The sequence below is a fragment of the Catharus ustulatus genome, chromosome 29 (genome assembly GCF_009819885.2).
Source record: "Catharus ustulatus isolate bCatUst1 chromosome 29, bCatUst1.pri.v2, whole genome shotgun sequence".
NCBI classification, from domain to species: Eukaryota; Metazoa; Chordata; class Aves; order Passeriformes; family Turdidae; genus Catharus; species Catharus ustulatus.
The window spans coordinates 1,502,275-1,759,345 of NC_046249.1; the positions used below are offsets into that span (position 1 = coordinate 1,502,275).

General features: G+C 49.5%; 10 protein-coding genes and 2 long non-coding RNA genes across 24 annotated transcripts; 7 read left to right on the top strand and 5 right to left on the bottom strand.

Moving 5' to 3' along the window:
* Positions 1–3,048: 3,048 nt before the first annotated feature.
* Positions 3,049–57,722, bottom strand: ELL (elongation factor for RNA polymerase II). Of its 2 annotated transcripts, none has more exons than XM_033082379.1 (12): positions 57,576–57,722; positions 30,373–30,420; positions 24,596–24,717; positions 24,109–24,272; positions 20,942–21,195; positions 17,826–17,950; positions 14,843–14,939; positions 11,756–12,257; positions 8,060–8,126; positions 5,714–5,885; positions 4,818–4,862; positions 3,049–3,675 (listed from the first exon to the last, which is right to left on the bottom strand). In XM_033082379.1, the coding sequence occupies exons 1-12, from the start codon at positions 57,708–57,710 to the stop codon at positions 3,571–3,573; spliced, it is 1,836 nt and encodes a 611-aa protein (XP_032938270.1). In that variant the 5' UTR covers positions 57,711–57,722; the 3' UTR covers positions 3,049–3,570. The 2 variants fall into 2 exon arrangements, with proteins under 2 accessions (XP_032938270.1, XP_032938271.1); XM_033082380.2 differs by lacking the exon at positions 57,576–57,722 and adding an exon at positions 56,413–56,466.
* Positions 57,723–58,935: 1,213 nt separating this feature from the next.
* FKBP8 (FKBP prolyl isomerase 8) lies at positions 58,936–64,122 on the bottom strand. The gene is made up of 8 exons (XM_033082408.1): positions 63,654–64,122; positions 63,350–63,519; positions 63,030–63,118; positions 62,575–62,792; positions 62,328–62,500; positions 62,173–62,250; positions 60,147–60,284; positions 58,936–59,738 (listed from the first exon to the last, which is right to left on the bottom strand). Exons 1-8 carry the CDS (start codon positions 63,928–63,930, stop codon positions 59,652–59,654), a joined length of 1,230 nt encoding a protein of 409 aa, XP_032938299.1. The 5' UTR covers positions 63,931–64,122; the 3' UTR covers positions 58,936–59,651.
* Positions 64,123–64,542: 420 nt separating this feature from the next.
* Positions 64,543–66,753, top strand: KXD1 (KxDL motif containing 1). The gene is made up of 5 exons (XM_033082409.2): positions 64,543–64,649; positions 64,956–65,056; positions 65,152–65,304; positions 65,726–65,772; positions 66,308–66,753. The coding sequence occupies exons 2-5, from the start codon at positions 64,962–64,964 to the stop codon at positions 66,541–66,543; spliced, it is 531 nt and encodes a 176-aa protein (XP_032938300.1). The 5' UTR covers positions 64,543–64,649; positions 64,956–64,961; the 3' UTR covers positions 66,544–66,753.
* A 1,603-nt stretch (positions 66,754–68,356) lies between these two features.
* Positions 68,357–69,532, top strand: UBA52 (ubiquitin A-52 residue ribosomal protein fusion product 1). 2 transcript variants are annotated; one of them, XM_033082249.1, is made up of 5 exons: positions 68,357–68,427; positions 68,802–68,920; positions 69,001–69,087; positions 69,178–69,280; positions 69,392–69,532. In XM_033082249.1, exons 2-5 carry the CDS (start codon positions 68,818–68,820, stop codon positions 69,483–69,485), a joined length of 387 nt encoding a protein of 128 aa, XP_032938140.1. In that variant the 5' UTR covers positions 68,357–68,427; positions 68,802–68,817; the 3' UTR covers positions 69,486–69,532. The 2 variants fall into 2 exon arrangements, with proteins under 2 accessions (XP_032938140.1, XP_042635977.1); XM_042780043.1 differs by having other exon boundaries at positions 68,357–68,418.
* Positions 69,533–70,168: 636 nt separating this feature from the next.
* On the top strand, positions 70,169–73,574 carry REX1BD (required for excision 1-B domain containing). Of its 2 annotated transcripts, XR_004420329.1 has the most exons (6): positions 70,169–70,196; positions 70,829–70,911; positions 71,368–71,572; positions 71,654–71,742; positions 72,090–72,252; positions 73,489–73,574. XR_004420329.1 is itself a non-coding variant. In XM_033082514.1 (5 exons), the coding sequence occupies exons 1-5, from the start codon at positions 70,194–70,196 to the stop codon at positions 72,160–72,162; spliced, it is 453 nt and encodes a 150-aa protein (XP_032938405.1). In that variant the 5' UTR covers positions 70,169–70,193; the 3' UTR covers positions 72,163–72,566. The 2 variants fall into 2 exon arrangements, 1 of the variants encoding a protein (XP_032938405.1); XM_033082514.1 differs by lacking the exon at positions 73,489–73,574 and having other exon boundaries at positions 72,090–72,566.
* CRLF1 (cytokine receptor like factor 1) lies at positions 73,261–82,225 on the bottom strand. The gene is made up of 8 exons (XM_033082516.1): positions 82,144–82,225; positions 77,070–77,364; positions 74,899–75,027; positions 74,435–74,604; positions 74,064–74,221; positions 73,824–73,992; positions 73,459–73,637; positions 73,261–73,317 (listed from the first exon to the last, which is right to left on the bottom strand). Exons 1-8 carry the CDS (start codon positions 82,223–82,225, stop codon positions 73,294–73,296), a joined length of 1,206 nt encoding a protein of 401 aa, XP_032938407.1. The 3' UTR covers positions 73,261–73,293.
* A 5,453-nt stretch (positions 82,226–87,678) lies between these two features.
* TMEM59L (transmembrane protein 59 like) lies at positions 87,679–94,666 on the top strand. Of its 2 annotated transcripts, none has more exons than XM_033082489.1 (8): positions 87,679–87,877; positions 89,907–90,012; positions 90,218–90,312; positions 92,003–92,149; positions 92,239–92,344; positions 92,606–92,714; positions 92,815–92,956; positions 93,090–94,666. In XM_033082489.1, the coding sequence occupies exons 1-8, from the start codon at positions 87,716–87,718 to the stop codon at positions 93,249–93,251; spliced, it is 1,029 nt and encodes a 342-aa protein (XP_032938380.1). In that variant the 5' UTR covers positions 87,679–87,715; the 3' UTR covers positions 93,252–94,666. The 2 variants fall into 2 exon arrangements, with proteins under 2 accessions (XP_032938380.1, XP_032938381.1); XM_033082490.1 differs by having other exon boundaries at positions 92,839–92,956.
* Positions 94,667–119,377: 24,711 nt separating this feature from the next.
* KLHL26 (kelch like family member 26) lies at positions 119,378–124,109 on the top strand. The gene is made up of 2 exons (XM_033082361.1): positions 119,378–119,559; positions 122,528–124,109. Exons 1-2 carry the CDS (start codon positions 119,378–119,380, stop codon positions 124,107–124,109), a joined length of 1,764 nt encoding a protein of 587 aa, XP_032938252.1.
* Positions 124,110–136,874: 12,765 nt separating this feature from the next.
* Positions 136,875–191,861, top strand: CRTC1 (CREB regulated transcription coactivator 1). Of its 8 annotated transcripts, none has more exons than XM_033082134.2 (15): positions 136,875–137,053; positions 157,400–157,516; positions 158,863–158,910; positions 161,647–161,784; positions 163,779–163,840; positions 165,871–165,965; positions 168,200–168,285; positions 169,237–169,280; positions 171,982–172,202; positions 176,148–176,284; positions 177,177–177,428; positions 180,615–180,716; positions 185,656–185,742; positions 186,841–187,024; positions 190,452–191,861. In XM_033082134.2, exons 1-15 carry the CDS (start codon positions 136,877–136,879, stop codon positions 190,661–190,663), a joined length of 1,962 nt encoding a protein of 653 aa, XP_032938025.1. In that variant the 5' UTR covers positions 136,875–136,876; the 3' UTR covers positions 190,664–191,861. The 8 variants fall into 8 exon arrangements, with proteins under 8 accessions (XP_032938025.1, XP_032938026.1, XP_032938029.1 ...); XM_033082135.2 differs by having other exon boundaries at positions 176,151–176,284; XM_033082138.2 differs by lacking the exon at positions 185,656–185,742.
* A 1,235-nt stretch (positions 191,862–193,096) lies between these two features.
* Positions 193,097–195,788, top strand: LOC117008377. The gene is made up of 2 exons (XR_004420307.2): positions 193,097–193,759; positions 194,103–195,788. It is a non-coding gene; the product is annotated as an uncharacterized LOC117008377 (long non-coding RNA).
* LOC117008374 lies at positions 195,024–196,227 on the bottom strand. Of its 2 annotated transcripts, none has more exons than XR_004420305.2 (2): positions 195,367–196,227; positions 195,024–195,266 (listed from the first exon to the last, which is right to left on the bottom strand). It is a non-coding gene; the product is annotated as an uncharacterized LOC117008374 (long non-coding RNA). The 2 variants fall into 2 exon arrangements; XR_004420304.2 differs by having other exon boundaries at positions 195,317–196,227.
* Positions 196,228–200,969: 4,742 nt separating this feature from the next.
* Positions 200,970–230,717, bottom strand: LOC117008243 (cartilage oligomeric matrix protein). Its single transcript, XM_033081921.2, is given in 23 exon segments — positions 200,970–201,102; positions 201,217–201,289; positions 201,291–201,357; positions 202,006–202,178; positions 203,523–203,719; positions 205,141–205,189; positions 205,935–206,113; positions 207,069–207,262; positions 208,234–208,286; positions 209,950–210,068; positions 211,065–211,224; positions 212,966–213,073; positions 214,091–214,195; positions 215,803–215,970; positions 217,462–217,539; positions 218,835–218,972; positions 222,466–222,638; positions 223,471–223,522; positions 224,324–224,409; positions 224,655–224,735; positions 228,147–228,198; positions 228,329–229,027; positions 230,712–230,717. Coding segments are annotated over 23 exon segments (3,057 nt in total). The 3' UTR covers positions 200,970–201,055.
* Positions 230,718–257,071: the final 26,354 nt, after the last annotated feature.

Below are 257,071 nucleotides of genomic sequence, written 5' to 3' on the forward strand. Positions count from 1 at the left end.
GCTCCATCCAGCCCCAGGGATGCTGCTGGAGAGGCAGGGTTGACAGCAAGGCAAGGGACAATCCTGACACAGCCCTATGCACCCTGAGCATTTTTTTGGGATCATCCAGCCAGGTGAGAGCTCCAGCAGGGTCTGTGTCGGGCTCATCCCCAGCTCCTGCTCCTGCAGCAGCCCCTGGGTGGATTCTGAGCATCCCTGAGCCTCTCCTGCTACCCCAGGTTGAGAGCAGCAGCACCCAAAGCTGCTTTTCCTCCAAAAAACCCGAGGGTGCTGCAGTTGGGAAGCTCCCCCAGCTCTGCCAGGGCTGGAGGCTGAGCCCAGCCCAGCGTTCCAGGAGCTGGCCCAAGCTCCAGGCACCTCTTCCCTCTCCTCTTTCTTACCTAGTCCCTGCTCTGACACTTTAGCTCACTCAAGTGACCCGGTTCCTTCCCGTTTCCTGCTTCCAAGCTCCAGCCATTTATCACCTTTCCCTTTTGAGTTTCCTCGCAGGGAGAAGCACTGAAAAGAAATCCACAACCTTATTGTCTGCTTGTTTTCCAATACAGTGAATTTATTATATGTTGCAAAATCAGCATTCAGCTTTTTTAGTGTACAAAAAAAGGACACTAGCTCTTAAGAAAAAAGATTAGGAAAGCTGAAGACTATGCTGCCTTGAAATTGTAACATTTTGGCAAAGTGAAAAGCTCTTTTGTAAACTCCAACTCCATGGCTCAATATAGTTTTTATCCACAGTACAATATTACAAAGTAAAACACAGTATCAATAAGTTAAGATCATACTTAAATCACCTAGAACTGGTTTCTATTAACCCAAAAAGCACAAAATTTTGCCTAAGCTTCGTCGTCTCTAGAAAGGAAGAAAAAAAAAAAAAAAAGAAAAAAAAAAGGCAGATTCGACTACAATTCTTTAACACAGTCCAAAAGAAAAGTGAAGCAGGAAGTTGGTGGATGCTAATTGGGTCTCACAGTTTGGATATTTCATTAAATATTTTCAGGGCTTTTTTTTTTATATTCAAATTTTTTTTTTAGAAGTTCCAGAATATACATGTAAATGTACACAATACATCTTTGTATACAACTCTGTTTGCAAAAATATCTTATAGCAGATGTATAAAGATTGAGATCCATCTCTATCCCCCCCTCCCCAAGCAACAACAACAACAACAAAAAAAAAAACCCTCTCCTTTCAAAATATTAAGGATCAGGAGAAGTGTTTCCATGGAAGAATTTACTCATCCTGGGTTTGGAGCTGCTGCCTCTTCTGCCATCCCGAGTTTTGCCTCCTCCGCAGTCGGAACGAAGCCCCCACCGAGCCCCAGCACTGGGGAAATTCAGTTTTTTCCACCCAAAAAAAAAAAAAAAAAAAAATCCCAGTGCTGGGCAGGGCCAGTGCCAATCCCAGAGCAGGGGCTGAGGATTTGGGACATCCCAGGTCCTTCCTCATCCCCTCCCAGATCCCCGCGGCTCCGGTCGCGCCCACCCCGAATTCCCGGCTGGGATTCCCGGCAGAGCCCCCACGGAGCAGGAGCACAGAGATTTCCCAGACAAAAAAACTCCTTGGCTCCACGAGTCCCAGCGTTGTGCAGAAGCACCAGAGGCAGGAGGTGCTGCCCCAAGGCTCCAGGGTTGGTTTGGGGAGGGAGGGATGGGAGCAGAGCGTTCCTGAGCCCCGGGGTTCCCTGCCCTGGGGGGGTTCTGGGTGCTCCCCCTGTGCTCCTCGGGCTCAGCTTCTCCTCCCACCCTCCTTCTCCACACACCAGTGGAAGACTGGTGGCACTCCAAAGGCCACCATGTCCCTCTGGCTGTCACCTTTCCCTTGGAGAAAGCTCTGGATGCACAGGGAGAGACCTCAGAATAAAGTGACAAAGCAAAAGCAGTGGCCCTGGCTGTGTGACAACAACGAAATTACAATAATAATAATAATATTAATAATAATTATTCATCATTTTATCTCCTACTTTTAATACAGCAGATGGACCCACATTTTGTTTGGGGCAGGGAAAAAAAAAAAAAAGCCAAACTCAAAGTTACTCCTTGTTGTAAGGAGTTTTTCACTCCTTAACTCTGCCATTCCTCTCCTTCAAAGGGTGAAAGGCTCTTCAGTGCAACCTCCAAGGGAAGGAGACTCCACAGGGAAGGAATCCTTTACTTTGAGATAAACAGAAATGGGAAGAAGTCAAATCCCACAGGCTGGCAGGATTAAAAAGGGGAGAGGGGAGAGAAAGAAAAGGAACAGCAGAGTTAAAGGACACCTTTGTGTTTTTTGGAGTGTTTCTCACACCCTGGCCATACTCTAAAACGTTCCCTTCAATCCAAAGTAAAGAATTAAAAAAAAAAAAAAAATAAAATCAGGAAGCAGGACTGCAGAAGCTGGCTGAGATAAAGCACACCAGTGGAAGGGATCTGCGTGGGAAAACAGCACCTTGCTGCTCTCACAAGGATTTGCTGCTGCCTTGCAAAGACACACACACACACATACACACCAAAAAAAAAAAAAAAACCATCCCAGGAGGAAGCAGAGCACCCCACACCCCCTCCTGTCATGGATCAAGGAATAAAGTCACTCCTCTGGGTGACTCTTGGGTAAGTTTGAGTAATACTGCAAGAAAAGGGTCCCAAGCACTTGGCCTAAAAGGAAAAGGGAGGCACAGTTTTAGAAAAAAGATGCTTTTTTTCTTTCCTCTTCTTCTTCTTTTTTTTTTTTTTTTGATACAAAAATAGACCATAGTCTCATTAGCAATTAATAAAATTGGCTGCCTTGGTAGAAAATTAGAAAAGTCAAAGCCAGACAGGTCTCCATCTGGAGGTGAACTGGGCAGACTGGGCAGGAGGTTTGCACCCAAACACACAAAGCAGATTTAACAAAAAAAAAAAAAAAAAAAAAAAAAAAAAAAAAAAAATCAAAAAAAGAGCAGGGGGGGTTTGGGATTTGCTTTTTTTTTTTTTTTCCTTTTGGGATCCAAGGTGCTGAGCCCGGGGGGACCCCCTGTGCTGCCACCACCACCCCCCCAAGGATGCCAATGACAAAGCAGGGCCAGACAAGGAGAGCTCAGGGAACGTGGTTGTATTTCCGCGCAGCCGGGAGCGCACAGCTCTCGTTCCAAACAGTCCTAGCAGCAATTCCAGTTCCTCACCATTTGTAGGACAATTTGTAACCCACGTGGAGCTGGGCCAGGGGGGGGAATTACAACTTCATGCCAAACTTTTAGTCCATGAAAACTAAAAATTCTTAACCTTTGGGAGCTTCGGTCACTTTAGGCAAATTTTCTCTTAAGTGTCAAACGCTGGCTTCAAATAAGCAGAAATTTTTTTTTTGTTTGTTTTTTTGTTTGTTTGTTTGCTTTTGTTATCCATTTGTTACATTCCAACATTCAGAGAGGCTTAAAAACTCGGGAGGAGCGTGCTGGACGTGGACATGACAGATCTGGCATCTTAAAGTCATCCCCAAGTTCTTCAACCACGAGGAATTAATGCTCGTCTCTGAAAGGGATTTTGGGTGTATAAAAGGGAACATAACGTCCAGGGTGACTGGATTTTGGTTTGCCCTACCCAGTCCAGGGGTGAGTGGCAGCTAAAACTGCTGCTGGTCATACTCTGCTATCAGTTTTTTGATGTGGGCCAGTTTGTTGTGGAGGTATTCGCAGCGGTTCTTCTCTTGGCTGTAATTGGGGTTTGTCTGCAAAAGAAAAAGAAACAAAAAAAAAAAAAAAAAAAAAAAGAAAAGAAATTGCAGAGGTGGGAAAGGTGCTGGAAAAATCAAAGCTGAGCATTGACAGCACAGAGGGGATCATGGAATCAGTCATGGGATGGTTTGGGTTTGGAGGGAATGCAAAGATCATCTCTATCCTCCCACCCAACACTTCCAGGGATCCAGGAGCAGCCCAGGAATTCCCAGGCAGGAATTCCTCCCAGTATCCCATCCAGCCCTGTCCCCTGGCAGTTTGGAGCCATTCCCTGTGTCCTGTCCCTGTCCCAAATCCCTCTGAGCTCTCCTGGAGCCCCTTCAGGCTCTGCAAGGAGCTTTAAGGTGTTCCCAGTGCTTCCCTTCTCCAACCTGGCCTTGGACACTTCCAGGGATGGGGCAGCCACAGCTGCTCTGGGCATTCCATCCCATTCCCTCCCAATATCCCACCTAAACCTCCCCTCTTTCAGCTTAAAACCATGGGAAGAAGTTTTTTTACATCCCTCTTTAAAATAATCCTGCTCTGATCAAACCCAGCCACGAATAAAATCCTTTTCCAGAATTATCCAAGAGCTCCAGGAGCCTCCTCACAAGGAAGGAGCACACCTGAGTTAGGCTCAGCCTAACTGGGCTTCCAACAATCAACACCTGAACAAAGATGAGCTCTCAACATGCAGGGAATCTCTAAAATCCCTCAGGACAACAGAGCTCAGGACCTTATTAATTTATTTAAAGGATAAAAAAAACCCCAATCCCCACTGGTGTGTGTGGGGTGCTTTGCATAAAAATTACTGAAATTTAAGTTATTTTATGTGCCCCAAACACCAAAAATCTGGGGGCAGGCTGATGCTGTGTCCCAGCAGCCCCCAGTCTGAAACACAAACTGTTCCTTCCCTGGAGAGATAAAGCCCTGGGTGAACACAACCATTGTGCCACGGCTCAGCGATGCCCAGGACCCACAGGGCACTCCCAGCTCCCCCCAAACCCTTTCTGATTTTTAGGGACGGGCTGGAGCTGAACAAACATCTGCTGGAATTGCCTCAGAGCCTGGGTTTGCCCTTGGCAAGGGCCCATCTCTTTCAGTCACACCAGGGGCACCACCCAAAAGCCTCTTGTGGCCAAGGACATTCCCTTACCTTTTTAATTTTCCGATATTCCTGTAAAATTTGATCGTGGATGGTCTGAAAAAAGAGAAAAAAAAAAAAAAAAAGCATTATTTTCAGTTCTGCAGGAGGTATTGATTGATGGTTTAATGTACACAATTCTTCCAAATTCCAAGCAAAATCTGCTTTCCTGGGCAGATCCATCCACAACCAGCTCTGATTCCAGGGATATCCTGGAGCTGACACAAGGATGAGACCCCACTACCTGTGACAAGCACCTGGATTCCAGCATAATTCACATTTCCAAAGCCCCAACTGCTTTTGTTTTTTTTTTCCTCCCTTCACCAAGATCTAAAAACAATCCAGCAGTGAGGAATTTTGCAAGGAGAAGGGCAGGAGGTTTGAGGGAAGAAGCTGTGCTTAGCACAATAGGTGCTCTGTAAAAATCTGTTTATTATCCTCGACGAGACTCACTTTTTCAAGCTAATGAATAGCTAAAACTCTTTAAAAATCACTCTGACAAGTCCAATAATGCTGCATTATTAAGATCAAAGATTGCAGAGGAACAGATGACCCTGTGCTAACTCCCCTTCCAGCCCTGATACGCTCCCATATGTGCAAATATGAGTTTTTCTGGCTGGGATACACTAATAGCTTCCAGCAGCTTTTGGCTAAGGACACCAATTGTCTCACTGAGGCCTTTCCTTGTCAACAAGTCCCCTGATGTGGCTCCAGCCTGAAAAAGGAGCAGCACAGAGCTGGCTGAGGAGCATTCCCCCAAAGCTGTCAGCTGTGTGCACGTTCCCCACCAGTTCTGAGGCTGCAATTTCGACACCGACCCAGCGCAAACGCGGCGAGATCAGAGACCTGCAGAGCTCTGCCACGTGCACAATCAGCTCTTTTTTTTGTTTAGGGTTTTTTTTTTCTACCTTGTATTCCTCAGAGCCCTGCAGAAGTTGCTTCAGCTTGGCATCCAGCTGGGTGAACCGTCGGGTTATCCGCTCTATCCGGGCGTGCAAGTCCCGGTACTCGTTGTACTCCGCGTTGAAATCGTTCTTGTAGCTCTGACGCTGCTCTGAGGAGGAGATGGCTGCGTATTTTCTGCAGTGGGGGAAAAAAAAAAGGGGTTTTGGTCACTGGGTTTGGTGGGGAAGTGGTGGTGTTGAGGACAGAGCCTGCTAAGTGATGGAAATAAAAGCGTGGATGGTTCAGGATGGTCTCAATGGGATATTGGGGAGGAATTCTGCACTGTGAAGGGGCTGGGATGGGATTTCCAGAGAAATTCTCACCTCTGGAAGTGTTTGGAGCAGCCTGGGACTGGATGGGCTTTAGCTCATTCCAGCCCAAACCATTCTGGGATTGAAGTTGGAAAAACCCTCCAAGATTAAATCCCACCACGTCCCCAAGCGCCGCATCCACAGGGCTCAAATCCCTCCAGGGACGGTGATTCCCTGTCCCAGCAAAGAAATTCTCCCTAAAACCCCATCCAGAGCTCCCCTGGTGCAGCCTGAGACCATTCCCTCTCACCCTGACTCGAATTAAAGTAGCAAATTATGGAGGCAACCACCGGGGATTGTTGCCTTGACCTCCTGGAAAACAAACAAAGTTTGCTCCCAAAACTTTCTATCTCTGCCAGATAGGAATGGGCAGGTACAGCCAAGCCTGGAGCAGCTGGGGGTGGAGGAGGACACTCAGATAGTGCTGCTACAGCTTCTCTGACTCCTGCTGGCCCGCAGAACATGGAGTTCTGCATCTGTGCCAGGCATTGGAACAGCAGGAATACGACGCTTCCAGTGTTAAGAGTCTTTAAAGGAACACAAAAAGCATTGAGCCATCGTTGCAAAACGCTCGCAGGGTGATTATGTGGCAAGAGCACGACAAGAAACCACGGTGAGGAGCTTTATTCTGGGTTTTTTTTTTAACACCAGCAACTCTATTTGCAGCACCTTGTGGAGACACTGAGCTCAGGTTGAAGTGATGTGCCTTTGGGGGTGTTTTGGAAGTTATTCTGCTCTGCAAAAAGCCATTAAAGGTGACATTTACAGCCCTCTCTGAAGGTAAAACTCATCTTGGGGTGGGTGATGGCTCTAATTTGCCTCCCTGCAGCAGGGCCAGCTCGGTGCATGAACATGGAAAAGCTGATTTAGGCCTCAAATTAAGGGGGAACTTCCAGCTGAAACTTTTAAAGTGCTCTGAGCTTCCAGAACTGACTCCTTGCCAGGGGCTGGGATAAAGAACCATCCACACAGGATAAAGAACATCAAACAGCAGGGACAGGTCTGAGAATTTGAGGAGCTGGGCACAAACCAGTGAGACCACAGAGCTCAGAAACCTCTCCCAGTTTCTTTGGGGAGCTGCAATGTCCCTTTTTGGGAGGCATCAGCACATGGGTGAGAGGAAAACCAGCCCCAGCCACCCAAATTCTTTGGAACAACCCTAAAAATGTCACCTTGAAGGGGTTGTTTGTATGGATGATGCAGCCCAGAAAAGCAGAAACCACAGCAGAAACCTTTATCTGCCCTAGAGCTTCCTCCTCCTCCTCCATCCCTTCCCTCCCAGCAATCCCAGCACAGCCAAACCAGCTCTGATGGAAACAATCCCCAGGGCTGGGACATGCACAGGGAATTTTTTTTTCCTCCTCCCTCTCAGCTACAACTTTTTTTTTCCCCACCCCAAAGCTTTGTTCAGAACAGGTTTGGGTTTATGCAGATTCTGGGCTCCCTTCACAGGGATTTTTTTTTTGGGCTTTGGTTGTTTAATTAACCTCGAGGGGATCTGATTAAAGAGTCAAGAGGTGAAACAACTCAGATCCTAACCCAGGGGTTAGAGCCTCCCAGGAAAGAATATTTCACTGCTTTATGGAGATGATCTTGGCTCTGAAGAGCCACCCCAAACCACCCCAAATCCTTCCCTGCCCTGCCTTTCCCAACACAAAAGCAGATTATTCCCTCTCAGAGTTTCCAGCTGCAATGTGGAGATGTTTAAATCCTTTCAAACCCCTCTAAGGTATGAAATGTTTCTTGAAGTACTTAAAACAATTTCTAGGAGATAACCTTGAACTCCTTAAGGAGCTAAAAACCAGCTTTGATATCAAGTTTAGTCTCAACTATTAATCTGCAGAGCTGGGTTTGCTCTTTTTACTCTTTTCTTTACACCCCCCCTAACAAAGTTCTATCAAATAACACAAAAAGTCCAACAAAAATCCCCAGCACTTTGTGATTTTTTAACTTGAAATGTGATCCCAAAGTGATGAAGCAACTGATAAACATACTTACAATAAATAATCTGGCATTTCTGAAGTTGATGTTGGTACACTAGAATTATTGCATGTTCCATTTAAACCTGAAAAAATAAAGATTTGTTTATAGACGTTCTTAAACTTCAAAGCTCTTTGCAATTTTAGCTCCAAACTCATAAAACTTGCCTGAGATACAGAGTTTATGGAATTCTAAAGGATTTCTGTTTTGTTTGGAACTGACAGAGGCAGAGGAGCCACAACAAGGTGGCTGAAAGTTCAAGGCTACTCCAATATTTGTCTGTCAGCAAAACAACACCAACATCAGCCAGCACACCGAGCAGCGAAAAAATCTGAATTTAATTGGTGGATAAACAGTGCCTGGAGTGGGATGACACTGAGAGCACCACTGGGAACCAGGAAAACACAGCCCTGAGCCCAGAGAGCTGAGCTGGGCAAGGTGAACCTTCTGTTCTGCTGCTTCTACACTTGAGGGATTCCTCTGGGGATACTCCAGGGTGAGATTCCTGAATGAACATCCCAGAGTTTTGGGGAATGCAGCTCCAAACACAAATCCAGGCATTGCTGAAGGCTCAGCTAAGGATGTTCAGAACAGAATAAACCTAAAGGAGACTCATCCTCCATCCAGCCAACACTGCAGGGTAAATGTGGAGGAAGAAAGCAGCTGGATCCACCTTTGGAAAAAGATAATTCCCACAAATTCTGTGTTACACTGCAAACCCTCACCAGAGCCAGCTGCACAACCTGAGTCATCCTCAAAAAGATGGATTTCTCCTCTGAATTCCCACAGAAAAGCTTTCCTGAGCAGGAAGGGAGAATGGCACAAACCCAGTGGTTCTGAAAAAAAATCCCAGCCCCAAATTCCTGCTGCAGCTCCTCCTGCTCTTCCTCCTTCCCTGACCACGGCCTGGAAGATGCAGAACAGGGATTAAGGATGGTGGAAGGCACAACTCTGAGGTTTATTCTGCCTGTGAGTGCCACCTACTGACTGAAAGGACCCCAAAGGTCCCTCCAGAGCCTCTGGAACAAAATTCCTGGGAGAAATTCCCACTTCTGGCAGGTGGTGGAAGCAGATGAGCTTTAAGATCCTTCCAACCCAAACTTTTTGTGATTCTCTGTTTCCCTACAGCTCCAGGGGGAATCTGGGGAAGGAGGAGGATGAGGATGGTGCTGCCCACAGCAGGAAAAGATCCCAGCTCTGGCTGTCCAGGACTGACCACATCCTGTTTGGGATTGCTCCCAGGCCAGCTCAGGTTTGTTACCTCAGGACAGCAGCAGGAACAAAACCCAACTCCTAAAAATGGACAAAAATCCAGGAATTAAACAGCAAAGAGAAGTAGAAAAGGTGCTGGAGGAGGCTCAGTAATTTCCCAAGAATTTGGGGTGTTTATAAGACAAAAATAGAGAATGTGTGAGTGTCACTCCAGAGGCACATGGGGAAGAAAAGCAACGTGGAAGAAACACAGAAAAAAATCTGGGATTGACACAAAAATCCAAGAATCCTCAGCTCTGCAGTGCCCAGGACTGTCCCCAGAAATCACTGCTGAGCCACCAAAATTGCATTTTGTCAAAGCCTGGGGGAAGGGGAGGGTGGGACCAGCTCAATCCCAACTCCCTGAGAGGTTCCCCCTTCCCAGGAATTCAGCAAACCAGTCTCCATTTTAAAATATTCTCCTTTTGGAGCCAAAACTGGAGGATTTCCATGCACCAAGCAGGAAGGGGGAATGTAGAAAATTGTAACAGGGTGAAGGAAAATGTAAAAAGGAATTGAACAGAGATTCCCACAGGGAAAGTCCCAGTGCTCTGGGGAGCTGTAACAAACAGCAGGAAACATGGAAGCAGCAGGAAAAGGAATGGATGGGATCAGCCAAGAAATATTCTCTGCTCCAAGAGTGCATGACTGACTTTGAAATAGTGGCTTGATGGGAAATGTTTTCATCCCACCTCAGTGGAGATTCACTGCTGTGTCAGTCCTTGAATAAATAAATCCCCAGTGGGATGGAGGGAAGCTTTTCCAGCCTGGAAGAGCTGGTTCTCCACTGCTTTAACAGCATTTATCACCAGGTTTATCTATCATTCCTTTTTGTAGCCACTATTAAAAGCTTTTGTGAGTAACTTTTCATTAAAAACCCAAACAGGAGTCATCACAACAGCCAACACAAGCTCTGCACTGCTCTTCCCACTGCTCCCAGCCTTTCATCCCCACTGATTATCCCAGCTTTTAATTTAACCAGGAGAAACATGACACGCTCTGAGGCAGCTCCAAACAGCACAAAAGGTTCAACAGGAAAAACCTGACACCCTGAGTGGAGAGGAAGCAGCTCTGGGGGTTTGGAGGGAGGGCAGTGCTGGCATTTGGGTCCCCAAAGCAGCTGGCATCACTCCCAGCCAAAGCACCTTTGGAGGTTCAGAGGGAGGACAGGGCTGGTATTTGGGTCCCCAGAGCAGCTGGCACAGCCCAGGATGTGCTCATTGCTGCAGGGAATCCTGGCTTCACTCCCAGCCAAAACCAAAACACCTCTGGGGGTTTAGAGTGAGGACAGTGCTGGCATTTGGCTCCCCAGATGTGCCCATCCCTGCAGGGAATTCTGGTTTCAATCCCAGCCAACACCAAAGCCCCTCTGGAGGTTTAAGAGGGAGGCAGTGCTGGCATTTGGCTCCCCAGATGTGCCCATTCCTGCAGGGAATCCTGGCATCACTCCCAGCCAACACCAAAGTACTTCTGGGGGTTCAGAAGGAGGACAGTGCTGGCATTTGGGTCCCCAGATGTGCCCATTCCTGCAGGGAATCCTGGTTTCAATCCCAGCCAGCACCAAAGCACCTCTGGGGGTTTGGAGGGAGGGCAGTGCTGGCATTTGGGTCCCCAGAGCAGCTGGCACAGCCCAGGATGTGCCCATTCCTGCAGGGAATCTTGGTTTCAATCCCAGCCAACACCAAAGCACCTCTGGAGGTTCAGAGGGAGGACAGTGCTGGCATTTGGGTCCCCAGATGTGCCCATTCCTGCAGGGAACCCTGGTTTCACTCCCAGTCAGCACCAAAACACCTCTGGGGGTTTGGAGGGAGGGCAGTGCTGGCATTTGGTTCCCCAGATGTTCCCTTTCCTGCAGGGAATCCTGGCATCACTCCCAGCCAACACCAAAGCACTTCTGGAGATTTGGAGGGAGGGCAGTGCTGGCATTTGGGTCCCCAGATGTTCCCTTTCCTGCAGGGAATCCTGGCATCACTCCCAGCCAACACCAAAGCCCCTCTGGAGGTTTGGAGGGAGGACAGTGCTGGCATTTGGGTCCCCAGAGCAGCTGGCACAGCCCAGATGTGCCCATTCCTACAGGGAATCCTGGTTTCACTCCCAGCCAAAACCAAAGCACCTCTGAGGGTTTGGAGGGAGGACAGTGCTGGTATTTGGCTCCCCAGATGTGCCCAGATGTGCCCATTCCTTCAGGGAATTCTGGTTTCAATCCCAGCCAGTACCTAAGAACCTCTGAGGGTTTGGAGGGAGGGCAGTGCTGGCATTTGGCTCCCCAGATGTTCCCTTTCCTGCAGGGAATCCTGGCATCACTCCCAGCCAACACCAAAGCCCCTCTGGAGGTTCAGAGGGAGGACAGGGCTGGTATTTGGGTCCCCAGAGCAGCTGGCACAGCCCAGATGTGCCCATTCCTGCAGGGAACCCTGGTTTCACTCCCAGCCAACACCAAAGCCCCTCTGAGCCCGCACTCACCTGGGACCTGCTCCTGGGCAACACTAACTAAATCAGCATTTTTTATTACTTCACAGTTCTGCTTCTCCTCTTTGCACTTCTCCTCGCTCTTCTTCTCCTTCCTCTCCTTCTCCTTGTCTTTGTGCTTTTTGGATTTTTTCTTGGATTTGACGTAGGAGCCGCAGTTGTGTTTGCTGCTCTGGGCACAGTCTGTGGGCAGGGGGTGACTCAGTCTGTCGGGAGGCTCCGTGCTGCTCTCACAGTCTCTGCCGTTGTGAGTCAGGTCATTGCTGACATCCGACAGGGGATCGTGAGGTCTGGGCAGCTCCAGGGCAGGGAGGGAGGAGCTGGAGCTGACGGGCTCGGGCAGAGCCGGGGGCAGGGCAGGGGGGGCCGGGGTGTCCTTCCCGTTGGAGGAATTCAGCTTCCCGTTGAGAGTGGGTTGGGTTCTGTGAGCCAAATGGGAGATCCTGGGTTTTTTGTTGGCCAGGGGGTCGATGAACTCCAGAGGTTGGGATCGTTTCTGTTAAGGAAAGGGGAGGTGGCAAAAAAAAAAAAAAAAAAAGAAATAAATCGCGTTGAAGTGGAGCTGGATGTTACCACTAGGTGGTGGTGCAATACAGGGGAGAAGGGATAAATATCTAAATATCCCTTCTCATCCATCCCAAGCTGCTTCCCAGAGCCCACAGTTTGGTGGGACAGCCCAAAGAATCCCATCAGCAATTCCTGATTCCCTTACTGCCCACACACAGCCCATGGCACCCCCAGCCTGCTCTCACTGCAGCTTATTTCCAACCCAAACTCTGCAGACAATTAGAGAAATATCCCTGGAAGTGTCCAAAGCCAGGCTGGACAGGGTTTGGAGCAACCTGGGGTAGTGGAAGGTGTTCTGTCCACAGCAGGGATGGACAGAATGAGCTTAAGGTCCCTCCCAACCCCAACCATTCTGTGATAAAAACATCTGTCCAAAGTTTCTGTGAAGGAAAAACGTGCTCAGCCCTGTGGAGCAGGGAGGGATTCACCAGTTCTGCATTCACCCCTTCCCCATTCCTTCCTCTTCTCAAGAAGGAGGCATTGCCCAGAAGAGGGGAGGAAGCACCAACTGCTCAGTTCTCAGAACTTCAGGCAAAAGGGGACATTTAAAAATCCACGTCACAGGGGCCAACTTGACCTGAGCAACCCCTTTTTTTTTGAGCAAGGCCAGAGAAGGAAGTGGTTCCCAGCTGTGCCCAAACCTTGGAGGCAGCTGGAAAAGCTGCTCCATGGAAGAACCCATCCATCAGGCTCAGCCCAGCCAAAACCACCTCAGTGTGTGCCCACCTGGCAGCTCTGGGGCTGCAACAGCTCTGAGCCAAAGATTATTCTGTGCCCAGAGGAAAACAAGTGATAGCTCTGGGTATTTCTTTTGGATAATCCATTATTTTCTTTCTGTCTCAGGCAGGATGGCGACGTGTTTGCGAATGGAAATTTCGTTCCATCACCGAAATTCCCTCATTCCCTCTTTTCCCCCTGGATTTTCTCTCTCTTTGCTAACTCAGGGGTCCTGAGGACACTGCTCAGTGCCAGGAATTCTTTCCACCTGTCAAGGTAATTAAGGAAGAGCTGCTGGTTCTGCCACTGAGCTCAAGGGGCAAGGACAGCACGTCCGACCGGCTTGGCAACATCAGCTCGCAGAGCTGCCGGTGTCCATCTCCCCAAGGAGGGGCCATCTCTGTCTGCAGGGCTCTGAACAGCTGACAGAGCAAAAAACCTGCCACATTTTACAGCCTTTTCTCTAAAAACAACAAATATCAGCTTGTCCAAGCTCATCTCTCTGCTTAGGAGAGACACACATCCATTTTCTAGAGTTACCAATCTTCTTCACCTTCATTCCACAGCTGAACTTTCCCAAAATATTCTGCATTCCAGCCTACCAAATCCCAATCCTCTGCTGGCACTGCACCCATTAAAAACCATTTCTCTAAATAGAAACTACAGCCAGAGAGTATTAAAAAAGTGACAGCTCACAACGCTGTGGTTTGCTGTCTGACACGACAGAATCATGCTGGAAACATTTCTATTCCACATTGGATTGTCCCTGTTTCACCTAAATCCAACCCAACCAACCACCCAAAGTTTCAAACTGGGTCATTCTGACAGATCAAAACCTCACCCTTAAACACCTTTGAATCTCTAAAATATGAACAGCCAGAGAAACAAAATTTTTTTTTTCAACCTTAAAAAAAGACACAAGATCAGGATTTTTCTGAGCTAACTCGAAGGTGATCATTCTTCATTCACCAGGAACGTGCCTGCAGCAGAGGATTTGGAATCAGCTACCTGGCAAACGAGTTACACAGTCCTTGTTCTCAACCAGAGAATTGCCTCCCTCTCAGTGCCAGAGAGCTCATAATTTCTTTACCTGTTAATATTCTCTGCCACTAATCCTCGGTGCGTCTGTCCAGACAAGCAGGCATTACACATTCCATTGGCAGGAGAAGAATAAATACTCAACTTGTCTGGGCTGACCCACACTGGGAGAAGGGAAGGCAGCACATTTCACAACGCCAGCAACGCCTGTGCTGGGAGATACTGGGAGAAACTGGGGACAAGGCTCCGCGTCAAACGCGGCTCCTGGGTGGTTTATGGTCATGGAAAAAGCAGGGAAAATGTTCTTTTCACAGCTCCCTGCTCTGGCATCTCTGAGGCAGGAGCAGCCCAACCTGCTCCTGATCTGTCATGGCAATTAGGCTGCAAAAGGTCAAGGGTTTTAATAACTCAACCATGTTTGGGAGCTGCTTATTACAGCTTCGTTCCACTCAATTATTAGTAATGAGGAAAACACAAGCTCCTTCTCCCAGGAACTCCAGCAGGGATGGAGGCACTGCTAAAGGAATTCAGCCCTTAAAACTAAACCTGAGCTTCATTGTCAGAGATCTCCCCACAGGAGAGGAGAAACAGATGCTGAGCAAAGCCAGAATGAAACTCCCAACTTAATAAAACAGAAATAAAACCCCAAAGCCCTCCTGACCCCACAGCAGGTGATTACAGGGTGCAGACAGGCAGGACCCACACCCAGCCAGCAGCCAAATCCATCAGGGGGATGCAGGAAGGGGGGGAATCACCCACCTGAGGGGGAGAGCTGGAGTTGAGGGTGTCCTTTGGAGGGCTCAGGGAAGGAGTTTCTCCCTGGAAAGCGCCGCTGTTCTGGGGCTGGCACAGCTTCCTGCAAAACACAACCGGGGGCTGGTGACACCCCCAGCCAGGGGCACAGCTGGCACTGCACACCTGCAGCTGGGCTCGGCCTCAGACTCTGCTTGGAGGTGCCACAAAGGAGCTCCTGCAGCCTCTGGTGCTCTGACAGGATCTGGGAAGGAGAAAGTGCTACAGGAAAATATCAGCGGTAAATTGGAATTCCTCGGTTCTTCCTTGATTTTTGGGGCTCTTTGGAAAAGAAGGGAGCATCACAGGGCCAAGGCTGAGCTCTTGGATACATGAAAAAAAATTCCCTGTTGAGGTTGGAAACCCTTTTTCTACAATTTTTTTTTTTTTTTCTTGAACTGCTGACGTAAGAATTAAAACAAATCAATTCCAGCCTCAGAAAAATAATTCACATGGAGATCAGTAAAAGTGACATCGAATTTTAAGGTGTGAAGGATATCAGGTATTACTCCTGCTGATTGAAATACAGCTCAGGGAGACATTAATTAAAGAAATTTCTGCTGAGTTTTTGCTCAAAAGCTCACTGAAGAGGGGCTGAAACTCAAGCTCAGATGTTGAGGAATAAGTTCTCCCACTCATTAGCATCATTAAAACAACATTTTATGGCAACAGGAGCCCTTTCAGCAGCGAGCTCCCCTGGGTGCAGGAAAAGCAGCATTGTAACAGGAACTGCTGAGGTGTTATTGGTCCACCAGGATTTACATTTTGGGCTTCCCAATAATACTTTTAAGTTGCATCATGCAAAGCAGAGCTACTCTGGGCTGTGTTTGTGGTACTGGACAAATAAAGAAAGCCTTTTGTAGCAACAAAAAGTACAATTAGAATCACTTGAGTGCTTAAATTCCCCTCCAGGCTGGGTCTCTGCTCCTCTCCAGATCTCTGAGTGTTTTCCCAGCCCACCAACTTTGCCCAACAATTCTGACACCAGACTGCCCCTCAATTAATCACCCAGAAAAAAAAAAAAAAAAACCAAAAACCAAAACAAAACTACTCTTGCATCAAGTTGCAGCTGACAAACTGAAAAAAAAAAAACAAAACCAGCAGAATTCAGGGTTAAAGGTTTTAATAAAGCAGCTCTGCAGTCAGTTTGTCAGGAGCTGTGGAGCATGAATAAACCACTTTTAAATTTTAAAGCTCACTCAGATCCTTTAAACATTGGGAAGATTTATCTCAGAGATAACACCCAGGACTTGACAAGATTTGGCTTTTAACCTGAGCTTGAACCTTGAGCTGTGTTGCAGCAATATTTGGACATCTGCAGTGTCACCACTGTCCTGCCTTTGTTTAATTTTATTTAAAACAACCTCAGCAGCTGCAGATCAGCTCAAGGAAAGGAACTGGGGGTGTGAAAATGGGGACATTGATATTGTCCAAAAAGTGAAAGTGGATTTTAGCAAGACAACATCTCCTAATTGTTAATTATGGATTTAAGGAGTTTTAAAGCTCTGAATTCAGCAAAAGATTTCAGAGAATTCTGGAATGGTTTGGGATGGAAGGACCTCAAAGCTCATTTAAGGCTGGGACACCTCCACAGACCAGGCTGCTGGAAAGGGAAAACATAAAAAAAAGAGGAAAAAAACCAAGTTGGTTTAACCCAAGCTTAGTTAGACCCAGCTTTAATACCTGCAGATGTGTTAATTAATTAATTACTGCAGCTGCTGGGGCACTGAGTGGCCACAGGCCCTGAAATGCAGGAGGAACAATTGGTTGGTGATGCAAACCCTGACGTCTGTGCCTCCTGTGCCCTTTTTCTGGGCCTGTTTTTCTCCTGTCTTCAACCCAACATGTTTTTTTTTTTTCCATTTTGGAGCCTCATTACCTGCACTGCCTGAGCAGGGCTTTGTTTGTACAGTTGAATACATCCTTTCCAAGCTCTATTTTTAGACCCTTGCCCAAGTGAATGCCACAATTCCAGAAAAAGTAGTAAACATGGCTTTTCTACAGGGAGAAATTCAATTTAGGGGTTTTTAAATTAAATTTATGGGTTTTTTTCTGGGTGGGTTTTTTTTTTTTTTTTTTTGAGAATAAAGATTACACAGCAGTTGTATTTTTCCTCTTAATTACAATTTCACATCAAGGCCATTTTATAAATGAGTTTTGATTTTCCTTGAGCACTCCAAAGCACTTGGAGTGCAAGTTTTCTGTTGGTTTAAAGAAGTCTCATCTCCAAGTCAATTGTGCTTTTAAATCATGGGAAGTGCTCAAACAGAGCTTCAGCTTAACCAAAAGTGCAATAAAATAAAGCACAAGTAAAAGCTCTGCCTGCATGACAAAATCTGCACCAAGGCACTGAAAAATATCAACACTCAGAGCACAGTTCTGGAGAAAAATGGGAGATTTGGTGTTTTTCCCTGCCAGCCAGAAACTTCCAAACTTTTCCTAAGGAAAACATCCCTAGAGAGAAAAAAATTCCAGCAGTAAGGATGAACTGAGGGGGTTAAGGGCTGTTCCAGGAGGGAACAGAGACCACTCCAAGCAGGAATTTTAAAGGATTTATCCCTCTTGCTTTCCCATGATTTCAATCAAATCTCACATTTAGGGATGAAACAATTCAGCCTGCACAGAAGATGTGGAAAAAAGGAAGGAGAGTTTCAAAGGAGAGCTGAGCTGGACACATTTAATCCACTCATCTCCCAGGATTTTAGACCAGAATTATTAATTCTACAGCTCTGCTCCCAGTCAGGCTTCCCCCAAACTTTAATGATTTAAAGGCAGCCCAGGATGATTTGAAATGTGGATCCACTTGGATATTCCAGTTTAATCCACTAAAATTTCCAGGTAAAATGATGTCAGAATAGATCACACACTCAACTCCCAGACCTGATTTACAGAACCTCCCCCAGCCCAGCATTCCCTGGATGACGTCAGAGAGAAGAAAATGGATAATTACCTAACGAGGATCCTCTTCAACAACTGCTGATCTCCTTCTGAGTAGCCAGGCCAGTCCTTCTGCACTTCTTTGTATACACAATCTTTCAGTGTGAAAGTGCTGTCCTTGGCACTCAGATTTGCCACCTGCAACAGAAGGAATTTGGAAAAAACACCGTCAGGGTTTCATTTTCTCACTTCTTCCACCAAACAAGAGCTGAGATGAAGGCAAAATCTGAGCAGATTTAGCAGCTGTTAGTGGTGTCAGAGAACAAGGAAAGACTTTAATATTTCATTTCCTTATTATTAAGATTATTTAATCAAACTGTGCCTTTCCTTTCGCCTGTCACTGCAATAATTCATAATGAGTTTCTAAAGCACAGCCAGTTGAGTGGGAAATAAGTCATATCTCAAAGAGATTATTCAGCTTGGGGAGCCTGGACCAGCACACCACCACTTGATGGAAACACCTGGAAATAAAACCTTAATGGGAACAGGCAGTTCACTTATCACACCTGTCCCAAAGCCAAAATGGGGCAGTTTATGGCCAAAGAGGAACTCTTGGGGCGATAACTTGGTTAACAATTGCCAGGAGATAATTTCTCACTAATGAGCCAACACAACAGGCCACAGAGAGCTGCTTTCTCAGGCAGCTCTGAGAATGCTCTGGGATCACCTGGATTTTGTGGAGAGCAAGAACAGAACCTGGGATTTCCAGCTTTGAGGCACAGAGCACTGCAGGGAGCTCAGCAGCAGCTGCCTGACATTTTATCCAGCCCTACCCCGTGGAGTTTCCCCACACAAAACCCTGCATGGAGAGGAAACACTGCTGGAATGGGCACAGCTGGATTAGAATGGAAAACAACTTGGGAAAGAGTTATCCCACTTGGATCAGTCTTTCCACAGCCTGACTGAAAATTGAACTTCTTGCTGTTGGTACATGCATGAAAATCAAGAGTTGGCACAAAGCAAAAAAAAACCCAGTGAAGCTTTCACAGAGACTGAACCTCTCCTGGATGATTCAGAGTGTCATGGAATGGTTTGGTTCCATCAAATCCCAAGGGCAGGGACATCTCCCCCTATCCCAGATTGCTCCAGCCTGGCTTTGGACACTCCCAGGGATGGGGCAGCTTCTCAGGGCAAGCTCAGCTTGCAGAGCACTGCAAGTTCCAAATGAAAATAAAGCCTTGAACGTGTTTTTGAAGAGGGATAAGGAGGCCCAGGTGCCAAATGCTCTGCCCAGAGCCAGCAGCTGCAGCCCAAATTCCCTGCTGGAGCCCCTCAGCCTGGGGACTGCTACCCTTGAAAGTGGAAAATGCTTTTATTCAGTGCATGGAGATCTTGTGCATCTGTTTAGGGATTACTGTTCTCCATTCAGGCTGTGCTCAGGGATTTCTATTATCCACACAGCAGGAAAATGCCTCAAAAACAAGCAAAGGACTGGGGAGTCTTGAATGAACTGAAGATGCTGCTGATTCCTCTGCTTTTGCTTTAGGGAGGCTACAACCTAATATTAAAAATATTAAAAATCTAGGAATTTCAGAGCAAAAAGCTGCACAACCAACACGGCAAACTCTCCTGATAAGCAAAAAATAGAAAGCCCAGTTATCAGTTTACATGACAAACACTTTGTTTTTCCTTTCAGTCCTGTCAGCTTTCCAAAATCCTGAGCCAAAATACAACAAGAATTTGAGCTGTGTTTTACATCGAGGTATCCCTGTAAACACACCCAGGAGACAAAAGCAAATCCAGGTTTCTCCTTTACAAAAAAAAAAACCCAAAAAACTCTTCCAGAATTTCTCTGTTTCCTGCCTGCTCCTGAAACCCAGGAAGAACAACTTGGATTTTTCTCTGCACAGAGGCTGAGAGCTGCTACCTCCTTGTTTTGCTCGTGTGGGACTCTGCAAGCTCCACCCCAACCCTCCCAAAAATAGAAACCTTGCAAAATGAGGCAAAAAGGCCGCCAGGAACACGGAGTCCTGCGAGAGATGCAACAGCACAATGAAAACCCACACCTAGACAGATTTAGCTGGGTAGCTTTAACACAGCCTGTAATTTTTAGCTTATCTGTGTCTGCCTGTGTGGATGGGAGCCCTGGGAGGGCTGAGAGGGATTAACTTTACGAGCACCACAGGTTTAGAGCCAAATCAGCCCGAGCAGGGCGGCCCCGTGGCCAGCGCCGCACGCGCCGCTCGCCCGCCAGGGCTCGGGGCACAGCATCCAGCAAGAGCCACCAGCAGAAATAAGAGTTTTTCCTACTCTTAAACTCGGTGTTAAAATTGAAAAAAGTGCTCTGAAAAGCTGCTGGGAAAATGAAGGGCTCTGGGATTAAAATCTAAGGAGGGAACGGGTTGTGCCAGCTGTGACTCTGTTTTTAACGCGACCTGCCCTGTGCCCTTGGGCAAAGTGAACTCCTGTCTCACTCTTTGTGGAAAGGAGTAAAAAATAAAAAAAATAGTTAAAAAAGGAGCTTTTTTCCAGAATACATTGCAATCCAGAAGAAGGCAGCTGCAGCATTTAAATAAACAGGCATGATGTGTTTAATAAAGCAAGGAAGGTGTTTAAAATGGCACCTTTAATGTGACTCAAAGTGCTAGGAACTGATTCAGCTTGGAGACAGCTTTCACACCTGACACACAAATAATGTGCTTGGCAAGGAGCTGCATGATCTTCACACCTGACCAGTGGCACTTCCAAGCAGGAAAGGCTCTGAGGAGCACAAAAAAAACCTGGGGACATCTTTTCCTTCAGATACAAAACTTGTACCAATACAGAGCGTTGCTCCTTTACATCCATGAGAATAAAATAGAGATTTAGAGGTTATAATCGAATAATTTGCAGATCCTCTGTTAAGAGAATCCTCCCCATGACCAAGCAGAAGTGTCCCTGTAAAAGGGACTGATCTGGTGAGCCAGAACCATCCAGCTTGGCTGCACCCCCCTAACCTGAGGCGTAGCCATGGGAGGCTCCTGCTATCTCTGCACCAGCACTGGGAGCTGAGCAATGTGTCCCCCACAGCCTTTAGAGTCACATTCAGCTGCAGCCTGGAGATAACAGCTTCCACAGGAGGGGGTGGAGGGGCTGAGAAAACATTTTTTAAATTTTTTTTTTCCTCGTTGCCTTCATCAGAGTACAAACCTGTTGCAGAAGGTTATCCAGCAAATCCTTGTCCTGCTGAGAAAGTCCATCCTTCTGCAATCTGAGAATAAGTTCAGGTTTCTTATAAGGCTTTAGTGCCAGTAAGTGCACAACCCTATCTTTGAAGGGTCTCTGGGAAATGGCACTATTGCCTCTCTTTATTGCACTGGCAAGGTTGACTGGCGTTGGGCGCTTCCTGGAGGGAACAGCATCGGAAGCTCCTGGTGCAGGTTTACGCACCTGAACCTTTTTGCCTAAAATGAGATGAGAATAGTGAAGTGCAGCAGCCACCTCGCAAAAAAAGGCCAGTGAGGAGGGAGGGGGGGGGGCTGTCAACAGCAAATCTGGAGTTCATCACAGCCCCAGGGAAGTGCCACGAGGTGACAGGGAAGGACAAACCCCGCCAGCACGCCCCCTCGGTCCCGCCGCGCCGCTGGAGCGAGCATCCCGTGAGCTCCACGGTTTGTGACAGGCTTGGAACGAGTAAACAGCAACACCAAGCTCTGGAAACCTGAGTATTATTGGCCACCAGCTTACATAAAGCTCCCTTTGTTTGCCAGCTTTTCGTTTATCCCAAGTGCACGTATTCCCCCACGGTTAATCGAACTAGGTTTTTTTTTTTTTTTTTTTTTTTTGCCCTCCCTACGAGAAGAAAATTCTGCATTATTATGTAGAAGAGTGGGAAATACGGAGTGGAAAGCCCAGAACTGGTCAACGAGCGGCTCCCCGCTGCTGAGCTCAGCAAAAACGCTCCTCCAGCAGATGTTTCTGCTTTTAGAACAATAGGAACTTTATGGGGCTGGGTCCACCTCCCTTCCCCCTCCGAACACGGCCCCATGAATGGGGCTGACACTGGGCCATCAGCCTATTCATCAGGGTGCTGCCTGTGCTGATGGAATAACCCCTTCTCCACTGCCTCTGCAGATAAGTGACAACATAAAGCTGGCTCACAAGTGCATCTCAGCTCCATCCCCACTGTGGTTCTTGGCTGCTGACAGCATGATCCAACAATTCTATTTTTTTTTTTTTTCACCCCCATTCCTACTGAAAATCAGAACTCTCACACCATCTCTTACCAGAGCCCAAATCAAAGGGCTGGGATTGTTTCAATCCTGCTACCAAAAGCAAACCAAGCAAAGCTGAAAACAAAACGTGTGGGTTCCAAGGTCTGGAAACCTGGAGATCCAATCAATAATCACTTGGGCTGGAGAAAGTGACCTTCACTAGGACAAACAACATCCAGCATTTACTGCAAGTGTTTGGGAGGTTTATTCCAGCAGGGCACTGCTCCATTGCTAGGAAGCAACGTTTTCAACTGAGTCATCTGAAGATACTGGGGATTGTCTGCACTGTTTGTTTTACTGAGCTGCACATTGCGTAACCCAGGCCCCATTTCCTGGCTTTTTATTATACACCACAGTGCTGGGAGAGGAAGCACAACCCATCCTCAGCAGGGCTGAGGGGAGGTGAGAGGGGGAACGACACCAATTCGCACGTTAAACATCCCACAAATCCAGAGGTCAACTGGATTTTGTTTCCAGAAATGGGGCGAGAGAAGATTCGTCAGCTTTCTAAAACTGCCTTAACTCCTGCCAGGTCATGAACAGTAAAAACATCACGTTGGGAGGTTTCCACTGAAAGGCTGCAGCCAAAATGCACAGTGATAGGAAAAGAAAAAAGCTAAGTGAAGCCAGGACACAAAGGGTTTTCAAATATTTATACACGTGCACGTCTGTGGATGTGTGCACACATATTTAGTGTGGCTACAAGCACACATCCCCTGCAGCTTTACCTGCAGCTAGATATGTAAATATCTATTTATTCAAGTGTCAGCTCACATCTGTAAGTCGTGCTGCTCTCCAATTTCAACATTTCATATAAATTTTTCCACATCTGAGCTGCCTGGAACGACTCTGCTGGCGCTCAAGCGCTGAGCTCCGTGTTCTCCTGGAAATGTGAGAGGCAGCCCCGTCCCTTCCCTTCCCTGCAGGAATCAGCTGATGCTGCTGGCACACCAGCACCTGCAGATCCCACACCAGGACTGTCCTTCCAAGCCCTTCCTTCTTGGAGCAGAGCTCTCCTCAAACACTGACATCTTATCTAGGAGTGCTGTGAGCACGAGCTCTGCCCCTTTCACGTGGCTCTGTCTCCATTTCAGGGCACTAAAATGTTTTAGCCAGGAGTATTTTTAATTTTTTTTTTAAAAAAAGTTTTGCTTCATCTTTCCAGGAAGCAAATTGCTTTGAGAATCTTCTCCCTCAGAAGCTTTAACTTCAGGCACTTACTGTAATGTTCTCAAAGAGGAGCTAAACAAAATAATCTTCTGGCCTACAGGAAATCAATGCATTTCCTTCCTGATTACTATCTCCTTTCTCAGCTCTGAGCACTTGGCTGCTGTGACAATGAGTCAGGGTCAGTTCTACATTTTGCAACTCAACCCTTCTCATCACAGCTCCTCTGAGAAGAGACAGGCTGCAGATCACATGGGCTGCAGGAAAAGCAGCTGCCTCAGAGAAAAAAATAAAAAAATAAATAAAAAAAAAAAGTGAAACTTTGCATTCTGGTGACTGTTTGTGCCCGAAGTTTGTGAGCTGAGGTTAAGCAGGGCTGTGAGTTCTGGGTCTCTGCAGCTCCCTGGGTTATTTGCTGGTTTTATTTCCTCTGCTAAGGCTTTGCTGCTGCTGTCACAGTGAGCAGGGCTGTTCCAGGCTGCTGTGTTTGTTAACAGAGGGCACTGCTGGCTGTGCCCTCCCCATGGGCACGGCTGGGACACGTTGGTGGCAGCTTCAGCTGAGCTGGCCAGGAGCAGGGACACTGGCAGGGCTCAGCAGGGGACAGACGTGACCAGAGCCATGTCACTGCACATGCACAACCCACAGTGCTCTGGGCTGGGTGGGACCTTAAAACCACCCAGTGCCACCCCCTGCCATGGGCAGGGACAACTTTGGGGTGGATCTTGGACACCCCCAGGGCTGGAGCAGCCGCAGCTCCCTCGGGGTGACGATGGAAATGAAGACAACACAAGACAAGCAGAGCCTAAATCACCCACGAGGAGCTACCAGGAACTTTCCAGACTGCCACAATCAATCCAACAACACCAGGATTTGCCTCCAGAGCCTGCTGGATCCCAGATGGAGTGCAGAGCCCCAAACTGAGTGGCTGCTTACCTACATATCTCCCCCCAGGTTTAATGACTATGGCGCTCCGGCTGCGAGTCTCCTCCTCTGCCTGTGCCATGCTCTGCCTCGCCTTCTGGTAGGAATCATCAGTAGCACACACGGTGATTTTATCCTGTATGCTTCCCAGGCAATCCAAATGGATATTGCCATTGCTGCAAGAGAAATGCAATGGAAAAGGTACTCCTGACACTGCAAAGGGACACCAGGCTGGCACTGGGGGACAGCTGGGGAGGGGGGTGTTAGCTGAATAATAGTGGGGGGATACAGGAGCTGAGAGATGCTTCTCAAAAAAAAAAACAAAACCAAAAAAACCTAACCAAACAAAAAAAAAACACATCAAAACAGATCACAAAGACTCTAAAAGGGAAGAACGTGCAATAAGCTTTGTTAAGGAAAAGATGCTCCAGAACAGAGGGTAAAAATTAAAAAAAATAATTTAAAAAAGGCTGGTTTTGAACTTGGATGCCCCACTCACCTGGACACATACTGCTGGATGCAGTCAAAGCTCCCCTGGGGGCTGTCCTTGCCGATATTGGAGAGATAAAAGGTGAAGGTCCGCACTTCTGCCGGTCGGTCGGGCCGGGGGATGGCGATGTGCTGCTCGGGACAGGAGGGGGAATGGGAACACTGGTCACTCACAGCTCCCCAGAGCTCACTCCTCCTGCAGCCACCATGCTCTGAGGCATTTTGCAACAGGGGAATTATGTTGTGTTACTGCACAGAGAGGCTGGAGGAGAATTTGAGTTATCCCCACCGTGTGCAGGGGGAAGGGAAAGAGCAGCTGGAGATGGATGGATATGGGAGAACAGTGCCTCAAAAAGAGCCCACAACCACCTTGCTCTAGGAATCTGACCCATTTCTATTGATTCAGGCTCAAAACAGACTCACTCCCACTGTTTATATTCAATGTAAAACACTCGGGGCTCATTTCTTTAGAATTACTGATCCAGCACTAAACATAGCACAAGCCAGGTCACTAGGTAGCATGCTTATTCTTTTTTAAGAAATTATAATTCCATAACAAGATTTCATGGCTCACAGTAGAGTGTGACGCTGCTGCTAAATTAAATATTTAATCAAGCATTAAGTGTGCTCCACAGACAACTCCACAGCCATCCTGCATTGTTTTTTTTTTTCACCCCTCCCTCTCCACATCCATTCATTTTTCAAAAGGCAAACTGTCTCCCCTCTGCATTCAGCATCCAACGTAAATGTCAGCATCTGAGCTCTACTATCACATCAATATTTGATAATTAAGATGGCTTCCAGGAGCTGAGACAGAAGGAACACCAGCTCCAGCCTATTTTAGGCCAGGCTTTTACCACACGGATTTATATTTACCCAGATTGCCACATGTACGCAGAAAATACACACTCCCAGCAGAGCAGCCCCTGGCATCCACACAGGACTCTGCAGGGACAGGAGGGGTTTTGGGTGGTTTCCTTCAGACCTCAGACGTCTCCAGCAGCCTGGAAAACCCAGGGATGTGTCCCTCTCTAAACCACAGGGATGTTCTCAGAGGCAGCAAGGAGCTCGAGCTGAGCCCGTGTGCGGCGTTTCCCTGCCCTCACACAGAGCTCCCTTCTTCCAAAAACCCAGAAATCCAAACTTGAGCCCTGCTTTGTACAGGAGGACAAGTTATCCCCCAGGATCCAGGTTTGAAAATACTGGGAGCAGATTTTTTTGGGTGCTGCTGGATCTTTCCCATGAGCCAGCCCCATTATGTGCTATGCCAAACGAGTGCTGTAGCTCTCCCTTCTTCCAAAAATGAGCCCAGAAACCCAAAAATGAGCCCAGAAACCCAAACCTGAGCCTTGTTTTGTACAGAAGGACAAGTTATCCTCCAGCATCCAGGTTTGAAAATACTGGGAGCAGATTTTTTGGGTGCTGCTGGAGCCTCCCCAGAGCCAGCCCCATTATCTGCCCTGCCAAACGAGCAGCTCTCCCTTCTTCCAAAAATGAGCCCAGAAACCCAAAAATGAGCCCAGAAACCCAAACCTGAGCCCTGCTTTGTACAGGAGGCCAAACCATCTCCCAGGATCCAGGTTTGAAATTACTGGGAGCAGATTTTTTGGGTGCTGCTGGAGCCTCCCTTGAGCCAACCCCATTATCAAGTCCTGTCAAACAAGTGCTGCAGTCCTCCCTTCTTCCAAAAATGAGCCCAGAAACCCAAACCTGAACCCTGCTTTGTACAGGAGGACAAGCCATCCCCCAGGACCCAGGTTTGAAAATATTTGGAGCAGATTTTTTGGGTGCTGCTGGAGCCTCCCCAGAGCCAACTCCATTATCAGCCCTGCCAAACGAGCACTGCACGAGCACTGCAGCCTTCCCTTCTTCCAAAAATGAGCCCAGAAACCCAAAAATGAGCCCAGAAACCCGAATTTGAGCCTTGCTTTGTACAGGACAAGCCATCCCCCAGGATCCAGGTTTGAAAATATTTGGAGCAGATTTTTTGGGTGCTGTTGGAGCCTCCCCATGAGCCAGCCCCATTATCTGCCCTGCCAAATGAGCAGCTCTCCCTTCTTCCAAAAATGAATCCAGAAACCCAAACTTGAGCCCAGAAACCCAAACCTGAGCCCTGCCTTGTACAGGAGGCCAAACCATCTCTCAGGATCCAGATCTGAAAATACTGGGAGCAGATTTTTTGGGTGCTGCTGGAGCCTCCCCAGAGCCAGCCCCATTATCTGCCCTGCCAAACGAGCTCGAGCCCTTTTAATCTTCCCTGGCATCCTCTGCCCCCACCCAGGCAGGGGAGAAGAAAATTCCCTCCTGCTTTACCAGAACAGGCACAAAGGCAGAGTTATGTAAGCAGCAGGCTGCTGCTGGGGGGTGGAATTTTGCAGCTGGAAATTCGGTGGGAATGGGAAGAAAAGGGAAATCCAACAGGGCTGTCCTGGATTCCAAAGGGATCGAGCTGTGCTGCACCTGAGCCTGGAAAATAAAACCTGCAGGATGTCACCAAATCACACCTCCACACATCTGCTTTACCACTGGAAAAAAAAACCACCTGCACCAAAAGCCCCAATTTTGGATTTTTGCAGCATTTCTAGAAGCTGTAAAATGAGGCAGAGTCACTTTAGTACTGAAAAGTCTCTCATGTGCACGCCGGCCGTTATCTAGGAATTATTTTTAGCTGAAAACAGAAGGTTTCTCAAGCCACCAAATCAGCATGGTGACTGCTTTGAGGGAGCCCTAATTTTGGTGCTGGGTACTGCACCAGTAACCAGAGACACTTAAAAATAGCTTGGTCCAGATGTGACTTCTGTTTTCTTCTTTCAAGTAATATTCATCTGTGGACAGCTCGCTCTGAACAGAGATTTCACCTCCCTCTGTTAACACCCAAACTTCATCCCAAGGAACAGGAGAAATGTTGAATTTTCCAAATCACAAAGCTCCCAGCAGTCATTTTTAAAATGTTGCACAACACACGTGGGTTTGGCACCTGAATTTGGGTATTTTTAGTGAATTTTGGTATTTTTTTTTTTCGCCCCCCTCAGTTCAATTCTGTTCCTGCTCTCATCACCCCACAAGCACCTGCAAATTTCAGCCAGCCTAAACTCTGATTCTGCATGTCTTTTTACCAAAATAGAAGCATTTTCAGTATTTCTAGCACAGTTCTGCACACAATTTGTAATGCTGTGGTAGTCCAGCTCTTAAATTCTAATTTATGTGCACACTGAAATGAGCACAAAGCTCAAAACTCCATAAAAACTTATAAAAACTTATAAAACTATCGCAGAAAATCTAACAGCCAGGTACTGCTCCTAAGGAATCTCCATGGTCCCACTTTAGAGGAACACTCTGGTAAAAACAACCTGTTTTTTACAGCTGAAATTCTGATTATGCCACAGAATAAAAGCCATTAACAAGAGCAGCATCACTACAGAACACATCCCAAGGCAAAAATCCCAAAAGTTTTTCTCAGCTCCTGTGAGATTGGATCCAGAGCAGGAGGTTTTGTCCCTTGTCACTGCAACAGCTGTTTTATTTTATAACCACTGACTTCCTCCTTTTTGCTGCCACCTTGCTGACCCTGGGTTTTATTCCCAACAATTCTCTTCCCTGGTTAATTAGTGTCTCAAACATGAAGTTTCTTTTTCTGTGTATTAGAAACTGAAAGCATCCTTGACAGCTTTTAGGAATAGGTGAAAACACATGGACAAGGAAATTTAAAGGTTTCTAGAGAATTAAATTCAAGAAGCAGCAGTTTGTTTAAATTCTCATTTTATGTCCTGCCTCCCTAAATCATCAAGTGAAACTTTTTCCCTCTTGAGAGGGGGATACTTGCACAGAAAATTCCCACTGTTAAAACCTTTAACACTGCTTTAAATCACACTGACAGCTCTGCTGTGCACAAACTTCCCACCTCAAAAAGCTCCTGGGATTCTCCAGAGCTGCATTTTTTTTTTTTTTTGGGAAGCAAAATAGGAAGGCAGCAAATTGAGGAACAGAAGAAGAAATAACAAAAAAAGTAAAACAGCTCAACAAATATGTTTTAATGTCACCATGTGAGCATGAGCCTGGAAAATTCCTGGAATTATCCTTTCAGCCCAACTGATGGAGGATCCCTCGAAAGCATTTCAAGCCTCAGCTCCTTAAAAAGCAGGAGAATCCTGACATGCAGAGTCCTACCCTTAAAAGCAGATGGTTCCCCAGCTGCCAGCTCCTTGTCATACCCAGGAAAAAATAATAATAAAAGGGACAAAGAGCTCTTTCTGTGCGCTCCCATGGAGCTGCAGCTCCCTTCAAAGCTCTACCTTTGGCCTTTCCTCGTCAGTGCCATTAATTAAGGAGTGAGGAGGAGCAGGCAGAGGTCAGCTCTGCTGCCACATCCTCCAGCCCAGCCCTGCCCTGCCCTGCTGGCTCCTCTCCTTCCCCATGCAGTGACACTGCAGCTCTTCCAGCCAGGACTCAAACAGAATTAATTCTTTTTATTTTGATGGTTTTGATTTCTAGAAGCGACTGAAAATGTTCTTAATTACCACCAGAAATTAATATTTGTTGTTAATTCTTGTCCTCATCAGATCCATGTGGAACTCACTCAGAGCAGAGGAGCATTCTGAGCTGTTTTGATCCCTTTTCCTACATTTCCATCCAGAGGAAGCATTTCCAAAATTTAAAACAGCTTTACTGGAAAAGTCAGGTGCAGATCCTTCTTCCAAAGGGAAAGGAAAACATCCCCAGTGGTTTTAGGTTCTTTATTCCATGAGCAAAGCTCATCCAATAAAGACAAATCACCCACCCTTCACTTTTCCTCCTCACTTCTGATTGTGCCCAAGCTCAGGGGCAGATTTTGATCTCAACTTTCATGCTGAGCTTTCGGGGAAGTTTAAGTCTAAACAAAGTAAAAAACCTGGAAATTGCTCCTTTCTTTATTTCCCAGGACAAGAAGGTTTATATTTTTCTTCTTAACTTACAATAACAATCATGTCTTTCCTGCTGCATTTTCTATGTACTGTTAGTGAGAATAATATCCCAAAGTAGGATGTGGGCAAGGACAATGTGCTGGGTTTAATGTCTACTCAAACTTTAATGTGCCAGAGCATAAAAAATAATCAGAAGTTACAGCTAAATTCAGATTCTTGGAAAAAAAAAAACCTAAAAAAAAATTAAATTTAAATTCTTTCTACAGAGACTAAAGTTAAACACAGGTTTTTTTAGAAATAAAAGTCTCTAAATGACATTTTTCAAGTTCACTGAAGGGCTGCATTGCTTTACCAGAAACACCACCACGTAAATCTCAACGTTGTCAGCAACTGGCATGACAGACTGCTTCAGGGGGCTAAAAATATCCCACAGTTCTGTCACTGGAACACAAGTTGGGGAAGTAAAACTCCTAAATCTAAAATAACTTCTGGTACTCCCAGAACTGCAGTTATATTAAATAAAGCTCCAGGACTCTCAGAGCAGCCTCCAAGCTCTGCTGCTGGAAGGAATTGGGACTCAAAAAAATTCTTGCAGTGAGTTCAGTAGGGTGTTTTTGTGGGATACAGGTGAGGATTCCATGGATTTCTGCATCTTTTCCTTATCCCTGTTGTTCCTAACAGCACAGCACAGAAATCTGAATTTCCCATTTAGCAAGGTTAGGAAATAAAGAGGAGGGAAAAGGTTTTAGAGGAGCAAACCCTTCCTGGAGCACACCTGAACCTTCATCTCTCACTTCCAGCAAGCACAGCATCATTCCCTGAGCTGGGACAGCCCAAATTCCTCAGCCCCAATTAAATGTAAAGAACTTTCCAGGGACAAACTTACCCCTTGGCTTCCTTGAAACTGGATGACTGGTTTTGACGTCACAGCATCCTACAAAAAAAAAAACAAGTGGAAAAAAAATCAAAAATTACCTCAGAGAAATTCTAAGCTCTGACTTCCATTGCCAAGCCACACTCAAACTCGATTTTTCACCTGGATTTTTTTATTTTTCCTCGAGGGGAAAGGTCAGGGAAATGTGTAATTCAAGTGAGAAAACAAGAAAATTTCTGAAACAACAATTTGTACCTGGAAAAGGGATAAAGCAAGGTCAGGAGTGACACTTGGCTCCTCCTGACCCTCCACCACATTTTGGGCACAGAACAGCTCAGCTTTGGTGCTTATGTAAGTTTTGAGTTAAAAAATGGACACTGGAGGGGAAAATTTATTCCAGCAAAGCGAATTTTTTCCAAGAGAAAGCTGGCAACCCCTTGGAAAAGCAAAACTGCAGCCCCATTGCAAAATCCTGTTGTTACATTGCCTGGTTCAACAATCTTACATTTTAAAAAAATTGTATTCCTGTGACTCTAAAACTGCTCAGTTTCAGATATTTAAAAATTATATTCCTGACTCTAAAACTGCTCAATTACAAACATGTAAAAAATTATATTCTTGTTACTCTAAAGCTGCTCAATTTCCAGATATTTAAAAATTATATTCCTGTTACTCTAAAACTGCTCAGTTTCAAACATTTAAAAATTATATTCCTGTGACTCTGAAGCTGCTCAGTTTCAGATATTTAAAAATTATATTCCTGACTCTAAAGCTGCTCAATTTCAGATATTTAAAAAATTATAATCCTGTGACTCTAAAACTGCTCAATTTCACCCTTTTTGCCTTGTTGTCATTTTAGAGATTCCCAAAAACTTTTCAATTCCAAGTCTCACCTGAGGTTTTAACTGAAAGAAAAAAAAAAATACCAGACCCAACCCAAGTCATGCTGAGTTTGGATTTCTCCAATTCCAGCAGAATTTGGGGCTGTGGATGTTTTATTTCCTAAATCACACAAAGTATTCCACAAGTGGGGTTTGTGGGAGCACCATTGTGAAGCTTTCCAAAGGGACAGAAGAATTTATAAATAGGTTGAAAAAATCATTTATAAGTGAAAATATTGCCATGGGTATGGTAGACACATTTCCATGGGAAAACCAGTGGGAATTTGGGAGAGAAAGTTCAAAACTTTTTGTGTTGTGCTGTTTGTGTCACGGATTAGAGAAATAAAATATTTAAATTTCAGCAGCAAGACAGTTTAAACAGCTTGAAATTCATGAAGTTAACCATCCCTCATAAAACTTTTCCAGCCTAGCAGTGAAGAATCTCAAAAAAAAAAATTGGATAAATCAGCCAGCAAAATAAAAATCCTTTTAGCCCAGATAAACCCAACAAAAGTTGGATGGATAAACCCAGCCTGAGACAGAGTGTGAGTTTTTGAAGGGCTCACCCAATAGGATTTCACAGCCAGGATCATTACAGGACATTTATGACGCTGAGGAAGGCAGGAACAGCCTGAGCTGACAGCACTGAGTGCTGGATAAGGAATTTTACAGAGCCTGAAGAACCTTTAGAAAGCACCAATAAACAACAGAGATCTCTGGGTACAGAGATCACTGAATTCCTCGAGTGCCACGACACCGCATTCCTCAGCACACTGTTCATGGACAGCCCGGCCAGCTTTTTGTCCAGAAATTCACAGGAACATACTTGAGCAAACAAGCATTTGAAACATGAAAAAAATCTGGATTTAAGAAAAAAAAATTAAAAAAAAAATTTAAAAACAACCAAACCAAGCCATGTGGTTTTTGTACAGCGAATGACGGTTTTGGGAAGTTCTGCTCTGAGATTCAATGGGTTTTTCTCTGAGATTTAATGGATTTTTCCTGAATTCCAAATTGGTTTTCCTTGAATTCCAATGGGTTTTCCCTGAGATTTAATGGGCTTCCCTGAATTCCAAACTGGTTTTCCCTGAATTTCAATGGGTTTTCTCTGAGATTGAATGGGTTTTCCCTGAATTCTAAATTGTTTTTCCCTGAATTTCAAATTGGTTTTCCTTGAATTTCAAAGTGGTTTTCCCTGAATTTCAAATTGGTTTTCCATGAATTTCAATGGGTTTTCCTTGAGCTTCAGTGGGTTTACCCTGAATTTCAAATTGGTTTTCCTTGAATTTCAATGGGTTTTCCCTGAGATTTAATGGGCTTCCCTGAATTCCAAACTGGTTTTCCCTGAATTTCAATGGGTTTTCTCTGAGATTGAATGGGTTTTCCCTGAATTCTAAATTGTTTTTCCCTGAATTTCAAATTGGTTTTCCTTGAATTTCAATGGGTTTTCCTTGAGCTTCAGTGGGTTTACCCTGAATTTCAAATTGGCTTTCCCTGAATTTCAATAGGTTTTCCTTGAGTTTTCAATGGGTTTTTCCTGAATTTCAAATTGGTTTTCCCTGAATTTCAATGGGTTTTCCTTGAGCTTTCAATGGGTTTTCCCTGAATTTCAATGGGTTTTCCTTGAGCTTTCAATGAGTTTTCCCTGAATTTCAAATTGGTTTTCCCTGAATTTCAATGGGTTTTCCTTGAGCTTCAGTGGGTTTCCCCTGAATTTCAAATTGGTTTCCTCAAGTTTCAATGGGTTTCCTGAATTTCAAATTGGTTTTCCCTGAATTTCAATGGGTTTCTGACAGCGACCTGTGCTTTCAGAACCTGGAGCAAATAAAATAAAATAAAAAACTAAAATAAAATAAACTAAAATAAAAACCATCTGTGAAAGAAGTGAAGGATAGTTTTTGGATGAAAATTAAAGGGGAGGTTTATTGGATCTCCAAGGCAGGTTTAGGGTCGAGGGCCCAGGATTAAACAGGGGACAAGGGGGCGGGGTCTAAGGGCCAAGAACCAATGGGAACAGGGGAAAGTGCTGCAGAGGAGGGGCAACAACCGGGAGAACCAATAGGGTGAGAGGGGTGGAGCCCTGCAGGGAACCAATGGGGATTGAGAGCGGGAAGAACATTCTAGGGAAAGTCCATATATGGTAAAGAGGGGGCTGAAATCAACCAATAGAACGTAAGAAATTAGCATGTGCCTGCAAAGGCTTCTGGGAGGGAGGCACTGTCTCACCATGACCTGGAGGGGTTTTCTTCTTGTCTATTCCAACCCCCTGTAAAAATCAACCTCCTCCAGGCCTCCACACTGCTCTCAGTCTGTAAAATTGTTTGAGGCACATAAAACGGGGATGTGGAGGATGGAAGTGGAATAAGAAGAAGACAGGAACAAAAGTCCTGATGCAGCGGTACAAAGAGGCAGAACACAAGTCCTAATTCATGAATCAAACATGGTTAAATTACAAAAATCCCACAATCTACGAATAAACCGGTTTGAAGTTGAGCGGGTAACATCAGCTTTGTGCAACTTCAATGGCAAAGCTGAGATGTGCCTCCCAAAATTCAGCATTTCTGTGATTGTGGAGGAATATTGGTGCTGGAACTCTCTGCCAGGCTGCAGAGGGGATCACAGATGGATTTGGATGGACACTGCACCATCCCTGAACCTGCAGAGCTTCACTCCCCTGATATCCAACTCCTTGGCTACGGCTCGTTCAGGATGTTCACAGAAGAGGAGAGCACACTGCACACCCTGAACTAATTAAGGATGTGACTCTAAGTACCTTTATTAGCTGAAATTAAATCCCTGCATGGACACCTTCATTCAGAACAAAAGAGAACGGATGAATGACGTGAAACCAAATTAAAACCACATTTCCATTTATATCTTCCTTTGGATTAACTTCCTTGGGTGTTCTGGGATGGACAACCCTGAGCATCAAGAGTTCTTGCTGCCCTTTCCAAAATCCCTCTGTCATTTTCTGAACAGTCACCTCAGAGTCACTTCATTCCTCTTCCTCACTGATGCCATGACTGAACTTCCAGCATTACAGTTCCTAGAAATGCCATTCCATCCCTTCTGAGTGGGAACAAGGCCTTTCCCTCTGCCTTTCCAATTAAACCAAGTCACCTCCCCAGCCCTGGATGCAGTAAATCCTTGATTAAGGATGCTGATGAAACCTCATCTCTGCGCTCAAACAAGAAGAAAACAAGGCAGATTTGTCCAAGCAACAGGGCACAACCTCATCCCCTCCCAATGAATCCCAGCTTTATCCCTCCAGGAGACTCTCTGGGCTTAAAAACAGCTGCTGGGAGTTGATTAAAGATAAAAACCAAAGGAAGAAAAGCACAGTTCAGGTACTTTGCAGCAGCCACCTGCCAGGTGAGCAGGTTTTGTGCTGCTGCCAGTACCAGATATTCATCCCTGCAGCTCATCCATGAGGGTGACAGCACTGGGGAGGTCCAGAGGGAAGGGCACAATTCCTAGGATGTGTGGGACCATGGAACATGAATGAAGGACACAATTCCTGGGTTCTGTGGGGCCAGGGAACGTGAATGAAGGACACAATTCCTGGGATCTGTGGGGCCAGGGAACATGAATGAAAGACACAGTTCCTGGAACCATGGAACACGAATGAAGGACACAATTCCTGGGATGTGTGGTGCCAGGGAACAAGAGGGAAGGACAGAATTCCTGGGATCTGTGGGGCCAGGGGACAAGAGGGAAGGACACAATTCCTGTGACCTGTGGGACCAGGGGACATCCTGGAAGGACACAATTCCCTAGATCTGTGGGACCATGGAACATGAATGAAGGACACAATTCCTGGGATCTGTGGGACCAGGGAACAAGAAAGCAGGACACAATTCCTGAGATCTGTGGGACCAAGGAACATGAATGAAGGACACAATTCCTGGGATGTGTGGGACCAGGGGACATGAATGAAGGACACAATTCCTGGGATCTGTGGGGAACACCACACAAGAACCTGCAGTTTCCAGAGGCAGCAAAGCCCCTTTAAACCTCAGATGCAGCAATTCCACCCCTGCCCTGTGCCATTGTTCCAGCTGAAAGCTTCCTGACCAAGCTGGAAGGTTGGCAAAGCATTCCTGCACCTCCAGATGTTGCCAGGTCCCAACAAGGAACCGCGTCAAACTTCCTCTGGAACAGCAAAGGAGCTGCTGGGCCAGAGCAGGGCCCATCCTGCAGCTCCCCAAAGCTCTGCAGGAATAATTCCCAAAGCACAGCTGCACCTCAGAGATCTCCCCAAACTGGAATTACCAGCTTCAGCCTCGCCACCTGACTGGAAATCAGACCCTCAGAGAGAGCCTGGATACACCCCGACATCCTCTCCATAAAATTTCATTTATTTGCCATCTGCAAAGAGAATTTCAACATGTCCATGCCCAGTTCCCTGCTTTCCACAGCCCCTGCTGTATTCCCTGAGAATGATGGAGAAATAAAAGCCTTCCAGCTCTGCTCTGGGATGCCAACATGAATAAAACCCCACAGATCCAAGTGTTTTTGGTCAGTCCTCCACATACCATAAGATTATTTCAGAAGTCATGGGATTAAACCAGAAAAACCCCAAAACTCATCCCCAAAGCTCCCACAGGATATTTGGCTTTTATTATCACAGTGTTATGCTCATCCTTTAGTTTCCTCAGGCTAGAGGAGAGCAAGAAACCCCAAAGAGAGACTGAAAACTCACAGACAGCTCCTCACACTGAAATATTTCAGGTGTGGCATGTGAAAACTGAGGAAAGAATAGGAAGAACAAGAAAAGTGTCAATAAAATACAGAAGAATTGAATGTAAAACTAAAGAAGAGTTCTATCAGAGCTGATTGAAGCTGGCAGAAGGTTTTAAAGACCTTTAGTGGAAAAGCTGGATGGGATATTCCTACCCAGGATCAGAAAGGACACTGGAAATCCTCAGGTCAAGGAGCCAGCTGAAGCCTCTCTGTTTCTTCAGGGAAATACAGATAATTAAAGAAGACATCATTTTGGGAATTTCTGTCGTGTATTTACACTGCAGGTTGTGTTCTATGGAAAATATTTTGCCTGAATTTGGTGTTGATGTGTTTGTCTGTTTTGTTGGATGTTCAGAGCCACCAATGCCCAGAGTGCAACTGAAAATTTACCCTTATTTGTGTCAGAACAAGGGGATTGTTTTTAACATTTAAAGCTTCTTACAAACAGTTAAAATCAGTAGCAAGAATTCCAATAAATATACAGAGAAATTATAAAATCCTGCTAAGTAAGGCTGGCATTAAAGGGATGTTTCCAACATCATGTGCAATTCCAGGTAAAATCAGAGCCCAGGATGCACTCACAAATATGGGAACAACCAGAAATTGCTTAAAAAGCACAAATTTCAGACTCTGTAATGCCCCAAACTCCAAGTTCCTCTTTAATTCTTTGCTTATGACTGGTTTATGTTTCTTTAGCCCACACAACAAGGTCCAAATATAGGCAAGGTTTCCTCCCCTGCTTCCTCTGTTTTCCCAGCACAACTGGGCCAAGGTTGGGATAAAAAGGTCCCAGAGCAGGAGGATCCTCAGTTTAATCACACCTGGATACCTGGGAAAAGCTCCAGAGCCACCCAGATTCTCCTTTCCATTGATATTTTTTATTTTAAACACCCCCAGCAAGAGCTTGCAAAGCAAAGTCCAAAGGCAAAGCAGATCCACCCTGTCCCTGTGACAGACTCCCAGGAGACACCTCCCAGCCCCTGAGTTCATTAGCAGCAAGAAATACAAATCCCAAGGGAAAGGAATTACCCTGGAATAGCCCCAGAGCTCCCAGGGAGGCTGGAGTTTGCTGGGCAGCCCAATTAACCCAGCCCAGAGCCACTGAGGCTGCTCCCAGGACATTCCACTATTCCAAGGCTTCTATTTACCTCCTCCCAGAAACTCAGCAGCCAAAAAAAGCCTCCTGAATATTCCTTTTTTTTTTTTTTTCATGTCCCATCTATTACTTCTGGAATTAAAGCACAAGACAATTTCCATCTGCAATTTGAGGCCTCCCAAGGATCTTGTTTGAAGTTGGGCACGGATGGGATGGAGTCTGCAGCGACTCCAAAATTACAGTTTTGCTATTCAAATGCAACATTCTCATGGAAAGAGCCTTGGAAATTCCATGTAAATCCACCACTATCTGAGGCTTTGCACTCCAGAGAGGTGCCAGCAGCCCAGGTGAGTCACAGGGATGCTGCTGGAGGATTTTAGGATTTATTCAGATCCTGATGGGATCCTCCAAACCCCAGGAGCAATCCCCAAATTGGGCACCTCTGCTCCCTCCCTCTCTCCAAAATAATTCCATTTATCACCTTGGACACCTCTGCTCCCTCCCTCTCTCCAAAATAATTCCATTTATCACCTTGATGATCCAGTGCTGTCACAGACACTCCCCATGTTCCTCTCCCAAAGAATTTATTTTGGGCAGAAGCAAACACTCGAGCTTTTAACACAAATAATTATTAAAAAGGTGTTTTTGATTGAGTTTTAAGAGCTGGGCTCTCACCAATTTATTATTTATCATTTGCCTAATAGGCATTAATGGACACATTATCACCATAATATTAAAGCATCTATGAATTCTGCCCAGAAGTACAAGCAGCAATAAAATGCTCAAAAGCTTTTATGTCAGCCAAAAATGCTACGCTGTACATTTGAAAGTTTTTAATTGCTAAACTGCAAAAGGCACCCTGGCTTCTTTGGTTATAATTGCATCATTTAATGTGGGTTGTTACAGCACCAATGTTGCTTCCTCAGTGGTTTAATTTTCCAGGGTTAAAAATCCAGTGTGTTTCTATAAGATAGAAAATAAAGGAGTTTAAAGTGTCAGCTCAAAAACCCCCTCTTGATTTGCTGAAATTTATGGTTATGTTAAAGTTTTACCATCCCCAGCTCCTGAGTTACAGAATTTCACCAATCCAAGCTCCTCACAGTTACAGAATTTAATTCACTATTCCCAACTCCTCAGAGTTACAGAATTTCACCATTCCCAGCTCCAAATTTACAGAATTTCACCATTCCCAGCTCCAAAGTTACAGAATTTCACCATTCCCAGCTCCAAAGTTACAGAATTTCACCATTCTAACAAAATCACCAATTTCACCAGGAAGCATCACAAGCTTTGACATCACTGAGCATCTCAACCATTCGAAACGCAGAAAAACTCAAACTTTGTGTAAAGTTTAGAGAGTAAAACACATGATAAAGTTAAAAAACCAAACTGTAGCCTAATGGAAATGCTTTGTCCTGCCCTGTACAGCAGAAAGCCAGGCCCTAAATGGACAATAGCCTGTATCAGCAAAGCAGAGAGCAATTAAACTCCACTGTCATCAAGATGTCACCCCACAGGCACGAGAGCTGAGCCAGCCCTGCTGCCTGTTCTCTCTCGCATGCCTGCAGCTTCTGATCTCAGCTAATCCACCTTTCAAAGCTCCTCCTGAATAAAATGCTGGGTGTTTGTTGGGTCCCTGCTGCAGAATTTTGTTCAAGCTGAGCTCAAACTCAACATCCCTGCAGGTCCCTCAGGCAGGAATTAGGGGAAGGGGATGCTGTGGGAATTGGGATACAGCAACCTCATGGTTCCCCAAAAATTCAGCACAGGGGATGGATGTGGAGGCTTCTCCAGCTTCAGTGATTTTTGCCAGATTCTCAATTTTTTTCAATGGTTTGGGTTGGAAGGGAGCTCAAACCCCATCCAATTCCATCCCAGCCATGGGCAGGGACTCTGACACTACCCCAGGCTGCTCAAGCCCAGCAAAACTTTCTGGTAATTCCAAATAAAATTTTCCAGTGCTTCAAAGGAATCTTTGCTTCCCAGCACAGCATTAAGTGAAGATTTTTCCTGTATTTGCAAAAATAAAGCTTTAAATTCTCAAAGAACAGACAGCTCTGACACAGTCTCACACCAGAGCACAAACTTTGGGAAAGGTGAGGTTGGGAAGGGAGCTCCAGCTCCCTGCACACCCCAAAAAACCCCAGGAAAAACGCTCCTGACCATCAAAGCAGGATGCACAAGGTGCTGTAGTTTTCCACCAGGAAGGAAAGTTGGGCACAGAGGCAATTTAGGCAATGCCTTTCAGGATACACCAACCCCATGGCTCCCCAAAAATTCAGCACAGGGGATGGATGTGGAGGCTTCTCCAGCTTCAGTGATTTTTGTCAGATTCCAAATTTTTTTTCATGGAGTAACAGAATGGTTTGGGTTGGAAGGGAGCTCAAACCCCATCCCATGGGCAGGGACTCTGCCACTACCCCAGGTTGGTCAAGCCCAGCAAAACTTTCTGGTAACTCCAAATAAAACTTTTCAGTGCCTCAAAGGAATCTTTGCTTCCCAGCACAGCGTTAAACCATGATTTTTTTCTGTATTTGCAAAAATAAAGCTTTAAATTCTCAAAGAACAGAAAGCTTTGACACAGTCTCACATCAGAGCACAAATCTTGGGAAAGGTGAGGTTGGGAAGGGAGCTCCAGCTCCCTGCACACCCCAAAAAATCCCAGGAGAAACGCTCCTGACCATCAAAGCAGGATGCACAAGGTGCTGTAGTTTTCTATTAGGAAGGAAAGTTGGGCACAGAGGCAATTTAGGCAATGCCTTTCAGGATACACCAACCCCATGGCTCCCCAAAAATTCAGCACAGGGGATGGATGTGGAGGCTTCTCCAGCTTCAGTGATTTTTGCCAGATTCTCAATTTTTTTCAATGGTTTGGGTTGGAAGGGAGCTCAAACCCCATCCCATGGGCAGGGACTCTGCACTACCCCAGGCTGCTCAAGCCCAGCAAAACTTTCTGGTAATTCCAAGTAAAAACTTTTCAGTGCCTCAAAGGAATCTTTGCTTCCCAGCACAGCATTAAACCATGATTTTTCCTGTATTTGCAAAAATAAAGCTTTAAATTCTCAAAGAACAGACAGCTCTGACACAGTCTCACACCAGAACACAAACCCTGGCAAAGGTGAGGTTGGGAAGGGAGCTCCAGCTCCCTGCACACCCCAGAAAATCCCAGGAAAAACGCTCCTGACCATCAAAGCAGGATGCACAAGGTGCTGTAGTTTTCCACTAAGAAGGAAAGTTGGGCACAGAGGCAATTTAGGCAATGCCTTTCAGGAAGAAAATTAAAAGGAGGTTCAAATCCTTGGAGAAATAATTAAAGTATTGTGAATTGGTGTGGAGTTTGCTCAGCCCACTGTGGAGCTGGAGACTTTGTTTGGCTGGAGCAGAGCAAACAGAGCAGCCCCATCCATGGGCTGAGCCCTTCCCAAGAGCAGGAACCACCAAACACCTTCCTGCAATCCCAAATTTCTGTGGCAGTGCAGGCACAGGAACTGAGGAACCCTTTCATGAGCACAGGGATGGACAGGGATCTGCTCTGCAGTAAATATGAACACACACAGGGGCTGAAATGGAAATGCTCTGTCTCCAAAGAAAACTTGTTTATGCAGAGTGGGAACTTGCAGAGGACACTGAGGAGTTAAATTTGTCTGCAGGGAAAGGTTCCCCTGCCATGGGGAGAGGACAGGAAGATGCAGGCTCATTTCTAGAGCTACAACATTTTTATTCCAAACATCAGCTCCCTTTGTTATGGCCACTCAGTCACTGCATCCACTGCTGCTCCCTGGACACCCAACTGCACTGCTGGGTGGGATCTGGGGGCTCTGTCTGGCTGAGGATGAAAAGCAGAGGAAAACAACCCCAAAAATCAGAGGGGACTCCAGATGCAGCCACAAAAATGAGAGGGTTTCAAACTCACCCCAAAAAGCAGAGGGGACTCCAAATGCAATCCCAAAAAAAAAAAAGAGTGCTTCAAGCACACCCCATAGTCAGAGGGGACTCAAATCCAGCCCCAAAAATGAGGGTTTCAAACCCACCCCAAAAGCAAAGGGGACTCCAAATGAAGCCCCAAAAATGAGGACTTCAAACTCACCCCAAAATCAGAGGGGACTCAAATCCAGCCCCAAAAATGAGAGGGCTTCAAGCCCACCCCATAAAGTAGAGGGGACTCCAAATGCAATCCCAAAAAACAAGAGGGCTTCAAACTCACCCCAAAAGCAAAGGGGACTCCAAATGAAGCCCCAAAAATGAGGACTTCAAACTCACCCCAAAATCAGAGGGGACTCAAATCCAGCCCCAAAAATGAGAGGGTTTCAAACCCACCCCAAAAAGCAGAGGGGACTCCAAATGAGGGTTTCAAACCCACCCCACTCACCCCAAAAAGCAGAGGGGACTCAAATCCAGCCCCAAAAATGAGAGTTTCAAACCCACCCTAAAAGCAGAGGGGACTCCAAATGCAGCCCCATAAATGAGAGGGTTTCAAACCCACCCCAAAAGCAGAGGGGTCTCCAAAAGCAATCCCAAAAAACAAGAGGGCTTCAAACCCACCCCAAAAGGGGACTCCAAATGAAGCCCCAAAAATGAGAGAGCTTCAAACCCACCCCAGAAGCACAAGGGACTCCAAATGCAATCCCAAAAAACAAGTGGGCTTCAACCCCACCCCAAAAATCAGAGGGGACTCAAATCCAGCCCCAAAAATGAGGACTTCAAACCCACCCCAAAATCAGAGGGGACTCCAAATGCAGCCCCAAAAAACAAGAGGGCTTCAAACCCATCCTACTCACCCCAAAATCAGAGGAGACTCCAAATGAGGGTTTCAAACCCACCCCACTCACCCCAAAAAGCAGAGGGGACTCCAAATGCAGCCCCAAAAATGAGAGTTTCAAACCTACCCTAAAAGCAGAGGGGACTCCAAATGCAGCCCCAAAAAACGAGAGGGCTTCAACCCCACCCCAAAAGAGTGGTCTGAAAAGGTGGATGGCAAGAAAAAGGAAAATATCAAAGTGGGTTTGTGGCTCCACAGGCTCCCAATTAACTCAGGACAGAGCAGGACTCAGAATCCTGTGGGAATCCAACTTGGGAGACTCCAGGCACGTTTCCCAACGGGACAGTTCTCCTTTTTTTTTTTTTTTTTTTTTAAACTTGATGTTTTCCCTCTTTGCTTTTCTGCAGAGTTAAGGCAGAGCTGCTCATTAAGGAGAGCAATAATCATAAAGTCTCATCAGCAGGCTGCCACAAGGGCTGTAATGATGATTATCTGCAGTTTAATCATGACAAACTCCCACCAATCCCACTATTAACAAGATGGGGCTGCTCAGGGAGGCTTTGTCAGAGCCAACTCCCACAACTTCCAAAGGCTCAGGGAGGAAAGGAAAAAAGCTCCTTTGCATCCCTGTGCAGTGTTTAGAATTTATCAAAGCAGTGAAAATCAATTAAAAATATCTATAATGAAAGAATTACTAAGTCACAGAACACGGTGCCCATTTTTTGGTGTGATAACCCAGGAGTTTCCTTCCTGTAAGTAAAATAAAAAAAGGAATAAAAACCCTCCCAGCTCTGATACAATTACTGCATCTCCCTGCAAAGGAAGTTGCATTTGGTGTGAGTGGATTTTCTGTATCCGTTTCTCCAGGAGGGAGTTCCAGACCCTCCCTGCCACTGAGAGCCCTCAGAGTTATTTTAATTTCATTACTCAGCCTTGCATGTCCATTCCAACACCTTCACCTGCATTTCAGTCTTGTTCTCTCCAAAACAGAGGTTCAAGGATCCCTTTCCCTTTTCCAGAAATCAGCAAAATTCTGCACTAACTCTTCTTTTTATCACCCTTTTTCCTGAAGGGATTTTTTTCTCCTCTAACTCTGACTAAAAACAATAAAAGGTAAAAGTGGGGAAAGCATAAAACAAGTTGCAACAACATTTCCCAAAGCTCTCCTCTCCAAAGATAATGCTGTGCTGGCAATTCATTGAAAAAAAAAATTAAAAAAAAAATCAAATACAAACCTAGAAATAAGTCCCATTGTTTTATGACTTGCAAATAATTGGAGGAAGAGTTAAATGAACAAATCCCAAAGCTCACTCCTTATTAAAAGCAGCAAATCTAGAGTAGGTTGCTTATACAGGAAGGAAAAAAGTGGTTGAAGTAAAATTAATTTTGAATTTTGAAGCCTGTCCCTCTCTTGCAGGGCAGCTTTGAGCAGTTACAGTAAATTAAAGACAGGATAGAAAAAAGGAAGGTAAATATTGGTATTTCTAAAGTGCAGGCAAAGGAAAGCAAACCCTTAGATTTGTTTTTCAAACACATGGAATTGCTTTGAAGCAAAGTTTTCAACAAAAAAAAAAAAAAACAATATTGAAGAATGAAGCTTCCTGTTCTACCTCCCTATAGTGGGAATAGGAATAATATTAAATATATTATGTATTCCTTTAGATATAATATTAAATATAATATTAAATATGATAGTAAATATAATATTAACTATAATATTAACAGAAATACTAAGAAATACTAAGAAATACTAAGAAATACTAAGAAATACTAAGAAATACTAAGAAATACTAAGAAATACTAAGAAATACTAAGAAATACTAAGAAATACTAAGAAATACTAAGAAATACTAAGAAATACTAAAAGAAATACTAAAAGAAATACTAAAAGAAATACTAAAAGAAATACTAAAAGAAATACTAAAAGAAATACTAAAAGAAATACTAAAAGAAATACTAAAAGAAATACTAAAAGAAATACTAAAAGAAATACTAAAAGAAATACTAAAAGAAATACTAAAAGAAATACTAAAAGAAATACTAAAAAATACAAACTAAAATACTAAATAAAATACTAAAAAATACTAAAAAATACTAAAAAATACTAAAAAATACTAAATAAAATACTGAATAAAATACTGAATAAAATAATACTGAATAAAATAATACTGAATAAAATAATACTGAATAAAATACTGAATATTCCTCTAAGAGAAGTCCAGCAGTATCTGCACACATTTCAAGACAGTTCAGAGATCTCAGCCTGACAAGAATCCCATGAAGAATCCATGCCCAAAATTCCCTGGGTAATCATCTCTTGCATGCAACACTGCTTGTTTTTGCAGCAGCATTTTATTGCAGTTGTCAGATGATCCTGTTAAATTGGGAAAGGACTGAGGAGAAAAAAAAAAAAACAACCCCAACAACAACAGAACTGGCAGAAGGAAACTGAATCACCCAAAATTCCCAACTCTGCTAAAGGTGAGCAGCAGTGCTGGTTTTTCCTGCAGGATTCAGGGGGGTTAAATGTTCTCAAATTGATATTTTGAGAGTCATTCCTATTGAATAAGACACCTTGAATGAAGCCTTCTGTGCTTCCTCTGGCACAAGAGGGAAATTTGCTGATTTTGAGGTGTTGGAGATGTGGCCACCTCTGCAACAAAACCAAAAATTTGTGGAAATGACAAGAAAAATGAATTTCCATTGTGGAAATCGCTGCTGTCCCTCTTTTCCCTGATTTTAGCCTTTCTGAACCAATGCAGCAATACAATTTTGGGGCTCAGAGGATAAAATAACCAAAAACTTCTCCAGGACCAGCTGTACCAAATGCATCTACTACAAGAATTTTGCTTTGTGCACTGTACAAAAAAAACCCCCAACTGCCAGAAGAAAGCATTTCCCAAATTAATCCAGAAAAGTGTGTCACCACAGCACATCTCAACTCCCCCTCATCCCCACCATGGATAAATAAAGCTCCCAGAACTGATTAAGACACCCAAGCTCCTCCATCTGAGGGCCACACAAGTGATGGGAGTGACTCCAGAGCCACATTTAGGGCTGGGGTTTGTTCCATGGCCCCTCCACAAGTTTTCATTAAATTAAATATTTCAGCCCTGGTTCAAACACAGGTGATGCTTCCCAGCTGGATCACATTGGTGCCTGCAAAACAGGGATCCTCAAATCCTAAAAAAATCACAAAAGTCACTGAACAGCCTGAGCTGGAAGGGATTCCTCAGCAAGAATATCAAAATCCAGCTCCTGGCTCTGCACAATCCCACCCTGCACTGGGATCCTTGAAAACAACCACAGAGCAGCAGGAGACACATGAAAGAAGAAAATTAAAGTGTTAAATTAAGAACAGCTTAATAAACAACTTGGAGGAAACTTTTCAGAGACAACAGCTCAGGCAGAATTTTAAAACCACAAGCTTTAAGTGAGACTGAAAAGTTAGGATTCATTTAAATGCCATTTATGCCAGAAGGAAGAAGGATAATCTTGAATTACACCAGGTGGATTCCACTGAACACTGAGGCACCTCAGCTCAGACTCCAAGCACCATTCCAAGAATAGTTTTATAAAAACACTGAATGGGTCCAGTCAGCTACAACTCAGTTAAAAATAAATCTCTTAAATGCCTTCCAATATACCTGCATTGCTGTGCTCCTGTGGATTTCCAATTATTGTTATTGTCTTTAAGTTATTTTTTCTTTCACCCATCAGGTTAAAAAGCCACACAAGCACAAAGAGAAGCTGGCTAATTACAGCTCCAAATGTACACTTCAGAGAGAGCTGGTGGAAAAAAAAAATCTGTCAGGTTTGGCATCTCCAAAAGATAATTCACCTTTTCAGCCCTAATCAAGGTAACATGGCTTTTCCAGCCAAGATTTATTTGGAGCAGTTTGCTCACACAGACATTTAATACATGAAAATTAAAGCAAGCCATTAAACACAGCAACACTGGCTTACAACTTATAAAACAGGAACAGTGAAATATCAGAAGCTGCCGGTTGTTTCTGACCTAGTTTTCACTGGAGAACAGTCAAAGGGCAGAAAAGACTGAGAGGCGAGGCTGAAGGTGCTGAAATTCCAGTAGTGCTGGGGAACAGGATTAGAGGAAAAGCCTCCAGACATTCAAAGGACAGAGCAGCAAGAACAGGGAGGTTCAAGTGACATCCTGGGGAGCAGCAGGGACAGCAAAGCTTCAGCCAGGTGGGGATGAAGTCAGAGGTGCTGCAGGAGGCCAAGGTGAAGAGGAGAAAAAAAACCTCAAACACAGGAAGGAATCGTTTTTAAAAAAACCACGCCTGGATTTCAGGAGATATTTTCGTTGCTTTTCTTCTGAGAACACAAATGTGCTGTCAAACACCTGGGCTCATTTGAATAACAAGAGGAAAAATTAAAGCCCTTTATGCAAGAGAACTGCGAGTACCCAGGGATTCTGAGAGATCTGGGGAGGGGGGGCAGTGCAAGGAAAGCCAGGTGATCCCATCCCAGTAAGCTGTTCACATGTCTCCCTCTGTTCTGCAGCTCCAAATTTATTTCCACGCTGCTTTTAAGCCTCATTAAGGAGCAGGACGTTGCTGGGCTGACATGTCAGATTTTTAAATGACCTTTGTACCGACAACACTGTTACCAAGCTGCTAAGAACAGGGGAAAAAAAACCAAACAAACCAAACAAGTGGTTTTCCATGATTAGGAGAGGTACGTGGTGGCTGTTTGGATTTATTTGAGTTCCAAAAAAACTCCCACCTGTCAGTAAAGCCAGCCATTAAAAAAAAAAAAAAAAAGCAATTCTCTCTGAAGGGCAGCTGTGACGGCATCAGCACTGCTGGCCATTCTCAACGTGGGACTTATCACACAAGGTAAACAGGAGTGACTATCAGTTAATGAACAACACAACCCCGAGGCTGAATTTTAAAGAGCGTTTTCTCCACTGCAATCTTTTAATGAAAATACAGCAGTTCAAACCCACCGAATTTGCTTACGAAAGTCTCATTTATTTTAGGACATATTAAGACACCAGGGCTGATTCACTTGCCTATGTGCTCATAAGGTGGCTTAAACGAGCTGCTGAAACATCACAACGATCCTTATCTCACACAGGGCTTTACTCCTTTTCTTGCAAGACAAAAATATAGAAAGGCAATTGAGAGATCAGATCGACAAACCCGTTCAACCATCCCGGAACAAATCTCACCTCACGCTGCTGAGCCCAGGAAAACAAGCCTGGACCAGTTCTTTTTTTTTTTTCCTTGTGCCCAGCTATATCCTATTGACACTTACAGGGAAGAGTAATTGCTAGTCTGAGAAAGTTGTGCTGAGGATGATGTGCAGATATTCCTCACCGAGTCACAGCTGCCATAAACCAAAATCAGAGTCTGGATGCTGAAGGAATCCCAGGGAAATCCAACCAGCAACACCCCACGAGCCAGAGCAGCCTCAAAAGTTAAAGCAAGATGCTCAGACATTGATTCTTTTGGCCTCCAGGCAAACAGAGGTGCTCCAAAGCCAGCCAGGACAGTGGGAACACAACCTGACAGACACCTGGAATTCAGCAGGGATGCCACCCCAATTTCCTATCATTTCCACAGGGGAGAAAACACTCAAATATTCCAGTTTATTTCCCTATCACTAAGGGAAGAAAAATCCAGCTGAAAATACTGAGCAGAACCTCTCTAGATTTCCTACCATGGCAGAACCTTGCATTACATACCCTCTGCTAACAGCCTCCTCCAGCTTCCAGGGATGCTTTCTCCAGGAGAAAAGGGAAGGCAGTTGCCTGAAGAAGTTAAATTAGGTGCTGCTTTTACTTCAGCAAGAAGCACAGAACCTGCACTGTTCCTGCTACCTCTGTATTTGCACTGCCAGGCTGGTCAGTAACAAACCTGCTCCAAAAATAAAGCGACAAACAGTGAAAGAAAGAACACACTCTTCTCAACTGGGCAAAAATCTGCCTAAAAAATAAGTCAGATGTTTCTCTGCTCTCCGCAAGGACACCTGAGAAAGTTCAGGTTACAACGAATTCCAAAAATAAACACGAAAAATTTTCAGATAAGAAGAGGAAAAACATACCAGGGCTGCTGACTAAACAGAGAGCAACCACAGTGCCACGAAAAGACTCCCCAGGTCTGAGGCCAAAAACCCCCAGAGAATTCAGACATTCAGACAGAGAATCTCTCTAGCCTGACAGAGGCAGCTCAGCCAATTCACACATGCAAAAGAAGTGGTGTGGCCACTGAGCCGGCACTTAATTGTCTGACCAGAATTTTTGCTCTAAATTTAACAATCCAGGCAAAGTTGTATTTAGCTGGAACATTTTGCTTTCTTAGCCCATCTGAGTTAGGGTAAATGTGTTTCCTCCTGCTGTCATCGTCAGTAAATTTAGTCCTAATGACAAGTAAAAGGTCTTTAGATGGAGTTAAATGGCTTTAATTGTATGAGAGCTCAAACTTGCAGCCCGATGCAGGCAGCACCCACATTAGGTACAGCTCCAAATGCTTGCAGGAAGGTTGTGGAAACATGCCTGGAACTAGAACATCAAATTTCCAGGTAATAAATCCATTTCTTCACCCCCTTCACGTTAAGAAACCCCAAAGTGTTCTAGATTTTAATGCATTTAAGAACAAAGTCTGCAATTCACGAGCAGAAAAACGTTCGCTGTTGGTTTTAATCAACCTGAATGCCTGTTCCAAACAGATCCAAAATATCCCTAAAGGTTAAATATGTTTGATTCTATCCATTCCTGCCTCCCTCTTCCCATTTCCACATTTGCAAAGATTAAACAGAAGCCGCCTCCTGAGCAGAGCTGGGTGTTTTGGGACTCTGCACCAGCTCCAAGACTCCAGGCTGGGAGAACTGGTTTGTGACAATGCACTCCCTCAGCTGCATCATTCTCCTCTGGAAAACCACTCTTTATTTCTGGGATAAAAAACAAGGATTGGGGAGCTGTGACATGAACACAGATGCTGTCCCTCAGTGGAATTGGGATCTCAACGAGGCAAGGAAACATTTGGGATTTGCAGCAGGAAAAGCAGCAGCAGCTTCCCACAAAACACACAGATAACCAACCAAAGGTTCTTTTTAGTGCTGATTAAAGGTGAGAGAAGGAAGCAGAGCTTGTGGCCAGGACCACCAGACTTCCACCAAAACACAGCTGCCCTGCAAGGACAAGGGGTGGGGACAGCAAGGCCGGGTGCCACCGAAAGCACTTTTCAAAAGAAATTGGTCACAGAGCTCCTACGCACTTCTTAAGGCACTATTTATGGGAGCAGAAGTTGTTCTTAATTCTGCAAGAAGCAGAAGCAGAGGTCAGGATGGGGGCTCTGGAACATCCCTGCAAGGGGGGGAACAGGTGCTGCCAGGCTTTTCAAAAATCTATTTTAATGCCTGGTTTCAGAGCAAAGTCCTGCTCAGCACTGCCTGCAGTCAGCAGGATCTGCTGAAGGAAATGAAGACACCCTGTGACAGAGGCTCCGACCTTCCCAGCTCCGTCATTTTACAGCAGTTTCGCTCTGAATCACGAATTTCCGCCTCCGTTTGGGGCCGGCTGCTGGAGCCCCACAAAAGTCAGGGAACTTAATGAGCTGCTGTCACCTCAGCAGGGCGTCCCTCTGGCAAGTGGCAGACGCACAGGGAACACTTCAAAGGCCACGAAACTCTCCCTGGGAGCCAGGGCTGCTCCCTTCCCCAGCATCCTTGGTGGCAAGGTGAGCCCAGCCAGGTTTGCTGTGGCCTTATTTGGCTTCCAAGGAACAATTTCCGCTTGCCCAAGCTCAGGCAGGGTGGAAAAATTTGGTTTTCCTCGCTACTCCGCCCATGCCAAGCTCTGAAAAAGCATCCAGTGAATGCTGGATGGGAAGGAATGGAAGAATTGAGTGCTCAGCTCGCTGGAAGAGGGGAAGGTACCTCAAACACAGCGGACACGCAGGCAGGGACAAGGTGCAGCCACAGTTTTATATTCTCTGCATTCCCTGTGAAAAAAATTCTGATTTTTCTTGGCTGTTCAGCCACACTTAAGTTTGATGGCAGCAAGCTTTACAGGTTACAAGGAGTTGGGAATATTGTTTCCTTTACAGTGATTTTAGCCATAATGCACTTTATTATATACCAGCCTTGGCTCAGGTATCCACACTTTCCTTCAGTGTTACTGTGAGCAATTCTGAAGGCAGTTCTACCTCCTGGTCACTGTGTTATCCAGGTTTGGTGTCACTATAAACTTCTCTGAGCATCACAGAGCAAGCTTCCAATTCACCAAACAAACACAGCCACATCCATCATCCTCAACATCCACAAAAAACAAAGCCCAGTGCACGAAGGCAATTAAAACCTGCTTAATTTTCAATAATTTTCAATAAATGCTCTCTTTCTGTGGATTATAAAGTTGGTTTTTTTTACTAAAAATCTCTGCATGGCCACTTTTTTTCTCTCCTGTACCAAGAGCATCCCTTTTTTTCTCAGCAGATTTCTCTCAGTGCAAGAAGCAGGCACAGATTTATTTGCATGGTTTTTGTCCTTGCTCTCACCTGCTGGTCACCAAATGGCAGAGCCCAGCTCATCCCACACACACACAGATTTCCCAAAAGAGAGAAAAATGGGTGGCAAAGGAGTTTATAAAACCAAAAATTCTGTCCATTCCCCTTGTTCCCTTCTTTTTTTTTGGGGACTGGGAAAGGCAGAAACACAGCCTGTTTGATTTTCTCATAGAAACCAGGAGCCAAAACCAACTGAAATCAGCGCCGGAGCTGGAAAGGTACAACAAAACTCACACAAACCATAAAGTCTAGACACTGAAATGTGGGAAATATGATTCAAATAACCACAACTGGCACATAACACACTGATTGCAGCCCATCACAGAACGGGCCTCAGTGGGGAGGAATAGAGAAGGAAGATTTAAATTAGTTCTTCCACCTCACTTGGAGAAATTATGGATCCTGTGGGCACAGTGATATGGATTGAGCGGAGTTTCTTCCGTCCTGCTGGGATTTTTGTCAGGATTTTAAGCAACACACGTCTGCTCTTGCTAAGGTAACAACAATCAGCTTAAGCTGTCATTTAGAATCACGGAATGGTTGGGTTAGAAAAGCTAAATTCAGTTTATTCCACCCCATGCCACCAGCAGGGACACCTTGTACTGTCCCAGGTTGGCCTTGGACACTTCCAGTTGCTCCAGAGCTGTTCCTGTCTCCCCATCCCTGATCCCAAATGAACCACGTGGCTGCTCTTATCAAAGCCTGGCTGAACTCATAAATGCCCAAAACACAGAGCCAAGTAGCCAAGAGGATGTTTGTGCTGATGAAATCTAAACTCTACAGAGATTTGGGCAACTGGTTGTTCTCAAGGAGTTTTGTGGTACAAAGTCTGGCTCTGCCATTAAACCCAACAGCACAGAATGGAGCCCCAAAGGAAAAAATATCTCAGTTTTTCACAAAAAATTGTTCTGGAGTGTTCTCTCCTGCATTAAAAGGCTGCACAGAGGGAGACCAGAGGGTTAACCACCATCAGACAAGAGCAGAGCAGGGAAGACTCCAGGTGGGTGGAGGTGGAGCTCAGTCAAGCCCCTGCTCACCAGCACTGACCTCTTTTTGAGTTAAACAAATGCTGGTTTCTTTAAATTAGAAAAAGGCACTAGTTCCAATGTAAAGAAAGGAGAGACCGAGGCACGGAGCTGTGTTTTTTTCTAGACTGTAATTCAAAAAGGATTGGATTTTGGGAAGTCTGCTCTCCCAGTGCAGCAGGGATACACACACCCACTCAGCAAACTGACTGCTGAGGGGTTTAGCATGCTCTTTTAATATATAAATGCTTGGAAAAAACCCCCCAAAACCCACCAAATCCCCAGTCAGAAGGCAGCACCAGGTTACCAGGGTGTGCAAAAGTTGCCCTAATGTGCATGGATGTTTCTAAGCAAACCATGAGCTACTAGAGAAAACTCTTATCAGCAAATCCAAGCTCCTTTCCTGGATAATTCATCTAGGTCAAGCTAAGGCACGCTGAACACCAAAGCCCAGTTTTGGTGATGCCTCCTCTGCATCCACCCTGGATGAAATATTAGCACAGTTCATGTTATCAGCATATCATGAGCATTAAGTTCACTGCAGATAATGGTTCCTCCAGAAAGAGCATTAACCTTAATTATTCAGAGGTAACTCAATCCCAACCTTGCTGATGTTATGAGGTTGTGATGATCACTTTCCCACCCCCCTTTCCCCAAAAATCCAAACAAATCTGGGCTGTTACAGCACTGTGATCCCAAACGAGGGGATCCCAGACACAGGGTATCCCTTCAAAATCTACCTAAACCCGTTGCAGCCACTCCATCCATTCAAATGCATTCTCATGTGCATTAGCAGCAAAACCACCAAGTCAGCCAAAATGTATTCTTCTCCCATGGATTAGCTGGCACAAATTAGTACGGGAGTGACGCATGCAGTCTGTCCCTTCCCATTTTCCAACGTGCACAACACCAGGGATTTGGAGACGCTTCACAAGTTTCTGCTTACAAGTTCCAGGCAGAGTTTAAATGGTCTGAAACGTGCAAATTGTTCGGGAGATAACACGTCCATTAGCAGGGAGACCTCAAATGCTCCCTGCCAAAATCTCCCCTCTCTCAGCAGGGCTGGCACCAGGCAAGGGAACTATTTCAACAGCCACCAGCCCCGTGCCAAGCTGCACCAGGACAAAAAGCAACTGAACAGGACAGAGCACTTCACAGAGCTCAGGAAAGCCCTGATGGTGGAGGAGCACTCTGGGCTGAGCAGCAGGAGCCACTCCAAGCAGGAGATGGGTTCATGGGAGACACATTGTTCTGAAGAGACCTCAGATAAAAGTTAAAAAGGTATTAAAATAACTTCTTTTCTGCTGTTTGAGTGGAATAAAGGTTAGAGCATGCTGGAGAAGAGCAAGGGTTTAATTTTGCTGGGTAAGGAACATGATCACCACATCCAGCTGCCATTGATATAACTGATGAAATATCCCACTTAAAATAAACAACCACCTAGCCACATATAAATAACATAAAGGGTTAATCTTCTAGCTTGCTTCCACCTGTACTGCCAGAGAGCAAAAATTATTAATTCAAAATTCAACTTCTCCAATTAATGGTAGGGTATGTTTTGCTGATAAAAAGCAGATCATGTTTGATTAAAAACAAAAAAACAACAACAAAAAAAAATTAAAAACTAAAAAAGAGAAAGCACCATCAGTCCCAAGGATTCTGTTCTGTCACAAACTTTCTATTTTCCCTTGGCACATCACCAATTAGACCTAGTTCTTTACTCTGCTACCACCAGTATAAGGAAAAAAAAAAGCATAATGGCTTTATAATTTGCCACCAAATCCCATAGCAACTGTACATCACTTTAGATGTAAATTACAGACAATTCCTTCCAATGCCATTTGAAAACTATAGAGATGAATCTATAATTTGAGCAGATCCAAACGCTACATGGTCGAGAGAAAAAACCTCCCTAAATAATTGAAAGGAAACCGCCACGGGCCAAAACATTCCTCGTGTTCAGAAATCTCTTTGTCCCCTTCCCTTCCAAAGGGAGGTGCCACACTCAGGTCAACGTGAGGAACATGGAGCTGAGCAGCTCAGGCTGCTGTGCAGATCCTGTCCCATTTTTGCTGATGAGCCCTACGTGTGCCGTGAGTTTCCTCTCCAGCCTCCTGTGATTCATTCAGTCATGTCACCGACTCATGTTCCCGATGTCGTAAGAGCCTCAATTTTGACGGACTACAGCATCAGTGAATTAATAGGACAGGAAAAAACAGGTTACTGGGAAGGAGGAATGATGCAAAAAGCTCTGAGATAATTCAATGAATTTTGATTCGGAAGCTGGATTGTTCTTCTCCTCCTGACACCTGCAAGCAGCTTTCAATTCTCAAGTCAGCATGAATACACATTACCCTAAAGACCCTGTAATGACAGCACAGCCTTCATTTTGTGTTTCTTGCTTTGAACACAGCAAGATGAAGGAATCTCCACAAAGCTCCAAAAGCCAAGGCTGGAAAGTTATTTCAATACACAGCAACTCCAAGGGGTTGGGTTAAGCCTCATTTTCAAGGGATTGTTTCTCTCATGGTTGATTTGGGGAAGCCACATCTATCAGACCACAGTCCCAAAATTCAGCTGGGTGAGAGCACAGGGACAACGTGCTTGGGTTATCTCAGCTTAGTCCCCAATAAATATTTGTGCATCTGCCAAAGTTCACCAGTGAATCAAGAGGTGGCTTCGGTTCAAAACACTGCAGGGTGGCAGGGGCAGGGAGAGACAACAGGAGAGGACAGGAGCTCAGCTCCAGCACCAAGGGATGGATGCTGCAAACTTCCTTAAATCCTCCTAAAACCACCAGGAAAGGCAGGGCCAGGAGCAGAGCTCAGCCATTGTTAAAGGTGTGCAGCTGCATCATGTTGTTTTTTATCACAACCACCTCTCAGCCACAGAAAAAGGTTTACAGAAATAGGTGGAAGTTGGGAAATTCCCAGGTAAGGGTTCCAGGAACAGCACCTTCACTGTAAAGGAGATGGAGCCACTGCCAAGGGACACTCAGCTCTGCCATGTGGCATCTGAACCAGGCAGGAAGATGGGGATTTACCCAGAATGCTGCTAAAAAAACAGGTGTGAAAAATAAAGGATCGATGATAACTGAGGGGAATGGGTGAGGATGGTAAATATTTCCTTATTGAGGACAGGAATGAAAGAGGAAAACAAGGCACGGGCAGGAGGAGTTTCCTTGTACTTGACAGGGGCAAGAACAACCTTGGGGACACACAAGAAGTGATGGGAAAAGTCACAGAATCATCTAATTCCAGCATGGTTTGGGCTGGAAAGACCTCGAGCACCATCCAGCTCCACCCCCTGCCATGGGCAGGAACATTTTCCACCAGATCAGGCTGCTCCAAGCCCCATCCAACCCCATCCAGCCCTGCCTTTTTGGGGGGAGTGGGAATGCCTCACCACATCCACACCCCCAAAAGGAAGGCAGCAAACTGCAGGCTGCTCTGGAATTACACTCCCTGGAGAACTCAGAGCTGTTTCAGGTGAGCACACCAGGCTCCATCCCATCAGTGGACAAACCAACTTGGGACACACTTCCCACTGCTCAGCCCCCAGAGCTCTCAGTTTCACAACCCTGGGGAAACAGTTTCAGGGCAGCGAGTTTCACAATGAGCAGCTGGGTGACATCTCACTGTGTCCCCCATGAAGCCAGTGCTAATTTCTTTTTAAGGCTCCTATTTCCTTCAGGTGAGCTGCTGAAGAAGCCTCTCCCAGGATCAGAAGCCAGCAGCCCTGTGAGCTGGAGCTCCTCAGCACAGGAACAGCTTGCTGGAACACAAGAGTTGGGGATCAATCTCTCAGAGACACCTTAAAGCTCAACCTGTTTCAACCCATTTCATGAGCAAGGACACCTTCCACCAAACCAGGCTGCTCCAAACCCATCCCAGAATGTGGATCCCTGACTATTTTCCTCCCTAAGACACAGACAACTCAGCAGAAACACAAGAGCACAGCTCAGCAGAGGCCCAACAAGACAAATATCTGTTTCTCCACAGCCCTGCTGCCTGATCCACACATGATGCAGCTCCACACCAAGCCTGCAACTGCTCTGGCACCAGGGACACTCCAAACAAATGGCAGCTCGCCCGGCTGGGTGATCATTTTTGGATTATGTAATCCCAATACATTATTATTAGACCAAGAACAAACTCAAGCAAGGAACTGAAGACATTTCCCTGCCCGTTCTGGCAGGGGGACAGAGCCTTGTCGCAGGAATCGTGCTAGCCCAGAGCCCCAAACAGGTCAGACTGCACATGTTGGAGCGCAGGTAACACAAAGAGCAGGATTGGATTCCAGGCCATTATCCATATTACACAACGCCGCCGTCAGTTCCACCACGGTTCAAACCAAACCCAGCGCAAGGAGCCTGAGCGAATTTTTTCCGTTTAAGCAGCGCAGCCCAAAATTAAAGCAGAGCTGGGCTGGACAAACAGAAGCTGCAAAGGTGTGCTGGAGGTGGCTGCTGGCAGGGCCAGGGCGAGCGCTTCCGAGGAAGCCGAGATGTTCAACAAGCTGAGGGAACTGTTTATAGAACCGATGCAGAAGGAGCATATGTGTTTAATAGCCCACTAATTGTTGCGTTATTCACTACACAAACAAGCAGCTCTTCTGCCCTTATCCCTTCCTGCCCAGTTAATCACCAGCAGCCTCTGACTATTTCTCTTTTGGGTGGCGGTGAAGGAAGCAAAGTTCATTAGTGGCCGTTGGCCACCAAACAATCCCGAGCCCAGACTTCATTTAGAAAATAAACACCACTATTCATGTGTGACACGGACTCGGAATAGCTTCCCAAAATATTTAATGCAGCTGCCTGTAGTCTTCCTACTCTGCCTCCCCCTAAAATAAAAGGCTTTCCCAATATATAGGAAAAGAATTATTTGGATTGTTTCATTTTTCAGAGAGGAAAAAAAGCTAACTCAGTCTACCCAAGTCACTTATTCCTCCCGACTTCTCATAATGCTGATAAACACTCATTAAAATATAAGTTGATAAACCCTGGTACAGTCATTACCTTCGTCCTCATACAGAGATTGCCCAATTCAGTGATGTGATGTAACCAACACCCTAAATTAAAAATAGTGTTGTGACAACATATGGTTTATCCTACAGAAGCTGGCAGGCAGGACGCTCCTAATGACAAACGGGTTTAGGCTCCCAGCTTCCCCCAGCAAGGTGAGGAGACAGAAATGCTCGTCGCAGGATCAAAGGCGGAAAGAAAGAATAAAATAGAAACAAAATTACACTAAAAACGACAGTTTTGAACCCTTCTCCGGTCCATCCCAACACCAGCTGCCGTGCTTTGCCATTATTCTCTATTTACATGACTAATAAGCTCTCTGGACGTATTTCAAGGAAACAGCACGGAAAAGACAATCTGGAAATTTCAAAATACAGCCTGAACGTGCCTCCCCCCCCCTCCAAACTCCACTCCGGGGAGGGGGGGATGAACAACCCGGTGTCCCGGGGAGGGGACAGCGATGGAGGGATCGGTCCGGGATGGCAGCACCGGGGATGGACCCGCCACCCCCTCCCAGGCTTTGGAAACCCACGTCACCTTCACCGGGGAAACGGGGGGGGCACCGACGTGCCTCGGCCCCCCTCTCCCCGGACACTCACGGGGACTGACGGCAGCTCCCCGTCACCTCCCGGGGGGGCACGGAGCGCCCACCCCCGCCCCGACACCGCGGGGATCCCGGGGGGGCACAGCGGGGGTGCCCCCGGTAATTACCGGGGAGGAGGGGAAAGCACCGGCACCTCCCGGAGGATCGCGACCCCTCCCCGGTCACACACCGGGGGGGAGCCGAAAGGACCCCGCAAACACTACCGGGGTTCGGAACACGCCGGGGCGTTACTGGGAGGGGCACCGAGTGTCCTCCGGTGTCCCCCAGGCACCGGCATCGCCACCGCGATCGCCACCCCCCCCACTCCCGGTTCTCCGGTCACTCACGGACAGAAAGGTGGAGGGGGGGGGGGGCCGGGAGCCTCCGCACCCCCTCAGCCCCTCACCAGGGAGTCCCCCCGCCCCAGGCCGCACACCCGCTTCACGTGGAGCTCCCCGCTCCCACCTCCCCTCGCATCCCCACCCGCAGCGCTCCGTCGGGGGGCCTCGTGGCGGCCACCCGCTCCCCCTCCGCGGGGCCGTGCCCGCCGCCCCACGCCCGCTCAGCCCCGTACCTTACAGGCCTGGTAGCTCTCGAAGGCGCGCAGGGCGCTCTCCGTGAGCTTGACGTGGAAGACGGAGACGCGGGTGCCGCGGCCGAGGCGGCCGCAGGACAGCCCGTACCCGCGCTCCGCCTGCAGCGCCGCCATCTTGGGACCGTCTCCCCCTCCGCGCCTGGGCCGCCGGGGCCGCCCGCCGCCGCCACGCCCCCCCTTATGAATTATTCATGATGCGCTGCTCCGCCGGCCACGCCCACGCGGGGCGCCTGTTGCTGGGGCGAGGAGGTGGGCAGCGGGCGCGCTGATTGGCTGGGTGATGCCGGGTGAGGCGTCGGATTGGTCCGTAGGGACGGGGAGGCGGGGATATGTAAATGAGAGCGCGAGGCATGCTGGGGAGGGTGGTCTGGTGCGGCCGGGGAGCGCTGCGGGAGCGTGGGGAGGGGGCGGCGGGTGGGGGAACCCCCCCAGGGATGAACCCCCTGACCCACCCCGGGCATTAAACCCTCCGGGTGTGAACTCCCTGGAAGCCCTTGGTATCAAATCCCCGGGTATGGACCCATCCGGGCATGAAATCCCTGAGTGTGAGCCCCCTAAGCACGAACCCTCTGAAACCCCCCAGGCATGAAATCCCCGTGTGTGAGCCCCCCAAGCATGAACCCCCTGGAATCCCCTGTGGATGAAATCCTAGTGTGTGAGCCCCCCAAGCATGACCCCTCTGGAATCCCCCAGGTATGAAATCCCTGAGTGTGAGCCCCCTAAGCGTGAACCCTCTGGAATGCCCTGGGCATGAAATCCCTGAGTGTGAGCCCCCCAAGCATGAACCCCCTGGAATCCCCTGTGGATGAAATCCCTGATTGTGACCCCCCAAGCATGACCCTCTGGAATCCCCTGGGCGTGAGAGTGTGAGCCCCCCAAGCATGACCCCGCTGGAATACCCTGGGCATGAAATCCTCGTGTGTGAGCCCCCAAGCATGAACCCCCTGGAATCCCCCAGGCATGAAATCCCTGAGTATGAGACCCCCAAGAATGACCCCCTGGAATACCCTGTGCATGAAATCCTCGTGTGTGAGCCCCCCAAGCATGAACCCCCTGGAATCCCCCAGGCATGAAATCCCTGAGTATGAGACCCCCAAGCATGAACCCCCTGGAACCCCCTGGGCATGACCCTCTGTGGTGGGTACCCCCCTCTATTCCCCCAGTGTGAATCCCCCGTCATGAGCACCCCAGCACGGACCCCCTGATCCCCAGGTAGAGCCTGAAGGTTCCAGGCTTCCCCCACGGCAGATTTTGGGATCCCAGGCTTCCCCCTGAACATTCTCCCCCCACCCCGTAGACTCTATGTGACCCCATGTGCGGCAATAAAGAGACCCCAAAGTGAAGGAATTGTCCTTTATTTGGGAAGTTCACAGTCAGTTTGGGGTGCAAGGACAGTGCTACAACCCCCCACGAGCAGAGCTGGGCAGCGGTGGGCGCTGGGGGGGCTGCAGGGCAGGGAGGGACCCCCCCAAACGGGCTTGGACCCACAGGAAGACAGCCTGGACAGGGGTCTCCAGCGCTCCCCTCCTCCATCCCTCCCACCACGGGTTTCTTTGGCTTCCTTTGGACATTGCACGCTCCAGGGATGTGCAGAGGAGGGCAGTGGGGTGCTGAGTCCCTGGCAGCCCCCCAGGAACCAGGGAATATCGCTGCCTATCCCCTGGGCACATCCACATCGCTTCCCACAGCTTCCATCTCCGAGCTTCCCCCTGCCCATCCCATCCAAACATCCAGGATGGGCACGGCCAGGCTGTACCGGTGTGTGGCACCTCCTGCTGCCCCTGGCACACTCTGGGCTGGGGGATGACCCCCTGATTGCCAGGAGGCTGCCCAGGGGTCCCTGCAATGCCGGTGGCTCCCTCCCCACAGCTGCACCCACCCGTGCCAGGAGGGAACATCGGGAGAGAGATCCGGCACCTCTGGCAGAGAAAACAACCGCGTTCCTGGAGCTGTGAGTCCGAGGGAAGGGGCAGCAGAGCCTGGGGGGAGCCCCTGGGCACAGAGAGGCAGGACCCAGCGCTGGTCCTGTGCCAAGGGGCCACCCCGGTGCCACCCTCAGTTCCTGGCCGCGATGACCACGGACAAGGCCACGCCGCCCAGCGCGATGGCTGTCGCGCCAAAGAGCCACTTCCAGGGGATGGACTGCGGGGCAGAGGACATGTGAGAGGCTGTGCCCATGGCAGGGGACACGTGCCACCCTTCCTGCCCTGCCTCCTGCACAGGGCATCCCAAAAAGGCAGCGCTGTGTGGGCTGTGCCCGCAGGGACGGCGTGTGCCGCCGGCTGCCCGGCTGACAGCGCTTCCCAACGGGCAGCTGGGAGCAAAGTCCAGACCCTCCAGCTGGCGTGGCTGGGATCTGGTGGACACAGCCAGGCTGTTATCGGTGTTTTCCCAGAGCACAGCCCCCTGCTCCCAGCGGGATCGCTGTCCTGACACAGCGCGTCCGCATCCTGCTCAGGAGCAGGGCTGTGTCCCTCCTGAGGGACCTGGGGGACACTGCCACACTCCCTGTGGATCCCCACCCACTCAGCCACCCCTGAGAGCTCTTACCCAGGGCAGTTTGTCTTTGCATTTCCTGGAGGTGCTGGCGGTGCTGGGATTGCCGAGCATCTTCCTGTACATCTCGGTCTCCACGTTCCTCTGGTCCGCGTGCTTCTTCACCAGCTTGGAGAGCTCAGCGTGGATGGTCTGGGGAGGACAGGGGGGTGTTAGCAGCCCTGCACCAGGGAGGGGGGACATGTCACCCACAGCAGGTCCCACCACCCCTGGGATGTGCAAGAAATGTCGTGGAAGAGCTTAGAAAAAGCTGAGGGGGTGATCAAACCTCATCCTGCCCCATGTCCCAATGCCATGGGGCTGTGCCAGGCTGGCATGGGACACCCTGTGGCTCCAGTGCCCCTCTGTCCTTTCTGGCTGCTCAAGCCACTCCCTGCCTGGCAGCAGGGAGCAGAGCCCAGCGTTGATGCCAGACATCAGGAAAGGGATTTTATCCTTTAATCGAGACAGGAAAGTGTCTGCCTTGAGGACAGACGTGTGCCAGCTCTCCCACTTTCTGTCTGGAAGCAGGCTGGGAAAGCAGCCTTAAAACTCAGCCTGGTGTGAAGTGGGATTGCAGCAAGACCCACAGCGTGCCCACACCTGCCCTGCTGGGGCAGGAAAAGGCTCTGAGTCCTGCGTGGGGCCCACAGGCTCCCCAAAAGCAGCAGGAAGAGCCAGGGAGCTGAGCAGGGCAGGGTGGCACAAGGACGTTGTGGTGGCCCTGGTGGCACAGCCGTGCTGTGCCCTCTGCTGGGGGACACATCCCGAAAACACCAACCCTGCCAGCCCGTGCCACGCTGGGAAAAGCTGCCCCCAACACCAAAATTTGGATGTCTGGAGCACAGAACGCTCCTGCTCAGAGCTCAGCAGTGCAAGACAACCATCAGCATCCCCCAGAACATTTCCAAGGGGTCAGGAGAAGGGATGTCTGTGACAGCCTGGCTGGGGGCAGGTGGAGCCAAACATTTCTGGAGTGTTTTCAGCACCGGTAGCCGTGGCCCCTGAGTCACCCACGCCAAGACTGGAGCAGCACAGCCACTTCCCCGGGGAACAGCTGGGGAGGGCAGTAATTTGCTGTACTTGTGGTTTCACTGGACACGTCACTGCCGGGCATTCGGATTTTCCAGCCCTCTCCAATTAAAAGCTCCATCGGAACTGGGGAGCAGCCGCCCTGCCCAGGGACGTGCCAGGGGTGCTGCTCCCTCTCCAGCCTGACCTTGCTGGGAAAGGAAGGGTTTGGGGTCCTGCTCACCCTTCCAAGGGTGCTCACACCACCCCTGAAGGTGCTGTGGGGTCACCAAGCACCTGCTTGTGCCACGTCCCATCTGTGACCTTCAGGGGCTGGATCATGACACAAATCCTGATGGTCTGGTGAAATCCCCATGAAAGAAATGGATACAACAGATCCAGACAAGGATTAAAGCCCATCTGGAGAACCAAGACCCCCAGGACAGCCCTGTGCAGGCAACACCTCCCTGTCTCCTCCCAGTCTCGCTCCTGCTGTGGTCATTTCCTGGCACTGGTTTTTGATTTCTCCCGAGGCTCCAGTCCTGCAGCTGATCATTAACTGACAGGAAATTCCTGACCCAGAGCTCGCCCTGCCCGGGTGCTGGACTGAGGTCTGGCTGCTCCCACCACCCAGTGATTCACTCCTGGGGCTGCTCGGCGAGTTTGTGGGGACTCAGCTCTGCCCCACTTCCCTCAACCACAGCACCAACTGCCCGAGCCACCTGGGGAACCTGGAGCAGCCTGGACCATCCCCAAGGCATGGCTGGAGCACGGATGGGCTGCCAGGGAGTCCTGTCACTGTCAGGACCAAAGGTCAACGTGGAGATAAGAGACACACCAAGCCCAGCCACACTCCACGTGCTGCATCATTCCCCAGGCTCTGGGGGCTATTCCCAGAGCTGGGGACACCTCCAGGGGTTCTCAGCCTTCCAACGGGGACACTGAGGTTTGTAGGGACACAGATAAGAGAGAAGCACCCAGGAGACCCCCAAATCAGGGGGATCACAGGCAGCACACAGCTCCAGCCTACCTTGTTTGAAGGCTCCAGCTTCAGTGCTGCCTTCAGGATGGGAATGGCCTCTCTGTACTCTCCCTGCTGAGCCAGCACCTGCAGGGTGACACATGGATGGAGCAGGGCTGTCCCTCAGCCCCCTGCCACGCCACACAGAAGGGACCCCTCCTCACCTTCCCCTTTCTGAAGAGAGCCTTGATGTTCCCTGGCTGGTGCTCCAGCACCTGGTTACAGGACTTGAGAGCTGCCTTGAAATGGTCCAACTTGAGCTGCGAGGCCGCCAGGTTGTTGAGACACTTCACCTTCACATCCAGCAGCTCAGCCTCCTCATCTGGGCTAAAATCCACTGCACAGACCCCGAGGCCAGGTCACAGCAGGGCCAGGAGCCCAGGGGGCCTCTCCTGGTGGGGGGACAGGTACCTTTGGAGCTGGAGCCCACGATCCTGAGGGCGATGTCGTAGGAGTTGATGGCCAGCACGTAATCTGCCTGCTGGTAGAAGAAGTTGCCGCGCTCCCGTTTGCGGTTGGCCAGCTGGATCTTCTCCTTCCCGCTGAGCAGCTCCAGGTCTGGAGCATCCCGAGCTGCCAGCAGCTCCACCTCCAGCGTGAGGGGCGCGTTGGGGGGGATGTCAGGGCTCCTGCACAAAGCCATGCCACCACTGTCACCTCTCAGATGCTGGGTTTAGCAACGTGGCTCAGAAATCCAAGCCAAGGAAGCCTCCCAGGGCAGGGGATGATGGGATCTTTCCACTCATGACAGCACATGCTGGTCATGGCAAGCAGAGGTTGGACAGCTCTGTCACCAGTGGGCAGGGGACAGCTCCCCCAGCTCTCTTTGGGACCCCCCTGTTCCTCCTGACATGCTGCCAGCTCACCTGCCCTGAGCTCCGTAGCAGTACTTGGCATCTGACACGATCAAAGCTGTCTCCCCCATCTCCAGGAGCTGCACACACAGGTCCAGAGCCTGCAGGGAACAACACAGGATCCAATTCCAACCCCGTGCCATGGGCATGAATATTTTCCACAAGACCAGATTGCTCCAAGCCCACTCTGAGTTGGCCAACATCATGGGGAGGGAGCACGAGCAAGGACAGAAGGGCCACCTTGATGCACAAATGGGATGTGACCGACCCCAACCCTCCCTCTGGTCCCTGGGGCAGTGATAAAGCCGGGTGAGCTTCCACCCAGTGTCCACCTGCAGGACATCACAGTCCCCCAGCGTGAAGGTGAGAGCAGGGTCTTCCTCCACCACGGTGCCATCCTCCAGCGTGGTCTTCAGGCGGATTGTCACATCCTGGCCCTTTTGGGGACGGCTCTCCACACCCTGGCCCGCCACCAGCGTCTTCTTCTTGAGCAAATTATTCCCTGGGCACGGAAAAAACAGAGAGCGTCGGGACACGGTGGGGAGGGAAAAACCCGACGGCTCCCACCCTTCTCTGCCTCCTGCAGCCCCGGGGGAGCCCGAGAGACCCCGGAACCGAGATGCCCGGGGTTCTCACCCAAAATATCGAGCCACTCCTGCGGGTCCCCGGCCGCGTCCCCCGCTCCCTGCTCCGCGGGCTGCGCGTCCTCCCGCGGCGGGGCCGGCGGCCGGCCCACGTCCTCCAGCGGGGGCAGCTCGCTCAGGTCATCCTCATCTTCCTCGCCTTCCTCTTCCAGCACCTCGAAATCCTCCGCCGTGTCCAGCTGAGCCGCGTCCGCCGCCGCCGCCGCCTCGGGGCCGGTGCCCGCCCGGCCCGGGGAGCCGCTCCTCGGTTCCTCCCCGCTGGACGCCATCGCGGCGGAGCAACCTGGAGCGGGGACAGAGGACAGGGATCGGGCCTGCTCTTACCGGCAGTGACGCTCCGCCGGCCCGGGACCGCCGGGACGCTCTGGGAACGGGGGATGCGCAACGGGACAGCGGAGACTCCGGAGCGCCGGGGAAGGATCGGGCCTGGCGGGGGGGGGGGGGTTCGGTCTGGGTGGGATGGGGGGGTCCCGGTGGGATCGGGGTGGGGGGGGGGGGTCACGACCCCGGCCCGGTACCGTGGGGGGGGGGCGGCCCCGCGCCCCCCGCCCGCCCCACGTGACCGCCGCGCGCCCCCCGCCGCTCCCACCTGGCCCGCGAACGCGCGGGGGAAAGCCCCGCCCCCCTGCTCCTATTGGCCCAGGCCCGCCCACCGCGCCACGCGATTGGGCGGGGAGCACGCTCGTCAGCCACGCGCGCGCGGGACCCCCCCGACGCCTTAAAGGGGCCGCCACCAGCGCGGCCGCCTTGGAGCGGGGGGCAGCGGGGCCGGGGGTTGGCAGCGGTACCGGAGAGGCTCCGTGATGCCCGCGGGGGTCGTGACCCTCACGCCCCGCCGGTGTTGGGCACTTCCGGCTCGGCGCGGTGACGCCGCGGGGTCGCGCCCCACGTGACTCCGCACCCGGAAGCGGCGCGGAGCGGCCGCCGGTGCCACCCCCGGTACCGCTCCCGTTCCCGTCATGTGAAGCGGCGGGACGGGCTCCCGCAGGTGCGCGGTGGGAGGCTCTGGGGACACCAGTGAGGGCTCAGTCCCGCGTGTCCCCGAGGGAACCGGGGGCTGCCGGCGCTACCGGGGGACGCGGGCGGCCGGGGGATCCCCGTTACCGGCGGGTGGGGCCGCCCCGGGACGGGGCACGGCGGCGGGGTACCCGGTGCTGGGTGCATGGCAGGGCGGAGTGGAACCCGCTGTGGCGGAGGGGAAGGGGAGGGTCTCCGTTACCGGGTCTCCGTTACCGGTGCGGGGAGCGCGGGGCGCTCCGTTCCCCCCGGCTGAGCCACCCCCACTGTCCCGCAGGTCACGATGGAGCCCACGGCCTCGCAGGTGTTCTGCGGGAGAGTGCTGGGCATGGTCAACGCCGAGGATGTCAACGCCATCATCCTGGCCCAGAAAAACATGTGAGTCCCGGGTGGAGCGGCCGGTGGGAAACCCGGTACCGGCACCGGGAACCTCCCGGGATCTTTACCGAGCTCCCTCTGCCTCCCCCACGCAGGTTGGATCGGTTTGAGAAGACCAACGAGATGCTGCTCAACTTCAACAACCTGTCCAGTGTCCGCATGCAGCAGATGAACGAGCGCTTCCTGCACCACACCAGGACCCTGGTGGAGATGAAGAAGGACCTGGACAGCATCTTCCGGAGGATCCGGTGGGAAACGGGGTGGGAACGGGCGGGGAGATGGCACTGAGGGGCTGGATGGGGTGTGGGGGTGTTAAAGTGGGGCACGAGTTGGAGTTTGGGGGGTGGTGAGAAGGAAAATCTGTTGGGGAAGGGAAAATCTGTGAGTGATACGTGGAGGGAGTGGGGGCTGGAGTTTTGGGTTTGTGTGATCCTGCTCTGGATGGGATGGGCTGTGCTGCATCGGGAGCTGCTCGGGGTGGGCACAAAATGTGGGATTTTGTGTGCTGGGAGGGGTGGGATGGAGTGTTCCAAGGGGATGGGGAGGGAATCCTTCAGTTTGGGGATTTTTTGTGTTGTCCACGACTGCTGGAGGCCGAGGGAGCTGTGGAGCAGCTCAGCTGCAGATCCCTCAGCTCCCCACGGACTCGGATTGTTCTCTCCTCCCCAGGACACTCAAAGGGAAGTTGGCAAAGCAGTACCCAGAGGCTTTCAGCAGTGAGTGATTCCTGACGCGCGGATTCACGGAGTCCTGGAGTGGTTTGGGTTGGAGGGACCTTAAAGCTCGTTCAGTGCCACCCTTGCCATGGCAGGGACACTTTCCACTGTCCCTGATTGCTCCAAGCCTGGCCTTGGACACTTCCAGGGAGCCAGGGGCAGCCACAGCTGCTCTGGGCACTCTGTGCCACCCTTCCAGGGAGGAATTCCTTCTCAATATCCCATCCATCCCTGCCCTTTTCCCCTTGTCCTGGCACTCCAGGCTCGGTTTTCCTCCTGTGGGAAGAGTTTCTGTTCCTAAGAACCTGTGAGGCATCTCTCAGGAATGAGAAGTCCATGTGCTGGCCTGTGGCTGCCTCCCTAAAAATCCTGAAAACTCCTTAATTCCATTAAAACCAGTCGCAAAAAATAGCAAACAACCACTAATTTATATGCTGGTGAATTGGGGGATTTTTAAAGTCCCTGCTACAAGCAGAATTAGGGAATTTTCTGCTGGTGTCCCCACCACAAACAACACCTCCCTCTTCCCTCGCAGACATCCACGAATCCCCCATCCTGGAGGACGACGACGACTTCGACCCCGTCCCCAAGAGCACCACAACCACCATCGCTACCTCTGAGCAGAGCACCGAGTCCTGTGACACCAGCCCCGACGTCATCTCCCCCACCACCAGCCAGGATTTCGAGGATTTATCCCAAGGCCAGTACGACGGCCCAGCCATGAACGGACAGAGTCTCACAGATGAGGACACGGCCAACGGCCTGGACTAGGAGTCACGTCCTGCCCCTGGAGAACTTTCTATCCTGTATTTATATTTGTGTGTCGCTCTATTTTTTTTTTTTTTTTTTTCCTCGGGAAGAGGGAAGCGAAGGCTGGGAGAAGCTGAGGGAGGAAGGTGCTGCCCTTCTGCCTCCACACTGCCACTGAGGTGTAAGCTCACCGCTCGCTTCAGGGGGAATCAGTAAATCCTGGGTTGGAAATGCCTCTTGTCCTCCCTCCTTCCTGCGCTCAGGAGAGCGGCTCAACTCCACCGTCCGTGTAGATTTTTTGGTGCAGAAAAGCCCTTTTTGGGGCACAGGTGTTTATGTTTCATAAGGAGTGTTGTCTCTGTGTGCCCAGCAGCTCTGTCCCTGCTGCTGATGGATCGTGCTGGCTGAGTTTTGCACCGCTGGGATGAGCCAGAGCCGCGTTTCCCTTTGGTTCTCAGCCCCTCGTGGTGCTGCTGGTTGCTCCACAGGCAGCTCTCGGCAGCAGGAGCTGTCCAGATCTTTCTTTTCCACCAGCATTGTGGTGTGATGGAGGAACTGCTTGGGTTGGGGTCCTGATGGAGGGGAGAGTAGAGGGCTGGAGGAGGGCTGAGTTTTGGGATGCTCCTGGAGCTGTGGGACCTGTCATGGGGATCTGTGAGCTCCATGGGCTCAGTGTGGCACTGCTGCCACTTCGGGGCCGGTTCTGGGTCCAGTCCTGTGGCTGTGGGGTCAGTGTGGGGCAGTCCCAGCGCCCTGTGGGCCGTGGTGGGTTTGGGGGGATGGTCCCAGGTCCGTGCAGACCCTCCCGTGCCCTGTCCCGCGGGGCCGGTGTCACCCCGGCAGTGACAGGACAGTGAGGGGACGGTCCTGGTGTCACCCCGGCAGTGACAGGACAGTGAGGAGATGGTCCTGGTGTCACCCCGGCAGTGACAGGGCTGTCCCGGGGTGGTGTCGGTGTCACCCCGGCAGTGACAGGACAGTGAGGGGACGGTCGCGGGCCGGTGCCGGTGTCACCCCAGCAGTGAGGGGACAGTCCCAGGTCCGTGCAGACCCTCCCGTGCCCTGTCCCGCTGTGCTGGTGTCACCCCGGCAGTGACAGGACAGTGAGGGGACGGTCCCGGGGCGGTGCCGGTGTCACCCCGGCAGTGACAGGACAGTGAGGGGACGGTCCTGGTGTCACTCGGCAGTGACAGGACAGTGAGGGGACGGTCCCGGGGCGGTGCCGGTGTCACCCGGCAGTGACAGGACAGTGAGGGGATGGTCCTGGTGTCACCCGGCAGTGACAGGACAGTGAAGGGATGGTCCTGGTGTCACCCGGCAGTGACAGGACAGTGAAGGGATGGTCCTGGTGTCACCCGGCAGTGACAGGACAGTGAAGGGATGGTCCTGGTGTCACCCGGCAGTGACGGGACAGTGAGGGGACGGTCCTGGTGTCACCCGGCAGTGACAGGACAGTGAGGGGACGGTCCCGGGGTGGTGCCGGTGTCACCCCGGCAGTGACAGGACAGTGAAGGGACGGTCCCGGGGTGGTGCCGGTGTCACCCCGGCAGTGACAGGACAGTGAGGGGACGGTCCCGGGGTGGTGTCGGTGTCACCCCGGCAGTGACAGGGCTGTCCCGGGCCGGTGCCGGTGTCACCCGGCAGTGAGGGGACAGTGAGGGGACAGTCCCAGGTCCGTGCAGACCCTCCCGTGCCCTGTCCCGCGGTGCCGGTGTCACCCCGGCAGTGACAAGGCGCTGCCGGTGTCCCCGCCGGAAGTGACGAGGATGTGCCGGGGTGGTACCGGTGTTCCACCGGAAGTGACGGAACCCACGGAGGGATGCTGGTGTACCCGCCGGAAGTGACGTGACCGCGGTTCCGGTCCCGCCTCTCTTTCCCTCAGCAGCGAGGCCGTGGGTGCGCGCGGTGCGGGACCGGAGTGGGCCCGGGGCTCGGGGTGGGGGCTCTGGATCCCGGGAGGGGCCGGGGGATCCCGGGATGGGGAGTGCAATGCGGGATCACGGCTTGGGACCCGCGGACGAGGGGCTGGATCCCGGAGTGGGCGCTGGAACCCCGGGAGGGGCTCTGGGTCCCCGGGGATGGGAGTGGATCCCGCGGGAAGGCCCCGAAACCCGCGGTGGGGGCTGGATACCGGGAGAGCGGGGCTGGATCCCGGCAGGGATGCTCGGGAACGGGGCTCTGAGAGGATTTGAGGGGTCGAGTAGCGGCGGGGCCCTGTCGGGGGCGGGACACGGCGGCAGCGGGGCCGGCCCGGGGTGACGCGGCCGCCCCTCCCGCAGGTGAGAAAGTGCCAAGATGCAGATCTTCGTGAAAACCCTGACGGGCAAAACCATCACCCTCGAGGTGGAGCCCAATGACACCATCGAGAACGTGAAAGCCAAAATCCAGGACAAGGAAGGTACTGGCGGGGCCGGGAGTGACGGGGTGGCCCCGCGGGGATCCCCCGGTGTCCCCAGCACGGCGATTCTGTCCCCACAGGGATCCCCCCCGACCAGCAGCGTTTGATCTTCGCGGGGAAGCAGCTGGAGGATGGCCGCACCCTTGCAGACTACAACATCCAGAAAGGTGCTCCCCAAACGCTGAGGGTTTTTAGGGGATGTTTTTGGGGTGCCAGCTGCTTTTTGTCCCCGATGTGACACTGCCCTCTCCTTGCAGAGTCCACCCTGCACCTGGTGCTGCGCCTGCGAGGCGGAATCATCGAACCCTCCCTGCGCCAGCTGGCCCAGAAATACAACTGTGACAAGATGATCTGCCGCAAGTACGTCCCCGTGTCCCCTCCCCGTGTCCCCTCCCCGCCTTCCTGCAGCCCCCCAGAGCTCCCAGAGCCCCTCCCCAGGCACACGGGGCTCTGCTGACCTGTCCCCCCCAGGTGCTACGCCCGCCTGCACCCCCGCGCCGTCAACTGCCGCAAGAAGAAGTGTGGGCACACCAACAACCTGCGCCCCAAGAAGAAGGTCAAGTAGATCCTCCAGCCCTGCCTGCACTGGTTAATAAAAATTTGCAACGCTTAGCCCTGTTTTTTGGTGTTTTTTTTGTCAAATTGATGTGTGGTTTTTAATAAATGGGGTGGGGGAGCAGGGAGGGATGGAGGGGGTGGTGGTCAGTGTGTGCAAGGGCTGGGCCAGCACCAGGACCCCCTTGGCCACCTGTGGGTCTCCTGGCCATGAACACACAACAGATGGGCACTGGGACCCACCCAGGGACTGGACCAGCAGCAGGACCACACACAAATCCCCCTGTCCATGCACTGGGGGGTGACTGTCACCAGCACCCCCTGCTCACACCCTGGGAGCTCTGGTCACTACTCCAGGCTCTGGATGGACACCAGGACACCCCTACCAACCCACCAGGACCCCTGGCTGTGTGCCCACAACACAAACGGGCACCGGGAGCCCCCTGACCCCACCCGCACGGGTCTGACTCAGCCCGGGGATATCCCTGCTGTGCTACAGCACCGGGAACCGGCACCTTGAGCCCCCACTGCATCCCCCTATCCATCCACCGCGACCCTCGGCGGTGTGCTCACAGCACCGACGGCCGCACGGACCGGACCGGGGAGCCGGGACAGGGCACCGGGAGTGGCGGCGCTGCCCGCCGGTGCCTGCAGGTGGCGGCGGAACCGCGCTCCGCCCCGCGGAACCCGGGCCTGCGCCGTGCGGCCGGGCCGGGCCATGGTGAGCGACACCGGGAGCGGGACGGCAACGGGAACGACCCCCGGGGGACGGGAGGGGCGTCCCGGGACCGAGCGGCTCCGGGCCGGGCCGGGCCGTGGGTGGGGGGTCCCGGTGCCCGTCTGTGCTGTGTGCCGGGGGAATCCCGGTGCCGGTCCGTGGACACGTGGCCGGGGGGCTCCCGGTGCGTTTGGAGCGGGGTGGGGACATCCCGAGTCCGGCCCGGTCCGTGCACACGTGGGCGGGGGGGTCCCGGTGCCTGTTTGGGTTGTGTGAGCATGGCCGAGGGTCCCGGTGCCGGTCCGGGAGGGGTCCCGGTGCCCATCGGTATCGCGGGCACGTGTCCGGGGGGTCCCGGTGTCAGTCCGGTTCGTGTCCGGGGGCCCGGTGGGTGGGCAGGGCGCTATGAGCGGTCCCGGTACCGTTCTGCGTTGTGCACACAAAGTCCGGGGGGTCCCGGTGCCGGTGCTGGGCACAGCTCAAACACCGTGACCGGAACCCACCTGGGACCCCCAGACCCGGTGCTGGACGAGGTCGCGTTGCCCCGGCACTGGGGTGATCCCTCTGGGCGGTACCGGGTCTGCCCGGTGCCCGTTACCGGGTCACCGGTGCCACCGTCCCCTTGTGTCCCGCAGACGGGCGAGGCCGTGCGGGAGCTGCTGCAGCGGCTGCGAGCGCTGCAGAGCGAGCGGGTCGAGACGTACCGGCTCTTCGAGGAGTGAGTACCGACACCGGTACCGGCACCGGAACACGGGGACACGCGGCACCTCCCGGGCTGGGCACCCCAGCAGGGAAGCGGATCCCCCCTCCCGATTATTTTGCATCCTGTTGGGACGGGGCCATGGGGGTGGCTGATGAGCTCCAGCTGGCAGGGGGACTCTGCGCTGGACACCTGAATCCCATTTTAGCATCCAGCAGATGATGGACTTGCTGGGATGCAGGGTTGAGAGTGCAAAGGATGAAAAAATCCAAACCTCAAAAAAAACCTTTCCCCCCCCCAAAAAAAGTGATTTCCAACCCTGTCCCATGTGAGGGATGAGGCTGCCTGGTCGTGCTGCCAAACTCAGGCAGGAACAGGCAGGAAAACCCTCCTGGCGTGTGGCAAAGTGGGCTCAGCTCCGTGCTGGGCACCCCAGGGTGGTCACAGTGGCTTCTCCCCCTGACCTCTCCGCAGGGGCCACCGGGCGTACCTGAGCAGTGCCCCCCACTACGACTTCCCCCGGTACCGGCAGCTGGTGCACGAGGTCACCGTGGCCTTCAGCGGCATCTCCCGGGAGGTGCTGGACATCGCCGGGCGCCTGCGGGACCAGCTCGGCCGGCCCGACCTGGCCCAGCACCTGGCCCGGCTCCAGGAGCGGGAGCAGGAGAAGCTGCAGCTGGTGGGTGCTGGGCTGGAGGGGTCCCAGGGGCAGTGCTGGGGTTGGTTTGGGGGGTCACAGCTCTTGTAGTGTCCCCCACAGACAGCACAACTGCAGCTGGCCCGGCAGCAGGCACAGGAGCAGCCCGAGGTGGATGCCCATCAGCAGGAGGTGCAGGAGCTCAAGCACAAGTAGGTGGTGACCTCGCTGTTGTCCCCCCTCATTCTGGGCAGGCAGCATCCCCCCATCCCACCACCATCCCCTTCCCCCTATTTTGGGATGGCACCCCCAATCCTGGAGCGTTCCAGGTTGGAAGGGACGCACACACACGGATCATGGAGCCCTTCCCTGCGTTTCCCTGCCCTCCCCCCGGCCCAGGGGGGCCCAGATGGTGCCTTCGGGGTCTGGCGGCGCTGCGTGGCCGCGTCCCCTCGGCCTCCCCGGGCTGAGTGTTTCATAAACAGCGCGGGGAAGGCGAGGCGGCCCACATAATACGCTCCATATGGGCTTTATTTATAGTTTCCATCCGCTCTCGTAGGCTAATTAAAACCATTGAGGCAATCAGCGAAATTCTCCAGGACCTTAAGTACGATTCGGAAGAAGTTGAGTGATGGGTGTCCCCGTGGGAACGGCTGGAGGGGCCGGGCTGGTGGAACGGGGGCCCCGCTCATCCCCACCCGCTCCCGGTGCACCTTGGCAAGGTGGGCATTGTCCTCTGGGCCCCTTTTCTGGGACAAATGGGGTCCCCCTAAATCCTGAGTGTCCCTCAGCAGAGGGGTCTGGCGTGTGGGCTGGTTCCCCTCCCGGCTGTGCCAAAATCAAACCACACCCTGCAGTGCCAAGGGGCTGCCATGCTTTGTCCTCATGGAGGTGGGCACTGTCCCTGCTGCCAGCTAGAGTGCCATGGGAGCAATCCCCCAAAACCACATCTTGGAGACGGGCTGTGCCCCCAGCCCCACTGCAGCTCCACGAGCTCTTTTTCTATGGTCACCCCAAATAAACCTGTCCCTACGGAGCTGGCCTGAGTGGTGTGATCTCAAGGGCTCTTGTGGCCCTCAATGCCACCCCTCCACCTTGGCTGGGTCCCCTGGGAGCCCCGGGATGGGGTGACAGGGGCCACGGGCCCCATTTGGCTGCCCGCTCCATCCCCGTCCCCGCGCAGCGCCGCCGCTCCGCTGACGCAGACCCCGGTGGGGTTTCAGAGGTTTATTGGCATTAAGCTTAAATCTGTTCCTAATTGACTGAAATGGAACCAAAATAAGGCTGGTTTGAATCAAAACTGGAGCAGGCACTGGGCAAACCCCAGCAGCCTCCAATCAGCCCGCGTGGCTCCCCGGGGACAGACCCCCCCCGTGCACTCACACGTGGGACCCCGGCGAGAAAACGGCCAAAATCGCTTCCCGGGGGGAGCTGCGGCGAGGGTGGGGTCACCCGGGAAGCCCCCGCCGCTCTTTTCACCCCAGGGGCTGCTCCGGCTGGCGGAGCAAACCCCCCGTGCCCCTCCCGGCCGGGCAAGGCTCCGGGGTCCCCTCGCCGCCGCGGGGCCGCGATCCCACGGAGCCCCCGGGGCTGGGCCAGCCCGGCCCCCCAAGCTCACCCCACCCCATCCCCCAGGGCTGCGGGCCGCGCTGCGCCCCGGCCGCCTCCCAGCTCCACCACGGCGGGGCCGGGGCGGGCGCGGGCGGTCCCGGGTGGGCGCCGGGCGCCCCGTCCCATCCTGCCGGCGCTCGGTCCCCCGCGGGCTACAACTTATCGCCGGGAAGAACCTGCGGAGAGGAGCAGAGCCCCGCGTCGCCCCGGGGTCGTTGTCACCCCCCCAGCATCCCTGGGGTGGGGGGTGACCCCGCGTTTTCCCCCCCAATCCCCACCCAGCCGGGGAGAAGAAGTGCGAAAGGCTCCTTACCTACCTGGTTGCGTGTTTTGTGCGATTTCTGCAGCCACACGCGCCACTGGTCGTAGAGTTTGATGCCCAGGTTGGAGCAGCCGTAGGCGTGTTTCTTCACCCACCCGAAAAACTGCTTCAGCTCCCGCCGCAGCGTCGTGTTCTGCTCCCCTCCTTTGGGGTCGCAGCCCCCCGCCGCTCGCTCTGTGGGGAAAAAGTGACAGTGTCACATGGGGGGGGACACTCCTCAACCCTCCCCATCACCGCCGTGAGGAACACGAGCAGGTTTTGGCTCCCGAGCTCCGAATTTGTTCCTTTACAAGAAATCCGGGTGCCGGGCGTGGAGCGGGGAAGGGTCCCCGCAGACCCCCGGAGCGCCCCGGCACTCACCGCTGCGAGGGGTGGAGGCGGCCGTGGGGTTGCTCCAATCGCTCCAAATCCCGGCTTTCTTGGAGCCGTAGATGCTGAAGGGATTACAGCGCACCTGGACGAAGTAAACGGTGCCGGGGCGCAGGCCGGCCAGGCGACAGGAGGTCTGGTTGCCCACATCATCCACGACCTGCGGAGGGAGGAGATGGGAGCACCTCGGCCACCCCACCCTGTCCCCCGGCACTGGCAGTGCCCGCTCACCTTCCACTCGGAGCTGTCCTCCACCCGGTATTGGATCTGGTACTTGGCTTGGAAGAGGAAATCCTTGAGGGCCGGCGGGGAGCTCCAGCGCACGCTGAGCTGGTCCTCCAGGTCGCCCACCCTGCTGACGTGCACGTCCGACGGCGGGTCCGTGGTGACTGCGGGGACAGCGCAGGGCTGGGGGGACAGCGGGGCAGCTCCGCGGGGCCGCGAGGGTTAAGGAGCCGCGGATGTAAAAGCGACTCGCAGCAAAACAGCCTAATTCGATTAGGAGCAATTCTGCTCACATATCGCCCATTTCCTGCTGCCCCCCGGCCCGGCCCAGCGCGGCCCCTCCCCGGCGGTGACACCGCGGCCGTGCCGTGCCTCACCCACGTCCAGGATGTCCAGCATGACCACGTCGGACACGGCCACCCCCAGGCGGTTGGACGCCTCCACCCAGATCTCGTAGGGCGTGAACAGTGCCAGGTCCTTGGGGATGTGGCAGGAGTAGGTGCCAGCCGTGTGGTATTCCTGGCAGGTGTTGTCCTGGCCGTACCACCTGCGGGCAGGTGATGGATGAGGTGCCAGCACCGCTCTCCCATGCCCGGGATGCTCCCGTGGGTGTTTTTTTGGCCGTTCCAGAATTTAGAGACCGGCCCGTGTTTCACCCAGCTCAACCAGGCCCACAGCAGCTTCTCCTCACCTCACCCCCCACCTCCATAAAAAACTCATCACAGCAGCACCACCCTCAAGCAGAGCCAGCCAGGAGGCATCGAGCTGCCCCATTCCCTGTTTCCCATTCAATCCCAGTCCAAGGTTTTTAACAATAACGGGGGTGAAGGCGAGCACCCACCTGCGCTTGTACTTGAGGGTGTAGTTGGTGTGCAGGAAGGTCTCCCCTTCTGTCCCCGGCGCCCACTTGCAGGTCAGGTCCTTCATGTTTTTGGACCAGCAAGTGATGTTGACTGGTTTTTCTGGGGTACTGGGAGAGACAAAAACCACAAAACAAGAGGTTCCAGAGCTGTTTTGTTCCAGCCACGGAGACACAAACCCCAAATCCAAGCTGAGCCTCTGTATTCCCAGGAATGCGTAGCGACCCAAAAAACAAGCCCAGGCTGCATTCCCCGTTCAGATTCCGTATTCCTGGGATGTAGCATCGTCCTTAAAATAGCCCGAGATAAAATCTTACAATTATTGGTTCGGACAAGCGCGTTTTAACCGAGGCTTTGCCGAAGCGGCCTCGCAGCAGCGCGTGGGTTGTGGTTCCACCAGAGCAGCTCCTGGCACGTTTTGGTGAGAACCAGAGCTCTGATCCCTCCCTGGGATTCCTGGATTCCCTCCCATGGGGGAGGCACATCCTGGGGCTGGCCAGACCCCGGTGCAGCGTGGCTGGGCCCGGTACCGGCTGGACTCTGGGACACAGTGGCCAAACCTTGGCACAGAGCAGCTGGACCCTGGCACTGTCTGGACCTCGGCACAGAACGGCCAGAACTCAGCATGGAGTGGCCAGACCCTGGTACAGAGTGACCAGACCCCGATACAAAGTGACCAGGCCCCAGCACAGAGTGACCAGACCCTCGTACAGAGTGACCAGACTCCAGTTTGGAGTGACCAGACCCCATCACAGAGTGACCAGGCCTTGGTACAGAGTGACCAGACCCCAGCAGAGTGACCAAACCCCAGCACAGAGTGACTAGACGTTGGCACAGAGTGACCAGACCCCAATACAGGGTGACCAAACCCCAGTTTGGAGTGACCAGACCCCAGCACAGACTGACCAAGCCCCAACACAGATTGACCTGACCCCAACACAAAGTGACCAGACCCCAACACAGACTGACCAGACCCCAAAACAGACTGACCAAACCCCAGCACAGTGACCAGACCCCAATTTGGAGTGACCAAACCCCACCACAGAGTGACCAGACCCCAACACAGACTGACCAAACCCCAACACAGACTGACCAAACCCCAACACAGACTGACCAAACCCCATCACAGAGTGACCAAACCCCAACACAGACTGACCAGACCCCACCACAGAGTGACCAGACCCCAACACAGAGTGACCAAACCCCAACACAGACTGACCAAACCCCAGTTTGGAGTGATCAGACCCCAGCACAGACTGACCAAACCCCAACACAGAGTGACCAAACCCCATCACAGAGTGACCAGACCCCAGAACAGTGACCAGACCCCAGTTTGAAGTGACCAAACCCCATCACAGAGTGACCAGACCCCAGAACAGTGACCAGATCCCAGTTTGGAGTGACCAAACCCCATCACAGAATGACCAAACCCCAACACAGACTGACCAAACCCCAGCACAGACTGACCAAACCCCAACACAGACTGACCAGACCCCAGAACAGTGACCAGACCCCAGTTTGGAGTGACCAAACCCCAACATAGACTGACCAGACCCCAACACAGAATGACCAAACCCCAATACAGAGTGACCAGACCCCAACACAGAATGACTAGACCCCAGAACAGTGACCAGACCCCAATTTGGAGTGACCAAACCCCATCACAGACTGACCAGACCCCATCAGAGTGACCAAACCCCAACACAGACTGACCAAACCCCAACACAGACTGACCAGACCCCAGTTTGGAGTGACCAAACCCCAACATAGAGTAACCAAACCCCAACACAGACTGACCAGACCCCAACACAGATTGACCAAACCCCAACACAGAGTGACCAAACCCCAACACAGACTGACCAAACCCCAACACAGAGTGACCAAACCCCAACATAGAGTGACCAACCCCAACACAGACTGACCAAACCCAACACAGACTGACCAAACCCCAACATAGAACAGACCCCAACACAGACTGACCAAACCCAACACAGTGACCAAACCAACCAACACGAGAGAAAACCACACAGCCCAGACAAGCACAGACTGACCAGACCCCAACACAGACTGACCAAACCCCAACACAGAATGACCAAACCCCAACACAGACTGACCAAACCCCATCACAGAATGACCAAACCCCATCACAGACAGCAGCACCGACGTACATCCAACATAAAGGCAGGAACCGGCCAGGATGCCCCCATCTCTGCTGTGACACACCAGATTGTCCCCCGACTGCTGCCTGGAGCCGTTGAGGCGAGCGAGGGCCACGCTGAGCGTGGAGGGGCCCAGGGCGGCGTAGGAGGCGGCCGGGAGGCGCCGCCCGTTCAGCGTCCAGTACAGATCCTCGGCTTTCAGCGGAAAGTCCGGGCTGACCGTGCACGTGGCGACCAGCGAGGAGCCGATCAGCAGGGTGGGGTCTTGGGGGGAAATCACGGCGGGGTCTGCAGCCGGAGAGACAGAGAGCGGGAGGAAAAATCAATGATGTGCAGCTTAGGGCTGTGTGAATGTGTCTTGTAGCTGTTTAAATGCATTTTATATCTGTTTTATGTTGATTTAAACGCCTTTGAGTCTCTTCTGTATTCATTTTATATCTATTTAAATGCGTTGTTTTGCTATTTTGCATCGATTTAAATCATCACGTCTATATCAATTTAAATCATCATAGATGTTTTATATTAATTTAAATACATTGTTTAGCTGTTTTACATCGATTTCAATCATCACAAGCCTATACTGATTTAAATCACGCATCTATTTTATGTAGATTTAAATCATCACATATCTATTTTACATCAATTTAAACACACTGGTTTCTATTTTATGTCGATTTAAACACACTGGTTTCTATTTTATATCAATTTAAACACACTGGTTTCTATTTTACATTGGTTTAAATGTGTTTCAATCTATTCTTTACTCCTACACATTTTATACCTGAAGACATTTTTTATCTTTTATATCTACTTAAATAGCTTTTATATCTATTCTGTATCTCAATACACACTAATTTTATCTATTTAAATACACTTTATGCCTATTTTCATATCTACATACATTTTATATCTGAACACTTTTAATATCTATTTTTATATCTACATCTACTTTAGAACTTTTAAAATACTTTTTTTTTTTCAATTTTTTTTCCCCAGGCTGGGGCGGGGCTGGGTCGGAAGTTTTTCCGCGACAAAAAGGAAAATTCGAGGGGATTTCCCCCCTCCCTCCTTTTCCAAGCTCCAGCATTTCCCCGTGGATCACCTCTCCCGGCGGTGGGGAGCTCCAAAATTTCAAATTTCCCCAAAATCCCGGTGGTGCCGCTGTTTTGCAGAGCCCCTCCAGGAGGGGAAATTCCCATCCCGGATGATCCCGGGACCCCGAGGCTTCCCAGGCGCGGCCCCGCTCCGGGGTGTTCCGTGTCCGTCAAGCCCTTATCGGCTCCATCCGCACGCGCCGGGCTAATATCCCAAATTACCTCCCGGAAAGTGCCGCGACCTCCCCTCCCCTCCGACCTCCCGGCCCCGATCGGCTTTCAGCGCCCGCCCGGCGTTCCCAAAATCCGCTCCACGCCGGGCAGATCCGAGTCAGGGGTCCTCGCTGCTCACCCTCCGCAATTAGCGCTCCCAAATCCTCGTTATGCCGGGGAGATTTAATTAGGAATTGCCGCCGTGTTTGGGGGATACTGGTGAGGGGGGGGGAAGGATGGTACAGCGGGGAAAAACAACCTGGGGTGCCCCAAATATCCGTGGGGTGGTGCCAGGCACCCCAAAAATCCGTGGGTGGGTGCCAGGTACCCCAAATATCCGTGGGTTGGAATCAGACAACCCAAATATCCCTGGGGTGGTACCAGGGACCCCAAAGTACCCCGAGCATCCGTGGGTGGGTGCCAGGCACCCCAAAAATCCGTAGGTGGGTACCAGGCACCCCAAATATCCGTGGGTGGGTACCAGGCACCCCAAATATCCGTGGGTTGGTACCAGACACCCCAAAAATCCGTGGGTTGGAATCAGACAACCCAAATATCCGTGAGTGGGTACCAGGCACCCCAAAATCCATGGGTGGGTACCAGGCACCCAAAAATCCTGGGGTGGTACCAGGGACCCCAAAGTTCCCCGAGCATCCGTGGGTGGGTACCAGGCACCCCAAATATCCGTGGGTTGGAATCAGAAAACCCAAAAATCCGTGGGTGGGTACCAGACACCCCAAATATCCATGGGTTGGTACCAGACACCCCAAAAATCCGTGGGTTGGAATCAGACAACCCAAATATCCGTGGGGTTGGTACCAGGCACCCCAAATATCCTTGGGGTGGTACCAGGCACCCCAAATATCCGTGGTTTGGTACCAGGCACCCCAAATATCCGTGGGTGGGTACCAGGCACCCCAAACATCCACAGGACGGGGCTGGGCACTCCGGGACACCCCGAGCATCCACGGATGGTGATGGATCCATCACAACCCTCGGAACAAACCCTTCCCGAGGCCAGCCAGGCCTCTGGAAATCTCATCCCCCCTCTCCTGCCAACGAGCCCACCCCGCTCCGACCCCGCCACGAGCCGAGCCCGGAGCTGCTGCGGCTGTGCCGATAACAGAGGCAGCGCTGCGAGCCCTGATTCTCCTCAATCTTAATCTAAACAGCCCCAGAAACTCGCACGAGCACCGTAAAACAGACACGTTTCCCATCCTCCGAGCAGGACCCTCTGGAGGGGCCAATTTTCTCTCTCTCTGTATTTTTTTTTCCCTTGGATTTTGGTTTTTTTTTTCCCCCTCCTCCAAGCAGGATCCTCTAGAGGGGTCAATTATATACATATATATATTATATTTTTTTCCCGCTGGAATTATTTTCCCCCCTCAGCGCGGCCGCAGCGCCGAACATGTGTTTTAAAAGGGAAAAGTGTGAAGTTTTCCGAACGGAGAGGAAAGGGCCGGAGAGACGCAGGCAGGCTGTGGAATGTGCAAGTTGCAACGAAAATACCTGCTCGGGGGTTTTATGGCTTCTCTATTGCAAAAAAAAAAATGCTGATCAGGTGCTAAGTAATGCTATAAAGTAAAACCACATTTCCAAGGTGTCGGGAACGTTTATGCTTTTCTTCCGAAGGGCCGGATTTCATTTTAGTTTTATATCGGAGTTTTAAGGGTTGGGAAAGAAAAGGGGGGAAGAAAAAAAAAAAAAAAAAAAAAAAGCTCCGATAAGTGTCAGAGATCACACAGTTAAAAAAGATTTATTGAGCTGTGCAGGGGGTTAAAGGAAAATAGAAATAATTGCCCCGAAGAACAAAAGGGAATTTGGGAAGCTCTGAATTCCACAGGAAAAATAAAATTAAATGTATATGTGTATTTAGAGCTCTTCTAAAACTCGAGCAGCGAGGTACCCAAAAACGCTTTATCCCTCTTTTCTACTCTGCTCTCCAGCCTTTTTTTCCCCTTTCTCATCCCCGACTGGCATTTCTCGTGCCCATCCCTGGGCTCGAGGAGGGATTTATAAAAAGCCCAGGCATTCCAGCGCGGCCGAGCTGCACCGAGGGGAAACTTTCGCTCTCTAAAAGGAGATTTGGCTTCGCCTTGGCCAGCGCCGCACGTCGAGGGGCCGCGGGGCCAGCGCTGCCCCGGACCCCCGTGGGGAGGGGGGAAATGAGGGTTCGGGGGGACACCCGGCTGGTTGGGAGGAGAAAAACTCGGGATCAGCCCCACCGAGGGTCCGGGTGTGGCTTCGTGTGGTTCCCACTGGGATCGACCCCTCCAGGCACCGGGACTGGCACCGAGACCCCCGGGGCGGGCACCGAGACCCCCGGGGCTGGCACCGAGACCCCCGGGGCTGGCCGCTCTCGCTGACGACCCCTAAGGGGATTTTTGGGGCGTTCCTTCACCCCACCCCATTCCTCCAGCAATTCTTGAACGCCCCGAGGACTCCCCCGCTCAGGACGGGTTTGGGTCGGGGGTCCGGGGAGGGGTCGCGGGCGCTGCCGGGCGAGCGGTGCCGTTCGTGGCGGGTCCCGTTGGGCGCGTCGGAGCCGAGAACATCCCTGGCCTTGAGAAATTCCCATCATAGGGAGGAAGCCAAACTTCCTGCTGCGGGGAGCGGGATCTCACCCTCCCCTGCCTCGGGCCGCAGGGGGGGCAGCGGGGCGGCGGCCGGGACGGGGGGTCCGTCGGGTTTAGGGCTCTGTGGGGAAGGGGGGACCCCTCCCCTGTGTGTCCCCCACCCCCAGCACGGCCGGGGATCCCCGCGGGGCTGAGGCCACTCCACAGCTCAGCCCACAGGTGGCACCTCCCGGACCTGCCAGCGCCGGGTGGGGCCCCCAAATTGGGCATCACTGCGGGGACCCCCCCAGGGGGATTTTATTTTTTTTTTGTGGGGGGGTCGTTGTTCTCCATGGGGCAGGGAGGGAGATCCCTATTGTTCTGGGTGGGAAAAGGGGATTCATTGTTCTCTGGGATGGGGGGGCGGCTCTCCGGGGGGAAGGGGGGACCCCGTTGTTCTCGGCACGGGGAAGGGGGGGTCTCAGAGGCTTCGGGAGGGGCAGAGGGGGGCGATGGCTCCCGGGGGTGCGAGGGGGTCGCGTGGGGAAGGGGTTCGCTATTGTTCTCCGGGCGGAGGCCGGGGGTTTCCATTGTCCTGGGTGGGGAATGGAGCCGCATTGTTCTGCGGGAGGGGGGGGCTGGACGCGGGGAGGGGGGACAAGGGGGGACCGGCCCTTCTCGGGGTCCCCCTGCTCCGTGGGGAGAGGGAGCACTCGCTGCTCCGGGCGAGGGGGGCTCTCCTCGCTACTCTCGGGGATGGGGGGCAGCACAAGAAAGGTTCCTCTATTGTTCTTGCGGGGAAGCGGCGGGGGGGTCCCGGCTGGGCTGCGGGGACGGGGATGGGGGGTCCGGCTGCTATCGGGACGCGATGGGGGGGTCCCAGCTGCCCTCCGCGGGGGGGTCCCCGTCCCCCTCCGCAGCCCCGAGGTGCGCCCGGAGGTGCCCCCGCATCCCGGGACCGGGGAGGGGGGACGCGACAAACGGAGAGGAACGGGACAGCCCCGGGGGGCTCCGCATCCCGGCACCCGTGTGGGGGGGGGGACGGGACTGGCGGAAAGGAGCGGGGCAGCCCCGGGGGGCTCCGCATGCCCGAGACGGACGGGAGAGCCCCGGGGGGCTCCGCGCAGCTCCCGCGTGGCCCCGACGGGACCCCCGCCCGCCCCGCGCCCACCTTGCGGGAGCCGCCCGGTGCTGCCGGTACTCACAGGAGAGCGGATCGGCGCGGGGCAGGCGCGGGCAGAGCAGGAGCAGCAGCGGGAGCATCGGGAGCAGCGGCGGCGGCGGCATGGCCTGCTCCGGTGCCCGTCGGTGCCCGGGGCGGCGGAGCGCACCGGCACGTCCGGGGAAGTCCCGAGCAAGTCTGAGCAACCCCCGGTTACCAAAGCCCCAACTGCCGCCCTGGCCCCGCCCCGGGACCGCCCCCGGGGGGGCAGAAAGCCACCGGCCCCGCCACCCCCCCACCGCTGTCCCGCTCCGGTACCGACCCCGGGACAGACCCCGGGACCGGCTCCGGGACCGGCCCCCGCCCGGTGCCCGCTGCCGCCGCGGGATGCTGGACCCCCCCCAGCCCTCCCCGGGGCCGGTGTCCCGCTCCCCCCGACCCCCCCGGTAGGTGAGTAAGAGCCGCCCCGGGGCCGCCGGCCCACGGCTGAGTCACGGGCGGACCCTCCCGCGCCCCCGGGGCCGCTCTCGCCGCTGAACGGGGCCCCCCCCGCCGCGGCTTCCCCACGCTCCGAGCGCCTTGGAGATCCAAACCCCTGCTATTGCTGATTTTTGGGTTGAAAACAGGGATATCATCCCATAAATCCCGATGTTTTCTATCGAATCCATCACCTCCGCGCTTTCCTCCTCAAAACACCAAAAAAGTGAGAAAATCACCCCAAATGGCTCCAGCTCCCCTCAGACTGGGGCGGCGTTTGTCCCCAGGGGTGGTGGCACGTCCGGCTGTGCCACCAGCATCGGGACAAAGCCACCCACTTGGGCAACCGCCAATGCCCCCCTCCGTGCCCCCGCCCGGGGTCTGGGTGGCACCGAGAGCTTTGCAGACCCCCAGATGGGTCACAGAAACCCGGGACAACAGATCCTGGTCGTGGCGACACTGTCCCCACGTGTGGCGTGTCCCTAGCCGTGAGGGGAGGGGACAGCAGAGGGTGGCAGGGGACACCTGGGTGGCGCGGGGTGCCCCATGGACTCGGGGTGGGGGTGACGCTGCGTGGGGCTCCGAGGGATTGCAGAGATTAAAAATCACAATAAAATTAAAAAAAAAAAAACCGAGAGGGGGAGGGAGCCCAAACAATGCCTTTTTCCCATCGTCCTGTTTTTTGGAAGCTTCTGAACTGTTTTTGTTGAAATTTCCCAAAAATGTCAGGCTCCGGGAGCCACCCAGCCTGAGAAACTTCAGCCCCAGCGGCCGCAGTCTGGCCGAGTGAATCACGGCTGCCCCGGGGGCTGGCGGCCGCCCGCGATCCCGACCCACCGCCCGCGTCCCCCCGGAGCCACCCAGGGACCGCAGCCAGCGCTGGGTGATGGGGAAAAGCAGAAATTCCTCCTCTGGAAGCAGCGGCCACCCCGGCTGCCCACCTGCACCGCCCGGACCCTTCCCCCAGCTGTTTTCTCCATCCCTGGCCGGGCTGCTCAGCTCGCACCCGGAATTTGTGGGATTTAGAGGATGCCGGGGAGGGGGTGACCCCTCCCTGGTGCTGGCAGAGGGGACACGGGTGGCTCTGGCAGAGGCATCATCGGAAGGTGGCTTGAGGCTGTGCTTGGGGTGCAGGGGGAGGATGGGGGGACAGCGGCGTTGGGAAGGGAGTGTCAGTCCCCACTGGGGACATTTGACCTCCCAGCAGCACCTGTGGGATGGGCACAGGGTGAGGGGACACAGCGAGCCCTGAGCAGTGCTGGGGTGGCCTCAGGAGCCGTCCGGGAGCAGCCGGAGGTGACGGAGCCGCTGTCCCGCGCTCTGAGTCAGCGGCGGCCGGGCAGCGGCAGCTGCGGTCAGCGCTGCCCTTTGACTGTGACCTTTAAAGCTGCTCCCTCCGGCCCACGAGCCGACCGGGGGCAGGATCCAGCCCGGACCCCCCCTCTGACCCCTGGGGCTCTCGGCGTCATCACGGGGGTCCCCCGAGGCCGGCGCGGTCCCGCTGCCCCCCCGGCGTGGCTCGGTTCCCAGGGCCTCGCTGCCCCGCCGCGGTGCAGGTCTGCCCATGGGGCCCAGCTCCCTGCCACGAGCTCTGTGCTCTGCCCAGGAGGGATGTGACCCCCCAGATGGACGCAGGTGACGCTGGTGACACCCCCAAACCCGCTCTGAGCATCCTCGGTGCAGCTTCCCACCGGCTGTCACCTCCCCGTCACCCTCCTTCACGTGTCACCAGGGCCCTGAATTAATCTAATTACTTGATTTCCCAGCCAGAGCTCACTCCATAAAATCCTTGGACGCAGACAGCATCTGGCTCAAGGGCCAGGGTGTAAAAAACAAACAAGAAAAAAAATAAAAAAAACCCAAACCCCGGGAAAAGCGGGAGGAGAGGCGCGAGCGGAGCTGCCTCGACTGCCTGCATCCTTTTAAAGTGACCTGGGGGAAAAATAAAGAGGCAAGAAATGCAAAGAATCCAGCAGGCAGAGTTTGCTTTCTATTCCTCTCAGTCACATTTCCACATCCATGGGTAATTTATAACCCGCTTAACCCCTTCCCTGCCGCCCCCCACCCTTTCCCCCCAGAGCATCCTCAGGGTGGCCGCACCTTCCCGTTCTGTTTGCTTTGGGAAGCACAAACAGCCCCGTGACCGAGTCTGAGGAGCTCTAGAGGAGGAGAAAAAATGTCAAGAGGGTGCTTGAGCACCAGGGATGGGCTCTGCAGTGCTGGGACACGCAGTGAAGGGTCCCCTGCCCACGGAAGGGACGGTGGGGACACCCCAGACCACGCGTGGGGAGCCTGAGGCTTCCCGAAAAGCTCCGGGGAAAAAAATGTAGGTCAGTAGTGATAAATGCGAAAGGCATCGAGTGTTTCTGGAGAGGGGAGGAGGGAGGGCAGCAAGGATTCGCCAGCTCGGATGTTTTTGCCTGGGAAAGGCTTTTCTTTATTCCGTGGAAAGGTGAGTGGGCAGGTGCGGCGGGAGCGGCGCCCACCGGAGCATCCCGGTGCCCCCGGGGGTCCGGCCCCGGCTCTGCCCCCGCCGCCGGTGGCAGCCCCACGTGCGGGGCTGTGATTTACGGTGACAGCCCCCAATCTACCCCATTTACTCGGCCATTCGTCAGCGCTGCCGGACCCGCGGCTGGCGGGGCTCCAGGAGGGGGAAGGGGAGCGCAGCGCCCTGGCAGCCCCGCCGGCCCGGCCGCAGCTCGTTTTCTGCCGGCCCTGCTTTGATTAATAAGATGAATAAACTGGCGGGGCGAGGAGAGGCCCCGCTCCCTGCTCCCGGCTTGGGGAGGGGCAGAGGCTGAGCCCCCCAGCACCCTCAACCCCTCTGTCCCCACCCCAGGGCACGGAGAACCCCTCAATCTGAGCTGGGACAGGGACACCCCCTCAATCTGAGCTGGGACAGTCCTGAACTGGGACAGGGACACCCCTCAATCCTGAGCTGGGAAAGGGACACCCCTCGATCTGAGCTGGGACAGGGACACCCCTCAATCTGAGCTGGGACAGGGACACCCCTCAATCCTGAGCTGGGACAGGGACACCCCCTCGATCCTGAGCTGGGACAGGGACACCCTCTCGATCTGAGCTGGGACAGGGACACCCTCTCGATCTGAGCTGGGACAGGGACACCCCCTCAATCTGAGCTGGGACAGGGACACCCCTCAATCTGAGCTGGGACAGGGACACCCCTCAATGTGAGCTGGGACAGGGACACCCCTCAATGTGAGCTGGGACAGGGACACCCCCTCAATCCTGAGCTGGGACAGGGATCACACCTCAATCCTGAACTGGGACAGGGACATCCCTCAATCCTGAGCTGGGACAGGGACACCCCCTCGATGCTGAACTGGGACAGGGACACCCCTCGATCTGAGCTGGGACAGGGACAGTCCCCGTTCCCCGCCCCGGGGTCCTGCCATGTGTTCCCCATCAGGGCCGGAGGTTGGTGGAGCCCCCAGCCCTCCCCCTCCTCCTCCCCCCGGGCTCACTTTGGGGTGCTGCCATAAATAAGGGGAATGGGCAGGGCAGGGGTGAGGGGAAGGGGTGTCTTTGATGTCCTTTAGATGCTGGGAAATCACGGGGGTGTCAGGGAGAGCCCAGCACCGACAGGGGGGCCCTGAGGAGTGAGGGTGAGGGTGGGAGGGATGAAGGTGACTTGGGGAGTTCTCGAGGGACACAGAGGGTGGCACAGTGCGGTTTAACACCGGGTGGGCACCCTGAGGACAAGGGGCTGGTGGCACTGAGGCAGCCCTGTCCCTCTGTGTGACACCAGCGCCAGTGTGACCGCGGTTCCAGCTCATCCCCTCAGTCCCCCTACCCTCCTCAATCCCTTTGTCAGGCTGGCCACCAGTCCTGTTGTGTCACATCCCCCGGGTCCCCTCGAACCCTCCTGCATCCCACATGGTCGCCCTACACCCTCTGGTCCCCAAGAATCTCCTGGTTCCCACGTCCCTTTGTCCCTCTGCATCCTCTGGTGTCCGTTCATGCATCCCCCAATCCCCGTGAATCGCTGGTCCTTAGACCCCAAATTTTCCTGTATCCCGGGGATCCCCCAATGCCCAGAACATCCCCCAATTCTCCGCATCCCGGGGATCCCCCAATCCTGAGAACATTCTCCAATTCTCTTGCATCCCGGGGTTCTCCTCATCCCCAGAACATCCCCCAATTCTCCTGCACCCTGGAGTTCCCCTCACCCCCAAAACATCCCCAAATTCTCCTGCATCCCGGGGTTCCCGTCATCCCCAGAACATCCCCAAATTCTCCTGCATCCCGGGGATCCCCCAATCCTGAGAACATCCCCCAATTCTCCTGCATCCCGGGGATCCCCTCATCCCCAGAATATCCCCCAATTCTCCTGCATCCCGGGGTTCTCCTCCCCAATTCTCCTGCATCCCAGGGATCCCCCAATGCCCAGAACATCCCCCAATTCTCCTATATCCCGGGGTTCCCCTCATCCTCAGAACATCCCCAAATTCTCCTGCACCCCGGGGATCCCCCAATCCTGAGAACATCCCGAATTCTCCTGCATCCCGGGGTTTTCCTCCCCCAGAACATCCCCCAGTTCTCTTGCATCCCGGGGATCCCCCAATGCCCAGAACATCCCCAAATTCTCCTGCATCCCGGGGTTCCCCTCATCCTCAGAACATCCCCCAATTCTCCTGCATCCCGGGGTTCCCCTCATTCCCAGAACCTCCCCAAATTCTCCTGCATCCCGGGGTTCTCCTCCCCAATTCTCCTGCATCTCGGGGTTCCCCTCATTCCCCAGAACATCCCCCAATTCTCCTGCATCCCGGGGTTCCCCTCATCCCCAAAACATCCCCCAATTCTCCTGCATCCCAGGGATCCCCCAATGCCCAGAACATCCCCAAATTCTCCTGCATCCCGGGGTTCCCCTCATCCCCCTCTGCCCGGCCATCCCCCCGCCTCCCGCACCCCGGTCTCATCCTCCCCTCCCGGTGCCGGTGCCGGTGTCGGTGCCGGTGCCGGTGCCGGTGGATCTGCGGCAGGCTGCGGCTGCTCCCCCCGCCCCCGGCTCCCCCCGCCCGGCGCACGGCGCGTCACGGCGGGGCCGGCGGCGGCGGTGGCGGCGGCGGGTGCGCTCGGCTCCGTTCCGTTCCGTTCCGTTCCGTTCCGCGCCCGCCATGGCGGCCCCGGCCCGCCGGTCCCGGGCCCTGCTCGCCCTCGGCCTGGCCCTTCTCGCCGCCGCCGCCGTCTCGGCCACCGATCCCTTCTCGCCGCAGCTCGGAGACACCGGCGGGTGCCGCGGGCAGTGCGGCCGCAGCCTGCAGCGCCGGGCCGCCGCCGTGAGTCCGGGGCACCGGGGCACCGGGGCTGGGGGGGCACCGGGGGCACGGGGAGCATCAGGAGCATTGGGGGTACCAGGAGCATCGGGGACACTGGGAATACTGGGAATACTGGGAGTACTGGGAGGCACTGGGAGATGGGGAGCATCAGGAGCATTGCGGGTACCAAAAGCATTCAGGGGCACTGGGAATACTGGGAGTACTGGGAATACTGGGAGTACTGGGAGGCACTGGGAGATGGGGAGCATCAGGAGCATTGGGGGTACCAGGAGCATCGGGGGCACTGGGAGCACTGGGAGTACTGGGAGTACTGGGAGTACTGGGAGGCACTGGGAGCTTGGGGAGCACCAATAGCATTGGGGGTACCGGGAGCATCGGGGGCACTGGGAGCACTGGGAGGCACTGGGAGCTTGGGGAGCATCAGGAGCATTGGGGTATCAGGAGCATCAGGGGCACTGGGAATACTGGGAATACTGGGAGACATGGGGAGCATCAGGAGCATTGGGGGTACCAGGAGTATCGGGGGCACTGGGAGTACTGGGAGGCATTGGGAGCTTGGGGAGCATCAGGAGCATTGGGGATACCAGGAGCATCGAGGGCACTGGGAGCACTGGGAATACTGGGAGCTTGGGGAGCATCAATAGCATTGGGGGCACCAGGAGCATTGGGGGTGCTGGGAGCACTGGGAGAACTGGGAGTACTGGTTGGCACTGGGAGCTTGGGAAGCATCAGGAGCATTGGGGGTACCAGGAGCATCGTGGGCACTGGGAATACTGGGAGTACTGGGAGTACTGGGAGTACTGGGAGTACTGGGAGGCATGGGGAGCATCAATAGCATTAGGGGTACCAGGAGCATCGGGGGTGTTGCGAGCACTGGGAGAACTGGGAGTACTGGGAGCTTGGGGAGCACCAATAGCATTGGGGGTACCAGGAGTATCGGGGGCACTGGGAGTACTGGGAGTACTGGGAGCTTGGGGAGCATCAGGAGCATTGGGGATACCAGGAGCATCGGGGGTGCTGGGAGCGCTGGGAGCACTGGGAGTACTGGGAGGCATGGGGAGCATCAGGAACATTGGGGGTACCAAGAGCATTCAGAGGCACTGGGAACACTGGGAGTACTGGGAGGCACTGGAGGCTTGGGGAGCATCAGGAGCATCGTGGTCAGTGGGGGTACTGGGACATGGGGAGCACCAGTAACACCCGGTGCACTGGGAGCACCAGGAGCAGGGGAGGCACCAGGGGGAAAACTGGGGGGACTGGGAGCACTGGAACTGGGAGCACTGGAGCAACAGGGCCAACAAGAGCACTGGGGACACCCCATTGCAGAAGCAACATGAGGGGCACTGGGCCACCCCCAAGCAGCTTCAGGGTACCCCCAGTGAGGCCATCCCGCTGTTTTGGGGTGCCCCCAGTGAGGCCATCCCCTCTGGTTTGGGGTGCCCCCAGTGAGGCCATCCCGCTGTTTTGGGGTGCCCCCAGTGAGGCCATCCCCTCTGGTTTGGGGTGTCCCCAGTGAGGCCATCCCACTGTTTTGGGGTGCCCCCAGTGAGGCCATCCCCTCTGATTTGGGGTGCCCCCAGTGAGGCCATCCCGCTGTTTTGGGGTGCCCCCAGTGTCACCCTGAGCCTGCCCATTCCCAGTGACCCCCGTGTGGGTTCTCTGTGCCCCCCACACCCCCTCAGTGTGTTCCTGGCCCCCCAAATCTGTACCCTCCCCCGGAGTAGTGCACCCCCACCTCCTGCCAGCCCACACCAGGGCCTGGCTGGTCCCAACAGAGATGGGGGGACCCTCCACGAGCACTTGGCCGTGTTCAAACCCGCCGTGGGTGCACCCGGGGGGCTGCGGGGCACCTCTCCCTCCTCTGGGCACTCCAGGTTTGGGGGTGCCAGCCCTCACCCCGGTCCTGGGGGGGGTGGCACTGCCCGGTGCCCCCCAGCTGGGCTCGGGGGGCCGCGTTGGGGGTGTCCAGCACAGCCCTCGGGCTGAGCCCGGTGCCAGCTCCGCGCTCTCCTCCTCCTCCTCGCTGCAGGATGCTGTTCTCAACGCCTGTTACCGGGGCTGCCGGCTGTTCTCCATCTGTCACTTCGTGGATGCGAGCGCCGAGCTCAACACGACCAGAGCCGAGTGCGAAGCAGGTGAGAGGAGCCGGTGGCCGAGCGGCCCCTGCGCCCCAAACGCTGTCCCGGGGGGTTCCCCACATCCCAGCGGGAGCAGTGTGACCCCCGACACCTTCAGGAGGATCCCCCCGCTCAGATTGACCCACCCTGGGTGTCAGAGGGGAGGGGATCGGGGGTCCCAGGGGTGCAGCACCCCCAAACCCCGACCCCTCCTCTCCCCCAGCCTGTGCTGAAGCCTACGGCAACGCGGAGGAGCAGTTCGGGTGCGTGACCGGGTGCCGCAAGCAGCTGCCCGAGGTGGAGGAGAGCAGGAAGGAGGTGAGGGAGGTGGGGAAACCCTTCCTCAAACAGGAGCTCAGCACAGTCCCTCCCCTCCCTTGGGATGGGGGACATCCTACGTGTGCAGCCCATCCATCCATCCATCCATCTGTGGATCTGTCCATCCGTGGATTCATCCACGGATCCATCCATAGATCCATAGATCCATGGATCCATCCATTCATCCATCCATCATCCATCCATAGATCCATCCATGGATCCATCCATAGATCCATAGATCCATGGATCCATCCATCCATCCATCCATCCATCATCCATCCATAGATCCATCCATCCATCATCCATCATCCATCATCCATCCATAGATCCATCCATCCATCATCCATCCATCCATCCATCCATAGATCCATCCATCCATCCATCATCCATCATCCATCATCCATCCATCATCCATCCATCCATCATCCATCATCCATCCATCCATGGATCCATCCATCCATCATCCATCCATAGATCCATCCATCCATCCATCCATCCATCCATCCATCCATCATCCATCATCCATCCATCATCCATCCATCCATCATCCATCATCCATCCATCCATCCATAGATCCATCCATAGATCCATCCATGGATCCATCCATAGATCCATCCATCATCCATCCATCCATCCATGGATCCATCCCTCCACATGGATGTACCTCCAGATGTGCCAGGTTGATCCAAGCCACCACCAGCTGCTTTGTCACAGTATAAAAAGTAAATTAACTGGGCTGGACTGGGCTTGGGCCAGGCAGGGAGACCACAGGGAATTCCCAGGGTGAGAGGATCTGATTTGGGATCGTGGCAGATTTCCCCAGTTTTGATTTGTTATCCTTCCCAGCAATTAGCAACGCTTTCCCCTCCTACATTTAATTAATTCAGCTTTTACCCAATTAATTAAATTAGACTTTGGCCCAAGGAAGAGGCTTTTGGCTGTGTGCACGTGCAGGCAAAGATGAATCTGTGCTGTAAAAAGGGTGAAAAGCTCCTTTGAACAATCCCCCTTTGCAGCCCGGTTTTAAGACCTTGCCGGTGCCTGATCCCATTTCCCAGCCCCTCTCCAAGGCCGGGGATGAGCATCTGGGAGGGACTGGGGGTGACAGGGAGGGCTCTCACCCCCTCCGCCCACCCAAAGCATTTTTCCTCGGGTTCCCAGACGAGCAGGCAAAGCAGATTTAGCATAATAATTAGATACAGAATCTGACCTATTTATTTCCTGTTTGCTGGTTTGACCGTGCAAGGGGCTGTCGGAAAATGTTCGGAGCCAGTGGCAGGGAGCAGCCAAGCGGATTCCAGCAGGGATGCTTTAAAAATAACAAACTGCCGAGACGGCCAAGAATCCAGGGCACCGAGAGGCTGCCAGGAGAGGAACGCCCTCGGCATCGCGGCTGCTCCGCTCCCATTGTCTCTGCCACACGAGGGTGATCCCACCCCGAAGGGACGGTCCTGGGGCTGGGTGATGACCCCAGAGCTGGGTGGTCACCCCAGGGATCACAGCCCTCCCTTGGTGACCCTCCTGGGGCTGGATTAGACCCTGGCACATCACGTTGCATCCCTGGGAGAAGCAGGTTGAGCTCAGAGCCGAGCACCCGGCTCAACCCAGCCGTGACCTCGGGGTGGGACGTGTCCTGTCGGGGCGGGTGACGAGGGGACAGCGCTGATGTGATGTCCCCGCTCCTCTGCAGAGCCTGGAGCTGCAAGCGCCGTCCTTTTCCATGTTGGATTTGGTCTCCACCTTCTGCAACGACATCGTCAGCTCTGCCCAGAGCTTCATCTCCTCCACCTGGACCTTCTACCTGCAGGCAGACGATGGCAAAGTCGTGGTGTTCCAGGTGGGGGTGTCCTCAGGATCCTCTCTGTGCGTGCCCAGAGGGGTGGGGACCCCTTTCCTCACTGCCTCCTTTTTTCCCTGCCCACCCAGTCCCAGCCTGAGATGGAGTATCCAGCACCCGAGGCACTGGAGATCCAACCAGCACAGCCAGGATCGGGATTGGGATCCAGCCCTGGCATCCCCCAGCCCCACACAGGTGTGGGGGGGTCCGGGCTGCTGGGAGGGGGCTGGGACCCTCCGAGCCCTCCTGGCTGCCATCCGAGTTCTCCAGAGCTGAACAAATTTCCCTCTTCTCGGCTCTGATCGCCTTCCCACACCCCCACGCACGCTGGGGGGGCTCTGGATGAAGCCCTGCTGGGATCCTCTGTGCCCCCTTAGCGGGCAGAGGGTCCCGGGGGGAGAGGGGAGGGTGTGCCCACATGGGTGCCCACGTTCAGCATCCCCTCTCCCCTCCCAGGCCCCCGGGCCAAGGGGGACAAGCCCCCCGTGAAGGAACGGAGCAAAACCAAGGCGAACCCCCCGGAACCCCCGCAGCAGGAGCACGATTTCCTGGGCTGCATGTCCAAGTAAGTGCTCTGGGACCTGCTGGATGTGACAGAGCAGATCCCCGCCCTCCAACCCCAATTCCCAGCCCGTGCCCTGCCATAAACTCGTGCCCTCTCTTTGGCGGGGGCTGGTGGGGTGCTACAGGCGCTCGGGCCTTCCTCGCTGGATCCTGGCCGCCTGCCTCTTCCTCTCCATCATGGTGATGCTGTGGCTTAGCTGTGCCAGCCTGGTAACCGCTCCCGAGCAGCACGTCAAGACCCAGGTACGGGCTGGGGACACCTGGGGGGGTCAGGGGCTCCTGGCACGGCTGGTGGGACATTCTGTGCCCCGTTTGTGTCCCCAGTCTGTGCGGGCTGTGAGGGGGTTCTGCACTGTTGTCTCGGCCTCTCTTCCAGCCTCTGAGCATCAACGGGGACAAGGAGTACCTGGAGGACCTGGATGGCCCCGGCACGTTCCCTCTGCCACCCGTCATCACGGTCACCCTGTGCCCCGCGCCCGGCGGGGAGGACGCGGGGCCGCTGCCCCTCAAAGTCGACCTGGACAAAACCATCCTGTAGCGCTCCCATCCCTTCCCACCACCTCCACATCCCTCTCACCATCCCCACGGCCTCGCCCCGACCCCTCTCCGCTGCCCCTCGGGCTGTCCCAGCTCCCAGAGGGGCATCTCTGGCTCCGGCCGGGTCCCGCTCTCCTCGCCGGGCACGGCCGCTGTGGGGAGGCTCCAGGAGCCGGACAGAGGCTCTGGCTCCTCCAGGGATGTGCTGTGAGCTGGGATCCCGGCTTGCAGAGCCCAGAGGGGAGCTGCCAGAGCGGAGGGAGCCCGTCCCCGAGCGGGACTCTCTGTCTCCTCCCGCCCGGAGCCACCGGGGCCCCGCAGCCCTCCGGGCATGGGTCCAGCGCTGGGCAGGAGGGAGCCGGCTGCGGTGGGGGATGGAGAGCGTCTGCAGCCTTCTGAGCTTTGGCTCGGCACATCCCCGGCCTCCCACCTTGGGCTGAGCCTCCGAGGCGCCGGCCCCGGCCCTGGGAACTCCCTTCCGCCGGCCGGAGCCGACTGCCTCGGGGAGCCGAAACGTGGCGAATGGATTTGGCGTTGGCAGCCGGAGACAGGAGCGGATCCCGCCGCTTCCGTGCCCACGCCAGCACCCAGCCAGGCTCTTCCCGGAGCTGCCGAGGGGCCCTGCGATGGATCCTTCCCCTCCCTGCTCCGTGATGCCCTTGGAGAGCTGCCCCCGGTGCCAACAAGCTGCTGGTGGCACCGAGCAAGGGATGGGGAAGCGTTTCCCTGATTTCGAGCTCGGACAGGAGGTGGGAGCTGCTGGGACGGCTCCATCCTGGGCTGGGCAGCCCTGCCCCGTGCTGGGGCTGGACCCGGGCTCGGTGTCCCTGGGCTCAAAGTGGGCACTGGGACCAGGCACGGCTCCTCTTGGCTCACCCTGGGCATGGAGGTGTCTCCCCCCATCCCCATCTCCCCTCCATTCTCCACCACTGGATTTCATTCATCGTTTCGTGGTTTGATTTGCACCGGCATGCGGCTCCTCCAGCGCCCCGCGGGGACACCCCTGTGCCGGGAGGGTGCGGGTGTCGCCACCCCCGTGTCACCTAACACGTCTGTACAGATTAACTTATTACCCCCGCCCCCCTCTCCTGGTTTTTTGGGCTCTCTCCGTGTGCCGGGGGGCCGTGGCGAGGTGGGACGGGGCTGTCCCATCCTTGTCCCCACCGATTTTGTGCTGCTCCGTATCACTTCCACCCGTCCCACATATCTGGGTTTGGGGAACCGGGTTGGGGGGAGGCGTGGGAGGGGTCTCGTGTCTGTTTTGGGGTCGGTTTTCGTTGTCGCTTTTGGGCCGCGTGTGAAGCTCGGTGGAGTTCGTGATGTTCCCCCGGCCCCGGAGCTCTCCCGGCCTCGCCTCCCAAGGGCAAACCCAGCCCGAGCTGGGATGGGGGAATGGAATAAAAGGTTTGTACCGGAGCTGGGAGAGTCCACGGCTTCGTGGGATGCAGGATGGGAACGGGTTTGATCCCCCCACATGGGGCTGGAAACCGAGCCGGGATGAAAATTCTGGAAAAAAGGAGAAATCGCTGCTGGGTTGTTTGGCACGGACACGGAGCTTTGCTCCTCTCTCTGCTGGGTTCGGAGATTCAACATCGAGGGTGGGAGGAGAGGCTGTGGGGAAAAAAACCCCAAAACTTCCCCGGGGAGCTGCGAGGGGGGGAAAGCCGGGAGGGATCCGGGCACGGGAAGGGTGAAGGGTGGGAAAGGAGGGAATTTCCACGGGAAAGCACCGGGAACCGCTTGGAGGAGAGAAAGTGTCACACACGGGTGTCGCAGTGTCACACAGCAGTGTCACGGTGTCAAACAGCAGCGTCACACAGCAGTGTCACACAGCAGTGTCACGGTGTCACACAGCAGTGTCACACATGGGTGTCAGTGTCACACAGCAGTGTCACACGCCAATGTCACACAGCAGTGTTGCAGTGTCACACACCAATGTCACACAGCAGTGTCATGGTGTCACACGGCAGTGCCCCACTGTCACACAGCAGTGTCACACACGGGTGTCACAGTGTCACACACCAATGTCACACAGCAGTGTTGCAGTGTCACACAGCAGTGCCACACACCAATGTCACACAGCAGTGTCACACAGCAGAGTCACACAAGGGTGTCACAGTGTCACACAGTAGTGTTGCAGTGTCACACAGCAGTGTCACACACTGGTGTCACACAGCAGGGCCACAGCAGTGTCACACACCGCGGTCACACACCAATGTCACACAGCAGAGTCACAGACCAGTGTCACACAGCAGTGCCACACACCAATGTCACATCCCAGTGTCACACACCCATGTCACACACCGGTGTCACACACCAATGTCACACAGCAGTGTCACACACAAATGTCACACACCGGTGTCACACAGCAGTGTCACAGTGTCACACACCGCTGTCACACACCAGTGTCACGGTGTCACACACCAATGTCACACAGCACTGTCACGCACCGGTGTCACACACCAATGTCACAGCAGTGTCACGGTGTCACACAGCAGTGTCACGGTGTCACACAGCAGTGTCACGGTGTCACACACCAGTGTCACACAGCAGTGTTACAGCGTCACACAGTAGTGTCACACAGCAGCGTCACACACCAATGTCACACACCGCTGTCATACACCGGTGTCACACAGCAGTGTCACAGTGTCACACACCGCTGTCACACACCCGCACCCCCAGGGCCGTCCCTCCCCACCTTTCCCCCCTCCCCTGTTTGTCCTGGCGCTCCGCCCGTGCCCCGGCCGCAGCCGCGCTGTGCCCGTGCCAGGCACGGCAGGACGGCTCACGCGAGGGGCTGGAGCCTCTTGTGCAGCGCTCGGAAGCTCAGCAGGGTCCCGAGCTCCGAGCCAGCTCCGCGCCAGCTCCGCGGGGCCCCCGAGCAGCGCCGCCCGAGCGCCCCGGGATGCGGAGCCAGGGATGCAGAGGTGCCGGGGATGGATGCTTGGCAGCAATCACAGCCAGACAACGATCTCCAAAGGCCTGGGCTGCTCCCTGCCAGCAGCCTCTGCTGCCGGAGCACGTCCCCTTGCTGTCCCTCCATGGGGATGCGGTGTCACCCCCATCACGGTGCTGCACCGTGGGGACAGGAGGATTTTCCCTACATGGAGTGAGAGGGACAGTGCTCCCAGCTCGCTGCCTGTGCAGCCTTGGTTGTGTGGGTGCCGTGGCTGCATTTCCCTGCCCACAGTGTGATGTGGGGGTTTGTGGGGGCATCCTCAGCCGTGCCTCGGGCAGGGAGAGATGGAGCCCAGCACGGAGCAGCTTTTGGGATGGGCACAGTCTGATCACTCAGGTCCCTCAGAGCACAGGGACACCCCTCAGGGAGTGTCTTTCTGCAGAATTTTCGCAGGGGCTGGTGCTGGGGGAGGTGGGAAGGCCCCAGAGGGGTGCAGACAGCTGGCAAACCCTGCCCAGGGCGGGCAGCGGCTCCGGGTGCGGCCCCTCCTGGGGTGGGAGCCGGGCTGCAGACCGTGGACAAGCTCCTCGTCTTTAAACTGGAGTCAGATTCCTCTCTGCTGGCTCGGGGTGCAGGAAACTGTGCCCAGGAGCAGATGAGGAGGGACCCCACTCTAACAAGAAGGAGATGCATGAAATTCGCTGGTTCCACTCCCCCCAGCAGGCAGCCGAGGCTTTTTCCACCCGACGCCTTTTCCTTCTCTTTTATTTTTTCACAGGGGAAGGAAAATTCGTGGTGTGTGGCCATGGGCAAGCCAGGCTGTGGTGGAATCGCCCTGCAGCTCATGGTGGTGGTGAGGGCATGGGGGAACCCCAAGGTGGGGTCCTTGGGGTGAGCATTTGTGTGCCCACATTCACATCCATGTGTCCATCATCATGTCCTTGTGTCTGTCCTCACGTCCTCATGTCCATCCTCATGTCCTTGTGTCCATCATCATGTCCTTGTGTCTGTCCTCATGTCCTTGTGTCTGTCCTCATGTCCTTGTGTCCATTCTCATGTCCTTGTGTCCGTCCTCATGTCCTTGTGTCTGTCCTCATGTCCTTGTGTCCATCCTCATGTCCTTGTGTCTGTCCTCATGTCCTTGTGCCTGTCCCCATGTCCTTGTGTCTGTCCTCATGTCCTTGTGTCTGTCCTCATGTCCTTGTGTCTGTCCTCATGTCCTTGTGTCCATCATCGTGTCCTTGTGTCCATCCTCACGTCCTTGTGTCCATTCTCATGTCCTTGTGTCTGTCCTCATGTCCTCATGTCCATCTCCATGTCCTTGTGTCCATCCCCACGTCCTTGTGTCCATCCTCATGTCCCCATGTCCATCCCCATGTCCTCATGTCCATCCTCATGTCCTTGTGTCCATTCTCATGTCCTTGTGTCTGTCCTCATGTCCTTGTGTCCATCCTCATGTCCCCATGTCCATCCTCATGTCCTTATGTCCATTCTCATGTCCTTGTGTCCATCCTCATGTCCTTGTGTCCATCCCCACGTCCTTGTTTCCATCCTCATGTCCCCATGTCCATCCTCATGTCCCCATGTCCATCCCCACATCCTAATGCTCATCCTGATGTCCTTGTGTCCATTCTCATGTCCTTGTGTCCATCCTCACATCCTAATGCTCATCCTGATGTCCCTGTGTCCACACTCACCTTTATGTCCACGTGTCCACACTCACCTTTATGTCCACCTGTCCACACTCACCTTTATGTCCACATGTCCACACTCATCCTCGTGTCCACACTCACCTCCACACATCCACACTCACCTCCATGTGTCCACACGTCCAACCACAGCTCCACAACTAATCCCAGATGGGTTTGCAGCAAGAAATAGCCTCAAAAACTGAGAAAATAAAGCAAATTTCCCCCCACACTTCCACCACAGACCCCTGTGGCGTCTCCCCCCTTGGCTGTGGCTCGGACTCTGTGCCAGCAGTGGGTGCTGAAGGCTGTGGGGGTCTCACCAGCTGTAATCAGGGTCATCAACCCCCCTGGCAGCTCTTGGTGGCTGCTGTTGTCCCCTCCAGAAAATCTCAGCTGCTGGGAGCTGGCCTGGCTCCACCAGGCTCACACAATGCCACGGATTTCCCTCCCCTCCTGCCATCTGCTCCCAACAGTGCCTTTGTCCCTATTTCTCACCCCATTCCTGCCCTGAGCCCTGGGCTTGTTCCTCCAGGATGTCTCTGCTTGGGAAGAGCACTTGGGATGCCTCAGAGGGCAGAAATCCCGCGATTTCAGGGAGGAGAAGGACTCTGAGAAGTCCATGAGCCAATCCCCCTCTAGGTGATTTGGGACCAGTTATCCCCTTCCCACTCACATCCCAGGGAGGACACCAGAGGAGTTTTCTTATTCCTGCCTTGTGGGAGGAAGAAGATGATGATTCCCATTCTTCCATGAGAATCCCCAGTCTGGGTGGAACAGTGGGTTTGGAGCTGCAGGGCTCTGGAGGTGATGGAGGCAGAGCCTGGGCTCCTCTCTCAGCTGGGAAAGGGTATTTTCCAGCAGCTCCAGCTGCCTCTCCCTGCTCCTGCCAGCACAAACTGTGATCCTGAGCTCCTGACCAATACTCAGAGCTGTAAATTCACTTTTAACTCCAATGGAGATAAATCCCCATCAATGCAGGGATGAGGAGCTGAACTAGAAACACTTTCCTGACCCCACAAATGACAAATTCTCCTTTGAGTGGAGCCACCACAAAGCCCACCTGGCCTTCAAAGATGGAAATTGGGCAAAGATGCCGGAATTGGGCACGGCAGCACCGTGCCAAGGACGGGAAAACACATCCATGGCTTTCCTCTCCCCATCCTCCTACCCCACCGAGCCGGAGCCACGGGCGATTCAACAACAACAAAAACCAAAGGAAAAACAATCTCCTCGTGCTAATGGGATTGGTTCTGTCCCTACCACGCACATTCCAGCCCGGCTCGAGGGACCGCTCGGGGGGCGGAGGGGGGATAACGAAGCCAAATTATTCCCCCGTCTTCAAATGTCAGAGTTGAGCTCGGTGCCGCTGGCCGGGCCTGGCGCAGCTGCTGGGCCGTGGGGAAGGGGAGCACCCTCGGAGCACAGCCAGGGACAGGCATTTTCCAGGCATTTTCCAGGCATTTTCCATTCCCTGGCCTTCATTACTTGTTGGAATGGGGCGGCGAGGGGCTGCGTGCGCGTTCGTGTGTTCTCCTGCCAGGTGAGGAGAGCAGCCAAGCTGGCGGGGGGAAGCTGGGCTGGGAGGCTCTGGTTGGACTGGGTGGATGGGAACCAGGCTCCCCGAGGGGCTGGGGTGCTGCTGCAGCACCTGCTCCCCTCTGGAGCCATCCCTGGCTTTGGGGATGACCTCTGGGATCGTGGCCTCGCCGTGGTGCCAAATGGTTTTGGGAATGGTTCGAGGCCAGCTGAGTGGGAGCCAGCTCCTGAGGGAGTCAGCTCTCCACGTGGGAGTGGAAGGAGCCCAAAATTCCTGCAAGAAGGTGTTGATCCTTCCCCCAGGCCAGACCCCACATGGCTCTGTGCTCCGTGTCCTGCTCATTCCCAGCTCAGGACTCAGTATTCCCACACTCTGTGTTTTTTCCGCGCTGGAAAACGCAGAATTGCTGCTCCACAGGGTGGGGGACACTGCCTGGGGTGACAATCCTGCCTGGGGGTGGCAATCCTGCCAGGCTGGCTCCCTGGGCACAGAAGGGATGCTGCTCTCTTTGTGTTTTGTGCCAGAGCTGAGCTGGTTGTCTCTGTAATTGGGGAATTGTGATTTGGTGATGAAATCACCAAAATTGTGTGTTCAATCCCTGCAGGTCATTCATTTAAGAGTTGGACTCGATGATTTTTTGTGGGTCATTTCCAACTCTGAATATCCTGTAATTCTATGAAACATCTCCATGGGAAATGCATCCAAAGGGAGGGAGAAAGGTTGGTCCATCCTGCTGACACACCCCGGGCTCTGCTCCTGACCTTCCCCAGGCTCAGGATTACACAGGGATTAGCAGGACCTGAAATCCAGAGGGAATAAATCCAGGGAGAAGCACTGGCACTGAGAAACCCCAGGCAGGCAGAGATTGAGCTGGGATATCACCAAGGAAGAGGAAGGGAGGTCATGGCAGCAACCTCCACAACGAAGGAAAATAAAGCAGCCAAAAATGTAACAAGAATTGGGGAAGGAAAAACCAATGCTGGGAAAAATCTATCAAAAATTGGGGAAAAAACCACCAAAATCCTGGATGCTGGTGCTGGGAGCTGTGAGGAATTCCTGCTCCTGAGCAGGATGAAATGAGGAGGTCTGAGGGAAAGGCAGCGCTGCCAGCTCATGATTTTGTCATTACTCTCCCAGTGTTGGCTGTGGATTTTAAAGCCCAGCTGTGGGAGCCGTGGGATTCACAAGAGCTTGGCTTGCAGCAAAAGGTACATGGAGAGACCTCATGTTTTGCAAGGGGAAAAAACAAACAAAAATTAAAAAAAAAAGGTGAAAATATGACTCAAATAGATCCTGAAGCCTTGAAATCAAGATCAGAAAGAAGAAGAATGTAAATAGTTTAGGTTTATTCCGTTTTGATTTTTTGTTTTTTAACCCAGTCCAGTTAGAGTTGGGATTTTCCAGGCAGAGCACTGCTCTCCACAGTAGGAATTCCAGGCCTGCCTGGATATACTGAGTGCACAGGATAAATATATTACAGTTGTGTGAGTTGCTCAGATTTCTGTGCTAACACTGGTCATAAAATTCACCTTAGATATAAGGCAGGCTGCTCAGGAAAGGGGGCTAAGTGCACTCAACAAATAATGAAGAGAAATAAAAATAAATATCAAATGGCCCATAAAATCAAACAATAATGGTAACTCAAAAGTTCCTGGATTTGCTGCCAGAGGTAAAATCCCATCAGCAATATGAAATAACAAGAAAGACCCCCCTTGCTTCCTTCTCCACATGACACAAGTCAGCACGCCTGGTCACCAGAGTCGTTATGGAACACATCTTCCTTCCAGGGTCTTATAAATGCATTTTTCCTGCTTTTGAGAGACCTTCTGGGGTTTGATTTAACTGGGATCTGGGGAACATGTGAAAGGCATTTACAGCATCCAGCCCAGCCCTGCTTTTCCTGCACGGGAAGCAGAGGTGTAACATTCACAGCTCTCATGGCTGTGGGATGGAGAGGGACACAGCCCCTGGTGGGACAGAAATAACTTCAAATATCAGGGTGGACCTAAAAAACAACAGAGGGAGAGTTTGTTTTAATTCTTCCATGGATCAGGGTGTGCTGGTCAGGTGAGGAGAGGTTCAGAAGGAGAAAAGGGGAATCAGGGGGGACATTTTGGCTCTGTACAATTCCCTGACAGTGAGGGGATCAAGTTCTGCTCCCAGGGGACAACAGGACAAGAGGGAACAGCCTCAGGCTGGGCCAGGGCAGGTTTAGGTTGGATATTTGGGAAAATTTCCTCATGGAAAGGGTGGTCAGGCTTTGGAAGGGGCTGCCCAGGGAGGTTTGGAGTCATCCTGGAGAGGTGTCCAAGGAATTCCTGGACACGGAATTGTCCCCAGTGGACAAGGTGGGGATCAGCCACAGCTGATCTTGAGGTCTTGAGAAAGACCTTGGAGGTCTTTTCCAACCTAAATAACTCCGTGATCCCATAAAGTGACCCCCAGAGAAAGGAAAAGGTGTCAAATGAAGCCGAGCTGGACGTGGGACAAGCACGAGGTGTTGGGAAGGAGGGGCAGGAGCCCCCCAAAAAACACCAGAACGACAAAAAGACCCCCCCAAAAAGGGGGGAGAGCCGGGTGGGAGCTCCTGCAGAAGGAATGGAACACCAGGAGGGTCTGACATCTCCTCCTCCTTGCAGGTCCTGTCTAAAATAACAAGGCCCTGAGGTCCTGGCCGGGGTCTCCGTGTGCTGCAGCAACACAAATAGCAAATTAATAAGCACTGCTTCCCTTTCTCCCCAAGGTTTTGCGAGGCTTAATTAATGAATGTCTGTAAAACGCATTTGGAGCTGGGAATGAAATGTGCTGTGGAAATGCCAAATATTTTTTAATGCTCCAGCAGATTTAGGAGGTTTAAATAAGAAAAATACACAGCTTTTCCTCTTCGAAACAGATTGCTCTCCTTGAAGCAGAGAGCTCCAGAACATGAAGTTTTCATCAGGCTGACTTGAAAGGGAGTTTTCACGGCTTTCCAAGCGCGTTTATTCTCGCGTACGAATTCCCCCCTTTCCCTCCTACAGATGTGGACAGCGAGCCTGGGAAATCAAAGAAATGACCCCCGTTGGTTGGCAGGGCCAGCGCTATGAATAATTTCCTGATTCCCACTGATGCCTGGAATGCCCCCTCGAGCAGATGCGCGCCGGCTTTAGGAATTACACGGACCCCGAGTGGCCTCGGTGGCTCCGGGAGAGCGGGGAGGGCTCTGATGCCGACCATGTGTGGGGACGGAGGCGGGTTTGGCACCGCCACTCGCAGCGAGCTCCGGCGACAGGACTGCACCCTCTGGAGGGTACTGCTGCTCCTGCACGTGCGGCTTTCGGCCAAAAAATCCCGCTCCGGAAAGGCCCAGGTGGCCTGGCACGAGGTTTGTCACCAGCAGGGATGTCACTGCAGGGGTGGGTGGCTGCACACGCGATGGGACCTGCAGGTGACATTGAGTGAGTGACTGCAGGTGGCATTGAGTGATCTGCAGGTGACACTGAGTGACCCGCAGGTGACATTGAGTGACCTGCAGGTGACACTGTGTGACCCGCAGGTGGCATTGAGTGAATGACCTGCAGGTGACATTGAGTGACCCGCAGGTGACATTGAGTGATCTGCAGGTGACACTGAGTGCCCACAGGTGGCATTGAGTGCCCACAGATGACACTGAGTGATCTGAAGGTGACATTGAGTGAGTGATCTGCAGGTGGCATTGAGCGATCTGCAGGTGACACTGAGTGAACCGCAGGTGACACTGAGAGATCTGCAGGTGACACTGAGTGATCTGCAGGTGACAGTGACCCGCAGGTGACACTGAGTGATCTACCGGTGACATTGAGTGATCTGCAGGTGACATTGAGTGATCTGAAGGTGACACTGAGTGCCTGCAGGTGGCATTGAGCGACCCGCAGGTGACACTGAGTGATCTAAAGGCGACACTGAGTGATCTGCAGGTGACATTGAGTGATCTGCAGGTGACAGTGACCCGCAGGTAGCATTGAGTGCCCGCAGGTGACACTGAGTGACCTGCAGATGACATTGAGTGATCTACAGATGACACTCAGTGACCAGCAGGTGACACTGACTGAGTGATCCACAGGTGACACTGGCTGACCTGCAGGTGACACTCAGTGACCCGCAGGTGACATTGAGTGCCCACAGGTGACATTGAGTGCCCACAGGTGACACTGGCTGACCCGCAGATGACACTCAGTGACCCGCAGGTGGCATTGAGTGGCCCACAGGTGACATTGAATGCCCCACAGGTGGAATCCCAAGGGAATCGGGATTTCCAGGCCAGGCTGCACCAAGGGACATGGGCTGGACAATGCTCGGATGGAAGGAACTGGTGCCCTGTGGGGTGGTGACATCTCCTGGGACATCCCTGGGACAGACTCCCAAACTCCTCAGTCTGGGGGGTGACAGAGGGGACCAGACAGTCTGGGAATCCCTTGGTCATGGGGAGGTGACAGCCCCCAGTGTTCCAGCCCCAGGGAAGGTGACAGCCCCTGGTCCCGGGGGAGGTGACAGCCCCCAATTCCTCAGCCCTGGAGGGAGGTGACAGCCCCCAATCCGCCAGCCCCAGGGAATGGTGACAGCCCTCAATCCCTCAGTCCTCGAGGGAGGTGACAGCCGCCGATGTTCCAGCCCGTGGGGAGGTGACAGCCCCGATCCCCCAGCCTTGAAGGGAGGTGACAGCCCCCAGTTTCCAGCCCCATGGGTAGGTGACAGCCCCCATTCCGGGGGGAGGTGACAGCCCCCGATCCCCCAGCCCCAGGGGAGGTGACAGTTTCCTAGTCCCGGGGGAAGGTGACAGCCCCCAATCCCCAGAGAGAGGTGACAACCCCGATCCCCCAGCCCTGAAGGGAGGTGACACTCCCCGATCCCCCAGCCCTGAAGGGAGGTGACACTCCCCGATCCCTCAGCCCCAGGGGCGGTGACAGCCCCCAGCCCTGAGGGGAGGTGACATCCCCCGATCCCCCAGCCCCGGCGGAGGTGACAGCGGTCTCTCCGCGTTCCCGCGGGGCGGTGACACGCCGGTGGCGGTGGCGGTGGCGGTGGCGGTGGCGGTGGCGGTGGCGGTGGCGGTGGCGGTGGCGGTGGCGGCGGGGCGGCGCCAGGCCCGGCGGGCGCGGAGCGGAGCTCGCTGCTCCCGGTCCCGCCGCTGGCAGCGCCTCCAACGCGGCGGCCCCGCCGCCTCCCCCGCGGCACCGGCGGCAGCGGCGGCGGCTCCCGGGATTGGCGGAGGTCCGGCGGGGCCGAGTGCGGCGCGGAGCGGGCCGAGCAGGTGAGCGGGGCCGGCGCGGCCTAGGCCGGGCAGCGGGGCCGGGCCCCGGCGGGCTCCGAGCCTTCCTCAGCCGGGCCCGGGGAACTGAGGGCCGGCCCGGCCGCACCGAGAGCGCTGCCCGGGGGCGCTGGGGCTGGGGGGATCGGGGATCGGGGATCGGTATCCGGTGACTGGTGCTCGGTGCTCAGTGCCCGGTGCTCGATATCCCGTGACTGGTACTCGGTGCTCGGTTCTCAGAGCCCGGTGCCCGGTTTCTCGGTGCTCGGGGCTCAGTGCCCGGTTCCCGGTTGTCAGTGCCCGGTTCCCGGTGCTCTGTGCCCGGTGCTCGGTGCTCAATGCTCAGTGCCCGGTTCCCGGTGCTCTGTGCTCGGTGCTCAATGCTCAGTGCCCGGTTCCCGGTGCTCTGTGCTCGGTGCTCAATGCTCAGTGCCCGGTTCCCAGTTGTCAGTGCCCAGTTCTCGGTGCTCTGTGCCCGGTGCTCGGTACTCAATGCTCAGTGCCTGGTGCCCGGTGCTCGGTGCTCAGTTCTCGATGTTCAGTGCCCGGTGCTCGGTACTCAGTGCTCAGTGCCCGGTTCCCGGTTGTCAGTGCCCGGTTCCCGGTGCTCTGTGCCCGGTACTCCGTACTCGGTGCTCAGTTCTCGGTGCTCAGTGCCCGGTTCCCGGTGCTTAGTGCTCGGTGCCTGGTGCTCCGTGCTCGGTTCCCGCTTGTCAGTGCCCGGTTCCCGGTGCCCGGTGCTCAGTCCTCAATGCTCGGTGCTCAGTGCCCGGTTCCCGGTGCTCAGTTCTCGATGCTCAGTGCCTGATGCTCAATGCTCTGTGCCCTATGCTCAGTGCCCGGTTCCCGGTGCTCAGCGCCCGGTGCCCGGTGTTCAGTGCTTGATGCTCAGTGCCCGATGCTCAGTGCTCGGTTCCTGATGCTCAGTGCCCGGTGCTCAATGCTCAATGCTCAGTGCTCAGTGCCTGGTGCTCGGTTCCCGGTGCCCGGTGCTCAGCGCCCGGTTCCTGGTGCTCAGTGCCTGGTTCCCAGTTGTCAGTGCCCGGTTCCCGGTGCTCTGTGCCCGGTGCCCGGTTCCTGGTGCTCAGTGCCCAGTTCCCACTGCTCAGTGCCCGGTACTCGGTGCTCAGTGCTCCATGCTCGGTGCCTGGTGCCCGGTTCTCGATGTTTGATGCTCAGCGCCCGGTGCCCGGTGTCCCCGAGGCTGGGGATTGTCCCGAGGGGTTCCCTAGGACAGGACCGATCTCTCTGAGCAGCGATGCTGTTTCCTCGTGGGTGTGTGAGAGGGGAAGCCGAGGTTTGGGAATATCTCTAAAGCACAGAATAGTGGGAATCCTGCAATGAATCCCCCCAGTGAATCCCCGCCGGTGACTCCCACCCTGGGGCAGCTCTGCGGGTTTGTAGAGGTGAAGCACTTCCAGACACTCCCAATTTTTTATGTTTCAGACCCATTTTACTGCCCCCCATCCCTTCTGCTGTGCCTGCAGACTTGCCAGTCCCTGATTTTGAGTGGGGGGTCACTCAGGCTTTGAAGGCAGCATAGGGCAGGTGGTACCTGTGAGGTGATGTGGTACCTGTGAGGTGATGTGGTACCTGTCAGGATGATGTGGTGACTGTCAGGGTGATGTGCTGCCTGTCCAGGTGATGCTCTGGGTGTTTCAGGTGGTACCTGTGAGGTGATGTGGTACCTGTGAGGTGATGTGGTGCCTGTCAGGGTGATGTGCTGCCTGTCCAGGTGATGCTCTGGGTGTTGCAGGTACCACCTGCTCATGGAGGAGTTTCTGTTCCCAGGATTTTCCTGTCTGTGGCCATCCCAAGCTGGTGTTGGATGGTGCTGGGGCAGTTGTGGTGTCTGTCTGGGTACTGGGGCAGTTGTGGTGTCTGTCTCAGCGTTCTGGTGTCTGTCTGGGTGCTCAGGGACTTGTGTCTCTCTCAGGGATGTTCTGCTGGCACTGTCACTCTGTCACTTCCCTTCAGATCATCGTTTATCCTCAGCTTCTCTCAGCTCTGCCTCCTGAAATAACCCCTGTGTGTGTCATGCCATGGAGGGGAAGCTCTCCCAGGCTGGAGAAGCCTCTCTGAATCCTCACCTATATTTCTATATTTCTGTTTTTCCCCCCTAATGGCCATCTGTGCTCTGTGTCACCTGTGGCATCTCATTTTTTCATCTCATTTTACCCCTCTCCACCTCCTTTTGCTTTCTCAGGCAGGAATCCCAGCACTTCTCACTCCAGGTGTTGGTAGCGCTGCTCCCCTGGCACTGGGGAGTTCCCTGGGTGTGCAACAGTGAGAAATGGAAGTAATTTGTTTCAGGGCTGTGATAAATCACCCAGCCTGGAGCTGCAGCAGTTTTATTCCCCCGAGCTGCAGCTCTGTCATGTTCCCTATCGCTGCCTGTTTATTTTCTTTGTTAGTTTTAAAGCAGCTTTGGATCCTGCTTCTTGTTGGTCAGCAGTTTAAAAGTTTTTTACTTGTTTGAAGGTGGATTTGTTGGGGAATTCGAGGAGAAACCTGATGGAGGGGTTTGGATGTGAGGAGGATTCCAAGGGCATTCCCTGCCAGCAGTGATTCCTTGTTGAGTGCTTGCACTTGTGACTTTTCTTTCACTTCTTTCTCTTGCACTTGTGACTTTTCTGCAATTCTTTCTCTTGCACTTGTGACTTTTCTGCACTTCTTTCTCTTGCACTTGTGACTTTTCTGCAATTCTTTCTCTTGCACTTGTGACTTTTCTGCAATTCTTTCTCTTGCACTTGTGACTTTTCTTTCACTTCTTTCTCTTGCACTTGTGACTTTTCTTTCACTTCTTTCTCTTGCACTTGTGACTTTTCTGCACTTCTTTCTCTTGCACTTGTGACTTTTCTTTCACTTCTTTCTCTTGCACTTGTGACTTTTCTGCAATTCTTTCTCTTGCACTTGTGACTTTTCTTTCACTTCTTTCTCTTGCACTTGTGACTTTTCTGCAATTCTTTCTCTTGCACTTGTGACTTTTCTTTCACTTCTTTCTCTTGCACTTGTGACTTTTCTGAACTTCTTTCTCTTGCACTTGTGACTTTTCTGAACTTCTTTCTCTTGCACTTGTGACTTTTCTGCAATTCTTTCTCTTGCACTTGTGGCTTTTCTGCAATTCTTTCTCTTGCACTTGTGACTTTTCTTTCACTTCTTTCTCTTTCACTTGTGACTTTTCTGCAATTCTTTCTCTTGCACTTGTGACTTTTCTGAACTTCTTTCTCTTGCACTTGTGACTTTTCTTTCACTTCTTTCTCTTGCACTTGTGACTTTTCTGCAATTCTTTCTCTTGCACTTGTGACTTTTCTTTCACTTCTTTCTCTTGCACTTGTGACTTTTCTTTCACTTCTTTCTGAGGCAGGAGGGCAGAGGCTCTGGGGCTGTTTCACACATGCCATTCGGATGCTGCACTGCAGCTCCAACACCAATTTCCATCTTTGGAATTGCTACTGCTTGCCCGGGAGCTGTGGCTGCCCTGGAGCAGGAAAATTCCCTTCTCTGCTGGGATCCTGCTCTTCCATTCAACACAGAACCACGGGGACAAAAGGCTCTGATGGCACAGATAAAGGAACTCCTGGGCATTGAAAAGCAAACAGCCCCAATCTTCTGTTTTGAAATAAATTTGAGGTTTGGGTGGTTCTTTTTTTTTTTTTTTCCCTCTCTTTCTTCTTGGGTAGGATTTCATGGCTTACAAATGGGTTTCATATTTTATTCTTTATCACATAAAGAGGGGAGTTTCATCATATTTTATTCTTTATCACATAAAGGGGAGTTTCAGGCTGCAGAATTCACTCTGTGGCACTGGGGATGTGCTTTGGGGTCGGGGAGAGGAAACTTTGAACCCTTCGGGACCCTCAGCAGGAGAAACTTCTGTACCTGAGCCATTCCTGCAGGCTTGCTGAGGTGGGGTTGTGCAAAGAAGGGCCACAAAAATCTGGGAAAAACATCATCCCAAATGCTGGAGAGAACATCCTTTCCATGGGAATTAATTGATGTGTCCAGACAAGCTGCTGAGGAATTAATTGGGAATAATCCCTTGAAGGACACACTGGAGTGTTTGCTGTGAAAACCAAGGTGTTATCACTGGGTTCCCATCAGGGGAATGCTGTCCTGAGCTTCCCAAACTTTATTCCTTCTGAGAAAGTGGTGGGAAGGAAAGAAATATCCATGGAGTAAAACTACAAAAGGAGGAAGAGAAGAACTGTGAGCCTGCCTTGCTCTGGTGTTCCTGTCATCTCCTGCAGCTTCACCCTTCAATCAGGCTTGGTATTTTTTTCCCCTTTTGGAGCTGAAGTGGAGTTTTTTGTGGGGTTTCTATGATCCATCCTCTGCCACATGGCAACTTTCAGACAGATTTAGTTGTTAGATCTGGTAGACGTGGTGTAAATGTTTATGCTCGAACTGAATCACTGTAAAAATAACTGCTGCCTGCTCTTGCAAGTGTGGGGAGAGTCCTGAGCTGGGGGTGTTATTTAGACCAAAAGTGAACTTGGGGGATGTTTTACAGGTTCTTGTCTCACCTCCAAGGTGTGGCTTTGTAAGGAGGAGCCTTGCACAGCAGGACAGTGGTTTAAGTGGCTCTCCCACTTTGTCATTTATTGAGAAATGCTGGAGTTGCACAGAAATTTGGGATCTTTAAGAAAGGATCAGGGCAAGGTGGCACAAAACCTGTGCAAGACAGAACTTCTCACAGAGCTGGGAAAGAAAACAATGTTGTGATGGGGACAAACCTGAGTGCAGAGGTTCAGGTGAGGAGAGGAAAGGGCTGTGAGCAGGTTTGAGCTGGAATTTGATGGCACTGCTGCAAAACACCAATTCCTTCATTTCCATGGAAGGAATGGGAGGGTTTATTGCTGCTCTCTGCTGTTCCATCTCTCTGTGCTGGTTTTACCTGAGCTGTAATCCACAGGGTGGAGGTGCAGGGTGGGGAGAGGAGCACCTGTCCTGCAGGTGGCTGCTCCTGTTGTTCTATTGCCACACTGCCCAGGCCCTGCAATCCGTGCTGCACAACCAGCCTGGCACCAGCACTGCTCCCAGCACCTCTGGAAAAGCTGGAAATTCTCCTGACTTCTTCTCAGGACCTCTGGAAAAGCTGGAAATTCTCCTGACTTCTTCCCAGGTGTGGAGCACAGGGCCCGGTGTGGTGGGGTGGGACAAAGTGGGGAGGGATTTCCTTGCAGTGGGGACCTGCCAGAGCTGCTGGCAGAGCTGGCACAGATTGTCCCCACAGGGGAGGTGACCTGGACAGGTCCTGACAGATTTTTGGATGGGCACAACACCGTGGATCAGCTCAGGAGGGGACAAGGTGACACAGGGCAGGTGGGCAGTGTCCAGCAGTGCCTGTGTGTGGCCCAGGTGACATTTTTGGGGTGGCCTTGGTGGCTCTGCTGTGCTTCCCGACACCACTAGGTGCCTCCCGGCCTTTGCACTGCTGGGAGAGGCTCAGCAGCACCCGCTGCTCCCTGGGGCTGCTCCCTCAGCAGGGCACAGCTCTGAATTTTGGGTTATTTTGGGTTATTTTGGATGTGGCACAGCTCTGAATTTTGGGTTATTTCGGACGTACCACCGCTGTAGTTTGGCTTTTTGCACAGCAGGGTTTGACCCTGAGCTGGGAGAACGTGGAGAGTTTAATTCAGAGCTGTCAGGGAGCATTGAGGGTGTAACCAGGCTGATCTTGGGGGTGTACATGGATTTTATGGGGTGTAAACTCACACTCCCTGTGTGCCCGACTCTGTCACTGCTGTCACCGTCACGGACACGCTCCGGGTGATTTTTGTGTTTGCTCTGTTTGTTCCTGCCTCAGAGGGATTGGGTTTGGGGCTGACAAAAATAAATAATCAGCAGGTTTGTGGGGTGGGGGAGCATCTTTGTGTTTTCAGCAGAGGTGGTGGCAGTGATGGGTGATGACAAGTGTCACCTCTCCAGCTGTCACCTCTCTGCTGGGACCAACTTTGGGCAGGACTGAGGGAAAAACCCAGCACAGGACAAAACCCTCTGTGGTAGCTGTAAATATGAAAAAAAAGAGAAATGACAAATCATTCTAATTAATTAATTAATCTCACTGGGACATTTTTGTCCCTCCAAACCCCAGTGTCCAAACCTGGGCTCGTGGATCTCTCACCTGAGAGCCCACTGCTCCTTTTAGCACCAAACATTCCTCTGGCTCTGTGACAGAAACATTTGAAAAATCTGATTCTGGTTTTTTTTGTTGTTGTTTTTTCTGTTTTTCTTTTTCCCCACAATTTGTCCTGGGTACAGCATGTCCTGCTCAGAGCCTCACGTTGAAACCCCGGGCGGTGGCAGAGCTGAACGTGTTCAATCTTTCACCCCACACTTTTTTTTTATTTTTTTTTTGCTGCTCTGGTTTACCAGGCCAGCCAGCTTTTTGACAGCTATCCAGTTTTATTAGTGCAGAAACCAAAATCCCACCTCCTTTGGCTTGCAAACAACCTCCTGATTGATGCCTGGGAGCAGAATAAATTCGTGTGTGTCTGCTGGGCCCCGAGCGAGCCCAGCTCAGAAGAAAAGAAAAACAGAGATTTTGGAAATGTCTGAGACTTCTAAGGACATTTAAAAAATAACATTTAGCAAATAAATAAATTGAAAAGCTTCTTGCTGTTTTACTTTGGGGCTCCAGGGTGTTCTTGGTTCCAGTTTGGGGGAAATGGGATGCAGATAAGGAAATCAGGGGATGAGCAGGACCTGAGACAGAAAACTCTGGAAAATGAACTTCTGTAAAATCCAACTTTAATTGCTGTTCTCACAAAGCTGCAGGGCTGAACCAGGCCTGGCTTGGTCAGTGTGGGAGCACAGCAGTGCCCAGTCCCATCCCAGTGCTGACCAGTCTGGCTGCTGGGAAAAGGACAAACCTTTGGGGCCTTGAAACAGAACTAAAAAAAAGCTTTGTTTGCTGGGCTTTGTCCTTTTTCTTTCTTAAACAACCAATGTTTCTTTGCTCTCCCTTTGCCAAACATAAAATTCCCTTAAATTGTGAGGCTGGAGACTTTTCAAACTTTCCTGTTGCACTCGAGGCGTTTTCCAGAGGTCCATTATTTTCACACTCCTGAAACTCAGCCCCATTTATAACCTCTTTATTTGAGCCCTGCAAATTGCCAGTCACTTTTAAATTGCAGTATTAGTCTCGGGTTCTTTCCTTTTATTTATTGCTTTGATGAAAGAGATGGTGTCAGGAGTGGGAAATGAGTGGAGGCAGAGGAGGGAAATGGGAGAAATTAAGAGAAGGAGTTGGAAAAGGGAACAAAGAAATCGATTAAACGCTTTTTTTTCACTCCCATATCTTTCTTGAGGATGATTATATTTCACTGGAAAACATCCCCATCATTCAGAGTGTTAATATTTAATTAGTTGCTGATCATTAAGTGCTTATTGTGGTTGCTAATTTGGCTGGGAAATGCTGTAAATGCTGCTGGGAACAGAAGTAGGTTAACAGGGCAGGTATTTTTGTGCCTCGTGTTCCTTGCCCCCAAACTTCCAAGGAAAACTCTTAGAGGGATGCCAAGGCCACGGGAACATCATCCAAAATCCCAAATGAGAGTCTGGGAAGCAGCAAATCCACAGTGAAGGGCTCAGCCTTTCTGCCCTAACGTAGCATTTGTGAGTGTGAAGTGCTGAAAACTCATTTTCATCGTTTGGGCATGTGATATAAAGGCTCAGGATCTGAAATATTACAGTCACCATGGCTACCAGTGACTTATCTGAGGGAGTTTGACTTTTGTTTTGATTTTAAGTGTCTTAATTGTAGTTTAAAAATCAGAATCTAAATGTGTTTTTTTTTTTTTTTTTTTTTTACTTAGGCATGAAACTAAAGGCATTAAATGATTTGCATTATTAAAATATCTATAATGCTGCCTGTCAAAGGTTCCTAAAGAAGGTCCTTAATATTCCTACCTTATGTTCTAAATAAAGTTATTCTCCAGCTTTCTGGGAGTTCTGCTTCTCTCACCACAAAAAATTCCTTGCAGGTGCCTCTCTGGCTATTTTGCAATCCCCAACCCTTTTGTTTGGCCTTGGAAAAGCTGTGCCACTCCACACCTGGTGCTTTTCCACACATTCTGCTGCTTTTCCTCCTTCCCCTGCTGTCCCCCAGCCCTTCCCACCTCTGGAACTGGTGTTTGTGGAAGAGTTTTGGCTGCTGGAAGTTTGCCCTGCTCAGGAATCCTGCCAAACCTCCCCCCTCGAGTTTCTCCTGGATGAAAAATTACCCAGCACCACCTGCCCTAAAAAAGTGGGAAAATGTGGGGATGGAGAGCACCAAACCTCCCCTTCCTTCCATGTTGTAAAAGAAGAGGAGGAACAAACACCACAGGCAGATTTCTTTCACCCTTAATTCAATCACTAAAATGTTACAATCTGTCCTGCTCTAATTCTCTCCACTTGTACTTGTGCAGTGGTTGCAAACATGCTGAAATACGAACTCATGCTCGGTAAGCCTTTAATTCCAGCTTTGATGTTTTTAATCATCAGCACAGATTTGGTAAAAAAATGATTCATTAGCTCGAAACGCATCTCGGGTTCCGCGTGACGCCGGGGGGAACGGAGGAGGCAGCGCCGGGTTCTTGGGATCTTCTTTGTGCCTCAGCTGCTTCTTGAAGCAGGGCCCTTGTCCTGGTTTGGAGGGCAGGGGTCTGCTGAGAAAGGCAGAAATGGAGAATGGAAACCCCCTCCCTCAAAATTATTGTAATGTTGAAATTAAGGAGCTCTCAGGCAAAGATATGGGAATAGGAATAACAGTTCTTTACTAGGGAAATTAAAATAGAAATACAGAATTACAAACAAACCCCAAACCCTGCCTCTGTTTGAAATGGAGAATGGAAACCCCCTCCCTCCAAATTATTATAATGTTGAAATCAACGGGCTCTTAGGAAATACGGGAATAGGAATAACAGTTCTTTACTAGGGAAATTAAAATAGAAATACAGAATTACAAAGAACAAACCCCAAACCCTACCAGAGTCAGAATCCAAGCTGACACCTGTCAGTCAGGCAGGGATTGGCAGCAGTGCCATTGCATGGTGGCTGCATCCTCCTGCAGTGACAGATGTGGTTCTGTACAAGGTGCAGTTTTCCTCTGAAGGTCCAGTGATGATGTGGAGAAGTTCGGTTTTCCTCTGAAAATCCAGTGGGAAAAGGTTCCCTTGGTGTCCCAAACCTCTGTTTTTATCTTGGTAAGAAATGTTGGGCTCTTCCCCCTGGCTGGAGCAACTCCCAATGGGATGCAGTAATTTTATCAGTCCCACAGTGGGACTCAATGGCCATGAGCAGAAAATGACTGGCTGGAGGAAGGATGGGCTGTGAAAAGATAAAGATAAAGAACACTGCTCCACCTGGTTTTAACAGCTGGCCCATTAACAGGAGATCTCTCCCACAGAGATAAAGATCACTGCCCCACCTGGTTTATAAAATAAGAACCATTAACAGGAGATATCTCTGACAAAGATGAGGATCACTGCCCCACTTGGTTTATAAAATATGACCCATTTACAGGAGATAACTTCCTGGAGGAAGGATGGGTGTGAAAAGATAAAGAACACTGCCCCACCTGGTTTTTAACAGCTGGCCCATTAACAGAATATCTCACATGGAGAAAAGGATCCCTGCCCCACCTGGTTTTATCAGATGGTGACAGAACAGATACTTTTGATCATCCTGTATTCCAACCCAAGACAGTCCTCAGCATCTCAGCTTTAGAGGCCTCTGGGGTGTCCAGATTCCCTCCTCTCTGTGTCTGGTTTTGGTAAAATCCCAAGTTCTCCTTGCTCAGAAATGCAAGGTGAGCTCAGGGCTCCTCTCTGGGTGCAGCAGCAGCAGGAGGATTCCTGGTCCTGAATTCCCACAACCCTGAACCCTCTCTGGGACATCTCCACACCCTCCCTGAGCACCAGGCTTGGGTTTTTTGGGGTTGGTTTTATTTTTTGGGGTTGTTTTTTTTTTGGGGGGGTTGGTTTTATTTTTTGGGGTTGGTTTCCCCCTGCTCTGAGCTCCAGCCCGCAGTGACCACAGAGGATTGGAAGCAATCTGTGCCTGAGAGCAGCAGCTCAGAGACAAATCCTCAATCCCATTACTTGTTCCCTGCTGGAACTGGGGTACCAGGGATGTGATCAGAGCCTCTGAGGCTGCTGCCCTAATGGCTGTGGGGTTCCAGCTGCCCCCACCAGATGTTTGTGGATATAAAGATCCCTTTCACAGCTGTTCCCGTCTGGAAAATGGGATTCCTGTTCCTTCCAAAGCCACCTCCATGGCAGTGGTGTGTGGATGTTGGGATCCCCGCCGTGGGATGGTGCTGTGGGTGTGATTTTTGTGCCCTGAGTGTCCCCAGGGATAAATTCAGGAAATTCCCAGGGTGAAATTCGGGAAATAAATTCCGTTATCCCCCACTCCTGACCCTGCTCCAAGCCCAGGTGTTGAAGGAACTCTCTGACCACAGAAACTCCAGCTTTTTGAGGACATCCCAAAGAAAATTCCAGAAGCTCTGCCTCCCAAGGAAAGGGAAGGGAGCAGAATAAACACTTTCTCCCCGTTGTGCTGAAAGGTTTTTATCTCCTGGGCACGTTCTGAGCTGCCAGGAGGAGACACAAACTCTTCCCAAGTTTTGTCTCCCAGGCTGTTCCTGCTGTAACAAATTGTTAAGCAACAAGTACACGGCATTTGGAGATCTGGGGTGAGATATGACGGCCTCACAAAGGCACTCTCACATGTTCAAGGCTTCCTTTTGTGCTCAGGGAGTTTTTATATATTTATTTTCCACTCTCTGCCATCCAACTGCTGCTCCTCTTCTTCCTTCTTTGCTGGAGTGGGAGCCAAGGCCGTGGGTTCAGGCGTGCTCCCGTGCCCAGCCAAGCCTGCTCTTATCACAAATCCCTTTTTTCTCCCCGCAGAGCAAACACTGCTTGGTGCTGTTCTCTCACCTCTCCTCCTCCTGCTTTGTTTTCCATAAATCCTTCACTTGATTTCTCATGCTTTGTGTGGATTTTGTTTTGTTTCCAGCTGATTTTTTTCTCCTTTAAATCCTTTTGGGTTTTTTTTTTGCTGGATGTTAACGATGCTTTTCTTGCTTTTCCTTTGTTTTGCTTTTTTTTTTTCCCCCTCCTCAGGGTATTGTGTAATCATTGGATCCTTTTATTCTAACCCTGTAAATAGACAAAGCAAGCAGAACACCAAGTTTTTCCTGGAGTAGCTGTTCCATTACCTGTTGAAATGAATCCCACATCCAAACACCTTTACTCCACACAGATGGACCCAACCCGCCCTGAGCTAATCCTGTAAAAGTGAATTGAGGAAAAGGAAAGAAAAAAATAAATATTTGTGCAGGTGACGATGTTTGAAGCTGTGCTGTGCATCCAGGGACAGAATTCCCATAGGGATGAACCCAAGGCTGGGAAAGAAATGTTTGAAATCAGTACAAAAAAAAATTAAAATTCCCATGAGGAGACTCCTGCAGGTGAAATCACAGCAAGCTCAGGAACTGCAGCTCCCACTGATCTGTCCCTGTGGGTTTTACCTGTCCAGCCTGGTGTGTGCATCACTTCCCTGCTGCTGCTGCTGGACATTTCCTCCTTCCTCCCCCAGCAAATCCGAATTCCAGAGAGGATTGGGAAAGGCTTTGATGCGGTGACAATCCACGCCGCGCTCCCTCCAATCTCTTCTTCCCTGATTTTCCTTTTTTCCTCGGAGTGGACAGATATTTCTTGGCTTGCAGAATGTGGATTAAAGTCCTGTCAGCAGCTCCCTTTTTGCTAATCCTGTTTATTCCAGCGAGGAATACTCCATGCTCTGCTCTGGGGTTCTTCAGAGTGCTTGGATTTTGGGGAGGGGATTTCAGACCCTGCCATCCCAGCTGCTCCCATGGATTTTGAGCAGCATTCCCAAGCCTGAGGAGCCTGAGCCAGCCTGCCAAGGTTTGCTTTGTGCATCCAAAACCTCCCTCCCGGTGCTCTGATGGACATCCCAGATTTCCCCTCTCCCTAAAGCTTGCAGGAAATTGCAACCCGATAGGAGCGAGCCCTGTCCCTTGTCCCTCATTGTTCCAGGATTGTTTACATCCCCTTTTTTGTTATCCCATCTCCCTGACTCTTCCCTGACCTCGCCGGCTCGTTTGGGCCATTGTGTGTGGCTGTTGTTGTTCCAGGGAGTTCTTAGGGAGGAGGGTTGGAGCAAACCCTGGGATTACTCAGCCCCAGCCTACTCCTTTTTGGCTCCTTTGCTTTATTCCACCTAAATAATAATAATAATAATAATAATAGTGATGATAATTCCCTCTAAGTGCAGTCCTGAGTGCGCTCTCCCACTGTGGATTTGGGAGCAGCTCCCAAATGATTTCCTTGGGATTTTTTTGGATGTCATGTTTCCCTAAAACATTCCTCAAAAACTCAGAGACCAAGCAGCAGGATGCTCCTGGAATCATCAGCCCCATCCTGAACATTGATCCCTGTGTTTTCTGCCCTGGATCTTGATCCTGAAAAGTCCATCAGAGCTGGATTAAATTTGAAATTAATTTGGGATTTCCCATGAGCTGGCTCAGGGAATCTGGGAATTCTTTCCAAGCATCCCCCAGGCTGTTCCCCTGGAGCAGGGCTCTGACAAGTGCATGTGAGGCACTGGAATCATCAGCCCCATCCTGAACATCGATCCCTGTTTTTTCTCCCCTGGATCTTGAAAAGTCCATCAGAGCTGGATCAAATTTGGAAATTAATTTGGGATTTCCCACCAGTGGGCTCAGGGAATCTCAGAGCTCTTCCCAGAGCATCCCCCAGGCTGTTCCCCTGGAGCAGGGCTCTGACAAGTGCATGTGAGGCACTGGAATCATCAGCCCCATCCTGAACACTGATCCCTGTTTTTCCTGCCCTGGATCTTGATCCTGAAAACTCCATCAGAGCTGGATTAAATTTACAAACGAATTTGGGATTTCCCACCAGCGGGCTCAGGGAATCTCAGAGCCCTTTCCAAGCATCCCCCAGGCTGTTCCCCTGGAGCAGGGCTCTGACAAGTGCATGTGAGGCCAGGCAGATCCTGGGATGCTGCTGGGGAACATGTGGGAGAGGCCCAGGGAAAAGCAAGGGAATGTTTACGCTGGGAGGGGACTGTTGACAGTGCAGCTCCAGCAGCTGACGTTATTCAGGCCAGCCAGTGCCGTGCAATATTTTGCTTTTTTTTTGCTCCTCTCCTGGGGGTCAGGCAGAAGGGAAGGATCAAATGGGGTTGTGCTTGGCCAGAGCAGGGAATCCAGCAGCTGCAGGCAGGGATGGTGGTGAGGAGAAACAGCAACTCCTGTCAGTGGAGACACCAACATTCCTTGGAGATTGTGGCCCCAGGGGATGTTTGGATGGAGCCCCATGGAGACACCAACATTCCTTGGAGATTGTGGTCCCAGGAGATGTTTGGATGGAGCTCCAGGGAGACACCAACATTCCTTGGAGATTGTGGTCCCAGGGGATGTTTGGATGGAGCCCCATGGAGACACCAACATTCCTTGGAGATTGTGGCTCCAGGAGATGTTTGGATGGAGCTCCAGGGAGACACCAACATTCCTTGGAGATTGTGGCCCCAGGGGATGTTTGGATGGAGCCCCATGGGGACACCAACATTCCTTGGAGATTGTGGTCCCAGGAGATGTTTGGATGGAGCCCCATGGAGACACCAACATTCCTTGGAAATTGTGGCCCCAGGGGATGTTTGGATGGAGCCCCATGGGGACACCAACATTCCTTGGAGATTGTGGTCCCAGGAGATGTTTGGATGGAGCTCCAGGGAGACACCAACATTCCTTGGAGATTGTGGTCCCAGGGGATGTTTGGATGGAGCCCCATGGAGACACCAACATTCCTTGGAGATTGTGGCTCCAGGAGATGTTTGGATGGAGCTCCAGGGAGACACCAACATTCCTTGGAGATTGTGGTCCCAAGAGATGTTGGGATTGAGCCCCATGGAGACACCAACATTCCTTGGAGATTGTGGCTCCAGGAGATGTTTGGATGGAGCCCCATAGAGACACCAACATTCCTTGGAGATTGTGGTCCCAGGGGATGTTTGGATGGAGCCCCATGGAGACACCAACATTCCTTGGAGATTGTGGCCCCAGGAGATGTTTGGATGGAGCTCCAGGGAGACACCAACATTCCTTGGAGACTGTGGTCCCAGGGGATGTTTGGATGGAGCCCCATGGAGACACCAACATTCCTTGGAGATTGTGGCCCCAGGGGATGTTTGGATGGAGTTCCAGGGAGACACCAACATTCCTTGGAGATTGTGGCTCCAGGACATGTTTGGATGGAGTTCCAGGGAGACACCAACATTCCTTGGAGATTGTGGTCCCAGGAGATGTTTGGATGGAGTCCCATGGAGACACCAACATTCCTTGGAGATTGTGGTCCCAGGAGATGTTTGGATGGAGCCCCGTGGGGACACCAACATTCCTTGGAGATTGTGGCCCCAGGACATGTTTGGATGGAGCTCCAGGGAGACACCAACATTCCTTGGAGATTGTGGTCCCAGGGGATGTTTGGATGGAGCCCTGTGTGTGCTGCAGGGCTGTCAGCAGAGGATAATGTGGAAAATGTGGAAGTGTTTTGTGCTGGGAGAAGGGAACTCGAGGTGCTGATGTTGTCTGGGTGGCTCTCCAGGTGGGAATTTGCCTTCCCACGTGTCCCCACCTGGCTGGGTGGGTAGCTGACATTCTGTGCTCATCTCAAACCTCTCTTGTTCTGTTTTTAGCATGGCTGACAAGAACAGCACCCTGAAATGCACGTTCTCTGCTCCTGGCCACAGCACCACGCTGCTGCAGGGACTGGCCTCGCTCCGAGCCCAGGCTCAGCTGCTTGATGTCATCCTCACTATAAATAATGAAGTGTTTCAGGTTCATAAAGTTGTCTTGGCTGCCTGCAGTGACTATTTCAGGTGAGAATCCCATAGAGAAGCAGCCACTTCCACCTTTCCCCTGGGTTTGCTGCCTCCTCTTCCTCCCCCACCCCAACCTCCCCACCACACCCCAAAGTCCAAGCCCACAGAAGCCTCTGGAGGTTTGGTTTGCTCCACAATGTCCTGCAGGCAGGTAGAGGTTCAGGATCAGTCTCTGCACTCAGCTCCAGCTGCTGGGCCCAGGCAGGAGTCCAAGCTCAGGTTTTGACCCCACCTGGGCAGGTGTTGGTGCTGCTTTTGCTGTTGGAGCCACTTGAGGTGGTTTGGGAGTAGCAGTGGGAGCTCAAAAATGAGGAATCCCATCCTGCTGTTCCCTTTACCCAGCACTGCTCTGTCTGTGGGGCTCCCTGGGCTGAGAGCACCAAGCTCCTCCTGTGATCCCAGAAGATCTGGGAGAATTGTCCCAGCTGGTGTGGGGTGGAAACCAAAGCACCATGAGGAGTCTCCACAGCCAAAATAATGCAGAGGGAGCCAATTGCAGGGCAGGGGATTCAGCCCTGAGTGAAAATTGGTGTTTTATCCATCTTACCTCTTGTCACACAATCACAGAATTGTGGTAGAGGTTGGAAAAGATCTCCAGGGTCATCGAGTTCAACCTTGTCCCTGAGTGCCATGGGATTCCTTGGACACCTCCAGAATGACTCCAGACCTCCCTGGGCAGCCCCTTCCAAAGCCTGACCACCCTTCCCATGAGGAAATTTTCCCAAATATCCACACTGACCCTCGTCCTGTTGTCCCCTGGGAACAGAGCCCGACCCCTTCACTGTCCCCTCCTGTCAGGGAGTTGTACAGAGCCAAAATGTCCCCCCTGAGCCCCCTTTTCTCCTTCTGAGCCCCTCCCCAGCTCCCTCAGCTGCTCCCCAGGACTGATTCTCTCTGTCAAACCCTCTTCCATCAGCTCTGACTGGGAATCTCTGAGTCTGGGATTTTTTTGGGGCAGCACCAGTGGCAGGGAAGGCTCAGACTCACAGAGAGCTGGAGCTGGGAGTTGTTCCAGACTCTGGCAGGGATGGAAAAGGAGCTCTTGGTGGGATTTGCAGTCCCTTGGTGTGCAGGTCCCTCCCAGCAGGTAAATAAAACCAAGGGGCTTCACTTGTGCTGTCCCTCTGCCCATTCTTCTGCTCTGTGCTCATTTTCCAGGCTCTTCCCTCCTCTCTAGCACAAATCCTCCTGAACAGGAGCACAATTCATCCTGGAGCTGCTCTCCCCCCAAATGCTGATGGCTCTGATTCCTCCTTGCTGGCTGCAGGGCCGTGCCAGGGTGGTTTCACTGTCAAAATCTGAGTAGGTTCCTCCTTAGAACTTCAGTGGTGCTAAAGAAGGTTGTCCTGGGGAACAATGGCAGAATAATCCAGCTTTTGAAAACATTCTGTGTCTTTTTTTTTTCTTTTTTTTTTCCTGAGGGAAGGGGGAGGGAAAAAAAATGAAATTGAGGCATTTATATAATCAGCACTTTAAAACCATAACACTTTTGGAAGGGAATTGCATTCTAGTTGATGATTTGTCTTCAGCATGGCAACAATAAACGCTTTCCTCTCCCTGCTGAGCTGGTGCTGGAGCACACACGTGGCTGGGTGTCCTCTGGGATGAAGGATCAGGGCTGGGACATGGCACATGAAAGGATTTCTGCACAATTCTCTCATCCCAAACAACTGGGAGCAGCCTTGCTGGTCACTGGGTTGATCTCACACGCAGATACTTCCTTATTTAGGTCATTTAGGATTTCTTGGGTTTATGCTGGATTGTCTAGCCTGGTTTGGACAGGAAACTTGGAGCTGCTGTCTTTTGACAGTGCTCCCAAGATATTCCTTTATTCCCGTGTCCATGCAGCATTTTTTGGGGCTGACTTGCACCTTGGAGCTCTGGTGACACCACAGATTTACCTTTCCCATGGAAAAGAGCAGGTGGAAAAAAAAACCAGCCCAAAATGTGCAGTTTTAAGACATTTTGTGTGACAGTTCATGGCTTGCTGGGAGGTGTGTGCAGTGGCAGGGAGTGGTGACAATCCACATCACCCTGTGTCACCTGCTCTGACTTTTCCTGACCCACAGCTGCTCCTTGAGGCGGTTCAAACCTTTATCCCCAACCACCCCCGGGCAACAAAACCCTCTGGAAACGGCCCAAAAGGGCTGGAAATGGCCCAAACCCCACCAAGTGCAGCCCTGGCCTCCGGTGTGGAATGTGCTTCCTGTGGAATTTAGGAGCCTCCCAAGGAGGTGATGCAGGCAGTGGCCTGGGTGAGGGATGTGCTCGCAGCTGTGCTGTAACTGAGCCTTTCCCCCCCTGGTTTTGTTTAATTGCCTGTCAGCCCCCTGCTGCTGGCCGTGCTGGAGGGGCTGCAGCTCCCATTTTTCAGGAAGGAGCCTTGGAGGGGAGGTTCTGCTGGAAGAGCAGAGCTGCTCATGAGATGTGTTGCACCTGCAGTTTTTGAGCCGTTTCGTTCTTCCCTGTGAGGTATCAGGATAACAGGGCCAGGAATCTCTGGCCTCCCACCACAGGTGTGTTCCTTCCTTGTGCTCCCAAATCCTAAACCTGAAACCCTTCAGGGTGCAGCTCCCAACCTCTGCTGGTGCAGATCCTGTGAGATCCCTTTTTTTTTTTTTGTGGGATTTGTTGGTGTCCAGAATTGTTCACTCCCTGCTCTGGCAGCTCTGACTCTTCCTGGAGCTTGGTGCTGTGGTCTGCTCTTATTCCTGCTGCCAGTGGGATTGAAAAAAAAAACTTCTCCAGTTGCTGAATATTCCTCCTCAGTGCACTGTTTATGCAAGCCTTATGTAAGTCATTGCACACACTCTCATTTCTGCTGGCTCCCAGAGATTTAGCCTTGATTTATTCCCCCCTTCCCCACCCTGAGAGAATCAGAGCATTAAACAAAACCCAATCCCGAGGTGCTGCATCCCTTGCTTTAACAACAGGGCATTTTTTTGTTTGTGTTGCTGCCCTGCAGGGCCATGTTCACGGGCGGGATGAGAGAAGCCAGCCAGGACGTGATCGAGCTCAAAGGCGTCTCTGCCAAGGGGCTGAAGCACATCATCGACTTCGCCTACAGCGCCGAGGTCACGCTGGACCTCGACTGCATCCAGGACGTGCTGGGAGCCGCCGTCTTCCTGCAGATGGTGCCCGTGGTGGAGCTGTGTGAAGAGTTCCTCAAGGCTGCCATGAGCGTGGAGACGTGCCTCAACATCGGCCAGATGGCCACCACCTTCAGCCTGGCCTCCCTCAAGGAATCCGTGGACGCCTTCACCTTCAGGCACTTCCTGCAGATCTCCCAAGAGGAGGATTTCCTCCACCTGCCCCTGGAGCGCCTGGTGTTCTTCCTGCAGAGCAACAAGCTCAAGAGCTGCAGCGAGATCGAGCTGTTCCGCGCCGCCGTGCGCTGGCTGCAGTTCGACCCCGCGCGCCGCGCCAGCGCCAGCCGCGTGCTCTGCCACATCCGCTTCCCGCTGATGAAATCCTCGGAGCTGGTGGACAGCGTGCAGACCTTGGACATCATGGTGGAGGACGTGCTGTGCCGCCAGTACCTCCTGGAGGCTTTCAACTACCAGATCCTGCCCTTCAGGCAGCACGACATGCAGTCTCCGCGCACGGCCATCCGCTCCGACGTGCTGTCCCTCGTCACTTTTGGTGGCACCCCCTACACCGACAACGACCGCACCGTCAGCTCCAAGGTTTTCTGCCTGCCCGACGCCGCCGGCCGCCAGTTCCGCGAGCTCACGGCCATGGAGGTGGGCAGCAGCCACTCGTGCGTGGCCGTGCTGGATAATTTTGTGTACCTGGTTGGAGGCCAGCAGCTGCAGTACCGCAGCGGTGAAGGCGCCGTGGATGTTTGTTACCGCTACGACCCTCACCTCAACCGCTGGCTGCGCATCCAGGCCATGCAGGAGAGCAGGATCCAGTTCCAGCTCAACGTGCTGCGGGGCATGGTCTACGCCACGGGCGGCCGCAACCGCTCGGGCAGCTTGGCCTCGGTGGAGAAATACTGCCCCAAGGACAACGAGTGGAGCTACGTGTGCTCCCTGAAGCGCAGGACGTGGGGCCACGCCGGGGCCACGGTGGGGGACAGGTTGTACATCTCGGGGGGTTACGGCATCTCCGTGGAGGACAAGAAAGCTCTGCACTGTTACGACCCCGCCGCCGATCAGTGGGAGTTCAAAACGCCCATGAACGAGCCCAGGGTGCTGCACGCCATGGTCAGCGCCAACAGCAGGATTTACGCGCTGGGAGGCCGCATGGACCACGTGGATCGATGTTTCGACGTCCTGGCCGTGGAATTTTACGTCCCTGAGACCGACCAGTGGACCACGGTGAGCCCCATGCGCGCCGGGCAGTCGGAAGCCGGGTGCTGCCTCTTGGAAAAAAAGATTTACATCGTGGGGGGCTACAACTGGCACCTCAACAACGTCACCAGCATCGTGCAGGTCTACAACACCGAGACGGACGAGTGGGAGAGGGATTTGCACTTCCCTGAGTCGTTTGCCGGCATTGCCTGTGCCCCCGTCATCCTCCCGCAGGTGACGAGCCAGAGGTGACTCAGGGGGGGCTCTGGGGTGGTGGCACAGGGGAAAAAAGGGTAAAAAAAAGCAAAACAAAGCGAAAAAAGCGGCGGTTCCCTGCTGCAGGAAAGTCCCTGCTGCTGCTGGGGAGTGCTGGCAAGGCAGCTCCGGCAGCAGCACTTGTCAGCCAGGCAGACTGAGCAGATGTTACAGCTGGGAAAAGCTTTTCTCTCCTCTCTCTTCTCTTTTTTTCCTATTTTTTTTCTCTTTTTTCTCTTTTTTTTCTCTTTTTTTTCTGTCTTTTTTTTCTCTTTTTTTCCTCTTTTTTCCTCTTTTTTCCCCTCCTTTTTTCTCTTTTTTTCTCTTTTTTTTTCTCTTTTTTCTCTTTTTTCCCTTTTTTTCTCTTTTTTTCCCCTCATTTTTTCCCTCTTTTTTTTTCTTTTTCTCTTTTTTCTCTTTTCTCTCTTTTTTCTCTTTTTTTCTCTTTTTTCCTCTTTTTTCTCTTTTTTTAATCTTTTTTCCTCTTTTTTTCTCTTTCTTTTCCTCCTTTTTTCTCTTTTTTTCTCTTTTTTTTCCTCTTTTTTTCTTTTTTCTCTCTTTTTTTCTCTTTTTTCCCCTCTCTTTCCTCCTTTTTTCTTTTTTTTTCTCTTTTGTTCCTCTTTTTTTTCTCTTTTAGTCTCTTATTTTTTCTTTTTTCTCTTTTTTTTCTCTTTTTTCTCTTTTTTCCCTCTTTTTTTCTCATTTTTTCCTCTTATTTCTCTTTTTTTTCTCTTTTTTCTCTTTTTTCCTCTTATTTTTCTCTTTTTTTCTCTTTTTTTTTCCTCTTTTTTTCTCTTTTTTCTCTTTTTTTTTTGTTTTGTGAGGGGTGAATTTTACCAACTTTTCATATTTTTAACTCACACACTGCAAACATTGGCAGCTCAGGAGTCACTCAGCACTGGGGTCTCATTCCCAACAGATCAGGTGGGTTTTTTTTTTCTTTTTTTACCCAATAACTCCAAAAACAAAAACCGCTGCGCGTCGCTTTGTTGGTTTTTTAGCAAACAGAAAAAAAAAAAAAAAGAAAAACAACAAACAAACCAAAACCTGTAACACACTGACCTCCAGAAGCAATAAAAGGACAGTGGGAGCTCCAAGAGCTCAGGTGCTGGGATTGGGGAAGCAGATCCCTGTTTTTCCAAGGTGACTTTTCCTTTTTTTCCCTTTTTTTTCCTTTTTTTCCCTTCCTGGAAAAGGGAATATTTATCTCTGCACACCTCTGCTCTTCAGTGCTTGGATCACACTGCAATTCCTCACCCCCTCCAGCTCCTCCAGTGCAGAAATTCTCCCTTAATTGAGAGTTTGCAGCACTAAAGCCATGGTGAAAGCTTGATTATATATAAACAGGCATGATTATTTGGGGTTTAGAAGTGCCAAAAAATTTGGCTGCCCTGGCAATAAGAGCTCTGCAGCTCCATCAGTGCAGCCAAGAGCTCCTGCAGATTCTGGGGCAGGATTTTCACCTTTCCCAGCTCTTCCTCCAGGAGAGGAGGTGGGTGCTACTCCTCCAGCAGCTGGAAGATTTTTTCTTCCCTTTTCCTCCCCTTCCTTGGCATCCCAAAGTGAAGGCAGTCCCAGTGGAATGTGGTTTTACTGTTGTGGTGGTGTTTTAAATTAAGAGATTGGTTGGAGATGGCTCTGTCATTTTTTTTGTGAAATCTTCGCTGCACAGAACACTTCCTGAACTTTCCTCTCCTCCAAGCCATTTTCCTTCTTTAATTTGATGAATGAATTGCAAAAGATCTCTGCTTTTATCAGGAATTCTGTTTCCAAGGGCTTTGTTTTGTATCTGTGTCAGCTTGATTTGGATGCACACTGTCTCCTTTTGTAGAGAAGCTGTTGCATTCTGCTGTGAAATAAATCCTGGGCTGCAACCTTTAGTGACAAACTCATGTCTGAATCCTTGAGAGCTCTGTGCAAAGCATCAACTCCACACCTCAGAGATTTTTTTTTCTGGAATTCAGGGGATCAGAGCAGCTTTGCATCCTGAATTTCAGCTGAAAAGCCATGCAGAATTTCCTCTGCTCCTCTCCTTGTGCTGCTTTGCCAGCAATAAATCGATGGGAAGGACGTGTTGCTGTGTGGAGTGCTGCACTTGGAGGGCTCTCAGCCTCTTCACTGCCTCCTTTTCTCCTTTTCTCTGCTCCTTTGGCCTGGCCTGGCTGCCAGGAACACCCAGGACAGGCTTGGCAGGGGCAGGAGGTGCTGAGAGGATGAGCTGGAGTTACAAAAGAAAAGATTTTCCTTGCACTTGTTTATTAAAATGGCATTTCTCAGGTTGGTGACAAAGGGAGATGTCCCTCCCTTCCCTGCTGAGGGTGTCATTGCTTCACCCAGAGTGACACAGGGGGGTTTGGGATATTTTTAGGATATTTTTAGGATATTTGGGATCCATCCTGCCCTGGCACAGCTTCCCAGAGGATCCCTGGAAGTGTCCAAGGGCAGCTTGGAGCCACCTGGGCCAGCAGAAATGTCCCCAGGGCAGGGGTGGCACTGGATGGGCTTTAAGGCCCCTCCCAACCTTTGGAATTCCATGGTTCTACAGCACTTAATAATATTAATTATTAAATATCATTCCCTGCTTTATTTTGAATTTCCCTGTGGCAGCAGGGGATGGTTTGGGTGCTCTCTAATCCCTGAGTTTCTCTCTGTGCTTCCCATCCCACCCATGCCTGGAAATCCATGTGGAGACCATCCCTGGAACCCCTTCCTGAGGAAACCAAACTTTATTCTTTATTATTCTTTATTATTCTTTTTATTCTTTATTATTCTTTTTATTCTTTTAATTCTTTATTCTTCCCTTCAGGCTTCTCAGGTAGGTGTGTCTGCATTGGGGGGGAAAGAGGAAAATCCTTGGAAAACATGGAAAAGCCACTTTGGGCTCCCTTTTAAGGACAAACATGAAGAAATAAATGTAATCCAGGTATCCATTCCTGTTGGAAGCGTTGTTTTGCAGACAGGAGGATGCACAAAACCCTCCTGGAATTCTATTTATTCTATTTATTCTATTTATTAAACTCTGCCATGAACAGGATTCCCATTCCTGTTCCCTGCCACTGAGGAGCAGGAGCTGGGAAAGAATCTGGATCAGAGCACAGCAGCTCTTTGTTGCTGGAATGTTCTTTTTATAGCAAAGTAAATAATTATTTCTCATCAAGAGAGCTGGAAATCTTCTGGCCCCTCTAAATTTAGCAAGAGACTCAAATATTTGTGGACCATAAATATTTTGGATCATAAATTTTGCTTGACCCCTGGGCAGGGGATGGAGTTGTGGCTCTGGGCTGGGCACAACCTCTCTGATATTCTGACAATAAATGGGTTTGGTGCTTTTGATGGATCAGCAATTGATGGTTTCAGGGTTTTTTTCCCTTAAATCCAGGATGGGATTGTGTGGAAACCCTCCCCAGGATGGAAAAGAGGTGGATTGGGCTCCTCTTTTATTTTTTTTTTTTCGTTTTTCCTGAGGAATGAGCAAAGCCAGATCGATGTTTGGAGTCGTTTATGGGTCTCAGAGCAGCCATAAAAACTCTGGGGGTGAATTGGGAAAATTTGGAAATGCCCCTGAGCAGCTGGGGGAGCATCCTGAGCACAGAGCCCTGTCAGGGCTGCCATCACAATCCCTGCCTCTTGATGTTTTATGGGCTTGAAATTGTGCTCAAAACAAAAAAAGGCAACCCTGGGAGTCTTGGCAGGGTGGAGAGAGCGAGATTGGGAATGTCTGCATCCCATTACTGGTGTCACTGACCCTTTTCCAGAGCTCTGCCTGCTCCCAATCCCTCTGTCACTTCTCCCTAGCCCAGAACCCGGATAATTCACACAGACGTGCCTGCAGCCCTGCAAAGTTTTTTTTTAACAGCAGTGGGAAAAATTTCCATTTCTTTGATTCAGACAGAAGGAAGACACTCCCAGCAGCTCCCAGTCAGCCTGGTGCTGGTTTGGAGTGCTGCTGTGGGAGCCACATCAAACCCAGGCAGGAATTCCCATTTCCATGGCTGTGATAAGGGCTGGAGCTGCTGAAACTCCACAAACTTTTGGGACATTTATCACAGCAGGATTATTGGAGCCAGACTACTGTCAGGATAAATAAAACATGTTCCCCAGTGCAGCTCTAATTATGATTTTTAGCCAGTTGTGTAATGTGCAGAACTTTATTTACAATAAATCTTCCAGTTGCTCGCACAAATGAATGGGATTTCATCACTCGTGACTGCAGGAGCAGGAAAAGTGAAATGCAGAGTCTGGGGGGAATGGAGGAGAGGAAAAGTGAAATTCAGAGTCTGGGGGGAATGAAGGAGCAGGAAAAGTGAAATTCAGAGTCTGGAGGGAATGAAGGAGCAGGAAAAGTGAAATTCAGAGTCTGGGGGGAATGAAAGAGCAGGAAAAGTGAAATTCAGAGTCTGGGGGGAATGAAAGAGCAGGAAAAGTGAAATTCAGAGTCTGGGGGGAATGAAGGAGCAGGAAAAGTGAAATTCATGATCTAGGAGGAATCAAGGAACAGGAAAAGTGGATGTGGATTCAAAAATTCAGAATCTGGGGGGCTGCAGAAGCAGGAAAAGTGGATGTGGATTCAGAAATTCATGATCTGAGAGGGCTGAAGGAGCAGGAAGAGTGGATGTGGATGGAGAAATTCAGTCTGGGGGCACTGAAGGAGCAGGAAAAGTGAATGTGGGTTCAGAAATTCAGTTTTTGGGGAATGAAGGAGCAGGAAAAGTGAAATTCAGAGTCTGGGGGGACTGAAGGAACAGGAAAAGTGGATGTGGATTCAGAAATTCAGAATCTGGGAGGACTGAAGGAACAGGAAAAGTGAAATTCAGAATTTGGGGGGACTGAAGGAGCAGGAGAAGTGGATGTGTATTCAGAAATTCAGTCTGGGGGGACTGAAGGAGGAGGAAGAGTGGATGTGGATTCAGAAATTCAGAGTCTGGGGGTGTTGGCACACCAGGAGAGGGAGCAGAGCTCACAGCTCTGCCCTTCCAAGGAGGGCTCAGCTCCCCTGGCTTCCACCTGGGAGCACAGAAATTCCCCCAACCATCTCCCCCCGAGGTGTTTGGAGCATTTTGAGATTCCTCTCTGCATGTTAATGCTGAGTGGGCTCAGCAGCATCCCACAGCCCCCAGAACTTTTTGTTTCTGGTTCCCAGCTCCTCACTGAGCTCCTGGAACAGGCACTTCTCTGTTTGATAGCTCAGCTCCAGGGAGAAGTTTCAGCTTTTATTTGTGGGCCAGGGGAGTTCCTGACTGCTGCAACGCTGAGGGTTCCAGAAAATGAACACAAAATGGGGATTTTTTTTCTGCTGGTTGAGCTGTGCCTGCAAAATCAGCCTCAGGAAATCAGGGAAAGGATGAGGAGGAAGAGGAGGGTGACAATTCCCACCCCTGGAATGTCCAAGGCCAGGTTGGAGGAGCTTGCAGCAGCCTGGGATAGGGGAAGGTGCCCCCCTGGATGTTCTTTATCCAACCCACACCACTCTGGGATTCTCTGAAAGCAGAAAAAGCTGCTGGGGCAAAAGTTTTTTCAGGTTTTATGAGCTGGAGAGAGAAATCAAAGCTCCTTGGCTGGGTCCCTGAGGCTTTGCAGTTGCTCTTTCACACCCAGGCCCCTGTAATTAGCTAGAACTGGTTTATATGGCTTCTTAAGAAATGAAAATCTTTTTTTTTTGGGGGGTTGTTTGTGCAGGCCACCAGCCCAGGCTGCTGCTGGCTGCCCCTCAGCCCAGCTGGAGCGAGCTCTTTGAAGTTCCACCACATCAGGAGCACCTCGAGCAGAATGGATCCTTTAACACCCCTCAGATTTTTGATCATCCAGGTCCCAGCTGCACTAAAAACCATTTTTTTTCCATGTGGTGAAGTGATGTTTGTAATCAGGCTGCTAATCTGGGCCTGCCCACAGAGCTGGCAATTATTTAGCTTTAAATACAAAGTTCTTTTTTTTTTTATTTTTAATTTTTTTCACCTCCTGGGGTGTTGTTTGATCCTCCTTGGGATGCAGAGTGAGTCTGTGGCAGGATCAATGCTGGCATTCAGTGCCAACCCTCCAGGACAGTGTTCACAGCTGGATTTCACAGCTGGATTTCACAGCAATGTTTAAATTTCCAGGTTGTGGAGGGAGAAGTTTGCCCCAGGATGCCTGGGCTGTTCCTTTTTGCAGGATTTGGGGTTTGGGGTGAAGGGAGGCTGCCAAAAAACCTGGGCTGGGTGTTCCTGAGGGAGAAAATCGGAGTTTTCCTCATGGAAAAGGGGCAGGATTTAGCCCTGGGTGGGCAGAGGTGCCCTCGGTGTGTCAGCCCCGAGCCACAAAAACAGGAATTCTGTGGAGGCTGCTGAAAAATCCGCTTTAGTGATGCTCCCACTTCACTGAAATGAGGAAAAACCACGAGGTGCCCGACTGGGTTTATCAGGATTTCATGCAAAAATCACCTGTAACTACAAAAAAAACCACCCAGAGCTCTCCTTCACGCCTCGATTTGTCTATTTTTAGTATTTTCAGTGTGAAAATCAGGGTTTGGATTCTCAGGTCTGTCCTAAGAGATGGACAGGGAGTGTCGGGCGCTGCCTCTGGCAATTCCCGCATGGAATTCTCTGCCTCCCATCCCTTGGGGGAGGCACGGAGTGATCGGTGCTGCTTTCCCGGCTCCCGACATCGCCTCGGCATCCCGGGAATGCTCCGTGTGTTCTGGGAATGATCCCGGGAATGATCCTGGGAATGATCCTGGGAATGCTCCGTGTCCTGGAAATGATCCTGGGAATGATCCCCGTGTCCCAGGAAAGCTCCCTGTGTCCGGGAATGATCTCAGGAATGATTCCTGTGTCCGAGAATGATCCTAGGAATGCTTCCTTTGTCCCAGGAATGATCCCTGCATCTCGGGAATGATCCCTGTGCCCCAGGAATGATCCCAGGAATGATCCCTGCATCCTGGGAATGATCCCTTTGTCCCGGGAATGATCCTGGGAATGATCCCTGTGTCCTGGGAATGATCCTTGCACCGTGGGAATGATCCCAGGAATGATCCCTTTGTCCCAGGAATGATCCTGGGAATGCTCCCTTCATCCTAGGAATGCTCCCTGTGTCCTGGGAATGATCTCTGCATCCTGGGAATGATCCTGGGAATGATCCTTGCACCCTGGGAATAATCCCTGTGTCCTGGGAATGATCCCTGCATGCTGGGAATGATCCCAGGAATGACCCCTGTGTCCTGGGAATGATCCTGGGAATGCTCCCTTCATCCTAGGAATGCTCCCCGTGTCCTGGGAATGATTCCTGTGTCCTGGGAATGATCCCGGGAATGCTCTCTTTGTCCCAGGAGTGATCCCTTTGTCCCAGGAGTGATCCCTGTGTCCTGGGAGTGATCCCTGCATCCTGGGAATGATCCTGGGAATGATCCTGGGAATGATTCTTGCTGCCTGAGAACGATCCCTGTGTCCCAGGAGTGATCCCTGTGTCCCTGGAGTTCTCCCTGTGTCCCAGGAGTGATCCATGTGTCCCTGGAGTTCTCCCTGTGTCCCGGGAGTGATCCATGTGTCCCGGGAATGATCCCTGTGTCCCAAGAGTGCTTCCTGTGTCCTGGGAATGATCCCTGTGTCCCGGGAATGATCCCAGGAATGATCCCTGTGTCCCAGGAGTGATCCCTTTGTCCCAGGAATGATCCCTGTGTCCCAGGAATGATCCCAGGAGTGATCCCTGTGTCCCAGGAGTGATCCCTGTGTCCCAGGAGTGATCCCTGTGTCCCAGGAACGATCCTGGGAATGATCCCTGTGTCCCAGGAATGATCCCTGTGTCCCAGGAGTGATCCCTGTGTCCCAGGAATGATCCTGGGAAAGATCCCTGTGTCCCAGGAGTGATCCCTGTGTCCCAGGAACGATCCTGGGAATGATCCCTGTGTCCCAGGAATGATCCCTGTGTCCCAGGAATGATCCTGGGAAAGATCCCTGTGTCCCAGGAGTTCTCCCTGTGTCCCAGGAGTTCTCCCTGTGTCCCAGGAGTTCTCCCTGTGTCCCAGGAGTGATCCCTGTGTCCCAGGATTGTTCCCCGTGTCCCGGGAGTGATCCCTGTGTCCCGGGAGTGATCCCAGGAGTGATCCCTGTGTCCCAAGAGTGCTCCCTGTGTCCCAGGAGTGATCCCTGTGTCCCAGGATTGTTCCCTGTGTCCCGGGAGTGATCCCTCCCTGCATCCCGTGTGGAACGAAGCCAAGCCCCGATTCTGGGAAAGGGGACGGGGAGCAGAACCCTCGGCGTGGCTGCCAAAACCTCTCGGATCCGAGGTGTGGAAATGAGAATTAATTTCTCTCAGCAGTCGCCGTTTGCTTGGCTTTCTGTAATTTTAGAATTTACAGGGAATGGTAAGGGAAGGAGGCTGGAAGGGTGACAAGGGAATATTGGTGCAGGGAGCTGAGCCAACCTTCAGTTTGAGCGGATTTTTGGGCTCTTGGAGGGGAGAGCGGTTCAGGTGCTTTTATTTGCCCTCTGGAAACAGGGACATCTCAAATTAAACACATTTTCACCAGTTCCAAGTGAAACAAGAGAATGTTTTAATGTTTTCCTTCTCCGAGCACGGTTTGGAGGCCGGTTCAGCATAGCTGGGGACTCTGAGGATATTCTTCTGCGAGGATAATGGGAATGTCAACAGGAACATTAAGTAGGAAGTGTGAAAGATCAAAATCTCTGTGTCTGCAGGCAAAAAGAAAAAAAAGAAAGAACCACCAGCTCATTTGAGGATCACAGCACATCCTCCTGGTGCTGTTGAGTCCCTGAACCTTTCCCGAGCTGGAAAAGCCCTGAGGGAGAGCGTGGAGGAGCTGGGTTTGTCTGCCAGAGAGGTTGGGAAGGATCAAACCCAGCGAGGAGCAAACAGCAGCTCCTCCCTGCACACATCTGCTCCAGGTTGTCCAGGGAGGATTTTTGGCAGATGTGGCCACAGCAGCCCCAGCCCCGGCGGTTCTGTGTTTGCTCTGGGGGTCTCAGTTACCAAAATCTCTTCCCAAACACGTCTGGAAAGAGCTGGGGCTGCTGCTTGGGGGTACCAGTGTGGTTTTCTGGTGAGGGGGGGAGTTCTGTGAGATGGAGCTGTTCAGGTGAGGTGGAGATGGAACAGTTCAGGTGAGATGGGACAGTTCAGGTGAGATGGAACAGTTCAGGTGAGATGGATCTGTTCAGGTGAGATGGATCTGTTCAGGTGAGATGGAGATGGAGCAGTTCAGGTGAGGTGGGACAGTTCAGGTGAGATGGATCTGTTCAGGTGAAGTGGAACAGTTCAGGTGAGATGGAGATGGATCTGTTCAGGTGAGATGGATCTGTTCAGGTGAGATGGGACAGTTCAGGTGAGATGGGGCAGTTCAGGTGAGATGGAACAGTTCAGGTGAGGTGGGACAGTTCAGGTGAGATGGATCTGTTCAGGTGAGATGGATCTGTTCAGGTGAGATGGAGATGGATCTGTTCAGGTGAGATGGAGCTGTTCAGGTGGAGATGGATCTGTTCAGGTGAGATGGAGATGGATCTGTTCAGGTGAGATGGATCTGTTCAGGTGAGATGGGACAGTTCAGGTGAGGTGGAGATGGAACAGTTCAAGTGAGATGGAGCAGTTCAGGTGAGATGGAGCAGTTCAGGTGAGATAGAGATGGATCTATTCAGGTGAGATGGAGCTGTTCAGGTGAGATGGATCTGCTCAGGTGAGGTGGATCTGTTCAGGTGAGATGGATCTGTTCAGGTGAGGTGGAACAGTTCAGGTGAGATGGATGGATCTGTTCAGGTGAGATGGAACAGTTCAGGTGAGATGGATCTGTTCAGGTGAGATGGATCTGTTCAGGTGGGGTGGAACAGTTCAGGTGAGATGGAACAGTTCAGAGATGGCCCCAGTCGTGCTCCAGGTGAGGCAGGAGACAGAAACCACCTTGGGGCAGGAGCTCCTGGAATTCCTGGGAAAGGAGCAAACCTGGCACCCACTGGAGCCTCTCCCTGCCCTCACCTGGATTTACCTCCCTGCCCTCACCTGGATTTACATCCCTGCCCTCACCTGGATTTACATCCCTGCCCCCCAAAACCCGCAGCTCTGAGTGCCTGAGATCTTCCAGCAGCCCCAAACGTGGGGTTGGAGAAAAGTTTGTGCTGCAAACCCGGTAAAACGTGGGGATTTCAGCTTCACGCTGGAATTCCATCTGATAAAGCTGGCAAACAATGAGAATGAAATGAGAATTGAGGGGGGTTTTTAAGGGGGGGTTTTAAGGGGGTTTTTAAGGGAGGAAGCTGCACACCCCCCCTTTGCCTCCCCGGCCATCTGCGTTCCTTCCCCTCGAACCAGGAGTGGAGATCCCATCTCAGGAGATCCAAAAAGGGGAGAATTTATCAAGCTCCATCTCAGGCACTTCATCCTGCGGTGCTGCAGGAGAGGCAGAGTGGCAGCTGGGGCTGGAGATGTTTGATATCAGCCCCTTCGGGATGAAATCCAGGACAACTCCACCAATTATTTATCATTGTCTCGCTCCTCGAGCGAAAACAATGTGGATAATCAGTATCTCGCTGTTAAATCTCGGTGATTGATGTGCTTTTAGCATGACAGGCCAATTTCGCAGGTCATGTGCTGTTCGTGCACGCAGCCAGAGGGGATTTTTAGGGAAAATGGTGTTTATTCCTGGTGGGAAAGGGGTTGGAGCAACATCTGCGAGGGAGGAAGGGCTGGTGCTGCCAGGGCTGGATGAGATGGTATCTCAGCTCTTGTTGGAAATGTTAAGTGCGAGTTGGCAGCCGGGATTTAGGGCAGGACGTGACTTTGTGGCTAATCCTGAGGCTGGAATGAGGATTCATCCATCCATCAGCGGGATGATTGTGGGAAACGATGGGAAAACGGGTGGGAAATGGTGAGAAATGAGTGTTAAACTGGTGCCAGTTCAGGGACTTCCTAAACACTGGGACCAGTTTAGGAAAGAGTTTATTCTGCACAAGTTTTCCACAAATCAAACCTGAGGAGTTTCAAACCTCCACACTGCGAGTAATTTTAGCAAACCAAGAAATCGCAGCTCCTTGGCTACAAATCACCGGATTCTTTATTAATGAATGTTCTTCGATTCTCTATTCTCATGTTAATTAGAACAGGCTCAGCCTTTCTCTTCACCTGGCCGGGGTCTGGTGGTGCTGTCCAAGCTCTGCAAATCCATCTCTTAGGGCAGACAAATCAAAGCCTGACTTTCACACTGAAAGTATTAAAAATAAATAAATCGAGGCGTGAAGGAGAGCTCTGGGTGGTTTTTTTTTTTTTTGTAGTTACAGGTGATTTTTGCATGAAATCCTGATAAACCAAGTCGGGCACCTCGTGGGTTTTTGACATTTCAGTGAAGTGGGAGCATCACTAAAGGGGAATTTTCAGGAGGACACTGAGCAGCCACCACAGAGGGACCAGGACAGGGACAGAGGGACAGGGATGGGGACAGAGAGGGCACAGGGACAGGGATGGGGAAAGGGACTGGAACGGGGACAGGAATAGGGATGGGGACAGGTATGGGTATAGGAAAGGGGACAGGGATGGGGATTGGGGTTGTGACAGGGATGGGGACAGGAACAAGGCCCAGGATCAGGATCAGGGCAGACACAAGAATAAGGGCAGGGATGGGGACAGGGACTGGGACAGGGATGGAGACAGAGAAGGGCACTGGGACAGGGAGAGTGGCAGGGATAGGGACTGGGACAAGGATGGGGACAGACAGGGACTGGAATGGGGACAGGAATAGGGATGGGGACAGGAACAAGACCCGGGATCAGGATTAGAGCAGACACAAGAATAAGGGCAGGGATGGGGACAGGAATAGGGACTGGGACAAGGATGGGGACAGACAGGGACTGAAATCAGGATAGGAATGGGGACAGGTATAGGGGACTGGGACAGGTATAGGGGACAGGGAGAGGGGACAGGGACAGGGGACAGGTATAGGGGACAGGAGACAGGGATGGGGACCGGGATCAGGATTAGGGCAGACACAAGAATAAGGGCCGGGATGGGGACAGGAATAGGGACTGGGACAGGGATGGAGAACAGACAGGGACTGGAACCGGGATGGGAGTGGGGACAGGGACAGGTATAGGGGACAGGGATGGGGACTGGGATTGGGACAGGAACAAGGCCCGGGATCAGGATTAGGACAGACACAAGAATAGGGGCAGGGATGGGGACAGGGACTGGGACAGGGATGGAGACAGGGGACAGCAGTGGGGACCTGGACAGAGGCAGGGATGGGGACAGGAGTGAGAAGCGGGACAGGAGCGAGAACCGGGACAGGAGCGAGAACCGGGACAGGGACCGGGGCAGGGATGGGGACAGGAGCGAGAACCGGGACCGGGACAGGAGCAGGGATGGGGACAGAAGAGAGAACCAGGACAGGAGTGAGAACCGGGACAGAAGCGAGAACCGGGACAGGAGCAGGGATGGGGACAGGAACGAGAACCGGGACCGGGATGGGGACAGGAGCGAGAACCGGGACAGGAGCGAGAAGCGGGCCAGAAGCAGGGATGGGGACAGGAGTGAGAACCGGGATAGGAGCGAGAACCGGGACAGGGATGGGGACAGGAGCGAGCAGCGGGAGCGCGCCCCGGGCCCCGCGCGCGCCCCCGCCCCCGGGGGAAGCCCCGGCCCCGCGCACGCGCGCGCGCCCCCGCCCTCGCCGTCCCTCCCGCGCGCGCCCGGCCCCGCGCATGCGCAACCTCCGCCCCCTCACCGCCCCCTCCCGCCCCGCCGCCGCCGCCGCGCACGCGCCCTGCGGCCGCCCCCCCTCCCTGCGCCGGCGCATGCGCCTCGCCCCCCCTCGGCCGCGGGGAGGGGGATGCGGACGGGGGAAGATGGCGGCCTCGAACAACCCGCGGAAATTCAGCGAGAAGATCGCGCTGCACAACCAGAAGCAGGCGGAGGAGACGGCGGCCTTCGAGGAGGTCATGAAGGACCTGAGCCTGACCCGCGCGCACCGGGTGAGCCTCGGCGCCGCCGCCCCCGGGCTGAGGCGGGCGGGGAGGGGGGGGGAGTGTGAGGGGCGGCGCCCCCCCCGCGGAGCCCCTCGGGCCGGGGGCAGCGGCGGCGCGCGGCGGGCGGGGCGGGCAGCGCCCCCTGGCGGGGGCGGGCGGCGCCCGCGGTGTGTGGGGAGGGGGGGGGGGAGGCCCCTTCAGCCCCCCCCTCACGGCCCCCGGGCCCCCCCACCCCCGGTTCGGCAGCACCGGGCCCGGCCCGCGCCGCCCACCGGGGCCCGCAGCATCCTCCGGAGCCCGACACCTGCCGCGGGGGGAGGGTCGGGACGGCGGCATCACGGCACGGCCGGAGCGGGCCCGGCGGGGAGGGGGCTGCGCTGGGCTGGGCTGGGCTGGGCTGCGGCGGGGACACCCCCGTGTCCCCCTGCGAGGGGGCTGAGGAGGGTCCCGGTTGGTCACAGCGGGACAGGCCGCAGCTCGGAGGGGGATCCCGGATGCTTTGCCGGTGTCTGAGGGGAGATCCCAATTGCATCACCCCGGGACAGGCCCGGGGCTGAGGGGGGATCCCGGCTCCATCCCCTCTGGCCAGGCCCCGGCTCTGAAGGGATCTCGGTCCCTTCAGCGGGCTGCGAGGCGGTGCTGGCTCCATCTCCCCATCTCATCGCGGGACAGTCCCGGCTCTGAGGGGAATCCCGCTCCCTCCAGCCCGGCCTGGAGCGTTCCCCAGCTCCTCATCCCGGCTCAGGCCGGGGGCTGAGCTGGGCTCGCAGCTCCGGGCAGGTGTCGCGGTTTGTTCGCGGTGGCTCCGCCCGGGCTGGGGTCCCTCCGAGCCCCCCGGAGCATCCCCGGACTCGCTGTGGATGCTGTTGTTGCCGTTCCACTCCGGTTGTCGTAGGTGCAAATTGCTGCACTTCCAAAAGCTCCCTTGGCTGGTGCTGTCTCTGCAAAGCCCATCAGCAGAAATTCCCGGCATAACCAATGCGCTTTCCGGGCACGAGATGCCTTTTCTGGTCCAGATCCTGGGATGTCAGGGCTGTTCTTGTTCTTGTCTCACCTGCTTGTGTCAGTGTTTTGTTTTTAACTGTTCCAAAAAAAAAAAAATTTATGGGCCTGTTTGCGGCGGAAGCTTTGCTGGAACAACAGAACACACGGTCGGGTTTGCAGTAAAAGGTTCCCTTTTATTCCTCCGTGTCAGGAGAGGGTAAATATTTGTTTGGAATTGGTGGTGCTGCTGGTTGGATGGAAAGGAAAGGCACCTGCCTGGGGAGGTGTGAGGCTGGAGCCCTGCTCGTGCTCACCTGGATGCTGGATGTTCCTGCTGGAGTTGGCTGGGACCAGAGTGAGGATAATTTGGAGATCTCTGTAGTCAGTGGGATCACCTTGTGTGCCTCAGGATTTTGCCTTCGGTGGTCAGTCCTTGCTGGCTGTTCCTGAGGGAGTTCTTGGAATCTGCAATTACAGGTTGTCCTTCAATTAACTCACACGCTGAGCTCTCACCTTCTGCAGGAGAAGGCAGAATCCAGATTCACTTCTCCTCAATCCCATTTCAGTTTCTCCCAAATCCAAGCGCTCCCAGCCCAGGTTTTGCACTTGGAAACCCATCACACTTTCAAGAACCAGGTTTTGAGGAAAGAACCCAAGATGAATAACTTTTCTGAGCATTCTGGGTACTGAAGTGATGGAAACACTGACCAGAGAGCTGAGTAAAATGTCTCCTTTGTAGACTTTTTCTTTCAAATTCCATGATTTCATCAGGGTTTAAAATGCAGCATAAAAGCAAAAAGGGGTTAAGCACAACTTTGCTGTTTGCTCCCATTTTCATTTGGCAAGCAGCACGTTGCTGTCAGTTTGAAAACGCCTTACTCAGTTGGTGGAAGCAGCCCAAAATTTCTGTTGCCTTTTCATTATTAGTAATTGTCTTTTTGCAATGTTTACCATCTTGTCTGCTTTATTGTTGGTTACTGCTCAGAGCAGAGGCAGAAATTCTGAATTTCCTTTCTCTCACGGTCATCTCCCACCTATTTACGGTGTCGGATCCATGTGGGATTTTAAAATTCTCATCTGTTGTGATACCAAAAAAAAAAAAAAATTGAGAAAGAATGAACTTTGTTTTGCTGAGGCTTTCCCTGTGGTGTGGAGCAGCAGAGTGCTGTTTTTCAGCTGGCACTGGCGGAGTTTTGGCATTTCAGCTGAGCTGGGAGGCGCAGACCTTGCGCAGAGCGGAGGTGGGTGGTCGATGGAAGCTCTGGAGCTGCTTAATTGTCTTGTGAGTGGGACCTTGGTGTTCATAATCCAGAGCTTTCTGCCAGTCCCATAGTAACAAAGTGGGTGAGGAGAGGAGAGGGGGAGTTTTTTTATTTTTTTTTTCCTCTGTGACATTGACTCCTGTGTTTTGTTTGTGGCTCTTCTCCTTCTTTTCTATGAGGTTTGGAATTTCAGGACTGTGCTGATTTCTGGGCTTGTTTACCAGGGTTTGTCTCGATTTCTCAGCCCAGGGATGCTTTGATGCAGCTCTTTACTCATCCAAGGATGTTGCTGCCCTTTCAAATTGTAATTAACCAAAAAATTAACGTGCAGATAATGCTGAGCCCTTCAATATGTGACTCTAGAAATGCTAAAAAATACAAGATTTTAAAAGACAATTTGTGACCTGCATTTTAAGGATGGCTCTTGATGGATATTTCCTCAGGTTTCCAGGATTGCTTTTTTATTATTATTCACTTAAAATCATTTAATTTTGGGGGCTTTCAGGCAGAGCTGTGTTTGAGCTCCCTCTGATGGGCCTTGCAGTCTCACCTTGGAATAAAGACCCCCCCAAAATTCCAAAAAGCTGCCAGTGGGTGCTGTCTCCCAGGGAACAAACCCAGGGAATTCAACCCAGGTTAATGGTGATGTTTGGAAACATTGTGCAAAAAATTTCATCACCTTTTGCTTGTGTGTTTTTAGGTGTTACCCAATGTTCTGCGTTGCTTTCGTTGAGTTCCTGAAAATCGGTGTTTATTTTTTAAACCTGGCTAATTTGAATACAAAATCCTGTTGTAGTTTAATTTTGTCAGGTGGAATATGTTATAATAGCATGGATTTGATTTTGATTTGAAATAAAAATGAAGTGAAACCCCCCCCCCAGTTTGTGTAAAAGCCACACACACCCCCCTGCCACAAAATTTGTACTTAAAAATGAGGCACTCAGTGGTTTTCTGGTTCCTGTTGGCTGTGGAAGAGATCAAAATGTCTCTTTGTACATCCCCAGCTCAGCACTGGATGTAGATAATATGCAAAACAGTATTTAAAAGCTTAGTTAAATCAGGAATGCTAATCTACTTTTAAAAACGAGAAACACTGATGGTGATGATGATGATGATGACACAGAGCTGCGGTGGCTCCTGATGTCTTCAGCAGGTTTTTATTCAATAATGTGATACAAAAGAAATTCCTCGTGACCTAAGAGTGGTTTTGAATGTCTGAGAGATATTAAAGAAATGCATCAAAATCAGGCCTGAGCCCTCCTGGCTGGGATTGATGATTCCAGCTGGCAGCTCAGCTCAGTGACTTTCTCTCCAAACACAAATGGGAATTTTTTAAGCTCTAGGGGGAATTTTTTTCCTTCATTAACTTTCCCAAAGTTTGGACCCTGAGTCTGCACATTTCCAAGAAATGAGAGATTTGGGTTTTATCTGTTCTCACCCACTGGGGTGATGAATTTCATTCTGTGATGCATCCCAACCCAAGCTGTGACCCCTCCCCACCGAGTGCCACCCCCAGGGGACTCTGGGCAGCCCCTCCAATTCCTGAACACCCTTTCCATGCAGAAATTCCTACTCATGTCCAACCTGCAAAGCCCGAGGTTGTTTCCTCTTGTCCTGGGAGCTTTGTGACCATCCCAGAGCAGCACCCCGAGCACAGCAGGGAGTTTGGAACCCCCAGAGATGCTCCTCGGGCTGCCTGAACCTTCATTCTTTGAAAGAATGTTTGTGAATCAGCAGGGTGAGAGGCAGAGGGGACCTGCCAGGACACAAAGAATCTCTGTTCTTGTGCAACCCTTGGCTTCCCTCAGCCTGCCTGAGCTGTCCAAGGTAAACACCGAGCTGTGCTGTGCTGTGCCATCCTGGGAAACTGCACCGAGCAGGGCAAGGCTTCTTCTGCCAAACCCAGGCAGCTTTTGTTGGATTTTTAAATTTTTTTTTAAAGGAGACAATGCCTTTTTTACTGCTTGTCCCATCACTCCCACACAGCACAGCTGCTGCTGGACAAAATCTTTGTGTGTGCAGTGGCCAAATCCCTGGGTGTTAATGATGTAGCAGAGCTGGGAGCACGTGAGGCTGGATTGTACAACTGCTGCATTTTGGGTGTTTGGTTGTAATTCTCAGGGTGAACATGTGGGACTCAGCTCCTGCTCTTGGGTTTTATTTAGCATCAGCACTGGGTGGTAATTTGCATTTATAGAAGGTGCTCTTTTAGGAAGAGAATTTGCTCTCAAGGTGAGCTACAGTCGGTTCTTGCAGTTCTTTGGGCTGCATTTGGGGTTTTCCCCTACAAAACAAGCTGCAGAGGGGAGCTGAGCCTGTGGTTACACTGAAGAGGGGGAGGTGTGGATGCTGATTCTCTTGGTTTAGCAGGCAGAAATTGAAAATTTGTGGTGCTGCCTTTGAGTTCCAGCTGTGACTGTAGAGGTGACAGAGGTGACAGAGCCCTCGGGGACAGGAGGAGCTGAGTTCTGTGCTGACCAGGGGTAAAACATCCCCCCACAAAACCCAACCCCAGGAGTTGTACCTCAGAGTCCTTCTCAAGAATATTCGGTTCTGAAAAACGATTTTAGCAGCAGCATGGCCTGAGGGCGAGAGGATCTGTGAGATGGAACGGAAAAAGAGCACAAAGGAAAAGGAGGGGGAACCCCAGGGCCTGGAAAGCCCAGAGTGTGCTTGTGGTTGTGTGAGGACGTGGGCTTGGCAACATTTTTACCTGTGCTTGGCTTTCTCCCTCAGATCAGTGCTTATCAGATGTTTTATCGAGTACTCTGCGTTTTTATTTTTGTACCCTGCTCAGAAACCCATCAACCCCCCGCTCCTCTCACCAACACTTTGCTCTCCCTTTTATCATCAATTTATCAATGCCATTGATTTGGCTTGGGAAGCACTTCCTGCACTTTAGGAATATCAAAGCCCCAGCACATTTCAGTGAGAGTTTGCACTGCTGTGTCCAGTGTGGGTACAGCAGAAACCACACCCGTGGCTTTGGGCCTTATGGGGGGAATTTTAACCCAAATTTCCTGCACTCTGTGAATTTTCTCTAAGAAATTCCTCTCTGTCAGGGTGGGGAGGTTGTTTGGATTTCCCATCCCTGGGAATGTCCAAGGTTGGAGCAGTCTGGAAAACTCTGTGAATTTTCTCTAAGAAATTCCTCCCTGTCAGGGTGGGGAGGTTGTTTGGATTTCCCATCCCTGGGAATATCCAAGGTTGGAGCAGTCTGGAAAACTCTGTGAATTTTCTTTAAGAAATTCCTCCCTGTGAGGGTGGGGAGCTTGTTTGGATTTCCCATCCCTGGGAATGTCCAAGGTTGGAGCAGTCTGGAAAACTCTGTGAATTTTCTCTAAGAAATTCCTCTCTGTGAGGGTGGGGAGGTTGTTTGGATTTCCCATCCTTGGGAATGTCCAAGGTTGGAGCAGCCTGGAAAACTCTGTGAATTTTCTTTAAGAAATTCCTCTCTGTCAGGGTGGGGAGCTTGTTTGGATTTCCCATCCCTGGGAATGTCCAAGGTTGGAGCAGCCTGGGATAGTGGAAAATGTCCCTGCCTGTGGCACAGGGTGGAATTTGATGATTTAATGATTTGATGATTTGATGATTTCCAACCCAAACCAGTCTGGGATTCTGTGAAATTATCAAACACTCACATTGTCGTGGTAATCACACACTAATTTGGCAAAAAAACCCAGACATCCTCTCAAAAATGATCAATAGGGATTTAACCAAAATGTATTAAAGGTTAAATATTTCTCAGTGTTGTCCATTTTCCATCTGTGACTGCAAAGAACATTTCCTTGAGCAGTTTAAGGGCAGTTTGGTCTGTGGCCCTGCAGCATTGATCACTCCCTGATGCTCTGTTCCACACTGGCATCGATATTTCTGTGCCTAATGCAGGCTCTGAAACTCAAGTAGACTTCAAGGCACTTTCCAGCAAATGTAAGACTGTTAAAAAATAAAAAAAAAGTAAAGAAAATAAGCTTTTCTGAGTTAAAACCCTGGTAGTGCTGGCTGGAATTCTACCCTGGTGTTTTTGTAGCTGCTGAGGGGTTCTTGAGGGGTTGGAGTGAAAAGCAGCACATTCAAAATCAGGTGGATTTTTTGGGAGCAGAGTTCATCTTGTGACAGTGACCAGCTGTGACCTCGCTGCTGCTTCACTTTTTTGTTTTTTTTTCCTCTCAACTCCTGACATTTTGTTAAATAAATGTGATCCCAAAGGTTTTGATGATCCTGAATCCCTGGTGGGAGGTGTCCCTTGGATATTCCTTCCTTCCCAAACCATTCAGGAATTCTGGGAGCTCCAGGTGGCAGCTGGATGTGTGTGTGCTTATTATCAGCATGGCTGGAGTGAATATTTGCTTTGATTTGTTTGAAATGATTTGCATTTTGTGCTGCTGGAAGTGATATCCAGGAATGTGGATTGAGCAGCCCCTCTTTAGCATTTTATGTTTCATGTTTTGGCCTGAGCTCCTTGGGACTTTATAAAGTTGTAACCAAGTGTTGAGAACAGCAAATTATTTCTCAGGAGCTGAAAATTCTTCCCCTTGTAGCAGAACAATCTTTGCCATCAAACAACACCAGCACACACCCACCAAAAGCAGCTCTTAAATAATGAAGTGGAGGAGGCTGAAGTGCTGCAGCAGGAATTCCACAGCCCTGGCTCAGTCTGTGCCTCACAGGCAGATTTTCTCCGAGTTCTTTCCCTTCCTTTTCCTGCTCTATCACTTTTCCTGATGATTGGGAAAATCTCCTCTGTGCTCTCCCTGCTGAGCTGCTCACTGCTGGTTTTACTCTGCTTACTTAGCACTCCAGAGCAGTAAGATGTGTTAACTGCACACTGCAGCTCTGCAAGATGAATTTTCAATTAATTTTGGTACCCAGCTATTACTATTTATGTGAATATTATTTTCCTTGGACGGCTGAGGTCTCTGAGGGGAGGGAATTGGAGTTGATATCTCCAAATATATGAATTTCCAGGCAGATGGTGATAGCTCCCACCTCAGACAGAGGAGCAGTTGTTGGTGACAGGATGGGGCCTCTTCAGAAGGAGATTTTTTTGGGATTTCAACATCTGTAAGGTGGATTAAAGGAATAAAAAAGCTCTGTGGGAGAAGGGAAGGCAGGGATTGTTTCATACCCTGACTCCTGACTTTTTGATTCCTTGCAGGCTCAGTGTAGATTGTATTCCTGGCAGCAAGAGGGATGGAGGATATCTGATTTAATATTTATTTAATATCTTAAATATTGCACAAGTTTCCAGCAGCCAGCTCAGACTCAAATGTCTGATTGACCTTCTCCTTGTAATTAGATTTGCCTCTGGTTCAGGGAGATGATTGAGCTGAATGAGCCTTTTGCATTCGAAGAATTTGGGCTCTGATGATATTTGGGATATTTTTTGATGCCTGCAGGGTTGGTTGATGCCACATTTTCAAACCACAAATAATTTTCTGTAACTTTTGGCCACTCTGAGGGCAGAGTGAGGTGCCCCTGAACCCCAAAGAGTGCAAACATGCCCTGCTTGGCTCCTAATTTACCAAACTTGTAGGGTTACATAACTGAATTTTCATTCTTTAGCTAAAAATAAAAAATGGAACATAAAAGCTATTTTTATCTTACTTAATGAGGGCATCTCTGCTTTTATTTCAGCTTTTCTGAGGCATTTCAATAGGAGGAATGGGGATGGCTGAGGAACTTTTTATTGAAGCCTGGTGATTGTTCTCCATCAGATCCCTGCTCAGGAGGAATATTGGCTTTAAGAAAAGAAAGTCCCTTTAAACTCAGATAAATTTATTTTAGCTTGGTTCATAGTAATTAGTGCTGTGTGGGGCAGGGCTGTGCCTCTACTGTTTTTATTTTTTTTTTCTCCACAAGCCACCCAAGTACCCAAAATTTGATGATAACAAAGAAAAAAAAATCAATCCTTGCCTCCCAACCCTCTGCACAATTCATTGTTATCCAACAACCCTCCCAAAAATAAACAAAATTTAGAAAGCACCGAGCTCCTAAAGAGAACCCAAAGAATCCTGGCTATCAAATCCCACAGGAGCTTCAAGCAGGAGCTTTCTCCTGAATTATCAACAACATCCACGCCTGGAAAGCTCCGAGGGAAGGAGCTGAGCTGAGCTGCCACGGGCTGGGGTTTGTTTTTCAAAGCTCTCAAATCAGGTTTGGTGCCTGTTGTAGCTTTGCTTGGCTCCCTGCCCGGCATAGATAGAGCACAACTCGGAAGAATAGTCACTATTTTAAGGCTCCAGTTTGCTGTATCCTGTTTTTGCTGCTCAGTTGTGACTGTGAAGTTTTCAACAGTAAACCTTTGTTCACCAGAAATAGCAAAGTGTTTTTTAAACACCGAGTCCCCAGCCTGTGCATTAAGTTGTGTTCTTTATGGTGATGGTTTTTGTTTGTTTATTTAAATCCTGCAAGGTGTGTTCCTAATGATTCTTTGCCCAATGATTCATTTTCATTCATTTTGGGGAGCAAAATGCAGTTTTTCTCTGTTTTCATTGTTCAGATATAATAAAAGAAATAAAACAGAAGTAAAGAATAAAAAATAATCACAGCATTAAGTGCTGGTTCCTCCTCTCTCCCCTCCTCATTCTTTTTTCTTCTAGTTAACACACAAAAAAAATATTTTTTATTTTTAAAAAATAAAGAATTTGAGGCAGTGTGGATTTTAAGGGATGTGAGACCTTCCCACTTTGACAGGAATTGGAGGAGGCAGCTCCAAGGCTGGGTGATTTTTACAGCCCCGTTTCCTCACGGTTTTATAGCTCAGGCAACCTGGGGAGCTGCTCACAGCTCCTGAAGGAGAATCTAATGGGGCCTTGGAATTTGGAGATGACTCAGGAGAGGACAAAACAATCCAGTTAAGTGATTTGAGGTCTTAAATAATCTCCTCAACAGGAAGGTGAAGAAAACATGAACTCATGAGTAATGATTGGCTCTTGTGGAGTGCTGGAAGTGCAGAGCTGGGGCTGGGCCAGGGCTCAGCTGCTTCCTGCTGGGCTCTGCTGATCAATAACATGGATTGGGCTGCTGATCAATAACATGGATTGGGCTACTGATCAGTCTGATCAATGACATTCAGCCCTTATCAATGGCATGGATTGAGCTGCTGATCAATAACATTCAGCTCTTATCAATGCCATGGATTGGGCTGCTGATCAATCTGATCAATGACATTCAGCTCTTATCAATAACATGGATTGGGCTGCTGATCAATAACATGGATTGGGCTGCTGATCAGTCTGATCAATGACATTCAACCCTTATCAATGGCATGGATTGGGCTGCTGATCAATCTGATCAATGACATTCACCCCTTATCAATGGCATTGACTGGGCTCTGCTGATCAATAACATTCAGCTCTTATGGCATTGATTGGGCTCTGCTGGTCAATGGCATGGATTTGGCTGCTGATCAATCTGATCAATGACATTCAGCTCTTATCAATGACATTTTGGGCTGCTGATCAATGACATTCAGCCCTTATCAATGACATTTTGGGCTGCTGATCAATGACATTCAGCCCTTATCAATGGCCTGGACTGGGCTGGACTCTGAGGGTTGCAGATCTCACTTGGGGTTCTTGGGCTGTTCTGTGCACGGCCCAGAGCTGGGCTTGGTCCTGATGGATCCCTTTGAAATCAGTGGATTCTGTAATCAATTCATTTTAGTTTGGTCCTCATGGATCCTTTCTAACTCAGCCTGTTCTGTAATTTATTTTAGTTTGATCCTGATGGGATCTCCTTTAACTCAGTGTATTCTGTGATAAATTTATTTTAACTTGATCCTGATGGATCCTTTCTAAATCAGCTTGTTCTGTAATAAATTAATTTTAACTTGATCCTGATGGGATCTCCTTTAACTCAATGTATTCTGTAATAAATTTATTTTAATGTGAACTTGATGGATCCCTTCTAACTCAGTGTATTCTGTAATAAATTCATTTTAGTTTGGTCCTCATGGATCCTTTCTAACTCAGCCTGTTCTGTAATAAATTTATTTTAGCTTGATTCTGATGGATCCTTTCTAACTCAGTGTATTCTGTGATAAACTCATTTTAACTTGATCCTGATGGGATCTCCTTTAACTCAATGTATTCTGTAATAAATTTATTTTATCATGATCCTGATGGATCCCTTTTAACTCAGTGTATTCTGTAATAAATGCATTTTAGGTTGATCCTGATGGATCCTTCTAACTCAGCCTATTCTGTAATAAATTTATTTTAGTTTGATCCTGATGGGATCTCCTTTAACTCAGTGTATTCTGTAATAAATGTATTTTAGCTTGATCCTGATGGATCCTTTCTAACTCAGCCTGTTCTGTAATAAATTCATTTAACTTGATCATGATGGGATCTCCTTTAGCTCAGTGTATTCTGTGATAAATTTATTTTAGCTTGATCCTGATGGATCCTTTCTAACTCAACCTGCTCTGTAATGAATTTATTTTAACTTGATCCTGATGGGATCTCCATTTGCTCAGTGTATTCTGTGATAAATTTATTTTAACTTGATCCTGATGAATCCCTTCTAACTCAGCCTGTTCTGTAATAAATTTATTTTAGCATGATCCTGAGGGCTCCTTTTAAACTCAGTGTATTCTTTAATAAATTTATTTTAGTTTGGTCCTGATGGATCCTTTCTAATTCAGCCTGTTCTGTAATGAATTTATTTTTGCTTGATCCCAATGGGTCCCTTCTAACTCAGTGTATTCTGTAATAAATTTATTTTAGCTTGATCCTGATGGATCCTTTCTAACTCAGCTTGTTCTGTAATAAATTTATTTTAGCATGATCCTGATGGGATCTCCTTTAGCTCAGTGTATTCTGTAATAAATTAATTTTAGGTTGGTTTATAGTGAGTGCTGTGTTGCACCTCAGCTGAGTCTCTGCTTTTTGGGGTTCCTTTTTGGGGTTGTTTTGTTTCCTGGGGTTCCTTTCTGCCTTTGCTTTTTCTCCTCCACCATTCACCCAAAGTTTGAAGATAATAAAGAAGTGATCCTTGCCTCCCAATTCTCCTTCCTGGACCTGCAAGCTGCAAAATTGAGCGATTTAATCCCAAATCCAAAGGGTGGGGATAAAAACTTTGCCTCCATCACCTCCTTCCCCCCTTCAGAGCACAGAATTTGCAGTTCTGCCTTCACTTGGAGCAATGCTATCAGAAATAAATAATTAATAAATAAGAAAATTAATAAAATAATCAGGTTTAGAAAGTCTCCAGTCAGCTGCCTCACTGTGCCTGGCAGTTTTCATTGCTCTCATGATGAAAACACCTTTTTCTAAATCCCATTTTGGTTTTTCATGGAGCTCCTGGTTCATTCCAGGAGGTGGAAAAGGAAGATTTTGCTGGGACAATCCCAGGCAGCAGCACAACCCTTTGCTCCTGATCCTCCTCCCGTTTTGTTGATAATTTTTAAAGGTTTTTTTTTTGTGTGTTTTAATGCTTTGGGGGTGGAAATTAAAATCCCTGAAAATCAAAGCTGTTCTCAGCTCAGCTCTGAGCAAGGAGTTGCTTGGGAAGTGTCTCAGTGGCAGAAACAAAACTGCTGCTAAATTCCAAGATATTACAACAGCTTCCTTCCCTTCAAAAAAAATTAAAAAAGCAACAAAAATGCTTTTTTTTTTGGCCTTTTCCTGCATTTTTGTTCTTCCTGGCTGCATTTGCTTGGCCTGAGAGCTGTGTTTGTGTCCTGCCACGGGGATGGGATCATGGAACAAATCCTTGGAAGTGACTGGGGTGACACTTGTGGTGCTGCAGGAGTAAACAATGATGTAGCAGTTCCACGAGCCTGGGGTCACGGCCAGTTCATCCCAGATGGCTGCAGATTTTTTGGGGTAATTTTCACTTCGTTTCTAGTAGACATTTGGCTTCCTGTTTTGGCTTTGCTTGTCCCATTCCCTGCAGAATCCATCTCTGCAGGACACCAAGATCCTTGGGAAGGATTGGCAGCGAGGGAAACTTGTCCTCACTCCTTCAAATCTTCACTTCTGACACTAAAAACACCCTGAAAAATAAAAAAAAAAACCACAACCAACCCCAAACTGTTGCAAAACATTTTGTTCCAAGCTGCTGCTGGAATCCCTGAGGTCCCAGGCGAGGCAGGCAGAGCAGCTGCTCTCACTGTGGATTATCCCTTTCCTCTCAACTTCAGCCTTCATTTCCTTTCCCCTCCTTCCTGGGAGGAACAGCTGCGCCTTTGGAGCCTCTGCTGCTCTTGGACAGGGCTGGGAGCTGCAGGAAATCGGTGACTTTGGAAATCTGCCTCTTCCTGAGTGACAGCCCAGGCAGGAGAGGCACAGGCTGCTCTGCTCCTTGTCCTGGCAGGGCTGGGGAGAGGGAAGGAGCTGCCTCTGCATCCCTTTCCTGTTCTCATTCACTTTTCCCCATTTCCATTTCCCCTTCCCAGTTCCCATCCCCATTCCATTTCCCATTTCCCATTTTCCATTCCCTATTCCTATTCCTATTCCCATTCCCATTTCCCATCCCCATTCCATTTCTCATTCCCATTCCATTTCCCATTTCCCATTCCCTATTCCCATCCCCATTCCTATTCCATTTCCCATTCCCATTCCCAATTGCATCCCCCATCCCTATTCCCATTCCCATTCCCCATTTCCATTTCCATTCCCATCCCCATTTCCATTCCCATTCCCCTCTCATTCCCCATTCCCATTCCCCATTCCTAATCCCAGTCCCATTCCCTATTTCCCATTTCCCATTCCCCATTCCCATTTCCCATTCCCATTCCCTATTCCTATTCCCATTTCCCTATTCCCATTTCCCAATCCAAATCCCATTCCCCATTCCCATTTCCCATTCCCTTTTCCAATTCCCATTCCCCTTTCCCAATCCCAGTCCCATTTCCCATTCCCCATTCCCATTTCCCCATTCCCCATTCCCAATCCCAAGCCCATTTCCCATTCCCCATTCCCCATTCCCCTTTTCCATTCCCATTCCCCATTTCCCATTCCCAATCCCAAGCCCATTCCCCATTCCCCAATCCCATTTCCCATTCCCAATCCCAGTCCCATTCCCCATTTCCATTCCCAGTCCCATTCCCCATTTCCTTTCCCATTCCCAATCCCAGTCCCATTCCCCCTTCCCAATCCCAATCCCATTCCTATTCCCATTCCCTTTTCCAATTTCCTTTCCCATTTCCAATTCCCATTCCCCATTCCCAATCCCAATCCCCTCTCATTCCCCATTCCCAATCCCATTCCCCATCCCATTCCCAATCCAAATCCCAATCCCCTCTCATTCCCCATTCCCATTCCCCAATCCCATTCCCCAATCCCATTCCCATTCCCTTTTCCAATTTCCATTCCCATTTCCAATTCCCATTCCCCAATCCCATTCCCAGTCCCTCAGAAGTGCTGACTGTTCCCAGTAGAGCTCTGCTGTCCCTCAGGGTGTTCCCTCAGTCCCTCCCTGGGATTCCAGAGCCCCGTTTTTCTCTCAGAGGCAGCAGCCTGCTCACCTGGCTGCAGTCTCAGATGTTTTTATCTCCCTCTGTCCCCAGCCCTTTCCTGGAGGATCAGGGTGTTTTATCACAGAATTTGAGCTGTGCTTTGCTGTTATCACACCTTTTCCTTTCTCTGAGGTGCTGCAAAAGAGAATTTCAAACATGAGCCTTTGCATCATAAAAATTATTTCCTCATTTATCAGGGCATGGAAGATAAACTGCCATTATTTACATATTACAGGTGCCTGCTGAGGTGAAAACATTGCTGCTGTTTGATTTCATAATATTAATTTTTAATTACATGGGAAATTAAAATAAAAAGCTCAACTTGCAAATCCATCTCTTCAGCCACTTATTGAACTGTGTGATAACAGCAGGGGTGAATTCATATCAGTAACATGTAAATAATGGAAGTATTTGTAATTATTTGCAATAAATTATCCAAAACACGATAAAATTATAAAAACAATCACAATTCTCCCAAGATTATAGGGATTAAAAAAGTCCAAAAGTCTTCCCAACCTTCATTCATTTGTGTCTGCTCATTATTTGTTTTAATTTTCAGGTTGGGGATGTGGGAAGGCACCAAGAATTAAAATTGTGGCCAGCACAGAAATTCCATTTTTCTTGGTTTACCAGGATTTTCTCCTGTTCATTTGTGATTCCTTCCTCATGGAATTAAAGAAATCTCAGGATTTCTTCATAAATGTGCAATTATTTGAATGTGTATTAATTTTAGTAATTCAGTAGCAAGTGTTGAGTTTTTCAAATTCAAATTTTAATGTGAATTTTGGGTTATTATCAGTAAAGGATTCCCTTGAGGAGCCGAGGTCTGGGTGTTTGGAGACTTTTTGGCACCTTAAAGAACTTTTTAAATAATTCAGGGGTTAATGAGGTGATTTGTAGCTCGTGGCAGTAAATCTAAACTGGACTCATTAAATCCCTGTTAAGGTCTCTTTTCTTTGTAAGCTTTTATTTGCTTTTCTTATCACCACGAGGCTGTGATGGGCAGAAATGTCCCTGTGAAGGCACCAATCAACCTTTGTTTGACTTGGTGTTTAATTCCAAGAGCAGAGAGAAACCAGAGCAGCATCTGGGAGCTTCTTTTTCCTTCTCCTTCTGACAAATTCCTCCCAAAAAAAATCCCAAAATCTCAAATCCTGCAGCAGCCCTGGTGAAAATTCCTGAAAATTTCATCCCTGCTCAGATTTCCAAATAATAAACCCCCACTAAATCCTGCCAGCACAACTGAAGCCCCAATTAAGCTTTAATAATTCTTTTTAAATTTTAATCCGTTGCTGCTTTTGCTCCTTATTAGGCTGGAGGTGCTGAAGAGGAAAGGGAAAAAATGAAATTATAAGAAAAACTCGGTGTGGAAACTGCAAGGCAGTGAAAAAAGCTGTTATCTCCAAATCTTTGCTTCCTGTAGGCAGCAGATATCTGGGGTTTTATCAAACGGACACTCCACCCTTTCATTATCGTTCTGCCAGTCCAGATCTCATCTGGTAAAAAAGACATTTTAAGAAAAAAAAAAAACTTTACAGTGGATTTAAGTTGATTTACAAAGTTCCCAATAAGTTCTGCCCACAAATTTGTGAAATACTCAGAATTTTTCATGATAGAATTAAAATAACTTAAAGCATTGAATGCTTAATAAAAGCTTCATTTAATTCACATCTGCATATTAGAAAGTCTGTAGGAAAACTGGATTTGTATTTAGGGTTTTGTTTCTGTCTTCATTTATTATTTTTTTATTTGTAGAACTTGAATCTCTCCCTACAAACACAGCTGTGTGTCCAGCAAATGGTGACCCAAATGGAAAAATTGATGTGTTCATATAAATGTTCACATAAATTATATTTTTTTTTTGTGAATAAAGAAAAAAAAAAAGTGATTTTTCAAGTTAAGTGGAGTAAGAGAAAGGCTGGTGGAAGGAAAATTACAGATTCCATTTGGATCTGGCGTTTGGGGACCAAGAAAAGCAGGCAGAAATAAAAAAGCAGGCAGAAATAAAGGTTTAACAAGCAAAAGCTGTTTCCTTAGCAAAAGCTTCCTTGGGAAGGAGCTGGGATCTTCTGCAATATTTTCAGCTGTCAGGGAGCTGCTCCTGGTCCCCTCACAGAGAAATGGAAAAGCTGCAGTGTGGAGTCATGGTGAAATAAAGAAATGTGGGGAGCTCTCAGTACAGTAATTTCACAGTTATAAGCTGCAGCATTTTGATTAAAATTTTGGTCTGAACCCAAAGTGCGGCTTAAATATCAACAAAGAATGAAAAGTTGCTGTTTTAGTTTGGAGGACAGGTGTGTGCTGAGAAAGGCAGGAGCTTCTCTTTGAAATGGAGAATGCAAACCCCCTCCCTCCAAATTATTATAATTTTGAAATCAAGGGGCTTTCAGGAAATATGGGAATAGGAATAACAGTTCTTTACTGGGGAAATTAAAATAGAAATACAGAATTCCAAAGAACAAACCCCAAACCCTGACACAGTCAGAGTACAGCCTGACACCCGTCAGGCAGGGTGTTGGCAGCAGTCCCATTCCATGGTGGCTGCATCCTCCTGCAGTGACAGATGTGGCTCAGCTGGAGCAGTGCTCCTGTACAAGGTGCAGTTTCCCTCCCAAGCTCCAGTGCTGATGTGGAGAAATCCGGTTTTCCTCTGGAGTCCAGTGGAGAAGGGGCTCCCTTAGTGTCCCAAAACCTCTGTTTTTATCTTGGTAAGAAATGTTGGGCTCTTCCCCCTGGCTGGAGCAACTCCCAATGGGATGCAGTAATTTTATCAGTGCCACAGTGGGACTCAATGGCCATGAGCAGAAAATGACTGGCTGGGGGAAGGATGGGCTGTGAAAAGATAAAGAACAATGCCCTGCTATAAAACATGGCCATGAACAGGAGAGATATCCCACAGAGATTAAAACACTGCCCTACCTGGTTTATAAAATATGAGCCATTAACAGGAGATATCCCATGAGATAAGGAACACTGCCCCACTGGTTTTTAACAGTTGACCCATTAACAGAATATCTCCCACAGAGATCAGGATCACTGCCCCACCCTGAACAGATGCTGATAGAACAGATCCCTTTTATTACATTCTGTATTGTAATGTGCATCTTATAATCATGAAATTACTGTAATTCCTCATCACCCTTCCCTGCCTAAACTCATCCAGAATCCAAATTGCACTAATTGAATCCGAGCCCAGGAGATAACCCTGGGGCTGCCCTGACACTTGGTAACATTTCCACACTAATGGGGATTTTTTCTATTAAGAAAAGGCTTTTCCTTTTTGTTGCTTGCTTTTAAAATCCAACCCTTTTTAAAATCTGAATCTCATCCCCAGTTGTGCCTGCTCCACCTCGCAGGGTGGATGGAGAGGAAAAAGAAATTTCATTTTAGGCACAGCATCTGTTTTCCTAAAGGGTGGGGACAGATTGCCCAGAGAAATTGTGGATTTGCCATCCCTGCAAGTGTCCAAGTGGAAGGTGAGAGATGGAATTAAATCACATTTCAGGAACTATCTCTGAGAAATTTGCAGTTTTTTTGTTTTTCTGAGAAGGTAAAAACCAGCTCTGATTTCACTCCTGATTTCCTGCTGGAACAACAACAAACTCCTAAACTTCAAACCAACTTCATTTCCCAACTCCAAACGCAGGACACAAACCCTGCTCCGCTTCCCACTTGATCTTCCCAGATTGCAAGTGGCAGTTGTTGATTTGCTCCAATAAATGTGGAGTCTGGGGGCCACTCTGTCCTGCAAGGCAGGAGCTGAGCAGAGCAGCCAGCCCAGCTCTCCCTGCTGTGCTGATGGATGAGAGCAAGGAGCAGCAATCACTTCTCTCATTTTTTGGCACACATTTCCAGCAGTGTTTATCCTTGCTCCAGTGAAAGGATTGAGCAGCCTGGGCTCCCCAGCTCTTGGGTCACCTCATTTCTATGGAAGTGCAGCACAAAGATAAATGCTCCTGACCTCCCTGTGCTGGGCTGCTTTGAGGTGGGAATATCCTGAGAGAGAAAAAAAAACCCACCCAAATCCTTAAAAAAACACAAAGCCACCCCCTCCTCCCTGGGTGATTTTTGGAGGTTCTTGAAAGGAAACCAACACCTGTTGAAATGGTTACTTCAATGTTTGGCTCAAATCCCAAAAAAAGCTTTTTTTTTTATTATTTAAAATTTTTTTTTTGTTTTAAACAACAAAAACATATGCAGGGGCCAGGGAAAAAAGCACAGCTAGTTCTGATATTGTGCTTTTTGTGCTCTGAGTTGGAAGGGCTGTGACTCATGAAGTGATACCAGCACAAGGTTTCTCTAATTTCTTGTCTTGCTTCAGGAATTGTGTGGCAAAATATTGCACAAGGAAAGCAAAAGGGCCTTTCCTGCTCCTTGCATGGGATCTTTCTGAGCCATTTGACAGGGAAAAGTGGGAATGTTTTATAAATCTTCAGCCTGAGGGGATTATCTGCCCTTTTTTTAAGGAAAAAAAACCCTTCAGCTGCTTTGTGGGTGGTGTTTTGCCCTTGGAGCTGTTTCCCCACCTCGGTGATCCTGGCATTCTGTGCTCTGTGGAGAGGTTTCATCTCCTAATTCAGGGATTTGTTTGGTCCCTCAGCTCAAGCACAGAGATTTTTAACTGTGCTGTTGGAAATTGGTGGCTTCTGGGGGAAATTCTGTGAAAAAAAGGTATTTGAGTTTTCTAGGAATTGTTTGGATGTCAGGAAAATGTGTGAGCCCTCCTCAGGGTGAGCTTTGATTCAGGGACTGTTTGAAAATGAAATTCCTGGCTGGGATGGAATTCCCAGAGCAGCTGTGGGAGATGATCCTTGAGGTCACTTCCCACCCAAATCACTCTGGAATTCTGTGATCCTCCATGGATACTCCCCAAAGTGTTGGTGTGGAATGAACAGGCTGGGCCTTTTCTCTGCATCCTGTCTGGGTGCTGGCAGTGTGCTGTGGGCACTCTGAGCATCCCTGAGCATCCCTGAACATTCCTGAGCATTCCTGAACGTTCCTGAACATCCCCGAGCATTCCTGAACATCACTGAACATTCCTGAATATCCCTGAGCATTTCTGAACATCCCTGAGCATTCCTGAGCATCCCTGAGCATTCCTGAGCATTCCTGACCATTCCTGAGCATCCCTGAACATCCCTGAGCATTCCTGACCATTCCTGAGCATTCCTGAGCATTCCTGAATATCCCTGAGCATTCCTGAAAATCCCTGATCATCCCTGAGCATCCCTGAGCATTCCTGAGCATCCCTGAACATCCCTGAGCATCCCTGAGCATCCCTGAGTATTCCTGAGCATTCCTGAAAATCCCTGATCATCCCTGAGCATTCCTGAAAATCCCTGATCATCCCTGAACATCCCTGAGCATCCCTGAGCATCCCTGAGTATTCCTGAGCATTCCTGAAAATCTCTGAGCATCCCTGAACATTCCTGAGCATCCCTGAGCATCCCTGAGCATCCCTGAGCATCCCTGAAAATCCCTGAGCATCCCTGAGCATTCCTGAACATTCCTGAATATCCCTGAGCATCCCTGAGCATCCCTGAGCATTCCTGAACATTCCTGAATATCCCTGAGCATCCCTGAGCATCCCTGAGCTCCTCTGGACATTCCTGAAAATCCCTGAACATCCTTGAGCGTTCCTGAGCATCCCTGACCATTCCTGAGCATCCCTGAACATCCTTGAGCATCTCTGAGCATTCCTGAACATTCCTGAAAATCCCTGAATATCCTTGAGCATCCCTGAGCATCCCTGAGCATTCCTGAACATCCCTGAGCATTCCTGAGCATCCCTGAACATCCCTGAATATCCCTGCGCATCCCTGAGCTCCCCTTGAGCATCCCTGAGCATCCCTGAATATCCCTGAGCATCCCTGAGCATTCCTGAAAATCCCAGAGCATTCCTGAAAATCCCTGAGCGTTCCTGAGCATTCCTGAAAATCCCTGAGCATTTCTGAACATCCCTGAGCATCCCTGAGCATCCCCGAGCATTCCTGAGCATCCCCGAGCATTCCTGAGCATCCCTGAGCTCCCCTGGACATTCCTGAGCATCCCTGAAAATCCCTGAACATCCCCGAGCATCCCTGAGCTCCTGTGGACATTCCTGAAAATCCCTGAACATCCTTGAACATCCCTAAACATCCCTGAACATCCCTGAGCATTCCTCAACATCCCTGATCATTCCTGGACATTCCTGAGCATCCCTGAGCATCCCTGAATATCCCTGAATATCCCTGAACATCCCTGAGCACCCAGAGCACCCCTGAGCATCCCAAATAAACATCCAGAAATGTCTCCAGCTCTGGGCAAACCCCTGGAATATTTCACTGGAGAGGGACACCTGGAATTCAGTGAAGCTTTGCAGATTCATTTCCACATCCCTGTGCCACAGGGAATTCTTGGTGTGTTGATTCTTCCTTGGCTGAAGGGTTTTCTGTGAAAACCTCTGTGTGAAAACCTGGCTCTGCCTTTTCCTTGCAAATCTCTCCCTGCCCTTTCTCCAGGGCTTTTCCTGCTGCAAGAAACTCTTGGAGCCTCCTTTGTAAAAGCTGGATTGATGCCTTTTAATGATTTCCATTCTCAGTGATCACACTGCTGCTTAAAACAGTCGAAATTTTATTTTCCTCTTCCTTTTTCTTTCAGCTACAGCTGCAGAAAACTCAATATTTGCAACTGGGGCAGAGTCGTGGCCAGTACTACGGGGGGTCACTGCCAAATGTGAACCAGATTGGGAACAGTGCCATGGATCTCCCCTTCCAGGTGAGCTCCCAGAGCTTTTCCTTGCATTTCCTGATGGATTCTGTGCTTGGATGCTGCTGTGAAATCCCAGAAAAAAATTTGTGATGAGTTTAGGGATGGATGGATATTATTTTATATTGATTGGGGTGAATTTTAAATCACCTATCCTGGTTTTGAGGGGTCAGGGATGCTCTGAGAGATGAAATTTGGGAAGATGCTGTCAATTCAAAGGAAATAAATAAAGGAAATAAAGGTGGTGTTGGGAGCTGGGAGTGCAGGAGTTGATGTGCATGTCCTGTGGGAGCAATTTTGGGAGAGCAGAAGAGCAGTGGGACACAAAGTAATAATGTAATAATGTCCTGGCTGGCTTTTGTGACTCCAGGGATGATGCATCTTAAACAGAAAATCAGAGTTTCAGGTGAATATTTTACTGAAACAGAAAATCAGAGTTTCAGGTGAACATCTTGCTGAAACAGAAAATCAGAGTTTCAAGGTGAACATTTTGCTGAAACAGAAAATCAGAATTTCAAGGTGAACATTTTGCTGTTTGAAAAGAGTTTGGACAGAGGATGGTGTAAAATAAATGTTGTATAAATAAAAGACAGGATTAGTTGGTGGATCCTTTGTGGATTCCTGATTTTCACATTTAATTGATTCAGAGTGTTTCAAATAATGAACATTTCTGCATTGTTCTTCCTTTTTTTGAGCAGTCACAGTTTCAGTTGAGCTCTCGAGGATGTGGTGGGAAGGAAATTTTGCAGTTTGTGGTTTTCTGATGGAGGCTGTTTAATAAAAATGGAGAAACTCTTGCTGACCTCTAACTGCTTCTTCAAATAGGTGCAGACAGCTGAATTTGGGCAGGTTCAAAGCTTGAATCTTGTGCAAGAGGAGAGGCACAAAGTCTATTTTAATCTTTAATTCTTTGGGGAATCCAGAGCAGAGGTTTGTAGTGGATGGAAATCCTCAGTGCTCCCCCACAATATCTGCTCTGTTCAAGTTTTTCTCTTTGTTAAGGAGGTTAAGAATTCCTTTTAAACATTGATATTTCTGTGCTTGATGGCCATCACTGATGGTTTTAATCCTGACTGCTGAAAAGGGAATATTCCAAAATTCATGAATGATGGAAACAACTGTCCTTAAACCCTGGGGTTTTTTATATTTTTTTTCACACACAAAAAAACCAAAAAAACAAAAAAAAAGGAAAAAAATCAAGCCAAATGGATGTTGTTCCAGATAACAAATGGTGACAATCAGCCCCATGTTTGTGGCAGGGGAGAAAAGCTCTGCAGGATTCCCCAGGATGGTGTTGGAGGCAGAGCCTGTCCCTGCCTTGGTGTCTGAGCATCTTCTGCTTCTTTGATTTGCAGCACAACGGAGCTCTGGCTGAAACCTTTGGAGCAGTTCCTGTCTCTTTGGTAAAAACAAGTTTTTAGGTTTGTGCAAATACGTATTTAGGACTGGTCCTGTTTGCCCAGGTGGATACGTATTTCTGCACACCCGCTCCGCCCCGCTCTGCCTTTCTTTGGTTCACCCCCAGCTCCACAGGGCTGCCACACAAATCCAGGTTTGGCCGTGCATCCCAGTCTGGAACATGCAGAGAATTGCTGTGCAGACTCCCTGGACTTGCTGTCATGTGGTTATTTCTGGTGGTTTTTTGGGGGTTGATGGGTGCAGACAGTGGATTATTCACTCCTGGCCTGTGGTTTCAGCAATCTCTGAGCATGTGCACTCAGCCTGCATGTTTAATCCATGGGGAAGGGCAGAATGAATTCCCAAATCCTGCTTGGCACCAGGAGGCACCAAAATACCAACCAGCTGTAGGGACCACCCTCCTTCCCCCCATCACTCACCTGGGTTTGTTTCTGATCCATCCTAAAGGACACTTGGAGAGCACGGAGCTTTTTCCTTCCTGTCTGTGTTGAGCTGCTCTTTTCATCTTCTGGGGGGTTTTGGGTCTGGTCTCAAACCCTTGAATATTTTTCAGAGGAGTAAAACCTTTTTAGTTCTTCATTTTTCCAAATAAAATCCATGCTCACATCTATTATTTTTTTAAAAATCCATTTTTTCCCTATAGTTAAACATCTCATGCCGTGCAGAGATGTGGAATTTTAATCCAGGAACATTGTCCTGGTGTTTGGCCCTAAATCAATTTTATAGGAATTTTATTTTATAGAAACCAAACCTCCCTATAGTTAAACATCTCATGCCATGCAGAGATGTGGAATTTCAATCCAGGAACATTGTCCTGGTGTTTGGCCCTAAATAAATTTTATAGGAATTTTATTTTATAGACCTGTTGGAGGTGATACCCATTTCCTCAGGTGTTTTCTGTTTCCCTAAATTCAGGATTCTTTTGGGATCTGGGTTCCTGGAAAGCCAAGGAACAGCATTGCCCCAAAATTCCCCCTTCCTATAAACTGTAACCCTGAGCTGGGACACATTCCACATTTATTTGTGCCACTACTGCACTCAAATGAGATTTTTATTTTGTTTTTAATAAGGAAATTGTGCTTAAAAAAATATAAAAACCTAAAAAAACCCCTATTTACATCAAACTTTTTGTCTTTATAGTTTTGTGCTTTGAAATTGCAGGTGAGCTCTGCACTCCCTGTGCTCCTTTTTTAGCTGACACCACTGCCATAGGAAATTGCTTTTCCTGTTGACCTTCCAAGCACGTATTTGCAAATTTTGCTGCCTTTTGGGCTGTAAGAACAGAAAAAAAAAAAGAGGAGTTTGAGACCTTTTGTCACTTTGGAATGATGAATATTCCCACTTGTGTGTGGGGATTGTTGCTCAGTGCTTGCAGCAGAGATTAAAGCGCCGTGTTTGAATTTAAAAGCCTTAAAATTGAGATTCTGTTTGAGATTTCTCAGCCAAGTGAGGAAGTGAAGCACAAACCCCATGAACTGAAGTGCTGAGAGTCCTGTAAAAAGTCACTGTGCTCCTTTTTAGTCCCCTGTTGCCTTAAATATTCTGCTGCATAGAAAATGTTGGCCCTGAAATGAGAAAATAAACACCACAGCCCCTCTGCAGCTCTGTTAACACAGAGAGGGTGAGGAGCCCAATATTTGCTGAAGAGAAAAGAGTTTAAAATAGTAGAAAGGCTCTTTAAAAAGTTCATACAAACAAAGCCTTTCAAAATAAATGCAAAGCTTTATAGAAATAATCTTTTCAACAGCCAAAGCTGACACTTGGGGAAAAAAAAAAAAAAAAAAAAAGAAAAAAAAGAAAAAGGGATGAATGTGGAAGCCAGATGGTTTCTTGGCTTGGCAGACAGGACAGTGCATTTGCCACGTGCAGCACCTGAATGGAGGAGGAAATTTTGGATTTCCAAACAGATGGTGTTGAGGGACTCAGCAAAGCTGTTCACATTGGCAGGGAGTGCAAGGCTGGGGAGGATTTTTCTCCCTGGAGCCCCATAAATTGCTGGTGGAGTTGAAGCAGAGATTGACCCCTCAGTACTTCCTTTGTCCCCCCCCCAGGTATGCACTGGGAAGGGCTGTGGAAAATGGGAAAGTTTTTCCAGTTTAGCCTGGGAATTCATCTTCCCTGTCCTTCCTTCCCCTGCCATCCTCCTGCTCTGGAATCATCTGCTCAGGATGTCAGTGCTGATAAGAGTCCAGGTGGGATCACTGAAGGAGCTGAAAATCACTTCCATCCCATCAGACAGAAGAGGAAGGAAACTGCTTTTCTTTTTTCTTTTCATCCTCTCAGTGTGCCCTGAAAAGCAAAGAGCTGCAGGGAGGGCTGAGGGGCAGCCCTGGGAGCAGGCAGTGTCTGAGCTCAGCGTGCAGCTCCTCCCTGCACCCCTGCCCCGGGCTCAGCTCTGGATGGCAGCATGTTGATCCTGGCTGTGCCCTGCATGCTGCACCGAGGGCATGTGGACAGCAGCTGGCAGCTCCTGAGGGGCTCCAGGGCTGCCAAGGTGTGAGTGAGGGCAGCCCTGAGCCAGGCCAGGGCAGCTCCAGCATGGCCCCTTGTGCAGGAGGCAGCTTGGCCAAAAAGCTGTCGGGAAGGAAAAACAAAACAATCCAACATCTTGTGAGAGTGATTGCTGAGAGTGACCCAGCCTGGCACAGGAGGAGGAGGAGGAGGAGGAGGCTGTGGCAGCTGGGGCTGTTCCCTGTGGATAATCCCAGTGTCTCCCCCAGACCCCGTTCCAGTCGTCGGCGCTGGACACCAGCAGGACCACGCGGCACCACGGGCTGGTGGACAGGGTGTACCGGGAGCGCAACCGCCTGGGCTCGCCGCACCGGCGCCCGCTCTCCGTGGACAAGCACGGCCGGCAGATATCCTTCTGTGGGGCTGCCCCTGGGACTGGGGCACAGCTCCTGGGCTTGGGGCTGGCACTGGGCCTGGGGCACAGCTCCTGGGCTTGGGGCTGGCACTGGGCCTGGGGCACAGCTCCTGGGCTTGGGGCTGCCCCTGGGCCTGGGGCACAGCTCCTGGGCTTGGGGCTGCACCTGGGCCTGGGGTGGGCACAGCTCCTGGGCTTGGGGCTGGCACTGGGCCTGGGGCACAGCTCCTGGGCTTGGGGCTGGCACTGGGCCTGGGGCACAGCTCCTGGGCTTGGGGCTGCACCTGGGCCTGGGGCACAGATCCTGGGCTTGGGGCTGCACCTGGGCCTGGGGTGGCACAGATCCTGGGCTTGGGGCTGCACCTGGGGTGGGCACAGCTCCTGGGCTTGGGGCTGGCACCTCAATCTAGGGTGGGCACAGCTCCTGGGCTTTGGGGCTACCACTGGGCCTGGGGGGGCACAGCTCCTGGGCTTGGGGCTGGCACCTCAGCCTGCCTGGGGCACAGCTCCTGGGCTTGGGGCTGCACCTGGGCCTGTGGTGGGCACAGCTCCTGGGCTTGGGGCTGCACCTGGGCCTGGGGCACAGCTTCTGGGCTTGGGGCTGGCACCTCAATCTAGGGTGGGCACAGCTCCTGGGCTTTGGGGCTACCACTGGGCCTGGGGTGGGCACAGCTCCTGGCAGCAGGGCTGGCACCTCAGCTCCCTTCTGTTCCTGCACAGCTCCTGGGCTTGGGGCTGGCACCTCAGCCTGCCTGGGGTGGGCACAGCTCCTGGGCTTGGGGCTGGCACTGGGCCTGGGGCACAGCTCCTGGGCTTGGGACTGGCATCTCAATCTAGGGTGGGCACAGCTCCTGGGCTTTGGGGCTACCACCTCGATCTAGGATGGGCACAGTTCCTGGGCTTGGGGCTGCACCTGGGCCTGGGGGGGCACAGCTCCTTGGCTTGGGGCTGGCACCTGGGCCTGGGGTGGGCACAGCTCCTGAGCAGCAGGGCTGGCACCTCAGCCTGCCTGGGATGGGCACAGCTCCCTTTTGTTCCTGCACACATCCTTGGCTTGGGGATGGCATCTCAGCTTGGGGTGGACACAACTCCTGAGCAGCAGGGCTGGCACCTCAGTTCCCTTCTGCTCCTGCACAGCTCCTTGATTTGGGGCTGCTACCAGGGCCTGGGATGGGCACAGCTCCCTTCTGTTCCTGCATAGTTCCTTGGTTTGGGGCTGGCACCTCAGTTCCCTTCTGCTCCTGCAGAGCTCCTTGGTTTGGGGCTGGCACCTCGACCTGGGGTGGGCACAGCTCCCTTCTGTTCCTGCATAGTTCCTTGGTTTGGGGCTGGCACCTGGGCCTGGGGTTGCCACAGCTCCTGGACTTTGGGCTGGCACCTGGGCCTGGGGTTGCCACAGCTCCTGGACTTTGGGCTGGCACCTCAGTTCCCTTCTGTTCCTGCACAGCTCCTTGGCTTAGGGCTGACACCTTGGCCTGGGGTGGGCACACTCCTGAGCAGCAGGGCTGGCACCTCAGCCTGCCTGGGATGGGCACAGCTCCCTTTTGTTCCTGCACACATCCTTGGCTTGGGGTTGGCACCTCAGTTCCCTTCTGCTCCTGCAGAGTTTCTTGGTTTGGGGCTGCCACCTGGGCCTGGGGTGGGCACAGCTCCTGGGCTTGGGGCTGGCACCTCAGTTCCCTTCTGCTCCTGTAGAGCTCCTTGTTTTGGGGTTGGCACCTCAGCCTGCCTGGGATGGGCACAGTTCCCTTCTGTTCCTGCACAGCTCCTTGGCTTAGGGCTGGCACCTCGGCCTGGGGTGGGCACAGCTCCTGGCAGCAGGGCTGGCATCTCAGTTCCCTCCTGTTCCTGCACACATCCTTTGCTTGGGGCTGGTACCCTGATTCTCCATGGAGAGTCTGGGAGTTCTGACAGGATCTTTGGAATTTATCTTGGGAAGAGATTTCCTGCTGCAGTGGGAAGTGTTGCTGCCTTAACCCTGCCCACGTGGACAGCTGTCCCTACGGCACCGTGTACCTGTCCCCGCCCTCGGACACCAGCTGGAGGAGGTGGGTGCCACAATCTGGGAGTTTGGGTGTCACCCTGGGGGGTTTGGGTGTCACCACCTGGGGTTTGGGTGTCACCCTGGGGGTTTGAGTGCCAGCCTGGGGTTTGGGTGCCAGCCTGGGGGTTTGGGTGTCACCCTGGGGGTTTGAGTGCCATCCTGAGGGGTTTGGGTGCCACCCTGGGGGTTTGGGTGCCACCCTGAGGGGTTTGGGTGTCACCCTGGGGGGTTTGGGTGTCACCCTGGAGGGTTTGGGTGTCACCCTGAGGGGTTTGGGTGCCACAACCTGGGCTTTGGGTGCCACCAATCTGGGGGTTTGGGTGCCACAATCTGGGGGTTTGGGTGCCACCCTGAGGGGTTTGGGTGCCAGCCTGGGGGTTTGGGTGTCACCCTGGGGGGTTTGGGTGTCACCCTGGAGGGTTTGGGTGTCACCCTGAGGGGTTTGGGTGCCACAACCTGGGCTTTGGGTGCCACCAATCTGGGGGTTTGGGTGCCACAATCTGGGGGTTTGGGTGCCACCCTGAGGGGTTTGGGTGTCACTCTGGGAGTTTGGGTGTCACCCTGGGGGGTTTGGGTGTCACCCTGGGGGTTTGGGTGCCAGCCTGAGGGGTTTGGGTGTCACTCTGGGAGTTTGAGTGTCACCTTGGGGGGTTTGGGTGTCACCCTGGGGGTTTGGGTGTCACCCAGGGGGTTTGGGTGCCACAACCTGGGCTTTGGGTGCCACCAATCTGGGGGTTTGGGTGCCACAACCTGGGGTATTTAGGTGCCACCCTGAGGGGTTTGGGTGCCACCCTGAGGGTTTGGGTGTCACTCTGGGGGGTTTGGGTGTCACAACTTGAGGGTTTGGGTGCCACCCTGGGGGATTTGGGTGTCACCCTGGGGGGTTTGGGTGCCACCCTGAGGGGTTTGGGTGGTACTCTGAGGGGTTTGGGTGCCACCCTGAGGGATTTGGGTGGTACTCTGAGGGGGTTTGGGTGCCACCCTGAGGGTTGGGTGCCACCATCCTGGGGAGTTTGGGTGTCACAACCTGGGATTTGGGTGCCACCATCCTGGGGATTTTTTGCCACCCTGGGGTGTTTGGTTGCCACCCTGAGGGTTTGGGTGCCACCCTGAGGGCTTTGAGTGCCACAGCCTGGGGTTTGGGTGCCACCCTGAGGGGTTTGGGTGTCACCCTGAGGGGTTTGGGTGTCACCCTGAGGGGTTTGGGTGCCACAACCTGGGGTTTGGGTGCCAAAACTTGAGGATTTGGGTGTTCTGTGTCCCTGCAGCACCTCCAGCTGCAGCAGGTTGGAATTGTGCCTTTTGAAATTCAGAAATGGAGTTTTTCATTCCATAGTGCTCCTTTGAAATGAGTTTTGAAGTTAAAGTGTGCAAGTGATACCTTCATTTAATGGTACCTTTGATACCTTCATTTAATGGTGCCTTTTTAAAAGTAAATCCTTAAAGTTTCATCTTTCAACATCCTTAAAAATCTTTAAAAATCCAGAATTCCCCAGGCACAGCCCAAGACTTGGATAATTCTCTGTGTGCAGAAGCTGGGCTGGGATTGTTCCAGTGGGAAGGAACACAGAATTACAATTTTTGAGAGTGGCCACAATCACAAAGCTCATCCTGAGATTTGTTTGCCATGAAATTCCCATCTCCACAACATCCTAAACCTTTCCTTTTCCTCCTCCCAACCAGGAGTGTTTGTTTTTCAGCCACCACAATCACCCAATGGCTAAACAGCTTAAAAATGGCATTATTTGCTCCTGTTTAATCTGAACAAAGCAGATAAAACTCTGTTCCAACAAGGGCAACCAATTCATCCTGTGCTCCTCTCAATCCCATTATTGAAACAATTGCTCTTCAAACTTGAACTAATTTGTTCTGCAAATTGTTTTTTTTCATAAGGAAGTCCTGCCTGCTTTCTGCCATACAGAGATTTTTGGGTTTTAATGCACAATATTGAATTTTTACTGAGTTGTTAAGAGGAAAATTCTTTTATTTAGTGAAGCTGGCAATAAAAATATTGTGGGTTTTGCTTTCTCTCAGGACAAATTCTGATTCTGCCTTGCACCAGAGCACCATGACTCCAGCTCAGCAGGAATCCTTTTCAGGAGGGTCCCAGGACATGCAGCAGAAAAGAGGTGAGCAGGAAAAAAAAAAGGATAAAAAGATTTATAACAATGGAATCCCCACAGATTTGACTCAATTTATTTGGAAAATGCAGGAGTGCTGAGCACAGCTGGATCACATTCACATTTCTGGGTGCTGAAATCCTGGAGAAGTGGCACAGAACAAAGGGGGAACATTTTCCTGAGCCCCAGGTGTTGTCATTCCTGCCCTGGGGGATGCTCTGGGCTGGGGGGACTCTGGGGCTGAGCTCTCAGCACTGCCAGGAGCTGCTGGAGCAGCCTGGAGTTCCCAGCTCTGCAGGGACAGAGCAGAGGCTGCAGGCTGGGTTACTGCTGGGGATCCCCAGGAGCATCCCAAACAACCCCAGAACAACCCCAGAGCAATCCCAGAACAATTCCAGAGCAAACCCAGAGCAATCCCACAACAACCCCAGAACAATTCCACAGCAACCCCAGAGCAATTCCATAGCAATCCCAGAGCAATTCCAGAGCAATCCCAGAGCAATTCCAAAACAATCCCAGAATAACCCCAGAACAATCCCAGAACAATTCCAGAGCAAACCCAGAGCAATCCCAGAGCAATCCCAGAGCAACCCCAGAACAATTCCAGAACAATCCAAAGCAATCCCACAACAATGCCAGAACAATTCCAGAGCAATCCCAGAGCAATTCCAAAACAATCCCAGAGTAATCACAGAACAATTCCAGAACAATCCCACAACAATCCCACAACAACAGTCCCAGTGCAATTCTAGAACAATCCCAGAGTAACAACCCCAGAACAGTCCCACAGCCACAACCCCAAACAATCCCACAACAGCAATCCCACAACAACCCCACAACAATCTCAAACAATCCCAGAACAATCCCAGAATAATCCCAGAACAATCCCACAACCCCAGAACAATTCAAGAACTATCCCACAACAATCCCACAACAATCCCACAACAATCCCAGCATAATTCCAGAACAATCCTACAACAACCCCACAACAGTCCCAGAACATCCCAGAGCAATCCCAGAACCATCCCGCAACAATCCCACAACAATTCCAGAATAATCCCAGAGCAATCCCAGAACCATCCCGCAACAACCCCACAACAACAATCCCAAACAATCCCAGTTCAATCCCAGAACAATCCCAAACAATCCCATAACAACAATCCCAGAACAATTCCAGAACAATCCACAACAACCCCATAACAACAATCCCAAACAATCCCAGTGCAACCCCACAACAATCCCACAACAACAATCCCAGAACAATCCCAAACAATCCCAGCATAATTCCAGAACAATCCCACAACAACAATCCCAAACAATCCCAAATAACCCCACAAAAACCCCACAGCACCAACCCCAACAGTCCCACTCTGGTGCCCTCTGCTGGGCCTGGTTCTGCTCCAGCTCAGCAAAATTGGGAATTTTCAACCTTAAAATTCCCTGATCCTAAAGAAAACTCCCACATTGAACCCTTCAAGCAACACCCAGGATTCCAGAAATCTGGATTTTCACTCGTGGCTGAGTTTTATTTTATTTTATTTTATTTTAATTTGATTTAATTTTATTTTATTTTATTTTATTTTACTTTATTTTATTTTACTTATTTAATTTAATTTCATTTAATTTTATTTTTTATTTTATTAATTCGTCTCTCTCTGGCTGGGCTTTATTTTTTTTTAATTTTTAAAAATTTATCTATTTAAAAAACAAAATTTCTTTGCCACCTTGAACTACAATGTCCTTGGGATGTGGAGGATGAAATTCCAGCTTTGTGGTGTTTCTCCATCTCAGGATGGGGAAATAATTTGGATTTTCCCCATTGGAATCCCCTTGGAATCCCTTTGGGTATTCAAGGTTTTCATTTGTGCAAAAAAAATAAAAAATGTGAAAATCCAGGTGCCAAAGAAACCCTTCCAGGCACATGCACAGTAAATTGGAAACCAGGATGTTTTTAAATATTATTTGGGTTTTCATTAAAATCTCACTTATTTAATAATTTATTGCTATTATATTTTATTTTATATTTTTATTTATTATTATATCTGGTTTCAGGAATCTTTGGGGTTTTTTTTTTGAACCCACAGAATGCAACTTTGATAATTTAAATTTCATTAAGATTTCCCCCAAGGGTTAAATTTCCAATCTGAGGATGTGTCAATGTGAAAGTGAATATTATTGATTATTAATTATTAATTATTAATTATTGATTATTAATTATTAATTATTCACTTTTTTATTTTTAGTTTTATTGCTGACTGTCCCTGGAATGGAAGAAACCACCTCAGATGCAGACAAAGCCCTCTCTAAGCAAGGCTGGGACACTAAAAAGGTAAAAGCAGAAAATTTTATTTTCTGAACAAATTTAGATCAATAAATGCTTTAATTACTGTAAATCTTCATAAATTACTTGAGGAGATTGGAGATTAAATGCTTTATTTAAAAACAATTATTAAATATTTGATCAGAATTAATTTTTATGTGGGAATTGCACCTTTCAAACCATAAAATTTTATTTTCTGAACAAGTTTAGATCAATAAATCCTTTAATTACTGTAAATCTTCATAAATTACTTGAGGAGATTGGAGATTAAATGCTGGGTTTAAAAATAAATAATAAATATTTGATCAGAATGAATTTTTATGTGGGAATTGCACCTTTCAAACCATAAATTTTTATTTTCTGAACAAATTTAGATCAATAAATACTTTAATTACTGTAAATCTTCATTAATTACTTGAGGAGATTGAAGATTAAATGCTTTATTTAAAAACAATTAATAAATATTTGATAGGATTTTTTGGTAGGAATTGCACCTTTCAAAGCAGAAAATTTTATTTTCTGAACAAATTTAGATCAATAAATACTTTAATTACTGTAAATCTTCATTAATTACTTGAGGAGATTGAAGATTAAATGCTTTATTTAAAAACAATTAATAAATATTTGATCAGAATTAATTTTTATGTGGGAATTGCACCTTTCAAACCATAAAATTTTATTTTCTGAACAAATTTAGATCAATGAGTGCTTTAATTACTGTCAATATTCATAAATTACTTGAGATTAAAAATAAATAATAAATATTTGATCAGAAAATATTTTATGTGTGAATGCACAGGTTTGGTTGTATGAGGAGAAATCTGAAATTTAAGATTTATTGAGCCAATAAAGCAAAAAAAAAAGATAAAAATCTTCAAAGATTTTAGACAGAAATGATGAAATTAAATTTATTTTTTGCAATGTCTCCAAATTTGCCTTTAAATCTCTTTTCTCTTCCAGACTGGGTCATCAAGACCAAAATCCTGTGAGGTTCCAGGAATCAAGTGAGTCTGAGCAATTTTTGATTTGTTTAATTTAATTTTTAAAATTTTTTTAAGAGCATTGAGATCTTACAGAAAATTTGGGGTTGAATTTCCTGGAATTTCCTGGAATTTCCTGGAATTTCCTGGTGCTTTGGTATTTTCTGGGTATAAAACAAGAACCTCTGAGAGGCAGAAATAAAAAAAAATCTTAATTATGGAATTTTTTTAAAGCTGAAAAATATCTTTTGTATGGAATTCCTTGTGAAATAACAGTTTAAAAGCTGAAAAATATTTTCTTGATGAAATGTTCTTGTTAAAATTATATTTAAAAATCTCAAAAGTATCTTTTAATGAAATTTTTTTTGTTAAACACATTCCACAAAACTCTTTCCAGACCAAAACATGAATTAATTTCTATTTTTTCCCCATGTAGACCCAAACACAAATTAATTTCTATTTTCCACCCCCCATCCAGACCAGAACATGAATTAATTTCTACTTTTTCCCCCATCCAAACCAGAACACAAATTAACACAATTTTTTTTTCCCACTGCAGACCCAAACCAAATTAATTTTTATTTTTTCCCCCCCTTCACACCCAACCATGAATTAATTTCTATTTTTTCCCCCCATCCAGACCTGAACACAAACTAATTTCTATTTTCCCCCCATCCAGGCCAGAACTCAAATTAATTTCTATTTTTCCCCCCCTGCAGACCAGTTACAAATTAATTTCTATTTTTCCCCCATCCAGACCCGAACACAAATTAATTTTTATTTTCCCCCCCATTCACACCCAAACATGAATTAATTTCTATTTTAACACCCCTGCAGACCCAAACACTAATTTCTATTTCCCCCTATCCAGACCAGAACAAAATTAATTTTATTTTCCCCACTGCAAACTTGAACACAAATTAATTTTTATTTTCCCCCCATTCACACCCAAACATGAATTAATTTCTATTTTTCCCCCCCTGCAGACCCAAACACAAATTAATTTCTACTTCCCCCCATCCAGATCAGAACACAAATTAAGTTTTTTTTCCCCCCCTGCAGACCAGAACACAAATTAATTTTATTTCCCCCCCCATTCACACCCAAACATGAATTAATTTCTATTTTCTCCCCCCACTGCAGACCCAAACATGAATTAATTATTTCTGTTTTTTCTCCCCCCTGCAGACCCAAACATTAATTAATTTCTATTTCTCCCCCCATTCACACCCAAACACAAACCAATTTCTGTTTTTTGTCCCCCTTCACACCCAAACATGAATTAATTTCTATTTTTCCCCCCCTGCAGACCCAAACACAAATTAATTTCTATTTCCCCCCATCCAGATCAGAACACAAATTAAGTTTTTTTTTCCCCCCTGCAGACCAGAACACAAATTAATTTTATTTCCCCCCCCATTCACACCCAAACATGAATTAATTTCTATTTGTACACCCTGCACATCAGTCACAAATTCATTTCTGTTTTCCCCCCCATCCAGGCCAGAACAGAATTAATTTTATTTTCCCCCCTGCAGACCCAAACACAAATTAGTTTTATTTTCCCCCTATTCATACCCAAACATGAATTAATTTCTATTTTTTCCCCCCATCCAGACCAGAACACAAGTTAATTTTTATTCTCCCTCCTTCAAGATCAAAACACAAATTAATTTTTATTTCCCCCCCATCCAAATCCAAACACAAATTAATTTTTATTTTCCCCCTGTTCACACCCAAACACAAATTAATTTCTATTTTTCCCCCCCTGCAGACCCAAACACAAATTAATTTCTACCTTCCCCCCATCCAGACCAGAACACAAATTAATTTTTATTTCCCCCCCATCCAGACCCAAACACAAAATAATTTTATTTTCCCCCCCCATTCACACCCAAACACAAACCAATTTCTGGTTTTTGTCCCCCTTCACACCCAAACACAAATTAATTTCTATTTCCCCCCATCCAGACCAGAACAAAATTAATTTTTTTTCCCCACTGCAGACCAGAACACAAATTAATTTTTATTTTCCCCCCTCATTCACACCCAAACATGAATTCAATTCTATTTGTACACCCCTGCAGACCAGTCACAAATTCATTTCTGTTTTTCCCCACTGCAGACTCAAACACAAATTAATTTCTATTTTCCCCCCATCCAGACCAGAACAAAATTAATTTTATTTTCCCCCATCCAGACCCAAACACAAATCAATTTTATTTCCCCCCCCATTCACACCCAAACATGAATTAATTTCTATTTTTTCCCCCCCTGCAGACCCAACCATGAATTAATTTCTATTTTTCCCCCCCCATTCACACCCAAACACAAATTAATTTTATTTTCCCCCCCCATTCACACCCAACCATGAATTAATTTCTATTTTTCCCCCCCATTCACACCCAAACATGAATTAATTTCTGGTTTTTGTCCCCCTGCAGACCCAAACACAAATTAATTTCTATTTCCCCCCTGCAGACCAGAACACAAATTAATTTTATTTTCCCCCCCATTCACACCCAAACACAAATTAATTTTATTTTCCCCTCCCATTCACACCCAAACACAAACCAATTTCTGTTTTTTGTCCCCATTCACACCCAAACATGAATTAATTTATATTTTTTCTGCCCCATTCACACCCAAACACGAATGAATTTCTGTTTTTTGTCCCCATTCACACCCAAACATGAATTAATTTTTATTTTTTCTCCCCCTGCAGCATTTTCCCCTCGGCAGAGCAGGACAGCAGCGCAGCTCTGGTCCCTGGTGCTCACAACACCGGGGGGTCCCTGCCTGACCTGACCAACATCCACTTCCCCTCGCCCCTGCCCACGCCCCTGGACCCCGAGGAGTCGCCGTTCCCTGCCCTGAGCAGCTCCAGCAGCACCGGCAACCTGGCGGCCAACCTGACCCAGCTGGGGCTGGGAGCTGCCAGCCAGGGTAAGGAACTGATAGGAGAGTTGTCTTTATCCAAATCTGCTTTTTTGGGATTTATTTATTATTTTTTTGGGATTTTTTTGGGATTTTTTGGGATTTTTTTGGGGATTTTTTGGGATTTTTTGGGGATTTTTTTGGGATTTTTGGGGGGTTTTTATGGAATTTTTTTGGGATTTTTTTTGGATTTTTTTTTAAATTTTTTTTGAATTTTTTTTTATGTTTTGGGATTTTTTTGGGGATTTATTTTTTTATTTTTTGGGGATTTTTTTGGGGTTTGGTTGGTTGGAGTCGCGGTTTCCCGCCCTGAGCAGCTCCAGCAGCACCGGCAGCTCAGGGCTGGGAGCTGCCAGCCAGGGTACGGGATAATTCTATTTACTGATAGGACAGTTATCTTTATCCAAATCTGCTTTTTTGGGATTTTTGGGGATTTTTTGGGGGGTTTGTTGGGATTTTTTGGGATTTTTTTTGATTTTTTGGGGATTTTTTGAGGATTTTTTGGGATTTTTTGAGGATTTTTTGGGATTTTTTTGGGATTTTTTTTTTTATTTTTTGGGATTTTTTTGGGATTTTTTTGGATTTTTTGGGGGTTTGTTTGGTTGGAGTCGCCGTTCCCCGCCCTGAGCAGCTCCAGCAGCACCGGCAGCTCAGGGCTGGGAGCTGCCAACCAGGGTAAGGAATAATTGTATTTACTGATAGGACAGATATCTTTATCCAAATCTACTTTTTTGAGGATTTTTTGGGGATTTTTTGGGGATTTTTTGGAGGTTTTTGGGGATTTTTTGGGATTTTTTTTTATTTTTTGGGGATTTTTTTGGGGTTTGGTTGGTTGGAGTCGCCATTCCCAGCCCTGTGTAGCTCCGGCAGCACCGGCAGCTCAGGGCTGGGAGCTGCCAGCCAGGGTGAGCCTGGACATTTCTATTTAATAGGACATTTATCTTTATCCACATCTGCTTTTTTGGGGATTTTTTTGGATTTTTTTGGGGATTTTTTTGGGGTTTGGTTGGTTGGAGTTGCGGTTCCCAGCCCTGAGCAGCTCCAGCAGCACTGGCCAACCTGACCCAGCTGGGGCTGGGAGCTGCCAGCCAGGGTAAGGGATAATTCTATTTACTGATAGGACAGATATCTTTATCCAAATCTGCTTTTTTGAGGATTTTTTGGGGATTTTTTGGGATTTTTTTGGGATTTTTTTGGGATTTTTTCTGATTTTTTGGGGATTTTTTTGGGGATTTTTTGGGGGTTTGTTTGGTTGGAGTCGCCGTTCCCAGCCCTGAGCAGCTCCAGCAGCACCGGCAACCTGGCGGCCAACCTGACCCAGCTGGGGCTGGGAGCTGCCAGCCAGGGTAAGGAACTGATAGGACAGTTATCTTTAGCCAAATCTGATTTTTTGGGATTTTTTTTTTATTTTTTCTGATTTTTTTGGGGGGTTTGTTTGATTGGAGTCGCGGTTCCCTGCCCTGAGTAGCTCCAGCAGCACCGGCAGCTCAGGGCTGGGAGCTGCCAACCAGGGTAAGGAATAATTGTATTTACTGATAGGACAGATATCTTTATCCAAATCTACTTTTTTGAGGATTTTTTGGGGATTTTTTGGGATTTTTTGAGGATTTTTTGGGATTTTTTTGAATTTTTTGGGGGATTTTTTGGGATTTTTTGGGGATTTTTTGGGGGATATTTGGGATTTTTTGGGGATTTTTTGGGATTTTTTTTTGGATTTTTTTGGATTTTTTGGGGATTTTTTTTTTATTTTTTGGGGGATTTTTTGAGGATTTTTTGGGGTTTTTTAAATTTTTTTGGGGTTTTTTGGAGTTTTTTTGGGATTTTTTTGGGATTTTTTTGATTTTTTGGGGATTTTTGGGGGGATTTTTTTGGATTTTTTGGGATTTTTTTTGGATTTTTTTGGGATTTTTTGGGGATTTTTTGGGGATTTTTTGGGAGTTTTTTTGAGGGTTTGTTTGGTTGGAGTCGCAGTTCCCTGCCCTGAGTAGCTCCAGCAGCACCGGCAGCTCAGGGCTGGGAGCTGCCAGCCAGGGTAAGAGATAATTCTATTTACTGATAGGACAGTTATCTTTATCCAAATCTGCTTTTTTGGGATTTTTTTGGGGATTTTTTGGGATTTTTTGGGGATTTTTTTGATTTTTTTGGGATTTTTTTTTGATTTTTTGGGGATTTTTTGGAGATTTTTTTGGGATTTTTTGGGGGATTTTTTGGGATTTTTTTGGGATTTTTTTGGGATTTTTTGAGGATTTTTTTGGATTTTTTGGGGGGTTTTTTGAAATTTTTTTGGGATTTTTTGGGATTTTTTGGGATTTTTTTGGATTTTGGGGGGATTTTTTTAGGATTTTTTTGGGGGGTTTGGTTGGAGTCGCGGTTCCCTGCCCTGAGTAGCTCCAGCAGCACCGGCAGCTCAGGGCTGGGAGCTGCCAGCCAGGGTAAGGAATAATTCTATTTACTGATAGGACAGTTATCTTTATCCACATCTGCTTTTTTGGGATTTTTTTGGGATTTTTTTGGGATTTTTAAAAAATTTTTTTGGATTTTTTTAGGATTTTTTGGGGATTTTTTGGGATTTTTTTGGGATTTTTTTGGGATTTTTTGAGGACTTTTTTGGATTTTTGGGGGGTTTTTTTGAATTTTTTGGGGGATTTTTTGGGATTTTTTGGGATTTTTTGGGGATTTTTTTGGGGTTTGGTTGGTTGGAGTTGCGGTTCCCAGCCCTGAGCAGCTCCAGCAGCACCGGCAGCTCAGGGCTGGGAGCTGCCAGCCAGGGTGAGCCTGGACATTTCTATTTAATAGGACATTTATCTTTATCCAAATCTGCTTTTTAGGGATTTTTTTGGGATTTTTTTGGGATTTTTTTGAATTTTTTTGGGGATTTTTTGAGGATTTTTTGGGATTTTTTTGGGATTTTTTTTGGTTTTAATTGGAATTTTTTTGGGATTTTTTGAGGATTTTTTGAGGATTTTTTGGGATTTTTTGGGGATTTTTTGGGGATTTTTTGGGATTTTTTGAGGATTTTTTGGGGATTTTTTGGGGATTTTTTGGGATTTTTTGAGGATTTTTTGGGATTTTTTTGGGATTTTTTGGGGATTTTTTTTTTATTTCTTTGGGTTTTTTTTTTATTTTTTGGGGATTTTTTTGGGATTTTTTTGGGATTTTTTGGGATTTTTGGGGGGTTTTTTTGGAATTTTTTTGGGATTTTTTTTGGATTTTTTTTGGATTTTTTTTGAAATTTTTTTTATGTTTTGGGATTTTTTTGGGATTTATTTTTTTATTTTTTGGGGGTTTTTTTTGGGTTTTTTTGGTTGGAGTCGCCATTCCCCGCCCTGAGCAGCTCCAGCAGCACCGGCAGCTCAGGGCTGGGAGCTGCCAGCCAGGGTGAGCCTGGACATTTCTATTTAATAGGACAGTTATCTTTATCCAAATCTGCTTTTTTGGGATTTTTTTGGGATTTTTTAGGATTTTTTTTATTTTTTGGGGATTTTTTGGGATTTTTTGGGATTTTTTTGGGATTTTTTTTTTGATTTTTGGGGGATTTTTGGGGGGATTTTTGGGGGATTTTTTTGAGATTTTTTTGGATTTTTTTGAGATTTTTTTTTTATTTTTGGGGATTTTTTTGGGATTTTTTTGGGACTTTTTTGTGATTTTTTGGCACTCCAGGCTCCTGTGAGTTCCTGCTCTCAGCTCACTCAGCCTCACCTCCCTGCCCAGGGTGACTCTGGGTGCGAACAGAGAACAGGGGAGGTTTCTAAACTCCCAGATTTTTTTTTTTTGGCTTGATCTGAACAAAATAATAATATTTGGATTGTTTATCCTCACCCCCTGCTGGGTCTGCCTCTGGGGAGTGTGGTGCACATTTCCTACCCTGGGGCTCTTCCTGCATAACCAGTTTTGCTGCTGCTTTTTCCATCCAGGAGCTGTTTGTTTATTCAACACCTGTTGTGTTGTTCCCAGCAGGGATGACGACGACGCCGGCGCCGTCCCAGCACCGCCAGCCCAACGTGAGCCCCCTGTCCTTGGGCGCGGATTCCCGGCGACCTCAGTCCCAGCAAATGTCCCCCACGCTGTCCCCGCTGTCCCCCATCACCCAGGTAGGAATCCAGGGGGGAATTCAGCTTTTCTTCAGCATTTTTATCTGCTCAGGGTGGAAGTTTGGCTCAAAGAACCACAGGGATTTTTGGGATTTTGGGATTTGGGATTTTGGGATTTTGGATTTTGGGATTTTGGATTTTGGATTTTGGAGGGTGGGGAGGGGATGGGATGGAATTCCCAGAGCAGCCTGGATCCCTGGGAGTGTTCAAGGCCAGGTTGGACTGGGCTTGGAGCAGCCTGGGATAATAAAAAATGTCCCTGCCCATGAAAGGTGAGCTTTAAGGTCCTTTCCAACCCAAAGCATTCCATGATTTCATGATCTTCATCTCTTGTTCTGTGATTTCCTCCTTAATTCAGAGCCTTAAAACAGGAGAGGTTTGTAGAGGGGACAGATTTTTCTTTCTCTTTTCTAGAGCTGTGATAAAACCATCTCCTAGACCACAATTTGTTTTTGTTTTGTCCCAAAGTGAGCTGTGAAATTTGAAAGCCATTTCTCTAATTCATGAGAGAAGCTCAATTAACTTTAAAAATTGATTTTATTTTGTCTGTGACTGCCCAGGTTGGTGATTTCTAACCTTGAGATTCAACTGGCCTTATAAAATATTGGTTTATACAGCATCCCAAAAAATCCCCAAAAAAGCAGATTTGGATAAAGATAACTGTCCTGTCAGTAAATAGAACTGTTCCTTACCCTGGCTGGCAGCTCCCAGATGGAGGGAACCTTAAACCTCATCCAATCCACCCCTGCTAGGGGCAGGAACATCTCAGAGCAACTTCCTGACTCTCTGAACTTTAAATTCCATTTTTCCAACCCAAACCAAGCCTGACCCTTTGCTGCCTGTGTCCAGGAATTCCCTGCCAGCCTGGCTGACCCTTCTCCCTCTCTTGCAGGCCGTGGCTATGGATGCATTATCCCTGGAGCAGCAACTCCCCCCTTACCCCTTTTTCACCCAGCCCAGCTCCCAGCAGCAGCAGCAGCCAGCAGTGGCCAGTTCCTTGCCCCAGACCCCCCCTCTGCTGCAGAGCTCAGGGCTGCAGAGGGGTCCCCAGCTGCCCCCTCTGTCTGTCACGGTACCTTCCAGCATCCCCCAGTCCCCTCCGGGCAGCCAGAGCCAGTCCTCCATGGGAATCGACATCAACTCGGTGAGTTTGCTGGGAATGTGCACTTTGGGGGGTGGCAAATCACCTTGGACAACCTCATGATGGGGAGAATTTTAAGGAGGCTGAAGTACATTTCAAATGGTTTTGGTTGAATGCAGCTTTAAATGTTTTCTAGAGGGAAATTTTTTTGTTAAGTTTTTGTCGCAGCTTAAATCTATCAGCATTTTCTGGGAGATTTTCAGGGGGTTCAGTGTCCCCCCCACACATCATGAACTCCCAGAGCCTTGAGAGATTCCAACTACAACAACCATTTTCCAATAAAATATCATCTGGAAAATTTATTTTCCAAAAGTTCTTGAGAACCAGGTACTCTCTGCATCCTTTTCTTTGGGGGAATTTTAGGGCATGTATTCCAAACTGGGATTTGTGGCTGCCTCCAGTGCCCTGAAGAACTGCAACAAGGATTTCTGGACAGATCCCTTTTCCTGCTTGTTTTAAGGTGGCCTGTTAGGAAATGTTGAGTCTCAGCATCTGAAAATCCCAAATCAGGGATGAAGGGAAGTCCCAGCCCCTCCTGGCCCTGGAGGCTCCTGGGGATCCCACCCTGGCAGTGCTGTAGTGACAGGAATGGCTTTGGGAATGACAACAAATCAATTCTGTTACCTGCACTCAATTGTGGATGGAATTTTTAATTCTTGGTGCTCCTTGAGAGCTTCCAGGGTGGGAAGGGGAAGAGGGAAGGACAATCCAGCAGTGGAAAGGATCCCACCCCACTCAAAATGTGTCCCTGTTCTGATTCTAATCCTCATGTAGCACCAGTACAGACAATTCTGATCTCATCCTTTGCTTTCTGTGTTGCTTTCCTCATCCTAAACCTCTTTATGACCTGAACTTTTAGGCTGCTGTGCTTATCTCCTAAAGCAACTGAAGTAATTCCTAAATAAACAGATTTAAAGCCACTTTATCAAAAAGCCTTTGGAGCTGTCACAGCCTTGCTGGCAACTTCTACACAGGTTTTGTAAAGCAGGATTGAGATTTATTTGTAGTTTGGGTGGCTGCTGACAGGTTGTAAGTGGCAGTGCAGAGCAAAAAGGGAAATTTCCTTGGGATTTACAGAATTTGGGGTCAAGAATTGGTAGTGCAGAGTTCTCCCACACTGCAAATCTGATTAAATTCACTGGATTGCAGGTTCTTCTCAATCATCACTTAATTCCTAATAGAGGTAAAATAAGAAGAGTTGTGCTACTCTTGGTGTTAATTAGTGCAGCCTTATTTTAATACCTTTAATATTATTAATTTGTTCCAGACTAGGGTTTTTTATGATGGGAAAAAAATTAAATATTTGAAAATAACTTCTCAAGACACCTGAGAAGAGAATAAAAATCCCAGCTGGAAGGCTGCAGAGCTCAGTGTGGATTCCCTGGGGGTGCTGCTCCCTGTCCTGGGGTGCAGTGGGGTTTGGGGCACTGTGGGTCAGGTTTGGAGCTCAGGTTTATCATTCAGGTCTTATCACCTGATAACAGCTGGAGGCAGAGCAGGATCCCAGGGAGCACACATGTGGGGCTGGCACTGCAACTGAAGCATGAATGACATTCTTCTTGAATTATTCCCAGCTTCCCAGACTTTAGTGCCCTAAATCCTTGGCTGACCTGATTTTTTTTAATGTATTTTGAACCGAGTATAAGTGAGAACAGGCAGGAAACTCTCCCAGCCCTGGGGCTGTCCCAGAGCTTTCCCCTCTCCCCATTTTGGGATCTGTCTTGGTTTAAAGACAGGTGTCTGCTAAAAAAGGCAGGAGCTTCTCCTTGAAATGGAGAATGGAAACCCCCTCCCTCCAAATTATTAGAATGTTGAAATCAAGGAGCTCTCAGGAAATATGGGAATAGGAATAACAGTTCTTTACTAGGGAAATTAAAATAGAAATACAGAATTACAAAGAACAAACCCCAACCCCTGCCAGAGCCAGAATCCAACCTGGCAGGGATTGGCAGCAGTGCCATCCCATGGTGGCTGCATCCTCCTGCAGTGACAGATGTGGTTCTGTACAAGGTGCAGTTTCCCTCCCAAGCTCCAGGGATGATGTGGAAGGGTCTGGTTTCCTCTGGGATCCAGTGGAAAAGGCTGCTCTGATGTTCCAAATCTCAGTTTTTATCTGGGTAGGAAAGGTTTGGCTCCTCCCTCTGGATGGAGCATCTCAAACAGGCTGATGGAATTTTATCAGTCATGCAGTGAGACTCAGTGGCCATGAACAGGAGAGATCTCCTGGAGATAAGAACACTGCCCCACCTGGTTTATAAAATATGACCATGAACAGGAGATAATCTCTGACAGAGATCAGGATCACTGCCCCAGCTGGTTTTTAACAAATGGCCCATTAACAGAAGAGTATCTCCCACAGAGATAAAAACACTGCCCCACCTGGTTTATAAAATATGAGCCATTAACAGGAGATATCTCCTGGAGGAAGGAGGGGTTGTGAAAAGATAAAGATAAGATAAAGCTAATGATAAGATAAAGATAAAGGTAAAGATAAAGATAAAGATAAAGATAAAGATAAAGATAAAGATAAAGATAAAGAACACTGCCCCACCTGGTTTTTGACAGCTGGCCCAATAACAGAGGATCTCTCCCTTGGAGCTAAGGATCACTGGCCCAACTGGTTTTTAACAGATGAGCCATTAGCAGGAGATACCTCCCCCAGAGATTAAAAACACTGCCCCACCTGGTTTATAAAATTTGATCCATTAACAGGAGATATCTCTGACAGATATCAGGATCACTGCCCCACCTGGTTTATAAAATATGAGCCATTAACAGGAGATATCTCTGACAGAGATCAGGATCACTGCCTCACCTGGTTTATAAAATTTGATCCATTAACAGGAGATACCCCATGGAGATCAGGATCACTGCCCCACATGGTTTATAAAATATGAGCCATTATCAGGAGGTATCTCCCACAGAGATCAGGATCACTGCCCCACCTGGTTTATAAAATATGAGCCATTATCAGGAGATATCCCACAGAGATCAGGATCACTACCCCACCTGGTTTAGATTCTGATAGAACACACACTTTTGGTCACATCCTGTATGACACCCCAAGCCAGGAGCTCATTCCCATGAATTCCCCTCAGAGCAGCTGCAGAGGGTGGTTTCTCCAGCTCCAGCAGTGCAGAAGTTGTGTTTTCCCTCGTGGCAGCTGTTTAACTCTGTGTTATTCTGTAGGCCTCACTCCAGCAGTACCGCAGTAATGCTGGCTCCCCAGCCAACCAGTCTCCCACCTCTCCTGTCTCCAATCAAGGCTTCTCTCCTGGCAGCTCCCCTCAAGTAAGGGACTCTGTGCTTCCACAGGCCTTGCTTCTCGTGTGTGTTTTGAGCTGGATTTTCTCCATCACTGCCCCATAGTTGTGTCACTGTGACTCCGTGTGTGCCTCATGCATCACCGACGCCCCATCTCCATCCCTGCTCCCACAGGGCTTCAGGAGCTGCTGAATTGCCTTTTTTTTTAGTGAGGATCAGGCTGCTGCTTCAACACTGGGGTGGTGTTTGTTTGGGGGGCAGAAGCTGCAGGTACAAACCTTTCAATTCCCCAGGATCCCAGGGGAGATGATGGGTGTGAGGTTAGGAGGGCAGCAAAGGGGGAATTTCAGTTTCCTGCAGCAGGAAAACTCCTGGGGCACTCAATATTGAAATATTTACACTAGATATCCCAAACTGATTTAGATCAGGACTTTTTGGATGTGACAACACAGCCAGTGAGAGAAAACACTGGAGAAAAGGCTCCTAAAATGAGCAGCTTGTGGCTGGCAGGGAATGGGTTCCCAGCACACTCCCTTGCATGCCAGCTGCTTTTCCTTGCTCTGCCTGTATCTCCTCACACATCCACATGTCCTGGATGGAAATCACAACTTGGGGGAGTGTGTGATCCTCTGAAGGAGGATTTTTACCTGCCAGCAGCAAGAAATTAAAAACAGGCAAAATTTGAGGGTGCCCCAATGTAAGAAAATGCATTTTCAGTGCCTGATGCTGCTGAAAGAGCCCCAGCTGGCTGCTCTGGAGAATCCCACCTGGAGAAAAGAAGTGCAGGGAATTCTTCCAGAGCATCACAAGAGTCTGAAAATCCATTTTCTGTTCCATCACTGAACGTTGAAGGCTGTAAAAGGAGGATCCTTTGTAAATAAGTGCTGCCCCTTGCTGGTTCCCAGGCAGAAGCTCCAGGTCTCCTTCAGTAGCCAGGTCATGGTAAGCTCAGCCCTGGATCCGAGTGGCAGGAATTGGCTGCATTTCCTTAACCCCTGCCTTCATTGCTTCTTAACCTCTCTCTCTTCCTGCTTCTGGGAGTTCTGCTGTGTTCTGTGTGCCTCCAAAAAAAAAAAAACCCAGCACTGAATAGAGCAGAGCATGCTGCAAACTCTCAGTTCTCACTGGACAGCACGTCCAGATTTGGGGTTTATGTTGATTTTTTTTTTCCCCCTCTTTGATTTCTCAATCACTGTGGCTTGGTTTTGTCCCCCCTGGTCAGTCCCAAGGACCAGAGCACACACTGGGCTGTGGTTTTTCCTGCTGGTTTTATCCTGTAAAAACTTCCTCAGGTTTTGCTCTGTTTGGCAGGGACACCACAGCTCTGAGTGGGAGGGAGAGGATTTATTAATTCTGCTCTCTGTAGTTTTAACCTCTTAAACACCCACAGAACTCCTCAGTTTTTGCTCAGTTTAAACTGAGGTGGATTTGGTGCCTCCAGGAACGACCCAAAAGCTGCTGATGGTCACAAACATGAAAGGTGAAGAGGAGAAAAACCAGTTTGGAGGGGAAATTGGGATTGGCCATGAAGGTGGTGATGGTCACAAACATGGAATGTGAAGAGGAGAAAAAACCAGTTTGGAGGGGAAATTGGGATTGGCCATGAAGGTGGTGATGGTCACAAGCATGAAAGGTGAAGAGGAGAAAAACCAGTTTGGAGGGGAAATTGGGATTGGTCATGGGGCAGCTCCAGGCAGCAGAATCCTTAAATCTGCCCAGAGTGGAGGCAGATCCCTCCCAAGAGCAGAACATTCCCACTGCTGAGTGACCCCTGCTCCTCTTCCTCCCTCATTTGGGATTTCACCCTCAGGGTGCCAAAGGACACCCCCTAAACCACAACCCCAGGCTTTGATTTGTGTCCCAATCCCCCCCAGGTCCTTCCCCACCTCTCCCCAGCCCTGTGCTCTGTGTGTGTGTCCCACCAGTGCTCCCAGTCCCACGGGGGTGGGAGAGCTGTGCCTGCCCCCCCAGCTCTGTGTTTGCATGGCTTCCAGCCCAGTGCCTGCTCCCACCCCTCATTCCTGTCAAACATTCCTGCTCTGGTGCCTCTGACCTGGAGAACCTGGTAGGTATTTTTAGGTGGATCATCCCAGCCAGGGGGTTGTTTATTTTTTTTCCTCACAGTCACTCCATGAACCCCAGAAGACGCTCTGGTGATTTCTGGACATGCTGTTTGCACAACATTGTTCCTGGAGTTGTTGATAAATTATTCTAAGGCTCTGAAGCGTTGAAGGAGTGACATTTCCAGTGGGAATTTTGGGTTTTCTTTGGGAATTTCCATGCTTGCAGCTGTAGGAACCAGCACACCTCACAGGGGAGCAAAGCCAGGCTGGGTTTGGGCAGGAGGCTCTGACCTGCACTTGCACAAGCACATTCTGCTCTCCTGATCATTTCTCCTGTTTATTATTTCTCCTGTTCCCCAAACATTTTTGGGATGGCAACAGTGCTTGGTGAAACACAAAGATTTGAGGGATTGTCCTGATTTTGGGAATTGTCCTTTCAGTCCCATTCTGTGGAATGAAACCACAGGTGGTAAAGGGACAAAACATCTCCATCCTCTTTGGAGCTCTCAATAACCGTTGGATTTTAGTGCTGGTTTTGCTTCCTGGCAAGCCTGTGCCATCCCAAAATTCAGGTTTTCCTTGGAAATGGTTGTAAACCATAGGTTGGACTGGATTTAGGTTGGTTTAAAAACCCCAATTTTTCTTTAAATTGCTTTAAGTGGTGCTGTGCTTTTCTCTTACCAACATCTTACCAGTGGCTCTTGTGGAGTTTGATCCCTTTGGAGGTTGATTCATTTGGAGTTTGATTCATTTTTGGGGTTGGATCCTTTTGGAGTTTGATCCCTTATGGAATTTGGTTCCTTGTGGAGTTTGATCCCTTGTGGAGTTTGATCCCTTTGGAGTTTGATCCCTTTGGAGTTTGGAGTCACTGTGGGGATTCCTGTTCCCTGTGGGATCCCCTGGGCCCTGTGGGATTCCCTCCTGCTCCCTGTGGATCCTCTGGGATCCTCTGGGCCCTGTTGGGACTCTGCCTGCTCTGTTCGGATCCCCTGGGCCCTGTGGGATCCCCTGGGCCCCGTGGGATTCATTCCCATTCCCTGTGGAATTCTGTGGGATCCCCTGGGCCCAATGGGATCCTTTAGGATTCATTCCCGCTCCCTGTGGATCCTCTGGGCCCAATGGGATCCTTTGGGATCATGTGGGATCCCCATGGTCCTGTGGATCCTGTGGGATTCATTCCCATTCCCTGTGGATCCTGTGGGATCCCCTGGGCCCTGTGGGATTCATTCCCATTTCCTGTGGAATTCTGTGGGATCCCCTGGGCCCAATGGGATCCTTTGGGATCATGTGGGATCCCCATGGTCCTGTGGATCCTGTGGGATTCATTCCCATTCCCTGTGGATCCTGTGGGATCCCCTGGGCCCTGTGGGATTCATTCCCATTTCCTGTGGAATTCTGTGGGATCCCCTGGGCCCAATGGGATCCTGTGGGATCATGTGGGATCCCCATGGCCCTGTGGATCCTGTGGGATTAATTCCCATTCCCTGTGGATCCTGTGGGATCCCCTGGGCCCAATGGGATCCTTTAGGATTAATCCCCACTCCCTGTGGATCCTGTGGGATCCTGTGGGATCCTCTGGCCCTGTGGGATTCCCTCCTGCTCCCTGTGGATCCTGTGGGATCCTCTGGGCCCTGTTGGGACTCTGCCTCCTCTGTTTGGATCCCCTGGGCCCTGTGGGATCCTGTGGGATTAATTCCCATTCCCTGTGGAATCCTGTGGGATCCCCTGGGCCCAATGGGATCCTGTGGGATCATGTGGGATCCCCATGGCCCTGTGGATCCTGTGGGATTCATTCCCATTCTCTGTGGATCCCCTGGGCCCTGTGGGATCCTCTGGGCCCTGTGGGATTAATTCCCACTCCCTGTGGGATCGTGTGGGATCCTCATGGCCCTATGGGATCCTTTAGGATTCATTCCCATTCCTGTGGGATCCTTTAGGATTCATTCCCATTCCCTATGGGATCCTTTAGGATTCATTCCCATTCCCTGTGGATCCCCTGGGCCCTGTGAGGGCCCCGTGAGGGCTCCGGGCGATTCTCACCCGCCCTGTGCAGATTCCTCTGGAATTCCCAAATTCCTCTGGAATTGGGATTTCTCTGGAATTTGGCTTTTGGAATTCAGATTTCTCTGGAACTGGGATTTCTCTGGAATTGGGATTTCTCTGGAATTCCTGGATCTCTCTGGAATTCTCCGATTTCTCTGGAATTCCTGGATTTCTCTGGAATTTGGATTTCGGAATTCAGATTCCTCTGGAACTAGGGTTTCTCTGAATAAATTCAGATTTCTCTGGAATTCCTGGATTTCTCTGCTCCCTGGGATTCCTCAGGAACAGCCTCCCCTGTCTCAGGAATTCCTGGATTCCTCAGGAGTTGGGATTTCTCTGGAATTCAGATTTCTCAGGAATAAATTCAGATTTCTCAGGAATAAATTCAGATGTCTCAGGAATAAATTCAGCTTTCTCAGGAATTCCTGGATTCCTCAGGAGCAGCCTCCCCTCTCTGTGGAATTCCTGGATTTCTCTGCTCCCTGTGATTCCTCAGGAATTAATTCAGATTTCTCTGGAATAAATTCAGCTTTCTCCAGAATTCAGATTTCTCTGTTCACTGGGATTTCTCAGGAATAAATTCAGATTTCTCAGGAATTGGGATTTCTCAGGAATAAATTCAGACTTCTCAGGAATAAATTCAAATTTCTCTGGAATAAATTCAGCTTTCTCCATAATTCAGATTTCTCTGTTCACTGGGATTTTTCAGGAATAAATTCAGATTTTTCAGGAATAAATTCAGATTTCTCAGGAATAAATTCAGCTTTCTCAGGAATTCCTGGATTGCTCAGGAGCAGCCTCCCCTCTCGGCCCCGCGGTGGATTCTAAAGGGGATTTTAAAGCCTGTGTTTTGTTTTCAGCATTCTTCCATGCTGGGCAGTGTTTTTGGGGACTCCTATTATGAGCAGCAGATGACAGCTAGGCAGGCTAATGCCCTCTCCCACCAGGTGAGCAAATTCATCTGGGGCCTCAAATTAATCCCAATTAACTCCTGATTAATTTTATTAATTTTCTGTCACGTCCCCGTTCTGTCCATGTAGAGTTTTCCTTTTTTTTTGTTTATTTTTGTTTGTGTTACTTTGCAGTTTCTTGTTTTGTTTTTGTTTCTCCTCCCTCCCCTCTTCAGTCTTTGTTCCCCATCCCAAGCAGGTGTTCTGCCAAAAAAATAAATTATAAAAAATAAAATAAAATAATAAAAACTGCATAATAAAAAATAAAAAATTAAAATTCTAAAAATAAAAATACAAAATGCATAATAAAATAAAAATAATAAAAATTACAAAATGCGTAATGAAAATATAAATAATAAAAAATAAAAAAATACAAAATACAAAATGCATAATGAAAAATAAAAATAAAAATAATAAGAAATAAAAATACAAAATACAAAATGTGTAATAAAAATAAAAATTAAAAATAAAAATAAAAATAAAAAACAGAATTTGGGAATAACCCATGGCTGGTTTAATTTGGGAATAAATAAATTATGGGATGTATCCTGGATTAATTCACTGATGGGATGTATCCTGCATTAATTAAATTATGGGATTTGTCCTGGATTAAATAAATTATGGGATGTATCCTGGATTAATTCAATGTGGGATGTGTCCTGTGTTAGATAAATTATGGGATGTAGCCTGGATTAAATAAATTATGGGATGTATTCTGGATTAATTCAGTGTGGGATGTGTCCTGTATTAATTAAATTCTGGATGTGTCCTGGATTAAATAAATTATGGGATGTGTCCTGTATTAATTAAATTCTGGATGTGTCCTGCAGGGAATCCTGCTGGGCAGAGCCCTCAGGCTGAGCCTCAATTCCCTTTATTTTTCTTTCCCTCCTCCTTTTCTTTGGTTGTCCCCGTGCCCGTTTGATTTGTTGATTTGTGCCTCCCCTCCCCTCCCCGGGGATCCAGGAGCCCCTTTTGGAGCAGGGAAAGATGAATTTGTTTGCCTGTCCTTGTCCTGTCCTTGTGCCGTGTCCCCCCCGAGGGCTGGGCGTTGATGAGCTCGTTAACCCCTCACTAATGAACATTTCCCTGCAGCTGGAGCAGTTCAACATGATCGAGAACGCCATCAGCTCCAACAGCCTGTACAGCCCCTGCTCCACCCTCAACTACTCGCAGGCTGCCATGATGGGACTGACGGGCAGCCACGGCAGCCTGCAGGACTCGGCACAGCAGCTCAACTACTCCAGCCACAGCAACATCCCCAACATCATCCTGACAGGTGAGGGAGGGCCTGGGGGGGCAAACATTGTCATCCTGAAACACCTGGGGGTGCCTCAACATCATCCTGACAGGTGAGGGCACACCTGGGGGGGCAAACATCATCATCCTGGGGTGCCCCAGCACCATCCTGACAGGTGAGAACACACCTGGGGGGGCAAACATTATCATCCTAACACAGCTAGGGGGGCAAACATCATCATCCTGACAGGTGAGGGAGGGCCTGGGGGGGCAAACATCATCCTGATACACCTGGGGGGGCAAACATCATCCTGATACACCTGGAGGAGCAAACATCATCCTGACAGGTGAGAGCACACCTGGGGGGAGCCCCAACATCATCCTGACACACCTGGGGGGAGCTCCAACACACTTGGGGGGGCAACATTGTCATTCTGACACACCTGGGGTGCCCAACATCATCCTGACAGGTGAGAGCACACCTGGGGGTGCAAACATCATCATCCTAACACAGCTAGGGGGGCAAACATCATCATCCTGGGGTGCCCCAGCACCATCCTGACAGGTGAGAGCACACCTGGGGGGGCAAACATCATCATCCTGGGGTGCCCAACATCATCCTGACAGGTGAGGGCACACCTGGGGGGGGCAAACATCATCATCCTAACACAGCTAGGGGGGCAAACATCGTCCTGGGGTGCCCCAACATCATCCTGACAGGTGAGGGAGGGCCTGGGGGGGCAAACATCATCATCCTGACACACCTGGGGTGCAAACATCATCATCCTGGGGTGCCCCAACATCATCCTGACAGGTGAGGGTGGGCCTGGGGGGAGCCCCAACACACCTGGGGGGGCAACATTGTCATCCTGACACACCTTGGGGGGCAGACATCATCATCCTGACACACTGGGAGGGCAAAATTGTCATCCTGGGGTGTCCCAGCATCATCCTGACAGGTGAGAACACACCTAGGGGGACAGATACCACCATCCTGACACACCTAGGGGGGAACAACATTGTCATCCTGACACACCTTGGGGGGCAGCATCATCATCCTGACACACCTGGGGGGAGCCCCAACATCATTCTGGGGTACCCCAACATCATCCTGACAGGTGAGAACACACCTGGGGGGGAAAAAAAATCATCCTGACACACCTGGGGGGGCCCCAACACCATCCTGACAGGTGACAGTGGCTCTGTGGGGGCTCGCCCTGTGACCACCAGGGGTGGGCTGGTGGGGACACAGGAGAGGGAGATTGGTGTGATCCTCACCTGGGACACCTCAGGAGGTTGGTGGAGGGTGCAGAGGTGGAATACAGGGGTGGGGAAAGGTCTGAGGAGACTGAGGGGACTCTGTGGGTTCTGGAGCTGAAGGTATTGAGTGTCCCAAAATGGGATACAGGGATAGGAAAAGAACTGAGGGGACTCTGGGTTCTGCATCTGAAGGTGTTGGAGTGTCCCAAGCTGGGATACAGAGGTGGGAGAAGGTCTGAGGGGACTCTGAGTTCTGGATCTGAAGGTGTTGAGTGTCCCAAACTGAGATACAGGGATGGGAAAAGGTCTGAGGGGACTGAGGGGACTCTGTGGGTTCTGGATCTGAGGGTGTTGAGTGTCCAAAGTTGGGACACAGGGGTGGCCAAAGGTGTGAGGAAACTGAGGGCACTGCAGAGGACACTGAGGTGACTCTGGTTCTGTTTCTGAAGGTGTTGAGTGTCCCAAATGGGGATACAGGAATGGGAAAAGAACTGAGGGCACTGCAGAGAAGACTGAGGGGACTCTGTGTTCTGCATTTGAAGGTGTTGAGTGTCCCAAACTGGGATACAGAGGTGGGCGAAGGTCTGAGGGGACTCTGAGTTCTGAATCTGAAGGTGTTGAGTGTCTCAAATGGGGATACAGGGATGGAAAAAGGTCTGAGGAGACTGAGGGGACTCTGTGGGTTCTGGAGCTGAGGGTGTTGAGTGTCCAAAGTTGGGACACAGGGGTGGCCAAAGGTGTGAGGAAACTGAGGGCACTGCAGAGGACACTGAGGTGACTCTGGTTCTGTTTCTGAAGGTGTTGAGTGTCCCAGACTGGGATACAGGGATGGGAAAAGAACTGAGGGCACTGCAGAGAAGACTGAGGGGACTCTGTGGGTTCTGCATCTGAAGGTGTCGAGTGTCCCAAGTTGGGATACAGAGGTGGGAGAAGGTCTGAGGGAACTCTGGGTTCTACATTTGAAGGTGCTGAGTGTCCCAAACTGGGATACAGGGATGGTAGAAGGTCTGAGGGGACTGAGGTGACTCTGGGTGCTGCATTTGAAGGTGTTGAGTGTCTCAAATGGGGATACAGGAATGGGAAAAGAACTGAAGGCAGTGAAGAGAAGACTGAGGGGACTCTGTGGGTTCTGGAGCTGAAGGTCCTGAGTGTCCCAAATTGGGATACAGGGATAGGAAAAGATCTGAGGGGACTCTATGAATTCTGCACCTGAAGGTGTTGGAGTGTCCCAGGTTGGGATACAAGGCTGGGAAAAGGTCTGAGGAGACTGAGGGGACTCTGTGGGTTCTGCATTTGAAACTGTTGGAGTGTCCCAAACTGGGATACAGAGGTGGGAGAAGGTCTGAGGGGACTCTGTGGGTTCTGGAGCTGAAGGTGTCAGTGTCCCAAACTGGGATACAGGGATGGGAAAAGGACTGAGGGGACTCTGTGGGTTCTGGATCTAAAGGTGTTGAGGGTCCCAGGTTGAGATACAGAGGTGGGAAAAGGTCTAAGGGGACTCTGGGTTCTGCACCTGAAGGTGTTGAGTGTCCCAAGTTGGGATACAGGGATGGGAAAAGGTTTGAGGGGACCCCATGGTGCTGCAGCTCTGATCTCAGCTCTGGGAGCAGGGACAGGAGCCAGGGAATGGCTGGAGCTGTGCCAGGGGTTTGGGATGGAGCTCAGGGAAAGGCTCTGCCCCTTCTGCCAGAGCTCCAGGACAGCACTCTGGGACATTTTTGGGGGTGTGTGCAGGGCCAGGAGCTGAATTCATGATCCCTGTGGGTCCCTCCCAGCTCAGGAAATTCCGTGATCCCAACCTTGGGGATTGTTCTGTTGGGGGCTTTGTCCAGGTGCATGTCCCAGTGCTCACCTGTGCACACTCAGCTCCAGTTCTCTCTGCATTTATCCTGCCTCTGAATTCCCTGGATCCTGTGCTAGTGAGGAAAAGCTGTGGGAGCCAAACTGGCCAGCACAGGGCTGGAGTGTCACATATGGTGGCCAATCTGGTCACGGTGGGATTTGGGAAACAATCCCTGCCCAGGCTTGTGGCTGCAGCCAGGGAGAAAAAAAAAGACTGGAGTGACACCAAACAGGAATTTTGGGTCGAGCTGTGAGGAACCTGAAACCTGCAGGAGGGTGCAAGTGTCATAAATATTTCTGTAAAATATTTCCAGGGTTTTTTGGGAGCTGTTTTCTGATTTCCCCCCGGTGTTTGTCCCCTGCAGTGACAGGAGAATCCCCCCCCAGCTTATCAAAAGAACTGACCAGCTCCTTGGCAGGAGTGGGGGACGTCAGCTTCGACACGGATTCCCAGTTCCCTCTGGATGAACTCAAAATTGACCCTTTGACCTTGGATGGACTTCACATGCTCAACGACCCCGACATGGTCCTCACCGACCCCGCCACAGAGGACACGTTCCGCATGGACCGGCTGTGACCTGCCAGGACCTGCTCCTGGGGACTCCCCGTGCTCCTGGGGGTTCCCTGTGCTCCTGGGGGATCCCCCCCTGCTCCTGGGGGTGCCCCCCTGTACAATGAGTACCCACAGCTTGTTGTTCTGAGCTTGCCCCCGCCCGGCGCTGTCACCCCCCGAGCCGCCCGCCAGGAGCTTTGTCCCGGTTTGTCCCGGTTTGTCCCCCGGTTTGTCCCCCGGTTTGTCCCGATTCTCCACCTCCTTTTCCAGCTCCTTGTCCGTGTCTGTGCACCATGGGGAGGGCTCTGTGCAGCTGAGGAAGGGCAGGCACCCCAATCAATCCCGGATCTGGGCTGCGGGGGTTGTGTCCCCTCGTGTCCCCTCTGCTCTGCCACCGTCCCCTGCAGCTGGGACTCTGCCCTGGTGTCCTGCTTGTCCCCAGCTGTGTCCCCTCCCTCCTGCCCCAAGCCCCAAAAATCCACTTTAAACACTATTTTTTCCAAGCTTTTTATGTTTTTTTAATTTTTTTTTAATATATATATATAATATATATCTATTTCTATATATGGCTACATATATAGAGAGCATTTCTGAGCACACATGAAAGTTCTATAATTCATTACTTGATTAGACAGAGGATCAGAACATCTTAAAGCAGCTAAAAAAAAATAGAGACTAACCTGCATAATCCTAATTTTTACTTTGTGAGATTCCTGGGTAACAGGAAGGGCATTTCCATAGCAATGCCAGGCTCGTAGAATCATGATTTTTTAATTTTTTTATTCTTATTCATTACTTATTCTGTTACTTATTTATGATTTTTTTTTTTTGTCATTGTTGTTGTCATTTTTTTTTTATTTAAATATTTGGATATTAGGAAAGTAGCTCAACTACATACAGCCAATGGAAGCACTCTACATAATATTTGTACAGTACATTTTTTTTTTGTGGTTTTATTCCAGAAATATATTATATATATTATATATGTAGGTATTTTTAAACTAACTGGAATTTTAAACAGATGTTAAGCAGGAATAAGGAAGCCTAAGGCAAGTTTAGATATTTTCTTTTGGAACAGACAAAATAGGATGGTTGGAACTAAAAAATTCCTTCATTCACCCAGGGGGAAAAAAAAAAAAAATCTCTTGCTCCACAATGACCAGGATTGAATCCTCCAAAATTCTGTGCAATTAAATGGAGAATTGATTATTTCTGATGATCCTTGTGAATATTCTGTGTTCAAAAAAATCCCATCCAGACTGCTCTGCCTGGAAATTCCTGGGAATGAATGAACTGAAAGGGCCCTGCTGGAACATCCTGATGGGAAAAAAAACCCAAAAAAACCAAAAAAAAACAAAACCAGGAATTCAGCAGCAATTAAAGGATTTGGAGTTTAATGAATGAATTAATGAGGGTGAGCTGCTCCTGCAGAGGGAGGCAGGATCCCATTCCCTAAATCCCATCCCAGTTCATCCCAGTTCATCCCAGTTGGGTTTTTCCCCCTTCCCTCCCTCCTGGGTTTGATTTTTGCCTCCCAACCCCAAAGCTGCTCTTAACGAGTTCCCTGCAATTCCTGAGACTCATCAGTGCTCTCCTGAGTTCTCTAATGAGTTATACCAAGTTTCTGTGTGCTTCCAGAAATCCCTGGGGTTCCTGCCTGCTCTGGGATCTCCCCTCACCTTCTGTGCCATTTGTTGACCATTTGCACTAAAAATGTGGAGTTTTTTTTCTTAAAATGTGGAATTTTTTTTCTTAAAATGTAGAATTTTTTTCTTAAAATGTGGAATTTTTTCTTGGCTTCCCTGGCTCTTTTTTTTTCACTCTTCTTTTTTTTTTTTTTTTCTCCACGCCCTCCAGAGGTTCCCCCTCATCTCTTGGGAATATTTTGGGATTTTTTTGGCAGGGTTGGAATTGGGTAGGACACGTTGTGGCTGCTTGTTTCAGATCCCTCTGCTCTTTCAGTGTCAGGAGGTGAAAAAAAGAATTTGAACCCCAGAGTTTGAGTCTGAACCCAAATTTAACTGAGTCTGAACCTGAGTTTAACTGAGTCTGAACCCCAGAGTTTGAGTCTGAACACAGAGTTTAACTGAGTCTGAGCCCCAGAATTTAACTGAGTTTGAACCCAAAGTTTAACACCAGAGTCACTCCAGAGAGAAGCAGCTGAGCAGGACCTGAAATTCTGAGATTCTGAAATTCTGAGATTCTGAATCTCTGAGATCCTGAGTTTCTGAATTTCTGAGATTTTGAGTTTCTGAAATTCTGAGATTCTGAATTTCTGAGATTCTGAATTTCTGGGTTTCTGAAATCCTGAGTTTCTGAGATTCTGAATTTCTGAGTTTCTGAGATTCTGAATTTCTGAATTTCTGAGATTTTGAATTTCTGAGTTTCTGAGATTCTGAATTTTTGAGATTTTGAAATTCTGAATTTCTGAAATTCTGGAATTCTGAGATTCTGAAATTCCGAGTTTCTGAAGTTCTGACATTCTGAAATTCTGAGATTTTGAGTTTCTGAGTTTCTGAATTTCTGAGATTCTGAAATTCAGAGTTTCTGAAGTTCTGAGATTCTAAAATTCTGAGATTCAGAGTCTCTGAGATTCTGAATTTCTGAGATTTTGAGTTTCTGAGATTCTGAATTTCTGAGATCCTGAAATTCAGAGTTTCTGAGACTCCTCACTGAGGCTCCTTCCTGCATTTTTAACTCTGTGTGTAAATGAGATCTCTTTGTGTCTCAGACTTGGCAGCAGACCTTGCAAATGGCCTGAATTTCAAACTGACCCACCTTGGCTGCAGGTGGCACAGTTAGGGAGCTGCAGCTGGGAGAAATCCAGGGTTTATTCCCTGGGGAAATGCAGGGTTTATTCCCTGGGGAAATCCAGGATTTATCCCTGAGAGAAATCCAGGATTCATTCCCAGGAGAAATCCAGGGTTTATTCCCTGGGGAAATCCAGGGTTTATCCCCAGGAGAAATCCAGGATTCATTCCCTGGGAGAAATCCAGAGTTTATTCCCCTATGAAAAATCCAGGATTTATTCCCAGGAGAAATCCAGGGTTTATTCCCAGGAGAAATCCAGGTTTTATTCCCTGGGAGAAATGCAAGATTTATCCCCTGAATAAATCCAAGGTTTTATTCCCTGGGGAAATCCAGGATTTATCCCTGAGAGAAATCCAAGGTTTATTCCCTGGAGAAATCCAAAGTTTTATTCCCAGGAGAAATCCAGGATTTATCCCTGGGGAAATCCAGGGTTTATTCCCCTATGAAAAATCCAGGGTTTATTCCCTGGGGAAATCCAGGGTTTATTCCCTTGGGAGAAATCCAGGGTTTATTCCCAGGAGAAATCCAGGTTTTATTCCCTGGGAGAAATGCAGGATTTATCCCCTGAATAAATCCAGGTTTTATCCCCAGGGGAAATCCAGGCTTTATCTCCAGGAGATATCCAGGATTTATTCCCTGTGAGAAATCCAAGGTTTTATTCCCTGGGGAAATCCAGGATTTATCCCTGAGAGAAATCCAAGGTTTATTCCCTGGAGAAATCCAAAGTTTTATTCCCAGGAGAAATCCAGGATTTATCCCCTGGCAGAGCTGGGGTGTCCCTGTGGGATTGGGGCAGGACCCTGTGAGATCCAGGGATTCCAGCAGCTCCTGCCTTCCCCTTCCCCAGGGGACTCCCCCTCTCACTCCCTAAAATCCCAGATTTTGTGGCATCAGGCTGATCTGGAAGCAAACCCAGAGAAAAATCGTGGAGAGGATCCCAAGCATTCCCAGAACAAAGAATTCATTTTATTTCCAGTGGAACAGTGCTCAGTGTGAGAGGCTCCCACCAAGGAAAAACTGAAAAAAAACCCAAAACCAAAACCTGCAGGAGCACATGGTGTTAATTGGTGTCATTGCTGAGTTTGGTTCCAGTGCTGGTGGAGCTGTCTGGTGTCCCCAGGGGTGCCTGTCCCTCCCTCCCTCCCTCCCTCTGTGTTTTCTATCACCACCCCAAAACTCCCAAGCTAGACTGTTGCATTTGCCAATACAATGGGGAAGAACAGGAATAAACCCTAGGTGCATCCAAAACTGTGATTTTTTTTTTTTATTTTTAATTTTTTATTTTTTATTTTTTTTTTCCAGCAGCCAGCCCAGCCCTGGTGCTCTGGGGGGGCTGGGGGAGGCTCCTTTCCCTGTACATAAATTCCCCCACAGCTTCTGCATGGCAGGGAGTGCTTGCCAGCCCCCCCTGTGCCCCCAGATCCAGCCTGGGCTGAGCTTTGCCCCCCCTGGGCTGAGCTTTCATTTCCAAGAGGGGAAATCCTTTCCAGAAAAGTCTCTGGAATCACTCAGGAGCTGCTGGCCCTGTGCATTGTTTGGTGAATTCATTTCTGGGAGAGCTCCTGGGTGAACTTTCAGCCCAGAGGGACCTTGGGGTCCTGCAGGTCTTTCCCAACCTTCATTTGGTTCTTCCTTTCCAGCCCTGATTCCAGAATTTTTTTCCCACCTTAATTTGGTTTTTCTTCTCCTACCTTGATTGGGTTCTTCCTTTCCAGCCCTGATTCCAGAATTTTTTTCCCACCTTAATTTGGTTTTTCTTCTCCCACCTTGACTGGGTTGTTCTTTTCCCACCTTGATTTGGTTTTTCTTTTCCCACCTTGATTGGGTTTTTCTTTTCCCACCTTAATTTGGTTTTTCTTCTCCCACCTTGATTGGGTTCTTCCTTTCCAACCCTGATTCCTGAATTTTTTTCCCACCTTAATTTGGTTTTTCTTCTCCCACCTTGACTGGTTTGTTCTTTTCCAACCCTGATTTGGTGATTATTTTTTTTTCTGAACTCGATTCAGGTTCTTTTCCAGCCTTAATTCAGTGATTCCTCCCCAACCCTGATTCTGTGTCCCTTTCCCAACCTCAACTCCAAGATCAAAACCTTCCCTGAGTTTCTCTAACAGCAAAACCAAACCGTCCCTCCTAAAAATTTCTGTCAAAACAACAATTAAATCTTGAGCTGTTCCTTTAAGGAAAGACCTTCTGGAGCTGAAGGAAGCAGGAAATCCCCTCCTCCCCTGCTGCCCCCCACCTTGGCTGTTTTTATTTCTGGAGAAACCCCAAAACCAGCGCGTTTATTCCTCGGAGCAACGGCCCCCCCGTCACTGTGATGGCAATGTGAAAGCGCAGGTAGCCTTTGTTACGTGTGTCTGTCCTTTTTAAAAAACAACAAAACAACAAAAAAACACCCCTCCCCTTTAGAATTGAAACTTTGTAGTGTTCCTGTCCTTTGTATTTTGAGTTGCATCTTATTTATAGGGCGCAGTGTAGGCATGGATTGCATGTCGGTTTTCTATGCGGGCACCACGTTCTGACTGTGTATTATAAATCATTTTTACCTTTTTAAACAGGGAAAAAAAAAACAACAAAAAAAACCAACTAAACAAAAATAATTGACAGCAACACAACAGAAATCATTGTGTGGAATTTCTATACTGCAAAGCCAAACACTACATGGAGTCCTCTCTTGGTTTGTGTTATTTATTTTCTGGTTGGGGCGGGCGGGGGGCGGGCGGAGCCGTGTGTGCGTTGCCTTATGTGGGCTTGACCAATTTTATCAAAATAAAGGCCTGAAGGGGTAAAATCCAATGGCTCTTGTCTTCAGGGGGTGGGAGGGGAAAAGGTTGGGGGAAAGGGAGAGGATCCTGTGGGGAAAAGGGAGAAAATCCCATGGGGAAAAAAAGGGAAAGAAAAGAAAAAAAGGGAGAAAATGTCTGGAAAAAAGGGAGAGGATCCCATTGAAAAAAAGGAGAGGATCCCATGGGAAAAAGGGAGAAAAATCCCATTGAAAAAAGGGAGAGAATGTCTGGAAAAAAAGGGAGAGGATCCCATGGGGAAATGGGAAAAAATCCCATGGAAAAAAAGGGAAAGAAAAGAAAAAAAAGGGAGATAATGTCTGGAGAAAAAGGGAGAGGATCCCATGGGAAAAAGGGAGAAAATCCCATGGAAAAAGGGAGAGCATCCCATGGAAAAAAGGGAAAGAATCTCTGCAAAGAAGGGAGAGAATGTCTGGAATAAAAGGGAGAAAATCCCATGGGGAAAAGGGAAAGAATCTCTGCAAAAAAGGGAGATAATGTCTGGAAAAAAAGGGAGAGGATCCCATGGGAAAAAGGGAGAAAATCCCATGGAAAAAGGGAGAGGATCCCATGGAAAAAAAGGGAAAGGAAAGAAAAGAAAAAAGGGAGATAATGTCTGGAATAAAAGGGAGAGGATCCCATGGGAAAAAGGGAAAGAATCTCTGCAAAAAAGGGAGAAAATGTCTGGAAAAAAGGGAGAGGATCCCATTGAAAAAAAGGAGAAAATCCTATGGGGAAAAGGGAGAGGATGTCTGCAAAAAAAGGGAGGATCCCATGGGAAAAAGGGAGAAAATCCCATTGAAGAAAGGGAGAAAATCCCATTGAAAAAAGGGAGATAATGTCTGGAAAAAAGGGAGATAATGTCTGGAAAAAAAGGGAGAGAATCTCTGCAAAAAAGGGAGAGGATCCCATTGAAAAAAGGGAGATAATGTCTTCAAAAAAGGAATAGAATGTCTGGAAAAAAAGGGAGAGGATCTCTGCAAAAAAAAGGGAGATAATGTCTGGAAAAAAGGGAGAGGATCCCATGGGGAAAAGGGAGAAAATCCCATGGGAGAAAAAAAAAAAAAAAAGGAATCCCAAACACAGCTGGGCTGTGTGGGAATTGCTCCTGGGAGGGAAGAGCAGAGAGTTGAGTTTGAATCCTGAAATCCCAGCCCTGGAATCCTGGAATATCCTGAGCTGGGAGAGACCCCAAAGATCCTCACAGGGCACCCCAGGGATCCTCACAGGGACCCCAGGGATCCTCACAGGGACCCCAAAGATCCTCACAGGGACCCCAGGGATCATCACAGGGACCCCAAAGATCCTCACAGGACACCCAGGGATCCTCACAGGACACCCAGGGATCCCAGAAGAGTTTGGACTTGGAGGGGACCTTGGAGACCCCCAGTCCACCCAGAGCAGGGTCCAGGTGGGTTTGGGATGTCCCCAAGAGGATTTGGGGTGTCCCCAGGAGGGTTTGGGGTGTCCCCAGGTGGGTTTGGGGTGTCCCCAGAAGGGTTTGAGATGTCCCCAAGTGGGTTTGGGGTGTCCCCAGGTGGGTTTGGGATGTCCCCAGAAGGGTTTGAGGTGTCCCCAAGAGGGTTTGAGGTGTCCCAGGAGGATTTGGGATGTCCCCAGGAAGGTTTGGGATGTCCCCAGGAGGGTTTGAGATGTCCCCAGGAGGGTTTGAGGTGTCCCCAGAAGGGTTTGAGATGTCCCCAGGAGGGTTTAGGGTGTCCCCAGGTGAGTTTGGGATGTCCCAGGTCGGTTTGGGATGTCCCCAAGAGGGTTTGGGATGTCCCAGGAGGGTTTGAGGTGTCCCCAGAAGGGTTTGGGATGTCCCCAGAAGGGTTTGGGATGTCCCCAGAAGGGTTTGGGATGTCCCAAGGAGGGTTTGGGATGTCCCCAAGACGGTTTGGGATGTCCCAGGAGGGTTTGAGATGTCCCCAAGTGGGTTTGGGGTGTCCCAGGAGGGTTTGGGATGTCCCCAGGCCCAGATAGGGACAGGGACAGGGACAGGGACAGAGACAGGGACAGGGACAGGACCTGGCCTTGCTGGGGGCTTTGGGTCAGACCTAAACCTGTTAAATTTTAGTATTTCTGTGTCCTTTGGGTGAAGTTTTTGTTGTTTTCATCCCCTGTGCCGGTGATTTGGGATGGACACGGGGATGGTTCTGCCTTGGGGTCCTTGATTTTCCTTTCCCTGAGGGGACAAGGGACACACCCAGCTCAGTGCCACCCTGGTGTCACCTCCTGTGAGCCACAATTCCAGAGCTGGGATTGCTCCTGTGGCTGCTCCAGCACTCCCAGGCCTTCCTCAATCTGCTCTCAGTGATTTAGGGGATAAAAAAGGGATGAAAAATCTCCATCCTAAACCTAAAAATTATTTCTGCCCTTTCTGAAATAGGGGAGTTGTAAAATTCCTGAAGGAAAAACGAAATGGAGCTGAATTATGGCACAAAAGGGAATTTTTGGAATTTAACCAGATGTTTGCCCAGCAGGAAAAGCCCTTCCCAAATACCCTGGGTTCAGTTCTTTAAAAGGTTCAGTTGGGATCAGATTTGGGATTTTTAAGGTATTAAAGGAGGAGATAAAGGTGGTGTTTCCATCCTTGCAGGATGTTGGGTGTCCAAGCTCTGTGATTTTGTAGAGGGAAATTCTGAGGGGTTTGAGGCTCCTTAAACCAAACCTGGTTGGATCCTGAATATTCCTGAATATTCCTGAATATTCCTGGCAGGAGCAGTGGCAGCAAACCCTGGGGCACCCAAAAACCCCTGAGAAAACAGGACAGGAGACCCTGAGGGGATTTTTTTGGGCAGGAATCAGAACTTTGAGCTCTTCCTTTATTCCCTGCTGGGGGAACTGAAGGTGTTTGTGCTCCTGAAGGAAATTTTGATTTTATCCAACCCAACCCTGCAGTGCCTCAGTGGCAGCCAAGCCTGACATGGAGGGGGTTGATTTGGGGGAAATAAACCCAAATTATGCATTTTCAGCCTAAAAATGCTGCTCTGGACAAGCAAAACCTTTTTTATTCAGACAATTCGTGGGTGATTTCATTGATTTATGCAAACAAAGCCTGCTCAGTGCAGCAGCAGGGACACAGAAATGCAGCAAAAATTTATTTATTGTGTTTTTCTCTGGGTGAACCGACCTTGGCTTTAAATGTTTGCAACCAGACCTGATGTGAAAACCCAGCTCAGCTCTGTGATCCTTTCCCACCTCGATTTTTTTGTGTGAAGGCTTCTCTGTATCTTTGCATTCTTTGTAAAGGAAATGAAATAAAGTTTTTGCCTCTGGCTGCTCAGCTTTTTTCAGTTTTGTTTGTTGTCGATTTGGGGGGCTCAGTGTTGATAAAGAAATGGCAAAATCAGATTATTTCAGTTGAAAACTGAAAATTTCTCCAAGGGGAAATTGCACCTGCTCCAAAACCTTGTGGGGTCTGAATTTATTTCCCCAAAATGTTCCCTTGGATACCTGGCAGGGATTTAAAACTCCCCAGATTGATGGAAAAACCTTTCCCATGGCAGTGCCAGGAGCATTCCCAGCCCCTCAGCAGATTGTGGAGCACAAACCCAGCACCAAACCTGAATTTGTTGTTCCAGAGAGAACCAGGCAGGGCAGGGAAATTCCAAATTCCCAGGAGAGGAAAAGGAACCTCCCTGCATTGGCATTTCCAAGGAAATTCCAAATTCCCAGGAGAGGCAAAGGGACCCCAGGAAATTCCTCAGGATGGTTCCAGACCCTGCCAGGGGTTCAGAGACCTCAGCACAGAGCCCAGGACCCCTGAACCTTTAATTTCAACCCCTGGGAAAAATCACAACCTTTGCATGAAGAGTTACAAGGCACAGAAAATCAGCAGAGTTTAAATTAGTTTATCACAGGGTGAAAAAGGAAATTTTTAAGATTTTTTAAGAATAGAAGTTCAGGGTCAAGATGGAAGAATTTGGGTGTATTCTGTCCTTTCTTCTTTTTGGCATCCATCCTTTGGATGAGGGTGACACTTTTGGATTGATTTAGAGTAGAACTGGACTGTACAAGTGATAAACAGTGGGAGATAATTGTAAATAATGTTTTTAATAGTATACAATAATGTATTTTATAGTATAAAAATGGTGTCCCAGGGTGGGCAGTGTGTCTGGGGCTGACCTGCTGAGGGAAAGAACTTCTTAGCTGAGATAAAATAAATAACTGGAAACCACAGAAGAAGATTCCTGACTCTTTCTTCAGTGCCCAGCCTGGGACACAGAGAGTTTAAACTCCACAGGTGTCACCTGGAGCTCCTGAGACATCCCCTCCATTCTTTGGCATTTCCAAGGGAATTCCCAACCCAGCCCCACTGAGCTCAGCCCTGGGGGCTCCTCCCTCCTCATCTGCAAAGGAAAAGCTCCAGAAGAGCTCAGAGAACACACACATGACCAAGGAGAAATCCAGAATTTATTATCCAGCATTCCAAGTGTTTATTACCCAACATTCCAGAACAAAGACTCTCCTTAAAGTGCTTTTTTTTTTTTTCATTTATTAAAATGAGCAACTTGGCCCTTCTCAGACTGGTGCTGGGTTTGCTTTGCAGCAGATCCTGAGAAGGAAACCAGCACTGATTCTCAGGAGCCTTGGACAGGGAGAAGATTCCTGGGAATCCTCCCCAGACTGACTCCAACCATCCCAGCTGTGCAGGGAGCAGCTCAGGCTCCCTGTGTCCACCTCTGCCCTTCCCAGAGGATTTGTGGAACAATTTCAGGGATGTGCTGGTGGGGAAGGGGAGCTGGAGGCTGTGAGGCAGCGCTGGGAGGGTCCAGAGCAGGAGCAGGAAGCAGGAGGGGCTGCAGGCACCGGGCTGGGCTCAGTTCTGCTGCTCCCGGAACGTCTCGTAGTCCTCTGGGATGGTGTCTGGGGATGGCAGCACAGGGACATCAGGGGAGGACAGCAGGGAAAGGGGCTCAGGTCCTGTTTGGGCAGGTGAGGGTGGGGATGGAGCAGCAGAATTGCGGGGCTGACACTCACCGTTGCAGCGGTAGCGCAGGTTGGACCAGATGATGTTCTCCTGGGAGAAGCAGAACACCCCGAGGCGCCCCCCCCCGCATGGTGGTGTCCAGGACAACCCCCGTGTCTGCCACCACCTCGGGGCCTTCATAGAACCGAGCCCTGCAGGGGACAGAGGAGGGGGTGACAGCAGGGGACAGAGGAGGGACAGGGGTTCCCATGGAGGGGACAAGGCAGGGAGTGACAGGAAGGGACAAAGGAGGGACAGGAGGTGCCCTGGAGGGGAAAAAGGAGGGACAGGAGATCCCAGGGAAGGGGACAAGGCAAGGAGGGACAGGAAGGGACAATGGAGGGACAGGAGCTCCAAGGGAAGGGAACAAGGCAGGGAGGGTCAGGAAGGGACAAAGGAGTGTCAGGGGCTGCCCTGGAGGGGACAAAGGAGGGACAGGAGATCCCAGGGAAGGGGGAAAAGGAGGGACAGGAGATCCCATGGAGGGAACAAGGCAGGGAGTGACAAGAAGGGACAAAGGAGGGACAGGAGCTTCCCTGGAGGGGATGAGGCAGGGAGGGACAGGAAGGGACAAAGGAGTAACAGGAGATCTCATGGAGGGGAAAAAGGAGGGACAAGGGTTCCCAGAAAACGGGAAAAAGGAGGGACAGGAGCTGCCATGGAAGGGACAAGGCAGGGAGGGACAAGAAGGGACAAAGGAGAGACAGGAGATCCCATGGAGGGGACAAGGCAGGGAGGGACAGGAGCTCCGACATTCCCAGGTGTGGCCCTGAGACATTCCCTGCCCTGGCCTGGCTCACCTGATGTAGCCCACCTGGGGCCGGTGCTGCAGGAACCAGCGGTACGAGGTCTTGTCCTTCCAGCCCGAATTCCTGGGGTCCTTCCAGAGCAGCTTCACCTGGTCCGTGGTGTCCCCCGTGTGCCACAGGGAGTTCCTCAGGTACTCCCCGGGCCCTGTTTTGGATTTCACTGCCTGGGACAGAGGAGAGCCTGGTCAGATGTTGGGAAGGAGGATTTGACAGCAAGGGCTCACGGATATTTGTGTAGAACAAAAGATCTTTGAATGGAGAATCTGAGGGAGGAATAGAAATGAAAGCAAGTTTTGATATAGAAGAAAAGAATAGCAAGTGGGTTGGAAGGGGCTTTCATGACTTTCAAACAAAAGAACTTTTTACCAAGCAAAAAGATTTTCACAGGCAAACAAGAAAACCAATGCTGCAGGTAAAGATCTCAGAATTTTCCACTGCAAGAAAACTGAAAAACAACTTCTAGTTTAAACTATAACACACTAATCATTTGTGATTGGAAAACAGTAACAGGACTGTGGTAATGCTGGTAGTTAGGATTGGTTACAGGTCATAGTAAATTATTGATTGGCTGTTTTGTAATAAGATGCACAGCAAAGAAATCAATATAAAGCTGTGTGACATGAATGAAACAGAGCTTCAGGACATCAGCTCTGGGCTCACCCACGACCCACAGCTGCTGTAAACCTTGTCTGTGCAATGAAGAGAGCTCTCTGAATTCTCCATGCCACAGCTCTCACAGCCAGAGTGTGCACAAAGATCCTGCAGAGCTGCTGGAACCTCATCTGTGCAGCTTTGAGAGCTCTCTGAATTCTCCATCCAACTCTCACTGCCAGCACAGAGATCCTGCACAGCTGCTGGACCCTGTGCAATAAAGAGAGCTCTGAATTCTCCATCAGCTCTCAGCCAGTGTGCACAGAGATCCTGCACAGCTGCTGGAACCTCATCTGTGCAATGAAGAGAGCTCTCTGAATTCTCCATCTCCATCAGCTCTCACAGCCAGTGTTGCTGTAAATCTTGTCTGTGCAATGAACAACTTTGAGAGCTCTCTGAATTCTCCATCCCTGCCCAGCTCTCACTGCCAGTATTGCACAGAGATCCTGCAGAGCTGCTGTAAACCTTGTCTGTGCAATAAAGAGAGCTCTCTGAATTCTCCATCAGCTCTCACAGACAGTGTGCACAGAGATCCTGCACAGCTGCTGGAACCTCATCTGTGCAATGAAGAGAGCTCTGAATTCTCCATCAGCTCTCACAGCCAGAGTGTGCACAGAGATTCTGCAGAGCTGCTGTAAACCTTGTCTGTGCAGCTTTGAGAGCTCTCTGAATTCTCCATCAACTCTCACAGCCAGCACAGAGATCCTGCACAGCTGCTGGAATCTCATCTGTGCAATGAAGAGAGCTCTCTGAATTCTCCATCTCCATCCAACTCTCACAGCCAGTATTGCACAGAGATCCTGCAGAGCTGCTCATCCCCGGGCAGGAATGCACCCGGAATTCCTGCAGGGATTCACCTTCAGCTGGATGCCCGGCTCTGCCACGGCCCTGAAGGGGTTGGCCTGCCAGTAGGTTTGCTCCATCTGCTTCCACATCACCACGTAGAAGCTGGAGCTGTCCTGGTAGCCGAAGATGAAGCCGGCGTAGTCGTCGTCCGTGGCCGTGTTGACGTGGAAGGTGCCCTCGAAATCCACCCCGTTAAAGGCTGTGTACCCTGCCGGGACAGAAAAGAGCTCTGCACCCAGGAGAAACAGAGCCAGGGGAAATAGAGCTCTGCACCCAGGGAGAACAGAGCCAGGGGTAAAACAGAGCCAGGGGAAACAGAGGCAGGGGAAACAGAGGCCTGCACTCAGGGGAACACAGCCAGGGGAAATAGAGCTCTGCACCCAGGGAGAACAGAGCCAGGGGTAAAACACAGCCAGGGAAAATAGAGCCAGGGAAAATAGAACTCTGCACCCAGGGAAAAACAGAGCTCTGCACCCAGGAGAACAGAGCCAGGGAGAACAGAGGCAGGGGAAATAGAGCCAGGGGAAACAGAGCTCTGTACCCAGGGGAAAATGGAGCTCTGCACCCAGGAGAAACACAGCCAGGGAGAACAGAGGCAGGGAGAACAGAGTCCTACACCCAGGGGAAACAGAGCCAGGGAGAACAGAGCTCTGCATCCAGGGAGAACAGAGGCAGGGAAAACACAGCCAGGGAGAACAGAGTCCTGCACCCAGGGGAAAACAGAGCCAGGGGAAACAGAGCTCTGCACCCAGGGGAACAGAGCCAGGGGAAACAGAGGCAGGGAGAACAGAGTCCTGCACCCAGGGGAAACAGAGCTCTGCACCCAGGGGAACACAGCCAGGGAAAATAGAGCTCTGCACCCAGAAGAAACACAGCCAGGGAGAACAGAGCCAGGGGAAACAGAGCTCTGCACCCAGGGGAAACAGAGCCAGGACCCAAGGGAAACAGAACGAGGGGAAATAGAGCTCTGCACCCAGGGGAAACAGAGCCAGGACCCAAGGGAAACAGAACGAGGGGAAATAGAGCTCTGCACCCAGGGGAAAACAGAACTCTGCACCCAGGGGAACACAGCCAGGGAAAATAGAGCTTTGCACCCAGGGAAAACAGAGCCAGGGAAAACACAGCTCTGCACCCAGGGGTAAAACACAGCCAGGACCCATGGAAAAAACAGCCAGGATCCAGCTGGGCAAAACACAGCTCTGCACCCAGGGAAAACAGAGCCAGAGGAAACACAGCTCTGCACCCAGGGGTAAAACAGGCAGCACCAAGGGTAAAACAGGCAGCACCCAGCTGGGGAGGTTTGGCAGGAGTAAAACAGGCAGCACCCAGCTGGGGAGGTTTGGCAGGAGTAAAACAGGCAGCACCCAGCTGGGGAGGTTTCACAAAGGGTAAAACAGGCAGCATCCAGCTGGGGAGGGCTCTGAAGGGTTAAACAGGCAGCACCCAGCTGGGGAGGTTTCACAAAGGGTTAAACAGGCAGCACCCAGCTGGGGAGGTTTCACAAAGGGTTAAACAGGCAGCACCCAGCTGGGGAGGGCTCTCAGGGCACTCTGGACTCGGTGCAGGGAGCAGTGGCTGATGGAAGCTGCACTGAGTGATGATTGTGATTTCCCAGAGGGAAATTCTCACCTACAGCCAGGCCAGGGTCGCTGTTCATGGTCTGCACAATCTCCATGCCCTGGGGAAGAGGGAGGGGGACTCTGCAGTGCAGCTCCAGCCACAGCAAATCCCCTCTGGGGCTGCCCCGGGGATTTGGGGCTGCAGAACCAGGGAGGCTGCGGCGCCTTTTAGGGGAAACCCTGCAGGGCTGTCCCCACCTGGAGCTGTCCCCACCTGGATCTGTCCTCACCTGGAGCTATCCCCACCTGGAGCTCTCACCTGGATCTGTCCTCACCTGGAGCTGTCCCCACCTGGAGCTCTCATCTGGAGCTGTCCCCACCTGGAGCTGCCCTCACCTGGAGCTCTCCCCACCTGGAGCTCTCACCTGGAGCTGTCCCCACCTGGAGCTGTCCCCACCTGGAGCTTTCCCCACCTGGAGCTGTCCCTCACCTGGAGCTCTCCCCACCTGGAGCTCTCCCCACCTGGAGCTCTCCCCACCTGGACTTGTCCTCACCTGCAGCTCTCCCCACTCTCTCCTCACCTGCAGCTCCCACCTGGAGCTGTCAGCACCTGCAGCTCTCTCACCTGGAATTGTCCTCACCTGGAGCTGTCCCCATCTGGATCTGTCTCCACCTGGATCTGTCCTCAGCTGGAGCTCTCCTCACCTGCAGCTCTCCTCACTCCCCACTCTCTCTCCCCACTCTCCTCACCTGCAGCTCTCACCTGCAGCTCTTTCCTCACCTGCAGCTCTCCCCACTCTCTCTGACCTGCAGCTCTCCCCACTCTCTCCACCCTCTCTCTCACCTGCAGCTCTCTCCTCTCACCTGGTTGAGCACGATCCAGTTGGGGTCGATCTGGGCGTCCCCCTCGGGGTCCAGCACCACGGTCTGGAAGGCCCTGAAGTCGGTCAGGGTCACCTGGGCGTTCTCAGGGCACACATCGATCCTGTCGATCACCATGTCCCTGTCGAAGTCGTCCTCGCACAGGTTCCCCACGCCGTCCCCTGGGAGAGAGAGCCTGATCCTAAACCTGACCCTAAACTGATCCCAAAACTGACCCTAAATGTGATCCCAAACCTGATCCCAAACCTGATCCTAAATGTGATCCCAAACATGATCCCAAACCTGACCCCACAACTGATCCCAAACCTGACCCTAAATGTGATCCCAAATCTGATCCCAAATCTGATCCCAAACCTGATCCCAAACCTGATCCCAAACCTGATCCTAAATGTGATTCCAAACATGATCCCAAACCTAAACCCAGCCCTGATCCCAGCCCTGATCCCAAACCTGATCCCAAACATGGTCCTGACCCCAAACATGATCCTAAACCTGATCCCAAACCTGATCCTAAATGTGATCCCAAACCTGACCCAAAACATGATCCCAAACCTGACCCTAAATGTGATCCCAAACCTGATCCCAAACCTGATCCCAGATAAAAATACTCCAAATCCTCCAAATCCCCCAGAGATCCCCAAATCCCCAGATCCTCCCAAACCCCCAGAGATTCCAACATCCCCCAAATCCCCCAGGGATCCCCAGATCCCCCAAATCCCCCAGGGATCCCCAGATCCCCCAGAGATCCCCAGATTCCCCAAATCCCCCAGGGATCCCCAGATCCCCAAATCCCCCAAATCCCCCAGGGATCCCCCAAATCCCCCAGGGATCCTGAAATCCCCCAGACCCTCAAATCCCCCAGGGATCCCCAGATTCCCAAATCCCCCAGGGAGCCCCCAAATCCCCCAGATCCCTCAGATCCCCCAGGGATCCCAAGATCCCCCAGATCCCCCCAATCCCCCAGGGATCCCCCCAATCCCCCAGATCCTCCAGATCCCCAAATCCCCCAAGGATCCCCCAAGGATCCCCCAGGGATCCCCAGATCCCCAAAATCCCCAAATCCCCCAGGGATCCCCCAAATCCCCCAGCTCCCCCATCTCCCCATCTCCCCCTCACCATCCGAGTCCTCCTGCCCGGGGTTGGGGACCAGCCGGCAGTTGTCGGGGCCGGGCGGGCGGAAGTCGGGGATGCCATCGTCATCATCGTCCTCGTCACACTCGTCCCCCAGCCCGTCCCCGTCCGTGTCCACCTGGGAGCTGTTGGGCACTGAGGGACAATTGTCCCGAGAGTCCTGGTGGCCGTCGCCGTCACTGCGACAGGGACGGGACACGTTAGACATGGCCATGGGACAGGAATGGGACAGGGATGGGGACAGGGACAGGGATGGGACACGTTAGACATGGCCATGGGACTGGGACAGGGATGGGACAGGGACAGGGATGGGGACAGGGATGGGACAGGGACACAGGGACAGGGATGGGACAGGGATGGGACAGGGACGGGGACAAGGAAAGGGACAGGGATGGGGACAGGGACACAGGGACAGGGATGGGGACAGGGACGGGGACAGGGAAAGGGACAGGGACACAGGGATGGGACAGGGATGGGACAGGGATGGGACAGGGATGGGACAGGACACGGGACAGGACACGGGACAGGACACGTTAGACATGGCCATGGGACAGGGACAGGGAAAGGGACAGGGATGGGACAGGGGTGGGACAGGGACAGCAAAAAGGACAGGGATGGGGACAGGGACGGGGATGGGACAAGGACAGGGACAGGGAAAGGGACAGGGACGGGACAGGACAGGGAGATGTTAGCCATGGCCGTGGGACTGGGATGGGAATGGGACAGGGAAAGGGACACAGCCATGGCCATGGGACAGGGACAGGAATGGGACAGGGATGGGACAGGGACAGTTAGCCATGGCCACCAACCCCAGACAGGGACAGGGACAATGACACATTAGCCATGGCCAAAGGACAGGACATGTCAGCCATGGCCATGGGACAGGAATGGGACAGGGATGTGACACATTAGCCATGGCCACCATACAGGGACACAGCCATGGCCACCACCCCCAGCCAGGGACAGGGACAATGACACATTAGCCATGGCCACCAGACCGTGGTCACTTTTTGTGAGGTCTGAAGAAAACTCCTCCTCTAAACTTCCCTTTTTTCCAGGACAAGGCCAGGCCAGGTTGTCACAGCCCCTTTGGTCCCCTCATCCCCAGCATTCCACACCAACAATCACAATTCTGAATTGTGCAGCTCACCTGTCCTGGTTGGTGTCACACTCATCTCCCACCAGGTCGTGGTCTGTGTCTTTCTAAAAAAATAAAAATAAAAATAAAAATAAAAACAATTTCAATTTTCCAGGGGAAAAGGCAAGAAAGAAACAGAGAGGCAACAGCAGAGATTGTGTGGGGTTTGGGGGGAATTCTGAGCTTGTCAGGGAATTTTGGGGTGGCAGCTGGCAGTGTCCCCTGGACAGTGGCACAGGGGTGGCAGCTGAAGTGTCACCTGGGCAGTGTCCCAGGATTTTTGGGGTGGTGAAGTGACACCTGGGCAGTGGCACAGGAATTTTGAGGTGGCGGCTGAAGTGTCACCTGGGCAGTGTCACAGGAATTTTGAGGTGGCAGTTGGCAGTGTCACCGGATTTTTGGGGCACAGGAATTTTGGAGCAGCAGCTGGCAGTGTCACCTGGGCAGTGGCACTGGATTTTTGGGGTGGCAGCTGAAGTGTCACCTGGGCAGTGTCACAGGAATTTTTGGGGTGGCAGCTGGCAGTGTCCCCTGGGCAGTGTCACAGGATTTTTGGGGTGGTGAAGTGACACCTGGACAGTGTCACAGGATTTTTGGGAAGGTAGCTGGCAATGTCACCGGAATTTTGGGGCACAGGATTTTTGGGGTGGCAGCTGGCAGTGTCACCTGGACAGTGGCACAGGAATTTTGGGGTGGTGAAGTGACACCTGGGCAGTGGCACAGAGGTGGCAGCTGAAATGTCCCCTGGGCAGTGTCACTGGATTTTTGGGGTGGCAGCTGGCAGTGTCACTTGGGCAGTGTCATCTGGGCAGTGGCACAGGGGCGGCAGCTGAAATGTCCCCTGGGCAGTGTCACAGGATTTTTGGGGTGGTGAAGTGACACCTGGGCAGTGTCACAGGATTTTTGGGGAGGCAGCTGGCAGTGACACCTCGACAGTGGCACTGGGGTGGCAGCTGGCAGTGTCACCTGGGCAGGGTCACAGGATTTTTGGGGTGGTGAAGTGACACCTGGGCAGTGGCACTGGATTTTTGAGGTGGCAGATGGCAATGTCACCGGATTTTTGGGGCACAGGAATTTTGAAGCAGCAGCTGGCAGTGTCCCCTGGGCAGTGTCACTGAGGTGGCAGCTGAAGTGACTCCTGGGCAGCGGCACAGGATTTTTGGGGTGGCAGTTGGCAGTGTCACCTCGACAGTGTCACAGGATTTTTGGGGTGGCAGCTGAAGTGACACTTGGACAGTGTCACAGGAATTTTGGGGTGGTGAAGTGACACCTGGGCAGTGTCACAGGATTTTTCAGGTGGCAGCTGGCAGTGTCACCGGATTTTTGGGGCACAGGAATTTTGGAGCAGCAGCTGGCAGTGTCACCTGGGCAGTGTCACAAGAATTTTGGGATGGTAGCTGAAGTGTCACCTCAACAGTGGCACTGAATTTTTGGGGTGGCAGCTGGCAGTGTCACCTGGACAGTGTCACAGGATTTTTGGGGTGGTGAAGTGACACCTGGGCAGTGTCTCAGGATTTTTGGGGTGGCATCTGGCAGTGTCACTTGGGCAGTGTCCCCTGGACAGTGGCACAGGGGTCGCAGCTGGCAGTGTCCCCTGGGCAGTGTCCCAGGAATTTTGGGGTGGCAGCTGGCAGTGTCCCCTGGGCAGTGTCCCAGGATTTTTAGGGTGGCAGCTGGCAGTGTCCCCTGGGCAGTGTCCCAGGAATTTTGGGGCTCTGGGGTTTGTACCTGGTCGGGGTTGCTGAGGCTGGGGCAGCTGTCACAGGCGTCCCCCACGCCGTCCCCGTCCCCGTCCCTCTGGTCAGGGTTGGGAACTCTCCTGCAGTTGTCCATGGAGTTTTTGATCCCTGGAATCCACAAAAAAAAAATTTCAGTCATGGATAAAGCAACGATTTTGTGTAAAATTTGTGATGAGTTCAGTTTGCAAACTGCCAGGGACAGCCCTGAGAGCCTGGAGCCACGATTGGATATTCCCAATTTTATCCCTTAAAATGGGTGACTGTGGATGATAAAAATGATAAAAAATAAAGTTTCATTGAGCACCACCCTGTGAGAGTGTCACCCCTGCTGGGGACACTGAACTGTCCCAGTTTGTCACCCTGGGATTGATGCCAGCAGGACACAGTGTGGGGATTATTAATTGGGATTAAACCCAAAATCACAGGGGATGAGACCAGACCCCAACGATAATAAATTAAATAAATCATTGAGCACCATCCTGTGAGAGTGCCACCCCTGCTGGGGACACCGAACTGTCCCAGTTTGTCACCCCGGGGCTGATGCCAGCAGGAAGCAATGTGGGGATTATTAATTGGGATTAAACCCAAATCACAAGAGGTGAGACCAGACCCCAATGATAATAAATCCAAAATTTCATTGAACACCACCCTGTGAGAGTGTCACCCCTGCTGGGGACACTGAACTGTCCCAGTTTGTCACCCTGGGATTGATGCCAGCAGGACAAAGTGTGGGGATTATTAATTGGGATTAAACCCAAATTGCAGGAGGGGTGAGACCAGATCCAAATCTCAGGAGGGTGACACCAGACCCCAATGATAATAAATCCAAAATTTCATTGAGCATCACCCTGTGAGAGTGCCACCTCTGCTGGGGACACCGAACTGTCCCAGTTTGTCACCCTGGGATTGATGCCAGCAGGACACAGTGTGGGGATTATTAATTGGGATTAAACCCAAATCTCAGAGGTGAGACCAGACCCCAACGATAATAAATCAAATAAATCATTGAGCACCACCCTGTGAGAGTGTCACCCCTGCTGGGGACACTGAACTGTCCCAGTTTGTCACCCCGGGGCTGCTGCCAGGGACCAGCCCGCCTCTCACCGTCGCCGTCCATGTCATCGTCGCACTCGTCGCCCTTGCCGTCCCCGTCGATGTCCTTCTGGTCGTTGTTCTTCACCTGCCGGCAGTTGTCACACGCGTCCCCGAAGTTGTCCCTGTCGGCGTTGCGCTGGTCCGCGTTCCTCGTGTACACACAGTTGTCCTGCAGGCACGGGGACACGCTGGGGACACGCTGGGGACACGCTGGGGACACGCTGGGGACACCAGCAGCTCCTCGGGGTGGCCCCAGCCAGGATTCACTCCCAGCCCTCGTGGGGAGCCCTCGGTGTCCGGAGGTTTGTCTGGCGGGTTTTGTTCGGATCCTCGGAGCAGGCGGAACAGAGCGGTGCTGGGGGTTCTGAATTCTCACAGGGGCTTCTGAATTCCTACTGGGGTTTCTGGATTCTTATTGGGGCTTCTGAATTCACACTGGTGCTTCTGAATTCTCACTGAGACTCCTGAATTCCTACTGGGATTTCTAAATTCCCACTGGGGCTCCTGAATTCCCACTGGAACCTCTAAATTCTCACTGGGCTTTCTAAATTCCCATTGGGACCTCTGAATTCCTACTGGGGTTTCTTAATTCCTACTGGGACCCCTGAATTCCCTCTGGGACCTCTGAATTCTTACTGGGATCTCTGAATTCCCACTGAGACTCCTGAATTCCCATTGGGACTCCTGAATTTCCACTGGGACCTCTGAATTCCTACTGGGGTTTCTTAATTCCTACTGGGATCTTTGAATTCCTATTGGGACCCCTGAATTCCCACTGGGGCTTCTGAACTCTCACTGGGATCTCTGAATTCCCACTGGGACCTCTGAATTCCTACTGGGATTTCGAAATTCCCACTGGGGCTCCTGAATTCCCACTGGAGCCTTTAAATTCTCACTGGGCTTTCTACATTCCCTCTGGGACCTCTGAATTCCCACCGGGGTTTCTTAATTCCTACTGGAGCTTCTGAATTCCCACTGGGACCTCTGAATTCCTACTGGGGCTTCTGAATTCTTACTGGGATCTCTGAATTCACACTGAGACTCCTGAATTCCCATTGGGACTCCTGAATTTCCACTGGGACCTCTGAATTCCTACTGGGGCCTTTGAATTCCTACTGGGACCTCTGAATTCCCACTGGGATCTCTGAATTCCCACTGGGACTCCTGAATTCCCACTGGGACCCCTGAATTCTCACTGGGCTTTCTAAATTCCTACTGGGACCTCTGAATTCCCACTGGGGCTTCTGAATTTCCACTGGGACCTCTGAATTCCTACTGGGGTTTCTTAATTCCTATTGGGATCTTTGAATTCCTATTGGGGCTTCTGAATTTCCACTGGGACTGCTGAACTCTTACTGGGATCTCTGAATTCCCACTGAGACTCCTGAATTCCTACTGGGCTTTCTAAGTTCCCACTGGGGCTTCTGAATTCCCACTGGGGCCTTTAAATTCTCACTGGGCTTTTCTACATTCCCACTGGGACCTTTGAATTCCCACCGGGGTTTCTTAATTCCTACTGGAGCTTCTGAATTCCCACTGGGATCTCTGAATTCCTGCTGGGGCTTCTGAATTCTTACTGGGATCTCTGAATTCACACTGAGACTCCTGAATTCCCATTGGGACTCCTGAATTTCCACTGGGACCTCTGAATTCCTACTGGGGTTTCTTAATTCCTGCTGGGATCTTTGAATTCCCACTGGGGCTTATGAATTTCCACTGGGACTGCTGAACTCTCACTGGGATCTCTGAATTCCCACTGAGACTCCTGAATTCCTACTGGGATTTCTAAATTCCCACTGGGACCCCTGAATTCCCACTGGGGCTTCTGAATTCTCACTGAGATCTCTGAATTCCCACCGGGACCCCTGAATTCCCAGCGGGACCCCCGAACCCCCCCGGCATCCCCGAACCTCCGCGTTCGGGATCCCGTCCCCATCGGCATCATCATCGCAGGCGTCCCCGATGCCGTCCCGGTCCGCGTCCTCCTGGCCGGAGTTGGGGACAGTGACGCAGTTATCCTGCCGGGACAGAGACACGGAGCTGAGGGACACCCTGGAGCCGTCCTGGGATGGAATTCCCGAATTTCCCGAGGCTGGAGCAGCCCGTCCTGGGATGGAATTCCCGAATTTCCCGGAGCCCGTCCTGGGATGGAATTCCCGAATTTCCCGGGGCCGCCCGTCCTGGGATGGAATTCCCGAATTGCCCAGAGCCCGTCCTGGGATGGAATTCCCGAATTTCCAGGAGCCGCCCCCCCTGGGATGGAATTCCCGAATTTCCCAGAGCCCGTCCTGGGATGGAATTCCCGAATTTCCAGGAGCCGCCCCCCCCTGGGATGGAATTCCCGAATTTCCCAGAGCCCGTCCTGGGATGGAATTCCCGAATTTCCAGGAGCCGCCCCCCCTGGGATGGAATTCCCGAATTTCCCAGAGCCCGTCCTGGGATAGAATTCCCGAATTTCCCAGAGCCCCCCCTGGGATGGAATTCCCGAATTTCCCGGAGCAGCCCGTCCTGGGATGGAATTCCCGAATTTCCCGAGGCTGGAGCCGCCCGTCCTGGGATGGAATTCCCGAATTTCCCGGAACCGCCCGTCCTGGGATGGAATTCCCGAATTTCCAGGAGCCGCCTGTCCTGGGATGGAATTCCCGAATTTCCCAGAGCCCGTCCTGGGATAGAATTCCCGAATTTCCCAGAGCCCGTCCTGGGATGGAATTCCCGAATTTCCCGAGGCTGGAGCAGCTCCCCCTAGGATGGAATTCCCGAATTTCCCGGAGCAGCCCCCCCTGGGATAGAATTCCCGAATTTCCCGGAGCAGCCCGTCCTGGGATAGAATTCCCGAATTTCCTGGAGCAGCTCCCCCTGGGATGGAATTCCCGAATTTCCCGGAGCAGCCCGTCCTGGGATGGAATTCCCGAATTTCCCAGAGCCCGTCCTGGGATGGAATTCCCGAATTTCCCGAGGCTCCTGGGATGGAATTCCCGAATTTCCCGGAGCCCGTCCTGGGACGGAATTCCCGAATTTCCCGGGGCCGCTCTCACCTTGCGGCATTTCTTGTCGGAGCAGCGCTGCTTCTCGTCGGGCACGCCGTCGATGTCCGTGTCCTTCCCGCACACGTAGCCGTTCCCTGCCCAGCCCACGAGGCACTGGAACACGGAACAGGCACAAAATCAGCCCAAAATTCAAGGGATTGGCAAGAGAAACGCTGCAAATGCAGGGATGTGAAACCCCGCAGGGAAATATTTCGGGATTTCACAGATGCGATGTGGCTCTGCTGGCTCTGAGGATGCTCGGTGGGTTCTCCCCGCTCAGATCCAGGGAATTCCGTGCCCAGATTGGCAGGGAAAAGCAAAACCCCAAAAAGCAGGAGCGGGTCGGGAGCGGTCCAGGAGGAGCTCGGGGATGGGGATGTGGTTTGGGATGGGCGATCTCCAGGAGAGGGCAGTGGCACACCCGGGATGAGGGACCGGGAGCGGGCAGAGCCACCCCGAGCCCGGAGAGTTCGGATCAGAGCCGAGCCCAAAGTGCGGGAGAGGCTGGATCGGACCCCAAAGTGGGGGAACAGGAGCAGACCCCAAATGTTGTGGGGTCGGAGCAGACCCAAATCCCGGGGTAGGGGTCGGACCTGACCCAAATCTCACAGGAGAGTGGCACCAGACCCCAGGCTCGGGACGGTGGCACCAGATCCCAATCACAGGAGGATGGGACCAGACCCCAATCACAGGAGGGTCAGACCCGACCCCAATCACAGGAGTTTGGGACCAGACCCCAATCACAGAAGGGTCAGACCCGACCCAAATCTCACAGGAGGGTGGCACAAGACCTCAGTCTCTGGAGGGTCAGACCAGACCCCAATCTTGACAGGATGGGATCAGATCCCAATGTCAATAGGGTGGCACCAGGCCCCAATCTCGGCAGGGTCAGACCAGACCCCAGTCTCGATGCGGGGGGATCAGACCCCAGTCTTGGAAGGGTCAGACCAGACCCCAATTACAGGAGGGTGGCACCACACCCCAATCTTGGAAGGGTCAGAGCAGACCCCAGTCTCACTGGGCTGGGATCAGACCCCAATCTCTATGGGGTGACACCAGACCCCAATCAATATGGGGTGACACCAGCCCCCAGTGTCTATGGGGTGACACCAGACCCCAGTGTCGCTGTGGTGACACCAGACCCCAGTCTCTATGGGGTGACACCAGCCCCCAGTGTCTATGGGGTGACACCAGCCCCCAGTGTCTATGGGGTGACACCAGCCCCCAGTCTCTATGGGGTCACACCAGCCCCCAGTGTCTGTAGGGTGACACCAGACTCCAGTCTCGCTGTGGTGACACCAGCCCCCAGTGTCGCTGTGGTGACACCAGACCCCAATCTCTATGGGGTGGCACCAAACCCCAATCTCTATGGGGTGACACCAGCCCCCAGTGTCACTCTGGTGACACCAGCCCCCAGTGTCTATGGGATGACACCAGCCCCCAGTGTCTATGGGGTGACACCAGCCCTCAGTGTCGCTGTGGTGACACCAGACCCCAGTGTCTATGGGGTGACACCAGCCCCCAGTGTCTATAGGGTGACACCAGCCCTCAGTGTCGCTGTGGTGACACCAGACCCCAGTGTCTATGGGGTGACACCAGCCCCCAGTCTCTATGGGGTGACACCAGCCCCCAGTGTCTATGGGGTGACACCAGCCCCCGGTGTCTATGGGGTGACACCAGCCCCCGGTGTCGCCGGGCGGGGCCATCCCCGTGCCGCACACCTGGCAGGACAGCGAGCCGTCCCTCTCCACGATGCACTCCGCCTTCTCGTGGCACGGGCTGATGTCGCCGTTGGGGCAGCGCCGTGTCCCCGGGGCCGCCTGGCTCCTGCAGCCGCTGATCTGATCCCCCACAAAGCCCGGCTTGCAGGCCCCGCACTTGTAGGATCCCTGCGGGGGAAAAGGGCAAATCGAAGGCAAATCCCGGCAAATCTCTCCCTGGGGACACCTCCCACCATCGCAGGGATCCAGGGAATCTGTGGGAATCCATCCCAGCCAGGAATTCCTTCCCAAAATCGCACCCAGATTCCCCTTTCCCGGTTTGGAGCCATTCCCTGTGTCCTGTCCCTCCATCCCAAATCCCAAATCCCTCCCCAGCTCTCCTGGAGCCCCTTCAGGCTCTGGAAACAGCTCCAAGGTTTCTCTGGGACTTGCCTTCAATTTTTGGACATTCCAGGGATCCAGGGGCAGCCACAGCTGCTCTGGGAATTCCATCCCAGCCAGGAATTCCTTCCTAATATCCCACCCAAATTCCTCTTTTCCAGTTTAAATCCATTCCCTGTGTCCTGTCCCTCCATCCCAAATCCCAAATCCCTCCCCAGCTCTCCTGGAGCCCCTTCAGGCTCTGGAAACAGCTCCAAGGTTTCTCTGGGATTTGCCTTCAATTTTTGGACATTCCAGAGATCCAGGGGCAGCCACAGCTGCTCTGGGAATTCCATCCCAGCCAGGAATTCCTTCCTAATATCCCACCCAAATTCCTCTTTTCCAGTTTAAATCCATTCCCTGTGTCCTGTCCCTCCACCCCTCATCCCAAATCCTTCTCCAGCTCTCCTGGAGCCCCTTCAGGCTCTGGAGGTGGCTCCAAGGTTTTCCTGGAGCTTCTCTTTGCAGCCTGGCCTTGAATCCTCCCAGGCAGGAATTCCTTCCTAAAATCCCACCCAGATTCCCATCCCAAATCCATTCCCTGTGTCCTGCAATCCCAATCCTTATCCCAAATCCCTCCCCAGCTCTCCTGGAGCCCCTTTAGCTCCTGGAAGTGGCTCCAAGGTTTTCCTGGAGCTTCTCTTTCCATCCTGGCTTTGAATCCTCCCAGGGAACAATTCCCAATTCCCAAATCCCAGCCCCAGTGGCAGTGGGAGCCATTCCCTGTGTCCTGTCCCTCCACCCCTCATCCCAAATCCCTCCCCAGCTCTCCTGGAGTCCCTTCAAGCTCTGGAAACAGCTCCAAGCTTTCCCTGGAGCTTCTCTTTCCATCCTGGCTTTGAATCCTCCCAGGGAACAATTCCCAAATCCCAGCCCCAGTGGCAGTGGGAGCCATTCCCTGTGTCCTGTCCCTCCATCCCAAATCCCAAATCCCAAATCCCTCCCCAGCTCTCCTGGAGCCCCTTCAACTCCTGGAAGTGGCTCCAAGGTTTCCCTGGGGCTTCTCTTTCCTCCCAGGGAACAATTCCCAATTCCCAAATCCCAGCCCCAGTGGCAGTGGGAGCCATTCCCTGTGTCCTGGAATTCCATCCTTTATCCCAAACCCCTCCCCAGCTCTCCTGGAGCCCCTTCAGGCTCGGGAAGGGGCTCTGAGCTGTCCCTGGATCCTTCCCTCCCCTCTCCCAGCCGGGCTCCAGAGGGGCTCCAGCCCTGGATCCACCCCCACCCCCCAGGATTTACCCGGGTGTTGATGCAGATGGAGTTGGGGACACAATTCCTGGCAGCTCCAGTCTCACACTCGTTGATGTCGGTGCACACCTGCCCAGGAGAATAGGACACACCTTCACCTTCACTCCAGCCCCAAAATCCCAGGATTTGGGCAGGGCCAGGAGCAGGAACAGAGCCCTGGCACCTCTCTCAAAGCCAGGACTGGGAAGTTTTCCTGCTGCCAGGCTTGGGGCAGATCCCAGCAGGATTCCAGCTGGGATCAGAGCTGAGCTCAGCTGCTGGGATGTCCTGCTGTGGAAGGGGCTCCGTGGATTTGGGAGCTCCATGGCTGCATCCCAAATTCCCAGAGCCACGAGTGGGACAATTATCCCTAAAAACCCCAATCAGGCCGGGCTGTTGGGATTTTTAATCTGTCTGGAGCTGTCAGGGAAGCCAGGAGGGGGTGGCAGCAGCTGCAGGAACTTTTCTGTGTCCCAGCAGGAAGGATTCCAATTCCCAATCCCATTCCAATTCCCAATCCCATTCCCATTCCCATCCCCATTCCCATTTCCCATTCCCATCCCCTGGAAGGCCCCACAGCCCCAGAGGTTTTTGGGATGCTCTGTCCAGCCCCACTTGGGGGATCAGGTTCCCATCCTGGGCACTCTCCTCTCCCTGCATTCCCACCAACACAGAATCCCAAAAAAAGGGATTGGGAGGGACCTTGAATCATCCCATTCCCACCAACACATGGAATCACAGAACCCCCCAAAAAAGGGATTGGGAATCATCCCATTCCCACCAACACATGGAATCACAGAATCCCAAAAAAATGGATTGGGAATCATCCCATTCCCACCAAGACATGGAATCACAGAATCCCCAAATAAAGGGATTGGGAATCATCCCATTCCCACCAACACATGGAATCACAGAACCCCAAATAAAGGATTGGGAATCATCCCATTCCCACCAACACATGGATCACAGAACCCCAAAAAAAAGGGATTTGGAATCATCCCATTCCAACCAACACTTGGAATCACAGAATCCCAAAAAATAAGGATTAGGAGGGACCTTGAATCATCCCATTCCCACCAACACATGGAATCACAGAATCCCCCAAAAAAAGGATTGGGAATCATCCCATTCCCAGCAACACATGGAATCACAGAACCCCAAAAAAGGGATTGAGAATCATCCCATTCCCACCCCCAGGGACACTTTCCACAATCCCAGAGTGCTCCAAGCCCTTCCAGGGATGGGAATTCCCTCCCAGCCAGGAATCCCTTGAGATCATCACCTCCCATTCCCCTCCCTTTTTTTTTCCCCTTTGACTCCCAGCTGCAGAGGGGACAGAACCCCCAGCTGTGAGGCACACAGAACATTCCAGAAGCTGCTCTCACCTGTTTGTTGGCCCTGGCAAAGGCCAGTCCCAGCCCCTCCAGCAGCTGGCCCGTGAAGCCGGGCGGGCAGGGGTCGCAGCGGAAGCCGGGGTTGGTGTTGATGCACTGGACTTTGGGGAAGCAGGGGTTGGCATTGCACTGAAACAACAACAGGGAGCTCAGGGCTGTGCCAGGGGGCACCTCCAGCCCTGGGCCAGCTCCTGGGGGGTTTGGGTTTGAAAGGAAGATTAAAACAGCAAAGAGGTTTCCTCAGTTTGTACAGTGAAATAAAAGCGTTTCCAGCTCTGGGATAGCCCTGAAGAGCAGGGAGCTGCTCCTGATTCTGCTTTTCCTCCCTGGAATCCTCAGAGTCCAGGGGATGGGACAATTCCTCACCCTGGCCTTGAAACACAACGCTCAGTTCACCACTCTCCTTCCAAAATCGCTCCCAGTGCTTTGCTTCCTCCAGCACTTGGTTATTCCCCCTGGATTTTTGTGCTCTGTGCTGGCAGAGGAATCACAGGAATGCAGTGGATCCCAGATTTTGGGTTGACAATCCCAAAATCTCCCACGGAGCAGGTTTTTAAACTGAAATGCAATTGAGGCTCTGCAAGGGTGGGATAATCAAGTTCAGGACAAGAACAGAACTCAGGAGCCCCACAAAAAAAAAAAAATCCATGGATGAGCAGAGCTTTGCACACACACAGAGATTAAAATTGGTGGAATGCCACATTTACTTAAAAAAAAATAAAATTTCCTTAAAAAATGCACATTATCTGCCCAGCAAGGTTTGATTTAGGGGCAGGAACAAAGCCCTGTGGTTAAGATTTGCTGTTTCAAGGATTATTTGGGACGTGTTTGATCCCATTCCACACCTCATAAATCTTATCTCCAACAACTCCTCAGCAAAGGAGGCTGCTCTGCTGCTCCAAACTCCCCTCCCCGTGCGGCACAAACCTCAGCACTGATTTTGTTGGGAGAAATCCTGACTGGACTGGCCCTAAAAAACCCTCCTGGGGGAGGGAAAGGCACAGGATTCCAGAGTCTGCAGGAGTTCCAGAATCTGCAGGAATTCGAGTCTGCCAGGCACAGAATTCCTGAGTTTGAAGGGATTCCAGAGTCTGCAGGAATTCCAGTCTGCAGGAATTCCAGAGTCTGCCAGGCACAGAATTCCAGAGTCTGCAGGAATTCCAGAGTCTGTAGGAATTCCAGAGTCTGCCAGGCACAGAATTCCAGAGTCTGCAGGAATTCTGGTCTGCCAGGCACAGAATTCCAGAGTCTGTAGGAATTCCAGAGACAGCAGGAATTCCAGAGTCTGCCAGGCACAGAATTTCAGAGTCTGCCAGGTACAAAATTCCTGAGTTTGAAGGGATTCCAGAGTCTGCAGGAATTCCAGAGTCTGCCAGGCACAGAATTCCAGAGACTGTAGGAATTCCAGAGTCTGTCAGGCACAGAATTCCTGAGTCTGCAGGAATTCCAGAGACTGCAGGAATTCCAGTCTGCAGGAATTCCAGAGTCTACCAGGCATAGAATTCCAGAGTCTGCAGGAATTCCAGAATCTGAAGGAATTCCAGAGTCTGCCAGGCACAGAATTCCAGAGTCTGCAGGAATTCCAGAATCTGCAGGAATTCCAGTCTGCCAGGCACAGAATTCCAGCAGCTGCAGGGACTGCAAGGCTTCCCCAGATGGCCACAAGGCAAATCCCAAGGAAATAGGGCCAGTGCTGAGGATTCCAGGCTGGCCCTGGGGGTGTTTGGGATTTGGGGCCATGCTGTGGGTTAGGGTTTAAGATTTGGGGTGGGTTCTGAACTGGCCCAGAGTGTTTAGGATTTGGGGTGGGATTCAGGCTGGGATTTGGGGTGGGGTCTCAGAGCTGTTGTTACCTCGTTGACATCACTGCAGCGGGTGCTGTTCCCGTGTAGCCCGCGGGGCAGAGTTAGGGTTTAGGACTGGGGTCAGGGTTTAGGATTTGGGTTAGGGTTAGAGTTTATGATTTGGGGTGAGTTCCAGGCTGGGATTTGGGTTGTTATTACCCCGTTGACATCACTGCAGTGGGTGCCATTCCTGGTGTAGCCCGCTGGGCAGGGTTAGGATTAGGGTTTATGATTTGGGTCAGGGTTAGGGTTTAGGATTAGGGTCAGGGTTAGGGTTTAGGATTGGGGTTAGGGTTTAGGATCTGGGATGTTATTACCTCATTGACATCGCTGCAGTGGGTGCCATTCCCGGTGTAGCCCATGGGGCAGGGTCAGGGTTTAGGATTGGGGTTAAGGTTAAGGTTTAGGACTGGGGTCAGGGTTAGGATTTATGATTTGGGGTGGGATCTCAGAGCTGTTATTACCTCATTGACATCGCTGCAGTGGGTGCCGTTCCCGGTGTAGCCCGCCGGGCAGGGTTAGGGTTAGGATTGGGGTCAGGGTTAGGGTTTATGATTTGGGATGGGTTCCAGGCTGGGATTTGGGTTGTTATTACCTCGTTGACATCGCTGCAGTGAGTGCTGTTGCCGGTGTAGGGTTGGGGTCAGGGTTAGGGTTTAGGATTTAGGTTAGGGTTTAGGATTTAGGTTAGGGTTTAGGATTTTGGCTGTTATCTCATTGACATCGCTGCAGTGAGTGCCGTTGCTGGTGTAGCCCGCTGGGCAGGGTTAGGATTGGGGTCAGGGTTAGGGTTTAGGATTGGTGTCAGGGTTAGGGTTAGGGTAAGGTTTATGATTTGGGTCAGGGTTAGGGTTTAGGATTTGGGTCAGGGTTCCAGGCTGGGATTTAGGCTGTTATCTCATTGACATCACTGCAGTGGGTGCTGTTCCCGGTGTAGCCCGCCGGGCAGGGTCAGGGTTTAGGATTGGGGTTAGGGTTTAGGATTTAGGGTGGGGTCTCAGGGCTGTTATCTCATTGACATCACTGCAGTGGGTGCTGCTCCCGGTGTAGGGTTGGGGTCAGGGTTAGGGTTTAGGATTTGGGTTAGGGTTTAGGATTTGGGCTGTTACCTCATTGACATCGCTGCAGGGAGTGCCGTTCCCGGTGTAGCCCACCGGGCAGGGTTAGGGTTAGGGTTTAGGATTGGGGTTAGGGTTTATGATTTGGGGTGGGGTCTCAGAGCTGTTATTACCTCGTTGATGTCACTGCAGTGGGTGCCATTCCCAGTGTAGCCCGCTGGGCAGGGTTAGGGGTTAGGATTGGCGTCAGGGTCAGGGTTTAGGATTGGGGTCAGGGTTAGGGTTTAGGATTTGGGGTGTTACCTCATTGACATCGCTGCAGTGGGTGCCGTTGCCGGTGTAGCCCACTGGGCAGGGTCAGGGTTAGGGTTTATGATTTAGGTCAGGGTTAAGGTTTAGGATTGGGGTCAGGGTTTAGGATTTGGGTTGTTGTTACCTCATTGACATCACTGCAGTGGGTGCCATTCCCAGTGTAGCCCGTGGGGCAGGGTTAGGGTTAGGATTGGGGTCAGGGTTAGAGTTTAGGATTGGGGTTAGAGTTAGGGTTTAGGATTGGGGTCAGGGTTTAGGATTTGGGTTGTTATTACCTCGTTGACATCGCTGCAGTGGGTGCCGTTGCCCGTGTAGCCCGCCGGGCAGGGTTAGGGTTTATGATTGGGGTCAGGGTTAGGGTTTATGATTTGGGTTAAGGTTAAGGTTTATGATTTGGGTTGTTATTACCTCATTGACATCGCTGCAGTGGGTGCCATTCCCCGTGTAGCCCGCCGGGCAGGGCCCGCAGCGGAAGCCGCCGCCGCTCTCGGTGCAGGGCACCCCGGGGAAGCAGGGGTTGGGCACGCAGCGACTGAACTGGGTCATGGTGATCACCGGGCCCGTCACCTCCGGCCGCATCCCTGCGGGACAGGACAGCGGGTGAGGGCGGTGTCACAGGGCCAGCGGGACAACCTGGCGTGTCCCAGAGCCACCACGAGGTGTCACAGAGCCAGAGGGACAACCTGGGGTGTCCCAGAGCCACCAGAACAACCTGGAGTGTCCCAAAGCAACCAGAGCCACCATGGGGTGTCCCAGAGCCACCATGAGATGTCACAGAGCCACCAGGACAACCTGGGGTGTCCCAAAGCCACCATGGGGTGTCCCAGAGTCACCACAGGGTGTCCCAAAGCCACCAGAGTCACCTGGCGTGTCTAGAGCCACCGGGACAACCTGCGGTGTCCCAAAGCAACCAGAGCCACCTGGGGTGTCCCAGAGCCACCACGGGGTGTCCCAGAGCCACCAGAATAACCTGGCGTGTCCCCAAGTCACCATGGGGTGTCCCAGAGCCATCTGGGACCACCGGGACAACCTGGGGTGTCCCAAAGCAACCAGAGCCACCACAGGGTGTCCCACAGCCACCAGCACAACCTGTTGTGTCCCAGAGCCACCAGCTCAGCTTTGGAGTGTCCCAGAGCCACCATGGGGTGTCCCAGAGCCACCATGGGATGTCCCAGAGCCACCCAAATATTGGGAATAACCAGGGATAACTGTGATCCCCCAGCTGGAATGTCGCTGAGAACAACCTGGGGGCTGAAAAACCCATCCCAAATATTGGGAATAATCAGGAATAACTGTGATCCCCCAGCTGGGGCTGAAAAAACCCATCCCAAATACTGGGAATAACCAGGAATAGCTGTGATCCCACACCTGGAATGTCCCTGCACCCCAGGGCAGCGGCACAGCCCCACTCACCGCAGGCGTCGCACTCCATCACCGTGTTCTTCAGGAACGTGATCTCCTTGATCTGCAGGGAACAGCAGGACAGGGGGTTTGGATTTCATCAGGGAATTGGGAATTAGGCCCAGGAAACAATTCCTCAATTCCAGAGAATTCCCAGACCTCAGAAAATCGGGAAAATTAGACCCAAGAAGGAATTCCCCAATTCCAGGGAATTCCCAAACCTCAGGAAATTGGGAATTAAACCCAGGAAGCAATTCCTCAGTTCCAGAGAATTCCCAATCATCTGAAAATCAGGAATTAGGCCCAGGAAGCAATTCCCCAATTTCAGAGAATTCCCAGACTTCAGAAAATTGGGAATTAAACCCAGGAAGCGATTCCTCAGTTCCAGAGAATTCCCAGACCTCAGAAATTCAGGAATTATTACCAAAAAGCAATTCCCCAATTCCAGAGAATTCCCAAACCTCAGAAAATCAGGAATTAGGCCCAGGAAGCGATTCCTCAATTCCAGAAAAATCAGAGCATTCCCAGAGCTCAGGAAATCAGGAATTAATCCCAGGAAGGAATTCCCCAGTTCCAGAGAATTCCCAAACCTCAGAAAATTGGGAATTAAGCCCAGAAAGTGATTCCCCAATTCCAGAGAATTCCCAGAGCTCAGGAAATCGAGAATTAGGACCAGGTAGCAATTCCCCAATCCCAGAGAACTCCCAGTTCTCAGAAAATCAGGAATTAATCCCAGGAAGGAATTCCCCAATTCCTCAGAATTCCCAGAGCTCAGGAAATCAGGAATTAATCCCAGGAAGGAATTCCCCAATTCCAGAGAATTCCCAGTTCTCACGAAATCGGGAATTGGGAATTTTTCACCCACCTGCTGCTTCAACAAATCCCGAACTTCCAGCAGCACCCGGTTGGTTTCCCTCATTTCCTGCAGCATTTCAGGCCCGACTTCTCCTCCTAAAAAAAACCCCAAAATTGTTGGGAAAATCCCAGAGGATTTTAGGTTTGTGACCCCAATTAAATGATTGAACATCCAGGATTCAGCCTCCAACCCCACGGAGTTTTTCTGGGATTTTGGGGATGGAATTGTGCAGGGAGCAGCTCCCTAAAATTCCAACTCGGGAATTTGGGTGGGATTTTGGTGCCCAAAGCAGCAAATCCCGAATTCCAGGCTGGAATTCCGAGTGGGGAGCTCCTCTCACCTGTTCCCACGGCATTCCCGGGGCTCCTGCTCGAGGAGGGGTCTCTGCGGGGGGACGAGGTTTGGAGCGGCCGGCTGGGATCTTGGGGGGACAAAGGACGGGAAATGGGAATTCTGGGGGGTTGGGATGAGCTCCAGGGGAAATTGGGAATTCTGGGGAGTTGGAATGGGGTCATCCAAGGGAAAATTGGGAATTCTGGGGAGTTGGAATGGGGTCATCCAAGGGAAAATTGGGAATTCTGGGGAGTTGGAATGGGGTCATCCAAGGAAAAATTGGGAATTCTGGGGGGCAGGATGAGCTCCAAAGGAAAATCAGGAATTCTGGAGAACCAGGATGGGCTCATTCAGGGGAAAAATCAGAAATTCTGGAGTGTGAGGATCAGCTCATCCCAGGGAAAACTGGGAATTCTGGAGGACTAGGATGGGCTCATCCCAGGGAAAATCGGGAATTCTGGAGGGTTGGAATGGGGTCATCCAAGGAAAAATGGGAATTCTGGGGGGCAGGGTGGGCTCATCCAGGGAAAATTGGGAATTCTGGAGAGTGAGAATCAGCTCCAAAGGAAAATCAGGAATTCTGGAGGATTAGGATGGGCCCATCCAGGGAAAAATCAGGAATTCTGGGGGATTGGGATGGGCTCATCCAAGGGGAAATTGGGAATTCTGGGGGGCAGGATGGGCTCATCCCAGGGAAAATTGGGAATTCTGGAGGGTTGGGATGGGCTCCAGGGAAAATTGGGAATTCTGGGGGGCAGGATGGGCTCCAGGGGAAAACTGGGAATTCTGGAGGATTGGGATGGGCTCATCCTGGATTAAATCGGGAATTCTGGGGACCAGGATCAGCTCATCCCAGGGAAAATTGGGAATTCTGGAGGGTGAGGATCAGCTCCAAAGGAAAATCAGGAATTCTAGAGAGTGAGGATCAGCTCATCCAGGGGAAAATTGGGAATTCTGGAGGGTTTGGGATGGGCTCATCCCAAGGAAAATTGGGAATTCTGGGGGGTTGGGATGAGCTCCAGGGGAAATTGGGAATTCTGGGGAGTTGGGATGAGCACATCCAGGGGAAAATCAGGAATTCTGGAGGATCAGGATGGGCCCATCCAGGGAAAAATCAGGAATTCTGGAGTGTGAGGATCAGCTCCAGGGGAAATTCAGGAATTCTGGGGGGCAGGATCAGCTCCAAGAGAAAATTTGGAACCCTGAGGGGCAGGATGGGCTGCAGGGGAAAATTTGGAATTCTGGGGAGCAGGGTGGACTCATCCCAGGGAAAATTGGGAATTCTGGAGGGTTGGGATGGGCTCCAGGCAAAATTGGGAATTTTGGAGGATTGGGATGGGCTCATCCTGGAGAAAATCAGAAATTCTGAGGGGGGCAGGATCAGGGAATTCTGGAGGGTTGGGATGGGCTCCAGGGGAAAATTGGGAATTCTGGGGGCAGGATCAGTTCATCCCAGGGAAAACTGGGAATTCTGGAGGGCCAGGATGGGCTCCAGGGGAAATTGGGAATTCTGGAGGGTTGGGATGGGCTCATCCTGCAGAAAACTGGGAATTCTGGGAGATTGGGATGGGCTCCAGGGAAAATTTGGAATTCTGGAGGGCAGGAGGGGCTCATGCAGGGGAAATTGGGAATTCTGGAGAGAGGATCAGCTCATCCCAGGGAAAATTGAGAATTCTGGAGGATTGGGATGGGCTCCAGGGGAAATTGGGAATGCTGGAGAGTGAGGATCAGCTCCAATGGAAAATCAGGAATTCTGGAGGATCAGGATGGGCCCATCCAGGGGAAAATCAGGAATTCTGGAGGATCAGGATGGGCCCATCCAGGGAAAAATCAGGAATTCTGGAGAGTGAGGATCAGCTCCAGGGGAAATTCAGGAATTCTAGAGAGTGAAGATCAGCTCATCCAGGGAAAATTGGGAATTCTGGGGGGCAGGGTGGGCTCATCCAGGGAAATTCAGGAATTCTGGGGACCAGGATCAGCTCATCCCGTGGAAAATTGGGAATTCTGGGGGCCAGCATCAGCTCCAGGGGAAAATCAGGAATTCTGGAGAGTGAGGATCAGCTCATCCAGGGGATTTTCAATAAATATTTTCTTTTAAAAAAGTTTCATCTTTCAAGAGGAAAATTGGGGAATAAATCCCATGGAGAATTTGGAGTTTTCCTACAAAACCCCTCAGGATTTTCAGGCTCCAGATGAAACATCCTCCCCCTCTTTAACCCCTTGAACCCCTCAGGATTTTCAGAGCAGCCTAAAAAAACCCCTCCAAAAATCAGAATTGGATCAGGGTTAAATCAGAGAGAAACTGGAGATAAATCAGAGATAAACCAGGTTTAAATCAGGGCTAAATTGAGATAAATCAGGGTTAAATCAGAGATAAATTAGAGATAAAGCAGGATTAAATCAGGGTTAAATCAGAGATAAACCAGGTTTAAATCAGAGATAAATCAGGGTTAAATCAGAGATAATCAGGGTTAAATCAGAGAGAAATTGGAGATAAAGCAGGATTAAATCAGAGATAAATCAGGGTTAAATTAGAGATAAATCAGGGTTAAATCAGAGAGAAATTGGAGATAAAGCAGGATTAAATCAGGTTTAAATCAGAGATAAATCAGGGTTAAATTAGAGATAAATCAGGGCTAAATCAGAGATAAATCAGGATTAAATCAGAGTTTGTTGTGGGTTTAGCAGAGTTAAATCAGAATAAAATCAGAGCTAAATCAGGGTTAAATCAGAGTTAAATCAGGGTTAAATCAGAGATTAATCTGAGTTAAATCAGAATGAATTTTGAGTTAAATCCGAGTTAAATCAGAATTAAATCAGCATTAAATCAGGGTTAAACCTGAATGAAATCAGAGTTAAATCCGAGTTAAATCAGCATTAAATCAGGGTTAAACCAGAATGAAATCAGAGTTAAATCAGGGTTAAACCAGGGTTAAACCTGAATGAAATCAGAGTTAAATCCGAGTTAAATCAACATTAAATCAGAGTGAAATCAGAGTTAAAGCAGCATGAACTCCAAGTTAAATCAACATTAAATCAGGGTTAAATCTGAATGAAATCAGAGTTAAATCAGGGTTAAACCTGAATGAAATCAGAGTTAAATCAGCACTAAATCCGACTGAAATCAGAGTGAAATCCGAGTGAAAGCAGCATGAACCTCGAGTTAAAGCATCATTAAATCAGGGTTAAATCAGAGTTAAAGCAGCATTAAATCAGGGTTAAATCAGAGTTAAAGCATCATTAAATCAGGGTTAAATCCGAGTTAAAGCATCATTAAATCAGGGTTAAATCCGAGTGAAAGCAGCATGAATTCCGAGTTAAAGCATCATTAAATCAGGGTTAAATCAGAGTTAAAGCATCATTAAATCAGGGTTAAATCAGAGTGAAAGCATCATTAAATCAGGGTTAAATCAGAGTGAAAGCACATTAAATCAGGGTTAAATCCCAGTTAAACACCATGAACCCCGAGTTAAGCACGTCAGCCCAGCACCCCCCTTACCGATGCGTCTCTGCTGGCCCCAGCACAGGGGGCAGAGCAGCAGCAGCAGCAGCGCCGGGACCATGGCGGGGCTGGGGGGCTCTGAGAGCTCGGGGGGCTCCGGGGGGCTCTGAGAGCTCGGTGGGGCTCTGAGACCTCGGGGGGGCTTGGGGGGCTCTGAGAGCTCTGGGGGCTCGGGGTGCTCTGGGGGCTCTGAGAGCTTGAGGGGGGCTCTGGAAGCTCGAGGGTCTCTGGAAGCTCGGAGGGCTCTGGAAGCCTGGGGGTCTCGGGGGTCTCTGGAAGCCCTGGAGATTCTGGAGGCTCTGGAAGCTCTGGAAGCCTGGGGGCTCGGGGGTCTCTGCAGGCTCAGGGAGCTCGGGGGTCTCTGGAAGCTCTGGCGGTTCTGGAGGCTCTGGAAGCTTGGGGAGCTCTGGAAGTTTGGGGGGCTCGGGGGTCTCTGGAAGCTCTGGAGGTTCTGGAAGCTCTGGAAGCTCGGGGGTCTCTGCAGGCTCAGGGGGCTCGGGGGTCTCTGCGGGCTCTGGGGTCTCTGGAAGCTCAGGGGGCTCTGGAGGCTCAGGGAGCTCGGGGGTCTCTGGAGGCTCTGGAAGTTCAGGGGGCTCTGGAGGCTCTGGGGTCTCTGCAGGCTCTGCAAGCTCGGGGGTCTCTGTGGTCTCTGCGGGCTCGGGGGTCTCTGCAGGCTCTGGAAGCTCAGGGGTCTCTGGTAGCTCGGGATCCCGGGAGTCTCTCAGGCTCGGGGGTCTCGGGGTTCCCGGGGTCTCTGGAAGCTTTGGGGGCTCTGGAAGTTCAGGGGGCTCGGGAGTCTCTGAAGGCTCGGGGGTCTCTACAGGCTCTGGAAGGTCGGGGGTCTCTGCAGGTTCAGGGGTCTCGGGGCTCCCGGGGGTCTCTCAGGATCGGAGTTCCCGGGGGTCTCTGGGGTCTCAGCAGGCTCGGGGGTCTCTGCAGGCTCTGGAAGCTCAGGGGTCCCGGGGGTCTCTCAGGCTCGGGGGTCTCTGGAAGCTCGGGGGTCCCGGGGGTTCTCTCAGGCTCGGGGGTCTCTGGAAGCTCAGGGGTCCCGGGGTTCCCGGGGGTCTCGGGGGGCAACGGTTCCCGCGGGGGCTCCGGCGCTGCCCGTGCCGCCGCTCCCCATTCACCCTTTGCTATTTATGCTCCGCATTCCTTCCCTCGCTGCTCTCCGGGCCGGGACGTCACTGCTGGCTGCCCCTGCACCGCCAGCTGGAAGTAAACAATGTGAGAAACTCATCAGCACGGCAGCACAAATTGCTTTTTTTGTCGTTTTTTTCGGTGCTGAAATAGGGCAGAAATTCCAGAATTCTCTCTATTTTTTTTTTTCACTTTGGAGGGAATTCCAGATTTTTTTTTTCCTTTTTTTCCTTTTTCCTTTCCTTTTTTCCCTTTTCTTTTTTTTATTTTCTTTTTTTTTCTCCTTTCTTTTTTTTATTTTCTTTTTTTTTTCTCCTTTCCTTTTTTTTTATTTTCTTTTTTTCCTTTCCTTTCCTTTCCTTTCCTTTCCTTCCTTTCCTTTCCTTTCCTTTCCTTTCCTTTCCTTTCCTTTCCTTTCCTTTCCTTTCCTTTCCTTTCCTTTCCTTTCCTTTCCTTTCCTTTCCTTTCCTTTCCTTTCCTTTCTTTCCCATTTTTTTCCAATATTTTTTCCATTTTTTCCCATTTATTTCCATTTTCCCCCCATTTTTTCCCATATTTTTCCATTTTTCCCATTTGAAGAAACTCCAAAATCCTTTTTTCTTTTTTATTTTGAAGAAAAAAGTGAAAATTTCAGGTTTTTGTCTCTATCAGGAAACACAGAAAGAAATGAAAAATTCCCACTGCACCAGCTGAGGAAAAACTGGAAAAACTTTCCAAGAATCTCCCAAATTCCAAGAAAAATTCCAGGTGCGAGTTTGGCTTTGAGACAAATCCCTGCTGGAACATTCCCAGAGTTTGGGAATGGAAATTAAAAAATAAAAAATAAAAAAAAAAACCTGGGAAAGCCCAGGAAATAAAAGAATAAAAGCTCAGTGTTGAAAATGTGGGAGCAGCAGGAATTTGGGAGATTTCCAGAAAAATGAGATTTTTTTTATTTTTTAATTTAATTTTTTTTTTCCTGTTTTTACCTCAGACCTCCCATGCTCCTTGTGGTGAGCCCTGGGCCCAGGCAGGCCCCAAAATAAACAAAATAAACAAAATATTCCCACTTTGGAGGCCCAGGAATGCTGCAATTGGTGGAGTTTCACTTTTTTATTGGTGGATTTTCACTTTTTTTTCTTTTTTTTAGTAAATTCCCACTGGAAATGAAGGAATTTGGATCAGTGAAATTTGGACTCAGGGACTGGAGGATTTGGGATCCAAACTTTGGAATTTTCCCAATTTTTAGCATTTGTGGACAAATCAAACCCCTGTCATTATTATTATTAGTAGTAGTATTTTTATTTATTTATTTTTTGTTTTTTTTATTTTATTTATTTATTATATTTTTATTTTTATTTTATTTATTTATTTTTATTATAATAGTTATTACTATTATTATTTATTATATATTATCATTATCGTCATAATTATCATCATCATTACCATCATTATTATCATTATTAAATATAAGATTTTGTGATTTTTTCCCCCCTGATGTCCTGAGAAATCTGATTTATAATCTGAATTTTCCAGCAATAAATGAGAAATGAGTGAAGGAGAAATTCCCTGTCCCACATCCCCAAAAATTTGGAATTTCCCCAAATTTACCATTTGTGGATAAATCAACCCATGTCATTATCATTATTATTAATATATTATTTTTATATATTATTTTTATTTTTTATTTTTAAATTTAGTTTATATTTTATTTTCTGTTATTATTATTATTGTTATTATTATTATTGTTATTATTATTATTATTATTATTATTATTATTATTATTATTATTATTATTATTATTATTATTATTATTATTATTATTATTATTATTATTATTATTATTATTATTATTATTATTGTTTTGTGTTTTTTTTCCCCGTCTGATGTCCTGGGAAATCTGATTTATCAGATTTTTTATCTGGATTTTATCCAGATTTTTATCTGGATTTTCCAGCATTAAATGAGAAGTAAGTGAAGAAGAAATTCCCACATCCCCAAAAAATTTGGAATTTCCCCAATTATTTTTATTATTTTTATTATTTTATTATTTTTATTATTTTTATTATTTTATTATTTTTATTATTTTTATTATTATTAAAGATAAGAGACAGAATTTTTTCCCCCTGATGTCCTGGGAAATCTGATTTAGAATCGGAGAAATCTGATTTATCATCTGCATTTCCAGCAATAAATAAAGATGAAATTCCCCCATCCCTCAGGGGTGAAATCTTTCACCCAGAGCTGTGAAAATTGGGATTCATCCAGAAAAAAATCAGAATTTTCCCATTCCCACTGTCATGGCAGGGCAGAACACAGAGACCTGATAGGAATGAATAAAAAATGGGTTTTTTGGCCAAGAATTCCTGAAAAAATGGATTTTTTTAAAGTGTGAAAAAGTCATAAAAGTGAAAAAAAAAAAAGAGATGGAATTGCCAGGGAATGGAGAGTCACTGCTGAGTCACCTGGGCAAAAATCTGATTTTTGGGGGGAGAAAAGAGCCCAAACTGCTCACAAAAATCTGATTTTTGTGGGGAGAAAAGAGCCCAAATTCCTCACAAAAATCAGATTTTTGTGGGGAGAAAAGAGCCCAAATTCCTGACAAAAATCTGATTTTTGTGGGGGAGAAAAGAGCCCAAACTGCTCACAAAAATCTGATTTTTGTAGGGAGAAAAGAGCCCAAATTCCTCACAAAAATCTGATTTTTGTGGGAAGAAAAGAGCCCAAATTCCTGACAAAAATCAGATTTTTGTGGGAAGAAAACAGCCCAAATTCCTCACAAAAATCTGATTTTCGTGGGGGAGAAAAGGACCCAAATTCCTCACAAAAATCTGATTTTTGTGGGGAGAAAAGGGCCCAAATTCCTGACAAAAATCTGTTACTGGTGTATTTTTAATAGATTTTTTTGATTTATTTTTATTGATTTATCAAACAAATCTTCTAGAGATATCAAATGTTATTGATATATTTTTAATAGATTTTTTGATCAATGTTTGTGATTTTTCAAACAAATCCATCTAGAGATATCAAATTACCTCTAGATCAAGTCAGGTTTATTAAATATTTTAATGGATTTTTCATGGATTTCATTTTAATTTTAATTTTTTAATGGATTTTTGCTCCAGGCTAAAAGAAACCCCAATAATTGGCATTAAATGGAATTAATTAATCCTGCATATCAAGGCAATTTTAATATTTTTTTTCTTTTTGGGGAGGGATTTTTTGTGATTTTGTGTTTTTTGGTTTTTTCTTTTGTTGTTTTTATTTTTAATTGTGGTTTTTTGTGTGGTTTTGGATTTTTTGTGTGGTTTTTTTTGTTTTTTGGGTTTTTTTTGGTGATTTTTTTAGTTTTGTTGTGGTTTTTTAGTTGTGTTGTTGGGGTTTTTTTGTTTCCCATTTTAAAATCCTTCCAGAAACCCCAAGGCATTTTTCTTTAGGCTGCAGCAGATTTTTGGGATCAAAAAATCAGGTTTTTTGTTCCTGTTTAAAAAAACCCAAATTCCCAAGAACCTGATGGAGAAACATCTCCCAGCTTGGAGCAGGATTTCTACTGAAAAAAAAAAAAAAAAATTAAAAAAAATCAAAATATGGAGCAGAAAATGTTTATTTGGGGTTGTTTTATTTTTATTTTTTTTTTAGTTTGGGTACTGCCAGGTTTGTTCCACCTTTTTTTCCTGCCTGACATCACAAATGAGGAGCTCACAAACAAACAACAAGAAGTGAAGCTCCTGCTGCCTGGAAGTGGAAATATTTTCCATTTCTCTGTTTTGGACTGGGCTCTGCCAAGAGAAGGACAAAAGTCAGGAGGAGGAAAATGTTATTTTTCAGCCTTGGAAGGTCAGGCTCTAAAAATAAATGGAAAACATCTCCGGAGATGGGGTGAGAAGAGTTCCAGAGGGGCTCTGATGTGCTGGAGGTGGTGAGACAAGGCCTGTCTGAACCCTCCAGAGCTCAGGGATGGAATTAAAATCCTTGTATGGATTGAAAAATCAAATTATCCACACATAAAATGGGGTTTAAATAGAATGTCCTGGTTTGGAGGACAGGGGTCTGCTGAGAAAGGCAGAAATGGAGAATGGAAACCCCCTCCCTCTAAATTATTACAATTTTGAAATTAAGGAGCTCTTAGGAAATATGGGAATAGGAATAACAGTTCTTTATTAGGGAAATTAAAATAGAAATACAGAATTACAAAGAACAAACCCCAAACCCTGGCACAGTCAGAATCCAAGCTGACAGCCGTCAGTCAGGCAGGGATTGGCAGCAGTGTCATTGCATGGTGGCTGCATCCTCCTGCAGTGACAGATGTGGCTCAGTTGGAGCAGTGCTCCTGGACAAGGTGCAGTTTCCCTCCGGAGCTCCAGTGGGGATGTGGAGAAATCCGGTTTTCCTGTGAAAATCCAGTGGGAAAAGGTTCCTTTGGTGTCCCAAAGCCTCTGTTTTTATCTTGGTAAGAAATGTTGGGCTCTTCCCCCTGGCTGGAGCAACTCCCAATGGGATGCAGTAATTTTATCAGTGCCACAGTGGGACTCAATGGCCATGAGCAGAAAATGACTCCTGGGGGAAGGATGGGCTGTGAAAAGATAAAGAACAGTGCACTGCTATAAAACATGGCCATGAACAGGAGAGATCCCATGGAGATAAAGAACACTGCTCCAGCTGGTTTTAACAAATGACTCATTAACAGGAGATATCTCTGACAGAGATAAAAACACTGCCCCATTTGGTTTAACAGGAGAGATCTCCTGGAGGAAGGATGGGTGTGAAAAGATGAAGAACAATGCCCTGCCTGGTTTATAAAACATGGCCATGAACAGGAGATATCCCATGGAAATAAAGAACACTGCCCCGCCTAGTTTTAAGGGATGGCTCATTAACAGGAGATATCTCTGACAGAGATCAGGATCACTGCCCCACCTGGTTTATAAAATATGATCATTAACAGGAGATATCCCATTAGATAAACAACACTGCCCCACCTGGTTTATAAAACTCGATCCATTAACAGGAGATATCTCTGACAGAGATCAGGATCACTGCCCCACCTGGTATCAAGAGATGGTGACACAACAGATGCTTTTGATCATCCTGTATTGTAAAGCAAGACAAAGAAAAATTTAAGTTTAAGTTTAGATGTAGGTTTGAGTTTTAGGATAAAAAAAAAAAAAAAAAAAAGTTTCAGTGAGAGCTGCAGTGTTTTCAGTCTGTAAAAGGTGCAGATCCAGAGCAGAACCAGCCCTAGTGAAGGTTCACAAACACTCTGAGGCTTTAAAAGCTCTTTTTTCAGACACTACTGAGACAAAATAAAACTTTGTTGGAGTCAGTGGGACAAGGGCCTGAATCCTCCAGAGTGCAGGGATTGAATTAAAGCCCTTGCATTGAAACTCAGAATGGGAGGTTAAGGAGAGCAATGAACCTGAGTTTGAGTTGAGATGTAAATTTGAGTTTTAGGATCAGTAAATAAATAAATAAATAAATAAATAAATAAACAAACAAATAAATAAATAAGTTTGTTTCAATGACAGCTGCAGTGTTTTCAGCCTGTAAAAGGTGCAGATCCAGAGCAGAACCAGCCCTAGTGAAGGTTCACAAACACTCTGATGTTTTCTGTGAGCCTTTAAAAGCTTTTTCAGACACTGCTTGGACACAACAGAGCTGCAGTGAGAGCATTGCTGACATTTCCCAGCCAGAACAGGACAGATCCTGTACGTGGCTCACATGGATTCTGGTGTGTTAAAAAATCAGAATTCTCACAGGTTGAGAGGCAGTGTTTGAATTTCTGTGTCAGCTTGGTGGGAAAATCCTAAATAAGATTGTGAATGGGGAGAGTTGGTGCTTTTAACATTGCTTTTTGCCATTGCTTTTTGCTTTTAACATTGCTTTTTGCAATAAATCCCAATAAAAATGGTGCTTGGAAGCCCAACCTTACACACAAGAACCATCCTGGTCCCAAGGTTCCAGTCCCTGTTTCCTCTGCCTTGCCATGGCTGAAATTCCTAAAACAGGGAAGAAAACAGCTGGAGAAATAAAGGATAGAGTGAAAAAATAAGGGTGAAGTTAAAAATTAAGAATGAAATGAAAAAAATAAGGGTGAAGTTAAAAAATTTACGGATAAACTAAAAAAATTAAGGATTAAGTTAAAAAATTAAGGATGAAATGAAAAAATCAAGGATGAAGTTAAAAAACTAAGGATTAAGTTAATAAAAATAAGGGTGAAGTTTAAAAAATTAAGGCTGAAGTCAAAAAATTAAGGATGAAGTCTAAAAAATTAAGGATGAAGTGCAAAAAGTAAGGATGAAGTTAAAAAAAAATGAATGATAGAGTTCAAAAAAATTAAGGCTGAAGTTCAAAAATTCAGGATAAATTGCACAACAGAGCTTCCCTCCAGGTTTAATTCACTCTACCACTGATTAAATGGAAAATAAAGCATTAAAGTGATTTTTAAAAGATTTTTAATGCCTTGATTTCCTGAGGAATGCAGAGGTAGAGCCACAGAGCAGAGCTGCAGCAGCCTGGGACTGCTCAAACTCAGCCCTGCTTGGATTATTCCATGCATTAATGGATTTATTTCTCATTTTTGCATCACTCTGGGTGTTTATTTTCAATAATCACTGCAGCTACTGCTTCCCATGATTAATTAATGCCTCAGTGTCGTTCCCTCAGCTGCTCCAAGTGGATCCTTTTGGAATCTGTTTGTTGGGATTGTGTTTTAGCAACGGAGGAAATCGGGGTTTGGACGGGTCCAAGGTGGAAAATCCTGTTTGTGCAGGGTTTGGGAAGCAGGATTTGGGATTTTTGGGGTAGGAAGGTGGGACAAGAAGGAGGATCCTGCTCCAGCTGCAGTGTCCAGATGTTTCCATGGAGGATTTTGGGAATCCTGTCAGGCTGGAGCATCCAAAGTGGGAAATTTGGATTTATTTGGAGGGTTTCTGATGGATTTGCTCCTGGTGAAGTGGCTCAGGCTGGTTCCACTTCAGAGCACAGAATTCCAGCCTGGGTTGGAAGGACTTTAAACCCTTTTCAGTTCCAGCCCAGAGCACAGAATTCCAGGTTTGGGTTGGAAGGATCTGAAATCCCATCCAGTTCCAGTTCAGAGCACAGAATTCCAGCCTGGGTTGGAATTCCAGGCTGGGTTGGGTTGGAAGGACTTGAAATCTCACCCAGTTCCAGTTCAGATCACAGAATTCCAGGTTGGGTTGGAATTCTAGGATGGCTTGGGTTGGAAGAATCTAAAATCCCACCCAGTTCCAGCCCAGAGCACACAATTCCAGGTTTGGGTTGGAAGGATCTGAAATCCCGTCCAGTTCCAGCCCAGATCACAGAATTCCAACCTGGGTTGGAATTCTAGGATGGGTTGGGTTGGAAGAATCTAAAATCCCACCCAGTTCCATTCCAGAGCACAGAATTCCAGGTTTGGGTTGGAAGAATCTAAAATCCCATCCAGTTCCAGTTCAGATCACAGATTTCCAGGTTGGGTTGGAATTCCAAGCTGGGTTGGGTTGGAAGGATCTGAAATCCCACCCAGTTCCAGCCCAGAGCACACAATTCCAGGTTTTGGTTGGAAGGATCTAAAATCCTACCCAGTTCCATCACAGAATTCCAGGCTTGATGGGAATTCCAGGCTGGGTTGGGTTGGACAAATCTAAAATCCCATCCAGTTCCATCACAGAATTCCAGGCTGGGTTGGAATTCCAAGATTGGGTTGGAAGGATCTAAAATCCCATCCAGTTCCAGTTCAGAGCACAGAATTCCAGCCTGGGTTGGGTTGGGTTGGAGGGACTTAAATCCCAAAGGTGACAAATCCCAGAGGGTGGTTGGGATGGGGAAGAGCTCTCCCAGTAACCCAAGGAAGGTCCCAGGCAAGTGACAAAGGGTGCCAAAGGGTGACAAATCCCAGAGGGGAAACTGGGATCGGGAGGAGCTGTGTCCCATCCTTCCCATCCTTCCCAGTAACCCATGGAAGGTCACAAAGGGTGACAAAGGGTGACAAAGGGTGACAAATCCCTTTATAAAGGGTTTGGGATGGAGAAGAGCTCTCCCAATAACTCAAGGAAGATGCCAAAGGATGACAAAGGGTGACAAATCCCAGAGGAGGGGCTGCGATGGGGAAAAGCTCTGTCCCATCCTTCCCATCCTTCCCAGTAACCCAAGGAGGGTCCCAGGCAGGGGACAAAGGGTGACAAAGGGTGACAGATCCCATAAGGGGTTTGGGATGGGGAAGAGCTCTCCCGTCCTTCCCAGTAACCCAAGGAGGGTCCCAAAGGGTGACAAATCCTAGAGGAGGGATTGGGATGGAGAAGAGCTCTCCCAGTAAACCAAGGAAGGTGCCAAACGAGTCTCAAAGGGTGCCAAAGGGTGACAAAGGGTGACAAATCCCAGAGGGGGGCTGGGATGGGGAAGAGCTGTGTCCCAGTAACCCAAGGAAGGTCCCAAAGGGTCCCAAAGGGTGCTGAAGGTCCCAAAGGGTTCCAAAGAGAGTCAAAAGGTCCCAAAGGGTGACAAAGGGTCACAAAGGGTGACAAAGGGTCACAAAGGGTGACAAATCCCAGAAGGGGTTTGGAATGGGTAAGAGCTCTCCATCCTTCCCAGTAACCAAGGAGAGTCCCAAAGGGTTCCACAGGGTGCCAAAGGGTGCCAAAGGGTGACAAAGGGCCCCAAAGGGTTCCAAAGAGAGTCAAAGGGTCACAAAGGGTGTCAAAGGGTGACAAAGGGTCACAAATCCAGAAGGGGTTTGGGATGGGGAAGAGCTCTCCCATCCTTCCCAAGTAACCCAAGGAAGGTCCCAAAGGGTCCCACAGGGTGCCAAAGGGTGCCAAAGGGTGACAAAGGGTGACAAAGGGTGCCAAAGGGTTCCAAAGGGTTCCAAAGGGTGACAAATCCCAGAGGGGAGGCTGGGCTGGAGAAGAGCTCTCTCATCCTTTCCTTCCCAATAATCCAAGGATGGTCCCAAAGGGTGACAAAGGGTCCCAAAGGGTGCCAAAGGGTGACAATCCCAGAGGGGCTGGGATGGGGAAGAGCTGTGTCCCAGTAACCCAAGGAAGGTCCCAAAGGGTCCCAAGGGTCCCAAAGGGTGACAAAGGGTCACAAAGGGTCACAAAGGATCACAAATCCCAGAAGGGGTTTGGGATGGGGAAGAGCTCTCCCAAGTAACCCAAGGAAGGTCCCACAGGGGGACAAAGGGTGACAAAGGGTCCCAAAGGGTGACAAATCCCAGAGCAGAGATTGGGATGGGGAAGAGCTGTGTTCCATCCTTCCCAGTAACCCAAGGAAGGTCCCAAAGGGTGTGAAAGGGTGACAAAGGTGACAAATCCCAGATGAGAGGCTGGGATGGGGAAGAACTCTCTCAGTAACCCAAGGAAGGTCCCAAAGGGCCCCAAAGGGTGCCCAAGGGTCCCAAAGGGTACCAAAGGGTGACAAAGGTGCCAAACCCCAGAGGGAGCGATGTGGGAGTGCTGCCAGAGCCCCCCACAGCCCCGGTCCCATTCCCACATTTTCCCTGCGCTGCTCTCGGCTCTCTCTCTCTCTCCCAGGACAATAAACATCTCGAGTTCTGGAACAATGAGCTGCTCCCCCTGCAGCAGCCAGGGCTCAGCCAGGCCGAGGAAACCGGGAACAATTAACTGGAATGGCCCTGGAAACATCGGGGATGTTTTGTCTGTGAGAGATGAGAAGTGAGGAGAGAGTGAAGGATCCGGGAATGGCTGCTGGGATTGTTCTGCTCACACTGCTCAGCTTTTCCTACTAAAAATCCTTTGGCTCTGATCTCCTTTTATTTATTAATTTATTTTTAAATTTTCCCACTAAAAACCCTTTGGGTCTGATCTCCTTTTTTTAATTTTTTAAAAATTTTTTTTAAAGTTTTTAATTTTTTAAAAATTTTTTTTAAATTTTTTATTTTTTTTTAATTTTTAAATTTTTAAATTTTTTAAAATTTATTTTTAAAAATATTTTTATTTTCTCCTGAGAAACACCTCCCAGAATCATGATGGCATTAACACAGATTTACTGTGTTGCCAAAAACTCTCTTTTCAAGCAGAGCTTAAAAATAAAAAAGCTCCTCAAAGCAGCCTGGTTTTTTCCTTTTCCTCACTAAATGATGCATCCCATTGATGGTTGTGCTGAAAACTCCTCGTGAAAAAATTGTTTTGGTAAAATTTAAGATGTTTAATCAAAAGATAATAGGAGATATATATATAAAATAAAGGGTTAAAAATGGTTGGGTGTTTGGTGAGCTGCCAAGAGCTTTGGGAATGCTCTTTTAAATATATTTTAAATATATTTTTTAAATTATACATTAACTTGTTGCATATTTATAGTTTTCTATGTGTAGTCCAATTTTTTTTGAGAGCTTAGTATGGTTTTTTTTTTTTGGATTCATTTTTTTAGAGCATGGATTTTTTTGGCCTATGGTTTTGATTTTAGTTTATTTTTTATTTATAGTTTAACTTTTTTTTTTGAGAGCTATTTAGTATGGTTAATTTTTTGGGGTTGTTTTTTACAGCATGAGTGGGTTTTTTTTATTTTTTATTATTTTTTTAATTTGGGTGGTGGCCCAGATGAGGATTTGGTGGCCTCAGGTGGATCTGCACAAAAATTTTTATTTTTTTGTAGGAAAAATGACATTTCTGGGATCCCAAGGATCACCCAGACGAGGATTTTTCAGCCTGGCCTGTCCCAGAAAAGTGAATTTTTGGGAATTGTTTTTCCCAGGAATTGTGGCCCATGTTGCACCCAGAGCTGGGCACATCCCCAGGGAAAATCAGAATTTTTCAGCCTGTCCTGCTCCAGATAAATGAATTTTTGGAATTGTTTTCCCAGGAATTGTGACTATGCTGCCCTTTCCATCCCATGGGAATTCAGGATATTTTCCATATTTTCCTTAAGCAAACCTTCCCAAATCTCCTGAACACACAGCAAAAAGCACCTTCTAATGAATGAATTAAAAATAAAATAAATAAAAATAAAAAATTAAAAATTAAAAATTAAAAATTAAAAATTAAAAATTAAAAATTAAAAATTAAAAATTAAAAATTAAAAATTAAAATTAAAAATTAAAAATTAAAAATTAAAAAATAAAAATAAAAATAAAAAATAAAAATAAAAATTAAAACAACTTATTTTACTCTTCCTCTCACTGACTGCAACATGGATTCCCCTCCCAATTTTTCATTTTTTTTTTCTTTTTTTTTTTTTTTCATGAAAAACCCCTGAACATTTCCAGCAGGAAAATCTCTGGGATAATTTTAGGATTTGAGGCAGGTCTTTTCAGGACACCAGGGATCAAAGAGGGGCTCTGTATAAATAATTCTGCAGCAGCTCTTGGCAGGAGACAGAAAAAAAAAATCTTTTCCCTGCTGGAAATGAGATTTAAGTTGTAAGGAGAGGAAGAAAGGATTGATCAGTGGGGGTTAATTCCTTTTTCTCCCAGCTGGAAATGCAGTGGGAGAGAGAAAAAGGGGGAAATAAATTGATTATTGGATGGAATATTCTCTGTCTTGTCTCAGGAAGAGATTAAATTAATTTAAATTCACTTAAATTCACTAAAATTTGGTTTTAATAGGAGTTATTTAACACTTGTATGAGGAAAAAGGGATTTTTCTTATACAGGAAAATAGATTAAATTCACTTAAATTCACTTAAATTTGGTTTTAACAGGAATCATTTAACACTTGTATGAGGAAAAAGGGTTTTTTCTTATACAGAAAATAGATTAAATTCATTTAAATTCACTTAAATTCACTTAAATTTGGTTTTGATAGGAGTCATTTAACATTTGTATGAGGAAAAAGGGATTTTTCTTATTTAGGAAAATGGGGAGAAAACCTTTCTGAATGACAATGAGAATTCTCCAGGACAGGTTGGTTTTGTTTGGTTTTTTTTGTTTTTTTTTTGTTTGTCTGTTTAGTTTTGTTTGTTTTTTTTGTGGGTTTTTTGGTTTTTTGTGTGTTTTTTGGGTTTTTTTTGTTTTTGTTTTTGTTTGTTGTTTGTTTTGTGGTGTTTTTTTTTTTGTTTTGTTTTGTTTTGTTTTCTGTGGAATCAGGAGATTTGTGAAGAACACAGAGAAATCCCATCCCAGGGATTTCCTGAGATTTTCCTGAGGTTTTTCCTGAAATTTTCCAGCAATTCCTCACCCTGAGGCCCCATCCCAGGGATTTCCTGAAAGAGAGGAATTTGCAGAAATAAAAACCTGGGGAACAGTGGGAAATGTTTCCATGCAGGAGAATCTTCTCGGTTTGGAGATGCAGCTCCTTCCTGAGGGTAATTAAAAATGAAAATAATTAATTAAAGGGGTTCAAATAAACAGGGGAAAAAGGGGAAATGGGGGAAAGGGGAAAAAGGGGGGAAAAAAGGAAAGGGGGAAATGGATAAAGGGAATAAAGGGGAAAAGGGAAAAAGGGAAAAAGGGGGAAAAGGGGAAAAAGGAAAAAGGGGAAAAAGGAAAAAAAGGGGAAAGGGGAAAAGGGAAAAAGGGGAAAAGGGAAAAAGAGGAAAAAGGGAATAAAGGGAAAAAAGGAAAAAAGGGAAAAGGGGAAAAAGGAAAAAGGGGAAAGGGGAAAAGGGGGGAAAAGGGAAAAAGGGAAAAGGGAGAAAAGGGGGAAAAGGGAAAAAAGGGGAAAGAGGAAAAGGGAAAAAGGTAAAAAGGGAAAAATGGGAAAAAGGGAAAAAGGGGAAAAAGGCAAAAGGGAAAAAGGGGAAAAAGGAAAAAGGGAAAAAAAGGAAAAAGAGAATTCTCTCTTCACCCCCTGATGGCTTTGGGGCCATCCCTGGCTCCCCAGCCCATCTCTGTCCTGGCTGCCACCCCCTCCCCCCCTTATCACCCAGCTCTCCCTCACTCAGGTTTTATTTTGCTCAGTTTGAGACATTACAGATTGTTGGCCCCATCTGTACATGGTGCTGCTTTGGACATCCTCGATGAGCTCAGAGGAAAATTCAGCATCATCCCAGCTCTGGGCTTGTTTTGGGGTTTTTTGTCACTTCCAGAGCAGTGGAAAAACGGCGTGGGCAGGCTCACAAGGGGTGGGAAGCTCTCCAGAAAAAAGGAGGATGGAGACTGATCCAAACCTCTGGAGTTTTCCAGAAAGTCTCAGCCCCAGAGATGTCCCAGGAATGAGCTGGCTCTGGAGGGGGCTGGCAGCGGATTCTGCTGCCCCCACCCAGGGCTGAAGGACAGAGCTGCTCTGGGGCAGAATCATTTCAGGATTCTGGGGAGATCCAGGGGCAGAATCATTTCAGGATCCTGGGGAGATCCAGGGGCAGAATCATTTCAGAGAGATCCAGGGGCAGAATCATTTCAGGATTCTGGGGAGATCCAGGGGCAGAATCATTTCAGAGAGATCCAGGGGCAGAATCATTCCAGGATCCTGGAGAGATCCAGGGGCAGCCCCTGCTTCATCTGAGCTGCTCCAGGGGCAGAATCATTTCAGGATTTTGGAGAGATCCATGGGCAGAATCATTTCAGGATCCTGGAGAGATCCAGGGGCAGAATCATTTCAGGATTCTGGGGAGATCCAGGGGCAGAATCATTTCAGGATCCTGGGGAGATCCAGGGGCAGCCCCTGCTCCACCAGAGCTGCTCCTGGGGCAGAATCATTTCAGGATCTTGGAGAGATCCAGGGGCAGAATCATTTCAGGATTTTGGGGAGATCCAGGGGCAGAATCATTTCAGGATTTTGGAGAGATCCAGGGGCAGAATCATTTCAGAGAGATCCAGGGGCAGAATCATTCCAGGATCCTGGAGAGATCCAGGGGCAGAATCATTTCAGGATCCTGGAGAGATCCAGGAGCAGAATCATTTCAGGATCCTGGAGAGATCCAGGGCAGAATCATTTCAGGATCCTGGAGAGATCCAGGGGCAGAATCATTTCAGGATTTTGGGGAGATCCAGGGCAGAATCATTTCAGGATCCTGGAGAGATCCAGGGGCAGAATCATTTCAGGATCTTGGGGAGATCCAGGGGCAGCCCCTGCTCCACCAGAGCTGCTCCTGGGGCAGAATAATTTCAGGATTTTGGAGACATCCAGGGGCAGAATCATTTCAGGATTTTGGAGAGATCCAGGGGCAGAATCATTTCAGGATTTTGGGGAGATCCAGGGGCAGAATTATTTTGGAGAGATCCAGGGGCAGAATCATTTCAGAGAGATCCAGGGCCAGAATAATTTCAGGATCCCGGAGAGATCTAGGGGCAGAATCATTTCAGGATCCTGGGGAGATCCAGGGGCAGAATCATTTCAGGATCTTGGAGAGATCCAGGGGCAGCCCCTGCTCCATCTGAGCTGCTCCTGGGGCAGAATCATTTCAGGATTTTGGGGAGACCCAGGGGCAGAATCATTTCAGCATCTTGGAGAGATCCAGGGGCAGAATCATTTCAGGATTTTGGGGAGATCCAGGGGCAGAATCATTTCAGGATCCTGGGGAGATCCAGGGGCAGAATCATTTCAGGATCCTGGGGATCCAGGGGCAGAATAATTTCAGGATTTTGGAGAGATCCAGGGGCAGCCCCTGCTCCACCACAGCTGCTCCTGGGGCAGAATCATTTCAGAGAGATCCAGGGACAGAATCATTTCAGGATCCTGGAGAGATCCAGGGGCAGCCCCTGCTCCATCTGAGCTTCTCTTCCCACCCCAAACCCTGCTCTGGCCTGCCTGTGATGGTCCCAAACTGCCTGAATTGGAATTCCAGCTGGAAATTTCTGCATTTCTGCAGTGTTCCCTCCATAAAATCCCAATTCCTTTTGGCCAGCACAGGCTCAGGTCCTTCCTTGAATTAAATTAAATTAAATTAAATTAAATTAAATTAAATTAGTGCCAGAGCACGTTGGGTGTGACATCAACAGGCAGGAGACAGAACTCCAAGAGCTCTCCCTAAATTCCAGGACACCTTTTCATCCCTGGAGTGCTTTCTGCACAAGACATTCTGGCCTGCAGCACTTCTTCCAGGAAAAAACTCCCCCAATTCCAGGGAAAACTCCCCCAATTCCAGGAAGCCCAGGTGGAGAAATGGCAATGACAAAAGCAATTTTGCTGCTGGCAGAGCTGAGCACCCCAGACACAAAAATCTGCAGAGAGGGGCTGAGAGTTCCCAAGGAAATCAAATATCCAGGCATGGTTGGAGGGGAGAACTTCTGGAAAAGAGGAAGGAACGAGCCCAAGGATGTGGATTCAGCAAAACCTGATCTCAGTGCTGAGCTCATTGCTGGCTCCAAGTGCTCAGTGAGCTCCTGGAACAGATTTTTGTGCTTTTTGTCATTCCCACTGCAGGTGCCCCTTCCTCTGCTGGTTTTTTTTTTCCCTAGGTGAGGTTTGTGGTGGAATAAGGAACAAAAAAAAAAAAAAAGGACAAAATGTGCGAGGTTTTATGTGAGGGTGAGCAGATCTCAGCTTTTTATGGGTGAATTTAGTGGGGATTTATTTAAAACTTCACAGAATTTTACATGAATTAGTGGGAATTTATTTAAAACTCCACGAAATTTTACATGAATTAGAGGGAATTAATTTCAAACTCCACAGAATTTTACATGAATTAGTGGGAATTAATTTCAAACTCCACAGAGTTTTACATCATTTAATTGGAATTCATCTAAAACTCCACAGGGTTTTACATGATTTAGTGGGAATTCATTGAAAACCCCACAGAATTTTACATTATTTAGTTGGAATTCATTTAAAACTCCACAGAATTTTACATGATTTAGTGGGAATTCATTGAAAACCCCACAGAATTTTACATTATTTAGTTGGAATTCATTTCAAACTCCACAGAATTTTACATGATTTAGCTGAAATTAATTTCAAACTCCACAGGGTTTTACATGATTTAGTGGGAATTCACCTAAAACTCCACAGAATTTTACATGAATTAGAGGGAATTCATTTCAAACTCCACACAGTTTTACATTTTTAAACCCCACAGCTTGGCCTGAGGGTGATCCTCCACTCCAGCCCATGAGGGACAAATCCCACAAAGAGTTTTTGGATGTTTTGGATGCCCCAAACCCCACAAAACAGTTTTTAGATGAGTTTTTGATGTCCAAATCCCCATCAAGCAGTTTTTAGATGATGTTTTGGATGTCCAAAAACCCACCAAGAAGTGTTTAGATGATGTTTTGATATCTAAATCCCCACCAAGCAATTTTTAGATGATATTTTGGATGCCCCAAACCCCACCAAGCAGATTTTAGATGATGTTTTGATGCCCAAAACCCCACCAGGCAGATTTTAAATGATGTTTTGATATTGAAATCCCCACCAAGCAGTTTTCAGATGATGTTTTGGACATCCAAAACCCCACCAAGCAATTTTTAGATGATGTTTTGATGTCCCAAACCCCACCAAGCAGTTTTTAGATGACATTTCTGATGTCCAAGCCCCATCAAGCAGTTTTCAGATGATGTTTTGGACATCCAAAACCCCACCAAGCAATTTTTTAGATGACATTTCTGATGTCCAAAACCCCACCAAGAGTTTTTAGATGACATTTCTGATGTCCAAAACCCCACCAAGAGTTTTTAGCTGATGTTTTGGATGCCCAAACCCACTGGGACACCATCCTTTGGTCGTTTCAGCTCTTTGGCTGCAGATTCTGGCTGGGTTTGGGTTGAAATCCCAGGAGAAAGCTCAGGATGACTCTGGGATCAGAGTCTGAGCTCACAACAACCCTTCAGGCTGCTCCTGAGCTCCTGCTCCCCCCAAATTTTGGCTCCTTGACCTGCAGACAGAAAGGTGAAAACCCTGCCCAGGGTTTTATCTTCCCCCCCTGCATCTCCTGGGAATCCTCCCAGAAAATTCCAGAGCTTTTCATCCTTTCCTCAGGGTTATTCAGATTTGGTTTTCCACCATGACCTTCCACACTTTGGATTTTCCATCTTGCTGCAGTTCCTCCCCACCCTGGCTGCCGGCCCCAGGCTCCTCTTGCCCAAACTTGAACATTATTTTTTTTCAGCTGAAATGACATCATGGCTGAAACGCTGTTTAAAATTATTGCTCTCCAGACCTCCCTCACATCCCCTTTTGCAATCCCCTCTTGCAGCAGAGCCCTGCTCTCATCTGGAGCCAGGAAGGGTGGCCTAAAACTGGAATGTCTTGTCCACATCCATTCCAGGACTTTTTGCTCTGCCCTCGTCCTATAGCCAAAAAAAAAAAAAAAAAAAAAAAAAATTCCAACTGAACATTTCAATTTTTTAACAACACTTGCTAACAACTCCATAAAAATAATTCTGTGTTCTGGGCCCTCTCCACATGACATCAGGCTCATGGATTTCTGGAGCAGGCTCCCAAAGCCATTTGCAAACTCCTGTTTGTTCATAAATCAAGGCCATGGTGCTGTTTTTAGTACAAACAGCCCCAGAGCAGAATTTCCAGACTCCCCCTGGGTTTGCTGTGCTGCCCTTGCTCAGCACCCAGAAATTCCAGCAGGCTCCAGTTCCAGCAGAGCACCTGGGATGGGAAAATTCTGGGTGTGCTGGGGAGGCTGGAGGGAGAAGCTCCTCACCTCAGTCTGCAGGGATTTCTGCAGGGATTTCTGCAGGGATTTTTTGCAGGGATTGATTTTTGCAGGGATTGATTTCTGTAGGGATTTTTACAGGGATTTTTTTTGCAGGGATTTCTGCAGGGATGGATTTCTGCGGGGATTGATTTTTGCAGGGATTTTTTGCAGGGATTTTTGCAGGGATTGATTTCTACAGGGATTTCTGCATGGATTTCTGCAGGGATTTTTGCAGGGATTTTTGCAGGGATTGATTTCTGCAGGGATTTTTGCAGGGATTTCTGCATGGATTTCTGCAGGGATTTTTGCAGGGATTTCTGCAGGGATTGATTTTTACAGGGATTTTTGCAGGGATTTTTGCAGGGATTGATTTTTACAGGGATTTTTGCAGGGATTGATTTTTGCAGGGATTTCTGCAGGGATTTCTGCAGGGATTTTTTGCAGGGATTTCTGCAGGGATTGATTTTTGCAGGGATTTTTTGCAGGGATTTCTGCAGGGATTGATTTCTGCAGGGATTGATTTTTACAGGGATTTCTGCAGGGATTGATTTCAGCAGGGATTTCTGCAGGGACTTTTTGCAGGGATTTTTTGCAGGGATTGATTTTTGCAGGGATTTCTGCAGGGATTTCTGCAGGATTGATTTCTGCAGGGATTTTTACAGGGATTTCTGCAGGGATTTTTACAGGGATTTTTTTGCAGGGATGGATTTCTGCAGGGATTTATTTTTGCAGGGATTTTTTGCAGGGATTTCTGCAGGGATTGATTTCTGCAGGGATTGATTTTTGCAGGGATTTCTGCAGGGATTTTTTGCAGGGATTTCTGCAGGGATTGATTTCTGCAGGGATTGATTTTGCAGGGATTTTTACAGGGATTTCTGCAGGGATTTCTGCAGGGATTTTTTGCAGGGATTCCTGCAGGGATTTCTGCAGGGATTTCTGCAGGGATTTTTTGCAGGGATTCCTGCAGGGATTTCTGCAGGGGTTTATTTTTGCAGGGATTTTTGCCCTGCTCACACAAGAGGCTCTGGTGGCTCTCAGAGCTCTGGCCCAGCTCAGGGAGCTCCTGAGGTGTTTCCATCACGATCCTGCCCAGCCTGGGGAGCTGCCAGCAGAGCCAGTTTGGGCTGGGGGATCCTCCTGGGGATTGGAATCATGGGGAAAGGGGAAAAAAGAGGGAAAGGAAAAAGAGGGGAAAGGGGGAAAAAAGAGGGGAAAAGGAGAAAAAAGAGGGGAAAAGGGGGAAAGGGGAAAAGAGAGGGAAAAAGGGAAAAGGGGAGTGAAAAAAAGAGGGGAAAAGGGAAAAGGGAAAAAGGGTAAGGGTAAAGGGCAAAATAAGGGAAAAAGAGAAAAAGAGAAAAAGAGAAAAAGGGGAAAAAAGGTAAAAGGAGAAAAGGGAAAAGCGAAAAAGAAAAAGGGGGGGGAAAGGAAGATGGGGAAAAGGGGAAAGGGGAAAAAGGGAAAAGGGAAAAAAGGAAAAAGGGAAAAGAGGAAAAGAGGAAAAGGGGATAAGGGGAAAGGGAAAGGGAAAAGGGAAAAGGGGAAAGAGGAAAAGAGGAAAAGAAAAAGAAAAGAGGAAAAGAGGAAAAGGGGGAAAGGGGAAAGGGAAAAAGAGAAAAAGAAAAAAGGGGAAAAGGGGAAAAAAAGGAAGAAGGGGAAAAGGGAAAAGGAAAAGGAAAAAAAAAAAAAGGGAAAAGGGAAAAAGGGGAAAGGGGAAAAGGGTAAAGAGCAAAATAAGGGAAAAAGAGAAAAAGAGACAATGTGGGGGGGAAGTAAAAGGGGAAAAGGAAAAAAGGGGAAAAAGGAAAAGGGGAAAAAGGGGAAAAAGGAAAAGGGAAAAAAGGGGGAAAAGGAAAAGGGAAAAAAGGGGGAAAAGGGAGAAGTGCTCCTGCTTGGCAGAGGAAGCAGCTGCAGAGCCCTGAGCAGGGGCACAGCCCCATCCCCTCCCATCACTGTGCCCCATCCCAGCACTGTGCCCCATCCCATCCCATCCCAGCACGTAGCTGGAGGCACAGCTCAGTTTAGGGATCTCTCTAAAACAGGCACAGTCCAGTTTAGGGATCTCTCTAAAACAGGCACAGCTCAGTTTAGGGATCTCTCTAAAACAGGCACAGTCCAGTTTAGGGATCTCTCTAAAACAGGCACAGTCCAGTTTAAGGCTCTCTCTAAAACAGGCACAGTCCAGTTTAGGGATCTCTCTAAACAGGCACAGTCCAGTTTAAGGCTCTCTCTAAAACAGGCACAGCTCAGTTTAAGGCTCTCTCTAAAACAGGCACAGTCCAGTTTAGGGATCTCTCTAAAACAGGCACAGCTCAGTTTAAGGCTCTCTCTAAAACAGGCACAGTCCAGTTTAAGGCTCTCTCTAAAACAGGCACAGTCCAGTTTAGGGATCTCTCTAAAACAGGCACAGTCCAGTTTAAGGCTCTCTCTAAAACAGGCACAGTCCAGTTTAAGGCTCTCTCTAAAACAGGCACAGCTCAGTTTAAGGATCTCTCTAAAACAGGCACAGTCCAGTTTAATCTCTCTAAAACAGGCACAGCTCAGTTTAATCTCTCTAAAACAGGCACAGCTCAGTTTAAGGCTCTCTCTAAAACAGGCACAGCTCAGTTTAAGGATCTCTCTAAAACAGGCACAGCTCAGTTTAAGGCTCTCTCTAAAACAGGCACAGTCCAGTTTAATCTCTCTAAAACACACCACGTAGCACACTTTAAGGATGTCTCTGTTCCAGGGTGTTGATGCCATCATGGAAGGGAATGTGGGAGATGTGCAGCCACAGCCCCTTGATCCTGTCCCAGGCTGTTTGGTGACATTCCTGGGGTCATTTCCAAGGAGCTGCTGATTTCTGGGAAGGCCTCACAAACTACACAGGGAGCATTCAGGGCCTGAGGGCAGCCCTGGCTGCATTCCTCCTGGAATCCACAAAATTTCTGCAAGGAAAACATTCCTTCCCCTTCCTGAAACCACCCCCAGCCATGACAAACACAGCTCCTTCCACGATGGCAAAACAACTTCAATGCTGCTGGGTTCCCTCCATGCTGCTTTTTATTTTTAATCAGGTAAAAAAAAAAAAAGAAAAATAAACTTCACCTGGATGGAACAGCACCAGCTTTTCCTGTGGAAGCAGAAATGAATTGGCAATCCTCGTTTTTTTCCAAATTTTGTAAGGAAAGAGAAGGACAAGAGTAAATTTAACATCAGAAAGGAGTGAAAAGGAAAATTCTTCAGGGATGGTGGCCTGGAAATGGAATTTTCCTGTTTCAGGTTTTTTTGGGTGAGGGTTTTTGGTCCTGGAGCCCTCCTGGAAGTCCTGGTGAGGCCCCTGAGCCAAAGCCCGATCAGTGATTCCTTAATTATTGCATCATTAGGAGGCAAATTAAGATTTCTCCCACAGCAGGAAAGAAGGATTTCCTCAGGAGGATTCATTTTCTATACAGAAATTGTAAATCTGTTATTCCCTTACCTTAAAGGCACAGAAAACCAAACAGGGTGGGACTCCAAAATCTCTGATTTTCAAATTATTTTTCCTTTTTTCCCTTTTTTTTCCCTTTTCTCTTTTCTCTTTTTCCCTTTTCTCTTTTTCCTTATTTTGTCCTTTACTCTTTTCCCCTTTCCCCCTTTTTTTCTCTTTTCCCCTTTTTATCTTTTTCCCTTTTTCCATTTTTTCCCCTTTTTTCCTTTTCCCATTTTTTCCCCTTTTTCCCTTTTTCTCTTTTCCCCTTTTTCTCTTTTCTCCTTTTCCCTTTTACCCTTTTCCTCTTTTTGCCTTTTTCCATTTTTCCCCTTTTTCCTTTCTCCATTTTTTCCCCTTTTTCCATTTTTCCCCTTTTTCCCTTTTTCCCTTTTCCATTTTTTTCCCTTTTCCCCTTTTTCTCTTTTTCCTTTTACCCTTTTTCCCTTTTCAATTTTTTTCCCTTTTTCCATTTTTTCCCTTTTCCCCTTTTTCTCTTTCCCCCTTTTTCTCTTTTCCCCTTTTCCCTTTTTTCCCCATTTCCCCCTTTCCCCTTTTTTCTTTTTCCCTTTTACCATTTTTTCCTTTTCCCCCTTTTCCCTTTTTCCATTTTTTTTCTTTTCCTTTTCCCATTTTTTTCTTTTTTCCCCTTTTTTTTTTTCCCCTTTTTCTCTTTTTTCCTTTTCCCTTTTACCTTTTTTCTCTTTTTCCCTTTTTCCATTTTTCCCCTTTTCCCTTTTTCCATTTTTTCCCCTTTTTCCTTTTTCCATTTTTTCCCTTTCCCCCCTTTTCTCTTTTCCCCTTTTTCTCTTTTCCTCTTTTTCCACTTTTTCCCCTTTTTCCCTTTTCCATTTTTTCCCTTTTTTCTCTTTTCCCTTTTCCGCCTTTTCCCTTTCCCCTTTAGTTTGAGATTTTATTCCACCCCCAGAATTTTGTACATTTATGAAGCCATTTCTCTTTAACCCCAAATCAATTTTCCCTTTAAAGACACAAACCCCCAAAATCCCAAACCACAGGAGCTGCTCCCACCCCAATATTCCATGGGATAATCAGAAAATTCCCATTTTCCATCTCCCCCCAGCCCAGCCCTGTGGGAAGCTGAATTTCTGCATTTTCCATCAGTGCACAATCACCTCCATCTGCCCAGGAAAGCTGCCAGCACTCCCAACAAACAGGACACTCTGGAGCCCAGCTCCACTTTTTGTTTTGAACTTCAGCTCCAGCAACATCTGCTTTGGAGAAATCCCTTTTTTTATTTATTTTTAAATTTTTTTTATTTAATTTTTTATTAATTTTTTATTCATTTTTTATTATTTTTTTAAATCCCAAGAGGTGTCCATGCCCCTTTGGAAATTGAAGATTCCAGATCCTCCCAAAGATCTTGAAAAAATTCAGGATTTTTTTTTTTTCCCCCTTGGATTTTATTAATTCAGTTTTAACTTCCCATGGTAATGCTGCAGTTAAACCCCCAAGTTCTGTCCATAAAAAGGTTTTTTTTTTATTAATTCCATGCTCCAGGTCCTGCCCTGATGTTTCAGCTCTTCCCAAGAAAAGGAAATTTTAACACATTTTGGGAGGGAAGAATTTCGAATTTCCTACTGAAATTCAGCATTTTCAATGCTCATTTTGATATTAAATTCCAATTTATTGGAATATTTTGATTTTATTTCTTTTTTTTCCATGCCCATTTGGAGCTGGTTTAGAGCACCAAGTTTCATTTCCTGCTTTTCACCTCCTGCTGTTATTTGTTATTTTTTATTATTTGTTACCTTTTTTATCTGTTATTTTTATATGTCATTTACTATTATTTATTATCTTTAATGTCATTTATTATCTTTAATTTCCAAGAACTCTCTTCATTCCAAATCCTTGGATTTTGGTCCAATCCTTCCTCTCCTTTTCCTTCATGGAATTCCATCCCTGGGATTTGTTCTGGAATATTCACCCCCAATTAAACCTGCAGGGAAATCAGAATTAATCAGATTTATCCCAGTTTGGGGAAGGATAAAAGCACAAAATAATCATTCTTAAAATTTGCTGCTCCAGGAACAAAATCCCAGCCAGCCCAAAGGGAAAAAAAAGGGAAAATGAGGAAAATATGGGGGAAAAAAAAAATAAAATTCACATTTCTCATCCTGTTAGCTGGGAATAATTTTGGGATTTTATGGGATGGAGAGAATGATGCTTAAAAGAAAAAAAAGGGAAAATGAGGAAAATCTGGGGAAAAAACCCAATTTAACAATTCACATTTCTCATCCTGTTAGCTGGGAATAATTTTAGGATTTTATGGGATGGAGAGAATGATGCCTAAAGGGAAAAAAAAAGGAAAATGAGGAAAATCTGGGGAAAAAAAACCCAAAACAATTCACATTTCTCATCCCCTTAGCTGGGAATAATTTTGGGATTTTATGGGATGGAGAGAATGATGCTTAAAAGAAAAAAAAAAGGAAAATGAGGAAAATCTGGTAAAAAAAATTTTAACAATTCACATTTCTCATCCCCTTAGCTGGGAATAATTTTGGGATTTTATGGGATGGAGAAATGATGCCTAAAGGAAAAAAAAAACCGAAAATGAGGAAAATCTGGTAAAAAAAATTTTAACAATTCACATTTCTCATCCTGTTAGCTGGGAATAATTTTAGGATTTTATGGGATGGAGAGAATGATGCTTAAAGGAAAAAAAAAAGAAAAATGAGGAAAATCTGGGGAAAAAAAATTTTAACAATTCACATTTCTCATCCTGTTAGCTGGGAATAATTTTAGGATTTTCTGGGATGGAGAGAATGATGCCTAAAGGGAAAAAAAAAGGGAAAATGAGGAAAATCTGGGGAAAAAAACCCAATTTAACAATTCACATTTCTCATTCTGTTAGCTGGGAATAATTTTGGGATTTTTTGGGATGGAGAGAAGTTGCCTAAAGGAAAAAAAAAAAAGGAAAATGAGGAAAATCTGAGGAAAAAAATTTTAACAATATTCCCATTAGCTGGGAATAATTTCAGGATTTTTTGGGATGGAGGGAATGCAGAAATTCCCAAACAAAAAGGAAATGTGGTGCTGTGACCCCACCTCGAGCTGCTCCTTGGATTTTTTTTTCTTCCTTTCAGCTCCTTTCGTTTCCCTTTGTGTCCCTCTCGTGGTGACTCAGGAGAAATGGCCCAGTTGCAATGGAAAAAACTCAGTCTTATTTTTTTTTCTTTATTTTTTAAAATAATCATCATCATAAAAATGGTTTTATTGTGTGTCAGCACAGAGAATTTTTTATTTTAAAAATTCAGATTTTTTTTTGTTGTTCTTTCATGTACTGGCATTCAGGTGTGGTGAAATAAATCAAATTTTAAGGGATTTTCATTTAGGATTTGTTGGAAGAAAAGGAAAAAAAGAGACAGAGGAAGAAAATGAAGGAAATGGAGAATTTAGATGAAAATCTTTATTATAAACAGATTTGGGAGTGGATTCCCCAGCCCTGGAAGTGCCCAGGGACAGCCTTTTAAAAATAATTGATCATAATATTGATCATAAAATGGTTTTATTGGAATTTTGTCAGCACAGAGAATTTTTTATTTATAAAAAACAACAGATTTTTTTGATTGGTATTCAGGTGTGGTGAAATAAATCAAATTTTAAGGGATTTTCATTAAGGATTTGTTGGAATAAAAAGGCAAAAGAAGAGAGGAAGAAAATGAAGGAAATTGAGAATTTAGATGAAAATCTTTATTATAAACAGGTTGGGTGTGGATTCCCAAGCCCTGGAAGTGCCCAGGAACAGCCTTTCAAAATAATAATGATGATAATATGATCATAAAATGGTTTTATTGGAATTTTTTCAGCACAGAGAATTTTTTATTTATAAAAACAACAGATTTTTTTGATTGGTATTCAGGTGTGGTGAAATAAATCAAATTTTAAGGGATTTTCATTTAGGATTTGTTGGAAGAAAAAGGAAAAAGAAGAGAGAGAGGAAGAAAATGAAGGAAATTGAGAATTTAGATGAAAATCTTTATTATAAACAGATTGGGTGTGGATTCCCAAGCCCTGGAAGTGCCCAGGGAACAGCCTTTAAAAATAATATTGATCATAATATTGATCATACAATGGTTTTATTGGAATTTTGTCAGCACAGAGAATTTTTATTTATAAAAAACAACAGATTTTTTTATTGGTATTCAGGTGTGGTGAAATAAATCAGATTTTAAGGGATTTTAATTTAGGATTTGTTGGAAGAAAAAGGCAAAAGAAGAGAGAGAGGAAAAAATGAAGGAAATTGAGAATTTAGATGAAAATCTTTATTATAAACAGGTTTGGAGTGGATTCCCTGGAATCCAGGGGCAGCCTGGATGGGGCTGGAACACCCTGGCACAGTGGGAGTGTCCCTGCCATGGGACTGGATGCCATTCCAGGGATTTAAAACCACCCTGCAATTCTCATTTTTAAACACTCCAAACATGAACAGAGCAGTGTGTAGGGGGGAATAAAGTGATTAATTTGCTTAATGGGTGCAATTATTGCAATTATCCTTCTCTTCACTGATCCCTGCTCCCCCTCACTCCCCCCAACCCAAATTCTTCCATCCCCAGATAAAAATATCCCGATTTTCCCCCATTTTTGGCCAGGCTGGGCTCCATTGGCTGTGCTCTCCTCACGTCACTGCAGCTTTATCTCCATGGCTGGGAATTCCTGAGTGCAATCCCTGCCCTCCCCTCCGAGTGGAGGAGGATTTGATGGCAGCAAATCCCAGAGCTGCTGGGGTTTGGAATTCAAATCAGCTTCAGGGAAAGGTCTCTCCTTATTCCCAGGGCTGGGAATTCACCCAGCAGCTCTGGGTTTGTCATCTCAGGAGCGTTTTCACCTCCTGGAAGCAGAAAAAAATCAATTCACTCATGTTTTTCCTCTTCTTGTGGTTCTGTGCTGTGAATTCCAGCTTCTGATCAGCAGTGTTTTCAGGGGATGGTGCCAGTTCCTGCCTCCTTAAATTCCATATTCTCTCTTAAAATTCCATATTCCCTCTTTAATTTCATATTCCCTCTTTAAATTCCATATTGCCTGTTTAAATTCCATATTCCCTCTTTAAATTCCATATTCCCTCTTTAAATTCCATATTCCCTCTTTAAATTCCATATTCCCTCCTTAAATTCCATATTCCCTCTTTAAATTCCATATTGCTTCTTTAAATTCCATATTCCCTCTTTAATTCCATATTCCCTCTTTAATTCCATATTCCCTCTTTAAATTCCATATTCCCTCCTTAAATTCCATATTCCCTCTCTGAATCCCATATTCCCTCTTTAAATTCCATATTCCCTCTTTAAATTCCATATTTCCTCTTTAAATCCCATATTGCCTCCTTAAATTCCATATTTCCTCTTTAAATTCCATATTGCCTCTTTAAATTCCATATTCCCTCTTTAAATTCCATATTCCCCCTTAAATTCCATATTCTCTCCTTAAATTCCATATTCCCTTTTTAAATCCCATATTCCCTCTTTAAATCCCATATTCCCTCTTTAAATCCCATATTCCCTCTTTAAATTCCATATTTCCTCTTTAAATTCCATATTGCCTCTTTAAATTCCATATTCCCTCCTTAAATTCCATATTCCCTCTTTAAATTCCATATTCCCTCCTTAAATTCCATATTCTCTCCTTAAATTCCATATTCCCTCTTTAAATTCCATATTACTTCTTTAAATTCTATATTTCCTCTTTAAATTCCATATTCCCTCCTTAAATTCCATATTCCCTCTTTAATTCCATATTCCCTCCTTAAATTCCATATTCCCTCTTTAATTCCATATTCCCTCTTTAATTCCATATTCCCTCTTTAATTCCATATTTCCTCTTTAAATTCCATATTCCCTCCTTAAATTCCATATTCCCTCCTTAAATTCCATATTGCTTCTTTAAATTCCATATTGCCTCCTTAAATTCCATATTGAATTCCATATTCCTTCTTTAAATCCCATATTCCCTCTTTAAATTCCATATTCCCTCTTTAAATTCCATATTCCCTCTTTAAATTCCATATTCCCTCTTTAATTCCATATTCCCTCTTTAAATTCCATATTGCCTCTTTAAATTCCATATTCCCTCTTTAAATTCCATATTCCCTCCTTAAATTCCATATTCCCCCTTTAAATTCCATATTCCCTCTTTAAATTCCATATTCCCTCTTTAATTCCATATTCCCTCTTTAAATTCCATATTGGCTCCTTAAATTCCATATTCCCTCTTTAAATTCATATTCCTCTTTAAATTCCATATTTCCTCTTTGAATTCCATATTCCCTCCTTAAATTCCATATTCCCTCCTTAAATTCCATATTTCCTCTTTAAATTCCACACTAGCAGCTCAGCACTCAAGCCCAGTGAATCCCAGCTCCTTCCCTCTGCAGCAGCCCAGTTTTCAGGGGAAAACTTGAACAAAACTCCCAAAAAATCCACTCTGGGAGCTCTGCAGCCTGGCTGTGGATCCATTTTACCCTCAAAAGCTTCAAAGTGGCCCCCAGAGGAATCATCCTAAAGCTCACGTGGCTCTGCTCTGTGAATAAAGAGAATTTCAGCCCCAGTTTAAACCAGTTTGCTTTTCCAGGAGGTGGGAGGAATCTGCAGCTTCAGCACCTCAGACAGCAGCACCCAAGTGTCCCCAACGCCACCCTGAGGGGACAAAGCCACCTCCTGCTGGCTCTGGGGGACTTTTCCACGCTCCCTGAGCTGTGGCAGGGACAGGAACCTGAGCTCTGATCCCTTTCCAAGGCTTCTGAGGATTCTGTCAAGCAGCCAAACCTTTGGAGTGTGTTGTGTTTATGAATAAATAAAAAGTGTTCTTAGCAAGCAGCCACCTGGCTTTGTACTTTTTGTACTTTTTTTTTTCCCTCACCTCTGGT

What these genes read in the sequence shown, in the direction of transcription:
- ELL (XM_033082379.1), bottom strand. Translation starts at nt 57,710, where the DNA reads ATGGCGGCGCTGCAGGCGGAGCGCGGGTACGGGCTGTCCTGCGGCCGC. An exon ending in ACCTGGGGGGAGATATGTAG is followed by an intron (nt 21,196 to 24,108) that starts GTAAGCAGCCAC and finishes ATCTCATTTTAG; the next exon opens with GCAAAAAGGTTCAGGTGCGT. An exon ending in GAAATGCCAGATTATTTATT is followed by an intron (nt 5,886 to 8,059) that starts GTAAGTATGTTT and finishes CCCCCACTGCAG; the next exon opens with AAAATACGCAGCCATCTCCT.
- FKBP8 (XM_033082408.1), bottom strand. Translation starts at nt 63,930, where the DNA reads ATGGCGTCCAGCGGGGAGGAACCGAGGAGCGGCTCCCCGGGCCGGGCG. An exon ending in TGCTACGGAGCTCAGGGCAG is followed by an intron (nt 62,793 to 63,029) that starts GTGAGCTGGCAG and finishes GGCTTTGTGCAG; the next exon opens with GAGCCCTGACATCCCCCCCA. An exon ending in CGTGGGCTCCAGCTCCAAAG is followed by an intron (nt 62,501 to 62,574) that starts GTACCTGTCCCC and finishes GGGTCTGTGCAG; the next exon opens with TGGATTTTAGCCCAGATGAG.
- KXD1 (XM_033082409.2), top strand. Translation starts at nt 64,962, where the DNA reads ATGGAGCCCACGGCCTCGCAGGTGTTCTGCGGGAGAGTGCTGGGCATG. An exon ending in ATCCTGGCCCAGAAAAACAT is followed by an intron (nt 65,057 to 65,151) that starts GTGAGTCCCGGG and finishes TCCCCCACGCAG; the next exon opens with GTTGGATCGGTTTGAGAAGA. An exon ending in AGCATCTTCCGGAGGATCCG is followed by an intron (nt 65,305 to 65,725) that starts GTGGGAAACGGG and finishes TCTCCTCCCCAG; the next exon opens with GACACTCAAAGGGAAGTTGG.
- UBA52 (XM_033082249.1), top strand. Translation starts at nt 68,818, where the DNA reads ATGCAGATCTTCGTGAAAACCCTGACGGGCAAAACCATCACCCTCGAG. An exon ending in CAAAATCCAGGACAAGGAAG is followed by an intron (nt 68,921 to 69,000) that starts GTACTGGCGGGG and finishes CTGTCCCCACAG; the next exon opens with GGATCCCCCCCGACCAGCAG. An exon ending in AGACTACAACATCCAGAAAG is followed by an intron (nt 69,088 to 69,177) that starts GTGCTCCCCAAA and finishes CTCTCCTTGCAG; the next exon opens with AGTCCACCCTGCACCTGGTG.
- REX1BD (XM_033082514.1), top strand. An exon ending in ACGTACCGGCTCTTCGAGGA is followed by an intron (nt 70,912 to 71,367) that starts GTGAGTACCGAC and finishes ACCTCTCCGCAG; the next exon opens with GGGCCACCGGGCGTACCTGA. An exon ending in GTGCAGGAGCTCAAGCACAA is followed by an intron (nt 71,743 to 72,089) that starts GTAGGTGGTGAC and finishes CCGCTCTCGTAG; the next exon opens with GCTAATTAAAACCATTGAGG.
- CRLF1 (XM_033082516.1), bottom strand. Translation starts at nt 82,225, where the DNA reads ATGCCGCCGCCGCCGCTGCTCCCGATGCTCCCGCTGCTGCTCCTGCTC. An exon ending in AGGACAGCTCCGAGTGGAAG is followed by an intron (nt 73,993 to 74,063) that starts GTGAGCGGGCAC and finishes CTCCCTCCGCAG; the next exon opens with GTCGTGGATGATGTGGGCAA. An exon ending in CGCACAAAACACGCAACCAG is followed by an intron (nt 73,318 to 73,458) that starts GTAGGTAAGGAG and finishes TCCTCTCCGCAG; the next exon opens with GTTCTTCCCGGCGATAAGTT.
- TMEM59L (XM_033082489.1), top strand. Translation starts at nt 87,716, where the DNA reads ATGGCGGCCCCGGCCCGCCGGTCCCGGGCCCTGCTCGCCCTCGGCCTG. An exon ending in CAGAGCCGAGTGCGAAGCAG is followed by an intron (nt 90,013 to 90,217) that starts GTGAGAGGAGCC and finishes CCTCTCCCCCAG; the next exon opens with CCTGTGCTGAAGCCTACGGC. An exon ending in GCAAAGTCGTGGTGTTCCAG is followed by an intron (nt 92,150 to 92,238) that starts GTGGGGGTGTCC and finishes CTGCCCACCCAG; the next exon opens with TCCCAGCCTGAGATGGAGTA.
- KLHL26 (XM_033082361.1), top strand. Translation starts at nt 119,378, where the DNA reads ATGGCTGACAAGAACAGCACCCTGAAATGCACGTTCTCTGCTCCTGGC. An exon ending in GCCTGCAGTGACTATTTCAG is followed by an intron (nt 119,560 to 122,527) that starts GTGAGAATCCCA and finishes GCTGCCCTGCAG; the next exon opens with GGCCATGTTCACGGGCGGGA.
- CRTC1 (XM_033082134.2), top strand. Translation starts at nt 136,877, where the DNA reads ATGCGCCTCGCCCCCCCTCGGCCGCGGGGAGGGGGATGCGGACGGGGG. An exon ending in AAGGCTGGGACACTAAAAAG is followed by an intron (nt 168,286 to 169,236) that starts GTAAAAGCAGAA and finishes TTTCTCTTCCAG; the next exon opens with ACTGGGTCATCAAGACCAAA. An exon ending in CGCTGTCCCCCATCACCCAG is followed by an intron (nt 176,285 to 177,176) that starts GTAGGAATCCAG and finishes CCTCTCTTGCAG; the next exon opens with GCCGTGGCTATGGATGCATT.